At 42.0% G+C, this 288,358-nt stretch overlaps 11 protein-coding genes, 2 long non-coding RNA genes and 1 pseudogene across 21 annotated transcripts in view; 4 read left to right on the forward strand and 10 right to left on the reverse strand.

Annotated features, from left to right (window-relative positions):
* Positions 1 to 3,175: 3,175 nt before the first annotated feature.
* ccdc180 (coiled-coil domain containing 180) lies at positions 3,176 to 15,265 on the reverse strand. 2 transcript variants are annotated; one of them, XM_055918909.1, is made up of 37 exons: positions 13,915 to 15,265; positions 13,649 to 13,818; positions 13,341 to 13,429; positions 13,102 to 13,211; positions 12,773 to 12,901; positions 12,569 to 12,679; positions 12,390 to 12,485; positions 12,135 to 12,298; positions 11,834 to 11,953; positions 11,634 to 11,713; positions 11,452 to 11,540; positions 11,031 to 11,150; positions 10,752 to 10,925; positions 10,509 to 10,624; positions 10,247 to 10,379; positions 10,105 to 10,147; positions 9,875 to 10,002; positions 9,601 to 9,785; positions 9,329 to 9,504; positions 9,044 to 9,224; positions 8,778 to 8,924; positions 8,534 to 8,678; positions 8,299 to 8,415; positions 8,073 to 8,168; positions 7,837 to 7,923; positions 7,465 to 7,601; positions 7,178 to 7,248; positions 6,881 to 6,944; positions 6,688 to 6,765; positions 6,520 to 6,589; positions 6,219 to 6,363; positions 5,970 to 6,130; positions 5,431 to 5,568; positions 5,213 to 5,324; positions 5,023 to 5,128; positions 4,740 to 4,881; positions 3,176 to 4,604 (listed from the first exon to the last, which is right to left on the reverse strand). In XM_055918909.1, the coding sequence occupies exons 1-37, from the start codon at positions 13,972 to 13,974 to the stop codon at positions 4,470 to 4,472; spliced, it is 4,425 nt and encodes a 1,474-aa protein (XP_055774884.1). In that variant the 5' UTR covers positions 13,975 to 15,265; the 3' UTR covers positions 3,176 to 4,469. The 2 variants fall into 2 exon arrangements, with proteins under 2 accessions (XP_055774884.1, XP_055774883.1); XM_055918908.1 differs by having other exon boundaries at positions 7,465 to 7,643; positions 13,915 to 15,263.
* Positions 15,266 to 15,496: 231 nt separating this feature from the next.
* card9 (caspase recruitment domain family, member 9) lies at positions 15,497 to 22,961 on the reverse strand. Its single transcript, XM_055918916.1, has 11 exons — positions 22,700 to 22,961; positions 22,305 to 22,442; positions 21,796 to 22,121; positions 21,411 to 21,590; positions 20,662 to 20,817; positions 20,200 to 20,325; positions 19,716 to 19,904; positions 19,189 to 19,241; positions 18,904 to 19,006; positions 18,521 to 18,594; positions 15,497 to 17,302 (listed from the first exon to the last, which is right to left on the reverse strand). The coding sequence occupies exons 1-11, from the start codon at positions 22,896 to 22,898 to the stop codon at positions 17,200 to 17,202; spliced, it is 1,647 nt and encodes a 548-aa protein (XP_055774891.1). The 5' UTR covers positions 22,899 to 22,961; the 3' UTR covers positions 15,497 to 17,199.
* Positions 22,962 to 23,698: 737 nt separating this feature from the next.
* Positions 23,699 to 51,909, reverse strand: LOC129853169 (snRNA-activating protein complex subunit 4-like). Its single transcript, XM_055918917.1, has 25 exons — positions 50,958 to 51,909; positions 42,167 to 42,307; positions 41,977 to 42,017; positions 41,811 to 41,889; positions 41,626 to 41,657; positions 41,373 to 41,513; positions 41,108 to 41,233; positions 40,941 to 41,019; positions 40,762 to 40,843; positions 40,470 to 40,571; positions 40,156 to 40,228; positions 39,892 to 40,056; positions 39,459 to 39,609; positions 38,973 to 39,079; positions 38,727 to 38,821; positions 33,889 to 33,980; positions 33,697 to 33,782; positions 33,153 to 33,608; positions 32,628 to 32,717; positions 30,715 to 30,895; positions 28,693 to 28,763; positions 28,257 to 28,313; positions 26,510 to 26,549; positions 24,429 to 25,993; positions 23,699 to 24,324 (listed from the first exon to the last, which is right to left on the reverse strand). The coding sequence occupies exons 2-25, from the start codon at positions 42,291 to 42,293 to the stop codon at positions 24,229 to 24,231; spliced, it is 4,134 nt and encodes a 1,377-aa protein (XP_055774892.1). The 5' UTR covers positions 42,294 to 42,307; positions 50,958 to 51,909; the 3' UTR covers positions 23,699 to 24,228.
* A 93-nt stretch (positions 51,910 to 52,002) lies between these two features.
* Positions 52,003 to 66,803, reverse strand: LOC129853171 (endosome-associated-trafficking regulator 1-like). The gene is made up of 9 exons (XM_055918919.1): positions 66,468 to 66,803; positions 65,865 to 65,971; positions 65,466 to 65,632; positions 60,649 to 60,910; positions 58,438 to 58,511; positions 58,102 to 58,213; positions 54,797 to 54,859; positions 52,562 to 52,701; positions 52,003 to 52,373 (listed from the first exon to the last, which is right to left on the reverse strand). Exons 1-9 carry the CDS (start codon positions 66,511 to 66,513, stop codon positions 52,283 to 52,285), a joined length of 1,062 nt encoding a protein of 353 aa, XP_055774894.1. The 5' UTR covers positions 66,514 to 66,803; the 3' UTR covers positions 52,003 to 52,282.
* Positions 66,804 to 66,817: 14 nt separating this feature from the next.
* LOC129853170 (serine/threonine-protein kinase Chk2-like) lies at positions 66,818 to 74,137 on the forward strand. The gene is made up of 15 exons (XM_055918918.1): positions 66,818 to 66,903; positions 67,448 to 67,711; positions 68,802 to 68,926; positions 69,033 to 69,165; positions 69,372 to 69,462; positions 69,571 to 69,670; positions 69,759 to 69,812; positions 70,052 to 70,116; positions 70,292 to 70,391; positions 70,959 to 71,045; positions 71,262 to 71,425; positions 72,303 to 72,421; positions 72,568 to 72,653; positions 72,794 to 72,886; positions 73,144 to 74,137. The coding sequence occupies exons 2-15, from the start codon at positions 67,474 to 67,476 to the stop codon at positions 73,201 to 73,203; spliced, it is 1,515 nt and encodes a 504-aa protein (XP_055774893.1). The 5' UTR covers positions 66,818 to 66,903; positions 67,448 to 67,473; the 3' UTR covers positions 73,204 to 74,137.
* A 6,811-nt stretch (positions 74,138 to 80,948) lies between these two features.
* On the reverse strand, positions 80,949 to 88,686 carry LOC129853172 (solute carrier family 2, facilitated glucose transporter member 11-like). Its single transcript, XM_055918920.1, has 12 exons — positions 88,443 to 88,686; positions 87,830 to 87,928; positions 86,952 to 87,112; positions 86,609 to 86,733; positions 86,322 to 86,451; positions 86,061 to 86,209; positions 85,300 to 85,487; positions 84,584 to 84,694; positions 82,460 to 82,561; positions 82,112 to 82,187; positions 81,715 to 81,842; positions 80,949 to 81,544 (listed from the first exon to the last, which is right to left on the reverse strand). The coding sequence occupies exons 1-12, from the start codon at positions 88,509 to 88,511 to the stop codon at positions 81,347 to 81,349; spliced, it is 1,536 nt and encodes a 511-aa protein (XP_055774895.1). The 5' UTR covers positions 88,512 to 88,686; the 3' UTR covers positions 80,949 to 81,346.
* Positions 88,687 to 103,727: 15,041 nt separating this feature from the next.
* LOC129853173 (uncharacterized) lies at positions 103,728 to 109,271 on the forward strand. Its single transcript, XR_008759091.1, has 2 exons — positions 103,728 to 103,975; positions 106,339 to 109,271. It is a non-coding gene; the product is annotated as an uncharacterized LOC129853173 (long non-coding RNA).
* A 239-nt stretch (positions 109,272 to 109,510) lies between these two features.
* Positions 109,511 to 144,133, reverse strand: LOC129853174 (apoptosis-inducing factor 3-like). Of its 3 annotated transcripts, none has more exons than XM_055918922.1 (20): positions 143,650 to 144,133; positions 131,860 to 132,083; positions 128,114 to 128,333; positions 124,769 to 124,878; positions 122,921 to 123,030; positions 122,769 to 122,813; positions 122,577 to 122,670; positions 121,816 to 121,928; positions 121,204 to 121,290; positions 120,838 to 120,929; positions 120,576 to 120,706; positions 120,284 to 120,399; positions 118,955 to 119,026; positions 118,395 to 118,458; positions 117,925 to 118,001; positions 117,503 to 117,620; positions 117,253 to 117,351; positions 116,681 to 116,792; positions 116,367 to 116,471; positions 109,511 to 109,888 (listed from the first exon to the last, which is right to left on the reverse strand). In XM_055918922.1, exons 2-20 carry the CDS (start codon positions 131,888 to 131,890, stop codon positions 109,873 to 109,875), a joined length of 1,812 nt encoding a protein of 603 aa, XP_055774897.1. In that variant the 5' UTR covers positions 131,891 to 132,083; positions 143,650 to 144,133; the 3' UTR covers positions 109,511 to 109,872. The 3 variants fall into 3 exon arrangements, with proteins under 3 accessions (XP_055774897.1, XP_055774896.1, XP_055774898.1); XM_055918921.1 differs by lacking the exon at positions 109,511 to 109,888 and adding an exon at positions 112,768 to 114,372 and having other exon boundaries at positions 143,650 to 144,132; XM_055918923.1 differs by lacking the exon at positions 109,511 to 109,888 and adding an exon at positions 112,768 to 114,372 and having other exon boundaries at positions 116,681 to 116,756; positions 143,650 to 144,131.
* Positions 144,134 to 147,901: 3,768 nt separating this feature from the next.
* LOC129852764 (putative claudin-24) lies at positions 147,902 to 149,345 on the reverse strand. The gene has a single exon (XM_055918425.1). It carries the CDS (start codon positions 148,942 to 148,944, stop codon positions 148,120 to 148,122), a length of 825 nt encoding a protein of 274 aa, XP_055774400.1. The 5' UTR covers positions 148,945 to 149,345; the 3' UTR covers positions 147,902 to 148,119.
* A 21,048-nt stretch (positions 149,346 to 170,393) lies between these two features.
* LOC129853178 (galactosylceramide sulfotransferase-like) lies at positions 170,394 to 184,210 on the reverse strand. 2 transcript variants are annotated; one of them, XM_055918933.1, is made up of 3 exons: positions 184,121 to 184,210; positions 173,854 to 174,000; positions 170,394 to 171,961 (listed from the first exon to the last, which is right to left on the reverse strand). In XM_055918933.1, the coding sequence occupies exons 2-3, from the start codon at positions 173,979 to 173,981 to the stop codon at positions 170,806 to 170,808; spliced, it is 1,284 nt and encodes a 427-aa protein (XP_055774908.1). In that variant the 5' UTR covers positions 173,982 to 174,000; positions 184,121 to 184,210; the 3' UTR covers positions 170,394 to 170,805. The 2 variants fall into 2 exon arrangements, with proteins under 2 accessions (XP_055774908.1, XP_055774907.1); XM_055918932.1 differs by having other exon boundaries at positions 184,117 to 184,207.
* LOC129853176 (pescadillo homolog) lies at positions 183,710 to 225,813 on the reverse strand. 3 transcript variants are annotated; one of them, XM_055918929.1, is made up of 15 exons: positions 225,691 to 225,813; positions 209,758 to 209,837; positions 209,381 to 209,534; positions 209,167 to 209,276; positions 208,808 to 208,979; positions 208,086 to 208,175; positions 205,700 to 205,816; positions 202,321 to 202,398; positions 202,035 to 202,124; positions 196,408 to 196,538; positions 195,651 to 195,776; positions 194,128 to 194,312; positions 193,237 to 193,358; positions 192,891 to 193,079; positions 183,710 to 188,520 (listed from the first exon to the last, which is right to left on the reverse strand). In XM_055918929.1, the coding sequence occupies exons 5-15, from the start codon at positions 208,928 to 208,930 to the stop codon at positions 188,437 to 188,439; spliced, it is 1,335 nt and encodes a 444-aa protein (XP_055774904.1). In that variant the 5' UTR covers positions 208,931 to 208,979; positions 209,167 to 209,276; positions 209,381 to 209,534; positions 209,758 to 209,837; positions 225,691 to 225,813; the 3' UTR covers positions 183,710 to 188,436. The 3 variants fall into 3 exon arrangements, with proteins under 3 accessions (XP_055774904.1, XP_055774902.1, XP_055774903.1); XM_055918927.1 differs by lacking the exon at positions 225,691 to 225,813 and adding an exon at positions 210,322 to 210,515; XM_055918928.1 differs by lacking the exon at positions 225,691 to 225,813 and adding an exon at positions 210,322 to 210,503 and having other exon boundaries at positions 192,891 to 193,076.
* On the forward strand, positions 211,201 to 218,569 carry LOC129853180 (P2X purinoceptor 2-like; annotated as a pseudogene).
* Positions 225,814 to 225,886: 73 nt separating the features above from the next.
* LOC129853181 (uncharacterized) lies at positions 225,887 to 241,871 on the reverse strand. The gene is made up of 3 exons (XR_008759092.1): positions 228,031 to 241,871; positions 227,362 to 227,424; positions 225,887 to 227,109 (listed from the first exon to the last, which is right to left on the reverse strand). It is a non-coding gene; the product is annotated as an uncharacterized LOC129853181 (long non-coding RNA).
* A 1,087-nt stretch (positions 241,872 to 242,958) lies between these two features.
* Positions 242,959 to 288,358, forward strand: part of LOC129853175 (acetyl-CoA carboxylase 2-like) — a 67,393-nt gene continuing 21,993 nt past the window's right edge. For 2 of the 3 annotated variants that reach the window (XM_055918924.1, XM_055918925.1), the window contains exons 1-27: positions 242,959 to 243,755; positions 248,466 to 249,118; positions 277,103 to 277,235; positions 277,442 to 277,580; positions 277,764 to 277,873; positions 278,106 to 278,187; positions 278,317 to 278,415; positions 278,673 to 278,782; positions 279,097 to 279,207; positions 279,437 to 279,646; positions 279,858 to 280,028; positions 280,213 to 280,374; positions 280,475 to 280,638; positions 280,962 to 281,112; positions 281,223 to 281,326; positions 281,621 to 281,702; positions 282,024 to 282,169; positions 282,253 to 282,403; positions 282,541 to 282,675; positions 284,594 to 284,740; positions 285,030 to 285,218; positions 285,504 to 285,604; positions 285,704 to 285,792; positions 285,910 to 286,034; positions 287,733 to 287,846; positions 288,036 to 288,149; positions 288,248 to 288,337. In XM_055918924.1, coding sequence (XP_055774899.1) covers positions 248,484 to 249,118; positions 277,103 to 277,235; positions 277,442 to 277,580; positions 277,764 to 277,873; positions 278,106 to 278,187; positions 278,317 to 278,415; positions 278,673 to 278,782; positions 279,097 to 279,207; positions 279,437 to 279,646; positions 279,858 to 280,028; positions 280,213 to 280,374; positions 280,475 to 280,638; positions 280,962 to 281,112; positions 281,223 to 281,326; positions 281,621 to 281,702; positions 282,024 to 282,169; positions 282,253 to 282,403; positions 282,541 to 282,675; positions 284,594 to 284,740; positions 285,030 to 285,218; positions 285,504 to 285,604; positions 285,704 to 285,792; positions 285,910 to 286,034; positions 287,733 to 287,846; positions 288,036 to 288,149; positions 288,248 to 288,337 — 3,864 coding nt within the window. In that variant the 5' untranslated portion in view covers positions 242,959 to 243,755; positions 248,466 to 248,483. Of the gene's footprint in view, positions 243,756 to 248,465; positions 249,119 to 256,721; positions 256,817 to 277,102; positions 277,236 to 277,441; positions 277,581 to 277,763; positions 277,874 to 278,105; positions 278,188 to 278,316; positions 278,416 to 278,672; positions 278,783 to 279,096; positions 279,208 to 279,436; positions 279,647 to 279,857; positions 280,029 to 280,212; positions 280,375 to 280,474; positions 280,639 to 280,961; positions 281,113 to 281,222; positions 281,327 to 281,620; positions 281,703 to 282,023; positions 282,170 to 282,252; positions 282,404 to 282,540; positions 282,676 to 284,593; positions 284,741 to 285,029; positions 285,219 to 285,503; positions 285,605 to 285,703; positions 285,793 to 285,909; positions 286,035 to 287,732; positions 287,847 to 288,035; positions 288,150 to 288,247; positions 288,338 to 288,358 lie in introns of those variants that run through there. The other variant, XM_055918926.1, reaches the window with a different exon arrangement.

The following is a 288,358-nucleotide window of genomic DNA, read 5'->3' on the forward strand; positions in this document are numbered from 1 at the left end:
AAAATTAGACATGTATAATATTGATGGGGTCAAATTGGGGTCATGATAGGGGCTGCACCAAATGTTTGATGTATTATAATAAATGATCATGTTATGTTGTATTAATAGAAGGGGAGGGGCTATAAGACCCCTCCCCCACTACATTTATAGGGTCTTAGACTACAGATTAACAATACATATATATTCATTATAAGGTTTTAAAATTGTTCCAGTCTTTTCTAAGTCTCTGCCTCTTATAAAGAAATGATCTAAGAAGTGTGTGAATTATTGCATGGGTTCTGTGAGAAAGCACTTCAAAGATAAACATAGAGCCCTGCAGGGGAGTAAAAGAGATAAGAGGCTAGTCAGACATACCTCTATAAATCAACTTGGGGGAGTGGACATTTACTGCTAAGGCTTTAGAAAACACTCTAACTATTGTATCTCTCTTGCAAGTTTGTATAGCTGTGTATGCATGGGCTTGGTCGAATGAATAGCAGGTGATGACGTATGCAGTAACATCACTAGCGCTGGACTTCGGGCTTAATTAAATAACTTGGGACTTTTCCTATGGGGCAGAACTCATGAGAGACATCAGTTGTATATGTGATGTTTGATCTTTGACTTCTGTCTACAGCTGTATTTTGATTAAAATTGTTATGATTTATAAGTGCACATTTTGCGTGTTCCTTATTTGTTAAACTTCTACTTCCTCCCAATCCCGGGTCCGGGAGCACCCCCACCAGTAAAAAAGCTGACTAGCATAGCCTAGCATAGCGTCACAAGTAAATAGTAGCATCTAAATATCATTAAATCACAAGTCCAAGACACCAGATGAAAGATACACATCTTGTGAATCCAGCCATCATTTCTGATTTTTAAAATGTTTTACAGGGAAGACACAATATGTAAATCTATTAGCTAACCACGATAGCAAAAGACACAACTTTTTTTGTCCACCATTTTTTTCCTGCATAGGCAGCTATCACAATTTCGACCAAATAAAGATATAAATAGCCACTAACCAAGAAACAACTTCCTCAGATGACAGTCTGATAACATATTTATTGTATAGCATATGTTTTGTTAGAAAAATGTGCATATTTCAGGTATAAATCATAGTTTACCATTGCAGCCACCATCACAACTCTCACCAAAGCAACTAGAATACCTACAGAGACCATCGTGTATTACCTAATTACTCATCATAAAACATTTCTTAAAAATACACAGCGTACAGCAAATGAAAAACACAGATCTTGTGAATCCAGACAATATTTCAGATTTCTAAGTGTTTTACAGCGAAAACACAATATAGCGTTATATTAGCTTACCACAATAGCAAACATCACAACAGCATTGATTCAAGCCAAAAATAGCGATAACGTATAAACCACCAAAATATATACATTTTTTCACTAACCTTCTCAGAATTCTTCAGATGACAGTCCTATAACATCATATTACACAATGCATATAGAGTTTGTTCGAAAATGTGCATATTTAGTGGCACAAATCGTGGTTATACAATGAGAAAAGTAGTAAAGCTGCCCAGAAAATGTCGGGAGAAATCTTTGGAGAGGCACCTATTCTAATCAGTAACTAATCGAAAACTTGACTAAAAAATACAGGTTGGACAGCAAATGAAAGACAAATTAGTTCTTAATGCAATCGCTGTGTTACTTTTTTAAAATGAACGTTACTTCAACATACAGCGTGCGCTAAAGCGAGACCCCACCGAATTTCATGGCGGAATTATTATTTGACATTTGTCAACATAAATACGAATTAACAACATAAAGATTGCTTACTATTTGCTGAACTTCCATCAGAATCTTGGGCAAGGTGTCCTTTCTCCAGAACAATCGTCTTTTGGTTGAAAGATGTCCTCTTCTCCTGTAGAAATAGCAGCTAACGATAGCCACCCACTGGAGAGGTGTCCAACTCGTGAAAGCGCGTCACAAAGAAATCCCAGAAAATCACAATAAACTGATATAAACTGCTATAAGTCGGTTTAAATTAACTACCTTATGATGTCTTTAACACCTATAACGAATAAAAACATGACCGGAGATATAGAACTGCTAAAACGAAAGCTTTTGCAGGACGCCATTGTGATGTCCCCCTTGCGCCAGATGCCCCGTTGAAAAGAACGGTCCATGAGCCTTTATAGTGGCCCAGATGGTGCAATCCACTCCATTCAAATTCTCAACCGCTTACTGACATCTAGAGGAAGTCGTATGCAGTGCATGTAGCCCCATAGCTTACATGGGATTTATAAACTGACCTCAGAACAGGGACCTCGATTTCAGAAATCTCACTTCCTGACAGGAAATGTGCTGCAGAATGAGTTCTGTTTCACTCAGAGAAATAATTCAAACGGCTTTAGAAACTAGAGAGTGTTTTCTATCCAATAGTAATAATAATATGCATATTGTACGAGCAAGAATTGAGTACGAGGCAGTTTAATTTGGGAACGTAAATATTACAAAGTCCCAACAGCACCCCCTATTGAGAAGTAAATTAAACGGAGCACAGAAAAACAGAACCAACAATATCTGGCAATGATCTCACTGCTTCCACCGGGCATTCCACTGTTTTCAAAACTCTATCAACTTCTTCCGTGGCAACGACACCGTTTCTTCCCCACCATTGTCATCAGAAGACTCCACAATGTCTGGTTCAATTAAAATGGTTTTGCCTAAATCAGGAATTTCCTATTTGTCCGATTCATTTTCAGAATCAGAGTCTGAAAATTATCCAGAAAGTAGTCCATCACAACTCTTTCCAACTGAGCTTTGTCGATAGCACTATATCACATCCGGCCGTGATTGGGAGTCCCATAGGGCAGCGCACAATTGGCCCAGCGTTGTCCGTGTTTGGCCGGCATTGTAAATAAGAATTTGTTCTTAACTGACTTGCCTAGTTAAATAAAGGTAACAACTTGCCTAGTTAAATAAAGGTAACATATATCAATACAAATTCTGGTGACATGATGCTTGACTGCCGTTTTACAAATTACAATATTCTCGCTCTTTCCCATAATAATCTCATAATGTACAGTAGCCTACCTGCACTGTATCTGTGAGCTGTTGGCTAGAGTGCACGCGCCAAGACCAGCGTAGGCACATTTGCTATTTAACACAACAGTTTGTGACAAAACTATCCGTAAAGTTGAAAATGCGATGGAAACACATTGAACTTTAGATTTTTATTCGGTATGTGAAAACTTAAGAGAAAAAGTGCATTTTTGTGTGCACTGTCATCATGCAATGACTTATCTGCAACAAGTCAGTTTGGTGGAAACATACCACTGGTAGGAATGCGTATATTTACTTTATGCAGATTCTTATTGTTCTCCTTTTTCATGATATCCAATTGGTAGCGTCCTCCGAAAACCTGCCATGGTGCACTGCTTCTTGACACACTGCTCGCTTAACATAGAAGCCAGCCGCACCAATGTGTTGGAAGAAACACTGTACAACTGGAGACTGTGTTTTAACCAGGACAACTCTGGGCCAATTGTGCGCCGCAGGTCTCTCGGTCGCGGCCAAGAATCGAACCCGGATCTGTAGTGACGTCTCAAGCACTGCGATGCAGTTCCTTAGACCGCTGATGTTTTGGCCTTCCATGGTGACATCACCATGCGGTAAATTAGATAATAGAACAGGGGTAGGTAACCATGGTATGGAGTGTGCAAGCACTTCATGTTTTTTATTTAACTGACCTGGAAGATCAGGTGTGTTGAATTTAGTCAATCACTGAACTGATCAATTAGCTCAGTTGGTCTGGTGTGGTGCCTAGTTAGATCAAAATCCTGTATGGCACATACCCCTGGAATAGACCAATAAGAAGAGTTCCAAACCTCTCTGCCAACAACATCTAATTTTCTATTTCTTTTTGACCATTTTAATTGAAAACAATCTCAGCAAGGTACTTTAAATTGTTACCCAGAAATTATTTGATGATGGCATAAGAAATGGCTACATTGGACGTTTTAACCATTTCTTCATGTAGAATTATGAAGACCACAAACACTTGAAATAAAAAATAATGTATAACAACAACAAAGTTGCATTCATTGTAAAGAGTTAGTCCGGGATTCTATCCATAGCACAGCGCACTGGACAGTCGAAAATGCAGTTTTTAAGGTAACTTCAGATTGATCTGACATTTACAGCATTTACCGAACATTGCCTTTAAAAGCCATAGACTACAATCTGCGATCTGATTAAATCCCGGCCAGAATTAACAAAAATCTACGCTCTGTGTATTGAATATTGTGTTTTATAGCCAATCATGATGAATATAACGTTTTATAAAATATTAGTCACACATACACAATTTTGCCGAAGCAGTTCAATCCCTTAGTGGCAGAAAGAGAAAGAAAAATGCAAACCATGAATTTATTTGTCACTGGAAATCTCATTTGAATCTAGTCTAGTCCTGCTGTAGAAAACGGTGAGCTCTGGTACGGGGTTGCTAGGTGCTCACTCAGCGTTGAGCTGGGTCAGAGTGTTCAGTAAGCCTCTCCAGTGTTCCTCCCAGCACTGCACCTCCGTCCTCTGGACCTGGCTCTCCTGCACGGCCCGGGCCAGCTCCTCCCTGTACCGCTGCTCATAGCACTGTGGGCCCCAAACCAAACACACACATTACAACATCCTATTTAATTGAACATTCTAATATGTCATATTATGTATTATAGCTAGCCTCTGTGTGTGTCTGCTCACATGTCTGAGGTTAATGCCTTGGCCTCCTACCTGGTACATAGATTCACGGGCCTCCACTGCTCTCAGGTGGCCTAAGGTGGTCTTTGCAGTGGTGATGGAGGCTGTTTTCTTGCATGGTTGCTCCACTGGATCATCAGTACTGTATCCAAAGTAAGAGATTCCTGGCCACGTTCTACCACATAAAATGTCATATATGGTTACGTTTCCAGGACTGTATTAATCATATTTATTTAAAGAGGTGCACAATATGAAAATATTACTGCAGTCTTTACTGTACCATCATATTGTGCTTTTCACTGCCAGACTGGTTTACCTGCTGCCTCGCTGTATTAGATGTGCACTTTGCTTCTCCTCTAGCGGAATACCAGCTTGTTTTCGGCGAATTAGAGTGGTGACATTTTCACTCTTCATTTCAGCTTCTACAATTCCAGATCAGATCAAACATAAGGCTGTTATTTTGACTTTTAAATCAGCAAGGCTTGCGAGGATGGATGGAGACTTACGGCCAACTTGGACCTCATCTACGGTCAGGAGGTTGTCCATCTGGAACAGCAGGTTCTCTGTCAGAGAGGTGAGTGCTCTCACAAACTCCTCCCCATGTTTCCTAACACATGCCTGAAATCCACAAAATGATGTGCATCCATGAGACTCACAGCCACCAAATTGCCAACTCCCTACTGCTGATAAGGTGAAAACAAATGTGGATATGGTCAGTGCTTACTTGTAGCTCTTGCAGAGTGTTCGTGATGGCATTGGTCAGCTCTCTTTGTCTCTCCTCTTCAGCACGATTCAAGGCCTCCAGCTCTTTCTCACAAGCAGGATGGCTCAGACGCACACTCAGCTTGCCACTGTGCTTTTTCTGAAAGGACAAGTTGCAGACATGAATGCTTTTCCACACCAGGAGATTCACTAGTACGTCTGACCCCCCCCCCACCCCGTTGGAATATATTTTATAATGTATCTTTCCTCCCTTGAGATAATTACAGATTTTTGAGTGAATAGATTTAAAGGTGGCTCTATTCAATCCGCGCTGAAGGTCCGCTTTATAGCGCGATTGATAGTTAAAGACAATGTTACCGCGGTCACAGAGACTGTATTCACTGTAAATACTGCATATGTAGGCTCAATCGGAAATTGCCTTTAAATTTTAACGCGGACCTTTGGCGATACGGATTGAATCCAGCCCATGGCTTTCACCAATCTTCCTTTGTCAGATCAGAGATTTCCTCAAGGAAAGACATTTAAACAAGGCGACAGTACTTTTCTCCCCTCGCTCTCATGCAGAGTGATGCCTAGCTGTTGACGGATGTTGTCCGTGTCCTGGCTCAGGCTCCCCAGGTGTTGTTCTCCCAGGTTAGAGATGAGCACCCCTGGCACCTTGGAAAGACCCTCCTCAATGTCTTTCAGCTGCTGTCGGAATTCTGTCCAAAGTCAGGGAACACGTGACAGGATGGAGAGGAAGGGGGAGAAAATGTGCCTCAACTGTACCCAATTGATGGAAATGCTAACCTTGCAGACAGTTGTTGTGGTAGTCCTGAGTTTGGCTCTGGTAGACGAGCAGCCTTTTGTTAATCTCCTCAGCACATTGTTCAAACGTCTCCTGGAGGTACTGAGGCCTTGTGACAGGCCGGCGTTCCTTCTTCTTATAGAACTCCTGATCGCCACACACAATTAAATTAGTGTTACTGGCAATTAACATTGGGAAGATTGTGATAATTGGGAATATTAGACTTTACTACAAATAACATAGGATCAAATGACACATGGCAATATTGGGTTTAACTGCAGATTATAACGAATGAGCTGTTACCTCAGCAACCAGGAGAAGAATATCATTGGTCTTCCAAAGAATGCTGGTTATCAAAGTTTTGAAGGCAGTTCTGAAAGAATGACAGGTGTGAGAGAATTTCAATCAGTTTTGATCTGCAAAGCATTGATCTCAGTAAGGCATGCTGCTGTGCTATTAAGGACTACTCACACGCCATGTGTCTCTGGTTTGGGACCAAACACCTGGAATCTCTTGTCAAAGCGAGTGGGTTTAGAAAACCTCTTCACACTATAAAATAAATAGATGAGAGTGCTTAGGTCTCCATGTAACTCTACTGTTACTACAAGTGATTTCTGCATGATTGTGCTCCAGTGATAACGACACAGAAAAGGTTCCCTCTGACCTTTGTGCACTGACAGATTCGGCAGAATCCCCTGACCTCTGCCCAATAGGAGACGACAACCTGACTACAAAGAGTACAGAGGGACAAAACATTACATCTTACTGGAATCAGCATGACTTTTGCATTTGTTCTTGGCTAGCCTTGGAGCCAGACAGACCACATAGTACGTTAGTATAGCTAAGTACAAACAGCAATATTGCTCAGAGTCTGGGCACCAGGCTAGTTCTTATTGGCTAGATTTAATTCCATCCTTCCTCTGAAGTGGGTGACATCATTGTAAGCCAACATGGCTGGTACCTGTGACTGCTGCTGAGACCCTCTCTGTCGACTCTGAATTGGCTTCCTGGGTGACTTTAGGCTTGCTTAGCCTGAGGAATCATCAGAGAATGTCAGTACTCCTTTTCACATGTAAAAGATCAGTCATTAAATTGGCCTATTTGGACCTAATACATCTCGTCTTTGACCAGGGAGTTCTGACAGCCGCTTTCCTAACTGGATACTGTCTGTATGAACATGATTCTCTATGGCCTTATAAACAGAGTTACCGATTATATTATTAGAGGCTGTGTGAGCTTCTCTCTGACCTCAGCAGTCCCCTGATGACCCCCACGGCCACATCATCCATGAAGGACACCCCCATGCGGCTGGGCTGGAGCAGACCGTCTATGGCAGGGCTTGCTGACTTGCGAGACTTGGGGCGTGCTGCTACACCGAAGGCCCCCTGGAGAGGGCATTCAGGCATCAGTACTGCCATGGAAGGGTTCTGCACACAAAACACACGGCATTAAACCCTAAGCGGACCTCAGTCATGGTCAATGCAACAATAAAAACTATGGATCAACAACAACATAGTAAAATCCGCTACAGTCTATTTCTCATATAACAATGTGTTTTTGGGTAAGCTGTCTTTATGTATGTTTATAGAGAAGTCTTTATATCCATTGCAACACACTTACCAAAAAGCATTCAAGATAATGGCATCGTGCCCTCAAATCCTCTATTATAGACCACGTAAAAGTGAAAACATCATCTGTCGTCACTGTCTACAAGAGGAAAAATGAATGGACATATATTAGGACAATTATTACAAATATGCTGTTATTAATGCGAAAAAATTGTGTGCTATGTGTAGTAGTCTTTTACAAGAGAAAAATATAAATCAATCAGCACATATTTGGATTGAGTTTAGTACCTTTTCTGGACTGCTTCTGGCACAAGTATCTACCATACTTTTTAACTCTGTCAGGAGGCTGTTGATTTTCTTATTTTGCATGTTGCTTTTTGTTGCCTGTAAAACAGAAGCAGACACATTTTGACCTGTGGGTGTATGTTAAGATGTGAGTAATGGCAAGAGAGGGATGCAAGACGGTAAACGAGAGATATCATGAGAGGCGGGAAGACCAGATATAATAATGTACCTCTGTTTTTATCTGAACCTGTGTATTTGTTAGCATTCCTTGGATTTTCTCCAGAAACTTCAAATCCACTGTCAAAAAGTGGAATTTCTCCTCAAATCTGTTTATCACATCCTTCGCCTAAGGGGTAAATGCAACATTGGTATGGCAAATCTCAGCACAAATATGTAACACTGAAATAATCTGTGTCAAAACAAATGTAATGTGACTGTTCTTTGGGCTTAGTTAAAGTTCATACCAGCTCCAGACACTTGGACTCTGTCCCCTCCATATCCAGCATTATGGCCTCATCGTTGGTGTCGATACGTTTAACCATTTTCTCAATCCGTTTGTGATGCGCCTCGATCTCTTTGGGTGTGAAGTTCCCTCCATCTGAGAACAGCCTGCAGGCATAAAGGCCATCCTTTACCAAATAATCCGTACTTTGACACCCTATTAAAAAAGTATAGAGGAACAACTCAGGATAGAGGAACAACTCCTACTTAAAGGATTTGATTAACTGGACGTTGGTCTCTCTTAAGCCATCCAGCTTGGACTCCAGAGTCTGTCTGAAGTTTCTCTGTGATGCCTGAATGATGTTCATGTGGCTCTCCAAATTGGATTGCAGCGTACCACATAGTCCAACCAGCCTGAGGACAGAGATGAGCAGTGATGCATTGACAAAGAGAAAAAGATCAACAAAAATTATCATTACTGCACATAAATGGATGTTCTAAACGTTTTGTTAGATAACCACAAATGTCCTTACACGTCTGACTTGGTGGCATAGGTAAAGACATCCTCCATGCTGTAAATCTGGGATCTGAAGTCCTCAGTCAGTTTGTGCTGTCGAATCTGGAGTTCGTGGAAGTCCGTTCGGCAGTTGCCAAGGGCCTGCAAGATGCCTTTACAGTGCCTATCCACACGATCTCTGTGCAGTACCAGTTCCGCTAAAGAGGGAAGACAGACAAATGTACATTAATTTACAGTAAACTACTGGGAGGACTGTTTATTTAGAGTGGACTTCGAAGGTGAGATGGGTTAATCTTCTCACCAGCACGGACATTGTGGATGTCCACCTCGATTCTCTTAGCCCGTGGTTGGTGGAGGTGCAGTCGGAGGTCCTGCTCTGACTTCAGTGCTTCCTTCTTGGCTGCCACAATATTCATAGTGTTGGTCAGAGCAGTCTGATATCTCTCTTCGAGGTGATTGAAAAACAACAGACGTATACTACGAGGAAAGAGGGACCTTGTTCAGAAAGAGGCTCTCCTTCAACAGTAAATAATGACTTGTACTACAGATAAATGGTTTTATCCAGGCCTGTACTCTTTTTGTAGATCCGCAAGAAGACTTCTGGGGAACACAACCAACTCCATCTCAGATGGAATGGAATCCTGCTCCGTGTCCCATTGAGAGACAAAGCTCTGACCGTTGTACACATTGCCTTTAGAGGTGCAGAATGTCTCACTGGACTGAGAGTCAAGAAACTCCCGATGGGAATCAATGACATCCTACAGCAAGGAGAAACAATTTATATTCCATGCCTACACTGCCATGGTAAAATAAAAGTAGCAGTTTGTGTTTTTGCATGGATTTGAACCTCAGTGTCAAATTCATCAAAGGATGAATGTGCTGGATTTGGACTTTTCTGGAATCCTCCCGGACAACGTTTCCTTCCCTGTACAGTGGTCTGTCTTGTCCTCTTCACACTGGCCCTCCCACTTAAATCTATTGATCCAACATCACACAAACGTTTGCTCATACATAGGATCCTGAAGTAATGTCACAGCAATGAAATTGACTGCTGCTAAAGGACAATATCCAACTCACCAAGATTTATGACAGGATAAAGGGAGCAAAGTTCCTCAGAGTCCTGTGGTTAAAAGATAGACCCTTAAATTGATTAACAAATAGTCTGTACAAGGCTAATCTTTATAGTAATAGTGGCTTGCTTTACATCTTAAAACCGTACCTGACTACCGGTATATAGCTCCTTGACGTTGAAGAATCGACTGACAGCAAAGCTGTAAGAGTGCAGCTCCTCCAAGACCATGGCAGGATAACTCTCCACTGTATCCACCTCTTCTTTGTAGAAGTGCATGTATCTACGGAAATCATACAACAGCTGTAGGAAACGCCTAGTCTGCATGTGAAGTTGAGACCAGGCTCGGAAAAAACTCCTTCTGTAGAGAAATACTATTATATTTCTGGAAAAACAGACAATAGTTGCCTACACAAGTTTTATTTCATCCAGGGAATGTAGAGTCTTCTCCAGTGTGATTTTGAGTGCCTCTTCAGTGCTCTCCTGTCTCAGTCTGTCCAACATAACATCAAGATGAGCCTCCTTCTTCTGGAAAACAGACAGCAGTTATCAGGGGACCTTGTTCTGCTATCAGTATCCTTGGTCCTTGTGGTGGCAGGTGCAGGGCTGGGGTTGGGGGGGGGGTCTGGTGGTTGGAACTGGGAATGAGGTTCACCTGGATTTCATGCTCCTGACTGTAGCGCACCTCGTCCAGCTGGTCTTGCAGCTGCTGCTCCCTCCTCTGCAGCCCGGCACTGTGCACCTCCCACAGGTGAGATGCCCCACGTGTGAATTTGAAAAGTGACTTACTTAGCACAGCAGCTCTCTTGGCCAAAGACTCAAACGCTCTCTGGGGTAAGAGACGGAAAGTCAGGGCATTACAGAACACCAACCTTAAACAGGATGAATAAAAAATACAGTGCTGTTGTTGTCTTTCTCTTTTCGCAGGACTTACATCCATGGTGGCAAGGTGCTCCTCGGTCTGGCTCTGGCATTTCCCAATCAGAGGCAGGAACTCAGAATTAACAGTATCCTGGATCTCTTCTGGAGAAACCCCATATGTAGTAATCTCTTTCTAAGTAAACCAATGGAAAGGAAAATGTGACTTTGGCATGGTTACAGGGTACATTTCCGGATTAGCAAATTAAATGAGAAATATTTATAATTCAAAGACAATATAATAATAATTGATTTTATAGGGGCAGATACAATTAAAACATTGACAAAATTAATTATCAAGAGTCAGGTGCATTGCACCATCATGCCTTAGCTCGTGCTAATTTCCAGTTAAATAAGTTAAATATCAGTTAAATCAGTTAAATCAGTTAAATAAGATGATCTAAAAGGTGGAAAAGAAAAACATGACCGATATGTACCTTGACTTGTTCTACCTCAGCTAGGCATTCTTGCCAGGTATTTTCATAATAGGAATGTAGCTTCCTCATTGATTCAATGTGCATACAATCTGAGGAAACATAGAAATGTAAAACAAAGAACATGCATATAAACTTGTATATAAACATAATATTAAGATAGTATAGAATAAGGATTTGCTCACCAATTTGCTCGTTGACAGATGACAAAGAGTTATACCACTCAGCGATTAGAGTCTTTGAACATCTTGGAGGTATCATGGAACTACAAATAAACCCAGACACAATGACTCAATCATTGTCATCATATCTGTCTAATGTATCCCTAACTAAGTGTGACACACTGACTCGTCTCATAACAACGGGAAATTGCCTGCTCACTCACGTGAGTGACTGAAGAATGTTGATGCGTCTTTCTCTAAAAGATTGCTGTGCTGCACTCATGGTGTCCAGAATAGCTTGTACGTCCTTGGGACACTGGATTGGAGGGCTTCCCATGAAATCTCTAATGCCAAAAAGTTGATGGGATTTAGAAGTTAACCAAGAATTATGACACCACTAATTACCACAACTCAAATATAAGGAGGCAGACTGTTTTTGGTAGACAAAGTTAAAGACAGAATAGCCTACTAGAACTTCCATGGAAGAGATTAATTAATTTGTTGAACACTGAAGAAACAACCTACTTGAACCTGCTGACCACACCAAGGACCTTAAAGCTCTTCCAGTCTTGCAGTTTGTCCTCCCATCTGAGTCGTTGGAATACCTCCTTCTGTAGATCCTTCTCCATCAGGTTCAGGTAGAGCTTGGCCACTGCTCGTCTATTTGCTAGAATAGCCTGGTTTATCATCTGCGGAGGGAGGCGACATGAGTGTCTCCGTGCACTGCAGTTAGTGTCATTTCTACACTACCTTGATGATAATGCACCAAGAACATCCTACCATGGCTTCTCTATTGATCAGTCGGTGGATATCCGAAGGCATTACGTAGCAGATTTTTTCCAGTTTCCCTGTGTATTTTCTCAGCAATGCTGCAATCTGGACACCAATAGAACAATGTCAAGAACAATATCAAGTAATTTACATAGTAATAATTTATAGTACTGTTGTATAAGACTCACCATGGCTGTTCTGTCAGACTCATACTTAGCCAGGGTATCATCCAGATCCTTTATCCACTTCCTCCTAATCACTGACTCTTGTTTCACTGTATCCCAGAACTCATGAAGTCCCTGTAAGAGAAGTTGTGACAATTCAAATTGTTGTTGTTGGTTGTTTATTCTATTGATGTCATGAAAAGATAAGCCATTTAAGGCTATTCTGACCTGTAAGGTGAACTTCTCCAAATCAGAAATATTTTCAATCCTCTGCATTTGTCTCTCCACATTGCCATCATACACTGAGAGTTGGTGCAGCACCTCTTGCCCAGTTTGCCTGAATAATGTCTCATACTCCTGCGAGCAATAAGGCATTGTGTCACTTCTAAACTACTAGAATTATAGTAATAATTATAATTACCAAGCCCTTACATTGAATACCTCAAAATTGTATTCTACTAACTTACAGTAACTCACTTTTTTTTATTATACTATGCATATGACTGCTTCAATATATAAACTCAAACTTGGTACCGTAGTGAATATGAGGTGCCTACCACACTGAGCACAGAAAGGTCCCTGTACAACTGTCCCACAGCCTCTAGGTGGTTCCTCTGCTTTTTCTCCATCAGGCGGTCAATGATGTCTGACCCTGGCTTTTCTGCCACTGCGGAGATAAGAAGGAAGGGATCAATAACCTCAGGCAAAACAAGCACAAGTCTGCATTCGCCTACAATCACTAATCACCCACCCTCTTACAATGTTTAAGCCTGCAAAACTTTGGTGTGCTACTTGCCAACATGATCAGGTAGTCCACGGATCTCCTCCTCAACAAGCTGCTCCTCACTCGTCTGGCAATGCTTGATGCCTGAGAACAGTTGGTCCCTGTGGTGTCAAACAGGGTCAGACAAGACTCACACACCCTTCAAAAGTACATTAATATTACAAATTGACAATACGCGATGAACCACTGGGCACACACTGGTTGAAACTATGTTGTTCAAATGTAATTTAAATTAGGCATAGAATTTACATCTGTGCCCAGTGGGGAATGTGTTCTGAGTATGTATGAGGGATGCAACTTGTATTCCATAGTGCCTGTACCTAACAGCCATTTCCTCTGAGCATTGGTGGGTTTCAGCCTGAAGAGTTCTAATCCGCTGCTGCAGACCAGTGTCTGTGTCCCTACTAAGAGGAGGGTTGTCCCTTGGTAAGAATCCTTCATTAGTCTCACGTTTCCTCCGAGTATCATGTAGAGACCTTGACAGCTGAACCTGAGGATAAAATTGATGCGTGACATTAACGTGCAACAACATAGACACTACGAAACTTTTAAAGCATTTTATATCAATAAACAACCTATAGCCTACCTGGGCGTCAAACATCTGGCGGTAGACTTTCCCACTTGGAATGACACGAGTCTCAGCCATAATGTCGAGACAGGAGTTTTGCGTAGCTTACCTCTAAACATGCAATGTAATCAAGCAGCTACTGTAACGTTAGCTAACGTTATTTTCTACTTCAGTAACGTTACTTTGCAAAACAGCTCAAGCGCCAAGCCTAGCCATAGTTGAAAATATACATTGCATGACAATACACTGTGTTCTATTTTAGATATATAATAGAGTTAATACTTATTTGGCTATCACGTTATTAGCTCAAGTTCGATTGAGTTTAGCTAGGATGCGAACTCACGATTCCATCTGAGCCAGGCAGAGCGTCCATTCGTCGCTATGACAACAGATCCTCGAAGCTTTCTCGGGTTCGTTTGTAACAAGTAAACACAGAGCTTCTAAACCCAGAGACGCAACATCGAGAGACTTCCAGGAACGCTTAAGCAGACCAGACTGGGCTTTGGGGGTTGAGAAATCAATAAGAGATGTGAAAAATTCTTCCTTAGCTGTTCATTTTCTCAAAATCTGAAGGCACATCCTAGATTCGAGACAATGTCATAAGTAGTTGAACATGTTATTACTTCAACCTTGTGTAAGTTACAAACTGACCCGTTTTCATTTTCCAAAAAAATAATTGTATTATATTGAAGGCCTGCAACAAGCGAAGTTTGGTGCGAGAGACCCGATGACGCCAGTCTACGCATGCGCTTAGCTAGCCAAAGTCGCCATGACGTCCCCTACAAAAGGGATCGGGGATTTCTATTGGAGAAGCAGTTTCTTCGTATCTTCATACTGTACTGTCTTTGATGTAACGTTTGTGAAAATGTTTAATTCCGTGACACAAAATTCAAACCAATGATGCAAACATTGCAACCGTTCGGGTCCATAAATACCAAACACTTTGCGCATTTAGTGCAAGTGTGTACCACGCCTCTTCACCAAATAATTCTATACAAATTGTAGTTTGACTTACATTTTATCTTGACATTTTAGTCATTTAGCAACACCTCTCATCCAGAGCGATTTACAGGAGCAATTAGGGTTAAATGCTTTGCTCAAGAGCACATTGACAGATTTTTCAACTAGTTGGCTCGGGGATTCGAATTAGCTACCATTCGGTTACTGGCCCAACGCTCTTAAAAGCGCTAGGCTATCTGCCGCCCCTCTTTACGGTCGTCACTAGTTACCACAGACACAAGTCATAAACCACTCCCATTTCAAAAATGTATCATCTTAAAATATGATTTTAGAACAAAAATGAATCCTAACCTTAACCACACTGCTAACCTTATGCCTAACCTTAAATGAAGAGCAAAAAGTAAATGTAAGGTTTTCTTGAATTTTTATAAAATAGCTAATTTTGACTTTGTGGCTGTAGTAACTAGTGAAAACACCAACTTTCTTTGCCTTTCGTACTAGCTACATTATCCACTTTGCTCTGCTTTTGCATGACAAAAAATGCACATTATTAAGAAGTACAAGCAAAGTTATTAGAGGAAGGCTTCAATACCGTCTCTGGTACAAGTAACTTGCATACATAAACACATTCATCATGCAGTCAAAGTTCAAAATATTGCAATTTTATTAGAAATTGCAATACAAAGAGTAAATATATACAGTACCATTCAAAAGTTTGGACACACCTACTCATTCAAGGGTTTTTCTTTATTTTGACTATTTTCTACATTGTAGGAAAATAGTGAAGAATTCAAATCTATGAAATAACACCTACTGAATCATATAGTAACCAAAAAAGCGTTAAACAAAACATATTTTATATTTGAGATTCTTCAAAGTAGCCACCCTTTGCCTTGATGACAGCTTTACACACTCTTAGCATTCTCTCAACCAGCTTCATGAGGTAGTCACCTGGAACGCATTTCAATTAACAGGTGTGCCTTGATAAAAGTTCATTTGTGATATTTCTTTCCTTCTTAATGTGTTTGAGCCAATCAATTGTGTTGTGACAAGGTAGGGGTGGTATACAGAAGATAGCCCTATTTGGTAAAAGACCAAGTCCATATTATGGCAAGAACAGCTCAAATAAGCAAACAGTCCATTATTACTTTAAGACATGAAGGTCAGTCAATCTGGAAAACTTTGAAAGTTTCTTCAAGTGCAGTCGCAAAAACCATCAAGCGCTATGATGAAACTGGCCCTCACGAGGACTGCTACTGGAAAGGAGGACCCAGAGTTACCTCTGCTGAAGAGGAGAAGTTCATTAGAGTTACTAGCCTCATAAATTGCAGCTCAAATAAAAGCTTCACAGAGTTCAAGTTACAGACACATCTCAACATCAACTGTTCAGAGGAGAATGCGTGAATCAGGCCTTCATGGTCAAATTCCTGCAAAGAAACCACTACTAAAGGACACCAATAAGAAGAAGAGACTTGCTTGCCAAGAAACACGAGCAATGGACATTAGACTGGTGGAAATCTGTCCTTTGGTCTGATGAGTCCAAATTTGAGATTTTTGGTTCCAACTACTGTGTCTTTGTGAGATGCAGAGTAGGTGAACAGATGCTCTCCGCGTGTGTGGTTCCCACCGTGACGCATGGAGGAGGTGTGGTGGTGCTTTGCTGGTGACAATGTCAGGGATTTATTTAGAATTCAAGGCACACTTAACCAGCATGGCTACCGCAGCATTCTGCAGCGATACTCTATCTCATCTAGTTTGCACTTAGTGGACAATGACCCAACACACCTCCAGGCTGTTTAAGGGCTATTTGACCAAGACGGAGAGTGATGGAGTGCTGCATCAGACCTGGCCTCCACAATCACCCAATTGAGATGGTTTGGGATGAGTTGGACCGCAGGGTGAAGGAAAAGCAGCCAACAAGTGCTCAGCATATGTGGGAACTCCTTCAAGACTGTTGGAAAAGCATTCCAGGTGAAGCTGGTTGAGAGAATGCCAAGTGTGTGCAAAGCTGTCATCAAGGCAAAGGGTGGCTGCTTTGAAGAATATATTTTGATTTGTTTAACACTTTTTTGCTTACTACATGATTCCATATGTGTTATTTCATAGTTTTGATGTTTTCACTATTATTCTACAATGTAGAAAATTGTAAATATAAAGAAAAACCCTTGAATGAATAGGTGTCCAATCTTTTGACTGGTGCTCTACATCATTTCAACAAAATTATTATTTCAATTGATTTAATAATTCTAATATTTTTGTTAAGGAAAGTAGACTAGCCTATGTTTCTGAAGGACCTTGCCATGTCCCCCAGCCACTCCTCTGCCCCTGCCTCCCCCCACTCAGTCACATCCCATCCGTGTCAGTGTTGTCACTTCCACTGCTGTTGTCCAGGACACAAGGTTTGCATTCCTTGCATGTGGCCTTTGACCTCCTAAGGGCACGTTTCCTGTTGTTAAGGAATGAAATCATTATATATATATACTACCGTTCAAAAGTTTGGGGTCACTTAGAAATATCCTTGTTTTTTAAAGAAAAGCACATTTTTTTGTCCATTAAAATAACATCAAATATGATCAGAAATACAGTGGAGACATTGTTAACATTGTAAATGACTATTGTAGCTGGAAACGGCAGATTTTTAAAGGAATACCTACATAGGCGTACAGAGGCCCGTTATCAGCAACCATCACTCCTGTGTTCCAATGGCACATTGTGTTAGCTAATCCAAGTTGATCATTTTAAAAGGCTAATTTATCATTAGAAAACCCTTTTGCAATTATGTTAGCACAACTGAAAACTGTTGTTCTGATTAAAGAAGCAATAAAACTGTCCTTCTTTAGAATAGTTGAGTATCTGGATTAAAGAAGCAATAAAACTGTCCTTCTTTAGAATAGTTGAGTATCTGGAGCAACAGTATTTGTGGGTTCGATTACAGGCTCAAAATGGCCAGAAATAAATAACTTCCTCCTGACATTCGTCAGTCTATTCATGTTCTGAGAAATGAAGACTATTTCATGTGAGAAATTGCCAAGAAACTAAAGATCTCGTACAACGCTGTGTACTACTCCCTTCACAGAACCGCACAAACTGGCTCTAACCAGGATAGAAAGAGGAGTGGGAGGCCCCGGTGCACAACTGAGCAAGAGGACAAGTACATTAGAGTGTCTAGTTTGAGAAACAGACGTCTCACAAGTCCTAAACAGGCAGCTTCATTAAATAGTACTCGCAAAACAGCAGTCTCAACGTCAACAGTGAAGAGGCGGCTCCGGGATGCTGGCCTTCTAGGCAGAGTTCCTCTGTCCAGTGTCTGTGTTATTTTGCCCATCTTAATCTTTTCTTTTTATTAGCCAGTCTGAGATATGGATTTTTCTTTGCAACTCTGACAATTTTTTTTGCTTTTCTTTCAAAAACAAGGACATTTCTAAGTGACCCCAAACTTTTGAACGGTAGCATGTGTACAGTATATATATATATATATGTTTTTTATACACAGAACAGGATAACCCAAGCAGCACAAAAGTCACTTTACATCACTCCCATACATAACCCATTGCAGGGCATAGCAGTTTTACCCCTATGGAGACAATTTATGACAAAATACAGATACTGCATTTTCAGTAAATGTCCTTATGTGGTGTTCTCTAAAATATATAAACTTGCCAACCTTCTGTAGTAGAAGTTACACCTCTCTCTGGGCTTGCGGCAGTCTGAGGGCTCATCCTCTGATAAAGCCCTTTCCTGTCACGTGGAGCAAAGCAAAATATATATACAATACACAGTAACCATAAACTTCATATTATTTTCCTTTTTAAACTGAAATATGTTTTTCTAGGGGCTAAAATGTGAAGTGTGTTCAATGCAGATAATTGAGGTTCAGTTGATGTTACTACTATAACAAGTGGCTTATTATGTGAAGTGTGTTCAATGCAGATAATTGAGGTTCAAGTTGATGTTACTACTATAACAAGTGGCTTATAATAAGAAAACCTCACAACCCCAGGCCAGACACATGTGAACTAGTCAAGAGAAACAATTGAAGGTACTTACTCCTGAGATTTTATCCTCCGGGGACCCTTCTGCACACAACGGGTGGACTTGCAAAGCAATGCACACATCATACTCCCCTGATGTCTGACATTGCAGGTCTCCACTACTAGCTGTGATAAATATTTTTTTTTAATGTAGTTAACAACATAGAATGCTGGGAGTTCAAAAAGCATGGTGAAATCAAATATCAAGCTAAGCTTATGATTACCATGAACACAAAAAGTATAACTTTTCTGATCAATGTTGAATATTTTTTTGTGTGATTATTTGTCACTTGTCATAGACTTCTTGCCTTCGGTTAATGTATCTCTGCAGTCTTCCTCACTGGTCTGGCTTTTCTGTTGCAGAGAACATACAGAAAGAGAACACTCAATAAAGTGGGTTGCAGAGACAAGAAAACACGAGCTGCCAAAGTGGATGGATCATTGCAGGTCATTTTGTAATAGAGGAAACACAGAGAGGTCAAAAGTAGAAGTAGAATTATTCAGATCCCTGAACATTACAAACATAATAATACTACATGGACAACATTTGTTGTAAATCAGGAAGCAAATTACATTTACAATATCAGCAAGGAACCATTCTCAAAGTCTGACATCTGAGAGGGAAACCATAAATCAATATAAATAAATTTCCAAAATCAATAGGATATCCTACGCTATCCTTTATAAACATAAAAAAACAGAAACAAAGGCGAATTAAGATAGAATCTGAAAAGCTAGCAATGCCAGTTCAGTGATTCTGATGACATATTTTATGTTTGAGTTAAAAGACAGATCTAAATGGAAATGGTTGGTGGAATCCATTCTCACATCATGTGGGGAGCAGGTGTTAATGTGAAGCATGGTCTGTAGAGCCATAACCTCTGCCTCAGTCCGGAACAACTGGACCTGCAGCTCATCACAGCGCTCACCCAGCTCCCGAATCTTCTTCCGGTACTGGTCCTTCTCCTGGAGGCACCGTGAATTCTCCTGGTGGTACTCCTCTCGAGAGGCGATGGCCTACCGCAAAACAAAAGCTTTGGTTTGCTTTGCTGTAATGGTTTATATGAAACAAATGGCAATGGTGCGGATGAGCTTCTGATCACAACCACACAGATAGTCAACTCTTTAATTTTTAGCAAATAGAAGTCCCCTCTTCTGGATGAAAGAAATAAGCAGTATGGGGTGAATCCTAACCTTCACTGATGTTGAATTTTCACTTTGATGTCATTTGGAGACTAAGCAAAGGGGAAGTTAGGATTTCCCAAGACAGTGAGGTCCAAGAATCACAGTCCTAAAATCACACCATGTTCACCTTGTCTCTCTCCCTGATAACCTCGTCCATCTGTTTCAGGATGTCCTCCATTCGGTCACGATACATTTTTGCATCTTTCTTTAATGTTGTGCACTTCAACTCAAGAACCTCCTTCGCCTCCAAGTACTGCAAGAAAAAATCAAACCTATATATTACAATTGGAACACCATAACTTGTGACATTGGAAGACACCACTTGAACAATTTAACTTTGCACAGTCAGCTATTCCAATGAATGAGGAACAAGCTTGGGCAGATTACAAAAATAAGGAAATATATTCATCCTGATGCTCAAGATCATCATTTTTGAGGAAATAATATAATTTGTGTTTGGAATGTTTTGTTCCTCTTGCACTTGTGTTGAAAGAGCAGTTGAATAGCTTATATTTTAGAAATTCTATGTAATTAGTAGTCTTGTCCTACAGCTATTCCTAAGCAGTGCTCAGTGCATCAGGCCGTGTACCCGATTCCGTAGTGCCTCAGCATCGTGCAGATCTCTGCGTAGGTTGTAGATGTTGTTGACCAGCTCCTGGTGCTGAGCCTGAGAGTGCTGCTTGTAGTCCTCCAGACTCTCAGTGCTCAGCTTCTCTTGATCCAAGGGGGCTGGAGCTGTCCCCTGCTGGAACATATAGATTAATCCTGTTACACTACTCACTCAATCCAATACATTTTTCACACTACCGTACCGACATGAACAGTAACTGTGCTGGCTCATATTTTTTTTTCACGTTGTCCTTTTGAGCACAGTTCCAACAAACTATAGTGGATGCCTAACCAAGCCAGCACAAATTGGCTCGGTTTGGCTCAGTAATGTAAAAATGGTATAATTCTGCATCTGAACAATCACTTTATTTGTGAGGACATTTTTATTGTGGTGCACAAAATGCCACTCCTAGCTATTATTTCAAAATGTGTCCAGTGCAGTGCAGTGTCCTTTTTATTTCACTGCATATCTAAACATGTACTGAGAAATGATCACTGAAACAAAATCCCACTCCTAGCTGTTATTCCATTTTTTTAAATTTTATTGCTGTCGACTGACTTTGTGCTGTTCTATAATGAATGTCTCAACATGTCTGGCTACAGAGATCTTTCTATACTTAAAATGTAAACCAATATTTAGTGGTTTGGTCATAAGTTGATGTGTTTGGGTTTGCAAGAGCTGCAACCCCCCCCCCCCCCCCCCCACTGATTGAGAAGAGATCAACGTACCTGAGCTGAGCTCTCCAGCTCCTGGATGCGCACTGTGAGCAGATCATTGTGTCTCTGGAGCTGCCAAATCATGTCCTGACTGGGTCTCTCCTCAATGGCATTCTTCAGGTTCACAGTTTGCTTGCGTTGGATTTTCGAGTCACTCTCTGCATTCATCAGGCTGTGCTTCAGCTTTTCTATCTAGTGATCAATGAAAACCCCATCAAAACTGTTCTCGTTGTTGCCGATTGACTTTGTGCTGTTCTATAACACATGTCTCCACAGGTCGGACTACAGAGGTTTTTCTATACTGAATGTAAACCAATAGTTATTGCTTTTGTCATAAGTTGATGTGTTTGGGTTTGCCAGAACTGCACCCCCCCCCCCCCCCCCTCCCATATCTCACCTCCAACTGCAGATCCCGGTTGGACATGAGAGCACTATTCTTCTCTTCGCTCAGCTTGGTTACGTTGTGCATCAGGCTGTAGTTCTCGTCCTTCAGGTGGCATACCACCTCCCATTGCCGGTCCCTCTCCTCCCTCATACACTGCACGCGCTCCTGCTGCTTCCGCAGCTCCCTCTCCTTAACCTGCTGCTGCCGTAAGGTGTCCTCCTGCGTGGCTGCAGCCCAAGTGGCCTCTTGTCTGCGCCGGCGTTCTTCCTGCAGGCCCTTCTGCAGACGTGTGACCTCACTCATCAAGAACTGAGTCAGTCCTGACTCACCCACCGTGTCTATGATGTCAGAGGACAGGATGTTTTATTTTTAGGATCAATTCCATTGTCATAGACACCAGCACTTTGAAAGATCATGCCAAAAAAATCAACCTACAGTATATCTTACACAAATATCTACAAGCTTGCATGATAGACACACAACATGTCTATAGAAACACGTCATGTTGTAAAGCTACTCACCAACTAGTACAGAAAAGACCCGGGCAGGTTCTTTGCCAGTAATTTTGCGATACAATCGAGGATAATCCAGCTCCAAGCTCTCGAGGAATGTCACATAGCCTTTGAGTCCAGTTCTTTGAAGAATATCCAATAGTACACCTGTGAACATGGATCTGAGGTTTATAAATAAGGTACTGACATGAATTTCAGGAGATTGTGGGCACATTCCAGGTCATATTTATTTAGCAGATTATCACATCTCTTAATGCCTGAATTGATATATAGCAATCTTCTGAGAAGCAGTGTGCCTGCAATACAAACCTGGAATTCAACCAAATTATTGTAGTTCAAAGTAGAAAGTGTAAAACTTGACCCTTTGTTTGCTCAATAACCTGAAATAGAGGACAGTGCCTTACCTACTTTGCGTTGGCGGATGACCAGACTGTGGTCATTGAATATCTGCTCCTCATCCTCACTGCTTAGCACCTTACACTGACGCAGGTAAGGAGTGATTCGCGACGGCTCAATGATCTTTGTCAGCAGCATTCTGTAATCCTCCAGCTGGACCCAGCACTGCTCATCCTCCATATCTGACACACTCTGACTGTCAGTCATGATTGTCTCAGTGTCCCTGTACGTTCAACAACTCCTTCACTAAGGGTTTATCAACTGGGAGCAAAATCTTGATGGTTAAGTGGTTCCAATCCAAATGTGGAACTGTTATGTGGAAATACTGTTTTATGACGCAAGAGTCAAGTTCCTTTTTTTAGAAGTCATTTCAGTTTTTTCATTTCCCCCATTTTGTGCCAGTGTGCCGAGACAAACTCTTCAAGAAAATAATGTGCAATTGTCAGTGTGACAACAGTAGTGCCTTCTTGAGTGGTTGTGAAATCTACCTACCAACATGTTCTTTTATACTAAATTAACCAACACCAAACACCTCTTGTTTAAGGACTGTGAGACAATGACTCAATCACCTCAATCACTTCCTTCCCTCATTTGTTAAAAAAAACTGTTCTGCTGATGAAACAGTATTACACTGACTTGATTACTGTAGTTTCTAAAGTTAAGGTACAATATATTTATTGTAAATAATATAGAAAACAGGTTACTCGCCCATCAGGGAGAATATTGTTTATAAATATTTGTTTGAGTATTGACTGGTTTATACACACAATGTAATATTAATCCATTTAACCAGGGTTGCAAAATTCCAGTAACTTTCCCAAAAGTCCCAGCTTTTCCAGAAATCGTGGTTTGAGAATTCACAACTTCCTGTTTATTCCGTCTTGATTCTGAAAATCTTTCAATCAGGGCTTCTGGAAAACCTGAGGATTTTGGGAAAGTTACCAGAATTTTCCATCACTCATGGAAACGGCATAATCCTTTGGGCTAATAAATATTTGCATCCTTAGTTTGAGGCTAATAAACATTTATTCACAGGCAAGGTTCACCCCTTTGAGGACATTTCTGGCCAAAAATAAAGTACATTGACAGAATATAATGAGTTTTATAGCTAGTATTTTCTGCACAGATTTGAACTATTATGCACCATGAAAATGTCACCCTCAGTGACCACTATGTGGTCTGCAAAAAAAATTATGGTTGTTGAGGGTTGATCTGACCAATGTGCTCTGCAGATTCAATGTATACACATTTATTAACAAGTAGAATGATTTATTACAAAATATGTACAGGTCAACATAATTATTCTTATACATACTGTAAATAGTTCAATTATGAACAAAAACAAGTACAAATATGAACCATTCATTAAGTACAATTTCAACAGCAACTATACTGTATTGAGTGACATCATAGAATACAGCTACCTTCTATTTCCAGTAACACCTATGACAGTGACATCACAACAAAATTGGCAAGAACTTTTAAACACAAAAACCTGGTTTAACCCATAAGATGACACATTCCAAAACTATTCCAATTACTCCATGTCTTGGTCACAGCTTGTATTTCTTGTGGTGATTCCGGAGAAGAAGGTGGCAGGAGATCCTGTTCCATCAGCGCTTAGCAGAGGGGCCTGAGAAAAGAACATAAGATCCGCTCGACGGTTCAGTGAGAGAAGAGGACAGAAAGGCAGTGTATCGAACATATGAAGGAGGATTGGTTTGAGACTGAACTCACCTGGAGTGTTGTTGGCTGTTCATACAAAGTACAGTTCTGCATCCCTGGACGGTTCCTGAAAGGTTCCTCCTCCACATCACTGTGGTCCGGGGTGGGAGACATGGAGAATTTGACTGGATTGATAGTAGCCAGAAGAGCAGGCATGGTGAAACAAGACAAGAAGCGAGCCTTCAGGAGGAGGTAGCCCGGGTTATGGATGAAACGCTCTGCCACGAGGCTCCGCATTGCCGCTACCTGCTGCTCCTCTTCCTGGTTCTCTTTCTCCTCTGGGCGCAGGACAGGCATGGCACTAATTGCCAATGTCGTTTTACATTTCAGGAGACTCGACAGAGTATTCAGGCTGCTGACAAAGGGGGGAAGGTAGGGTAGAGTGACATCCAACTCCGGAAGCGCAATTCCATTCTTGCCATTCAACCACTCGCTCACTTTGGCAGGGTCCTCCATGAACATCAACTTAGGGTCAAACTGTATTACTTCTGGCTTGCGGGGTGGAGGGACACATTTAGGGGGGTAAAGCTGCATGATTCGGAAGGCTCCCTGAGGGAATGAGGCCGGAAGAGAGCCTGGAGGGATGTTGAGGACGAAAGCCTGTGGCGGGCCAGTCTGTGGTCTAATGGGAGCCGAGACGACCTTGTTCATGGGAACAGAGAGAACAGGTGACACTGCATTGAGCTGGGGACCAGTGGTTGTCACAGTCTGCAGGGCTGGGTTAGTCATTCTCATGCTGTTCACTGGGTTGGTCATCCTTGGAGCAGTGTTGCTTATGAAGGTAGTGGAGGTGGAGGGAGAGGAGAAAACAGATGGGGAGGCAGTTCCCTGTGCTATGGATGACGCAGAGGGAGATGGGCAGACATGGGTCACATTGGAGGAGCCCTGTGCTGCAACAGCATTTAGTGTTAGAGGGACTTGCTGGTTGATAATAACAGGTGATGGACAAGCAGGTGCAAAAGTATTTGCTGGTAGATTCTGAGGTGTCATCTGAATGCCAATGCCACTGATTGGCACAAGTCCATTGCGCGTCAGGACCCAGGCAGTTTGTGTAGGGGACAGAATTATGTTAGAAAGTTGGTCAACCAGGTTTCCTTTGGGAGGACTTTGCGTACGGGCTTTCTTGCGTTTAGGTGAATGTTCCACTGACTTTTTAGCAATTGCAGCATCCTTAACCTCTTTGGGGGCCTGTGATTTCTCAGTAGGTTTGAGATTGCGTTTCTTTGCTGAAAGATTCTCATTTACCTGAACATTCACCCTGTCTATTATGGTTGAGGATTGGACAGGAGCAGGGAGTATAGGTTGGCTGGGGGTGGAAGGTATGGGTCGGCTGGGGGTAGAGGGTCCGGGTTGGGTAAGTGTAGAAGGCATGAGTTGTTGTCTGGAAGTTGGAGTGAATAGGATCGTAGGATGTGGGGTGGACTGTATTACAGGCTGTCCAATGACAAAGGTATGAGGGATCATCTTCACAAGTTGACTGTTTTGTTGCTGGCTGTTCTGCTGCTCGTTTCCCTTCCGGTTCAGCATACTGGCTACCGTTCTGGGACCATGCCGTTGCTTTGTTTTTTTCAATAAAGCTAGAATAAAGTAAAGAGTAATTTATGTTAAACATAATTCACATATGGGTGTAATTACAACAATTATAAAAATAAATTATAAATTTAATATCAACGAATAGATTTGTTGTTTTTAAATACTTTGCAGTTGACCATCGCTGATCGGGGTGTTGAAGCTCTTAGCTAATTAATAAGTGATTTTTGGTGGCGAGAGCATGCAGAAAAAGGAAGTGACTGCCCCTCAGCCTTGTTTCTCAACTTTTGTAGTTAATTTTTTTTTGTCTTCAACGCGTAGGAACGTAGTGCACTGGTCTTCAAGCGCAAAAACATCATAAAAAAGGTATCTGATAGCGGTCAATTCATCCACAAACACAAATATAAATTGTATATATATTTTAAAATGGCTGCATTTTCATAAATTAAAAAAAATAACAACCACGAAGCCCATTCAAAACAGCATGGGAAACAATACGGAAGTAAAGATCACTTTCACAGGGTATGACATATTCAATGCGATATACAAACATAATATGTTACCCGGTTTCGCTTCCCAAGATCTGTGTCCCATGAGTACCGCCTGAAACAGATAAATTGACATCACAATTGCTCTGTTCAAATTGCTTATACAGTGCATTTGGAAAGTATTAAGACCCCTTTACTTTGTTACCTTACAGCCTTATTCTAAAATTGATCAAATTGTCCCCCCCCCCCCCCCACCCTCATCAATCTATACACAATACCCCATAATGAAAAAGCAAAAACAGGTTGACATTTTTGCAAATTTATAAAAAATAAAAATAAGGAAATATCACATTTACATAAGTATTCAGAACCTTTACTTAGTACTTTGTTGAAGCATATTTGGAAGCGATTACAGCCTCAAGTCTTCTTAGGTATGACGCTACAAGCTTGGCACACCTGTATTTGGGGAGTTTCTCCCATTCTTCTCTGCAGATCTTCTCAAACTCTGTCAGATTGAATGGGGAGCGTCGCTGCATAGCTACTATCAAGTCTCTCCAGAGATGTTCGATCGGGTTCAAATCCGGGCTCTGGCTGGGCCACTCAAGGACATTCAGAGACTTGTCTCAAAGCCACTCCTGCATTGTCTTGGCTGTGTGCTTAGGGTCGTTGTCCAGTTTGAAGGTGAACCTTTTCCCCAGTCGGAGGTCCTGAGTGCTCTGGAGCAGGTTTTCAAAGATCTCTCTGTACTTTCCCTCGATCCTGACTAGTATCCCAGTCCCTGCCGCTGAACAAAATCCCCACAGCATGATGCTGCCACCACCATGCTTCACCGTAGGGATGATGCCATGTTTCCTCCAGACGTGACGCTTGGCATTCAGGCCAAAGAGTTCAATCTTGGTTTCATCAGACCAGAGAATCTTGATTCGCACGGTCAGAGTCCTTTAGGTTGTTTTTTAGCAAACTCCAAGAGGGCTGTCATGTGCATTTTACTGAGTGGATTCCATCTGGCCACTCTACCATAAAGGCTTGATTGGTGGAGTGCTGCTGAGATAGTTGTCCTTCTGGAAGGTTCTCCCATCTCCACAGAGGAAATCTGGAGCTCTGTCCGAGTAACCATCGGGTTTGTTAGTCACTTCCCTGACCCAAGACCCTCCTCCCCGATTGCTCAGTTTGGCCAGGCGGCCAGCTCTAGGAAGAGTCTTGGTGGGTCCAAACTTCTCCCTTTTAAGAATGATTTAGGCCACTTTTTTCTTTGGGACCTTCAACCCTGCATACATGTTCTTGTACCCTTCCCCAGATCTGTGCCTCGACACAATCTTGTCTCAGAGCTCTACGAAAAATTCCTTCAATCTCATGGTTTGGTTTTTGCTCTGACATGCACTGTCAACTGTGGGACCTTATATAGACAGGTGTGTGCCTTTCCAAATCATGTACAATCAATTGAATTTACGGCAGGTGGACTCCAATCAAGTTGTAGAAACATCTCAAGGATGATCAGTGGAAACAGGATGGACCTGAGTTCAATTTCGCATCCCACGCAAGGGTCTGAATACCTATATAAATATGGTTATTTTTATAAAATGTGCAAAAATGTCTAAAAAAAACTTTGCGCTTTGTCATTATGGGGTATTGTGTGTAGATTGATGAGGGAAAACATGATTTTATCAATTTTAGAATAAGTCTGTAACGTAACAATATGTGGAAAAAGTCAAGGGGTCTGAATACACAGTAAGTAGCAATTATTATAGATGCAAAAACCTAAAACTGTAAAGGTTTTAAAGTATGAGGACTTTTTGTTAATGGTGTAGTAAATTATACTCACTTGTTTGTTACGCATTTTAATTATCTGCTTACAGCCCTCAGCATCCACACGGAGGACCTGTTTCAGATCGCATTAGAAAATGCATAATGTAAAATGTTCATATGATCAGGATCGGCTGACAATGGATTCAAAATATGGAATTATCGGTTAACCCTTTCTTGATATTCTGGACTGAGGTTATGATGCATTAATTGTGTACCATAATAGCTAGTCATGCGCTCTTGATATGCCAATAAAGAACATATGTTGTAAAATGTGTTCCATTTTTCCTGTATGTAGCTTGAAGTCATTTGTGTTTGTCTATCAGCATTAGAATACTTGCCAGAATTTCTGCATAGGACTAGGCGCTTGCATCCATAAGAAAAACCCAACTAACATAATGGCATTATTGTGCTCATTCATATAAAAATGTTGCCCCCCTTGGTTCATTCCCTACCTGCAGAAAGAACAAGAACACTGGGGTCTTGGAGAGTCCAATGCTCTCTGATCTCTCTCGCACCATGTCAGCTACAAACACAAGAGAAAGTAGGATCAATTTAGAGTCATATTCACTGACTATATTACTACTATTTTCATGACCAGGTGAAAGTTATGATCCCCTATTGATGTCACTTATTAAATCCACATAAAATCAGTGCAGATGGAGGGTAGAGGAGATGAGTTAAAGGATTTTTATGCCTTGAGACAGTTTAGACATGGATTGTGTATGTTTGCCATTCAGAAGGTGAATGGGCAAGACAAAATACTTAAGTGCCTTTGAACGGGGTATGGTAGTAGGTGCCGCCAGGCGCACCGTTTTGTGTCAAGAACTGCAACGCTTCTAGGTTTTTCACGCTCAACAATTTCCCGTGTGTCAAGAATGGTCCACCACCCAAAGGACATCCAGCCAACTTGACAACTGTGGGAAGCATTGAAGTCAACATGGGCCAGTATATGGAATGCTTTCGACACATTGTACACTACCGGTCAAAAGTTTTAAAACACCTACTCATTCAACGTTTTTTCTTTATTTGTACTATTTTCTACATTGTAGAATAATAGTGAAGACAAACTATGAAATAACACATATGGAATCATGTAGTAACCAAAAAAAGTGTTAAACAAATCAAAATATATTTGAGATTCTTAAAATAGCCACCCTTTGCCTTGATGACAGCTTTGCACACTCTTGGCATTCTCTAAACCAGCTTCATGAGGCAGTCACCTGGAATGCATTTCAATTAACAGGTGTGCCTTCTTAAAAGCATTTCAGAAGGAAACGTTGATTTGTGACAGGGAGGGGTATACGGTTTGTGATGAGTTGGACAGCAGAGTGAAGGAAAAGCAGCCAACAAGTGCTCAGCATATGTGGGAACTCCTTCAAGACTGTTGGAAAAACATTCCAGGTGAAGCTTGTTGAGAGAATGCCAAGAGTGTGCAAAGCTGTCATCAAGGGAAAGGGTGGCTATTTTAAGAATCTCAAATATAAAATATATTTTGATTTGTTTAACACTTTTTTGGTTACTACATGATTCCATATGTGTTATTTGATAGTTTTGATGTCTTCACTATTATTCTACAATGTAGAAAATAGTAAAAATCAAGAAAAACCTTTGAATGAGTAGGTGTTCTAAACATTTTGACCGGTAGTGTAGAGTCCATGCCCTGATGAATTAAGGCTGATCTGAGGGCAAAAAGGGGGGGGGGGGGGGGGGGGGGCAACTCAATATTAGGAAGGTGCTCCTAATGTTTGGTCTACTCAGTGTATATATGGAGTTTAGCCAATGCGGTATATGTCTGAATGTTCCAAGAGCGGCACTTTTCTCCTCCATAGCTGTTGCTAAGTGATAATTGAAGCTTCCGCATTGTGCTGTTTATTTGCAATTTGTTGACATCACAACACAGTACAGACTTGGATACACATTATCCTGAATGCTAATCAATAAAAACACATGTTAAATTCACAGCTCTGTTTTGCTTGTTTACAGTGGCTAATTTCAGAGGGAATCGTCAGAGGCACTCTCGTATTGTTACATCACCAACATGTATAGAATAAAGGCGGTAACATAGCAGCCATTTTAAAACCTGGCCAAACTACCACCATACCCCTTTCAAAGGTAATTCAATCTTTTGTCTTGCATACTCACCCTCTGAATGGAACACATACACAATCCATGTCTCAATTGTCTTGAGGCTTCAAAATCCTTCTTAACCTGTCTCCTCCCCTTCATCTACACGGACTGAAGTGGATTTAAGAAGTGATATCACTTAGGGATCATAGCTTTAACCTGGTCATTCTACGGCATGGAAAGAGCAGGTGTTCGTAATATTTTGTACACTTACTGTATATAACTCAGGATCAAGTCAAGTCCTTGGTTCAGTCTTCCAAAACCCATTATTTAACAACAAGAAAGCTCATTTTACTTACCTACAATTGAGAGAAGTTTGGATGTATTGCCTGTGACAACTCATAAAGTACCTTCACTGAGCTTGTTTGAAGAGATTGGTGGGGGCATAAGCACATTGCCCACCCAGGGAGTGACTGCCAACTGAAGGGAATAGTTGAGAGTGGTGTAGGTTTCACTGTTGGCAGAGGAGTTCTTTTGCCTTGAGCAATTGTGAGGCGTCCCCTGGTCACTGCTTGTAGACCCACTGTTTTTCTGCAGACATGTACAGTAACAGTCAAAAGTTTGGACACACCTACTCAGTCAAGGGTTTTTCTTTATTTTTTACATTGTAGAATAATAGTGAAGACATCAAAACTATGAAATAACACAAATCAAAATATTTTTTATATTTGATATTCTTCAAAGTAGCCACCCTTTGCCTTGATGACAGCTTTGCACTCTCTTGGCATTCCCTCAACCAGCTTCATGAGGAATGCTTTTCCAACTGTCTTGAAGGAGTTCCCACATAGACCTTTTTGGCTGCTTTTCCTTCACTCTGTGGGACAACTCATCCCAAACCATCTCAATTGGGTTGAGGTCGGGGGATTGTGGAGGTCAGGTCATCTGATCCAGCACTCCATCACTCTCCTTGGTAAAATAGACCTTACACAGCCTGGAGGTGTGTTTTTGGTTCATTGTCCTGTTGAAAAACAAATGAAAGTCCCACTAAGCGCAAACCAGATGGGATGGCATAATGCTGTGATAGCCATGCTGGTTAAGTATGCCTTGAATTTTGAATAATTCACAGAGAACGTCAACAGCAAAGCACCCCCACACCTCCTCCTCCATGCTTCACGGTTGGAACCACACATGCGGAGTTCATCCGTTCACCTACTCTGCGTCTTACAAAGCCACGGCGGTTGGAACCAAAAATCTCAAATTTGGAATCAGACCAAAGGACAGATTTCCACCAGTCTAATGGCTATTGCTTGTTTTTCTTGGCCCAAGCAAGTCTCTTCTTATTGGTGTCCTTTAGTAGTGGTTTCTTTGCAGCAATTCGACCATGAAGGTCTGATTCTGAACAGTTAATGTTGAGATATGTCTGTTACTTGCACTCTGTGAAGAATTTATTTGGGATGCAATCTGAGGTCCAGTTAACTCTAATGACCTTATCCAGGTCTTCCTTTCCTGTGGCGGTCCCCATGAGAGCCAGTTTCATCATAGCGCTTGATGGTTTTTGCGACTGCACTTGAAGAAACGTTCAAAGTTCTTGAAATTTTCTGCATTGACTGACCTTCATGTCCTAAAAGTAATGATGGACTGTCGTTTCTCTTTGCTTATTTGAGCTGTTCTTGCCATAATATGGACTTGTTCTTTTACCAAATAGGGCTATCTTCTGTATACCACCCCTACCTTGTCACAACACAACTGATTGGCTCAAACACATTAAGGAAAGAAATAACACAAATTAACTTTTAACAAGGCACACCTGTTAATTGAAATGCATTCCAGGTGACTACCTCATGAAGATGGTTGAGAGAATGCTATGAGTGTGCAAAGCTGTCATCAAGGCAAAGGGTGGCTACTTTAAAGAATCTCAAATATATTTTGGGTTACTACATGATTCGGTATGTGTTATTTCATAGTTAAGGTGTCTTCCCTATTATTCTACAATGTAGAAAATAGTAAAAATAAAGAAAACCCCTTGAATGAGTAGGTGTGTCCAAACTTTTGACTGGTACTGTACATAGAAAACAGAAGACACACATCACAGGCTTTATGAGGAGAAGACCTCTGTATTAACAAAGCTCAATCTCCATCATCGATTGAGCTAGATAGGCTATGCAACGAAACCTTAGAGCACACAACTATTTTAACACACTGTTCTTACATAGATTCAAGCTTTTACTATATTTATTTGTATGAAACATTCTCTGTTTCACCACATAAAGAGAGGCTAAATTAAAATATTGTTTTAATTTTTGAGTGTCACCTGGCGACTTACATGTTTTGTGGCATTTGTTTTCTTCCAAGTGATCAGGTTCCTCACCTCTCCATAGCATACCTGGAGCATGGCCAGGTCACTGTTGCAATCCTTTAGAAGGAACACATAGAGAGAATGTCACATGCTGCTTTACTTAAGTCAAAGCAGGAATCAATCGGTTAGCCATCTAACTTTACTACATATTCTAAAATAAGAATCATATTTCTGAGTTCATAAACAAAGAGACTCACTTTAAAATGAGCTACACAGCTGATGAATGATTGAATGTTTATTAAATGTTAACTGCCTAGTGATCCCATTTTGTGATACATTCAGATTAAGTTAATATGTAGCTATGGTTACTGATGCAGATCTAGTCTCTGCTTTATGATGGTGGTATTTGGGAACAAAATGACAATGGTTGCATTCATTTTAAGTTGACAACTTCATAAAGGCCCGTCTAGGGACGGGTGTTCAAAATCTGCATACGCTATACACATAATGGTGCAACGAATCACATGACTGTTAATAAATAAATGCTGGTACCTTCTTTGCCAGGATTGGGGGGTTTTGTCCGATGACAGTGGCAGCAGGCTTGCCAAAGCGGTCCAGGACGGTGGAGCGTACCACCATGAACTTGCGTGCTGCGGCCTGCCTGTCCGTCGCTGCCTGCTCTTGCGTTGTGTACTTGCTGGGCCATTCAACCATCACACTCCTCACCATCCCTTCAAACTGCTTCTCTCGCATGGGGATCCATTGCTCCATGTCTGGTTGGGTGTAGTCTTCAAAAATGTCACTTTCCTGATCAGATTCGTACAGTTCAAAGAACTTCTGTTTCTTTTCGTCGTCACTGTCCATAAATTCCATCTTGACGCTCTCCTCTTCATCGGCGCTTGAGTTCACATCCTCGTCTAGCCTCTTCAGCCTACTCTTGATGCTCCTCACAGCCACTGCCTTTCTCCTCTGCAATCCTCTTCTACTTCTGTCCCTCCGAGGTCTGGGCTGTTTACAAAAATAAGAGAGTAATTAACTGTATGTCCAGTGTCACAGACTGAGTTGAGAAGGACAATAAGGCTACATAGTCACTCACCTTGTACCCTGTCATTCTCCTCCACTGTTGAAGGACCTGACAGTCAATTCTGTTAGGTATTTCAGCAGCTATCTTAGCCCATTTACCTATAGAAAAGGACAAAATAAACTGTTAGACCTGATTATCAAGAAAGGTAACCTGATTCTTTTGATATATTTTCTATGCGAGTCAGCTTTCTATAGCAGTTCCTACGTCCATATTTCTCCACCAATTGTCGAAGTTGCGCCTTTTCCTCCTCGTCAAATGGCCCCTTCTTCACGTTCCCAATCAGGACGTCCACATACCTACAAAATGAAACAGAGGTTTGTCAGTGACCGTATGTTCTAATTAAGCAAGGCCCGAGGGGTGTAGTATATGGCCAATATACCACGGATAAGGGCTTTTCTTACACACAATGCAAAGCGGAGTGCCTGGATACAGCGCTTAGCCGTGGTATATTGGCCATATAATACAAACCCCTGAGGTGCCTTATTGCTATTATAAACTGGTTACCAACGTAAAGTAGTAAAAATATTTTTGTCATACCGTGATATACGATCTCATATACGATGGCTGCAGGGTCTAAAATTAACACCCCGCCACCTGCGGGTAGATTTTGGCATTGGCGTTTGAGATGTCTATTTCACTAGCCATGTTGGCGGGTGGTCAGGGCTCCCCAGTGTGAGCATTTCACTCGCATTTGTGAATAAAAATATTCAAGTATGATCACATTTATAGTCAAATAAACGACGCAGTAGCTGTTTTCAAAGTATTTCTGCCGTTTAGTTTCATAGCTGGTAAATTAGTCGCACATAGTCAAACTACGAATCCTATACAGCCTATTGCACTTCGAGCTGCAACACTGCCTGGCTGGGGACTGTGCGTATGTAAAGAGCTGAGTGACAGATTCATTTTTAGAAGCGCTGCGCACAGGCATAAAAGTTGGTCTAATTTACTTGAAACCAAAATCTACTGAAGTGAGATTTTGTCCTTGTGTTTCTTGGCTATTTACATTGTTTTTCTATGTTTGAGTTTCAACTGCTAGGGAAGAGAAGACAACACTTCTACTAGTCAGACTCTCACAGGCACAAACATAACTGGAGTCGCACTACCATGGTAACCTCATTTTTTGTCTCATCTGTGATATTTTGGTTAAAAAGACTCCGGTCACAAAAAAAATGAAATTAAACAATATACCACGTTACGTCTTACTAGTAATACATTTGTTTTAGAAACATTACAAAGCATGCTCATCCATTTTTTTGGTGTTGTGTAATTTTAGCAGAATTTAAAAAATATTTTGTCTGAAGGGAAAAAAAAGGCAACACTTAACTTGACGCCCAGCGTCATAACACATTGTGACAGTCATCATAACCATGTCATAACAGCTACATAACATGGTCATAACACTTATATTTAGACCTGTTGTGACTATATTGCATTATTTTATGGAAGGTTATGCCACATACATAAGAGTGTGAAAACCCACAAAACCTACCAAACATGGCAAAACATTCTATTTCACCATAGCCTACTTGTCAGTAATATGTTTGCTATAAAAGATTTTCTGAAATTGACCATTTTAAATTATCATTGTAATTGCATACAAATTGATGTCAGACATGCCCCTAGCCCAGTGCTCTGTTACTGATGACTGGGATGAATGCAGGAGCAGGACTAGACACCCTCTTTTTGACTGATGACTGACATAAGGGCATGTATGTGATAGGCCTATCTGGCTTATACAGTGGGGCAAAAAAGTATTGTCAGCCACCAATTGTGCAAGTTCTCCCACTTAAAAAGATGAGAGGCCTGTAATGTTCATCATACACTTCAACTATGACAGACAAAATGGGAAGAAAAAAAATCCAGAAAATCACATTGTAGGATTTTTTATGAATTTATTTGCAAATTATGGTGGAAAATAAGTACACTGCTCAAAAAAATAAAGGGAACACTTAAACAACACAATGTAACTCCAAGTCAATCACACTTATGTGAAATCAAACTGTCCACTTAGGAAGCAACACTGATTGACAATACATTTCACATGCTGTTGTGCAAATGGAATAGACAAAAGGTGGAAATTATAGGCAATTAGCAAGACACCCCCAAAAAAGGAGTGATTCTGCAGACCACTTCTCAGTTCCTATGCTTCCTGGCTGATGTTTTGGTTCCTTTTGAATGCTGGCGGTGCTCTCACTCTAGTGGTAGCATGAGACGGAGTCTACAACCCACACAAGTGGCTCAGGTAGTGCAGCTCATCCAGGATGGCACATCAATGCGAGCTGTGGCAAGAAGGTTTGCTGTGTCTGTCAGTGTAGTGTCCAGAGCATGGAGGCGCTACCAGGAGACAGGCCAGTACATCAGGAGACGTGGAGGAGGCCGTAGGAGGGCAACAACCCAGCAGCAGGACCGGTACCTCCGCCTTTGAGCAGGAGGAGCACTGCCAGAGCCCTGCAAAATGACCTCCAGCAGGCCACAAATGTGCATGTGTCAGCATATGGTCTCACAAAGACTCTGAGGATCTCATCTCGGTACCTAATGGCAGTCAGGCTACCTCTGACGAGCACATGGAGGGCTGTGCGGCCCCACAAAGAAATGCCACCCCACACCATGACTGACCCACCGCCAAACCGGTCATGCTGGAGGATGTTGCAGGCAGCAGAACGTTCTCCACGGCGTCTCCAGACTCTGTCACGTCTGTCACATGTGCTCAGTGTGAACCTGCTTTCATCTGTGAAGAGCACAGGGCGCCAGTGGCGAATTTGCCGATCTTGGTGTTCTCTGGCAAATGTCAAACATCCTGCACGGTGTTGGGCTGTAAGCACAACCCCCACCTGTGGACGTCGGGCCCTCATGGAGTCTGTTTCTGACCATTTGAGCAGACACATGCACATTTGTGGCCTGCTGGAGGTCATTTTTTAGGGCTCTGGCAGTGCTCCTCCTGCTCAAAGGCGGAGGTACCGGTCCTGCTGCTGGGTTGTTGCCCTCCTACGGCCTCCTCCACGTCTCCTGATGTACTGGCCTGTCTCCTGGTAGCGCCTCCATGCTCTGGGCACTACACTGACAGACACAGCAAACCTTCTTGCCACAGCTTGCATTGATGTGCCATCCTGGATGAGCTGCACTACCTGAGCCACTTGTGTGGGTTGTAGACTCCGTCTCATGCTACCACTAGAGTGAGAGCACCGCCAGCATTCAAAAGTGACAAAAACATCAGCCAGGAAGCATAGGAACTGAGAAGTGGTCTGCAGAATCACCCCCTATAAAGGAGTGTCTTGCTAATTGCCTATAATTTCCACCTTTTGTCTATTCCATTTGCACAACAGCATGTGAAATGTATTGTCAATCAGTGTTGCTTCCTAAGTGGACAGTTTGATTTCACAGAAGTGTGATTGACTTGGAGTTACATTGTGTTGTTTAAGTGTTCCCTTTATTTTTTTGAGCAGTGTATTTGGTCACCTACAAACAAGCAAGATTTCTGGCTCTCACAGACCTGTAACTTCTTCTTTAAGAGGCTCCTCTGTCCTCCACTCGTTACCTGTATTAATGGCACCTGTTTGAACTTGTTATCAGTATAAAAGACACCTGTCCACAACCTCAAACAGTGGAGTTTGGAGTGTGACTATGGCCAAGACCAAAGAGCTGTCAAAGGACACCAGAAACAAAATTGTAGACCTGCACCAGGCAGGGAAGACTGAATCTGCAATAGGTAAGCAGCTTGGTTTGAAGAAATCAACTGTGGGAGCAATTATTAGGAAATGGAAGACATACAAGACCACTGATAATCTCCCTCGATCTGGGGCTCCACGCAAGATCTCACCCCGTGGGGTCAAAATGATCACAAGAACAGTGAGGAAAAATCCCAGAACCACACAGGGGGACCTAGTGAATGACCTGCAGAGAGCTGGGACCAAAGTAACAAAGCCTACCATCAGTAACACACTACGCCACCAGGGACTCAAATCCTGCATCCTACGAGACGTGTCCCCCTGCTTAAGCCAGTACATGTCCAGGCCTGTCTGAAGTTTGCTAGAGAGCATTTGGATGATCCAGAAGAAGATTGGGAGAATGTCATATGGTCAGATGAAACCAAAATAAAACTTTTTGGTAAAAACTCAACTCGCCGTGTTTGGAGGACAAAGAATGCTGAGTTGCATCCAAAGAACACCATACCTACTGTGAAGCATGGGGGTGGAAACATCATGCTTTGGGGCTGTTTTTCTGCAAAGGGACCAGGACGACTGATCCGTGTAAAGGAAAGAATGAATGGGGCCATGTATTGTGAGATTGAGTGAAAATCTCCTTCCATCAGCAAGGGCATTGAAGGGCATCGAAACGTGGCTGGGTCTTTCAGCATGACAATGATCCCAAACACACCGCCCGGGCAACGAAGGAGTGGCTTCGTAAGAAGCATTTCAAGGTCCTGGAGTGGCCTAGCCAGTCTCCAGATCTCAACCCCATAGAAAATCTTTGGAGGGAGTTGAAAGTCCGTGTTGCCCAGCAACAGCCCCAAAACATCACTGCTCTAGAGGAGATCTGCATGGAGGAATGGGCCAAAATAGCAGCAACAGTGTGTGAAAACCTTGTGAAGACTTACAGAAAACGTTTGACCTCTATCATTGCGAACAAAGGGTATATAACAAAGTATTGAGATAAACTTTTGTTATTGACCAAATACTTATTTTCCACCATAATTTGCAAATAAATTCATTAGAAATCCTACAATGTGATTTTCTGGATTTTTTTCCCTCATGTTGTCTGTCATAGTTGAAGTGTACCTATGATGAAAATTACAGGCCTCTCATCTTTTTAAGTGGGAGAACTTGCACAATTGGTGGCTGACTAAATACTTTTTTGCCCCACTGTATATGATTATGATGGTCATAATGCTTCTTGACAGTGTCAAAGTGTATTTTCTTAGTCCAAGTAAAGAGACACAGGATGGTCATTATACTTCATCATGAAGTGCATTCACTGTCAGTGAATGTCGTGAGAGTTTGGTCAATGCGTTGGCTCTATCGAGCAGAGTCAATATTAGTCCTCACCTGTCCCTACACTGGCTATCATTTCTGCCAGGCACATCCTCACGCATCTTCCACCAGTTCCCCGCCCCGTGTTTAGCCACTGCTCTCAGTAGCATCTGCAACAACATACAAAAATTAGAGCACAACTTATTTTAGCAAATATTTATACTGTACATATGGGGACATCACAAAATGCCCTTGGAACAGATTAGATGAAGCTAAAGATACTATTCCCAACAAAAAAGCCAAAAATCCTCCTGCCCATACCTCATCTTCTTCTTTAGACCAATAGCCTTTCGTGAGGGTGGGGTCCAGAACCTGAGTCCACCGATACATCAGCTGGCATGAATCCCGGCCCTCCATGAAATAGGAGACTGGAGTACAACAGAAATCATGGAGAAAGCAAGCTGAATTCCCAGAACCCAACACATGATGCACTACCATGACAAGCTACCGTATCTTGTATTGAACAAGCACATTTTCGAAAGAGAAAAATCAGTAGAGTAGAGCAGTGGACAGTATCCTGAGAGCTTTGCATTTCTATTTTTGTCATTTAGCAGACCCTCTTATCCAGAGTGATTTACAGTAGTGAGTGCATACAATTTCATCAGTTATCAATTCACGCTCCTACTGGAGCCTTACAAAGAAGGGGACATAGCCGGGGACAACAATAACAACTGTCATCGATGTGCACCAACAATAACATAGATGATGAGTAAAAGCCAAGGTGTACATTAGGTGGTGGGGACTTACTCTGGGTGTAAGGGATGTAGTTCCCTATCCGCATCTTCTCCACCAGCTCTCTAAGGATGTCATCCTCCACTCTGCCCCACATCCTCCTCTTGAAGTCGGTGCAGATGTAGCGTTGGTATGTCTGGAGACACATGAAGGCTGTCCTGTTGGTCTGTGTGTGACAGACAGGGGAGAGGACATGAGTTCAGAATGGATAAACCTGAATAGTTTACACATTCAAAGAAATTGGTCATGTTAGGACGTTCAGGGAATTTCACTTGACCTACCTACTACCGGGAAACTTAACGGTTCAGTATCAGGTACTTCGCTCTAAACAAAGTCCAATCAATCAATCAAACTGTACAAATCAGGACTAGAAATATCACCTCTGGATCCCACTGATAGGAGAGCGTAACAATCATGAGGCTATTTGACCAATATTATCCGCTCTTACCCCAAGTTCATCAGCAATCTGATCCCAGTTGTGGTGCCCATATTTCACAGAAACTTTCTTGAGCATCTCAATTTCGTCTTCCTTCCAACTGGCTTTGTTAATGGAGGGATGCAGGTAGTTCTGCCAAAAGCTTTTTATGTCCTCTGCTTCACGGATGCCTTCAAACTGGATAGGAATAAGATGTTAGCATCAAGATTTAAGCCTTTTTAACAATAGCAAAACAAACACATGAATGGAGGAGAAGAGAGCAGATACTCAACCCACATCAATATTGGAAATCTTTTGCCAGTCATGGTCATCATAGCGGCCACCCATCAGCTCATCCTCCTTCAGTGCACTGCAAGGGAAAGCAGATCCGGCAACAGTTATATCGCAATGGTTTGACTCAGGAACCACAGAAGGAGTTGGAGTCTATGAACATTACAATACATATGGATTAAACAATTCAATCCATTTAATCTCTTCATGTAAAGTGAGAACAAACACAAAACAGACATGTCTGACAAGATAGCCGGCGTCATCTTGGAATAAATAGGCTAGATTGTTATTTCCCGTAAAATAGTTATGATGGTAATCACCCGATGGCCTCAATGTCCTTTTCAATTTCAGTGATTTGTTTCCGCAGGATTAGCTTTTCCACGTTTTCAGCTTTGGCCATTTTCTGTGTAAGGTATTCAACCCTTTGAGACAAAATCATGTCATTCATGTAGGCCAATTTTTTAACACCAATCCTAAAAATGTTTACCTACATTTCATAAACCCTATGTAAAAATCTGAAGTTTTGCTCCTGTGATTTTCAAAATGTAGCAAATAAGACATTCCCATTATCAAAAGATACCATTCAGGGGAAAACAATCACCCTTTACTTACTTGGACAGCTTGGGCTGTATCATGCGTTTCATGCTGTCTTTGACCACAGCATTTATCAGCAGAGTCTTCTGCCACCCCTCCCCTGAAAAATATTTAAAGTCACTCTCCGATAATGGTGATGTCACTTAACAAGGATGCAAGGAGCACTAAGGTCAAACAAATATTATTTTTAGGCTCACATCTTTTCATCTTGACGTCATCAGTAGGTCTGATTCTTTTACTCATCTTCTCCCTGGTTTCTGGATTAGCGGGTGGGCCCTGTGGGAATTAGAGAGGCAATGTAAAATCATGTAGGTATAACCTCTTGACCATGCTCATATTGTACTGAATCAGAACTCATCCCTACCAGAAATGTGACTTTATCTCTGAAATAGGGCTTCAGAAAGCTCCCTAAGAAAAGCTTCAGTGTGGGTTCTCCAGATGTGGTAGCCTGGGGAGTTCCTGTGCCAGATAGCTGAGACATAATCTCTTTCTGTAGGGAAAAACGACAAAAATTATTATATCTCATGGACATTGCACAGCTCAGAGCAAAAACTTGAAAAGATTAATTGAACAGATTTCAGACTGCACCTTTAAGAGAAGCTGTAGGCTATTAGTTATTGGTCTCTTACTTGTTGCTGTTGATTGTCTGTTAACAGTCGCTCCAGGTCCTCTAATTTCTCTTTCAACACTTCCTGATAAACCAGGTTAATTTGCAGACATGTATCTGTGTTCTGGGGTAGGTCCAGCTCCTCAGCACTGTCCTCTTCGCTCTACCAGACATGGGAGAAAGGATAGCGCAAGGCCATGTTACAGTAACCTTACATCATGTGACAAACTGAAAACTGGAGTGCTGGAATTGTGAAAATGCTAATCGATACTAACCAATTCTGTTGCACTTCCTTGGCCATCCACATCTGTTTCAACACATTATAAAAGGGGTCACACTCACTCCCGGTATAAATGTATACTAGCAGGAAAACTTAAATCCATGAAACAATGAATAACCTGTCGAAACAACACAAGACAAGGGCCTTGGCTCCCTGACAGAATCGCAGCATTAAATGCACCTGGACCAAGAGTGCACTCCAACTCTTCAATCTCTCTCTGTATTCGCTCCCGCTCTGCCTCCAGGTTCCCCAGAGGACCCTAGAAGAGCAGGTTGACATTATTTCTCAAATCACCTGAAATAAATCATGGTCACAAGGTAATATTGGTGATGTCAATAAGTCTTACCAAATCTTCTGGTTGAGAAGCATTGTCATCTGATCCATCATCTGACAGCAGTGAAAAAAAATTACAGATTTAAGAAGCATGCCAAGGAGTTTTGAAGGCTAAATTGTAGTCTATGATTAGTGCAGGAGTCAGGGTGTCCTCTCTATACAAGCCCACTGCAACAATGTTTTAACATGCTTTAGATACCAACCAGATGCACAACTATCTGAAGATAGTAGTTCAATGCCGGAATTGCTTTCGGGTCCAAGGTTTTGCTCCAGCGCCAAAATCTGGCGTTCAATTTTCTCCCTCTGTGCAAGAAGGTCATCCGAGGACATAATGAATGAGGCACCTTTTAAAAACAATGGGTAATGAATGATAACAAAACCAGGGATCAGCTAACAGCACAAATTACACTGAAAATACAGTAGCTAGCTAGTTAAGTTAACCTAAACATTACACTAGTAACAACATAGCTACAGATTGTTACACCAGATAATGTGATTTAAACAAAGATGTTTGGTTTCCATTACTGGGAGTTACAGAATAGGTACTGTTTGTAACCTATTCATAGACGCTAACATAAGTGCATTCAGAAATTATTCAGCAAAATTTCCCGCATTTTGTTACGTTACAGCATTGTCCTAAAATGGATTAACAAAAAAAATGCATATGTACTAAAATCTTAATTATTTACATATTATTTTTACACTTATTTACATAAGTATTCAGATCCTTTGCTATGAGACACGAAATTGAGCTCAGGTGCATCCTGTTTCCATTGATCATCCTTGAGATGTTTCTACAACTTGATTGTGGAGTCCACCGGTGGTAAATTCAAATGATTGGACATAATTTGGAAAGGCACATAACTGTCTACATAAGGTTCCACATTTGACATTGTATGTCACAGCAAAAACCAAGCCATGAGGTCGAAGGAATTGTCGGTAAGAGCTCCGAGACAGGATTATGTCGAGGCACAGATCTGGGGAAGGGTACCAAAAAATGTCTGTAGCATTGAAGGTCTCCAAGAACACAGTGGCCTCATCATTCTTAAATGGAAGAATTTTGAACCACCAAGACTCTTCCTATAGTGGGCCGCCTGGCCAAACTGAGCCATCAGGGAAGGGCCTAGGTCAGGGAGGTGACCAAGAACCCGATGGTCACTGACAGAGCTCCAGAGTTCCTCTGTGGAGATGGGAGAACGTTCCAGAAGGACAACCATCTCTGCAGCACTCCACCAATCAGGTCTTTATGGTAGAGTGGCCAGACAGAAGCCACTCCTCAATAAAAAACACATGACAGCCCCGCTTGGAGTTTGCCAAAAGGCAGCTGTCTGGTCTGATGAAACCAAGATTGAACTCTTTGGCCTGAATGCCAAGCGTCACATGTGGACTTGAACCCAATCGAATATCTCTGGCGAGACCTGAAAATAGCTGTGATGCTCCCCATTCAACCTGACAGAGCTTGAGAGGATCTGCAAAGAAGAATTGGAGAAACTCGAGGTTTTAATCGCTGCCAAATGTGCTTCAACAAAGTACTGAGTAAAGTTTGCTAAAAATAAAAAAATGTCTTTGCATTATTTTTTATGGGGTATTGTAATTACATTTATTAAGTAAAAACAATTGAATCAATTTTAGAGTAAGACTACAACGTAACAAAAAGTGTAAAAAGTCAAGGGGTCTGATTACTTTCCGAATGCACTGTACCTTTAGTGCCTATTGACGATAGTATCTTCTGGCTGGGACTTTTGTTAAGAGTCCAAACGCTTGTTCTGAACGTTAAAACCAGTTCAGGGAACAGAAGAGAAAACTGGACAAAAATAAATAAATCTTGGGACAAAATCAGAACAAATGTAATTTATACTGTTCCGGAAAATAACCGTTATTTTAAAAGCATGGGAACTGGTTTATAACGTTGTTTTACGTTCCATGCATTTTTTCCCAGTCCTACAATAAAATGCAATAAAGCACCTATGCAAAGCCCTCATTCCAGTGTATGCCTTCCTGACAGCTGAAAATCTTTGCCAGTGTGTGTGTGTGTGTGTGTGTGTGTGTAGGCTACCAGCCCCTCCCCCTCCAAAGCATAGCCTGCTGACGTTACAAGTGTGATTCAGAAATTAGGGAGAGAAATACTTAGAGAAGAATGGATTCACTTTTTCAATGCTAGTTTATTTTTTGCTTTTTTACCTTCATTTAGCTAGCTAGGCAAGTCAGTTAAGAACAAATTCTTATTTACAATGACGGCCTACAGGGGAACAGTGGGTTTACTCTTGCCGCACAGATCCCTTTAGCGGGATCATTGTGTCAACATCCGCTGAATTGCAGAGCGCCAAATTCAAATTGAATTACTACAAATATTTAATTTCATGAAATCACAAGTGCAATATACCAAAACACATCTTAGCTTGTTGTTAATCCAACTGTCTTGAGGAAATCCAACATTTACATTCAAATCCATATGGTTAGGTTTCAATACTTAAAAACCAAATTGGTAGGTCCACCATCGAGAGCATCCTGACTGGTTACATCACCGCTTGGTACGGCAACTGCTCGGCCTCCGACCGCAAGGTACTACACAGAGGGTAGTGTGTACAGCCCAGTACATCACTGGGTCCAAGCTTCCTGCCATCAAGGACCTCTATACCAGGCAGTGTCAGAGGAGGGCCCAAAAAATTGCCAAAGACTCCAGCCACCCTAGTCATAGACTGTTCTCTCTGCTGCCGATAGGCAAGCGGTACCGGCGCTCCAAGTCTAGGTCCGAAAGGCTTCATAACAGCTTCTACACCCAAGCCATAAGACTCCTGCAAAGCTAATCAAAAGGCTACCTGGGCTATTTGCATTGTCCCCACAACACACAAGTCCCCCCCCATTTTTACACTGCTGCTACTCTCTGTTTATTATCCATGCATAGTTACTTTCCCTCAACATATTACCTCAATTACATTGCCTAACCAGTGTCACCGCACATTGACTCTGTACCGGTACCCCCTGTATATAGCCTCACTACTGTTATTTTATTGTTGCTCCTTAATTATTTGTTTACTTCAGGTCATTTTAGTAAATACTTAAAAAACTTTTGTTTCTTAAAACTGCACTGTTGGTTAAAACTTCTTATGGCTGCAATCCCGGTAACGGGATCGATATGACAACAGCCAGTGAAAGTGCAGGGCGCCAAATTCAAAAAACAGAAATCTCATAATTAAAATTCCTCAGACATATATGTGTCTAATACCATTTTAAAGGTAATCTTGTTGTTAATCCCACCAAAGTGTCCGATTTCAAATATGCTTTTCAGCGAAAGCACTACAAACGATTATGTTAGGTCACACCAAACCACAATAAGCACAGCCATTTTTCCAGCGAAAGATAGCAGTCACAAAAAGCAGAAATATAGCTAAAATTAAATCACTAACCTTTGATGATCTTCATCAGATGACACTCATAGGACTTCATGTTACACAATACATGCATGTTGTTTGATAAAGTTCATATTATATAAAAAAATCTGAGTTTACATTGGCGCTTTACATTCACTAGTTCCAAAAACATCCAGTGATAGTGGATAGCCACATCGTTTCAACAGAAATACTCATCGTAACTGTAGATGATAATACAAGTTATACACATGGAATTATAGATATACCTCTCCTTAATGCAACCGCTGTGTCAGATTTAAAAAAAATTTTACTGAAAAAGCAAACCATGCAATAATCTGAGACGGAGCTCAGAACAAGAGTCAAATTAGCCGCCATGTTGGAGTCAACAGACACCAGAAAGTACATGATAAATATTCCCTTACCTTTGATGATCTTCATCACAATGCACTCCCAGGAATCCCAGGTCCACAATAAATACTTGATTTGTTCGATAATGTCCGTTATTTATGTCCAATTAGCTACTTTGGTTAGCGCGTTTGGTAAACAATTCCAAAGTCACAAAGCGCGTTCACTAAAACGTGACGAAATGTCCAAAAGTTCCGTAACAGTCAGTAGAAACATGTCAAATGATGTATTGAATCAATCTTTAGAATGTTGTTAACATACATCTTGAATAACGTTCCAACCGGAGAATTACATTGACTTCAGTTGAGCGATGGAACGGAGCTGCCTCTCACGTGAACGCGCGTGGTCACCTCATGGCAGTGGTTACTCATTCCTGTCTCCTTCGGCCCCCCTTCACTGTAGTCATCAGACAAAGTTCTATTGACTGTTGACATCTAGTGGAAGCCGTAGGAATTGAAAACTCATCCACATCTCGCTGTAATTTCAATGGGAGCTTGGTTGAAAATCTACCAGCCTCAGAAAAAATCCAAACAGGAGTGGAACTTCTCAGGTTTTTGCCTGCCATGTGAGTTCTATTATACTCACAGACATAATTCAAACAGTTTTAGAAACTTCAGAGTGGTTTCTATCCAATACTAATAATAATATGCATATATTAGCAACTTTGACTGAGGACCAGGCCGTTTACTCTGGGCACCTCTGTGCACCTTTCATCCAAGCTCCTCAATACTGCCCCTGCAGCCATAAGAAGTTAAGGGCTTGTAAGTAACCATTTCACAGTAAGGTCTACACCTGTTGTATTCGGTGCATGTGACAAATAAAATTTGATTTGAGGTAGTCCAAAAAATAGATGGGTGTTGGTTAAATTGTGATTTTAATGAGCTTTGTGAGCGTTTTTTTTAGGAGTGGTAGAAAAGGACATGGAGCACCAGAGCAGTTACTCAACGCTCATTGGATTTCCAATCACTCAACTCCGCTCACAACTCTAATCTGCACTGATTGGTGAAGTTAATTAAATGTTGCGCTAAACCACCCCCAAAAAAACAATTTCAGAGGTTTAAAAAGGAACAGAAAAGAACGATATAAACCGTTACTCTTTTTGGGTTTGAAACAGTTCAGAACTTTATTTTGCTGGTGGGAACAGTGGAACGGAATTAAACAAATGATGGTTCTGTTCAGAACGAAAAGATTGGAAAATAATTTAACCCGTGGTTCAAACGCATCACCTGCGATACTGTTTTGGAAACACAAGGAAGGTATCTTTCATATCAGCGAGAAATAATACAAATCTAAAAAAGGTTAAATTACTACACACATTTATAAGGTTCGTGTTTCCATATGACCATATCTTCATGTAACAGTGCTTGTTACTGGAAGACAGAGGGAAGACAGCCGCCACCTGTGATTATTAGCCATCTAGTGAGTAAGCGTAACTGGGGAGAAAGTATAGATCGTCAACTGGAGGCACACAGTTTATAGATCTGTGCAAAACTGCAACAGTAAGTGCATCTTTTATGTTTGAAAGATTCTTTCTCGCTGATATGAAAGATGTGGCATATGTAACAGTATAACTTTAGTCCGTCCCCTCGCCCCGACCCTCTGCACACATCAACAACATTCACCCACGAAGCATCGTTACCCATCGCTCCACAAAAGCAGAGCAGAGCAAGGGGAACCACTACTTCAAGGCCTCAGAGCAAGTGAAGTCACCGATTGAAAGGCTATTAGCGCGCACCACCGCTAACTAGCTAGCCATTTCACATCCGTTACACTCACCCCCCTTTCGACCTCCTCCTTTTCCGCAGCAACCAGTGATCCGGGTCACGGCACCAATGTAACAGTATACCTTTAGTCCGTCCCCTTGCCCCGACCCGGACGCGAACCAGGGACCCTCTGCACACATCAACAACACTCCCCCACGAAGCATCGTAACCCATCGCTCCACAAAAGCCGCGGCCCTTGCAGAGCAAGGGGAACCACTACTTCAAGATCTCAGAGCAAGTGACGTCACCAATTGAAAGGCTATTAGCGCGCACCACCGCTAACTAGATAGCCATTTCACATCCGTTACACATATCAGCATACACTACCGTTCAAAGGTTTGGGGTCACTTAGAAAAGTCCTTGTTTTTGAAAGAAAAGCACATTTTTTATCCATTAAAATAACATCAAATTGATCAGAAATACAGTGTAGACATTGTTAATGACTATTGTAGCTGGAAACGGCAGATTTGTTATGGAAAAATTAATGTAATCAATTTATCACTAGCCACTTTATATTATATAATGTTTACTTACCCTACATTACTCATCTCATATGTATATACTGTACACTATACCATCTACTGCATCTTGCCATCTTGATGTAATGTATCACTAGCCACTTTAAACAATGCCACTTCATATAATGTTTTCATACCCTATATTACTCATCTTATATGTATATACTATACTCTATACCATCTACTGCATCTTGCCATCTTCATGTAATGTATCACTAGCCACTTTAAACAATGCCGCTTTATATGTTTTCATACCCTACATTACTCATCTCATATGTATATACTGTACTCTATACCATCTACTGCATCTTGCCTATGCCGTTCGGCCATCACTCATTTATATACACTGCTCAAAAAAATAAAGGGAACACTTAAACAACACAATGTAACTCCAAGTCAATCACACTTCTGTGAAATCAAACTGTCCACTGTTGTGCAAATGGAATAGACATAGACATGGACAAAAGGTGGAGTGATTCTGCAGCAAACCTTTTTGCCACAGTTCGCATTGATGTGCCATCCTGGATGAACTGCACTACCTGAGCCACTTGTGTGGGTTGTAGACTCCGTCTCATGCTACCACTAGAGTGAGAGCACCGCCAGCATTCAAAAGTGACCAAAACATCAGCCAGGAAGCATAGGAACTGAGAAGTGGTCTGTGGTCACCACCTGCAGAATCACTCCTGTTTTGGGGGGTGTCTTGCTAATTGCCTATAATTTCCACCTTTTGTCTATTCCATTTGCACAACAGCATGTGAAATTTATTGTCAATCAGTGTTGCTTCCTAAGTGGACAGTTTGATTTCACAGAAGTGTGATTGACTTGGAGTTACATTGTGTTGTTTAAGTGTTCCCTTTATTTTTTTGAGCAGTGTATTTTTATGTACATATTCGTCTTCATTCCTTTACACTTGTGTGTATAAGGTAGTTGTTGTGAAATTGTTAGGTTATATTACTTGTTAGATATTACTAAATGGTCGGAACTAGAAGCACAAGTATTTCGCTACGCTTGCATTAACACCTGCTAACCATTTGATTTGATTAATGTAATTGGTTCAGAGTTTGCTTTGATATTTTAACCAGCGTGTCATGATCGAGTTTGGTAACAAAATAAATTGGCAGACGGAACCCAAACCGGCTGCGCGCGTGCGCCATCGTGCGCTTTCGTGCATAAATGTATTTTGTCCCTCCACACCAAACGCAATCACAACACGCAGGTTAAAATTTGAAAACAAACTCTGAACCAATGGCATTAATATGGGGACAGGTCGAAAAGCATTAAACATGTATGGCAATTTAGCTAGTTAGCTTGCTAGCTAATTTGTCCTATTTAGCTAGCTTGCTGTTGCTAGCTAATTTGTCCTGGAGTTGAGTTGTTATTTTACCTGAAATGCACAAGGTCTTCTACTCCGACAATTAATCCACACAAAAAACGGCCAACCGAATAATTTCTAGTCATCTCTCCTCCTTCCAGGCTTTTTCATTTTTTTAATTATATGGTGATTGGCATCTACACTTTCACTACAACTGGCAAAACATTTCATCTTTCAATCACCCACGTGGGTATAACCAATGAGGAGATGGCACCTGGGTACCTGCTTCTATAAACCAATGAGAAGATGGGAGAGGCAGGACTTTCAGCGCGATCTGCATCAGAAATTGGAGTTATATTTTAGACCTTGGCAACGCAGACGCTTGTTGGCGGTGCAATAATTGAATAACATGGATTTCTACATTTATTTTGCGACGTGTCAGCCCTTGGCAACGCAGACGGTCGTTGGCGCGCGCGAGCAGTGTGGGTGCAATAATTGAATAATATAGATTTATACATTTATTTTGCAACGCATGCGATGCGAGCGGTGTAGTCAGCCTGTAACGCTTCGAACACACCAGAAGTACATTCATTTCCAATGGAACGCTGCATTTGCCTTGCAGCATTGCGTTGCAGAGGCAGTTTTGAAAATTGTATGAGTGGACTTGACAGAAAGTAGCAAAATATGAATGTAGATTTTTATTTTTTTGCACATATTCAGTAAAAAGGTGGGATTACATAAAAACAGTTTGATTGCATAATTTCTTTACATTTTTTATTTATTTATTTGCCAAGTATATTATTTATTCGATGACATCCTCAAATTAATTGTGAGAGCCTATAATATAATTTGGCGCTAAAGAGGGTAGTGCGTACAGCCCAGTACATCACCGGGGCCAAGCTTCCTGCCATCCAGCACCTGTATAATAGGCGGTGTCAGAAAAGCCCATTAAATCGTCAGTGACTCCAGTCACCCAAGTCATAGACTGTTTTCTCTGCAAGCCGTACCGGAGCGCCAAGTCTAGGATCAAAAGTACGCTGTTGGTACTCGCTGTTTATTATCTATGCAGTCACTTCACCCCTACCTAAGTGTACAAATTACACACTGACTCGGTACCCCCTGTATATAGCCTCGTTATTGTTACTTTAGTTTGTTATATTTTCTTAACTCTTGAACTGTACTGTTGGTTAAGGTCTGGTAAGTAAGCATTTCACCAAGGTCGACACTTGTATTCGGCGCATGTGACAAATAAAGTTTGATTTGTCAATAGTTACCACAGTCATAAACCCCACCCATTTCTACAATTTTTCTTAAAATGTGGTTTTAAAACCTAATTTTAACCACACTGCTAATCTTATGCCTACCCTTAAAATAAGACAAAGTAAATTTTTACAATATAGCCAATTTTGACTTTGTGGCTATGGTAGGTAGCTCGCAAACTAGTGGAAACTCGAGCTGGTGGGGCGTGCTGGAATCCAAGCCCATGCGCGAGCAGCAACGACAACGTAACATTTGCAGCTAATTCAGTATCTAACAAACAACACCTGAAATGACCCTAATGCAAAAGCAACATCCCTCAATTTCAGCATCAGTCAAAAAGTCTGGTCTAATTTAGCTCGACTTACCAAGTGTCAAATGCAGACAGGATAACAGATGTCTTGTTATGAGTAACAAAATATGTGGTAAATATTAAAACAACTGTCTCGCTAGCTAAATCCCAATGAAATTGGTTGGCATGCTTATTCGTTTAACATCTACGCGCCGCAAACAACACGGCTGGAACATTAACATGTTTCCCAGCATGCAATTTTGAAGGAATCAAAGTTGGTTGTTTTTAATATCGTGGCATTCATAAACAATTTAGATTTACGAATGTTCCAACTCAATTCCTTGATTAAAACAATCAAATGTAGCGTTGTAATCTTCAAATGCATGAAATACCCACAATGCAACACAAGCGCCACAGTAAAAGCCACAGGCTTTACACTGCAGCTCCAGTTTTTCAACGTTACTCGCTATCCGGCACCCCTGGGATGAACTGTAAAAGGGTTAAGGCAAGGGGTTTTAAGGTTAGGGATAGCACTAACCGTTTCTAAACCCAGAGCATTTAAAAAGATATATATTTAGACAGGGAGTCAATGCTAAAACCAAAGTCTATTTTCTAGATTAGTCCCGTTTAGCACAATACACATTAAACTACACATACACATTAGACTAGAGCGAGTGGGGTTATGGGTTGAGATTCTGTACACGGTGGTGGCTGGTGGGATCATCATAACTATTATCCAATCAGAACCCCAAAAAGTGCTACATACAGTATGCATGGCATTCATGAATACCAATGAAATGAATGCCAAATGCCCACTTGACCTAGTATAATAATGTATTTATGTATTATTTAATACTGTAATACCAGTACAATTAACAACTATCAAAGACACTCATTACTAACCAGACTGAGTCTTAGCAAAAGTGGATACAATACCATTTCTGGTTAAAAAATGTAGTGGTATCAGCAGTTGGAAAACTTAGCAAGCAATTAACTGACAAGTAGCTACAGAAAGTCTCCTGATAATTCCTACTATGAATAGTAGGACTACGTTCAAGCAAAGATTGTGGAACATATGCAGTGTAAAATGTGTAATCAATGCTCACAAAATAAAACACAAACAACTTTGAGTCACATTTATTAATTGAAATCTGAGTCATATTTGCCTCAGCTTTAAATACAGCTGATAGCATATTGTTTTCAAATGGCCTGTTAAAGTGGTTCAAAACTAAACATTTTATGAAGTACAAGTAAAAAAACAATATTTCTTATTTTGTCACAAATCAGTGCTACAACTTTAGATTCTCTGTGAGTGTTGAGTGACAATGACACGCCATAATTGTTTTCCAGTTTCTTGATGGATGGTTCTAGATCTGAATTCTATGGCCTCCTTAAACTCCATCAGCCTTCATTGTGAATCTCAGATATGTTGTCAATGGACTGCAGCAGTTGAGATACTAGACAAAGAGTTTCTGCTCCTGTAAGTAATTGCCTGTGGACAGAATCAAACCGAAAGCCTGGTCATAGAACTTGGAGCAAATACCACAATGTTTAATTATGGTTAGAAAACACTATGAACTGATCTTGCACGTTGCATTTGACCAAATACCCACACAATCAATATGAGGAACTGTGTATTCACATCTGTATGTAGATGACACTATGGAAGAGAAACCTTACTTGATGGAAGTCTCAGCATTGAGTGCTGCTTTGTTAAGGTACTCCGAGGCCACTTGCGCGTTGTGTTTCATTGTATTTAAGGCAGCTGTCTCTCTAGCTCGAAGTCTCTCATTCTCATATCGGCACCCCTCTACTTGGCCCTGCAATATAAAGAGTATCACATCATGCAACAGTGTTTCCTCTAAGATTTTTTCCAGCAGTGGTGGCAAGGGTTGTGCTGCTAGCATTAGCGCAATGTCATGCTAGCTGTTTCCATAGATACACTTCCAGTCATTGAGCCAACAACTATCCATTTGAAAGCGTGTCTCGGGCAAAAAATAATAATATACATACATACATACACTGGAGTGGACAAAGCATTAGAAACATTTTCTCTAATATGGAGTTGCACCCCCTTTTGCCCTCAAAACAGCCTTAAATTGTGGGGAATGTGACTCTACAAGGATGCTGGCTCACATTGACTTCAATGCTTCCCACAGTTGTATCAAGTTGGCTGAATGACTTTTGGGTAGTGCACCATTCTTGAAACACAAGGCAAACTGTTAGTGTGAAAAACCCAGCAGCATTGCAGTTCTTGACACACTCAAACCGGTACGCATGGTACCTACAACCATACCCCGTTCATAAGGCACTTAAATCTTTTGTGTTGCCCATTCAACCTCTGCATGACACACATACACAATCCATGTCTCAATTGTCTCAAGCTTAAAAATCCTTCTTCAACCTTTCCCCTCCCCTTCAATTTAGGTGATTTAACAAGTGACATCAATAAGGGATCATAGCTATCACCTGGTCAGTCTTTGCCAAGGAAAGAGCAGGTGTTCCTAATGTTGCGTACACTCAGTATGTATGTATGTTCTTTCTTGTACATTAAAATAACATCAAATTGATCAGAAATACAGTGTAGGCATTGTTAATGTTGTAAATGACTATTGTAGCTGGAAACGGCAGATTTGTTTTATGTAATATCTACATAGGTTAAATGGATACACAGGCCTACACAGGCCCATTATCAGCAACCATCACTCCTGTGTTCCAATGGCACGTTGTGTTTGCTCATCCAAATTGATCATTTTAAAAGGCTAATTGATCATTAGAAAAACCTATTGCAATTATCTAAGCACAGCTGAAAACTGTTGTTCTGATTAAAGAAGCAATAAAACTGTCCTTCTTTAGACTAGTTGAGTATCTGGAGCATCAGCATTTGTGAGTTCGATTACAGGATAAAAATGTCCAGAAACAAAGAACTTTCTAATGAAACTCATCAGTCTATTCTTGTTCTGAGAAATGAAGGCTATTCCATGTGAGAAATTGCCAAGAAACTGAAGATCCCATACAATACAATACTACTGCCTTCACAGAACAGCGCAAACTTGCTCTAACCAGTATAGAAAGAGGAGTGGGAGCACCGGTGCACACCTGAGCAAGAGGACAAGTATATTAGAGTGTCTAGTTTGAGAAACAGACCCCTCACAAGTCCTCAACTGGCAGCTTCATTAAATAGTACCCACAAAACACAAGTCTCAATGTCAACAGTGAAGAGGCGACTTCGAGATGCTGGCCTTCTACGCAGAGTTGCAAAGAAAATGCCATATCTCAGACTGGCCAATAGAAAGAAAAGATTAATATGGGCAAAAGAACACAGACACTGGACAGAGGAAGACTGAAAAAAAGTGTTATGGACAGACGAAGTTCGAGGTGTTCGGATCACAAAGAACATTTGTGAGACGCAGAAAAAAATGAAGATGCAGGAGGAGTGCTTGACGCCTTCTGTCAAGCATGGTGGAGGCAATGTGATGGTCTGGGGGTGCTTTTGTGGTGGTAAAGTGGGAGATTTGTACAAGGTAAAAGGGATCTTGAAGAAGGAAGGCAATCACCCCATTTTGCAACGCCATGCCATGCCCTGTGGACGGCGCTTAATTGGAGCCAATTTCCAACTACAACAGGTCAATGACCCAAAGCACAGCTCCAAACTTTGCAAGAAATATTTAGGGAAGAAGCAGTCAGCTGGTGTTCTGTCTATAATGGAGTGGCCAGCAGTCACCTGATCTCAACCCTATTGAGCTGCACTTAGAAAGGACATTTCTAAGTGACCCCAAACTTTTGAACGGTAGTATATATATACAGTTGGGCAAAAAAGTATTTAGTCAGCCACCAATTGTGCAAGTTCTCCTACTTAAAAAGATGAGAGAGGCCTGTAATTTTCATCATAGGTAACACCAGTAAGAGTCAAACCTGTAATTGATGAAGCTCCTGTTTGAGTTTTGACACAATGTTTTCACCCTTCAATGCTCGTTTCTGTCAAGAAGAAAAGGTCCAAGTAATGAATAAGACTTCATATCAACACACTTCTGTTTAGTAACTAATCATGACATTTCCTTGTAATCCTAGTGAGCTATACATTGCATTGAGAAAGTATTCAGACCACTTGACATTTTCCAAATTTTGTTATAGCCTTATTCTAAAATTGATTAAATTAATGTATTTCATCGATCTACACACACAATACCCCATAATGACAAAGTGAAAAAGGTTTAGAATTTTTAGCAAATGTATTTAATCAAAAACAAACCTTATTTACAGTTGTCAGAAGTTTACATACATTTAGGTTGGAGTCATTAAAACTTGTTTTTCAACCACTCCACAGATTTCTTGTTAACAAACTATAGTTTTTGCAAATCGTTTAGGACATCTACTTTGTGCATGACACAAGTAATTTTTCCAACAATTGTTTACAGACAGATTATTTCACTGTATCACAACTCCAGTGGGTCAGAAGTTTACATTCACTAAGTTGACTGCGCCATTAAACAGCTTGGGAAATTCCATAAAATGATGGCATGGCTTTAGAAGCTTCTGAAATGCTAATTGACATCATGAGTCAATTGGATGTGTACCTGTGGACGTATTTCAAGGCCTACCTTCAAACTGAGTGCCTCTTTGCTTGACACCATGGGAAAATCAAAAGAAATCAGCCAAGACTTCAGAAAAAATATTGTAGACCTCCACAAGTCTGGTTCATTCTTGGGGGCAATTTCCAAACGCCTGAAGGTACCACGTTCATCTGTACAAACAATAGTACGCAAGTATAAACACCATGGGACCACGCAGCCATCAAACCGCTCAGGAAGGAAACACGTTCTGTCTCCTAAAGATGAACGTACTTTGGTGCGAAAAGTGCAAATCAATCCCAGAACAACAGCAAATGACCTTGTGAAGATGGAGGAAACAGGTACAAAAGTATCTACATCCACAGTAAAACGAGTCCTATATCAACATAACCTGAAAGGCCGCTCAGCAAGGAAGAAGCCACTGCTCCAAAACCGCCATAAAAAAGCCAGACTATGGATTGCAACTACACATGGGGACAAAAATCGTACTTTTTGGAGAAATGTCCTCTGGTCTGATGAAACAAAAATATAACTGTTTGGCCATAATGACCATCGTTATGTTTGGAGGAAAAAGGGGGAGGCTTGCAAGCCGAAGAACACCATCCCAACCGTGAAGCACGGGGGTGGCAGCATCATGTGGGGGTGCTTTGCTGCAGGAGGGACTGGTGCACTTCACAAAATAGATGACATCATGAGGCAGGAAAATTATGTGGATATATTGAAGCAACATCTCAAGACATCCGTCAGGAAGTTAAAGCTTGGTCGCAAATGAGTCTTCCAAATAGAAAATGACCCCAAGCATACTTCCAAAGTTGTGGCAACATGGCTCAAGGACAACAAAGTCAAGGTATTGGAGTGGCAAAATTTCTGGGCAGAACTGAAAAAGCGTGTGCGAGCAAGGAGGCCTACAAACCTGACTCAGTTACACCAGCTCTGTCAGGAGGAATGGGCCAAAATTCACCCAACTTATCGTGGGAAGCTTGTGGAAGGCTACCTGAAACGTTTGACCCAAGTTAAACAATTTAAAGGCAATGCTACCAAATACAAATTGAGTGTATGTAAACTTCTGACCCACTGTGAATGTGATGAAAGAAAAAAGCTGAAATAAATAATTCTCTCTACTACTACTTCTGACATTTCACATTCTTGAAATAAGTGGTGATCCTAACTGACCTAAGAGAGGGAATTTTTACTGGGATTAAATGTCAGGAATTGTGAAAAACTGAGTTTCAACGTGTATGTTAGGTGTATGTAAAGGTGTATGTAAACTTCCGACTTCAACTGTACATAAGTATTCAGAACCTTTGCTATCAAATTTAATTGATTGGACATGATTTGGAAAGGCACACACCTGTCTATACAAGGTCCCACAGTTGACAGTGCATGTCAGAGCAAAAACCAAACCATGAGATTGAAGGAATTGACCGTAGAGCTCCGAGACAGGATTGTGTCTAGGCACAGATCTGAGGAAGAGTACCAAAACATGTCTGCAGCATTGAAGGTCCCCAAGAACACAGTGGCCATCGTTCTTAAATGGAAGAAGTTTGGAACCACCAAGATCATTCCTAGAGCTGGCCACCTTGCCAAACTGAGCAATCGGGGGAGAAGAGCCTTGGTCAGGGAGGTGACCAAGTACCCAATGGTCACACTGACAGAGCTCCAGAGTTCCTCTGTGGAGATGGGAGAACCTTCCAGGACAACCATCTCTGCCAATCAGACGGAAGCCACTCCTCAGTAAAAGGCACATGACAGCCCGCTTGGAGTTTGCCAAAAGGCACCTAAAGACTCTCAGACCATGAGAAACAAGATTCTCTGGTCTGATGAAACCAAGATTGAACTCTTTGGCCTGAATGTCAAGCATTACGCCTGGAGGAAATCTGGCACCATCCCTACGGTGAAGCATGGTGGTGGCAGTATCATGCTGTGGGGAAGTTTTTCAGCAGCAGGGACTGGGAGACTAGTCAGGATCAAGTGAAAGATGAACTGAACAAAGTACAAAGAGATCTTTGATGAAAACCTGCTTGAGCGCTCAGGACCTCAGACTGGGGTGAAGGTTAACCTTGCCACAGGACAACAACCCTAAACACATGACTAAGACAACGCAAGAGTGGCTTCAGGACAAGTCTCTGAATATCCTTGAGTGGCCCAGCCAGAGCCCGGATTTGAACCCGATCGAACATCTCTGGAGAGATCTGATAATAGCAATGCAGCGACACTCCCCATCCAATCTGACAGAGCTTGAGAGGATCTGCAGAGAAGAATGGGAGAAACTCCCCAAATACAGGTGTGCCAAGCTTGTAGCGTCATACCCAAGAAGACTCGAGGCTGTAATCACTGCCAACGGTGCTTCAACAAAGTACTGAGTAAAGGGTCTGAATACTTATGTAAATGTGCAAAGTTTTTATTTTTAATACATTTGCAAAAAAATGCTTTGTCAGTATAGGGTATTGTCTGTAGATTGAGGAGGAAAAAAACATTTAATCAATTTTAGAATAAGGCTGTAACATAACAAAATGTGGCAAAAGTCAAGGGGTCTGAATACTTTCCGAATGCACAGTATTTCACATCTTCTAGATGATCAGTGAACAAAACATATTCTTAAATCCTTGATAAACTGATGAAGTAGAAGAAAGAGGGACAGGTGCATACGGTCATTAACTGCAAGTTCTGCTCTACGGAGTGGACCATGGTCTCTAAAGCCTGAGCCTCCCTCTCCTCCTGCACTCTTCTCTTCTGCAACTCATCTGTGAGGTGTCGAATTCTATGGGTCAGTCAGAGACATGATGATGAGCATAGGTTAAACATTCATTAAATAGCATGAACATGTGTACAATTGACATCTTAAATATACATGTAAAGAGTGATATTCAAAGCATTACTCCCATGCCATAACATAATATACGGGCTTTAACACCATCCCCTAAATCCCTCTCACACTCCAGGAAGGTCTGTTCTCAGCAGACCATATCACTTCTGTCCACCTACCTTTGATCATCCTTCTCAGACTTTTTCACAAGATATTTAATGTTATTCCTGAGCTGCGTATTTTCCTCCCTCAGCTTTAAAAGAGAAACAGAAAATACAAAATAAAGGACTTGTGGCCAATCACATGGGGGGGTACACTACAAAGTAGGATCCGTGAGTTAGCTAGCTAACTTTGCTAAAAGAACCATTAATAAGCAGCCTCAGATCCACTTTTATAACTCTACCTACATGTACAGTCGTGGCCAAAAGTTGAGAATGACACAAATATACATTTTCAGTATGCTGCCTCAGTTTGTATGATGCCAATTTGCATATACTCCAGAATGTTATGCAGAGTGATCAGATGAATTGCAATTAATTGCAAAGTCCCTCTTTGCCATGCAAATGAACTGAATCCCCCAAAAAACATTTTCACTGCATTACAGCCCTGCCACAAAAGGACCAGCTGACATCATGTCAGTGATTCTCTCGTTAACACAGGTGTGAGTGTTGACGTGGACAAGGCTGGAGATTTCTCTGTCATGCTGATTGAGTTTGAATAACAGACTGGAAGCTTCAAAAGGAGGGTGGTGCTTGGAATCATTGTTCTTCCTCTGTCAACCATGGTTACCTGCAAGGAAACACGTCCCGTCATCATTGCTTTGCACAAAAAGGGCTTCACAGGCAAGGATATTGCTGATGGGTAAGATTGCACCTAAATCAACCATTTATCAGATCATCAAGAACTTCAAGGAGAGCGGTTCAATTGTTTTGAAGAAGGCTTCAGGACGCCCAAGATAGTCCAGCAAGCGCCAGGACCGTCTCCCAAAGTTGATTCAGCTGCGGGATCGGGCCACCACCAGTACAGAGCTTGCTCAGGAATGGCAGCAGGCAGGTGTGAGTGCATCTGCACGCACAGTGAGGCGAAGACTTTTGGAGGATGGCCTGGTGTCAAGAAGGACAGCAAAGAAGCCACTTCTCTCCAGGAAAAACATCAGGGACAGACTGACATTCTGTAAAAGGTACAGGGATTGGACTGCTGAGGACTGGGGTAAAGTCATTTTCTCTGATGAATCCCCTTTACGATTGTTTGGGGCATCCGGAAAAAAGCTTGTCCGGAGAAGACAAGGTGAGCGTTACCATCAGTCCTGTGTCATGCCAACAGTAAAGCATCCTGAGACCATTCATGTGTGGGGTTGCTTCTCAGCCAAGAGAGTGGGCTCACTCACAATTTTGCCTAAGAACACAGCCATGAATAAAGAATGGTACCAGCACCTCCTCCGAGAACAACTTCTCCCAAACATCCAGGAACAGTTTGGTGACGAACAATGCCTTTTCCAGCATGATGGAGCACCTTGCCATAAGGAAAAAGTGATAACTAAGTGGCTCAGGGAACAAAACATCAATATTTTGGGTCCATGGCCAGGAAACTCCCCAGACCTTAATCCCATTGAGAACTTGTGGTCAATCCTCAAGAGGCAGGTGGACAAACAAAACCCCACAAATTCTGACAAATTCCAAGCATTGATTATGCAAGAATGGGCTGCCGTCAGTCAGGATGTGGCCCAGAAGTTAATTGACAGCATGCCAGGGAGGATTGCAGAGGTCTTGAAAAAGAAGGGTCAACACTGCAAATATTGACTCTTTGCATCAACTTCATGTAATTGTCAATAAAAGCCTTTGACACTTATGAAATGCTTGTAATTATACTTCAGTATTCCATAGTAACATCTGACAAAAATATCTAAAGACACTGAAGCAGCAAACTTCGTGGAAATTAATAATTGTGTCATTCAAAACTTTTGGCCACGACTGTACATATTACCTCAATTACCTCAACTAACCGGTGCCCCTGCACATTGACTCTGTACCGCTACCCCCTGTATATAGCTACGCTGTTGTTATTTTACTGCTGCTCTTTAATTATTGGTTAAGGGCTTGTAAGTAAGCATTTCACTGTAAGGTCTACACCTGTTGTATTTGGCACATGTGACAAATAAATGTTGATTTGATAAAATAACTGATTTTCTGCTTAATTAAAAAGCTAAACTTGGATTTGTGATTTTGTTTGTTGAGTCAATTAGACCATGCCCATTTCAAGCTTGTTTAAAAAAAATGTAAAGTTATTTTAGAATATTTTGGCAACTTAGCTGACTAACTAATTGATACCCCTATGTCTTCCAGTTTGAAGGGAAGTGCATCTGTAAGCAAAGAGAGAGATACGAAAATAACCTTTTGTTGATCCCTATGGCCATTCTCTGTACTACTCTTCTTGGTCTTGTAGGAGAGCTCTGCCATGGATGTCTCGTCATCTCCCTCATAGTTCACTGGTGCCCTCCTGTACTGGGGGGCCTTTGGTGAGAATTCTTCATCCACCTGCCATACAGATAAGGAAGTATCCTCTTCTTCCTCTGTGCACAGGGAAGACTGACCCGAGTATGTGCTGCTGTCTGCTGCTGCAGTGCCACACAGTCTAAATTCATGCACCTTCTCAGTGATTGTAGCCACTCCTGGGCTACAATCACCTATCCGGACCCGTTTTACTGCCGATGCGGAGCCCCACCGGGCCTTCACGACTGGGATACCGACGTTATCTGCCCGAGGGAATATTTCAACCGGCCCCTCCATCGCGACGTAACCTGAACGTCCATATACTAACTGCGGCCCGCTAATCGTTAGCTGTCTTGAGCATATCGGCTGCTATCTGAACAGGTCTATCGAACAATCTTCTTAGGCCACTATAACTATTTTGACAATTGGATTGGTCCCCTCTACCACACGGAACCCCACTAATCTACAGACGGAATTGCACGGCGTGGCTAAAAACAGACCTCCATCTTCTGCTAGCTTGCTACCCATGACTAGCTGTCTGAATCACGAAGCTAGCACCAGTTAGCAAACACAATTCTACAACTCACAACCTCTCTTTCGCCACCGCCATTTGGCTTGGATTCTCTGTCGACACGACCACGTCTGGTCTGCAGACAAATACCCCATCCGCTGTGCCCTCAACCGGCCTCCGTCTGAGCAGACCCCCTCCGTCTGAGCAGACCACCCCCCCGGGCTACTAACTTTAAACGCCGCGGGCTAGCTTAGTGGAGGCCTCACTACTCCATCTACGGCTGCCCCCTGGACACTATGATCACTTGGCTACATAGCTGATGCCTGCTTGACTGTCCATTAATTCACGGTACTCCATTCTGTTTATTTGTGTTTTATCTGTCGGCTCTGTGCCTTAACTCAGGATCTGTGTGTAGTTAATCCGACCCTCTCTGCCCAGTCGTCGCCATTTTTACCTTCTGTTGCTGTGTTAGCTGACTAGCTGCTGTTATCTCACCTGCTGTTTTAGCTAGCTCTCCCAATCATGACCTGCAATCACTTTATGCCTTATTGTATGTCTCTCTCAAATATCAATATGCCTTGCATACTGTTGTTCAGGCTAGTTATCATTGTTTTGGTTTGCAATGGACCCCGTAGTTCCACTCTCCGTACCTCTGATACCTCCTTTGTCCCACCCCCCACACATGCGGTGACCTCACCCATTGAGACCAGCATGTCCAGAGATACAACCTCTCTTATCATCACCCAGTGCCTGGGCTTGCCTCCGCTGTACCCGTGCCCCACCATACCCTGGTCTGCACATTATGCCCAGAATCTATTCTACCACGCCCATAAATCTGCTCCTTTTATTCCTTGTCCCCAACGCTCTAGGCGACCAGTTTTGATAGCCTTTAGCCGCACCCTCATCCTACTACTCCTCTGTTCCTCGGGTGATGTGGAGGTAAACCCAGGCCCTGCATGTCCCCAGTCACCCTCATTTGTTGACTTCTGTGATCGAAAAAGCCTAGGCCTCATGCATGTCAACATCAGAAGCCTCCTCCCTAAGTTTGCCTTACTCACCGCTTTAGCACACTCTGCCAACCCTGATGTCCTTGCCGTGTCTGAATACTGGCTTAGGAAGGCCACCAAAAATTCTGAGATTTCCATACCCAACTATAACACTTTCCGTCAAGATAGAACTGCCAAAGGGGGAGGAGTTGCAATCTACTGCAGAGATAGCCTGCAAAGTTCTGTCATACTTTCCAAGTCTATGCCCAAACAGTTAGAACTTCTAATTTTAAAAATTAATCTCTCCAGAAATAAGTCTCTCACTGTTGCCGCCTGCTACCGACCCCCCTCAGCTCCCAGCTGTGCCCTGGACACCATCTGTGAATTGATCGCTCCCCATCTAGCTTCAGAGTTTGTTCTGTTAGGTGACCTAAACTGGGATATGCTTAACACCCCGGCAGTCCTACAATCTAAGCTTGATGCCCTCAATCTCACACAAATCATCAAGGAACCCACCAGGTACAACCCTAAATCCGTAAACATGGGCACCCTAATAGACATTATCCTGACCAACTTGCCCTCCAAATACACATCTGCTGTCTTCAATCAAGATCTCAGCGATCACTGCCTCATTGCCTGTATCCGCCACGGGTCTACGGTCAAACGACCACCCCTCATCACTGTCAAACGCTCTCTGAAACACTTCTGCGAGCAGGCCTTTCTAATCGACCTGGCCCGGGTACCCTGGAAGGATATTGACCTCATCCCGTCAGTTGAGGATGCCTGGTCATTCTTTAAAAGTTACTTCCTCACCATATTAGACAAGCATGCTCCGTTCAAAAAATGCAGAACCAAGAACAGATATAGCCCTTGGTTCACTCCAGACCTGACTGCCCACGACCAGCACAAAAACATCCTGTGGCGAACTGCAATAGCATCGAAGAGCCCCCGTGATATGCAACTGTTCAGGGAAGTCAGGAACCAATACACGCAGTCAGTCAGGAAAGCAAAGGCCAGCTTTTTCAAGCAGAAATTTGCATCCTGTAGCTCTAACTCCAAAAAGTTCTGGGATACTGTAAAGTCCATGGAAAACAAGAGCACCTCCTCCCAGCTGCCCACTGCACTGAGGCTAGATAACACGGTCACCACTGATAAGTCTGTGATAATCGAAAACTTCAACAAACATTTCTCAATGGCTGGCCATGCCTTCCACCTGGCGACTCCAACCTTGGCCAACAGCCCCGCCCCCCCCGCTGCTACTCGCCCAAGCCTCCCCAGCTTCTCCTTTACCCATATCCAGATAGCAGATGTTCTGAAAGAGCTGGAAAACCTGGACCCATACAAATCAGCTGGGCTTGACAATCTGGACCCCCTATTTCTGAAACTGTCCGCCGCCATTGTCGCACCCCCTATTACCAGCCTGTTCAACCTCTCCTTCGTATCATCTGAGATCCCCAAGGATTGGAAAGCTGCCGCTGTCATCCCCCTCTTCAAAGGGGGAGACACCCTGGACCCAAACTGTTACAGACCTATATCCATCCTGCCCTGCCTAGCTAAGGTCTTCGAAAGCCAAGTCAACAAACAGATCACTGACCATCTCGAATCCCACCGTACCTTCTCCGCTGTGCAATCCGGTTTCCGAGCCGGTCACGGGTGCACCTCAGCCACGCTCAAGGTACTAAACGATATCATAACCGCCATCGATAAAAGACATTACTGTGCAGCCGTCTTCATCGACCTGGCCAAGGCTTTCGACTCTGTCAATCACCATATTCTTATCGGCAGACTCAATAGCCTCGGTTTTTCTAATGACTGCCTTGCCTGGTTCACCAACTACTTTGCAGACAGAGTTCAGTGTGTCAAATCGGAGGGCATGTTGTCCGGTCCTCTGGCAGTCTCTATGGGGGTACCACAGGGTTCAATTCTCGGGCCGACTCTTTTCTCTGTATACATCAATGATGTTGCTCTTGCTGCGGGCGATTCCCTGATCCACCTCTACGCAGACGACACCATTCTGTATACTTCTGGCCCTTCCCTGGACACTGTGCTATCTCACCTCCAAACGAGCTTCAATGCCATACAACACTCCTTCCGTGGCCTCCAACTGCTCTTAAATGCTAGTAAAACCAAATGCATGCTTTTCAACCGTTCGCTGCCTGCACCCGCACGCCCGACTAGCATCACCACCCTGGACGGTTCCGACCTAGAATATGTGGACATCTATAAGTACCTAGGTGTCTGGCTAGACTGCAAACTCTCCTTCCAGACTCATATCAAACATCTCCAATCCAAAATCAAATCTAGAGTCGGCTTTCTATTCCGGAACAAAGCCTCCTTCACTCACGCCGCCAAACTTACCCTAGTAAAACTGACTATCCTACCGATCCTCGACTTCGGCAATGTCATCTACAAAATAGCTTCCAATACTCTACTCAGCAAACTGGATGCAGTTTATCACAGTGCCATCCGTTTTGTTACTAAAGCACCTTATACGACCCACCACTGCGACCTGTATGCCCTAGTCGGCTGGCCCTCGCTACATGTTCGTCGTCAGACCCACTGGCTCCAGGTCATCTACAAGGCTATGGTAGGTAAAGTGCCGCCTTATCTCAGTTCACTGGTCACGATGGCTACACCCACCCGTAGCACGCGCTCCAGCAGGTGTATCTCACTGATCATCCCTAAAGCCAAAACCTCATTTGGACGCCTTTCCTTCCAGTTCTCTGCTGCCTGCGACTGGAACGAATTGCAAAAATATCTGAAGTTGGAGACTTTTATCTCCCTCAACAACTTTAAAAATCTGCTATCCGAGCAGCTAACCGATCGCTGCAGCTGTACATAGTCCATCTGTAAACTACCCACCCAATTTACCTACCTCACCCCCATACTGCTTTTATTTATTTACTTTTCTGCTCTTTTGCACACCAGTATCTCTTCTTGCACATGATCATCTGATGATTTATCACTCCAGTGTTAATCTGCTAAATTGTAATTATTCGATTTATTGCCTACCTCATGCCTTTTGCACACATTGTATATAGATTCTCTTTTTCCTACCATGTTATTGACTTGTTTATTGTTTACTCCATGTGTAACTCTGTGTTGTTGTCTGTTCACACTGCTATGCTTTATCTTGGCCAGGTCGCAGTTGCAAATGAGAACTTGTTCTCAACTAGCCTACCTGGTTAAATAAAGGTGAAAAAAAAAAAAAAAAAAAAAAAATGGCTGATGGCTGGTAACTCCCAGCCCACTCCTTTGTCTCATTGTCCAGAGACTGAGGAAACGGTGCGGGGTCTATGTAAAAGTGACCCTGGAAGTCTTGATCGAAGCTCTTAGGGCCCGGGATAGTATATTCCCCCTCTGCCAGGAATGGGCGCCCATATGCCTCCTATAACACAAAAATGCAGCAGTAAGAATATAGGTCACCTTCACATAAAAATTACATCAAAGTAATATTCTGAACAGTCTGACCATCTTTTCAGACTTTGAATATTATGCTGTGACATTTTTCCAATGAATGAACACCTCCAATGACCTAACACCAAATTACATGCATATGCTTTGTAACAGTTCATCTCTGGGATTGAATGTAACAGTGGTTCATTTAAAATGATCAGCACCTTTCGCGTTGGGTACTTCTTCTCATCTGGATCCCCTTGGTTTTTACTGCGGATGAACTCTTTGAAGGAAAAGGGATTCATATCATCACCATCTTCTCTGACTTCATCTATAAAATAAGACATATCAGTACATATTTGGATGATAGTAATTTTCAAACTGTCTAGTTGTCATTATTGGAGAAATACAAGAGTTGGACAATGTTGTGGATGTGTGGGGGCCAATGCCCCTACTCCAAGTGCCATGTGATTTGTAATGACCTGTGAGTCCAGAATGTCTCACTAAATGACAGCACCGTGCCAGAGTACTTTGACCAGGGGGAAGCGTGCCCCCTACTGGCCATCCAACACCATGCCAGCAGCATGATTTCAAACAACCACCCAGGCCAAACACAGCAGAGGTTTTAAACCGAACACTAATAACACACGCTGATCACCCTTCGATGGCATTGAATAGATGTGCCCCTGCCTTAGATAGATGGGATGTGTGTTGTCTCATACAATGTTGTGAATATTAAGTAGCCTATGTCATCTGGACACTGATCAACTAGCTACTATAGCTAGCTTAGTATCTATACTGGATTTGCTATGGAATTAACAACTTACCATCTTCAATTATAAGAGTTTCTGCAGATGTTTTATGCTTTGCCATGTTGATGGTTAACCAGTCAATCGGCGATGGAATGGTAGCTAGCTAGAACAGAAAGCTAGCGTTAGCTAGGTTGCGAAAAACAGAAGTGTGACACGGTCCATTTGATTATTAACTCCCGAAATAATGTAGCTACTTGCTAATAACTCGATGTAGACAAAATTACTTGTCCTAAGAATGGCAATTGATCAAAATTACATTGTCCACATCAGATGTGTATATCCATGCAGCAAACGTTAGCTAGCTGCTGAAAATCACGTGGAAAATCCTAAACTTCTCACTTGCTAAAATTCAGGTGACGTAAAATGAAAAACAAACAACATTTCCCATGAGTCTCTAGAGATCCAATTTCTCCGGCAAATCTACACGTGCCGCGATTAATTCGAAATCCCGGTAAGTGGAAAAGTGTATTTAAATGGCCATTCTTATCAATATCATGTTTAAAATATTGTTCCGTTTGGTACACTATAGCTAGCGAGCCGTCACATTTATTCGGCTACCAAACAACCACTTAATTTTGCAGACGTGCTAGTTACGGAAATTGGCACACCTGTGAAACTAATTTGGTTTTGCGCTAGCTATCCATGTTTGGTGAGGATAGCTCGAGGGCTGGTTACCAGATAATACTATGCACTGTTAGCAAGAAGCTATAAACAAGAAACGTATTTGTATAGAGATGGAGCATGGTGAATGAATTCCACTTAATTTATGGAGTTGCCAAGATCATGAATTTTTCAGACACTGCACACTGTGAATTCATAATCATTCGTTCATATCATTGTCATGCTTTCATATTCATACTGCACGGCGCCCTATGTATGCCTTGTATTCTCACATATAAGGACTTTGCTAAGTTTACGGATGTGGGGCACATTGTTTGGAAAATAGAAAAATGTGACGATCACCTGAGTGGTGTGTTTATTATTTACTTTAATAGACTCCGGCAGAGGAGAAATATTGACCATGTCCCAAGAGAAGCCAGACGCTTGCAGCCAGACCCAGTCGCAGCCTCAGACCCAGTCCCAGAGTGGCTCCAGCTCCTCCTCTGCTCCAGGCTCTGCCAGCCAGTCATCTTCTGGGTCTGGCACAGTCAGTTCAGTGGACACCATCCCTGTTAGGGACCTGGGCTCCATACCAGAGGAGCCTGAGCCACAGCCCTGGGGCCTCCTGCTGCCTATGCAGAGAGGCTTCAGAGCCCACAGTGAGTTCAACAACCACATGACGTGCACCTGTTACCTGGGTGGTTAGGATGCCTTTAGGCAGTGAGTACTGGGGGAGTTTAGTTGATTTAAACGTTTTACTGCAGTTTGTACTGAACAAGTTTTCCACAATAGTGCGGGAACATTCTTTTGAGGTCTGTTTGAGCCAGGGCCCAGTTTCTCAAAAGCATCTTAAGGCTAAGTTCACTGTTAGAACCTTCGTAGGGGCATCATTAAATCTCTGAGTTGTTTCCCAAAACATTATTAATGTTGCACTTGAAAGCGCTTGTAATCTAACGCCTGCCTCAGACCACTTGTAGAACAGCTAAGTGTGTCGTTAATGCTTTTTTTTTGCCCTCACGCATCACTTTATACACAAGATCTCTGCTAAACAGAATAAAAATATAAACAGTAGGCTATAGGTCCATTTGAATTATATTAAAATGCATTTTCATGTTCAATTGAGTTCTATTTTGCTACTTGTAGGCTACCTACCATCTGTAATTTCTCAATATAATTCATGATGTGTAGCCTAACATGTGCACAATGATGTCCCAAATCAGGGATTTTGTGCATTTTTATTCGGTAAGTATTAGAGTAAGCCACTTCAGTATTTGCAGCAGTAGGTGGTAATATCTTTCTAGGCGATATTACCACCTACTGAGAAAACGGTTACTTAGTGCGTTGTTTTCTCTGTGTGGTGTTTTGGGAAACACATGTTACATTTTCGGCCATTGTAGGAAAGATGTATTGTTAAAACACCCGTAAAACTAAGTTCTATTGCTATCGGGAAATCGGCCCTGATTAATAAGTGTGTGACCATTTCAAATCATAAAACTACTGCAGCAGCACACTACAACATCGTCCTCTGAGCCACCATAATCAGTAATCACAATGTTCTTCAAGTGGTCTTTCAGATCAGTAGCATTTCTGTTCATTTAAACTTTGCGCAATAATGTGTCCTGCTGAAGGTGGCCCATATGGCAACTGAGCGAGATTTTTTTTGTATTTTTCAACTAGCACTAGCATCTGTGTATTCTCTTCTCTTAGCCTCTATTGAAGTGATGGTGTTAGTTTGACTTTTTTCCTCAGACTGTGTTGAGGACGACGCTTGGTTTGGCAGGCACACTAAATGCAACTATTCCTTTGATGTCCCCATACTGAGGAAATCATCCAGATTTGCTGCATACAGCAATAAACATTTTAGGATATTCCGAGTAGGTCGATTTATTTTTCACCACTATCTATGTATTTTATTTAAGGAAGACCATTGTTTTGTAAATCAGTGTGCTCCGTAATGACGGTCAGATCTTTACCTTGCAGGAGAAGAACATTGTCTATGTCTTTGACAACAGTAACAATGGCACGTTTGTTGACGGTAAAGTTATTGGAAAAGGAAAATTTTTGCCACTAGCGAACAATGCAGTGTTGTCCCTTGCTGAAGAACGCCACAAAGGTACCTTTTGTTCCCCAGAGGTTTATTTCAATACATTTCTGTTTAGGTCACTGATACTTAAATAGCAGCAAGGAAGCCCTATCCATCATGACACTATATTCCATGTACCTCTAAACATTAAGTATGCTGCATCATTCCCTTAATGGTGATGTCGGCCTTAGTCTTTGCATTAATAATCAATTCAACTGATTTTCTCCCTTCAATAGTGTTTGTGTTCATTGATCTCATGGCGGATGAGCAGTCCAACCTACCCAAAGAGTTAAGCGAGAAATACATGATCACCAAAAAGATTGGAGTGTAAGTGAGCATTTTATTCATTTTAACTTGTGTATTTTACTAAATCTTGTTACTCGTGGTTTTGTTTTGAATTACAGAATAACATTCTAATATGATTTGTTATACCAGTGGTGTGTGCGGGGAAGTGAAGCTGGCTTTTGAGAGGGCCACTTGCAAAAAGGTGGCCTTGAAGACTATCAACAAGAAAGATTTCCCGGCATCTGTTGGCGTAAGTCTTATCACCATTTTCCTCCTCTTCTAGTTTATGAATACTAACTAATGCAATAAATGTAACACTCATCTTTGTTCAATTATAGACTGCCACACGAAGTGCAGAACGAGAGATCCAGATCCTTCAAAAGATTGACCATGTAAGCATTATATCTAGAACTTATTATGATCTAATAACTGCCAAGGAGCCTAGTAAAGCAATGGTTCCTCATGTCCAACAATGTTTCCTTACCTGGGGTAATCAAATGCCATAGAAGTAGTCATTTTCAACGTATGTTTTCTACTGGACAAAGCCACAGACATCACACTTTTCTACCACCACCTCTAGTATTTGCCTGCTAATTTTCTGTGTGTAACTTTTGCCTCCTGTCTTTTCCAGCCATGTCTGATCAAAACAAAAGACTTCTTCCAAACAGATGACTCCTACTACATTGTTTTAGAGCTGTGAGTTTAGTTTATCATTCAAGCAGACACTTTTTTTTATCAATGAGAAACCATTATAATTTTCGTTGTGTGTAATAATTTCTGTAGCCCTCTGAAGAAGTATAATTGTCACAAGCATAGTATTTCCCTTCCCCTTTTGTTTTCTGTTTCAACTGATAGTATGTGTGTGTTTCAGCATGGAGGGTGGAGAACTCTACGACAGGGTCAAAAGCAAGCAACAGATCAAGGAGCCGATTGCCAAGCTATATTTTTACCAGATGTTGAAAGCGGTAGAGGTGGGTGGATTGATGTATTTCTCAATTTTTCCTTCAGAATTGTTAGAATAGTGGTATTTATGGTTTGCCTGACGACTCGCACTGAATGCTTCCGCTGCTTTATCAATTTCTACATACTTCAGTCTGAATCTGCCATCATTGAAGTCGTTTGTGGTGACGATGGGTGTTGTACAAAATAAAGTAATCAGCAATTGGATCGTCTCTAACCAGAGTATCAAAGCCAATGACACATTTTCAAACTTCACTACCCACTTGTTCTGGCTCTGGATTTCTAGGACCAGTCAGATGGTCTGAATGTGTTCGTGTTCTAGAAGGGTCGGGGAGGGATTCAAATCCAGACTCATTGAGAAGAAACAAATACTTGTGGGTGTGGCATTTGGCCGGAGCAATGAGTCTGGGTAGCCAGGCAAATTCATGGTAGGATTTATTAAATACATTCCGGTGTGATGTTGAAATGTCAAAATACGCCATACCTTTACACATCTTGTTTTATACTGGAGATACTGTCACTTGAGTAGATATTAGACTGCTTCCTTATACTGGTTCATCTCGCATTCCTTCCACTAGTACCTTCACAACAATGGCATCATCCACAGAGACCTCAAACCTGAAAATGTGCTGCTTTCGTCTCACGATGATGTTTGCGTCATCAAGGTAAGGTTTCTCAAATCCCAATGTGGGTCTTTCTGCCACAGTGAATGATCATGGTAGATCAAGAGTATGTGAGGGTAGATAAAGTTATCCACTTATTCATTGCCCTCCTGAAGTGGACCTCTAGACACACTAGATCTGGAGAAGGGAAAAAAACTAAAAGCTTGGTTGAATAGCCTCACTGAAGTGAAGAGTTACAAGCCTCTCTCTCTGTGACAGATCACAGACTTTAATCAGTCCAAGATACTGGAGGAGTCTGCCCTGATGAGGACCCTTTGTGGAACACCCACATACCTGGCACCAGAGGTGTTTACAGACGCAGTCACTGTGGGCTACAGCAGGGCTGTAGACGCCTGGAGTTTAGGGGTCGTCCTGTTTGTGTGGTAGGGATCCATGTTCCTCATGCCAGGATCACAGACATAAGTGCTGCTTGCTCTGACTGTAGTAGATATACAGGACTGTCAGCTTTAATTTGAGGGTATTTTCATCCATATCGGGTGAACCGTTTAGAAAGTACAGCACTTTATGTACACAGTCCTCCCATTTGAGGGGACAATGGTATTGGGACAAACTCACTTATGTATATTAAAATAGTCAAAAGTTTAGTATTTGGTCCAATATTCCTAGCACGCAATGATTACATCAAGCTTGTGACTCTACAAACTTGTTGGATGCATTTGCTGTTTGTTTTGGTTGTGTTTCAGATTATTTTGTGCCCAATAGAAATTAATGGTAAATAATGTAGTGTCATTTTGGAATCACTTTTATTTTAAATAAGAAAATAATGTTTCTAAACACTACTACATTAATGTGGATGCTACTATGATTATGGAAAGTTGGGTATATCCCTAATCATGGTAGTATCCACATTCATGTAGTAGTGTTTAGAAACATTCTATTCTTATTTACAATAGTGACTCATTTACTATTCATTTCTATTAGGCAATAAAAATCAGAATCGCAACCAAAACAAACAGCAACTGCATCCAACAGGTTTGTAGAGTCACAAGCTTGATGTAATCATTGCATGCTAGGAATATTGGACCAAAAAAGTGTCCTTGTCCCAATACTTTTGTTGCAACTTTAAATGTTTCCGGGCTTATCAGTGTACTAAGGGCATTGTAATGCAACTATTTCAATCAATTTGCAAATAACTTGGGCCAAGATTACTTTTCAACAGCACACAGTTTTCCTGTTCACAGATTCACTTATAAGTGTTAATACTTTTATATGTGAAGTTTACTTCTCTCCCCCTCACAGTTTGGCAGGCTATCCCCCATTCTACCCTAATGCACGAATTGGTTTGTCAGTCAGTGATCAGATCACCCAGGGAATATATACATTTATTCCATCAAAATGGAATGGCATCTCCGATGATGGTAAGGGACCCTCATGAAAATCCTCATGAAAATGACCTAAAAATGTGCTGCATGCATGTTTGTAAACAACTTTTGCTACTTTACTACAGTCATATTGATAATTCAATGTTGTCTGAAACTTCTTTTACTTATCCAATCATGTCTAGCCAAAGATGTTGTGAAGAAACTGCTTCGAGTGGACCCCAATGCCCGCCTCACCATTGAGGAGGCTTTACAGCATCCCTGGCTGATGGTAAGGTTTATTGCTGTCTCATTGCCTGGCCCCAGTGCCATCAATGCGGGTACTTTTACTGCATAATGGGTATTTTGGGCTAGGCAGTGTTGTAAGTGGCAATGGCGAGTAATCTCTGATCCCATCAATCTCCATCTCAGGATGAGGCAATGAAGGAGATCGCTGAAGGCATCATGTACCCCAAGGACTCCAGAGATGCCGATGCCACAGCAGACTCTGGAGATGCCACAGTAGTGAGAAACAATGTCATTCTACTACAGTAGTTTCCCACCCCTCTCCTGGGGTACCACTAGACAGTCCACATTTTTGTTGTAGCCTGCTTTAACTAAGCAAGTTCTTGGTGTTTAGTTGAATTAGGTACTTAAGTGCAGGGCAAGAACAAAAATGTGAACTATCTGATGGTCCCCGCAGGAGAGGGTTTGCCATATGTCAATATTGTCCAGAGTATGGTGTTGCTCACAAAATTGAAGTATGTCTCTTGTTACTTTAGGCCTCAACCGGAAAGAGGTCAAGAGAAGATAAGGAAGAGCAGCAGCCAACAAAGAGGTGACCAGGCCCATCCACAGAGGCAACATGAGCCACATTCCACCCTCGTCTCCCCATTGGAGACTCCCCTGATATTTTTCTTCTGGCAATTAGGCCTACTTGAAATCAGTATATTGCATTTCATCACGCATCACTGTAATCATTCCCACAATGTCCCTGTTCAGGATAGTGCAATCAACTGGAATTTACTTGATTAATGCATGTTGAGTTCCAACTCGTGGGCACATGCGGAGCTAGCTCCACATTGTTACAGTGGTGGTATGTGAAAGCTTCCATACAGCAGTTATACATTAGCTAGTGTAAAGCATAGCAGGCCAATTTTCAACTAACCTGTTCTTGGCGATACTTTTCTCCAGAATTGAGAATGACAAAAGTTTCTTCTCGATGTCCAGTTGCAGGTGGTTCTCCAAAAATATATTAAATCCACGTTTGCACCGAGTGAGGAGTTCCCTCGCCATTTTAGCTGCATCTTGCGTTTCCCCAAGAGCTTTGCAGGAACTAGATGTTTCTATGTGATACGGCCACATGTAGGTGACGGAGCGTCACACAGTGCGACCAAAACAAATAACGGCAGACATGCAAGAGGCATTTGCATTTCTCACTCGATACAAAACGTGGATTTAATATCTGTTTGAATATTCATTTTTTTTAGGGGAGAACCACCTGCAACTGGACATTTATAAGATGTACTTTTCTCCCATATCAAGAACAAAGAAAGTATCACCAAGAACAGGTTAGTTAAATTGGCCTGCTATGCTTTATACTAGCTAATGTGTAATGGCTGTATGGAAGCATTCATAGATCAGCGCAACAATGTGGAGCTATGTCTACTGGAAATTGCCTCCTGTTTTGTAAATAATTGTTTTTGTACAAAAATGTTATTTTCCACTGGGTTTTTATTGTTGTGCATCCCATAATTCTTGATTTGTATATCATAAAAAAATCTTACTCTATTGAACATTTTCACCCCAGGTCAAGGTTCTTGTTCATTAACCTGAACCATTTAGCTACATATTTTGCATTTTATCATACAGTGGCTCATGTAAGGCACTCTGATCACTCACCCAAAGAGCCTTTAAACAGAACATCAATGTCTAGGTCAACAAGGACAGCACAAGCATAATCAGTGCATTAATCTGTGAGTAGTGTTGCTGTTAATCATTGTGCAAGCTTTTATATCAAACTATATTCCGATTATCTCATAGATTGGCATTGGACCTGTCCCAGAGACGGTGCAGCACTGTGTGTGCCTCGTCAAAAGAGTCCCCCCCTGGACCCGACTCTTCCAGCTCGGGCCATCCTTCAGTATGTCTCTAACACCACCTAGGGGCTGAGAGCAAGCAGTCAATTTATTTAGGCTGACTCACGTGATTCTGTAAATGGGTAGCAATCAGACAATCCATAAATCTAAATATTCTATAGTATGTGGTTAAACAGACAATGTTCCTCGACTGCGTTGTAGGACCATATTTTCAGCAGAAATGTATGCTTCACCCAGTGATTGAACTCTGCTGGAGAAGTTGGTCCACTGCTCCTCACCTACATGAGTTCACACAAGGTCAGCCAGGCTGATGTCATCTCCATAGAGGAAGGGCTGCCTCTTGAGGAACATGTTCTCCAGCTTCTCCAGAGTGTCACCCAGGTCTGCTAAAGCCCTCTCCACCTTCAGTGGGTCTGTGGGCTGCCCTGTCATACGGCGCAGTAAAACTTACACCACAAAGCAGCATTGTGTGCCAGCAACAACAGACACAGAACATCAGCTATAACATTGCCTACAAAAGTCTTTGTATTGCAATTATGTGTAATATCTAGGCTGCAAAGAGATGGTGGCAGTGGGACTAGGCTACATTTTACCTGCCATAAAGCATAGTGTGTTCCATGAGCGAGCCTTACCTCCATGATAAAGACCTTGGTTGCATGTGGTGGTGTGTTGGTATGGTGCCGGGCTGTGTACTCATCCACTCTCGCCCCCCTCTCCAGGTGGCGAGGATACCGTTTACTTGGGACATTGTATTTGGTGGGCAGGTATTTTAATATGGCATCACTATAACAAGCTGAGGGAGGGGAAATGTCCTTTTATTTTCAATTTTTAAACCCTTCAACTAGTAGGATATGACCGTGAATCAAGAATCATATCTCAGTCAGAACAAAGTCATTGTCGACCATCTGCATGGGATTTAGTTTTGTATACTGTGGAGTCCTATTCTCCCCTATATAAAAAGTTGAGACAAGTGCATTTATTTTTAACTAGGCACGTCAGTTAAGAACAAATTCTTATTTTCAATGACGGCCTAGGAACATTTCTGCTGAAAAACTGCCTTGTTCAGGGGCAGAACGACAGATTTCTACCTTGTCAGCTCGGGGATTTGATCTTGCAACCTTACGATTACTAGACCAACGCTCTAACCACTAGCCTACCTACCGCCCCATGATGACGGCCAACCCATAACGACGCTGGGCAAATTGTGCACCGGACTTCCATTCACGACCGATTGTGATACAGCCTGGAATCGAACCAGGATCTAGTGACGCCTCTAGCAATTGAGATGCAGTGCCTTAACACGGAACCCAAACCGGCTGCGCACTTGCGCTATCGTGCATAAATGTATTTTGCTCCTCCACACCAAACGCGATCGCGACACGCAGGTTAAAATATCAAAACAAACTCTTTCTACCAGGCATTATAAACGTATTTGTATTCTTAACTAGGTACTGTAAATTACTCAGCCACCAACAAGCACTGCCACCAAGTGAGTCAAAACAAAGGCGTGCAGGCATATACTCAGTGCGTGCGAGTCGTAATCAATGGATGGACTAGCAGCAGACAGTGTTGCCAACTCCTCAGTAAGGAAAGTAGCTATTGGCTGTCCTTTAATTTATTTTTATTAACAACAAATCAATACAGAAAGTACATGAGGGAAAACAAGTATATATAGATGATATACAATGGACAATCGAGCTAGGGGGTACAATATCACATTACAATTGCACAAGGACCTTGGGACATACATACACTTATAATTCTAACAGCTTTTTTGTTAGAGAATTTAATTGTCTTAAAATACAGTTCAAATTCTTTTTGTAGGGTAAGAAAATGTGTTTTTTTGTTTGTAAATTTACATTTGTGTATATGAAATTTGGCCAAAAGAATAATGAAATTAATTACATAAAAATGTTTCAGCTTATTTCTATCGTATGTAAAAAATAAAATAATAATAATAATAGAAAAAATAATGTCACAATTCCAACTCTCCTCCCTTTTCCGGGCTTGGGACCGGCAAAAGTGACCTAAAGAGAGACTCTGGCGGAGTTACCTCGTTTTTTGTTTTATTTTGTTTTTTATTTTAGTTTTCTTGATTTGGTTTGGTTTTTAACCTTGTAAGGCTCCTCACTTAGGAGCCTACAACAAGTCACAGTAAAACATGATTTTTTTTTTTTGCCATTTTTATTCTTTTTGGTATACAATCCACATTAACAATCTAAATGGACCAAAAAGAGACAATAGAAAAAACTGTCAATGTGAGAAAATTATGGTAGTTAGTCTGGCCCTAATTCAGGTTAATTGTTTTTTTTAATGTAAACCAGGGCTGGATCAGCCAGCGGCAGCTTCCCGCATGCGCGATTCATTTGCAGTCTGGACGGGAGGGGTGAACATCTCTTGCTCTGACTGCAGCTGGGAGGGACTGCTGCATGAGGACTGGGCCGCCTATGAGTGCTTTGGGACTGGGGTGGGGCCCACGCAGCACCTGCTGCTCGTTGAGAAGAGTTAGAACGATACGTGCTTTCACGTCAGTCTCCAATAACACCAGAAAAGTCTAGATTTGTTGCTAGCTGCTTTTTTGAAAATGTGTCGCTAGAGTGGTCTGAATACTCGCTAAATATAGCGACAAAGTCACTAAGTTGGCAACACTGGCAGCAGATTGCCCATGATCCTTTTAGATTTTATAAAAGAAGTACATGTTAGTAGAACGACAGAACAATTAGCTATAAAATCTTTGTTAGAACGCTTTACATCTCATTTCTAAGTAAATCTTTGCAGGTTATGCTCAGTTTTCAAAGTAGATCATATGGCTATAAAAACAACATTATGGAAGTTACAAACCATCAGTTTGGTATTTTATTATGATACCATTAGCTTACTCTTCTTGAGGTACACTCAAAACATGAAATATTACTTTATACAGAACATTAGTTAATAGACAACACCTCAAGGATAGAATTATCTACAAGCATTTCGCTACACTCGCAATAATATCTGCTAACCATGTGTGAACACTAAAAAATGTGATTTGATCAATTTAAAACATCTCACACAGCCTACATATCAGTACATACACAAAATATCTAGGTCAAGTAGGGAAGATGCGTTGTGCCATGAGGAGTTGCTTTATCTGTTTTTTTTTATCAGGTTTTCTGTTCACTTGAGCAATCTGAGACGGAAGGGAGTTCTATGCAATCATGGCGGTATGTCTTCTTGAATTTGTTCTTGATTTGGGGACTGTGAAAAACCCCTGGTGGCATGTCTGATGGGGTAAATCAGTGTTGTGTGTAAGTTGACTATGATTTGGAATTTTCAACACATTAACGTTTCTTAGAAAAACAAGAAGTGATGCAGTCAGTCTATCCTCTGGCATGCATAGTGGTTAGAGTGTTGGACTTGTAACCGAAAGGTTGCAAGTTCGAATTCTGTTTTTAAGTTCAGTTTTTGCTTCTTTTACTTTCGGTTTTGTACACCAGTTTCAAACAGCTGAAGATACTCTCTTTTTGGTTATTGAAAATATATTTTGCATCGGTTTAGATGGTAAAATGATTCTCTACACTATACATTGCTTGTTTTGTCACAATTGAACTTAGGTGAACTATTTGAATTTTAGCAACCAGGAAATAGCAGAGCGATTTCTGCATATTGCACTTTTAAATAACTAAAATATAGTAATTGCATAAGTATTCACCACCTTTTATTTAGGCAAGCCTAAATTAGACCAGAAGTCAAATTTGTCTTAACAAATCACATAAGTTATATGGACTCACTCTGTGTGAAATAATAGGGGTTGACATGATGACTACCCCTTCCTCTGTCCCCCATACATACATCTATCTATCCCTTAGTCAAGTATTGAATTTCAAGCACAGTTTCTACTACAAAGACCAGGGAACATTTCAAAAGCCTCATAAAGAATTAGACATTGAATATATCTTTAAGCATGGTCAAGTTAATAATTATGCTGTGGATGATGTATTAAACCACCCTGACACATCAAAGATGCAGTCCTCCTTCTGAACTCAGTTGCCGGAGAGGAAGGAAACCGCTCAGGGATTTCACAATGAGGCCAATGGGAACTTTAAAACAGTTACAGTGTTTTTATTTTATTTATTTATAACCAGGTAGGCCAGTTGAGAACAAGTTCTCATTTACAACTGCGACCTAGCCAAGATAAAGCAAAGCAGTGCGACACAAACAACACAGAGTTACACATGGGATAAACAAACGTACAGTCAATAACACAATAGAAAAATCTATATACAGTGTGTGCAAATGTAGTAAGATTAGGGAGGTAAGGCAATAAATAGGCCATAGTGGCGAAATAATGACCATTTATCAATTAAACACTGGAGTGATAGATGTGCAGAAGATGAATGTGCAAGTAGAGATACTGGGGTGCAAAGGAGCAACAAAATAAATAACAATATGGGTTGAGGTAGTTGGGTGTGCTATTTACAGATGGGCTGTGTACAGGTGCAATGATCGGTAAGCTGCTCTGACAGCTGATGCTTAAAGTTAGTGAGGGAGATATAAGACTCCGGCTTCAGTGATTTTTGCAATTAGTTTCAGTCATTGGCAGCAGAGAACTGGAAGGAAAGGCGGCCAAAGAGGACTTGGCTTTGGAGATGACCAGTAAAATATACCTGCTGGAGTGCGTGCTACGGGTGTGTGCTGCTATGGTGACCAGTGAGCTGAGATAAGGTGGGGCTTTACCTAGCAAAGACTTATAGATGACCTGGAGCCAGTGTGTTTGGCGACGAATATGTAGCGAGGGCCAGCTAAACGAGAGCATACAGGTCACAGTGGTGGGTAGTATATGGGGCTTTGGTGACAAAACGGATGGCACTGTGATAGACTACATCCAATTTGCTGAGTAGAGTGTTGGAGGCTATTTTGTAAATTACATCACCGAAGTTAAGGATCGGTAGGATAGTCAGTTTTACGAGGGTATGTTTGGTAGCATGAGTGAAGGATGCTTAATGGCTGTCATAGGAGAAACTGAGGATAGATCAACAACGTTGTAGTTACTCCACAATACTAACCTAATTGACAGAGTGAAAAGAAGGAAGCCTGTACAGAATATAAATAGTCCAAAACATGCATTCTGTTTGCAACAAGGCACTAAAGTAATACTGCAAAAAATGTGGCAAAGCAATTCACTTTTTGTTCTGAATACAAAGTGTTATATTTGTGGCAAATCCAATAAAAGACATTACTGAATACCACTCTCCATAATTTCAATCATAGTGGTGGTTGCATCATGTTATGGGTATGCTTGTAATCGTCAAGGACTGTAGAGTTTTTTATGATAAAAAATAAACCTCAAAATCCTAGAGGGAAACTTGGTTCATTCTGCTTTCCACCAGACACTGGGAGATGAATTCACCTTTCAGCAGGACAATAACCTAAAACAGGGGTCCGTAAACTTTTTCACTCAGGCCCCCCTTCCAGCATTGGGGAACATCCCGCGCTCCCCTTGTGCGTACGCCACGTCTATTTCTATGGGCACAAGCACTGTTCATGACACAAACTTCAAACAGTTTGCAAAATATTTTGTAGGTTTGCACTAACCAATTTTGCAATTGTACCTTGTGCATTCTATCGTTATTACGTTCTATTAGTAAGTTGAAAGCCGGACTGAGTGCGCCAGTTGGAGCGCTCCCCCTCGCCCCACAGTTTGGGAACCACTGACCTAAAACACAAGGCCAAATCTACACAAGTTGCTTACCAAGAAGGCAGACAGTTTTGGCATAAGTCTACTTGAAAATCTATGGCAAGACCTGCAAATTGTTGTCTAGCAATGATCAACAACCAATTTGACAGATCTTGAAGAATTTTTAAAGAATAATGGGCAAATGTTGCACAAGCCAGATGTGGAAAGCTACTTACCCAGAAAGACTCACAGCTGTAATCGCTGCCAAAGGTGCTTCTACAATGTATTGACTCAGGGGTGTGAATACTTATGTAAAGGAGATATTTGCAAACATTTCTAAAAACATTTTTTCACTTTGTCATTAGCTAATTTCTTTATTATATTTTAATATTACCACTTGTTTTATATTATAATGCTGCAATGGCATTTTTTGTCCTATTGACCATGAATGATTCCTTTGTTCAGTTTCTAGACAGCCTCATTATCACATGCCCTGGAATGGCCATATGGCTGTGATTCTATTGATTTTAATCTCGGTAATCCAACCTCAAATTAAATGTTGAGTAACTAAAAAGTAAGTAAACTAACAACACATTATGACTACACTACAATATGATGCTGTAAGTGTGTAAGCACAAAAACATTGAACTGAGTGCTGGTTTGTTTGGAGATGATTTGGGTGGGAGTATGGTATGGTCCAGTTAAATCCATGAAATCATAGACTGCCTCATATAAAGTGGGCTGCAAACTTGTAAGCCTCTCTCCATGTGTTCTTTTAGGAGACTGACATGTTGGGGACAGATTTTATTGGAAATACGGACTTGGAGGATAGTCATCTCAAAATGTATTTTATTAATTCAATAGGTAAATTGACAGATGTTGGCAGATACAGATATGGATCAAATGTCAACACATTTTCCAGTAAAATTATTATAATGTAATCCTGAGCAGCTAATACCATATGACCAGTATGTTAAACTACTGAGCCTTAAATCATTAGTATATTTGTAAAAATGGATCCAATATGTTGTGGATCAGGACTTAACAGTAACATTAACAGCACCAAATGTTGTTTCCTGTGTTCCATTATCATAATGTCTACTCTTCAAAATCACGATCCCTGACAAAGACTGAACATTCTGGAACTTGAAAAAAATCCAAATGACAGGGAGATATTCATAGTGTGGTACACATTTGACAAGTCCCTGCAGCAAACACTGTAGCTCTGTTTCACAGAGGGGTTGACAACAACGTTGTCCTTGGGCTGTGGTCAGCTTTGGAAGCCTTCCTCTTTTCTCCAGACTGGAACTCTGTTTGGATCTCCAGGAAGGTTTTGTTCTTCGTCTCGGGGACTACCAGGAATATGTATACAGCCACCAAGACACAAACAACCAAGAACACCAGGAAACAATACTGCTGCAACTTAGTCTGTGGGGGTAGAAGAGCAGACCAAATCCATCTAAAGCCAGCTTCAAAACAACCATATCCTAATTCCATATCAGTCAACGGTACTTAAATAAAAGTAATCTGATATCAATACACCTAACAGTAACCACCTTATTTTAAATGTTAAGTATCACGAAACAGTTGGAACCTACCACAATAAATGGAAACGCCATGCCAATGAAGAAGAAGCTGAGCCAGTTCACGGACCCTCCGATCATGTATGCAGCAGGCCGTGTGGTTTGTGTGAATAACTCTGTGATCAAGATATTTGTCACACCACCTGCAAAGGACAAAGTGAAGGTATAGCAGGGTTGGGGTCAATTCCATTTCATTTCCAGTCAATTCAGAAAGTAAACCAAATTTCAACTCAAAATGTTCTAATTGAAAAGCATTGAAAATCATTTGAATTTCAGTGTGCTTCCTGAATTGACCTAAAACCTGAGCTAAAGTGTTAGTTTTAAATGGATTTATAATCAGATTATAAATAATATTGCTGCGAGATCACACCATACTGGCATAGATTAGTTATACGTAAGTTCTGTCGGTTACCTGGTCCCATGCCAAAGCTCAGTATGAAAGCAAAGACACATCCCATACTAAGATAAGGTATCCATGGGCCTGCTCCCTGTGTTCAATGAAAGAACACAACAATAAAATCATAAACAAACTAGTGTTCCCAAAATGGCCACCCAAGCCACATTCAGGGTTGGCAACACCAACGTGATTTATTTTATATAATTTTTCTTATGGTAACACACAAGGGTATAGAAACATACTATTTCTGACGTTACAGAAACTAGCAAGTCACATTTAAAAATGCATAAGTGCAATACATGTATCTTTTTCTGATTTAAAACATTCACACAAAATGGAATTGTTAGATCAAAGATGCTTTACTTGGAAGGTGAGGGTCAGAGTGAAGCAAATACACCAGAAAGCCATAAGGGTGTACCCTCCAATGATAAGCACTTTTCGTCCCAGAGATTCGATCAGCATGCCCTGAAAGACACAGCATCTCACATGACATACCAGCAGACAAGCCGTGGAGAAATATATGATCTTCTTAGTTGAAAAACCTAATTAACACATTTCCAGTCATACCTAGTATCACACCACTGGTATCTTCATTAAGTACAGTGCATTCGGAAAGTATTCCGATACCTTCACTTTTTCCACATTTTGTTAAGTTATAGCCTTATTCTAAAATTGATTAAATTGTTATTTCCCCCTCATCAATCTACACACAATACCCCATAATGACAAAGCAAAAACAGACATTTTTGCAAATGTATAAAAATAATTAAAAAACTGATATCACATTTACATACGTATTCAGACACTCTACTCAGTACTTTGTTGAACCATATTTGGCAGTGATTACAGCCTCAAGTCTACTTGGGTATGATGCTACAAGCTTGGCACACCTGTATTTGGGGAGTTTCTCCCATTCTTCTCTGCAGATCCTCTCAAACTCTGTCAGATTGGATGGAGAGCATTGCTGCACAGCTATTTTCAGGTATCTCCAGAGATATTCAATCGGGTTCAAGTCCGGGCTCTGGCTGGGCCACTCAAGGATATTCAGAGACTTGTCCCAAAGCCACTCTGGCATTTTCTTGGCTGTGTGCTTAGGGACAATGTCCTGTCGGAAGGTGAACCTTCGCCACAGTCTAAGGTCCTGAGAGCTCTGGAGCATGTTTTCAAGGATCTCTCTGTACTTTGCTTTGTTCCTCTTCCCCTTGATCCTGACTAGTCTCCCAGTCCCTTCCGCTGAAAAACATCCCCACAGCATGATGCTGCCACCACCATGCTTCACCGTAGGGATAGTATTGGCCAGGTGATGAGCGGTGCCTGGTTTCCTCCAGACGTGACGCTTGGCAAATACTGGGGAGTTTGTCAGGATAAAAAGAAATGGGATGCTGCTAAGCACAGGCCAAATATACACTGGAGTAGCTTATCAAGAAGACAGTTAATGTTCCTGAGTAGCCAAGTTACAGTTTTGACTTAAATCTGCTTGAAAATCTATGGCAAGACTTGAAAATTGCTTTCTAGCTATGATCTCCAACATCTTGACAGAGCTTGAATAATTATGAAAAGAATAATGGGGAAATGTTGCACAATCCAGATCGCTGCCAAATGTGTTTTTAACATGTATTGACTCAGGGAGCTGAGTAGCTATGTAACAACCATATTTTTGTTATTTCATTTCTATTAGTCTAAAAAATACAATAAAAATAGTATTTTGTGTGGATTGTTGACAGAAAATTACAATGAAATCCATTTGAATCCGACTTTGTAACACAATAAAATGTGAAGAAATCCAAGGCGTATGAATACTTATGTTCTATGAGAACAATATTGTGGGAATACCACCATGGCATGATGCAATTTGTGATCAGTCATCTGGAGAAGAGGCATGGGGTTGCGCGACAATACGCTCTGCAATATACTCCATGCATGCTTCTAAATACTTGAATATTGTCACGTTCCTGACCTATTTCTGTTAGTTTGTTGTATGTGTTAGTTGGTCAGGACGTGAGTTTGGGTGGGCATTCTATGTTTTCTGTTTCTATGTTGGTTTAAGGGTTGCCTGGTATGGCTCTTAATTAGAGGCAGGTGTTTGGCGTTCCTCTAATTGAGAGTCATATTTAGGTAGGTTGTTTCACAGTGTTCGTTGTGGGTGGTTGTCTCCTGTGTCAGTGTTTGTCGCACCATACGGGACTGTTCGGTTTGTTTTGTTCATCGTTCTTTTGTGTAGTCTATTTTTCCCTGTTCGTGCGTTCGCGTTATTTGTAAGTTCATATTGTTCAGGTCTGTCTATTCATTTCGGTTTTGTTATTTTGTAGTTTATTCAAGTATAGGTCGTTTTCTGTCTTCATTGTTTTGTCGTGTCTTTATTAAATTATGTATTCACAACCCGCTGCGCCTTGGTTCAATCACTACTCCTCCTTTTCGGTTGAAGAGGAGGAGGACTACTGTTACAGATATAAAGTATCTGTACTCTGAGCAATAGTTGACACTTACACAGGTAAGGGCAGTGAGGCATTCACAGGCTCCTGTGCCCACAGTTACGTAGGGTATGTTAACCTCTGGAATTCCAGCCTCCTCAAACACATAATCTGTATAGAAATAAATCTTCAAGAGCGAGAGAAAAAGAGAGAGTTATAGAAAACGAATAAAACACAGGGGCTTCATACTATACCCTATATTGTAAAGTGTATACCATACCCTACACTCTGACAAAAATACGCTTTCAAAAGGGTCCTTCGGCTGTCTCCATAGGAGAACCCTTTTCGGTTCCAGTTAGGACCCTTTTTGGTTCCAGGTAGAATCCTTTTGGGTTCCATGTAGAACCCTCTGTGTACAATATTTCATTTACAGAACTCTCGCGTTAAGTTCATATAGCCTCCTGGACATGCAAGTTGTTATAGACTATACAGGGCATACATACACTCTTAGGGAAAAAAAGGTGCTAGAACCTAAAATGGTTCTTTGACTGTCCCCATAGGAGAACCCTTTGGAGAATCCATTTTGGTACTAGGTAGAACCTTTTGGGGTTCCATCTAGAACCCTCTGTGGAAAGGGTTCTACATGAAACCCAAAAGGGTTCTAACTGAATGGAATATTGTACATTTAAACCAACATCTTCTCATCTCAGCTGACTTGCGTTTATACTGAGAAACATTGCAGCCCTGAGGGCTCATAGGGTCATGTGGTGAATTGGTCTGCTGCTGACGTACAGCATTGATGCCGTTGAGCTGCTGGGCGGCATTGATCAGGATGATGGTGAGGACTTGCCAGCGGAGGCTGCGGTCCATGAACAGCTCCCAGGGCTTTTTGGGTTTGATCCCCATAGCGCTGATCCTCTCCCTCTCCATGTCCTCCCGCTCGCGGTCAAAGTTATCTGTGCCGTGGAGTTGCTTCATCGCTGTCCACAAGGAACACAAGACACAGCTCACATGGTCCCTCTCCTCTCTACGGTTAATTTGTTATCCCTCACACTCATAACAAACAGGAATCCACTCATTCACCCAGCCAACCAAATCAGACACAGTGGGATACACAGTAATATTTCTTTAAGAATCAAGGATTGTGTGACTAGAGAGACATTGCCTAGCAGTGTAACCTTCTGTTATAGTATGTACTGCAGTCATATGCTTGACCCGGTATGTCTCTCAAGGGGAAATATTTGTACAATTAATGTTTCAGAGTTCCGACCCTTCTGATCTGAGATAAAGGTGGAATGATCACCCTCTCCAAAGTTTCCACCATGTACACCATGTCAAATCAATGTTCAGGGACTGAGAGTGACACAGCTCAGCTCCCTTTTTTGATCAATGATTGTAGGTTACGATATAGGTTTGCACACTTTGTTCCTTCCTACTTTGTCACTGAAACAACTTTTTTTCTGTCAAAATAGTGTAAAGCACGATTAATGTTGTTTTAAGACAAGTTGTCAGTTCTTATGTGAGAGGGATTTTTACATGTGATTGAAACATACCGGTTCCACATCCAACGTCATCCCCTCTGTCGATCAGCAGGTAGCGAGGGCTCTCTGGGAACCAGGGTAGTATGAGGAGCTGCAGGAACGCTGGGATACAGGTGGTGGAGAGTAGGATGGGCCAGTACTCTTCTTTACCCAGGAGCTCACTGCAGGATCATAGACACATTTAGTGTGGGAACGCAGACAAGACATTATACACCGTCTTTATTTCAAAGTACTCTGCGAGGTAGGCTTTAGTCCAGGATGATCTTAACTTACTTAAGCCCAATCACCTGTCCAGTAAGGATGCCCCCAGTGATGAAAATAGAGGTCCCCATCGCCATGGCGCCACGAAGTGCCCTTGGGGCGATTTCTCCCAGATACAGTGGCTGAACGCATATGCCAATGCCTGCAAATCAGCAGATTGTTAGAACAAAGTGCGGCACATTGACTTACAGGCAAGACAGAACCTTCAATACATATTTTTCAACACACTCATCTTAGAAATAAAGACTGCAAACTGCTGATGTCAACACTTCACTTGACTAACTAACTGACATATTTACCCGCATTTACTCCAATGAAAAATCGTCCAATTATGAGCAGTTCAAATAATCCAGTGGGATAGCTCAGGCCCATCAACAGAGCAGCCAGTAAGGCAAATGCATTGTTCATCAGCAGTGTCCCTTTTCTGTGACACAGAGAATATTTGAAAAATTAAAGGAAAGCCGCACACTCTAGGAGCTCAGATGCAATTATTTAATAACCTAATATCCAATGTTTCGACAGACAAGCTGTCTGCATCAGGGTATAGAGAATATTTGCCATTAATTCAACATTTATTGAAAGTGCCTTGTTTGGATAGAAATTATAGCCAGTAGCCACTATTAACAAAACACTTCTCTATACCTCCCAAATTTAATAGCCAGTGTTCCACCAATAGTCGCTCCAATAAATCCACCTATTGTGAAAATGGACACGATGCTGGACCACAGTAGAGTGAGGTATTGCTCTGAGATGTTCTCTTCATAGCGCTCCAGCCAGGTTTGGTTGATGAAATTCTGCACAGACTGGACAAAGAAGGCGTCACTTACTCAATACTGCCTTGAAAAGAGAATGCATTGCTCACAGCTGAAATGTAATCATCATTTTCATTATTTTAGTATTATTATACAGTTGTAAGATCTTAATTTGATCACTCTTTTGTTGCTGAGAATCTTCCCGCACCGCAGGAAATGCTGATGAGCTTTGTGATTTACATAAATTCATTGAAAACCTACAGTTATATTAATAGTATTGTACTTTTCATGTAACCTAGTTTTGGCATAACCACCGATCAAGCAACATTATGCACTAAATGTTTAAATCCTGTTAATGCAGTATTATTTTGTTGTTAACATATAGATCAAATTAAAATCCTACATCTGTGCCCTTGAATGTGTGTGAGAAATGTACCAACCACACAACAGTTACACAACAGTTACACAAGGCTACTGAAATTACATGGTAGAATTTAAAAAAGAATTACTCAAAAGAGTATTCTTGTTAGTGTTAAATGATTAGTCAAGATTCCCTTGTAGTGTGACCTAAGATTGAAATGGAATATAGTCTTCAGGGTTGCATGTGACTGTTTTCTGAACACACAGGCATGGTTCAATGAGGGCAAAATACAAATTATTATCCAATGTCCTCATCATCTCATCAGTTCAATAACAACTAAACCTCTCCTCTTTAGCTATCTACGTACAGTCAATTTAAGTAGACAAATATGGGCAATAATGTCTTACCTTGGTGGGGGAATTGATGATCGAAATATTATAACCATATTGAAAGGTTCCTCCGATGCAAGCTGCACAAATTGCCAGTAGAAGGGATGTGTTAGGACACTGAAACCAATAACACACATAATTGGTGAATTAGCATTCCATAATATGTACAGAATCTGTGCAGTAGTACTTTTCAACATTCATTATTAACAGAAAAAGGATATCTTCAACAAGAGCAGCCTAATCATTATCATATTTTACTATTTATAGCTTTCAGAAGTTCAAATGAGGCACAAGTACAGATCAACTATATTTTAGCTAAGGTTATTAATTACAATAGCCAAGTGTAGACAATGAAGTAAACTATAGGTTTCTTTAAATAAGTTAATAATAATTTCAGGCCCCATTTGCAGATGAAGGACACTTAAAACAGTGGGCTTAGTTGATATGCATTATAATACATTTATGTAACCTATAATTCACTTTTAAACTGTCATTACAAGTAATTATAATAATAATAATAGTAATCATAGTAGTAGTAATTATAATAAATTGTCATTACTGTGTTATTACTGTTGTCATTATTATTACTAATATAGTAATAACACATTGTTATTGTATTATTATTACGTACCTTAATTTTATGTTTTGTTTCTGTGATACCTTCAAGCAAAGGTTGATATTCCGTATCGGTTTTAGTCATTTTGAGTCCTGTACTTTGTTTAATCTATAGATTTTGCTGTCAAGCAAAATACATTTATCTATCTATCTATCTTACAAGTGCAAACGTACTCATCCTTAAGCAGAATGCCTTTCGAGAATGTGGTTGGATGCGCAGTAAATATACTGACTATAATACAATTGATCAGTTGTTTTAATCAGTGTCCCATCGTCTGAGCATAACATCGAATTACAGTCTAAGTTAATTCTGCACTCTTTACACAGAAACCGTTGATTATGACTGTGTGAAAGGCATTCCTCTCTCATACACCGGTTACAGATAATCCATTCTGTGTGGATATCGTCATCAAACAGGCTATTTTTTTTATTTGTCATTATATCAATAAATAAAGAAAATCTGTTATGCCTACCCTTTTCTTTAATTCTGCAGAATCTTCATTACTATCCATTTTTGGTTAATTGAGCCAGAACATTCAATAGGCACCATTAATGAAAGTTAAGCAACTGCAACCTACTTATGGATAAAAAAAAAACTAGGCTCTTTATGGCCTGGTAACAGCCAAGGGCACACAGCAGTTCTAATGTGTGATTCCATTGTAGCCTTATGCTGTATAATTATCACTAGGGCGTTTGACAGCACACATCAACATTATTTTACTCTGTGCTACCAGTAGCCTTTGCAGTACATTCACCTCAAGCTGATGTGAAACAAGTTAAGAAATTGCACTCTCCACTGAGGTTGATTATCCATTATTTTGATCTAAAACCATGTACAAAAACAATAATAAGAGGTAGAATATAATATGGAAATATGGGATTTCACCCATTTTCATTAGTGAGGCAATTTCCCTCTTTGATCATAAAGACCTCATTGTTTGTGAAGTGACCAACAAAGTTCATAAGCCTCTTCTTGGTCAGCAGCATGGTCATTTAACTGTTGCCAGATAGGATCTACATGTTTTTGCTATAATATCAATCCTTTCCATTTCTAAATACATTTTCACAATGGGAAAAAACTGAAACATATTTTTTCAGTATTGACTAGCATACTGAGCCTATGGGGACTAGATACCTTTCATTCTATCCTACAATAACCTTGCATGTTTACACAAACATTAGACTTGGAATGTCAAAATGTCTAAATTCTTAGCCAATTTGTAGACAAAAGAGACCCTTGCATTAAATTACTTATATTATTTGATGTATAGCCTACTAAATAAATACTGTAAACCGTTCTACTTGAGTTTCTAAACCCAGACGTGCAACATCGCGAGACTTCCGGGAATGCTTGCGAAGCGTTCCAAGCATACCAGGCCGGGGTTTGAGGTTAGAGAAGTCAATGAGATAAGCAAAACTTTCTTTCCTTAGCTGTTCATTTTCTCGAAATCTAAAGGCACAACCTAGTTTCGAGCCAAACTTTTATGTATCTGAACATGCTATTACTCCAACCACGTGAAAGTGATAAACTAACACGTTTTGATTTTCGTCAAAAACAACTATGCAACATCTGCAGTTCTGCGCGAGACGACTGTTAGACCCAATTATATGTATCTGAGTTTAGCTAGACAACATGACATCGCCTACAGGCGTGATCGGGGATTTTTATTGAAGAAGCAGTTTCTGCCTATCTTCATACTATACTGACTGTCTTAAGTACTACTGTCAGACATTTGCCTGGCAATCCAGACTCCTTGCACCAGCAAAACGCTATTCCATGCCAACGGACATTAGTTTCTTCATGCTGACCACATCGCTCGCGTTTCATCCAAACTGCTCACACGGTGAACGCACGTTTGAGTAGCCAGGCGCTAAAATAGAACTTTATTCTATTTTTGACTCGTGATGCGCTGGAAGTCCCGCCTCTTCCATCTCCTCATTGGTTTGTAGGAGCATATGCCAACGTGGGTGATTGAAAGACGAATTGAGGTCCCCACTCTTTAATGCACCTTAAAGTTGGTTGCCAACCGCCATATAATGTCCAAAGAAGAAGAAGACTGAAGGAGGAAAGGTTACTAGAAACTAACTAGGTTTACCTTTTTATCTGTGGATTAATTGTCGGAGTAGAGGACCTTGTGCATTTCAGGTAAAATAACAACCCAATGTTTATATCCCAGGACAAATTAGCTAGCAACAGCAAGCTAGCTAGCTGTCCCCAAATTAATATAGGTGGTTCAGAGTTCTTTTTATATTTAAACCTGCGGGTCCTGATCGCGTCTGTCCCCAAATTAATATAGGTGGTTCAGAGTTCTTTTTATATTTAAACCTGCGGGTCCTGATCGCGTCTGTCTCCAAATTAATATAGGTGGTTCAGAGTTCTTTTTATATTTAAACCTGCGTGTCCTGATCGCGTCTGGTGTGGATGGACAAAATCAACATGTTCGTGATGGCGCATGCACGTTCTAGTCAGCATGTAAGGTATGGACATACTCTTTTCATGCCATTTCACCCAGTGCAAAGTTCTAATGTCATGGTGGGTGTAGATGTCAGCAGTGCTGTTGGGTGTAGATGTCAGCAGTGCTGTTGGGTGTAGATGTCAGCAGTGCTGTTGGGTGTAGATGTCAGCAGTGCTGTTGGGTGTAGATGTCAGCAGTGCTCTTGGGTGTAGATGTCAGCAGTGCTCTTGGGTGTAGATGTCAGCAGTGCTCTTGGGTGTAGATGTCAGCAGTGCTCTTGGGTGTAGATGTCAGCAGTGCTGTTGGGTGTAGATGTCAGCAGTGCTCTTGGGTGTAGATGTCAGCAGTGCTGTTGGGTGTAGATGTCAGCAGTGCTGTTGGGTGTAGATGTCAGCAGTGCTGTTGGGTGTAGATGTCAGCAGTGCTCTTGGGTGTAGATTTCAGCAGTGCTGTTGGGTGTAGATGTCAGCAGTGCTGTTGGGTGTAGATTTCAGCATGCATGGAGTGCCACAGTATGAGTCATAATACCCAGGGTTGCCCTGTTTGCGGTTTTCCCAATATTGGGCTACTTTGAAAATTATGTCCTGGGAGAAAATTGGGCTATTTCTATTGCTGCTGACTGTCAAGCAGTGACACAAAGTGAGTGAGTGGTGAGAGGAGAAAGAGCAGCACTTGCGCAAGTCGTGACAACTTTTACCAGTTATAGGTAGGCTATTTAGATTGTCATTATGGAGACACCTATTTTTTCCCCATTTTTTTTCCCCAATAAACATATTAACACTCTAGAACTGATGCACATCAATAAATAATGGAGACAAAGCATTGGAAAACAACTTTGGGTGAATTACATATATTCGCTTGAGGTGGTTTAAACTCCATTGTAATGTCGACTTCACTTAAAGAAAATGGCTCCCGAGTGGCGCAGCATCTCAGTACACGAGGCGTCACTACAGTACCTGGTTCGAATCCAGGCTGTGTCACATACGGTTGTGATTGGGAGTACCATAGGGCGGCGCACAATTGGCCCAGCGTCGTCCGGGTTTGGCCGGGGTAGGCCGTTATTGTAAATAAGAATTTGTTCTTAACTGACTTGCCTAGTTAAATAAAAAATCAAGCGAGAACTGTTTTACGCATGCTCAGTTCTTGGGTGTCGGGGACTGCGCGAGTGGACATTTGAAATGAAAGTTATCACGTGGTTCTTTTTAAAGGGAAAAGTCCTCAAAGAAACTGACATTAAATGTGAAGAATGATACATTTGCCTCTGTTAGCCATCAATAAGCCTATTCATTTATATGCCATTGTAGGCTACTGTAGGCTACCATTTGATACAATAAATTTGTTGAACTTAACTTGCAAATTGACTTGCATCACTGGAGTTAATTTGCAAGTTAATTTGTGCCAATTGTGTAGCCTACCTGGAGCTGGCAAACGGGTTTAATAAATATTTTTTATTCAACTAGTTAGGTCAGTTAAGAACTGATTCGGCCTAGGAACAGTGACGGCCTAGGAAAAGTGGGTTAACTGCCTTGTTCCGGTGCAGAACGACAGATTTTTACCTTGTCAGCTGGGGATTCGATCTAGCAGCCTTTCGGTTACTGGCCCAAAGCTCTAACCACTATTTTCTGCTGGCTGCCCCACCACCACGGAAAGCACTTAGGTAGGCTGAAATACCTGCATTTTGAATCTGCCTTACTCAAGAAAGCAAAAAAGAGACCAGGTTTATTAACTCAATGATTTGCCCTGAATGACAGGTTGCCACTGAAAAGGCCACTCTAAAATGTACAGTTTTGCAACACAACCCAATGCCACAGATGCCTCAAGTTTTGAGGAAGCGTGTACTTGGCATGCTGACTACAGGAATGTCCACCAGAGCTGTTGCCAGAAAATGTAATGTTCATTTCTCTACCATTAGCTGCCTCTGAACATTGTTTTAGAGATTTTGGCAGTACATCCAACCAGCTTCATAACCGCAGACCACGTGTAACCATGCCAGCCCAGGACCTCCACATCCAGCTTCTTCACCTGCACAATCGTCTGAGACTAGCCACCCAGACAGCTGATGAAACTGGGGGTTCGCACAACCGAAGAATTTCTACACAAACTGTCAAACTGTCTCAGGGAAGCTCATTTGTGTGCTCGTTGTCCTCACCAAGGTCATGACCTGACTGCAGTTTGGCGACGTAACTGACTTCATTGGGCAAATGCTCACCTTCAATGGCCACTGGCACGCTGGAAAAGTGTGCTCCTCATGGATAAATCAGTTTCACAGATGGCGTTGTGTGGGCAAGCCGCTTGCTGATGTCAATGTTGTGAACAGAGGGACCCATGTGGCGGTGGGGTGGGGTTATGGTATGTGCAGGCATTAGCTACGGACAATGAACACAATTGCATTTTATCGATGGCAATTTGAATGCACAGAGGTACCGTGTCAAGATCCTGAGGTACATTGTCGTTCCGCCACCATCACTTCATGTTTCAGCATTATAATGCACTGCCCCATGTCGCAAGGATCTGGACACAATTCCTGGAATCTGAAAATGTCCCATTTATTCCATGGCCTGCATACTCACCAGACATGTCATCCATTGAGTATGTTTGGGAGGCTTTGGATTGATGTGTACGGCAGCATGTTCCAGTTCCTGCCAATATCCAACAATTTTGCATGACCATTGAAGAGGAGTGGGACAACATTCCACGTGCCATAATCAACAGCCTGATCAACTCTATGCGAAGGAGATGTGTCACATTGCATGAGGCATGTGATGGTCACACCAGATACTGACTGGTTTTCTGATCCACGCCCCTATCTTTTTTTAAGGTATCTGTGACCAGCAGATGCATATCTGTATACCAGGGTCCGAAATGAACACCCGCCAAGCGCCAAATGCGGGTAGATTTTCCGTTTGGCGAGTAAAACAACGATTGGCCGTCCAACCTAAAGTCTGATACACTGTCAGATCTCCTTATGGTCCAGCTGTCCTCTCCAGAGATCAGGTAGTATGATCCAATAAAAGCTGTGTGGAGCAGGAGGCCAGACTTCATGGACCGTGTAAAGAGGGTGATTGCAGTAGAGAGTGAGGAGTCTGAAGAGGAGGTTTAAGTTTATTAAAATGATTAAGCATCTGATAGGTTTACAAAACCTTCAAATGTAATTTTATGTTTGATCCTTAAGTATATTTAATAGCAAATACTTTTTTTTGAGTTCAAGACTTCTTCGGTTGTATTCAGGCTGGGAAATTAAATCTAGCCACAGCCTAAATTAACCAGCATCTGATAAGTCTCTATTTTACCTGTATTTTATCAGAGTATTTCTACTAAAAGTAAAGGATTTGTAGACCTGCTTCCCCTGTCTCCCCTTTGTATCAGGAGAGCACAAGTTCTATGTCCACTGCACTTCACATAATTGTATCTTACCATTGTTGTTGCCCAGTTTGACTTCTATGTACTCAATCAATCAATCAATTTTATTTTATATAGCCCTTCGTACATCAGCTAATAGCTCGAAGTGCTGTACAGAAACCCAGCCTAAAACAGCTAGTAATGCAGGTGTAGAAGCACGGTGGCTAGGAAAAACTCCCTAGAAAGGCCAAAACCTAGGAAGAAACCTAGAGAGGAACCAGGCTATGAGGGGTGGCCAGTCCTCTTCTGGCTGTGCCGGGTGGAGATTATAACAGAACTATGCCAAGATGTTCAAAAATGTTCATAAGTGACAAGCATGGTCAAATAATAATCATGAATAATTTTCAGTTGGCTTTTCATAGCTGATCATTAAGAGTTGAAAAACAACAGGTCTGGGACAGGTGGCGGTTCCATAACCGCAGGCAGAACAGCTGAAACTGGAATAGCAGCAAGGCCAGGCGGACTGGGGACAGCAAGGAGTCACCACGGGCGGCAGTCCCGACGCATGGTCCTAGGGCCCAGGTCCTCCGAGAGAAAGAGAGAAGGAGAAAATTAGAGAGAGCCAAGATTTTCAAAATGTTCATAAATGACAAGCATGGTCAAATAATAATCAAGAATAAATCTCAGTTGGCTTTTCATAGCCGATCATTAAGAGTTGAAAACAGCAGGTCTGGGACAGGTAGGGGTTCCATAACCGCAGGCAGAAGAGTTGAAACTGGAATAGCAGCAAGGCCAGGCGGACTGGGGGCAGCAAGGAGTCACCACGGCCGGTAGTCCCGACGTATGGTCCTAGGGCTCAGGTTCTCAGAGAGAAAGAGAAAACGAGAGAATTAGAGAGAGCATACTTAAATTCACACAGGACACTGGATAAGACAGGAGAAGTACTCCAGGTATAACCAACTGACCCTAGCCCCCCGACACATAAACTACTGCAGCATAAATACTGGAGGCTGAGACAGGAGCGGTCAGGAGACACTGTGGCCCCATCCGAAGAAACCCCCGGACAGGGCCAAACAGGAAGGATATAACCCCACCCACTCTGCCAAAGACCAGCCCCCACACCACTAGAGGGATATCCTCAACCACCAACTTACAATCCTTACAATCCTACTCTTATTGATTGTATCTGATATATTTTGTTTGTTTCATTGTGTGCCCACTGTTTGGCATTTTTGCACTCTACAGTTGTTTTAAAATGTGCTAGAAAAATAAACTTGATTTGATAAACCGTTGATCAATATATTAAAATGTTGTTTCATATTTTGCTCTGGCCTCTTCTTTAAGTTTGTATTCAACATAATACCTTATTATCTCAATGAAATGTACTGTACTGAAATGAATGTATATGTGACAGCGAACTGAAGATGTTGTTTCATACCTTCGTCACATGGGGGTGGCACGTCAGAAAGTCCAGGACCCAATTGCACATGGCGGGTTTGAGACCCAGGCCTCCAGCTTAATGATGAGCTTGGAGGGTACTATGGTGTTATATGCTGAGCTGTAGTCAATGAACAGCATTCTTACATAGGTATTCCTCTTGGCCAGATAGGATTGTGCAGTGTGATGGCGATTGCATCGTCTGTGGACCTGTTGGGGCGGTATGCAAACTGAAGTGGGTCTAGGGTGGCCGGTAAGGGGGAGGTGATATGATCCTTGACTAGTCTCCCAAAGCACTTCATGATGACAAAAGGGAGTGCTATGGGGCGGTAGTCATTTAGTTCAGTTATCTTTGCCTTCTTAGGTACAGGAACAGTGGTCGCCATCTTGAAGCATGTGGGGACAGCAGACTGGGATAGGGAGCGATTGAATATGTCCGTAAACACACCAGCCAGCTGGTCTGCACATGCTCTGAGGACGCGGCTAGGGATGCTGTCTGGGCCAGCAGCCTTGCGAGGGTTAACACGTTTAAATGTCTTACTCACTTCGGCCATGGAGAAGGAGGGGGGAGGGGTGCAGCCCTTGTTAGCGGGCTGTGACGGTGGCACTGTATTATCCTCAAAGCGGACAAAGAAGGTGTTTAGTTTGTCTGGAAGCAAGACGTCGGGGTCTGTGACGTGGCTGGTTTTCTTTTTGTAGTCTGTGATTTCCTGTAGACCCTGCCACATACGTCTTGTGTCTGAGCCGTTGAATTGCGACTCCACTTTGTCCCTATACCGACATTTCGCTTGTTTGATTGCCTTGCGGGGGAATAACTACACTGTTTATATTCAGCCATATTCCCAGTACTATTTCCATGTTTAAATGCGATGGTTCACGCTTTTTCGTTTTGAGCAAATGCCGCCATCCATCCACGGGTTCTAGTTAGTGTAGGTTTTAATAGTCACAATGGGTACAACATCTCCAATGCACTTCCTTATAAACTCACTCACCGAGTCAGCATTATAGATCGATGTTATTCTCTGAGGCTGTCTAAAAACCTGTTTTCGTTATGGGAAAAGTCAAGGGGACTGAATACTTTCCGAAGGCACTGTAGGCGTTTGGCAAGCAGGAACGAAGGACACTGTGTGTTAGCTAGAACTCCGATACACAGCAGGCGGGAGAGGTAGCTAGCTAGCACACCGGTAGACCCCGCTTGTTGGGTAGTGTTTTCCCGCAGTTCTGTTAACGACGGCGAGGGCCAGTGTTGTAGGTGTTCGGCAGGCGTTTAGGACACTGAGTGCTAGCAAGCTAGGACTCCGTTACACAGCAGGCGGATAGGTAGGTAGCTAGCAATAGCTAAGACACTGGTAGACAGCTCGCATGACCCATAACTGTTACAGTAGTGTGTAAAAGAAAGAATGCCGCCTGATCTGTATGTACAGTGCCTTCGGAAAGTATTCAGACCCTTTGACTTTTTCCATAATATGTTACGTTACTGCCTTATTCTAAAATGTATTAAATAAAACATTTTCTTCAGCAATCGACACACAATACCCCATAATGACAAAGTGAAAACAGGTTATTAGAATTTTGTTAAAATGTAGTAAAAATTAAAAACAGACCCTTTGCTATGAGACTCTAAATTAAGCTCAGGTGCATCCTGTTTCCATTGATTATTCTTGAGATGTTTCTACAACTTGATTGGAGTCCACCTGTGGTAAATCCAATTGATTGGACATGATTTGAAAAGGCACACACCTGTCTATATAAGGTCCCTCTGGAATCCGTGATGACCACACCCAGTGAATGAATCTTGTGAGAATGCCACAATTTATATATCGACAGCAAAAACGTAAAGTTGGCAAGCTGTTGCTGCACAAATATATGATCCATTAACAAACAGCTGTGCATATTGGTCATGTCTGCTGTGCAACAAAGTAGCCATTCATTTGAACATTTCTGCTTACGTCAAACAAAGTGTTACCCTTGCTTGAATATTCTACTCAAATCAACAAGCGTTTTCTGTCACTATCCAGTGATATTATATCACTCTCCTCAAACACTGAAATTCATCCCAGGGGTAGGGTATAAGATCATTGTGATGATAATGGGGAACCACTGCTGGAAAGAGCTCCGTTATTAATTGGTCGAATAACTCCCCAATTTCTACTTTCACAATAGCTGTTCAGGGCCAGAGCAGGCTAGGCCACAGTCAAGAGCTGAGTCGGGTGTGAGATGAAAATTAAGGAAGGATGGAGGGAAATAAATAAACAAATGACAATGCAGGGACAGGGATTGGAGGTGCAACAAGATTTTAGCCTTGACATTGTGGCCTAACAATCAGGTGATTATCTGAGACATTTCCTAATGGAAATGCATCAAGCAAATGATTGAGGGTATGAATTACCTAAGAATGTAAATGTATTTGTGTTTAATACATACAGGATGACATTGAAAGATTCTGTTTCATTGCACGTTTTATTTGTCTGACATTGTCATGATTATCACTGTATCCTTGAAGAATATCTTGAATCTCATATGGTCACCTATACATTTGAAATGAATATTCGTTCATATTAGCAAGTTTGATGTGATTTCACCGGTGATGAAATTAATGTCAATTTGGAGTATATTGTTGACCCAATTTCAATCGCTGCTATTTCAGGTATGTGGAAGAACATATTCAGAAAATAGGCGTTGCCATCAAAACACAGGGATTTAAATTTATCACAAACAGCTGGAAAAGAGAATCACTGACGGTACGTTTATAGCACCATGCCACCACTGCTCTGAATGTCTCTCAAAGCACTCTTGAATTTGAACCATGCTATGAAAAACTGATTTTGTATTCACCCAGTGGTGATTGAATAGCATAATAATAAACCTTGTTTATAATAATGATTGCTTACCAATGGTTTACTGTTATAAGCTCCATGAAGGTAATTCATTATAGCCATTGCTATGCTATTGTATATATTCAGGAAATCTTCTTGTCAGCTTTGGTGCTATGACGTTATTAAAGGGACATCACACTTTCACATATTTTCCACTCATTTGGAATTGAGGCATACAGCTGGATCTACACAACCAATGTTGTGGGATTTGCTGATATTGATATTACTCTACATTATTTGTACTCCATATAGGTGTACAAGACAATGCGATGAGAGGCCACTTTTTTTACTCGCTGAAGTGATGCCTGCATGCCTGTGTTAACATAACAGTACTGACAGTGGTGATAGCTCGCTCTGCATGCTGCTCCTTCCTCAGAGGAGCTGGGCTGCACAGAGAGAAATAGAGAGAGGGGGGGAAGAGGGAGAGGGGAGAGCGAGAGAGCACAGAGAGAGAGAGAGGTGTAACTGCAGTATGATTAGGCTCGGGAAAAAGCTTATTTCTATCTCTCCCTCCCCTACTATTGTGAAAGAAATGAAGATGAATAATATAATTATAGTGCAGGATTATCTACTATATACAGGAAGGGCTTAAAGCCATGTGCGAGCCACAGAAAAGCCCCTGTCATTGAGATCAAGAGTGTCGCCTCGCCTGGCTACAGAAGGAGGAAGACATCTTTCTGACAACAAGTCCACACGTACCTAGACACTGTCTGTCTGTTCCTACCACCTCTCTCACCATCTTTTTATCTTCCACAGGGAAACGCCACGCTCCATCTCTACCCCCATTTCCGACCACTCCTGGAGTTTAAAGGTAGGTCCTCCCCTGTGGATTGAAATTCTTTCCGGAGTTCCAGTCTTTTTGTGGCACAATTTATATTTTTCTCTTGCGTGAGTAATAACATAGTTGATTAAATTTTTTAAAAACTTTTTTCTCCCCAATCTAGCCGCACTGCACATCCAACCCGGAAGCCAGCCGCACCAATGTGTTTGAGGAAACACCGTACACCTGGAGACCTGGTCAGCGTGCACTGCGCCCGGCCCGACACAGGAGTCGCTAGTGCGCGATGAGACAAGGATATCCCTGCCAGCCAAACCTTCCCTAACCCGGACGACGCTGGGACAATTGTGCGCCGCCCCATGGACCTCCCGGTCACGACCAGCTGCGACAGAGCCTGGGCTCTAACCCAGAATCTCTGGTGGCACAGCTAGCACTGCGATGCAGTGCCTTAGACCACTGCGCCACCCGGGAGGCCCTAGTAAGATTGATTGCCGTCTAATTTCCACAGCTTTATATTGGGCCTATATTTCACTGTTTATGCTGTATTCCTATTTTGACACCCATTTTCGTTTTCACAGTGGCAGGAAAGTCTGCCCACCTGTAACTTAATGACACTTCTGTGTGCTCCTGTCCATAATTCTTAGCATATTTACCTCAGAACCACCACATTGCCTGCTAAGTTTTCACCTGTTAAGTGTCCACCTGTTTTGTTAAGGGAGGTTTAAAACACACGTTTAAAATTCACACTTGAATAAATACCATTTCGTGGTAAACTGTTCACTGGTGCGGAGGCTTAAAGTTGTAAATCTGACCCAAGTGACTTTGTCCACAGTATCAGAACATCACATCAAATCCACTTGGAAGGCATTGATTTCTTATTGAAGATCCAAAGATGACCACAGTAACCTACTGTTAATTGTTTCTCTCTATAGCATGTGTTTGTCTGATAGGAGCAAGAGGTTATAGGTTGTTCGTCTTGATGCTAATGCTCAATTCTGAGTCATCATAGTCTCTGGTTGCTTCTTTAAAGTATTGCACTAAGGAATAGGGTGCCATCTAGGACGTGTCCTCTGAGTATATCAGGGAATTTACCACGTCATCTGTCCTACAGACTCTGTGTGCTTGCCTTTCAATCTCTTTTCTGTATTTATGAGATGGAGGTGAAATTGGGATTACATAGGACCATCAGATAAGGACAAATAACACTACGTATATATTGTTTTACAACAAGTACTGCTATCATCTTAGGATATGACACTTAGAAGATAGCTAGATGATGTGTCTGCAGCAAAACAAAGGGATGGTGACAGAATGAATCAGATCCCCAACAATACAACAGCACACATGCATACACACCAATAGCATGGTGGCCGTTATGACGTACGGTATGTGACACTGCAGTAGGCTGGAGCTCCAGTATGGTGGCTACTAGGTATGTGGTAATCACAATGTAGATATGTTCTGGGTGGGTGTGCCCAAGGTGCCTCGGGCCAGGGGAGGGCTGTGCAGTGTGGTGCTACATTGACAGTGAGATGTGTAGTACAGAGAGAGACTGAGAGAGAGAGGGTTCACCGGGTGCAGAGTGCACACTGTACTGTACGGAGCTGTGAGTCACACACCCCATTGACGGCAGTGCGGTGGAGTCGGGAGGACAGGAGGAGGAGCGGCTGAGAAATGTCACGGCCATTAGAGATGGAGCAGCCAAGGCACCCTCAGCCGCTGCCGCCGGAGAATCATCATGGATCTGTCCTGGATACAGTAGCCATTTATCTCCACACCACCCGACACCAATGCCTCTCTCCAAAGACATGTTGAGATGTTATTAGGCACTGGAGGATGACTCATCAAAATGCTGTTTGATATCCTTCATCTTTTGTGAGACTATTGGCTTTTGTTTGCTGGTTTATACTGTCTTTTAAGATGCGTTTCTTTATTTGCTTGCCACTATTCAGTACGCCTTGCAGTGAAGGGTGATTGAGCAGTTGTCAGAACAGAAAATGTGTACTCACTTCTGTGGAACAGGTGTTTTATAAAACAATATGCCTAGTATCATTTCCACAGAGTGTTGGAACACCAGTCTTTAATCAAACTCCTGTCAAGAAATTATTTGTTTTGACAGCCATCGGTTTGGTCCAACTCTGGTTGTGTATACTTATACTACATTACTCTGGGGCCATATGTATCAAACTACGATCAGCTACACCTGTCCATGTAATCTGATTCATTGTGATCTAAAAAGGCAAAACTGATCCTAAATCAGAGCTCCTACTTCGAGATGCTTGATACATGCAGCCCCTGTCCTATGCTGCCCCTCAGGGCCACCTTGTCTAGCAGTCTTGGGTGATGCTGCATTTTTGCAGCCTTTGGCCTTTTCCTGGTGCACTGGATATGGCGGGTATGTATCCCTCTGTCTGAGGCGCCCAGCGCTAGCAGGGCCAGAGTAGAATGTCTCTTTCTTTACCTTTTCATCTTTCAAGAGGCTTATTACAGCTGCTTACAATTAAGTAATCTATTAAAGGAACATGTCTGTACCCAATTTATCTGATTGGCTATTTTTAGAATTTCTTGTATAATGACAAGTAGCACAAGTTGTCTCGTGTCTGTCAACCCCTATAGGGGCAGACACAGGTGTCTGCGCTGTTTCCTTAATGTCTTATAACTGGACCCTACTGGAGTGCAGTAACAGGAGCTCAAACTCGGTAACTGTGTTTGACATGCAGCTTGGTTGTGCCGTTGATGGGACCTTGCCCTTGAGTCTTGGTTGGGTTGTGAATGGAGACAAGTCCTGTTGGTGGAAATCTATGGAGACGTCTCGTCTCGAGCCGCTGGGGAGATTGATGCATTAGGGGAGCGAGCACAGAGCAGCCATGTTGATGCAGGAGAATGTTGGGAATGCTGATGTGCACCAGCAGCACAAGGCTGTGACAACCCAATGGGAGAGGAGGAGGGTAGGTATGTGTTTCAACATTCATCCATCCTGTTCTGATGCTGAGAGGGAAGGGGTTGGCCGGAGGGGGAGGGTCTGTCATAGCTACATTTAATGTGTATGCGTATGTGTATGTGGAGTCATGTTACCCCCGCTGTGCGTTGCTTCACAGTCGTTCTTCACTGGCTAGCTTTATGTCTCCCTCCCCTCCGTAAAGCTGCCAGTTGAAGAGCTGTTGTGGGTAACTATGACTACAGAACTCTCTGCAGATGGGGATGTTAAGACATGATTCAATCTAATTCAAGGCCCCTGATACCCCTCAGGTCAAGGACAAATCTACAGTTTTATACAGATCAATCACTGAATGGAATTCTTTACTAACTCACATTTTTCAGGCAAAAAGTAAATCCACCTTCAAGAAAACAATAAAAGTACATCTAATGTGATTGACCATATTACTGGACAGAGACTAGAGAGCATCTACTGAATGTTAAATGTATTACCTGTCAGGTATTTTAATTGTCTGTAATGTCTAATTGTTAAATGTTTGTAATGTCTTAATGACAATTCTAATTGTTTGTAATGTCTTTTTAGTTCTGTGTTGGACCCCAGGAAGATTAGCTGGCGTTATGGCGTCAACTAATGGGGATCCCAGAGTCAAATTGAGGGTTGATCTCTGAGGACATGTTTTTGCCTGAGGAGTGGGTCAAACAATGTGTACTACTAGCTCTGGATCAAATCAGAGGGTTATTGAAGTAGTTTACAAACGATGAATCATAATTGTTACTGCAGGAGTATGCAAAATCATTTAGTTTAACAATTTTGAATGGACAGTTCTTGCATTCTCGCAGACTAGGGCCACGTACTCGGCTTTCCAAGTATTGACCGCACTGCGGCTTTATGGGTAACAAATAAAACAGACATTGGAGCTGACAGCCTTCAGCGGGACTCCACTTCTTATTTATCACCTACAAGTTCTCCAGAAGGGCCACACTTTAGTCCAGAATCCAGTTCTGTATGTAATGCACACAGCCAGTCCCAATTCACCCCTTCCTCTTGGACTCTAACCCGCTAATGTTTGCAGATATGTAAGGTGGAAGCAATATGGTGGAAGGTCCACCACTACACTGCTTATACCTATCCATACACTACAGATCGGCTAACGTTAAAGGGTTAGGTCCAAGGGGGAGGGGTAGGGAGCGAATTGGGGCCAGCTGACCCAGTTGGCGTGTGTTGTCGATGTTTCGGACTACCTGTCTGCTGAGATCTCCCACCTAAAAGCAGAAGAAGTTCAGTCTGGTGACGTTCGTGGACATCCCGGGCCTGTTGAACGGGGACTCGTTCCCTTCTCTGGTGTGGCTTCACATACAGTAAATGCACGCACGCACGAACACACACACCCTGATCACATCACATAGGTAGGACTGCATCACCTTGTGTAATCATTCTGGTATGTTGGTGGGTGGGTCTGTGGGTGGGTGGGGGGGGGTAACAAAGAGGATGCCTTTTGAAATAACTCTTAATCTTCTAGAAAATCACTACCTTGGGCTGCCTCTTATCTTTACGTGTCTCTCCAGGGGAGCAGGCGGACCTGGTTTTGTGTTCTTCGACCCCGTGGGCCAGGCGCTGTGCAAGCGCACGCTCAACATCGTGAAGAAACTTAGCGATAAGATTGCGGACAAGCTGCGAATCTACCTCAGCAAGGCAGACGAAGCCGGGAGGGAGATGGACAGACAGGTCAGTTACTCTTTGATGTCCGTTAAACCTGTATCTAGATCTCTAGATCCCTCTGCTGTCCATGAAGTGACTGGATCGATGTCTGTAAAGAAACATGTGCTTATACTAGTTGGTTCAGAACTGGGTGGTATTACATTTTAAGTGATAATGCCAGAGAAGCCAATGTTTGGAGGATATATTGGCACGGGTGTTGTTATTATATTGGCCGGCAAATTATGCCAATATATCCTCCAAACACCTGCTTTGAGGTGTGGTGGAAATGTAATATTCATTACATACTATATTGTTTAATTAGACATACTATGCTCTTTTTACTTAGAGAATTGTCCATTGCTATATGTTAATTATTATAATATTTTTTTTCACCTTTATTTAACCTTTCTAGCTCAGGGGTTCCGCTAGCTGAACACCCACAACATTCCACTGAAAAGGCAGGGTGCGAAATTCAAAAATATATTTTTTGAAATATTTAACTTTCACACATTAACAAGTCCAATACAGCAAATGAAAGATAAACATCTTGTTAATCTACCCAATGGTGTCCGATTTCAAAAATGATTCACAGTGAAAGCACAACATATGATTATGTTAGGTCAGAGCCAAGTCACAAACACACACAGCCATTTTTTCAGCCAACAATAGGAGTTAGAAAAAGCAGAAATATAGTTAAAATTAATCACTAACCTTTGATTATCTTCATCAGATGACAGTCATAGGACATCATGTTATACATGTATTGTGTGTTTTGTTCGATAATGTGCATATATATATTAAAACAAATCTCAGTTTACATTGGCGCGTTACGTGCAGTAATGTGTTGATTCCAAAACATCTGGTGATTTTTGCAGAAATACTCATAACAAACATTGATAAAAGATGCAAGTGTTATTCACAGAATCAAAGATAAACCTATCCTCTATGCAACCGCTGTGTCAGATTTTTTTTTTTAAACGGAGCTCAGAGCACAATCCAGCCAAAGAAATAGCCGCCATTTTGGCGTCAACAGAAGCTACAAAAACACTATAAATATTCACTTACCTTCGAATAACTTCATCAGAAGGCACTCCCAGGATTCCCAGTTCGACAATAAATGACTGATTTGTTCCATAAAGTCCATCATTTAGCCACTTGTTGTTAGCATGTTGAGCCCAGTAATCCACTTTCATGACGCACGAGCAATCCCTCCAGACAAAAACTCAAAAAGTTCCGTTACAGGTCGTAGAAACAAATCAAATGATGTATGCAATCCATATTTAGGATGTTTTTAACATTAATCATCAATAAGGATCCAACCGGAGAATTTCATTGTCTGAAGAAAGAGCATTGGAACGAGAGCACTCTCACTCGTGAGCGCGCTCAATGAGACCGAGAATTTCTCCAGACCACTCAGTAAAATAGCTCCTATGAGCCCCTCCTTTATAGTAGAATCATATAACCAGAATCTAAAGATGGTGACATCTAGTGGAAGCCCTAGGAAGTGTTTGCTCATCCATAACTAAAAGGGATATAATTTGGCACTGTTTTGAAAATCGAGTTCTCACTTCCTGTTTGGATTTCTTCTTAGGTTTTTGTCTGCCATATGAGTTCTGTTATACTTACAGACATAATTCAAACAGTTTTAGAAACTTCAGGGTGTTTTCTATACAATAGTAATAATAATATGCATGTATTACCTTCTGGGACAGAGTAGGAGGAAATTCAGTTTGGGCACGCAATTCGTCCAAAGTGAAAATGCTGCCCCCTGTCCCGAACAAGTTCTCATTTACAACTGCAACTTGGCCAAGATAAGGCAAAGCAGTGCGACAAAACAACAACACAGAGTTACACATGGGATAAACAAACGTACAGTCAATAACACAATAGAAAAATCTGTATACAGTGTGTGCTAATTAAGTAAGGAGGTAAGGCAATAAATAGGCCAATAGTGGCGAAGTAATTACAGGCTTGTCTTGTGTTGCTTAGTCATAAGACTGGACTTACAGCTAAGAGCCGTTTGGGTGCAACCACAGCATGTGACATCCCGTGGGTTTACTATCTACAGGAAGTCACATGTATGGAAACTTGCAGAAAGGAGCACATGATAGTGTTTTCTGTTGTGAATACAGTTAGACGGTTGAGCCCTCTGGCTATCAACCTCATGCTTTCTTAAATCTGCACAGACAACTAATTGCCTTTTACACACTATCTGCTGACTGCCACATATACAAAAAGGATGTACTTCACTATAAAAGCTGAGAACCGACACTGTTCGTTGGGCCTTAACTGCCCAACTGTTGAAGTGCATAGTTAACTGCTCAATCTTGAACAAATCTTAGATAAAGTGTTGTTTGAAAGAATCTGCAACCTCTCTTCCTTTTTGTTAGAATTACCACAACAATTGGCGACGAGGATGGGACGCTAACTCCGCTTACTGATCGTTCCTGAGGAGACCGAGGTTAACTGCACACAGGGTCTACAGTAGACGCGGCTCAGGGTAACCACACTCAGATTAAGCGCAGAAGAAAGGGACCCGCCTCGGACTGGCAGGGAGCGTCAGTGAGTGTATACAGTGGTTCCTCCTTTAAAAGTTGCAAACTTATACCGCGGGACTTAGAGGTACCCAGCATCATGGCATCATTGCTCCAGACCACCACAAGGAGGAGTTACAGCACTCATTATGCATTTTGGTCCCAAGGTTTTTATATGACCAATCATATAGAGGGGTTTCGTTTACGAATTTGACGCGAGCTACCCGTCCCTGGTGACTTTCTTCAGCAAAGATGGCTAACATAACATTACGGGGGAAGCAAGTGTAAGTAATTTCAACATCATAACGAGTCAAGCAAAAAATTTACAATTAAGAGGAATATTTTAGTTCATGTAGAGACAAACGATTGTGCATATTTTTTGGTCATAAAGTTAATTTACGAAAATCGCTATTTAGCAAGTTAGCTGACTAGCTAACATTAGCCAGCTAGTTAGCTGGTGTTATGACATGAGTATGACATTCTAATTCTAATGTTTTAGGGACTCCTGAGAAAACCAGCAAACCAGGCTGTCGTCATGGGACACAGTGGATGTAAAGAATCCAGCTAGCTAAAGCATTTACTGCAAATTGAATGTACAATTGTGTAAGCTTGCCTTGCCGTGCAATGCAGCTGATGTAACATAGTTAGCTAACTATTTAACGGTAACTAACTCACTTTTGTACATCGCACTGGTCCGTACAATTTACCTTATTTTAGCGTCCAAAAAACTTAATACTTCCAGATCAACTGTAATATCAATACTATTGTAAAGCACAATTTCTCCCCTTTCCAACAAAACCAATGATGAGACCTTTATGATGCCCATCTCTGCATGATTCAAGAAGGCAATGAGCTCCGTCGGGTCTTTTTAAAAATGGCAGGTGGGGAAGCGAAACCTACTGCGTGATAGTGAAAGGGAGAGAAATGTAATGTGGGGAAATGGCTTTTTTCACCAGATTTGTCCAACTTATCACCTTATCACCTCTAATATGTAAATAAAACACTATAAAGAATTTATATAATTTGTTATTCCATACCTATTTGAAGGTTTGTGTCGAATTTGAATCAGGTTTTTAGGGCGGCGCTAAAGTTATCTTCAGAAGTAAACAGCGGCTTTTGAGAGTCATGATGGCTTGCAGTTATGACGCAAAAATGACTAGGTAACGTTATCCCCCTTACCCTGTCCCTTTCTTATTTTTAAACGGTGAGAGAAGCGCTACACCTGGTGGAGAGAGGCTGTAAGACACAGAATTAGTTGCTTTATGTGTGCTGTACGTTACGTCATGACACGACACAATTTAACGTACAGCGTCGGAGGGGTCAGTTTTTTTCAACTTTTCTCCAATACTATTGATCCATTACCATGTCAATCAACGCATGAATAGAAACGTAGTTCACATCCTAGATTTGGATGTCAACACAGTCGCTGCAGTCCCATTAGTTTTCATTGCAGCCTCGTTTGAATGTCGTGGTTGCGTAAATTTGTACGGAATGGGGTTAGTCACCATTACTTGCTTACTGTGTTGTGGAGGATAAGAATAATTGTATGCCTATGGATGTGTAGTTAGCTACAGTATGTAGCCGATCTGTGTATGGACCCTAAAATGTTAGGTTCTGAACTAATATTCATATCTATCTATGAACCTCAGCTATCATAGTTTTTGCATCAACTTCAAGTCTGAATGGCATTAATGAAGCCTATGGATTGAGTAGAATATAATAACTGTATTGTGCCAAGGATGCAAGTCGTATATACATGTACTGTAGTTATTACCACGCATGAGATCCCCACATTGTAGCCTGTACATTGAATATATTCACTGATCATGTACTCTTCCTTGGCAATTAAAGGTGCAGTTCAGGTATGAATCTCTGTGAGACATTCTTTTTCAGTCATATCCAATACCAGATGTATCAAACTCCATTATTTGAATGATGCTGTGTCTGCATGTATGTACTACAATTATACACTTCAACAGTGTTTACCACTCCTTGTCACGACTTCTGCCGAAGTCGATGCCTCTCCTTGTTCGGGCGGTAGAGAGAGTTAACCAGGATGTGGGTAGGTTTGTGGTCTGGCTCTCGACCCGAAACCTGCCCGTCCGCCTGCCTTGCCGGAAGCTGGGCCTGCGGTTTGTGGGGCCATTTAAAGTCCTGAGGTGAGTGAACGAGGTATGTTATAGGTTACAGCTTCCCCCCAATTACCGTATTAACCCCTCGTTCCATGTGTCTCTCCTCGGGCCGGTGGTGGCTGGCCCGCTCCAGGAGGCTGAGGTGCGGGAGGTTCCTCCACCCCCTCTGGATATTGAGGGGGTCCCGGCATACTCCGTTCGATCCATCCTGGATTCGAGACGTCGGGCGATGGGCCTTCAGTACCTTGTGGACTGGGAGGGGTAGGGTCCGGAGGAGAGATGCTGGGTTCCGGTGGAGGACGTGTTAGATCCTTCCCTGCTACGAGACTTCCACCGTCTCCATCCGGAGTCGATTCCTCTCCTTGTTCGGGCGGTGCTCGGCGATCGACGTCACCGGTCTTCTAGCCATCATTGATCTATGTTTCATTTTCCATTGGTTTTGTCTGGTCTTCTTACACACCTGGTTCCAATCCCATTCATTAATTGTTGTGTATTTAACCCTCTGTTTCCCCTCATGTCCCTGACAGAGATTGTTTATTGTTATGTTCAGGTTCTATGGATTGGTGTGCGACTGGTTCTTGTACTCACATTTATTTTATCATGGACTTTGGTTTTGGAGTTTGTTTTAAGTTATTAAAATATTCCATTTATACCTAGTTTAATTCTCCTGCGCTTGACTTCCCTAACACCTACATACACGATGTGACACTCCTGCTCCTGGGACATCAATGATTACACATTGTAGCTATGCAATAGAGAAGAAACGTGATTTAAGTAAAGGCTGATTTGTAATTCATATATACAGAAATATGCCTATAATACTTCATCTGCATTAATCTGATGACACAGGATAGTTGTGTAGTATTCCAATGAGATACTTAATTTCAACCAGTGGAGAATGTGAAACGCTTTATTGAAAGTTCATTATCCAGGTGTTATAAATATTATAATTGTAATATTCTAAATACAAGTTCAAGCTATACTTCAATGCACATATGGTGTGCATTATAAAAAAAGAGGAAGAAAGAGGAGGTGGGGGGAGAGAGGTGTAGAAGACAGAAAACAAAAGAGGTAAAACAGAGAAGCAGGGTAGACAGCATATGATTAATGAATTACAGTGCTACCCTAATATTCTCTCAGTTCATCACAATTACATAGTGTCTCTTGCGGTGTCTCCTAACCAGCCTTGGGCTCCCAGTCGGCCCGGAGGTTATCTTAAGAGCGGGTGAGGTGGCGTTGACGGGACTGGCTTCCTCTCTCACATCAAAACATACCTGCAGACGAGAGACAGATGGATAGCGAGAGAGCACGATTAAGCTTTGTTTTTTTAAATTCTAACACGGTCAGTCATCATAATCATCAGGAGGTGAAATGCAAAACTGACCTTGGATCAACTCTGGGACTACTACATCTCTATCTGTATTTCAATGTAAGGCATCTCTTTAATTATACTTCCTGTATAATATCCCTTATAACAAATACGGATAACATTGGATAGATAGATGCATGTGACAAGGATAGCAGGATCATATCAAGGATTTTGTCACAAATTAATATAAAAATACCACTTAAAGCCTGATTATGACTTGATCTTTTGAATCAGCTATATACAAAAATGTATCAGCAAAAACAAAAAGGTAAGGTCTACACCTGTTGTATTCGGCGCATGTAAAATTTGATTTGATTTGAAATAGGCATTTTAACATCATAGATTTAGCCGATGGAAACTTGTGGAATAGACACCAGCTGGAATGCCAATAAATTTTCAATTGCAAATCAATTCAAATCAAATTAACCAATCAGCATTCAGGATTAGATCCACCCGTTGTATAATTTTTTGATATACAGTGCGATCTGAAAGCATTCAGACCCCTTGACTTTTTTTTAATCCTCAACAATCTACACACAATACCTCATAACGACAAAGAAAAAACAGGTTTAGAATTTTTTGCAAGTTTATACAAATTAAAAAACAGCACTAATGTCACGAACAGGCTCATAGCCCGTAACAAAGAGGGAGACAACCCGGAGATAATGAATAACAAAAATATATTTATTAAATAAAATAAACTATGGTGTGTGTGTGTAGTCATTAATCAGTAGTGTAAGTAAGTAGTTGCTTGCATACATGGTGATAATGATGGGTGTCGAGAGGTGCCAAAACAAAGAAGACAAAGAAACAAACCACAAAATGCCACAGCCAAAATCCAACAGTGTGTCTGCGTTGAGAGAGTCTAGATTCAATGAATGGGGGAAGGTGTATTTATCCCCGGGACACACCCGAGCCTAAGTCTGTCCCATTTTCGCTGATGACCCTCCCGGCTCCTCCCAACAACATCCTATTAAGGAGAAAAAGAGCGAAGAGAAAGAATTCGGCAGACAGAGTGGGAGGGTCATCTGTAGCAGGGCAGAAATTTGACTTACTGACTTGTTGGAAAGGTAGCATCCTATGACGGTGCCACGTTGAAAGCCACTGTGCTCTTCAGTACAGGCCACTCTACTGCCAATGTTTGTCTAGAGCAATTGCATGGATATGTGCTTGAGTTTAAACACCTGTCAGCAACAGGTGTGGCTGAAGTAGCTGAATGCACTTATTTTTGAATGGGTGTCCACATACTTTGTATATGTTGCGTATTCCTCAGGCATGAAATGTGATGCTGTGTACATGTCATTTGTATACCATTCTCAACCTATTCCTACAGGGGAAACTATACAATGAGTATCTCGCACTGTGTGCGGCTGAATTTGACTTCTGATATTGGGGGGGGGGGGGGGGGGGGGGGGGGGTCGATTGGAAATCTTATGGACTGCCCTCTTCAATTCAAACCACAGGTTTTCAATGGGATTCAAGTCAGAGGACTGAGATTGCCATTCAAAATGTAGGTTTTGTGGTCAATTATCCGTTTCTTTGTGGATTTTGATGTGTGCTTGCGGTTATTGTCTCGCTAGAAGATCCACTTGCAGCCAGTGTCAGCCTCCTGGCAGAGGCAACCAGGTGATTTTTTAAATGTATTTATATCAGATCACAGCATCGCCTGGATTTTGATAAATGGCATTGGCACTTGGATTGGAACCGGTGCTATGGTCAGATGACATGAACATAGAGCTCTTTGGCCACGCACACCAGTGGTGGTTTTGGTGTTGAAAAACAGAAGCATCTGCAGAAAAGTACATCATACCTACAGTAACATATGGTGGTAGATCTTTGATGTTATGGGGATATTTTACTTCAACTGGTCCTGGGGCCTTTGTTAAGGTCAACGGTAGTGATGGGAGAAAAAATTGATACAGTTAGATATTATTGTTATTAATTTGACAATAAATTGTATCATATCGTTTTGTTAATATTGCAATATTATTTTTGAGCTTGTTGGTTGTACCTTTGCCAAAACTCCAGTATTTTTCATCCATAGCTTGTCCTCCATCTTCTTTTTAAATGTTTAAATAGGGAGACAATTTGTTTGACTAATCAAAACTCAGCAGACACATGGCGAGCAATATGTTTGGAACGTCGAATTGCAATAAAATCAGAGGATCTAATCGCAATACATATAGAATCGTGAGAAGCGCAATACATATGGTATGGTATATGGTATATATGTACCATAATACATATGGTATCGGCACCTAAGGATTGTTATAATATCGTATCACGAGGTCCCTGGAAATTCCCAGTTCTACTCAACGGCATCATGAACTACCAAGTACCAGGACATTTTAGCCAAAACCCTGGTTGCTTCTGCCAGGAGCCTGAAACTTGGCCCCAAGTAGATCTTCCAGCAAGACAATGACTCCAAGCACTAATCAAAATCCAGAAATAAATGGTTAATTGACCACAAAATCAACATTTTCCAATGGCTATCTCAGTCTCTGGACTTGAACCCCATTGAAAACCTGTGTTTTGAATTGAAGAGGGCAGTCCATATGCGCAGACAGAGGATATCAAGGATCTGGAAAGATTCTGTATAGGGGAATGGTCTAAGCACACTCTAAACATGTTCTCCAATCTCATAAAACATTTTAGAAAAAGGCTCAGAGTCATTATCCTCGCAAGGGGAAGGTGCTATATTATTAAAAATGGGTGCCAATAATTATGGATCCCACTGCACATGTAGCTTTAATTCCAAAACATGCAGAGATTAGTACAGAAAAAAATTGTTGAAGACTTTTATTTCAAAGTATCTATTATAAAAAATACCATTCTAATCTTCCCTGTATGAAGAATATGGTTTTTTAAATGTCTTTCACCTCTGGGCTTAAATATTTTGGAATCTTCAACATGCCAAAATAGAGATGGAAATGCTTTCTCCTCTACACATCTAAGGGAATTATAAGCAAGTTCTGAAACAAGACCTCTTCAAATACAGAGAACTAATATATGGTAATAAAAAATAAAATAAACAAATTAATATGTGTTTGCAATGGGACCAATCCCAATGTGACCAGGCCTCAAACCTCAGTTCCCTGAGTTAGTAACAAAGAGCATTCATAGGTGACAAATACCAAAAATAGCCTTCAGCAACTATGACATGACCATATCTAAAAGAACAACAGTCATTTACCTTTTATAAAGAACAGACATATTATTCTATTGCGCAAGCATGAACATAGATTAAAGTACATTTCAATTTCTCATTTATGCAATCTACGAACCTGCCAACAAAGGTCACCACCAATAAATAGAGGTACATTGTCATCCTTAAAGGAGTGATTTGTGAGCATCTTGTGAGGATGTCATGGTTGTGTGTGTGTGTGTGTGTGTGTGTGTGTGTGTGCGTGCGTGCGTGCGTGCGTGCGTGCGTGCGCGCCCGTGCATTTATGCGCCAGGTGGGGAAAGGGACAACTATGGATTATGTGTAGTTTTTCTTGTTATGATACATTGCATCACACTGGACTCGGGTAGACGTAGCATAGTAAATGTAAATCCGGGACACTCCAATTAGTATGTATGATATGTTACATTTCGTATGGTATGTATTAATTTGTAGATGTCAAATTACAATTTGTATGATATGTTATGAATTGCAATTCATGCAATATGTTACGAATTGCAGTTTGTACAATATGTTACAAATTTTTCAAAATGCATGATATGTTACGAATTAGCTAGGTGGCTAGTTGGCTAATGTTAACTTTAGCTGGGTGTCTAACGTTAGCTAGGGTTAAGGTTAGGGGTGGGTGTTATGTTAAGTGGTTTTAACCAGATTAGTTTCATCTCAACCTTAGAAAACTCCAGTTTAAAACGGTTTTGTTTACAGTGTATTGAGAATTATAGCTATATACAAAGTTGCATGTAGAAAAAAGTTCAATACCCCTATCTGGCCCCTTGTAAAAAAGTGTACAGGTAGATACATAATGCAGAAGCACAGAGACTGCATCCAGGATTGCTTCACTGTGAAGTAGCTTCACTACTTAGTAGCTTCACTGTGAAGTAGCATTAGGACACAGATCTTCCATTACGGTATTGGAGCATGTTAACACCATATATGGTTCACGCTATTGGTAAGAATACTGTATGTACAGCCTATCACCGTGGAGGTTCACTGTAGAACAGTCTCAGTCTCGATTCCAGGGGAGCAACTCCAACAGTCCCAGACACGGGTCTTCTGCTGTATGTCTACAGTATGGCACAGCATCTCATCAGCACCACAAGTGTCCATAGTTAGTGTACAACAGACCCCAGATGCACGGAGAGCCTAAGATGTGGAGACTCGCTCACTGCGACCCTTTGTCTATCAACCAAGACATGTCCCCTGTCCTGCAATGTGGAGGAAACAAACCAACAAAAAACATCACTCAGAGTGCATATTATGCAGTTTAGACAATATTTATGTGGATAATGTAGTCTAGGCTCTGAACAACAGAAAACAAGAGTGTAAAACTGGAAGTGAACTACATGTCATTATAAACCGGGTGGTTCTGGATGCTGATTGGCTGATAGCCGTAGTATATTTTATATATTTCCCAAAAATGATTTCACCTTTATTTAACCAGGTAAGCTAGTTGAGAACAAGTTCTCATTTACAACTGCGACCTGGCCAAGATAAAGCAAAGCAGTGTGACACAAACAACAACACAGAGTTACACATGGAATAAACAAGCGTACAATAGGGGAAAAAAGTATATATACAGTGTGTGCATATGGCGTGAGGAGGTAAGGCAATAAATAGGCCATTGTAGCGAAGTAATTACAATTTAGAAAATTAACACTGGAGTGATAGATGAGCAGATGGTGATGTGCAAGTAGAAATAGTGGTGTGCAAAAGAGCAGAAAAGTAAATAAAAACAATATGGGGATGAGGTAGGTAGATTGGGTGGGCTATTTACAGATGGGCTATGTACAGCTGCAGTGACTGGTTAGCTGCTCAGATAGCTGATGTTTAAAGTTAGTGAGGGAAATATAAGTCTCCAGATTCTGCGATTTTGCAATTCGTTCCAGTCATTGGCAGCAGAGAACTGGAAGGAAAGGCGGCCAAAGGACGTGTTGGCTTTGGGGATGACCAGTGAGATATACCTGCTGGAGCGCGTGCTACGGGTGGGTGTTGTTATCATGACCAGTGAGCTGAGATAAGGCTGAGCTTTTCCTAGCATAGACTTATAGATGACCTGGAGCCAGTGGGTCTGGCTCCAGGTCATCTATCAGACTATACCACGGGTATGACAAAACATTTATTTTTACTTCTCTAATTACATTGGTAACCAGTTTATAATAGCAATAAGGCACCTCAGGGGTTTGTGGTATATGGCCAATATACCACGGCTAAGGGCTGTATCCAGGCACTCCACGTTGCATTGTGTGTAAGAACAGCCCTTAGCCGTGGTATATTGGCCATATAGCATACCCACTCATGCCTTATTGCTTAATTATAGCATAAGCATGCTGAGGCTGATCATTGTGTGTTCTGACAGAGCGTTTCACACACAGCCGTATCGTATAGCGTTTCATGAAGGGATTTATTTTGATTTATTTGTATATATTTTTTAGGAGCTATATCAGCTTTAATATTGCAGATACAGTATATTGTGGGTTCTATCAATGTAATTGTCTGCACATGAAGGGATTGTTAGTGGAGACTGAGATTAAGAAAGACGTCTTAGCTTTCTTAGTTTTCGTACTTGCGTTGTCGGGTTAACAGCCTTCATTGTATGAATGGACAATTAAAAATGAAGGATCTACATTAGAGAAAGTAAGATATTGTTTACAGCACAGATGTCAAAGTCATTCCACGGCGGGACGAGTGTCTACGGGTTTTCCCTCCTTCCCTGTACTTGATGAATTAAGGTCACTAATTAGTAAGGAACTCCCCACACCTGGTTGTCTAGGGCTGCATTGAAAGCAAAAAAACAAAAACCTGCAGAGACTAGGCCCTCCATGGAATGAGTTTGACACCCCTGGTTTACAGTAAAGCATTACAGTACTGTATGATGATGTGGAAAGTGACAATTTGCTTTTTGAAAGTCCTATATTTTTAAAACGTGATCACTGACATGCGTTGTATCAACAGTGGACTAATGAAAATTAAAAAATGTAAATACATAAAACTTTCCTTCAAGCAAACTGACAGACACCCACTGGTAAATATGTAAACCCTCTTCTACTTATTAACATTGGAAAAGTATATCACTGTTTTCACTTATCATGTGGTAACATTTATAGAGGTCAGTGTTTGCTGATAGTGAGCCTCGGAAAATGTAAAGAACATAACCTCATTGTCACCCAGACCCAACTGAAGACCATAGACATGCACTTACTCCACATCTCGCTTTCTAATCATCTTTCCAGACCCTAAGACCTCTGCCACACGGGATACAATGGGGTCATAGTTCATGCTGGCCACGGCAACCACCTCCTCACCCCTATAGGTAGGAGAGATTAACCAAATAACTTTTAGGGAAAACTCTAGGATTACTAGAGTTTAGTCTGTTGTAAGGATGAACACTCCTGGATTATATAAGAACAAACAAAACATGACAAAAACAAAACAGAGGATTTACTTTACAAAACAACATGAGCCGATGGCTGAATGCATCTCAGTAGATAGCCACAATTGTGATTGGACACATACCTGGTATAAAATGCCACAAACTTCAGCTCGTCCACGTCTCCTTGGATGATAACATCATCAAAGCCATCCCCGTAACCTTGGTAATAGAATAAAAGCACTTTCTTAAGTAGGTCTGTAAAAAGAGTAAACACACCATCACAGCACCACCACCACACCAATTATGATGGCATACTTCTGAATCCTATGATGACTGAAAACCCTCAGTGTCTGACTTCACAGCTAGGTGGCAGTACTGGAGCTACAATCTCAACAGAGACATTTGGAGGAGAGCAATTTTGGTAGTAGTCTTACCAACTCACTATTTTAAGATTACTTCCCAAACAATTCACACAGTACATAAACAAAACTTGTATAACTTGTGTGTGAAAAAGTTTCCAATGGTTCAGTGGGCTAGACTGTGCATGGTGCTGGCAACCCGATGGTGGAGGTTTGGATACATGCACAGGCCACATAAAAATGAATGGATGTGACACTGTCTATTTTGACAGTTCTGCCATGTGCTTCGGATATAATCTGCTAAATGACCCTACCGGTATTCAATTATATTACTTGTGGAGTGAGGCTTTGTTTACCTGCATAGCGTAGGCTTTTCCCAAACATGGCCGACCAGAAATAGGGCACTGTTTTGATCTCAGTGGGTCTTCCCATCATGCCAAGTGCTGCCGCTCTCCCTGTCAATCCCAAACAAACAGAAAAGGTCCCATAAAAACCAATATACTGCAAATCCAGCCCCAGACATGCAGCTGAGTGTTTGACCCCTTAGGGAAAAACTCACACTTTAACTCACATTGTAATACTTAGCCCTTAAAAATGAACCCTTACCGTGCACATGGGCCATTTGCCAGTGTGGGATGTTCACCTTCTTATTGCTCCGCCCCGGAAAAGGAAACGTCACAATGTCTCCTCCGGCAAAGACACCATCAACGTTGGTCTGCATTGTCTGAGGGTTAAAGGGTTATCCAGAAGAATATAGGAGCCAATGTGGAAATCAGGAGGATCTCTTACTTGTAGACAAGTCACCTAACAAATTAGAGGATAACTGGAATTTTCCCTGTCAGGAAAAACTCAGGTCTCTAGCTCTGCAAATAACACAGTAACACTTGTACATTGCAATAAAGTGGCACTGAAATTAATTGTTTCTATGAACTGAGTGCATTTGAAATTAAATGAGTACATTCAAAGTATTTGTGTGTTATTATAATTGTTGTGCATACAGTGCCGTGTGTCTCAATTGTAGTTTCTACCTTGTTGACGGGGACAAAACCCTTGGAATCCATGTGAACTCCACTCTGTTTTAGGAAGCCAGTGGCTGGGCCTGACCCTGCAGGGGTCCCACATAGATAGAGTCCACCATTAATTCACCACCAGGAAGCAGAGTAACAATAACTATTGTAAGCCAGAAGAGGACTGGTCACCCCTCAGAGCCTGGTTCCTCTCTATGTTTCTTCCTAGGTTCCTGCCTTTCTAGGGAGGTTTTCCTAGCCACCGTGCTTCTACATCTCTATTGCTTGCTGTTTGGGGTTTTAGGCTGGGTTTCTGTATAGCACTTTGTGACATTGGCTGATGTAAAATGGGCTTTATAAATACATTTGATTGATTTGATTGACTGAGAGTGAGTTGGATCAACTCTACTTTACACTCCTGCACCACCACTGATAGGAGTGAGTTTGCTAAAGTGGAGGCTATTGCTGTGTCTCTGAGCTAGCAGCCTCACCTGTGCCAATGACACACACGTCCGCCCTTAGTACTTTCCCACTCTTCAGAACCACCTCTTTCAACTGTGGAACATAAAAACAACATTGACAAAAACAGTGAGGCAACACACACATAATATTACCAATAGATTACCCTCAGTTCTACTACTTCCGTTTCTGACTACAAAGCAGATATTTTTTGCAAAACCAATATTGTCAAGTCTTTTTTACTGAGCCATACTCCAAATGGAGGCTGTAATTGGTAGTAATCTTGGCTGCTTGTCCTTTCTTTTTGTTGGCACACTGTGGTGCATCGGGGTCAGTCACACCCATTCATCAGCATTCAATGGCTGCATCCCCATTCTCCACCCTTCTCCCCAATTGTATCGTTGCACACTTCCCATCATGGATTTGTGTAATCATTCGCAGAGAGAGTTTCCACCATGGTGAAATCAATAACGGAAGTGTGCATGGTAGAGAATCTGGGCGAAGCCTAAAAGTGGGCTTGACTGGCCAGCAGAGAGAAGGAAGGAGAGAGCCATCTGTGCATGTTATGCTGTTTCTCTCACTTTCGGAATACCTGTCCATCATGGCCAAGCATCTCCGATACCTCGTTCAACATGTAGAACTTCACCCTGTTTGTCTCAAACAGCTGAAAAGTCAGTCAGAAAGACAAGCAGACACAGGCAGACACGGTGAGAGAGAGAGAGAGAGAGAGAGATAGCACTGGGTTAAGGTTCAAAGGTCAAAACTACTTCTCAAAGAGTTGAGCTTTTGTCAAGTTTAGCCTAAATTGTGTTCAGCTACACATTTATTTAAAAAAAAATCTTCCATATGCCTGTTATTAATGCCAATGGTTAATTGGCGGGTAGGCAGTAACGCTTCTTATGAATACTTTCTTAATAATGGATTATTAACACATTATGCACATTATGTATGACTGTATCGACAGTCTCCCTCTGCCTTATCTTTTTTTTTTTTTTTATTATTATCCCCTTTTCTCCCCAATTTTCGTGGTATCCAATCGCTAGTAATTACTATCTTGTCTCATCGCTACAACTCCCGTACGGGCTCGGGAGAGACGAAGGTCGAAAGCCATGCGTCCTCCGAAGCACAACCCAACCAAGCCGCACTGCTTCTTTAACACAGCGCGCCTCCAACCCGGAAGCCAGCCGCACCAATGTGTCGGAGGAAACACCGTGCACCTGGCCCCCTTGGTTAGCGCACACTGCGCCCGGCCCGCCACAGGAGTCGCTGGAGCGCGATGAGACAAGGATATCCCTACCGGCCAAACCCTCCCTAACCCGGACAACGCTAGCCCAATTGTGCGTCGCCCCACGGACCTCCCGGTCGCGGCCGGCTGCGACAGAGCCTGGGCGCGAACCCAGAGACTCTGGTGGCGCAGTTAGCACTGCGATGCAGTGCCCTAGACCACTGCGCCACCCGGGAGGCCCCTCCCTCTGCCTTATCTTAACAGCAGGGAACATGCAGTGTTACCATGCTGAGACCCTATCACACTGAGACCGTATGCACGCACAAACACACACACACACACACACACACACACACACACACACACACACACACACACACACACACACACACACACACACACACACTCACACACTCACACACTCACACACTCACACACACACACTCACACACACAGTATAATCTCCCCTGAAAAAACAGGACTTGTGGGCAATATCTACCTGATTGTCTAAATAAGTGCATGAGCACCGATACGAATATACTCTAAATATTCCCTTGTTGCGCCTGGTGAATTGAGCCCAATGAACATGATTCACGTTTAAAATATATACGTCTCTCTGAGTAGAAATGCAGATTAAGCTGTTCTAGAGGTAGTAGGGCTGACACAGAGCCTGATTTCTCAGGGGTGGGTCCCTACCTTCATTATGGCTTTCCCTACTTTCTCCCCCAGAGCTTTCCGGAAAGGGATTGCTTCTATCCCAATGATGGAGACAGAGTGGGCCTTGTCGGTGAGAGCAGCAGCCACCTCCATACCTAATGCAGAGAATACAGAAGATTACACATGCACCCATTTACAGATAGACGTGCTACAATTACAGTAGTACTATCAAAACAAAGGTTCCAAACACTTTAAGGCTTATAGATCAACATTCCTTCGGAAAAGGAATATGTGACTGTTTTATCTACTGCATGTCTGTCATCTCTCTCACCAACAAATGATGTTCCCACAATCACAGCATTCTTGTTGTTGGCCAGCCTGGCGACGCTGTTAGCATCTTCAGGGGTTAGGAGGTGAAACACATTCCTAACGTCCTGGCCTTTGTAGTTCATCAGCTTGGGTCTTACAATAGACAAAAGATGGGTATATCAGTGTCTACAGAACAATGAGTCACAACTGGTCATATCAACAAGAAGATAATTGAATTCCATTTCATTGGATTCCACCAAAGACAATTTACGGTTACTCCTCACTTGCTTCCTGTGGCAATGAAAAGCTTCCTGTACTCCATCCTAGAGTCGTCTTGAAAAGTCACAGCCCTCGTCTTGACGTCCACTGCCACAGCCTATTGACATCCAAACATCCCAGTTAGAAAGAGAACATAGGGCCAGGGTATCACCAAGGGAATCCATACCACTTCATTGCTGCTCTGAGACCAGTGTCGTGTTCAGTAGGGCACACTGTAACAAAAGTTTGCAACGGAAAAAAACTCAAATCTTCTTAGAAGAAGTTCGACCAGGTAGCAACTCCCTTTTTCAATCTGTTTGAAAACTGCCCACTGAACACAGCCCAGATGTGGATTCAAACTTAGCCAATATAATCAGTGTTTCAGGTCTTACCTCCTTCTCCGTGAGCAACTCGATGTCGTGGGCTTGGAGGAAGTCTATGGAGCGTAGCCGGAGCTGCTCTGCTGTGCTCTCTAAGGACTGAGGGGGAGATGGTTAGTTACACCGCACCACAGCACAGTACACCACAGGTTGGAGTTTATGGGGTGAGGTTTGTTAAGTTGAAATGTTATTGGTGACATTCAGTGAAGAAAGGCCACTTTTACGATGCTAATGCAACATACATTTGTTTGGTTTCATTTTTAACATGATCACAATTTGAAACTCAAGGTCAGCAAACCATTTTCTCATAGATATCATGGCCAAATTTCTACATTGGCGTGGACAAATATTATCCCAAGATTACAGACTAAAGATGGGTTCAAGATGGGTTAATAATACTAGCAATAACAAAATGGGAAGTATTTTGGAGCATGAAATGTCTGGGAAGAATATTCAATCTGCTACGAAATACAGTAGGGCATAACTAGTAGTCCTTCATCAGCAATTTCAACACTGTTTGTATCCAGAAGAATAGTCAACTTAAAGAACCCTCGTGGTCACTAAGTCCTTATGGAGATAGTCCTTTTACCATCTCTGTGGTATGCTCTGGATCTCTGTACAAACCTTACTCAGTTTAGGCCTGTCATAGGGTGGGTGTTTGTCCATGGTGCACATGACAATGCGGTCAGTGAAGCCTTCCTGTCGCAATGTCTCAGCGCACACCAGCCCTGCTGGACCTGGAGACACAAGACACTTGTTTAATGTCTTTATAGGACTTTGATCCATGCTATCAAAACTGAATCCAAGCTCCCTTTACCATAACTATTGAGTGAAACAATAGTAGTGAATTGGAGCATGGATTGAGTTTGGCATACCAGACACAATGTCAGAGCGTTGTGAACATAAACAAAACACTTTGAAGCGTGTTAAAACTAAGAGCATACAGTTGAAACGTACTGTAGTACAAATACTCTATGAACTAACATCCTTGTTGATGCAATAATTCTTGGGAGCTGCTATCATCTATCCTTTTTTGGAATACTCAGGACCTATACTGAACTGAACATATACAGTATGGTTCAAGTCCTAGTTGACGGTTTGAACATAAACAAACAGACTTCTATTTACCAGCGGTGCGTGCAGGAATGGAACTTAAGTATTTTGGGCACTGGCCAGCCGGGCTAGTAGACTGACATTTTTTATTAGCCGGGTCGAAAATTTGTGTCATGCGATATTTGAAAAGGCAAAATGTCAGTTGCCGGCGTGCAAGTTGAACACATTTTCTTCTAGCCCGGTCTGAAAACTACTAACCACGGGCTAGTGGGCTAGCTTCATTTCCATCCCTGAGGGTGTGAGTGTAAGGAGATGCTCAATGACCAACTCACCTGATCCAACGATAAGGACCTGGCTGAAGCCAGTGCTGGAGTTAACTGCTGAACATCGGGCCATGGCTTTTGACCTCTTCTGTGACTGAAGATCCTGGAAGAAAGAAATGTTTGCCAGGTCACAGGTCATCAAAGGGGGATCAGTTGATTTAGCACAATGATCTATTCTAAATAGTCCCAGAGTGTCTTTACCTGTTTGTTAGCACGAATTATCACTTTGTCCTTTTCAACTCGGACCTGAAGCAAACAGACATGAGCGATGTGTACACGGTTTTGACGATGCTTAGAGAGAATGTGAAGGCAGGGAATGTGAATGGCATTGCGAACCGAATGAGGAAGGTCACCTGGAAGATGTGCAAGCTGTCCAGCCCAGGAAAGTCCTCAATGTCTCCTGTAACGATGTTGAAACAAGCTCCATGCCAGGGGCAACGCACGTGGCCTTTGGACAAGATACCTGCAACACACAAAGATATACAGTACCAGTCAAATGTTTTGACACACCTACTCATTCAAGGGTTTTTCTTTATTTTTTACTATTTTCTACATTGTAGAATAATAGTGAAGACATCAACACTATGAAATAACACGTAAGGAATCATGAAATAACCAAAAAAGGGTTAAACAAATCAAAATATATATTATATTTAAGATTCTTCAATGTAGCCACCCTTTGGTCTTGATGTCAGCTTTGCACACTCTTGCCGTTCTCTCAACCAGCTTCATGAGGTAGTCACCTGGAATGCATTTAAATTAACAGGTGCCTTGTTAAAAGTTCATTTGTGGAATTTCTTTCCTTCTTAATGCGTTTGAGCCAATCAGTTGTGTTATGACAAGGTAGGGGTGGTATACAGAAGATAACCCTATTTGGTAAAAGACCAAGTCCATATTATGGCAAAAAGATCTAAATAAGCAAAGAGAAATGACAGTCCATCCGTACTTTAAGACATGAAGGTCAGTCATATTTTCAGTCAACCTGGAAAATTTGGAGAACTTAAAAAGTTTCTTCAAGTGCAGTCGCAAAAACCATCAAGCGCTATCATGAAACTGGCTCATGAAGACCGTTACAGGAAAGGAAGACCCAGAGTTACCTCTGCTGCAGAGGATACGTTTCTTCAGAGTTACCAGCCTCAGAAATTGCAGCCCAAATAAATGCTTCACAGTGTTCAAGTAACAGACACATTTCAACAACAACTGTTCAGAGGAGACTGCGTGAATCATGCCTTCATGGTCGAATTGCTGTAAAAAAAAACACTATTAAAGGACACCAATAATAAGAAGAGGCTTGCTTGGGCTAAGAAACATGAGCAAAGGACATTAGACTGGTGGAAATCTGTCCTTTGGTCCGAATTTGAGATTTTTGGTTCCAAACACTGTGTCTTTGTTAGATGCAGAGTAGGTGAATGGATGAACTCCGCATGTGTGGTCCCCACCGTGACGCATGGAGGAGGAGGTGTGATGGTGTGGGGGTGCTTTGCTGGTGACACTGTATGTGATTTATTTCGAATTCAAGGCACATTTAACCAGCATGGCTACCACAGCATTCTGCAGCCGTACTCCATCCTATCTGGTTTGCGCTTAGTGGAACTATTATTTGTTTTCAACAGGACAATGACCCAACACACCTCCAGGCTGTGTAAGGGTTATTTGACCATGAAGGAAAGTGATGGAGTGCTGCATCAGATGACCTGGCCTCCACAATCACCCAACCTCAACCCAATTGAGATGGTTTTGGATGAGTTGGACTGCAGAGTGAAGGAAAAGCAGCTAACAAGTGCTCAGCATATGTAGGAACTCCTTAAAGACTGTTGGAAAAGCATTCCAGATTAAGCTGGTTGAGAGAATGCCAAGAGTGTGCAAAGCTGTCATCAAGGCAAAGGGAGGCTACTTTGAAGAATCTAAAATCTAAAATATATTTTGATTTGTTTAACACTTTTTTGGTTACTACATGATTCCATATGTGTTATTTCATAGTTTTGATGTCTTCGCTATTATGCTACATACAATTGAAAATAGAAAAATATAGAAAAACCCTTGAATGAGTAGGTGTGTCCAAACTTTTGACTGCTACTGTACATCCCACTGTATCACTCACTAATCCATCTCAGAACTTGATTATAACATAAGACAGCAAAAATATGAATTTCCATACCAATATTCCACAGAAAAAGCAAACAATGCAGAACGGGGCTCACCTTTGACCAGTGGTGCCCCATAATGTGGGCACTTGTGCCCCATTGCAGAAAACTCTCCATGTTCTTTAATGAGCAGCGCTCTGCCACTTCCCAAATCAACCTCTCTCATCCTAAACAGGAATAAGTGCAAACACAGACACGTAAGCACGCGCACACACACACACAGGAAGGGACAAAAATTGTGAGGCAAGGGGAAATAATGACAGGTTCCAGCCATACAAATTTCAGTATTCAGACCCCTTGACTTTTTTCATATTTTGTTACGTTACAGCCTTATTCTAAAATGGATTAAATTGTTTGTTCTAATTAATCCACATTACCCCTTGATGACAAAGCAAAAACAGGTGTTTGAAATTGTTGCAAATTTATAAAAAAAATAAAAAAACTGAAATATTACATTTACATAAGTAAATTCAGACCCTTTACTCAGTACTTTCTTAAAGCTCCTTTGGCAGCGATTACAGCCTCGATAGTTTTTGTGTATGACGCTACAAGCTTAGCACACTTGTATTTGGGGAGTTTCTCACGTTTTTCTCTACAGATCCTCTCAAGCTCTGTCAGGTTGGATGGGGAGCATCGCTGCACAGCCATTTTCAGGTCTCTCCAGCTATTGTCAGGTCTCTCTCAGATAACTGAACTAAATGCCTACCGCCTCGTAGCACTCACTTCTGTCATCATGAAGTGCTTTGAGAGACTAGTCAAGGATCGTATCACCACCACCTTACCTGCCACCCTAGACCGACTTCAGTTTGCATAACGCCCCAACAGGTCCACAGATGATGCAATAGCCATCACACTGCACACTGCCCTATCCCATCTAGACAAGAGGAATACCTATGTAAGAATGCTGTTCATTGACTACAGCTCAGCATTCAATACCATAGTACCCTCCAAGCTCATCATTAAGCTGGAGTCACTGGGTCACAACCCCGCCCTGTGCAATTGGGTCTTGGACTTTCTGACGGGCCGACCACAGGTGGTGAAGGTAGGAAACAACATCTCCACTTTGTTGACCCTCAACACTAGGGCCCCACAAGGGTGCGTATTTAGCCCCCTCCTGTACTCCCTGTTCGCCCATGACTGAGTGGCCATGCACGCCTCCAACTCAATCATCAAGTTTGCAGATGACACAACAGTAGTGAGCTTGATTACCAACAACGACGAGACAGCCTACAGGGAGGAGGTGAGGGCACTCGGAGTGTGGTGTCAGGAAAACAACCTCTCACTCAACGTCAACAAAACAAAGGAGATAATCGTGGAGTTCAGGAAACAGCAGAGGGAGCACCCTCCTATCCATGTCGAAGGGTCAACAGTTGAGAAGGTGGAACGTTTTAAGTTCCTCGACGTACACATCACAGACAAACTGAAATGGTCCCCCCACACAGACAGTGTGGTGAAGAAGGCGCAACAGCGCCTCTTCAACCTCAGGAGGCTGAAAAAATGGGGCTTGTAATCCAAAACTCGGACTAACTTTTACAGATGCGCAATCGAGAGCATCCTGTCGGGCTGTATCACAGCCTGGTACGGCAACTGCAACGCCCTCAACCGCAAGGCTCTCCAGAGGGTGGTGCGGTCTGCACAAGGCACCCCCCGGGGCAACTACCTGCCCTTTATGACACCTATAGTACCCAATGTCAAAGGAAGGCCAAAAAGATCATCAGGAACAACAACCACCCGAGCCACTGCCTGTTCACACCGCTACCATCCAGAAGTCGAGCTCAGTGCATGTGCATCAAAGCTGGAACCAAGAGACTGAGGAACAGCTTCTATCTCAAGGCCATCAGACTGCTAAACAGCAATCACTAACTCAGAGAGGCTGCTGCCTACATGGAGACCCAATCACTGGCCACTTGAATAATAAATGGATCACTAGTCACTTTAAATAATGGCACTTTAATAATATTTACATATCTTACATTACTCATATCATATGTATATACTGTATTCTATACCATCTATTGTACCTTGCCTATGCTGCTCGGCCATCGCTCATCCATATATTTATATGTACATATTCTCATTCACCCCTTTCAGATTTGTGTGTATTACGTAGTTGTTGGGGAATTGTTAGAATACTTGTTAGATATTACTGCACTGTCGGAACTAGAAGCACAAGCATTTCGCTACACTCGTATTAACATCTGCTAACCATGTGTATGTGGCCAATAAAATTTGATTTGATTTTGATTTGATTTCAGATGTTCGATTCGCCCCAGTCTTAGGTCCTGAGCACTCTGGAGTAGGTTTTTTATCAAGGATCTCTCTGTACTTTCTTCCATTCATCTTTCCCTCAATCCTGACTAGTCTCCCAGTCCCTGCCACTGAAAAACATCCTGCATCATGCTGCCACCACCATGCTTCACCATAGGGATGGTGCCAGGTTTCCTCCAGATGTGACGCTTGGCATTCAGGCCAAAGAATTCAATCTTGGTTTCATCAGACCAGAGAATCTTGTTTCTCATGGTCTGAGAGTCTTTAGGTGCCTTTTGGCAAACTCCAAGCGGGCTATCATGTGCCTTTTAGTGAGGAGTGGCTTCCGTCTGGCAACTCTACCATGAAGGCCTGATTGGTGGAGTGCTGATGAGATGGTTGTCCTTCTGGAAGGTTCTCCCATCTCCACAGAGGAACTCTGGAGCTCTTTCAGATTGACCATCGGGTTCTTGGTCACCTCCCTGACCAAGGCCCTTCTCCCCCGATTGCTCAGTTTGGCTGGGAGGACAGATCTATGAAGAGTCGTGATGGTTCCAAACTTCTTTAATTTAAGAATGATGGAGGCCACTCTGTTCTTGGGGACCTTCAATGCTGCAGAAATGTTTTGGTACCCTTCCCCAGGTCTGTGCCTCGACACAATCCTGTCTCGGAGCTCTATGGACAATTCCTTCAACCTCATGGCTTGATTTTTGCTCTGACATGCACTGTCAACTGTGGGACCTTATATAGACAGGTGTGCGCCTTTCCAAATCATGTCCAATCGATTGAATTTACCACTGGTGGACTCCAATCATGTTGTAGAAACATCTCAAGGATGATTAATGGAAACTGGATCCATCACAACCGGATGAGCTCAATTTCAAGTTTCATAGCAAAGGGTCTGAATACTTATGTAAATAAGGTATTTCTGTTCATTTTTTATATTTTTTTAGAAAATGTATCTAAAAACCTGTTTTCGCATTTTCATTATGGGGTATTGTTTGTAGATTGATAAGGAAAAACATTTTGATCCATTTTAGAATAAAGCTAAAGAATAAAGCGAAAGAATAAAGCTAAAGTAACAAAATGTGTAAAAAGTCAACGAGTCTGAATACTTTCCGAATGCACTGTACATTGTCTTTTGTTTGGCCTTACTGTCCATTTTCCAGGTCCTTGACATGACACACGGAGGCCTCCAGGTAATCGCGGGGTTTGTAGAGCCTGAGGGGGGCGGCAGCGGTGGAGTCCTCATCGGAGCAGTGTTCCAGTGCTCCGTTGGGTCTGCAGTCAGAAAAGGGGCTCGCATTTCCATTGGCGGACTTCACACCTGCTTCCTTTTCTTTGCCCAGAAGGGTTAGCTCCATTTTCACCTCAACTGCAGGACACAGACCACAGACCATTAGCAAAACTGCAGGACACAGACCACAGACCAGTAGCAAAACTGCAGAACATAGACCACAGACCATTAGCAAAACTGCAGAATACAGACCACAGACCACTAGGAAAACAACACCCTTTTCAGGCTGATGTTTGCCCAGTCACTTACATTTAAAAAAAAAAATGTAGTCACTTGTTTTTAGTTCACAACTTTTACCCATCATCCTCCTCAACTTTAAGTCACCAGCAGCCACTGATACTCATATACATTTTTCCTTTGATTGCAGAACTCAGCGTCAGACACCCCACGGAGAAGAGTTCTGTATCGAATGAAACTGACATGACCATGAAAATACTTTATGAGATTTAAAAAAAACGTGGGGCAAATTTACTGTGGCAATCTTGAGAGCTTTATAGCATATATTTAGAATCACTACACCATTCATTAGATATTTGCTAAAATAACACACATACACAAGGACAGGCCTAAGTGGATGTTTGGGTTTATTTGTTGTGAGGCGCCCTGAGGCATTTGATGACATCTAATAAGTTGCCTCTGGTGTTTGTATTTCTGCATTTGAAGAGGTGGTTGTGCAACCTGTTTTCACTGCAGCCAGATTTATCTCTTCGGCAGTAGAAATGTGCTGACCCTCCGGTTCCTACACGATAATCTGGCTGGAATTTTGACCTGCTGAGCGAGTCTTAATTAAAATCAATGGAAAATCATGAGAGTGACTGCAATCACAGGAGAGGAAAGGGGGAGAGGCATCCATCCCCAGACTCATATGGGATCTTTTTTTTCAAAGGAGAGATCTTCAACTAGGACCTTCTGCTAAAAAACAAAGCTGATTTGTGGTTCTATATAGCACCATTTCTTCTAGAAATGCAAGCGTCTTTGTTTTTGGATTATTCCTGCCTAGTTAAGGGATCAATCTCTCCACTGAGATTATCCAATGCACCAAAGAGCAAAACGATTTATTGACAGCAAAACTGAGTGAATTGTACACCTCAGGAGAAACATACTTGTCAAGTGAGGAAGAGATACTCCTTCTGCGTTCACTTTGCCATATGTTATCACTTCATCCCCTCTTTCACACACTCATTCCCCGTTCTTTTCTCCCTTCTGTTTTTCCATTCAGAGGCATCATGTGCTTAATCCTTTTGAGTGGGCACTGATGGCTTTATATTATTCCTAGTCTTAGAAACTATTCTGTGTTTACTTGACTCTATGTTGCTAAAATATTTTATTGGATCAAATTGAGTAGTCAGCTCCCACTAACACACCTGTAGGGATCATGTAAAATGTATTAGTCAAATTAGGTACCAATCTGCTTTTCACTGACTGCAGAAACTCACAGTGTGCATCAATGTTTTGACTGGGCCGACGCTTTTCAGAAATGTTCAGTATCACATCAGGCAATACACTTGAATAATTATTATCATCTTCATGTAAATGCTTTATGATTTCAATTTTTCTCTGGATTTTCCCTAACCCTTACCTTAGCGCTAGGTACAGTTGAAGTAATTACAATACTTTTTACATTGTACTTATAATAATATAACAATTACACGGTAATGATGGTGTGATATTGTATTCTACATTAAAAACATGTATTTATTTAACATTGTGTAAGTTTTTGTCTGGTTTAGTTTCTCAACTATACTGGTGCTCATCCCTGCTGTGTCCAAGGTTCCGTTCAGGGTCCCACTTGTTTCCTAAAGACTGACTAATTAGACATTTTACAGTCAGGGGCCTCTGTTCCAGCACAGCACCCTCTAAAGTCGCCCCTATAGAACTGTAGACTACCTACCTATCCCCTCCACTTTATTCATACTAGCTGCCAGTGTGGTATTGCAGTGGTTGTTTTTGTGAAAATTATGTTTTGGTTTTTTAAACCGCTCTCCATAAGAGCTAAAGCACTATTAAGTCAAAGCTTTAGGAGCAAGCAAAGATATAAAACACGTAATGTGCTTGATTACAGCACTTACCACAGCCTTCAACAAGCTGACTGCATTGCAACAGTGATATGTTTGCTTTGAAACAGTCATACATTGTGCCATACGTTTAAAACTCAAATTTGACTATGTAATCCTCTTGAAGGCAATGCAATTGAGAGCATTAAAATTCCTCCTCCACAAATCGCCATGCTACAAAGGCAGTCAGGAGAGGGGTTTGTATGACCTATATACTGTATAGCTGGCGAACAAATGCCAATTATTCCAGGATTTGGAAAGGGGTAGGACAGACGAAAGGAGAACAGGAATCAGGACGGAGGGAAGGAGAACAGAGGGGAGGACGGAGGGAAGGCGAGCAGGGGATAGGACGGAGGGAACGAGAAAGGGGGTAGGACGGAGGGAAGGCGAGCAGGGGATAGGACGGAGGGAAGGAGAAAGGGGATAGGACGGAGGGAAGGAGAAAGGGGGTAGGACGGAGGGAAGAAGAAAAGGGATAGGACGGAGGGAAGGAGAAAGGGGGTAGGACGGAGGGAAGGCGAGCAGGGGATAGGACGGAGGGAAGGAGAAAGGGGGTAGGACGGAGGGAAGGAGGACGGAGGGTAGGACGGAGGGAAGGAGAACGGGGGGTAGGACGGAGGGAAGGAGAACGGGGGGTAGGACGGAGGGAAGGAGGACGGGGGTAGGACAGAGGGAAGGAGAACGTGGGGTAGAACAGAGGGAAGGAGGACGGGGGGTAGGACAGAGGGAAGGAGAATGTGGGGTAGGATAGAGGGAAGGAGGACGGGGGTAGGACAGAGGGAAGGAGAACAGGATGCAGGACGGAGGGAAGGAGAACAGAGGGTAGGACGGAGGGAAGGCGAGCAGGGGATAGGACGGAGGGAAGGCGAGCAGGGGATAGGACGGAGGGAAGGAGAAAGGGGGGTAGGACAGAGGGAAGGCGAGCAGGGGATAGGACGGAGGGAAGGCGAGCAGGGGATAGGACGGAGGGAAGGAGAAAGGGGGATAGGACGGAGGGAAGGAGAAAGGGGGTAGGACCGAGGGAAGACGAGCAGGGGATAGGACGGAGGGAAAGCGAGCAGGGGATAGGACGGAGGGAAGGAGAAAGGGGATAGGACGGAGGGAAGGAGAAAGGGGGTAGGACGGAGGGAAGGAGAAAGGGGATAGGACGGAGGGAAGGAGAAAGGGGGTAGGACGGAGGGAAGGCGAGCAGGGGATAGGACGGAGGGAAGGAGGAAGGGGGTAGGACAGAGGGAAGGAGGACGGAGGGTAGGACGGAGGGAAGGAGAACGGGGGGGTAGGATGGAGGGAAGGAGGACGGGGGTAGGACAGAGGGAAGGAGAACGGGGGTAGGATAGAGGGAAGGAGGACGGGGGTAGGACAGAGGGAAGGAGGACGGGTGGTAGGACAGAGGGAAGGAGGACGGGGGGTAGGACAGAGGGAAGGAGGATGGGGGTAGGACGGAGGGAAGGAGGACGGGGGGTAGGAGGACGGGGGGTAGGACAGAGGGAAGGAGGACGGGGGTAGGACGGAGGGAAGGAGAAGAGTGGGTTGGTGGAGATGGTGTTCACCTGGCTTGCTTTTGGAGAGGCATCCTCCCATTATGGGCCCAGGGTAGAGCCAGGAGGCCTGGCTGGAGGAAGCCCAGGGGAGGTGAGGAAGAGACGGGGTCAGATCCTGGGGTTGGGCTGCTGGGTCGGGAGGTAACCACGACAGTGTTGAAACGGGGGTATCAGTATGTGCAGGTGCAGATCCAGGTCAGCCATTGTAGACATCAGCTCTCCCACATCACCACCTGGGAGGAGGAAGAGTGAACAACAGCTGAGTGGCTGAAAAGCCCAGTGGAGGCTGGTCGAGGCAGAAATTGGGGGATTACAAAAGCCCAACCATCAAACAGCACCACTACTCCAACCTGGACTCAGGGGTAGACTTAACATACCGTAAATGTAAACTAGTATGATATGTTACGTTTCATATGGTATGCATTAATTTATGGATGTCCATCATCCATTTCATATGATATGTTACGAATTACAATTTGTATAATATGTTACAAACTGCAATTCATACAATATGTAATAAATTCCAATTCATACAATATGTTACAAATTTGCCAAACCTATGATATGTTGGGAATTCCAATTTGTTGTCGCTAAATTTTCCTAGGTGGCTAGGTGGCTAACGCTAACATTAGCTAAATTTGCCAATAAGCTAAAATTAACACACAACCTTTGGGTTGCTAAATGTTTACGTTATACGCTCACCCATCCACCCCGACCAACCACCCTACTTTCGTTTTTGCCTTAAGTAACCTTCTGTCTTATGCAGCCATACCAAACGTGACATGTCATAATAATTTTACGTCTAGTCTATGAGACCAGGCTGACTACACAGTTCTAAAAGTTTCTCACATGACTACTTGTGTTTTTTAGAGTTCCTCTGTATAGAGTGGTGTGTGTGTGTGTGTGTGTGTGTGTGTGTGTGTGTGTGTGTGTGTGTGTGTGTGTGTGTGTGTGTGTGTGTGTGTGTGGTGTGTTTGCATTTGTGAACCACTACCCATTTTAGTCATTTAAATATGTACAGTTTGTGAGTTTGCCTAAGGATACCAAATAGTTGATATCAACATTAGGAAAACTTTATATTTTCATAATGTTCTAAAGTAATTGAGATAATATCACGCGAGGATTAGCCACATATATCAACCATGGCTTAGAAATGGTACAATGAACTACTATGCATTCATGATGCCATTCATGATGCTGAGAAACATGGACAAAGTCCTGGAAAGGCCACTGTTGTAGTTAAAGGGCTAGCCTAGCACTCATTAACAACCATTAGCATTCACAGCACCATCCACAGTGCCCTCAATGGCATTTTTGACAATTTGTTTTCCACCACAAAAACTGCCGTTTGAAAAGGAGAGGGTGTGTAATTGTTCGTCAACCTGTAGAGAGGCCCTAACTTGGTTCTCTGAGATGGTATAGAACTAAGCAGCTTCTAGTACTATTCCTGTGTGCTCTGCCCTCCAGCAACACTTGGCAACAATGTAAGGCTGAGATAAGGTTGTCACTTGTTTTCTACACTTGTCTTCAGTGTTGGGGAACCTACTTTGAAAATGCAGTTTACAAAGCTACCAATTACTTCACACGGGAAGAAGTTATGCTACAGTAGAGCTACCCTTAAGAAAATATTGTTTACTGAACTAAAGTCACTTTGAAAAAGTAGTTCACCACATCCAAACTACTTAGTGAAGAATTATCATATCTAAATCAGAAATGTCATAGACTACAATTGCATGACCAGATCACTCTGGAGTCAGATGTTAACATAATGTGCAATTTAGCCTATTAAAAACTAAAATTATGTTTCAAGTGAGAATTATGCAGGTCTAATGCTGAAAAAGAAAGTAAATTCTTGCCTACTTCACTCATATTTTATTTTAGCCTAAAAAGTAGTGTGTGTTTCCAATAGTTAGCTACACCACTACATGGCAAACAAGTAATTAACTACTGAAAACACTACCTAGATTTGAATTGAGTTCAACTACCACCAAGCTACTTCAAAATGCAGTTAAATTACTAGTTGAACTACATGTAGTTCACTCCTCCCCAACACTTATTGTCTCTCTACTATGAAGCTAATGTGTGTGTTGGTGTGTGTGTGCGTGTGCGTGTGCGTGTGTGTGTGTGTGTGTGTGTGTGTGTGTGTGTGTGTGTGTGTGTGTGTGTGTGTGTGTGTTGGTGTGTGTGTTGGTGTGTGTGTGTGTGTGTGTGTGTGTGTGTGTGTGTGTGTGTGTGTGTGTGTGTGTGTGTGTGTGTGTGTGTGTGTGTGTGTGTGTGTGTGTGTGTGTGTGTGTGTGTGTGTGTGTGCGTGTGTGTCCAAATGCCCTTGAAGAGAATGTAATAGTGTTAATCATGTTAATTGATAAAATGTTCGACATACATTGTTACTTAATGTTACTTACATACTGTGCCTTCAGAAAGTATTCACATCCCTTGACTTCTTCCACATTTTGTTGTGTTACAGCCTAAATTTAAAATTGATTAAATTAAGATTTTGTGTCACTGGCCTACACACGATACCCCATAATGTAAAAATTGGAATTATGTTTTTAGACATTTTTACAAATTAATTAAATATGAAAAGCTGAAATGTCTTGAGTCAATAAGTATTCAACCCTTTTGTTAATGCAAGCTTAATAAGTTCAGGAGTAGACATTTGCTTAACAAGTTACATAATAAGCTGCATTGACTAATAAGTTGCATTGTGGTTTTTAATGACTACCTCATCTCGGTAGCCTACACATACAATTATCTGTAAGGTCCCTCAGTCGAGCAGTGAATTTCAAAAACAGATACAACCACAATGACCAGGGAAGTTTTCCAATGCCTCGCAAAGATATATACACTGCTCAAAAAAATAAAGGGAACACTTAAACAACACAATGTTACTCCAAGTCAATCACACTTCTGTGAAATCAAACTGTCCACTTAGGAAGCAACACTGATTGACAATAAATTTCACATGCTATTGTGCAAATGGAATAGACAAAAGGTGGAAATTATAGGCAATTAGCAAGACACCCCCAAAAAAGGAGTGATTCTGCAGGTGGTGACCACAGACCACTTTGCACCTTTAACTTTCACGTCACTGTGTTTTGAATAGAAGCAGAGGCCCCATGAGTTTCAAAAACACTTTTGTTTTGCTGCCACACATTGCCCACACACCCCTGCCAGAGCTTGTGATATTTCAACCCACTTGGTGTTGCTAAACAATACAGCTGTTGATATGAATATGAGAGCAGTACTACAGTAACAAGCATTCACATGATGGCAGGTGTATCACGCAACGCAGTGGGATTCGTTAGCAATAGCAAGCCACCCTTCGGGGTGCACTAAAGAAAGTACTTGATATTCAGAGCACATCTTAATGTCCTTGAAGTTAAAAAAAGAAGCTTGCACTTTTGAATGGAGAAGTGGTTATTAAAGTTCCAGAGACCAAGTGAGACATGGAAAGATCTCTCTTCTGAATCATGAAACATTTTACACAGTAAGAAATGTCTGTGTCATGTCATCGTTGTCATACTGCTACAGCGAAAGTATATGAGTGTATATACTTCACAATAAAAGCAATTCAAAAGGATCACAAAAACATTCAAGAAGTTTAAAGTTTTACAGCATGGAATTATCAAAGTCAGTTTAGTCATCTTTTTAAAGGTAATATAGAACCGGAGCAAGCTAAATAACTGATATAGCCTAGTTCTTTTGGGCAGAATGTGGGCATCTGTTTTTTCTCTACACGAACTGTGAAAATGTCATGGCAACCACTAATTATTTTCTACACTAATTTTATAGCTTCACCAATCTCAATGACCCAACAACAACAAACACATTTTGTCATGAGAATGATGTTTCCCTATGAAGAAATCAATGAAGGTTTAAACACTTCATGAAGACGGAAGTGCACTCTATCTTCTCTATCTGCCATATCAATAATTACTATACAAATTAAAATTGAATGAACGTTGAAATTGCATCAAAAAGGCTGCCGTTGTGAGGTTCCAGCAAGCCTGAAATATTTTGTACTAACCCAAAGTCAGGTTAAGCAGATTTGGTCCTCAACATATGACGCAGATTCCATTCGCTCACCGTTGGGCCTGTCCCCAAGCAGTGCTAATAATCCTTCCTGCAAACAAGCTGTCAGTTTCACTCACTTTTCTCCACAAATGTAATACGTTTTACTGGAATGTAGCAGGGAATTAGCCATTGTGGCACAACCCTTAGGTAGTTTCCCCCCACACACCCACCCCAAGAATGGATCTGAGTGAAACCAATGTTAAACTCCGAGGACCGGAATCAATTCTGATAGCCACATCAATCACTCAGAAAAGGGACTTTACTTTTCTTTGAACAGCCCAGGTAAACACATTGTGTTCTAAACAGACTACTCCAGTTGCGCAAACATTTCACAGCACCACAGTGAATAGCCCTTATTTGATCACCGCTGTGGCACACCTGAGGGGTTGGTACCACACCCCAGAAAGATGAGTTCAAACAACCAAGAGAATGTAGTACCATCCAGGTCATGATAAAGCCAATACACTATCAGGTATCAAGGTAAGACCCAGATGCAGACCGTGTCGAAGTAACAATGTTTATTACAGCAACAGGGGCAAAGGTACAGGACGGCAGGCAGGCTCAGGGTCAGGTCAAGCAGAGGTCGGTAACCCAAAGGTGGGGCAAAGGTACAGGACGGCAGGCAGGCTCAGGCAGAGTGGTCAGGCGGGTGGGTACAGGGTCAGGACTGGCAAGGGTCAAAACCAGGAGGATGAGAAAAGAGAGACTTGTGAAAAGCAGGAGCTGACACAAAAACGCTGGTTGGCTTGACAAACAAGACGAACTGGCAACAGACAAACAGAGAACACAAGTATAATTACAGTGGCTTGTGAAAGTATTCACCCCCCTTGGCATTTTTCCTATTTTGTTGCCTTACAACCTGTAATTAAAATAGATTTTGGGGGGGTTGTATCATTTGATTTACACAGCATGCCTACCACTTTGAAGATGCTAAATATGTTTTATTGTGAAACAAACAAGAAATAAGACAAAAAAACTGAAAACTTGAGCGTGCATAACTGTTCACCCTCTCAAAGTCAATACTTTGTAGAGCCACCTTTTGCAGCAATTACAGCTGCAAGTGTCTTGGGGTATGTTAAGTTTGGCACATCTAGCCACTGGGATTTTTGCCCATTCTTCAAGGCAAAACTGCTCCAGCTCCTTCAAGTTGGATGGGTTCCGCTGGTGTACAGCAATCTTTAAGTCATACCACAGATTCTCAATTGGATTGAGGTCTGGGCTTTGACTAGGCCTTTCCAAGACATTCAAATGTTTCCCCTTAAACCACTCGAGTGTTGCTTTAGCAGTATGCTTAGGGTCATTGTCCTGTTGGAAGGTGAACCTCCATCCCAGTCTCAAATCTCTGGAAGACTGAAGCAGGTTTCCCTCAATAATTTCCCTGTATTTAGCACCATCCATAATTCCTTCAATTCTGACCAGTTTCCCAGATCCTGCCGATGATAAACATCCCCACAACATGATGCTGCGACCACCATGCTTCACTGTGGGGATGGTGTTCTTGGGGTGATGAGAGGTGTTGAGTTTGCGCCAGACATAGCATTTTCTTTGTTGGCCAAAAAGCAACATTTTTTTCTCATCTGACCAGAGTACCTTCTTCCATATGTTTGGGGAGTCTCCCACATGCCTTTTGGCAAACACCAAATGTGTTTGCTTATTTTTTTCTTTAAGCAATGGCTTTTTTCTGGTCACTCTTCTGTAAAGCCCAGCTCTGTGGAGTGTATGGCTTAAAGTGGTCCTATGGACAGATACTCCAATCTCCGCTGTGGAACTTTGCAGCTCCTTCAGGGTTATCTTTGGTCTCTTTGTTGCCTCTCTGATTAATGCCCTCATTGCCTGGTCCATGAGTTTGGTGAGCAGCCCTCTCTTGGCAGGTTTGTTGTGGTGCCATATTCTTTCCATTTATTTATAATGGATTTAAGGGTGCTCCATGGGATGTTCAAAGTTTCTGATATTTTTTTATAACCCAACCCTGATCTGTACTTCTTCACAACTTTGTCCCTGACCTGTTTGGAGAGCTCCTTGGTCTTCATGGTGCCACTTTTCTTGGTGGTGCCCCTTGCTTAGTGTTGTTGCAGACTCTGGGGCCTTTCAGAACAGATGTATATATACTGAGATCATGTGACAGATCATGCAACAGTTAGATTGCACACAGGTGGACTTTATTTAACTAATTATGTGACTTCTGAAGGTAATTGGTTGCACCAGATCTTATTTAGGGGCTTCATAGCAAAGGGGATGAACACATACGCACCACTTTTTTTCCTTCTTCTTTTTTTTTGTTTGAAAACAAGTAGTTTTTTTTTTTTTTTTCACTTCGCCAATTTGGACTGTTTTGTGTATGTCCATTACATGAAATCCAAATAAAAATCAATTTAAATTACAGGTTGTAATGCAACAAAAACGCCAAGGGGGATGAATACTTTTGCAAGGCACTGTACACAGGGGATAATAGGGCAGATGGGCGACACCTGGAGGGGGGTGGAGACAATCACAAAGACAGGTGAAACAGATCAGTGTGTGAGAATACATAAACAGAAACTTCAGGCCAGGCAGTAGATGACCCTTAACCCTACAGAGACAACAACACGCTAACAAACTCCTCACTGCCTCAGGCATTCAGTGATATCATGGGCTAGTAGTTTCAGTAAATATGTATCAGAAATGATTGTGGTTCCTCAAGCAACCATAGGGTTCCATTTTCACCTTAATCTGGTAAACCTTGAAAGTAGATGCAGTCAGATCTTCACCAGTGATGCTATGCAAGAGTGTATGTTTTCTGTCTGTAAGCATGTGGTTTCTCTATGCTGTACATGAACCAACATGATAATTTGTCCCTCGGGCATGGGTAACTGGTTATTTACATTTATTAACTGGGTGGTTTGAGCCTTGAATGCTGATTGGCTGTAAGCCGTGGTATAGCAGACCATATACCATGGGTATGACAAAACATTTATTTTTCCTGCTCTAATTATGTTGGTAACCAGTTTATAATAGCAGTAAGGCACCTCGGGGGTTTGTGGTATATGGCCAATATACCACGGCTAAGGGCTGTATCGAGGCACTCCGCCTTGCGTTGTGCATAAGAACATCCCTTAGCCATGGTATATTGGCCATATATCACACCCCTCTTGCCTTATTGCTTAACTAACATCTCAGTTGGTTATTTAACATCTCATGCACCTAACACCTGTTCCACAGGTAAATCAGGCCGCTCGATTAGAACCACGGCTGATAAGGACCGACGACAAAGTAACACCACACAAGACAAAGTAGCACAGCACCTATCCCCCATTACTAAAGATTTGTGAATTACAAGATAAACTTGATTGTCCCAAGATTGTGTTAACCACCGCTTGAACAACAACCTTTTTCGTCCGAGACATTTAACAGCTGCATTTACCACGTTTGTCCTGAGCCTAATCAAGCCTGTGGAGTTAACCTCATTTTGAATGTTCTTGTTATGTTAGAAAACCTGCAATGCTGATCAAATACTTAGCTTGTTGTTCAGCTTTAATTGCTAAAAAAACAAGCCCTGGAAAACTGATGCAATAATAACAATTGTTTGAATTGTTAAGGGGTGGAAAGAAGTTTTGTTAACTCATCCTATACTTGTATTTGTGGCCAAAGCACAAATTGTTGAAAAACAAAATGTGAAAAAAAATCCCACCTCAAACTTGCATCTCAAACAGACCATTTAAAAAATGCTTGCTATTTCCTAATAGAACATGATGTCATGTTGACTCACTGGCTGAACCGGTCTACTCACTTGAATCTTTTTAATGACCGGTATACACCCACACCAGTCTGTGGTTGGGGTATGCCCACACCATTCCAAGACAGAAACTATGCTTTTTAACATACTTAATTACCATTTCTTTGGAAAGAAAACTATTTAACTCATATTGCTGTTAAATATAGGTCCTATTTCATAGAAATCTGGAAACACTGGACAGTTACTTTATATTACCTTTTTGATTATTTCCAGAGGCTACCAGTTTTACACTGTGAATGTATTATAAATTCCCCAATACTAGGCTCTAGAAGCATGTGAAACAATCATCATACATTGTGACTAAGTGCATTCCCCCGTTTGTCTTGTACTTGCTTGCTTGTTTAAGTTTGTTTGTCCATAAGGTACATGTAAGGTAAGATCAAAATCTAACATTGTTTTTTAAATGTTGTTTCGCCACTGTAAAATGTATTCATGCGTCCTTCACAAAGACAAATTTCAGCCTTGCTGAAGAAACCCCAGATCATCACCGATCCTCCACCAAATCTCACAGTGGGTGTGAGACCTGGGGAGGCCTACAAGCCACAATGTCTTGCACCCACTGTGAAATTTGGTGGGGGATCGGTGAAGATATGGGGGTGCTTCAGCAAGGCTGGAATCGGGCAGATTTATTTTTGTGAAGGACGCATGAATCAAGCCACGTACAAAGTTGTCCTGGAAGAAAACTTGCATCCTTCTGCTCTGACAATGTTCCCCAACTCTGAGGATTGTTTTTTCCAGCAGGACAACGCTCCATGCCACACAGCCAGGTCAATCAAGGTGTGGATGGAGGACCACCAGATCAAGACCCTGTCATGGCCAGCCCAATCTCCAGACCTGAACCCCATTGAAAACCTCTGGAACGTGAGTGATCAAGAGGAAGATGGGTGGTCACAAGCCACCAAACAAAGCCGAGCTACTTGAATTTTTGCACCAGGCATAAAGTAACCCAACATCAATGTGAAAGACTGGTGGAGAGCATGCCAAGACGCATAAAAGCTGTGATTGAAAACCAGGGTTTTTCCACCAAATATTGATTTCTGAACTCTTCCTACTCTAAGTTAAAACATTAGTATTGTGCTGTTTAAAAATGAATATGAACTTATTTTCTTTGCATTATTCGAGGTCTGACAACACTGCATCTTTTTTGTTATTTTGACCAGTTATCATTTTCGGCAAATAAATGCTCTAAATGTCAATATTTTTATTTGGAATTTGGGAGAAATGTTGTCAGTAGTTTATAGAATAAAGCAACATTTTTAAACACATACGTACCTATAAATAGTAAAACCAGAGAAACAGAACATTTTGCAGTGGTCTCTTCATTTTTTTCAGAGCTGTATATGACCAAGATGAACAAGGTTCCATGTAGCTACTGTGGCTAATAGACAGTGAAGTTTCCATGCAATAGGTGGTGAAAGTCATTAAGTCTGGAATGTAATGTTTGATGTCTGAAATGTGTTTTTACCATGATCAGGCTGCGGAGGTCAGGTAGGTTATTTTGTATTTGTATTTATTATGGATCCCAGGAAGAATAACTGCTACCTTGGCAGCAGTTACTCTTCCTGGGGTCCAGACACATTAAAGCACATCACAAAATACACAAACAAAAAAATAAAATAAAACAGTACATCATAGGGACCTCCCGGGTGGCGCAGTGGTCTAGAGCACTGCATCGCAGCGCCAGCAGAGTCTCTGGGTTCGAGCCCAGGCTCTGATGCAGCCGGCCGCGACCGGGAGGTCCGTGGGGCGACGCACAATTGGCCTAGCGTCGTCTGTCCAGGTTAGGGAGGGTTTTGCCGGTAGGGATATCCTTGACTCAACGCGCTCCAGCGACTCCAGCCCGCAGTGCGTGCTAACCAAGGTCGCCAGGTGCACGGTGTTTCCTCCGACACATTGGTGCGGCTGGCTTCCGGGTTGGAGGCGCGCTGTGTTAAGAAGCAGTGCGGCTTGGTTGGGTTGTGCTTCGGAGGACGCATGGCTTTCGACCTTCGTCTCTCCCAAGCCCCTACGGGAGTTGTAGCGATGAGTCAAGATAGTAATTACTAGCGATTGGATACCACGAAAATTGGGGAGAAAAGGGAGTAAAATTTAATTGAAAAAAAGTTTAAAAAACAGTACATCATATAATATCATTACACCACTACATATCTACAACACAAATGTACACTGAGTGTTCAAAACATTAGGAACACTGCTCTTTCCATGACATTAACTGACCAGGTGGATCCAGGTGAAAGCTATGATCCCTTATTGGTGTCACCTGTTAAATCAACTTCAGTAAAGGTAGATGAAGGGGAGGAGACAGGCCAAAGAAGGATTTTTAAGCCCTGAGACAATTGAGATATGGATTGTGTATGTTTGCCATTCAGAGGGTGAATGGGCAAGACAAAAGATTGAAGTGCCTTTGAATCGGGTATGGTAGTAGGTGCCAGGCGCAGTTTGAGTTTGTCAAGAACTGCAACGCTGCTGGTTTTTTCACACATAACAGTTTCTTGTGTGTATCAAGAACTTGACACAACTGTGGGAAGCATTGGAGTCAACATGGGCCATCATCCCTGTGGAACGCTTTCAACAACTTGTAGAGTCCATGCCCATGACTAATTAGGGCTGTTCTGAGGGCAAAAGGGGTGCAACTCAATATTATGAAGGTGTTCCTAATGTTTTGTAGACTCAGTGTATAATACCACCATACAACAATATTAAAATGTATGTGTGTGTAGAGTGCATGTGCTAGTGTGTGTGTGTGACTATGCACGTGTGTGTGTGGGTGCCTGTGTGTGTGTGTGTCTCTTCACAGTCAGCGTTGTCCCAAATGGTGTAGTTCTATCTGTTTTTAAATCTGATTTTACTGCTTGCATGAGTTACTTGATGTGAAATAGAGTTCCATGAAGTCATGGCTCCGTGTAGTACTGTGTGTTACCAGGAGTCTGTTCTGGACTTGGGGACTGTGAAGAAACCCCTGGTTGTGAAGAGACCCCTGGTCGTTGAACTTGTTGTGGAATTCAGAGGCTAACCATTCATACACTTGATGGGATAAGGCAGGGATACCACGTGATGCCACACAAGTTCTAGCGACCTACAATTAGTTGTGTTAACCATGTAATGCCACTCCAAACATGAAACTGATCTGAATTTACTGAAATGAAACATTGAGTCTGATTAGGAAATTTGAAGTTTACAGATATATGACAAATAATGGAGAATTAAAGAGATGTTACGCTGAGTAGCAGGCAGTGGCACTATCGAGATGTAGTGTCAGGGCGTTTTGGTGCTGCTTTCAGCGTTTGCCTCCCAATTAGGCAAAAGGAATTGTGAGGTCATGGAAAACCAGAATAGGATTTTACAGAGGGGTGTCCACTCCTGCAGGGGACCAATGTTTCCATGGTCAGAAATAACGAATAATACAATCAATTTCCAGAGGAGTGCGCACATGTGCGTACACACAAACACACACACATATCAAAATGAAGCTAAACAAATAAATTATATCACAACTCATACACAAATGTATAGGAGCAATCTCCCTTAGTGGACCCTTCATTGTTTTGAGGTCAGGAAAATCTCTCAATTACCTTCTCTACCTAATATGGCTGTTTATTTTGATTACTGTAATTTACTGTACATTTGCAGCTGTGTAAGAATGTGCTTGTTTGTGAAGTGCCTTGTGTCCATTGGTGTACAGTTTGTCAGAGTATTGAGTATATTACTGCACCACATTGCTCCACTTCTTTAAGCATGACTGCAGAAATCTGTGGAACTGGCCCAGAACCGAGTTACTTCCTTGGCTCTATAATGCTGAATGGCCATAGTGCTGTACCATATACAGACCACAGAAAGTGGTAAAGTCTAATGATATACTGAGCATCACATTAACATATCATATCAGCAGAAACAAGCACAATCATAAAATCACCCCTTGGCCTACTGACTGTAAAAGAGGAAAAGGATCTTACCCAACAAGCTAGTGTGGAGCAGGTGCACCGCTGAGTGCCTGTCTATCAAATGCCCCAGTGTTCAGCCTTTCCTGTGGAGCACGTTAGAATACTATCACACCCAGTCTTCCAAGAATCCTGTCCCTCCCCCAGGATTGTCTCTCTCTTCTAGAGTATTCCCACTCCGTATCTACTGTTCAGCTCTCCTCCTGTCTCTTCCTCTCCCTCCGACGCAGCAGTAGCGGCCGGGGCTCTGGTGGGTGTGTTATCCCTGGGAGAAACCTCTCGAGCAGCACACGGATTGGGGGGATTGTGGAAGCTGCTCTCTCTCACTGACAGAGCCGGCAAATGCAGCACCAGGGGCCTCTGCCTGTTTCTTAGCTGTATGCAGTATTGACAGAGTTGCTGGGTGGATGCTAACGTAGCAGGAATTCTCACAGTGCTCGGCTCTCCTCCCTCCATCTCTCGCTCCACTCCTCTCCTCCCCTCTCTACCCGCCTCTCTCACTCTTTCTCTCTCTCTCACACACGTGCGCATACACACACACTCACTCACACACGTACACACACACACACACACACACACACACACACACACACACACACACACACACACACACACACACACACACACACACACACACACACACACACACACACACACACACACACACACACACACACACAGTCCCCCTCCTGGTCAGATCCTTTCAGCCTCTCCTTCAGATGCCAAACGCCTGGCTGGCCAGTTAAATCTGATCAAAGATTGGCTGCGATCCCCCTGTACTGCCTGGTCTGCCGGCTTTCTTTGATTGTCTGCCTGCTTGCCTGCCTGCTTAATGCATGTATGTGTGTTCTATTGTATGCCTGCTTGCCTGTTTGTGTGGAGGATTGTCTGCCTACTGTAAATACCTATTTTACTGACTACTGGCTGGCTTGACAGCCTAGTGGGCAAAACTAATTGCAATGACGTTCTTAAGTAACATTATGGTCCAGTTGTATATTGGCTGTTAAAGGAAGTGACCAGAAGAACTGGTTGTAATGGTTGAACTGATTGTAATTGTTGAACTGATTGTAATCTGGTTATCTGACCAGTTAATAACCAAAATATGACATCTTTCTAAGATGTTAGGGTAAAATATGTCTTTACCTGGTTGTAATCTGGTTTCTGATGTCTCTACCAATAGAACAACTGTTTACAACCAGAAAATGACAAGATTAGGACTTCCCATGCTAAATCTTGACAGCTGGGTGTCTATCTACATTGGTCAAAATTCTATATATCCCCTTTGCTTGGTGGATGGAATGGGAACGGGGCACACTGATAAGATGTCCTTGACATCATTTATTTGGGGGATGGGGCATAGGTGTGCTGGTTGCTCTGGTGTGGATTCAATTATGTATTGATTGTCAAATCCCCTCTGTAACTTCTGACAATGGCCATACAGTACCTCATATCATATTCACTGGAAAGGAATTGATTTTATGGTAATACTGCACTAAGATACAGATGGGTCATTCTTGAATTGCGGTCCCTCATCTGCGCAACCATGAAAAATACTTTTAAATGACAAATAGTTACACATCATACATGTTTTTGTTTATATTGAACTGTTTATCACTGATACAACCTATTGCAAGTTCTTTAAACAGCAAAACTTTATCTTTATGCATTGTTTAAAGTACTAGGGGAAAGAAAATCTACCAGTAGTGATGAGTTGTGGTGACATGTTTTGTGGAGTTAGAGATATTTATCTATTATTTTGAATGCTAGAACTTTTTTTATATATAGATCAATAGAAAAAAAGAAGTCTATTAAAATACCTATGTTATCATAATTCCCAAAAATATTTATAGTAATTAAGCTGTCATATTAGCTGATTTAGAATGGGAAGATACCCAAATACAAATAAATACACATCTAGAAAAATGTACTTGTTTATTGCTTAATACCATGCCCAAATGTTAGAGCAATTACAAGAACAACATAGATGTATCTATTCAGGGTATAGATTGTGTATTTCATGACATGAAAATGTTTTCTGAATAGTTTGGAATAAGTGAAGCACAGGAGGCTGGTGGCATCTTATTTGGGGAGAACGGGCTCGTGGTAATGGCTGGAGTGGAATAAATCGAATGGTATCAAATACATCAACCATTATTATGAGCTGTCCTCCCCTCAGCAGCCTCCACTGAAGTGGCATAATATGTAATTTGCCATATTGACATTAGTTCTTACAATTCCTACGGACCCAGAGGAGAAACCTGAATCATAACATTGCAAATTAAATGTTTTGCTTTGGCTGTAATGCTCAACCAATGCAAAAAAGCGTAATTTGAGCTCGCTTGTCTTGCTGCTCTGCTCACAAGACCCTCTGCTGGTCACACAGTGAAAGAACAGCACCACTGTTGCTGTGTGTGTGTGTGTGTGTGTGTGTGTGTGTGTGTGTGTGTGTGTGTGTGTGTGTGTGTGTGTGTGTGTGTGTGTGTGTGTGTGTGTGTGTGTGTGTGTGTGTGTGTGTGTGTGTGTGTGTGTGTGTGTGTGTGTGTTTGTATACATGTGTGTCTGTGTTATTATTACTAAAAGGGCAGCAAGATTACTTATCGTCTCTCCCCAAGGGCAGGGGGAGGGTCACAACATGACATCACTGATACATCACTCAGTTGAATTTAATTACAATAGTAGTCCAATCCTCCCATGGCCCAGGGACAGCCAGCCACGCACACACACTCCAAAAACCCAGATTAAAGGAGTGTGCCACATGGGTGCCTCATTTATGTAGTATAATCTCTAAATGTTAATGTCAGATGCTTTAAGTGTAGGCTTAACACCTTTACTACTCTCTGGGCAATACTACACTGTGTAAATACTAAATATCTGATTTCACTGACATTGGCACAGAGAGTGACTAATTTTACCTTACTCTTATTGGTGATACATGTGATTGTTTGGCTGTCTCCCTTTTACATTTACAGTCTTTCATCAAACAAACGTCTATTTGGGTCTCACTCCTTGTACAACATACAGTAGCGTCCCTGAGCCTAAATGTGCATTAAGATCTCAGGCCGCCTCACGTGGCTAAATCCCTCCCCCAAAACTAAATACATCTCAGAAGAGGTGGGGCTTTGGAATGCATCTCTCTCTAACCAGTGGAGGCTGCTGAAGGGAGGACGGCTCATAATAATGGCTGGAACGGAGCGAATGGAATGGCACCCAACCATGTATTGAATGTATTTGATACCATTCCACTAATTCTGCTCAATGTCTGTATTTTTTTACCCATCTACCTTCTTTGCGAGGCATTGGATAACCTCCCTTGTCTTTGTGGTTGAATCTGTGTTTGTAGGCCAGCAACCAACAAATCTCAATTTAATTAATTTTAAATTCAGGCTGTGACACAACAAGATGAGGAAAAATTCAAGGGGTGTGAATACTTTCTGAAGGCTCTGTATGTTGATGTTGGGGTGTGGAGATGATGAAGTTGAAATATTTTGAACTTTCCCTTTAAAGGGGAAGTTCTGTATTTTACAACACGTAACGATAGATTGCCCCTCACCCTGAAAGCAGTCTTCGGGCACAGACAAACTGTAATCCATGGTTTGGTTTACAAACTTCAGCTAAATTTAGACACTGCTAGCTAAAATCACTGAGAGTGGTAAAGACACGCGTGCCTATAAAAATGTTTATGGCCAAATCAACTCAAATCAACTAAATGATTTAGCTTGATGTTATTTCAAGGTGATATGGCAACAAAACAAATTACAAATGTACTGCATGCCCCTACCACTCCCATTGATTTTTAGCTAGCAATGGCTATGTTTACGGTGGCTGTTTAAAGATAACCAAACCAAGGATTACAGTTTTCCCTGACCCAAACTACTTTCATCATGAGTTACCATCTAACATTAAATTGTATAAAACAGAACTCATCCTTTAAAATTGCCCCCTGAGCTCCACTAAGGGAAACAACTGCAGAGTTGGCATTACAAAACAAGTAGCTCCACTTATATCATGGCATATTGTGGCAAACTATCCCTTTACGAGCTTTAGTGATTGTGGAAAATCACAGTGATGTTTTCCTTTCTCTTAACATACAATTCATAATTGAAAGGAATTGTATTATCTTCACCAGTAGGAATAACTTCACAGTGCGACAGAGACCACCCATCCAGCTTGATGCATATCAAGAGACAAGACATACTGTGCAGGAACAAAGTAGGCACTCGAATTACAATGACCAGAGTCTCTTGTAATTAATAAATGAGAGGCTGCAAACAGACAAAAGGTTTTCATTGCACTTTTCCATCGGAAATACAGCACTTTATCCATGTTCAACAATATTGAAATATACAAATATATCTTTCAAACATTTCAAACGTGACCTTTCATATTTCAAAATAAACCCAGGCAGTCGCAGTCTGAATTCAACTTTATCATTCTCCTTCAAACTAGGCATTCTAAGCTACCACCATTCATTAAGTGAACATGAGACTATAAAACCTCTGTCTTTAAGTAGTACTGACTCCTTGGCTTCTCCTGGGGGGTGTTTGGGAGGCTGGCCACTCGCTGCTGCCCGTCGTGATCCGCCATGCACACAGCCACAAAGAAAAGAGAGCCTCCAATGACCAGGAAGAGACCCGCAAACCAGCCGGAGAACATGGCCTCGCCATACTCCCAGCGTGGAACGACGTCAGGCAGGTTCTCGTCCCAGAACTCCACCAGGGTCACGTAGGCCACCAGGGAGACGGGGGCCAGTGTTGTGAGCCCCGACACCCAGGATAGCACCCCGCTGACAATGAGGAGGCCCCTCTTTAACCCTTGCTGCCTCCCAGAGCCCAGTTCCACCCCCTCCAGGCCTGGGAAGGCCACCACCACGGCTAGGGCCCCAGTACCCACAGACACCAGCATGAGCACCCGGGAAGCCAGCAAGTCCATGGGCAGGGCCATGAGGGATTCAAAGGCTTTACATTGCATCCCAACCTCCTCGGCAAAGATGCAGATGTGCCACAGGCCTGAGTACCAGTTCTCCACTTCGTTCAGCTCTGAGTTCAAGGTCTTCCACAGGGGAATGAAGGTGGTGACCAGAGTAGTGACCAGACCCCCGAATATCACAAAGAGCGCAGTCCTCTCCATGATTTTGGCAGTCAAGAGCACCATCTTCAGTGTCAGTCGTCGTTGCTTACACTCCTCGCACTCTTTCTGCTCCTTTCTCTGTCCCTCTCTCTGTCCTGGCTGAAGAACAGCTAGTGAGTGACTGGGAAGCCCGTCCCCCTCTCCTGTGGTAGCACTTGGACCGACCCAGCCAGCCTGCCTCATTCAGCTTTATAATAGAATGCATAACTGGGAGATAATCCCAGGTCCTGAGGCATTACAAAAGACATATTGTTTTGTCGTAGTGTTAAATATCATTGTAGGGAACAATGGGCTCTGTTTTGAGATGAAACCAGATATGTAAACCAGATATGTCTAGTGGGATCCTGGGATTGAGTGTGGTAACAGAGAAACATAAGCAAGTTGGTCATGGGGGAACAAACAAAAAGAGGAAGGGCCAAAAACTCTCCCAAGGGTGTCCAGTGGCCTGATTCTATGGACTCTTTGATTGGCCACGGCTAATTATTTCAAATGAAACCATGTGCTGATGTTACTGATAAGAGTTTATATGAGATTAGCTCTTCATGTAAGTGAAAAAAAAATCCTAAAGAAATCTATAGAAAATCAGTTGATTTGCCAAATGTCTCAAGTGTTAAGACTAGGAATAGTGCTCAAAGCAATACTACTTACAAAAGACCTCAACACTTGGTGAGGTATTCATTGAGGTTTTAAAGGTCTGGGTTTGTAGCTGGCAGGGAACATTAAATCCTATCTGGCCATTCAGCCCTCGAGTCTTTGATTCGTTTACTTCAGGGAAAGCATCTTCTTTTAAATGTTACATGAAATCAAATGGAATCAGATGAAAGAAGTCAACATTCCACTGCAAAATCAAAGTTTATCAGTTGTTTTCAGACGTGAACATTTGAATTTTGTACACATCCCAGGTAATCTGTTTTGTAGACCCAGCCATACGCTGACAATCCAAAATGAATGGTAAGCTTGACTACCGGTATACAGAAATATCAAAATATCTTTCATTAATCATTCAGTATGTAATAAATAAATATTAAAAAGGAAAAACCTATAAGGTATAAGGTCTGATAACCTTGCTTAAATGGAAGGATTTCGCCCACTCTATTGAAAGGTGCATTGTGCAAGCTTATCTCTCACATATCAGTGGAACCTGAAACTGCTAATTTGTAGAGACAAAGGTCAAGGATTAACCTGCGTAGACTTGGACTTCTCCTTCAGCTTGGATTCCCCCTGGCCACCTGCTGGTGCAGCAGCTGACATGTGCTCCATTTCCCTCAAGTGGTCCACTGATTCAACATCATCTGCTGAATTTGAAAAAGTAAAATACTTTCCCGTTTCTATTGCCAGCTTGCTGCAGCCCAACGACTGAAGGCAGTGTCGGTTGCACACTACTGGAAGACGGTGTGTCAGAGAGAATGAGATCCATTGTGCTATAATCAGGTCACTCAGTCTACTTTCTACTATTATGTTTCAGGTAAGGGACGGTGGACAAAGCACACAGCAGGAGAAAGAGAGACCTGGTAGTCAATCAAACTGTATCAGAATGTTTCTTCTTTAAAAAGTGGTCTACCTTCAGATTGTTGCTTAATGTGGTTTTGGGAGCCTTTTCTATAAGCAATCACATCTTTGCAATTTGCAAAATGACATCGATAACAATCCCTGTGACAGTTCTCAGCAAAACAACAACTAACACAAAGCCAACCTATATTGAGTGACAGGATGGCGTGTAAGTACATAGACTAAGTGATGAATTTCACATTTGTATTTTATTTATTTAACCTTCATTTAACTAGGCAAGTCAATTAAGAACAAATTCTTATTTACAATGACAGCCTACACCGGCCAAAACCGGACGACGCTGGGCCAATTGTGAGCTGCCCTATGGGACTCCCAATCACAGCCGGTTGTGATTTAGACTGCTACGCCACTCGGGAGCCATATGTAATTTATTAAGGCTTTGATGGAGTGAGAAACATTTGACTCAGTAGCATGTCATCATAGCAAAACACAAAACAGAGTATTTTAGCAGGTTCATATTCCTGCAAACTGTACAGCAGCTGGTTAATCAGAGAATTTTCCAATAAAGGTCCTGTGTTTGCTAATGTCAAACATCCATTCAACTCGAACACCAATATTAAACAAAACCTGGTTCTCCCAAGCTTAAACAAACACCTCTCCAGTACTAGACATGCCATAGCTCATCTGAAACCATCCAGAATTAAATGATACTGATTATATGCTGTGATGTTAAAAATGTCCAAATGTTTTCATTTTATAATTGAGCAGCAGAGAGGAGCAAATACTTTGGTGATACATTTCCCATCCTGTTTGATTTAGTTGCTCAGGAAGGAATTATTGATTTAGTTGCTAAGGAATGAATTATTCCCTCAGAATAATGACCACGTCTTCAATTCTTCTTGAAACACATTTTATATTATTAACTGGGTTGTTCGATCCCTGAATTCTGATTGGCTGACAGCATGTATGACAAAACATTTATTTTACTGCTCTAATTACGTTGGTAACCAGTTTATAATAGCAATAAGGCACGTCAGGGGGTTTGTGGTATATGGCCAATATACCAAGGCTAAGGACTGTATACAGACACTCCGCATTGTGCTGTGCTTAAGAAAAGCCATTAGCCATTGTATATTGGCCATATACCACACACCGTTGTGCATTATGGCTTAAATATAGTACAACTATAAAGAGCTCTTATATGTCACACATATATAATGCATACAGTATGTCAGGGATCATCAACTAGATTCAGCGATGGGACGATTTTTTCTTGAGAGGATAGTCGGGGAGCCGGATCATAATTACAAATAATTTGTAGACATTTGTATACGTGTCTCTCTATTATGCATGGAAAAACTTAGAAACAGATTTCTTCAATTAAAATCCCTTGGAGCTGATTTCCTGGTGTTTTTACAGTCTTTTATGTTCAATAACAATAATAATAAAAATAAAATATATATATATTTACACAGTGCATTGAGAAAGTATTCAGACCCATTGACTTTTTCCACATTTTGTTACATTACAGCCTTTGCTAAACTTTAAAAAAAACTTGTTTTCACTTTGTCATTTTGGGGTATTATGTGTAGATTGATGAGGAAATTCAATTTTAGAATAATTTATTAAAAATAAAACAGAAAACCTAATTTACATGAGTATTCAGACCCTTTGCTATGAGACTGGAAATTGAGCTCAGGTGCATCCTGTTTCCATTGATCATCCTTGAGATGTTTCTACAACTTGATTGGAGTCCACCTGTGGTAAATTCAATTGATTGGACATGATTTGGAAAGGCACACACCTGTCTATATAAGGTCCCACAGTTGACGGTGCATGTCAGAGCCAAAATCAAACCATGAGGTCGAAGGAATTTTCTGTAGAGCTCAGCGACGGGATTGTGTCGAGGCACAGATGTCTGTAGAATTGAAGGTCCCCAAGAACACAGTAGCCTCCATCATTCTTAAATGGAAAATGTTTGGAACCACCAAGACTCTTCCTAGAACTGGCTGCTCGGCCAAACTGAGCAATCGGGGGAGAAGGGCCTTGGTCAGGGAGGTGACTAAGAACCCTGATGGTCACTCTGACAGAGCTCCAGAGATCCTCTGTGGAGATGGGAGAACCTTTCAGAAGGACAACCATCTCAGCAACACTCCACCAATCAGGCCTTTATGGTAGAGTGGACAGACGGAAGCCACTCTTCAGTAAAAGGCACATGACAGCCCACTTGGAGTTTCCTATAAAGGCACGTAAAGAACTTTCTAACCATCAGAAACAAGATTCTCTGGTCTGATGGCCTGAATTCCTAGCGTCACATCTGTAGGAAACCTGACACCATTTCTACCGTGAAGCATGGTGGTGGTGGGGATATTTTTCAGCGATGCTCCCCATCCAACCTGACAGAGCTTGAGAGGATCTGCAGAGAATAATGTGAGAAACTCCCCAAATACAGTTGTGCCAAGCTTGTTGCATTATACCCAAGAAGACTCGATGCTGTAATCGCTACCAAAGGTGCTTCAACAAAGTATTGAGTAAAAGATCTGAACACTTATGTAAATGTGATATTTCCGTTTTTTAAACATTTCAAAAATCCTGTTTTTGCTTTGTCATTATGGGGTATTGTATGTAGATTTTTGAGTGGAAAAAACAATTTAATACATTTTAGAATAAGGCTGTATTGTAACAAAATGTGGAAAAAGTCAAAGGGCCTGAATACTTTCCGAATGCACTGTATATAACGTTTTTGCTCAGAAAACTTGGGGAGGCCAAATAAAACCAACCATGGGCCGGCAGTTGGGTAACCCTGCAGTATGTAGCGTTACTATGCAGGAGAATCAACATTTAACCATGATCCAGTCTTCTTAAGGCTATATAAACCTTCAGTCTTAAGGTTATATAAACCTTCAGTCTTCTTAAAGCTATATAAACCTCCAGTCTTAAGGCTATATAAACCTTCAGTCTTCTTAAAGCTATATAAACCTCCAGTCTTAAGGCTATATAAACCTTCAGTCTTCTAAAGCTATACAAACCTTCAGTCTTCTTAAAGCTATATAAACCTTCAGTCTTCTTAAAGTTACATAAACATTAATTATTCTTAAGGCTATATAAACTTTCAGTCTTCTTAAGGCTATTTAAACCTTTAATCTTCTTATAGCGATGTAAACCTTCAGTCTTCTTAAAGCTATATAAACCTTCAGTCTCCTTAAGGCTATATAAACCTTCAGTCTTCTCTGGCTTACTTGGTATGCTCTGACTTACATGTGTCCCTTGAACTTTAACTGGAAGAGGTTGTTGGTGATCTTGGCTCCACTCTGGCCAGAGAACACAAACATCTTGCTCCTGCACAGGGCTACGGGGTGTTGCAGGAGGGAGGGATCTCACCGCTCTGTTCAATCAATCAATTTTCGCCTAAAATGACATACCCAAATCTAACTGCCTGTAGCTCAGGACCTGAAGCAAGGATATGCATATTCTTGATACCATTTGAAAGGAAACATTTTGAAGTTTGTGGAAATGTGAAATGAATGTAGGAGAATATAACACTTTAGATCTGGTAAAAGATAATACAAAGAACAAACCATGCATCTTTTATTTAAAAAGAATTGTACCATCATCTTTGAAATGCAAGAGAAAGGCCATCCAATGAACCATTACATTTCTGTTAAAAATGTTGTATCAAGACATCCCAAATGTGCCTAATTGGTTTATTAATAACTTTTCAAGTTCGGAACTGTGCACTCTCCTCAAACAATAGCATGGTATTCTTTCACTGGAATTGCTACTGTAAATTGGACAGTGCAGTTAGATTAACACGAATTTAAGTGTAACAGTATTGCTTCTGTCCCTCTCCTCGCACCTACCTGGGATCGAACCAGGGACCCTTTGCACACATATACAAAAATCACCCTCGAAGCATCGTTACCCATTGCTCCACAAAAGCAGCAGCCCTTGCAGAGCAAGGGGAACAACTACTTCAAGGTCTCAGAGCGAGTGACGTCACCAATTGAAATGCTATTAACGCACCCCGCTAACTAGCTAGCCATTTCACACCGGTTACATAAGCTTTCTGCCAATATCAGATATGTCTATGTCCTGGGAAATGTTCTTGTTACTTACAACCTCATGCTAATCGCATTACCCTACGTTAGCTCAACCGTCCCGTGGGGGACCTTTCTGATCCTGTAGAGGTTTTAAGGGCCGGTTTCCCGGACACAGATTAAGCCTCTAAAATTGCCAGTGTAGAAGTTCCCTTCAATAACCCATGTGTAGCCTACAATATGTATACAATTATTTTCACACTTAGACAATCAACAAATTTGTATTTGTTTGGTGGCAATAATATTACAGACAAGACAAATTGTAGACCATAACATGGGCCGCAACATTACAGTAACATCTAGATAAATACATTAGCTATATTGTCACAAGCAGGATATTTCATTTATTTTTGTTATAAATTTGGATCATATGTAGGCCTATGTAATTTGATTGTAATGATGTAAGGATAAATATGTATTTAAGCTCTAAATAGTCATCCACCCAAAACAGTAAACATGCATTGATAATAACCAATGAAAGGTGACGACAATGTTCCCTCTATTTTTTTTCGTCACTGAGCGCAAACTTGAATGTTGTTAAAACTTCCAACATACGTTTACTGTGAACACTGCTTGAAGTTATAGTTTTAACAGTGGCCAAGTAGGCTACTGTGGCTATTTGCTTATAATGACGGCCTACCAGAGTGGCCTACCATCAATAACAATGAAGAAAATGCATCCCATAACATTCTAACATGGAAATAGCTGTTATATCATTCAGCCTACAGTAGCAGCCAATGTGCGGTGTTCAATGTAGGTCTACAGTCCATGAGAATTTTTGAGACGTATTTTGATTTAATTTATTTAACTAGGCAAGTCAGTTAAGAACAAATTCTTATTTACAATGACGGCCTACCAAAAGGCCTCCTGCGGGGACGGGCTGGGACTAAAAATACAAATATACTACAAAACACACATCACAACAAGAGAGACACCACAACACTACATAAAGAGAGACCTAAGACAACAACGTAGCATGGCAGCAACATATGATAACACAGCATGGTAGCAACACCACATGACAACAACATGGTAGAAACACAACATGGTAGCAGCACAAAACATGGTACAAACATTATTGGGCACAGACAACAGCTGTATGCAAGAAGGTAGAGACACCAATACATCACGCGAAGCAGCCACAACTGTGAGTAAGAGTGTCCATGATTGAGTCTTTGAATGAAGAGATGGAGATAAAACTGTCCAGTTTGAGTGTTTTTTGCAGCTTGTTCCAGTTGCTAGTTACAGCGAACTGAAAAGAGGAGCGACCCATATACACTTGTCCTTCAGGCAAGGAGGTGAGTGAAAATGTTGTGTTGTTTGACGCAAGAAACCACTTTACAAACTAACATTTATTATTATTCCCATACCATTATTATGGGAAAAATAATACACTGCCCCTTTAAGACAAAAAAGCTATTTACCTGACTTGCTTTTCAAAGATGTCTAGAAATGTACACGTTTTGTGCTCTTGTAGGAAGCAATCACTCCCTTATTGCTGACTACAAATTATCTATAACTGGGCTAATAACTCACTAACGAGCAACGGATATGGACAAAATGTGCACGCATGGCTACATGCAGCTCTCGCATTGATCTCAAAACAAGCGCATCTACTCACTACAGCTCATGCTGTAGTGTAAACAACAGTCCTCTTCAAAGTAAATGGCACAGATCCATATATGGCAATGGTCTATTTGCATATAGGCCTACTGCATCTCTGATTGGTTATGCCGCACAGGTCTGTGTAGAGTATGGGCTGAGTCATGCGTGTCAATGCAAAATAATCCTACTCCGATGCGTTCTGCCCACATCAAAATATTCCATTGATTCTTTCAGTGCACACCTGAGGGGCCCCAGTGTTGAGGATCAGCGTGGCAGACGTGTTGTTGCCTACTCTTACCACCTGGGCGTGGCCCGTCAGGAAGTCCGGGATCCAGTTGCAGAGGGAGGTGTTTAGTCCCAGAGTCCTTAGCTTTGGGATGAGCTTCGTGGGCACTATGGTGTTGAACTCTGAGCTATAGTCAATGAACAGCATTCTCACATGGGTGTTCCTTTTGTCCAGGTGAGAAAGGGCAGTGTGGAGTGCGATTGAGATTGCGTCATCTGTGGATCTGTTGGGGAGATATGCGAATTGGAATGGGTCTAGGGTGTCCGGGAGGATGATGTTGATGTGAGCCATGACCAGCCTTTCAAAGCACTTCATGGCTACTGACGTGAGTGCTACGGGGCGGTAATCATTTAGTCAGTTTACCTTCGCTTACTTGGGCACAAGGACAATGGTGGTGTGCTTGAAACATGTAGGTATTACAGACTCGGTCAGGGAGAGGTTGAAAATGTCAGTGAAGACACTTGACAGTTGGTCCGCGCATGCTTTGAGTACACATCCTGGTAATCCGTCTGGCCCAGCGGATTTGTGAATGTTGACCTGTTTAATGGTTTTGTTAACAATGGCTACAGAGAGCATTATCACGCAGTCATCCAGATCAGCTGGTGCTCTCGTGCATGCTCCAGTGTTGCTTGCCTCGAAGCGAGCATAAAAGACATTTAGCTCGTCTGGTAGGCTCACATCACTGGGCAGCTCGCGTCTGGGTTTCCCTTTGTAGTCCGTAATAGTTTTCAAGCCGTGCCACATCTGACGTGTGTCAGAGCCGGTGTAGTAGTATTCAATCTTAATACTGTATTGACGCTTTGCTTGTTTGATCTTCTGAGGGCATAGCGGGATTTCTTATAAGCGTCCAGATTAGTCTCCTGCTCCTTGAAAGCGGCAGCTCTGGCCTTTAGCTCGATGTGGATGTTGTCTGTCAAGATGTGTGGGGACGACGTCGTCGATGCACTTATTGATGAAGCCGATGACTGAGGTGTTGTACTCCTCAATGCCATTGGATGAATCCCAAAACATATCCCAGTCTGTGCTAGCAAAACAGTCCTGTAGTGTAGCATCCCCGTTATCTGACCACTTCCATATTGAGCGAGTCACTGGTACTTCCTGCTTTAGTTTTTGCTTGTAAGCAGAAATCAGGAGGATAGAATTATTGTCAGATTTGCCAAATGGAGGACGGGGGAGAGCTCTGTATGTGGAGTAAAGATGGTCTAGGATTTTTCCCCCCTGGTTGCACATGTGACACGCTGGTAAAAATTTGGTAAAAATGATTTAAGTTTTCCTGCATTAAAATCCCCGGCCACTAGGAGCACCGCTTCTGGGTGAGCATTTTCTTCTTTGCTTATGGCCTTATAGAGTTGGTTGAGAGCGGTCTTAGTGCCAGCTTCGTTCTGTGGTGGTAAATAGACGGCTACGAATAATATAGATGAGAACTCTCTTGGTAGATAGTGTGGTCTACAGCTTATCATAAGGTACTCTACCTCAGGCGAGCAATACCTCGAGACTTCTTTAATATTAGACACTGCGCACCAGCTGTTATTGACAAATAGACACACACCCCACCCCTCGTCCTACCAGAGGTAGCGTCTCTGTTCTGCCGGTGCATGGAAAATCCTGCTAGCTCTATATTGTCCGTATCATCGTTCAACCACGTCTTGGTGAAACATAAGTTACTACAGTTTTTAATGTCCCGTTGGTAGGATAATCTTAATCATCAATTTTATTTTCCAATGATTGCATGTTAGCGAGTCGAACGGATGACAGTGGGAGTTTATACACTCGCCAAGAGGATTCTCAGAAGGCTGCCCGATTCTTCACGCAAAAGGCGGGGATCTGGACCTGTTCCAGTGAAAGCAGTATATCCTTCTCCTCAAACTCGTTAAAGGAGAAAGTTTCTTCCAGTCCACGGTGAGTAATCGCTGTTCTGATGTCTAGAAGTTCTTTCCGGTCATAAGAGACGGTAGCAACAACATTATGTACAAAATAGGTAAAAAAAAATAAGTTGCAAAAAAACTAACAAAATAGCACAATTGGTTGGGATAATGTAAAACGTCAGCCATGTTCTTTTGCAACATCTTACACTCGAACCGCCGCCCGGTTTGAGCAAGAAATTATTAATGTTTTTACGTGAAATGCTTGGGTTCCCCGGGGATCTCTCGGTCAACGGGGCAGCCTTGGAAAGGGGGTGGGCCTTTTTGTGGCACGCTTGTAAGGCCCTGATTATCCGAAATGTTTCCAACAGCTCTTCTACTGTTGTCCTTCTTCATAGTTGTCCGGTATCCGGTGACTTGTTGTGTAGTCCTGAACAGAACTACAGAGTTGATTTTCCTTCCATTTGCTCTTGAAGATGCTTTTTTGAAGATAGGCTAGCCAGCTGTATTGATGGTTTCCCAATGGGGTAATGAAAGTAGTGTGATATGATTGTTTGAGCAGACTAACAGGATGGTCTTACTTAAATTTGCTTTAGAACGTATACTTTACTTAGGACAGCTAATCAGCAGTACCAGTGATCGTCCGGGAGATGATTTTACCATCTCCACCTCGTGTTGAGATTCAAAGTTCAAACCATTTTATACGTGTAGCTGCCTCTTTGCGTTTTTTATGGTTCAACCCATCATTTATACCTTTCGCACGAATGGAGTGGTTCCGGAAGGCTGGCATGCTCCCTGACCTCACTCCGGGGCGGTGATTACTCACTGTACAAAGTTATGGGAAAGAATGATCTCTTATAACTTTTCAAATCACATCCCTTTCTTAACAAAAACACTCATAATTTTCTATAATACATGCACAACCCATAGTATAGAAACTTCATCCACGTAGTGGGTATACTTACCAAATTACAGTATATCCTTTATAACATTTTGAATGACATCCCAAAATAACAAACAAAATGACAGTGTTCTATAAATCGCCTCTGACCATTCCCCACGTTAGAAATATTGTTCCAGTATTCGCTTTTGAACGTGTTAGAGTTTCAGCGGCAAAAATGCATTTTGAGACAATTTGGAGAGCACAGGCCTGGATCTTCTCCCTTGATTTACAACAGGACATGAGTGTCAATTCCCACTAGTTCTTTTCTCCCCCCTCTATGGGTGAAAGGGGGTCTGATTGAAGTTATTCATTGCAAACCTGATCTGACCTATTTGGATTCTCATGGACAGTCATGAAAACCTCATGTTCCAGTATGATAATGCAAGGCCCCATGTCGCAAGGATCTGTACACAATTCCTGGAAGCTGAAAATATCCCTGTTCTTCATGGCCTGCATACTCACCAGACATATGTCACCCATTGAGCATGTTTGGGATGCTCTGGATCAACATGTACGACAGCGTATTCCAGTTCCCACCAATATCCAGCAACTTCCCACAGCCATTGAAGAGAAGTGGGACAACATTGCACAGGCCACAATCAACAGCCTGATCAACTCTATGCGAAGGAGATGTATCGCACTGCATTTATTTTTTCACCTTTATTTAACCAAGTTAGCCTGGTTATATTCTCATTTACAACTGCAACCTGGCCAAGATAAAGCAAAGCAGTGTGACAAAAACAACAACACAGTTACACATGGGATAAACAAACATACAGTCAATAACACAATAGAAAATCTATATATAGTGTGTGCAAATGAAGCAAGGAGGTAAGGCAATAAATAGGCCATAGTGGTGAAATAATTACAATTTAGCAATTGACACTGGAGTGATAGATGTGCAGATGAGGATGTGCAAGTAAAAATACTGGTGTGCAAAAGAGCAGAAAAAAACAGAAAACAAATATGGGGATAAGGTAGATAGTTGGTTGGATGGGTTATTTACAGATGGGCTGTGTACAGCTGCAGCGATCGGTAAGATGCTCCGACAGTCGATGCTTGAAGTTAGTGAGGGAGATATAAGTCTCCAACTTCAGTAATTTTTGCAATTCGTTCCAGTCATTGGCAGCAGAGAACTGGAAGGAAAGGCGGCCAAAGAGGTGTTGGCTTTGGGGATGACCAGTGAGATATACCTGCTGGGGCGCGTGCTACAGGTGAGTGTTGCTATGGTGACCAGTGAGCTGAGATAAGTCTTTGCTAGGTAAAGCTCTGCCTTATAGATGACCTGGAGCCAGTGGGTATGACAATGAATATGTAGCGAGGACCAGCCAATGAGAGCATACAGGTTGCAATGATGGGTAGTATATGGGGCTTTGGTGAGAAAACGGATGGCACTGTGATAGACTGCATCCAATTTGCTGAGTAGAGTGTTGGAGGCTATTTTGTAAATGACATCGCCGAAGTCAAAGATCGTCAGGATAGTCCGTTTTACGAGGATATGTTTGGCAGCATGAGTGAAGGATGCTTTGTTGCGAAATAGGAAGCTGATTCTAGATTTAATTTTGGATTGGAGATGCTTAATATGAGTCTAAGAGGAGAGTTTACAGTCTAGCCAGACACCTAGGTATTGGTAGTTGTCCACATATTCTAAGTCAGAACCGTCCAGAGTAGTTATGCTAGGCGGGCGGGTGGGTGCGGGCAGGAATCGGTTGAAGAGCATGCATTTAGTCTTACTAGCGTTTAAGAGCAGTTGGAGGCCACGGAAGGAGTGTTGTATGGCATTGAAGCTTGTTTGGAAGTTTGTTAACACAGTGTCCAAAGAAGGGCCAGATGGATACAGAATGGTGTCGTCTGCGTAGAGGTGGATCAAAGAATCACCAGCAACAAGAGCGACATCATTGATATATAAAGAGAAAAGAGTCGGCCCGAGAATTGAACCCTGTGGCATCCCCATAGAGACTGCCAGAGGTCCGGACAACAGGCCCTTCGATTTGACACACTGAACTCTATCTGAGAAGTAGTTGGTGAACAAGGTGAGGCAGTCATTAGAGAAACCAAGGCTGTTGAGTCTGTCAATAAGAATACAGTGATTGACAGAGTCGAAAGCCTTGGCCAGGTCAATGAAGACAGCTGCACAGTACTGTTTTTTATCGATGATGGTTATGATATCGTTTAGGACCTTGAGCGTGGCTGAGGTGCACCCGTAACCAGCTCAGAAACTGGATTGCATAGCAGAGAAGGTACAGTGGGATTCGAGATGGTCGGTGATCTGTTTGTTCACTTGGCTTTCAAAGACTTTAGAAAGGCATGGCAGAATGGATATAGATCTGTCACAGTTTGGGCTAGAGTGTCTCCCCCTTTGAAAAGGGGGATGACCGAGACCCCTTTCCAATCTTTTGGAATCTCAGATGATACGAAAGAGAGGTTGAACAGACTAGTAATAGGGGTTGCGACAATGGTGGCGGATAATTTTAGGAGAGTGTCCAGATTGTCTAACCCAGCTGATTTGTAGCGATCCAGATTCTGCATCTCTTTCAGGACGTCAGCAGTCTGGATTTGGGTGAAGGAGAAGCGGGGGGGGGGGGGGGGGGGGGGGGTTGGGCCAGTTACTGCGGCTGCGGGTGGTGCAGAGCTGTAGGCCGGGGTTGGGGTAGCCAGGTGGAAAGCGTGGCCAGCCGTAGAGAAATGCTTATTGAAATTCTCAATTATCGTGGATTTATCGGTGGCGACAGTGTTTCCTAGCCTCAGTGGGGCAAGGGCAAAGGAGCTAACCGAGGCATGTAGAGCAGGACTAGGAGCTCTGCAGTAAAGCAAAACAATGAGAGCTACCCTAAATAACAGTATACAAGGCATATTGACATTAGAGGGAGGCATAAAGCAATCACAGGTGTTGATTGGGAGGGCTAAGAAAACAATGGGTAAACAGCTAAGAAATCAACAACGGGTAAATGGCGATGAATGGGCAGAGAGGGTCAGTTAGCTACACACAGGGCCTGAGTTCGAGGCTGGGGCCGACAGATAAACAAAATGAAGTACCGTGTTAATGAACAGTCCAGTAGGCATCAGCTGTGTAGCCGAGTGATCATAGGATCCAATAAGCAGCAATGGACGAAACAGGCTGGGCGAGCGGGAGACACAGCGCTTAGAGAGTTAGCGGGCCGGGGCTAGTAGCTGGGTTCTCACCGACATCAACGATGCAGGGGCCGGTTGAGAGAACATCGGCCGAAATATGTCAGCAGACCAGTCGTGATGGATCGGCGGGGCTCCGTGTCGACAAAGGGTCCAGGCCAGTTGGCAAGAGAGGTATTGTACTTGGTGTAGTTCATTTGCTAGTCTGGGGAATGGGCCTAGCTCGAGGTTAACTGTTGCTTGCTTCTGGACAAGGGTGTTAGCCACGATAGCCACTCGGTAGCAGCTAGCTAGCTGTGATGATCCCGTGTAATGGTCCAGAGTTTGCGGCAGGAATCAAGTGATGTAGTGGGGGGGGGGAAAGCAATCCGATATGCTCAGGGCTGATATTGCGCTGTGCAGACTGGCAGATATTTTCCAGGCTATCCGGGCTAAAGTAGCTGGTGTCTGTGCTAAAGGTAAAGACTACTAGCAGTGGCTAACAATGACTAAAGAGCTAGAAGCTAATTAGCTGGCTAGCTTCTGAAGGCTAGCTTCTGGTGGTTTCAGTTATAAGGTAAAGAATTATGTTTTTTTTTTTTTTTTTAAATAGCAGATCTGTACCAAGTTGGTTGAGGTGGGTTGCAGGAAGGTATATTTAAAATCAAAAATGGAAAAAGATATTGAAATGTATACAGAAAAACGAAAAAAGTTGAATATTTCCACGGGACAAAAACAAACACGTCTTGCTGCTACGCCATCTTGGAAATATGCATGAGGCAAATGGTGATCACACCAGATATTGACAGATTTTTTTATCAACGCCCCTTCTTTTTCTAAGGCATCTGTGACCGACATATGCATATTTGTATTCCCAGTCATGTGAAAAATGCATTAGGCGCTAATCTATGGTTTTCACATGACTGATTTCCTTATATGAACTGTAACTCAGTAAAATCTTTGAAATTGTTCCATGTTGCTTTTATATTTTTGTTCAGTATAGCTATGTTTCAATTAGCTTGTCCAGTGATTTTTTTATGACCACACTTAGAAAATTTGCCTAGAAAAGAGATGTGACAATTGCCTGCTAGGGTACGTTTCTACTTAACTCTCTTCTGTCGATGAAAACAGCTGGTATTAATGATGTCACACCAATATTACATTTTTCCCGCAAAAAACTACAGAGTTGAATAAAAAATTAGTGGTTGAAGTGTTTCCATTACCCATTTAGGCAAATTGAGCATTAATAAATTGGTGACAGCCTGTATACCCCCCCCCCCCCCCCCCCCCCCCACCCCACCCCACCAATCTGTTTCATGTCTCAGGTAGTCCCCGAAAGCCAGCATGGGTAGAATGCAATAACTGACAAATATTTGCCATATCCTAATAATTCTCATCAGTATTGGCACGCGGGTAAAATCACTGGGGAAGCCAAGCCAGAAAAAAAGTCATATTACAAACTACAGTATGTGTTGTGATAATTGCGCTGTTTGCTCTATAACCTGTTAGTTCGTATACCTTGCAACCATGATATATAGACAAACTGGCAGAATAAAGTAAACCACATCTTTGTTTCATCACAAAACCAGAGAGCAACCTCTGTCCAGTGAAGTCCACAAAGCATATTGCATGTAGCAAACAGTTACTTGGCCTACAGCATGGTCAAGCAAGTTAATGTTTCTGACATTTTTGGACTACTAAACAACTATTAATTTAGAACCACGGAGAGTTACTGCGAGTCGCAAAGAAAACAGGAGCTGCCTCCATTATTCCAGCACCATTTCAACATAATAAAATTACCTATGCTTATGTAACAGTATAACTTTAAACCGTCCCCTCGCCCCAACACGGGCGCGAACCAGGAACCCTCTGCACACATCAATAACGGTCACCCACGAAGCATCGTTACCCATCGCTCCACAAAGGCCACGGCCCTTGCAGAGCAAGGGGCAACACTGCATCTAGGTTTCAGAGCAAGTGACGTAACTGATTGAAACGCTACTAGCGTGTACCCGCTAACTAGCTAGCCATTTCACATCCGTTACACTTAGACTCTGTCATACAGTACATGTTTTTAGTTGTTGTTGTCCTAGGCTACCTGGCTAAAATGCTTGCTCGCTAGCCTAACTTACTTTCATGGGCAACAATGCGCCAGGCCAGGTAGTTAACATTAGCCTACTACAGCTAGCTACATATTAAACTTCCACCCTCTTATGGTTGGATCATAATCGCCGTTATAATCATTGGATAGTACAGAGAATTAAGTAAATCCACAAATCCAAATCCCTATCTCCAACAATGGCTAATTTAGGAAAGGGACAATTTTAACTAGCTAGCTAGCCACCGGAGGACAACAACACAACAAGATGCAACAATTCAAGATTTTTCTGTCAATTACGTTTTGCTCTCGATATGATTGGTGTGAAGCCAAATCCAAACTGGCCAAACTTGACACTTTTTTTTGATGCACCAGGACCATTCACAGTTGAGCTCACTCAATTAAGCTCAATGCTGAATGGCTATTATTGTATACTATTGTATCAAGGGAGGCCAAATTGGCATCCCTTGCATTCAATGCCAAAAGCTACATTATTTTATGTTTTTTTCTTGGTAAATTTTTTGAATACATGCCACTGATTCTCGTGACAACGTATCACCACGGTCCGTGCCATGGTAAAACTTGCACTCCTGTAGATAATTGGATGGGGAAACTTGCCAGCCAACCATAAAAGCAAGGCGAAGCAATTCAGGAATTCTTGAAAGTCAGAGCCATCATTGTCCTGCAAAGAAACATTATTTATTTAGGATTTTGCAAACCAGTAGGCTTTTAGAATTACATTTGGAGTGGATCTTATAGTTACGCGATGACATCCGTGCCCCGTGTAACCTTCAAAAAATATTTGGCAATCATCATTCATTTGAAAAACACCGTTTCCATCATCACTTGTTGCAATAAAGAAAGTTTGACAAAAGAAAAATCCACCCCTGTGGAACTGATCAAATGTTTTTGATCTTTAGAAAATTTGTACTACATCTGCCATTTCCTTTACACATGTCACAATTATTATTTTTTGCAACATTGCTTTTGTTGAATAAACCTGGGTCAATGGAAACCTGCCTACTGATGGCCCGGATTAGACTAGTTTGATTCAATAGCAGGGAATTGTCGCATCTATTTTCTATGGAAAAATCACTGGACTCCAACACCATCATTAAGTTTGCTGACGACACAACAGTGGTAGGCCTGATCACCGACAACGATGAGAGCCTATAGGGAGGAGGTCAGAGAACTGGCAGTGTGAGTAAGACAAAGGAGCTGATCGTGGATTACAGGAAAAGGAGGGCCGAACAGGCCCCCATTAACATCAATGGGGCTGTAGTGGAGCAGGTCGAGAGTTTCAAGTTCCTTGGTGTCCACATCACCAACGATCTATCATGGTCCAAACACACCAAGACAGTCGTGAAGATGGCACGACAAAACCTTTTCCCCCTCAGGAGACTGAAAAGATTTGGCATGGGTCCCCAGATCCTCAAAAAGTTTTACAGCTGCACCATCGAGAGCATCCTGACCGGTTGCATCACTGCCTGGTATGGCAACTGCTCGGCATCTGACCGTACAGAGTGTAGTGTGTACGGCCCAGTAGATGGGGCGAAGCTTCCTGCAATCCAGGACCTACACTACCATTCAAAAGTTTCAGGTCACTTGTCCTTGTTTTTTTTAAAGAAAATCCCTTTTTTGCCCATTTAAATAACATCAAATTGATCAGAAATACAGTGTTGACATTGTTAATGGTGTAAATGACTATTGTAGCTGGAAATGGCAGATATTTTAAATGGAATATCTGCATAGGGGTACAGAGGCCCATTATCAGCAACCATCACTCCTGTGTTTCAATGGCACGTTGTGTTAGCTAATCGAAGTTTATAATTTTAAAAGGCTAATTGATCATTAGAAAACCCTTTTGCAAATATGTTAGCACAGCTGAAAACTGTTGTTCTGATTAAAGAAGCAATAAAACTGTCCTTCTTTAGATTAGTTGAGTATCTGGAGCATCAGCATTTGTGGTTTCGATTACAGGCTCAAAAGAAAAAAAAATGTACAGGCTCAAAATAAAGTTTTTTGCTTCTGGTCATTTTGAGCCGGTAATACAACAAACAAATGCTGTGAATGTGGGGGAAGTCGAGTCATTGGGATCAGGGCTTGCTATCTAAAATAATGTTCTCTCACGATCGCTCAAACGCTGTAGGCCTAGGTCCTATTACTGCAACATTCAAATGTACAAAAATGTATCTGAAATGCAGCTATACACATCAACAACAGTTTTATATAGCTTAATAACACAAGATAGATATTGGTCTCCACTAGGCTACAGCATACAAGTCTGTAGTGTATCCTAAGTTAATGAATGAACTTTCATATAAAGGCTGAGACCCGACACTTGTTTGATGGGCTCTTGACTGTTGCACCTGTTGTGCGATCGTTAAACTGCTCCATTTTTGCAAATCTTATAATGAAGATTGATTGTTTGAAGAAATTACAAAGTTTCTCACAGTTGGTTAGAATTTCCACAACAGGTGAAGAAAACATTACTTTGAGAAGCTCCACAGCTCATTAGTGGTGGTGAGTTAAGCCAAATCAGAAATACTGTCAGATGGGCACATATATATGCCTACATTTGCGCGCATGCCAGGTAGCCTATAGGACTACTTCTAAACGTAATCAGGTGCTTTCCAAACAAAAGACAATGGGTGGGTTGCACCAATAGGGTTTAAATTAATCTAGAATTAGAGCTAATCTAGGTTTTGTAAATCTAGGTTTATAATTATTCAGAGATGTGTTGCACCGCTTAATTTTAAATCTGGATAAGTAAATCTACGATTAATGGTTTTAAACTATGACTAGTGACATGTTATACCAATACATGAGGTATCTCGTGAGTTGAAACTTAGTAGCTAGCCTACCTGACAAATGAGGCCACAAAGTTGCTCTTCCTTAATAACAATATTAGGTTAGAACTACTGCAACTCCATCGTGAAAGGTTCTCATGGGTTGGTTGATTTGAAATTAAAATCCGTTATTTGCCAGTACTAGACAGAAAACTAATCTGTTAGCTAACGTTAGATATTGTAGCTAGCTAGTTTATAAACCAAGCTAGCTAGCATACAATATGATTTATTATTGTCATTACTTAATGTTATTTAGCCATTTTATTATTTGTCCGCTAGCCACCTGATCATGCCACGTCAAATAAGTTAAAATGTCTCTGCTTATGAAAAAAAAACTCTTGTCGGAGCTGATGGAGGAATTTAGTAACGTACTGGAAGATAAAAAGTCAGACAACACGACTGCCTGGACCATTTTATGCGACAAATGTAATGGATCAACACGGATTAAAGAGAAGAGGGACCCAAATCGGAGGGGGGCCTCCGTCCAAGGGAATTGATCCTATCACCCAAAAAATATGCGAGATGATTCCCCAATAGTTTGCCCCTCTCCATAATCCCTATGATGACGACGGACAACTTGACCCACAAATATTTAGTAAGCATAAATAACTGGTAAATATCAATGCCTATAATGCATGTTAAAACTTACATAACATCATACTTCGTACCAAGGTTGGGCATATCATAAGCCCCAATTCAATTGTTGTACAAAATGGGCACGTAAATAGCCTACTAATAATAAGTTAATTATCATAAAACTCAACAGGATTCAACTTGTCTCTAATTATTCTCTGAGGATGTCACGGATCCCTCCAGAACTTTCATTACGCACACCTGGCCCCTATTCCCAGTTATTAGTAATTGTATAAGTGGGTCCTTGGTTTACCAGTGTCCTGTCGTTATTACGGGTCTCATCCCGTGTGTTAATCATTGTGCGCTTGTGTTATTTATTCGAGGTACTCCTCGCTCTTTTATTTGGGTTTCTACCCTGTGTTTTGTATAGTGTTTGTTTGGTCTTCGTCCCCTTGCCTTTACACAGCATGCTGTAATTTGGGTATAATAAAAAAAACTATTACGCATTCCTGCGCCTGTCTCCCGACAGTGACAGAGGAACTTGTTTTGGTCTCTCCACAGTAGATATGCTGCTATTTTACCAGTTAAACCATCTCAAGTGGCAGTTTAGAATTAACCTCCAAGCTTAGTTTATATATCTTTTTTAATTAATTGTTTATATATCTTTTTTAATTAATTGAGCAACGGGCTTAAAATTAATCTAAGTTTAAAGTGAAAAGTAAACTTCGATTAGAGGAAGGATTTAATTTAACTTGGATTTAATTTAAACTAGGTTTAATATTTGGTGCAACAAGATTAATAGATAAACCTTGATTTAACCCAGTTTAAGAGTTAATCCATGTTGGTGCAACCCACCCTTCGTGTCCATTATCTGCTACCTGGACTTTAAAGGTCTACTATTGGCACAAAAAACTGTCCAACCCCTCTTTCTACATTTTCAAACAGAAATGGGGTGTGCCTTTGGTGGTTCATTGATGTGTCATTCTGGTCATGCACACCGCAACAAACATAGCTAGTTTGTTAGCTAAGCTAGCCACTTGTTAGCTTAGCCAGTATGTGTTGAAGTAATTTCACAAGATTTGTTTTTGGACCAAAGCTGTAGATATCGGTAAGAAATGGCACGTCTGTAGCCAAATATCTTATTCATTCTTTTTTTGTTTTTAAGCATTAAATGACCTGGTATGATGGTGCATTGATCGATTATACCGTTTAAACACCTTTAAAGACAAAACCTAAAGACAGAAAAAAATGCTAAGTTCCTGGGGGTGACATTTCAGCAAAATATGAAATGGATAATACACATTCAAAACCTCGAAACAGAAAGAAAAATAAGAATAAAACATCTAAAAGCCCTGTGTGGGAGGAGTACCGGAGCAGCTCCAACTACATTACTGAAAGTGTACCAGAGCTACATCAGGCCTGTTTTCGAGTACTCCTCCCCAGCCTGGGTAATGTCATCAGCCAAACTCAAAAACAAACAAACTACAAGTCATGCAGAACAGTCTACCACCTCCCAAGCAACTTAACTGTTACCTACCTCCATGATATCTCTGGCATGAAAACCATCACTGAATGCCTGGACCTGTTAGGAAAACAATACATTTCCAAGGCAAAATATAACCTATCACTAACAAAAACAGTTGAAGAAGCATTCATTACAAGGACACTCCTCTCTCCACCCTACTGGACACCTGTCCTAAAAGAAAACTACACAACTATACCCCTTAGTTACCCTAAATCGAGTCCATACCCAAACCCCCGTACCCAAAACAAGGTTCCTATCCAAGCCCCCACCTGACCCCTTCCTGGACCCAGGCTCAGATCTAAACACTTAGCCTTAAACTCAACACATGTAAAGCCAAATGATACCCATCAAGAAGAAAAGAAACAAAACAAGAAGCAAGACAAATCACACCCAACGGGGTAGTAGCCCGAAACCTTTAAATAAATGAAGAAAATAAAGAACAAGGAAAAAACATCTTATATTTCTACCTTTCATGTTATTCTATACTCTTCTATGTCTTCTAGTTACTTATTGCCCACACCTATTTCCCTTGCCAACCACGCTCCTCCTCCTCCCCGAAGCCGACCAATCAAAGACAGAAGCAATGGATAGAAAAGAGCCGATGCGCTGAGCTATCCCACCAAGACCAAGCTACATACTCCTGTTTGGGAGACAGAGACAGGGTAAGGTCGGCATGCTGCCGGTTTAACTGAATCACATGGGCTGCGTTAACACAGGCAGCCTATTTCTGATCTTTTTTCTACAGATGTTCTACGAATTGGTCTACTACTTTTTTATTCACAGAATAATCACAGAAAACTGTAATATTATTATGTTATCAAGAAAAATGTATTATGTTATCTGTTCAACAATTACGTTATCTGGCGATTTATAACATAATCCAGAAAAAGTAGTACATTATTAAAAGTTATTACATGACATGGTGTTATTACAATTATCTGTTGTTACAAGCATGACTTCTAAAGTGGGTGTAAAGTAGTACAATATTAAAAGTTATTACATGACCTGGTGTTATTACAATTATGTTGTTACAAACATGACTTCTAAAGTGGGTGTAAAATTGAGATGATGTGATTTCTAGATATATGTCTTGAAAAGTAAAGCAAAATGCACATCAAGACATCATTTTTTAACTATTAACTTTGCGAACAACCTTGATAAATCAAATCAACAGACATCTTTTTAATTTAGTCTTTATTTCAAAAATACTCTAAGATTGGCAGGGCTGAAGGTATAAAGGGTATTCAGTATACTATACCTATAAACACATACATTTTAAAGAGGGATGCTTATGCTTATCTTCAGATTCTAACGCAAACGTTGCGGTTCTCAAGCACCTATCAGGTACATTACATACTGCAAACATGTACTGTATTTAAGGCAAACAAGTCAATACTGCTGACACAGAGGAAGAGTTCATCATGCCATGATTGTGGAGGCTATGCAAAACCAAACCCCTTATGATCTTCTGCAGGCATTCAGGCCTGGGAGGCTATGCAATCCAATAGGGGCTCTCACACAAGCAGGCACACACCCACAGCTGCGCTCTCTTGGCCCCTCTCGCTCGTGTCTCTCTAATCACCCTCTAGTCACCAGTTGATCACGTCTCTCACATGACCCCACAGTTTAGTGATCCAAAGGTTGACCCCCAGCTCTGTCAGGTACTGCAGCTCTGGGGTGAGCATCTTAAGGCACAGCTTGCGGTGGGCCTTGTCCACATTATTTTTCAGGTTGTAGCCCATGATTGACTTCTCCCCGATGGGCTGCCAGGGCTGCATGGCTGTCTCCTGGATGCTCCCTGCATCCACAGCATGGCCTCCCTCGATACAGACTGCCGCCATCACTGCGTTCCTCCTCTGGAGCTCTGCCACATCGTCAGCCATTCGCTGGCGTCCGTATGCCTCCACCTTCCTCCAGAAGGTGACGTTAAAGTGTTGGTAAAGCCTCCAGTCCACGGCGTTCCACTCCAGGGCCTTGGCCCTCAGCTCCGGGGTCAGTTTAGACACGGTGGAGCCCTTCCGGGCGTTGAGCTTGAAGAAGAGCAGGTCGTCCATCTCCCAGCAGAGGGCGTCCTTGAGCAGCATGAGGGACTCGTCAAAGTGCTCCACCAGCATGACCAGCTGGAAGTGGCCTGCGATGGCCCGGATGCCTTCCTCTACCCGTGGGTCGCCCAGCTCCAGAGTGTTGTCCTGCCCAAAGTCGAAGAACAGCAGATTCTTGAGGTAGAAGGAGTTGAAGCCATTGGGGTCAAAGTAGTGGCGGGGGTCGCGCAGGAACTCCCCCACCTTGTCCTCGCCTGGTATTTTCCAGGTCATGGGCACCAGGCGGCCAAAGTAGTGGAAGGAGGATTCAAAGAGCTCAGCCGGGTCTCTGAGGATGGTGATGTAGGAGGTGTCTGTAGGGAGCACCTTGGCCACCTCAGGTGCGTTGAAGCGCATGTGGTTGCAGATGATATTGAAGCACATGCCAGGCCTGTAGTCCTTGACCTGGGAGCGCTGGAATGGGTAGGGGTAGAAGAAGTCGTTACGGCTGTTTGGGAAGGCAAACTTGAGCCGGTGCTTCTCTCCAAATCGGAAGAGGATGTTGAGGAGTGTGCTGCTGGCTGTCTTGTGGGTTTTCATGAACATGATGTCCACTTTGGGAGTGCAGATGCCTGTCTGCCCCGATGCATGGTGGGAGCTGTTTTTGATAAGTCTGGCGTGGGCTTGAGCAGGTCGATGGGAACAGGAGTAAGGCACTGGACCCCTATGGAGAGCACGCGTACAAATACAACACATTATCAAATTACCAATGTTATAGACTGATTTACCATCATGCAATGTTATAGAAGACTGAAAAACAAATTTTTCCTCTCATAGTACAGTAGCGTACTACCATCATTCATATGGCAAATAAAAGTATCTGTATCATCTGTGGGCTATATCATATACAGTGGGGAGAACAAGTATTTGATACACGGCCGATTTTGCAGGTTTTCCTACTAACAAAGCATGTAGAGGTCTGTAATTTTTATCATAGGTACACTTCAACTGTGAGAGACGGAATCTAAAACAAAATCCAGAAAATCACATTGTATGATTTTTAAGTAATTAATTAGCATTTTATTGCATGACATAACTATTTGATACATGAGAAAAGCAGAACTTAATATTTGGTACAGAAACCTTTGTTTGCAATTACAGAGATCATACGTTTCCTGTAGTTCTTGACCAGGTTTGCACACACTGCAGCAGGGATTTTGGCCCACTCCTCCATACAGACCTTCTCCAGATCCTTCAGGTTTCGGGGCTGTCGCTGGGCAATACGGACTTTCAGCTCCCTCCAAAGATTATCTATTGGGTTCAGGTCTGGAGACTGGCTAGGCCACTCCAGGACCTTGAGATGCTTCTTACGGAGCCACTCCTTAGTTGCCCTGGCTGTGCGTTTCGGGTCGTTGTCATGCTGGAAGACCCAGCCACGACCCATCTTCAATGCTCTTACTGAGGGAAGGAGGTTGTTGGCCAAGATCTCGGGATACATGGCCCCATCCATCCTCCCCTCAATACGGTGCAGTCGTCCTGTCCCCTTTGCAGAAAAGCATCCCCAAAGAATGATGTTTCCACCTCCATGCTTCACGGTTGGGATGGTGTTCTTGGGGTTGTACTCATCCTTCTTCTTCCTCCAAACACGGCGAGTGGAGTTTAGACCAAAAAGCTCTATTTTTGTCTCATCAGACCACATGACCTTCTCCCATTCCTCCTCTGGATCATCCAGATGGTCATTGGCAAACTTCAGACGGGCCTGGACATGCGCTGGCTTGAGCAGGGGGACCTTGCGTGTGCTGCAGGATTTTAATCCATGACGGCGTAGTGTGTTACTAATGGTTTTCTTTGAGACTGTGGTCCCAGCTCTCTTCAGGTCATTGAGCAGGTCCTGCCGTGTAGTTCTGGGCTGATCCCTCACCTTCCTCATGATCATTCATGCCCCACGAGGTGAGATCTTGCATGGAGCCCCAAACCGAGGGTGATTGACCATCATCTTGAACTTCTTCCATTTTCTAATAATTGCGCTAACAGTTGTTGCCTTCTCACCAAGCTGCTTGCCTATTGTCCTGTAGCCCATCCCAGCCTTGTGCAGGTCTCCAATTTTATCCCTGATGTCCTTACACAGCTCTCTGGTCTTGGCCATTGTGGAGAGGTTGGAGTCTGTTTGATTGAGTGTGTGGACAGGTGTCTTTTATACAGGTAACGAGTTCAAACAGGTGCAGTTAATACAGGTAATGAGTGGAGAACAGGAGGGCTTCTTAAAGAAAAACTAACAGGTCTGTGAGAGCCGGAATTCTTACTGGTTGCTAGTTAATCAAATACTTATGTCATGCAATAAAATGCAAATTAATTACTTCATACAATGTGATTTTCTGGAATTTTGTTTTAGATTCCGTCTCTCACAGTTGATGTGTACCTATGATAAAAATTACAGACCTCTACATGCTTTGTAAGTAGGAAAACCTACAAAATCAGCATTGTATCAAATACTTGTTCTCCCCACTTTACATGTATATTGCTACTGGATGTTGTTGATGCAATATATACTTCAAAGGATGCCCAACAATTGCACCAACATCCCCCCCCAGTAAGAAGAGTATGGATGAGGCTTACTCAGGCAGGTTGAAGTGGGCCTGTGGAGCAGAAAGGCAGTAGAGCAGGATCATACAGCTAGTGAGTAGGGTACCCAGGACAAGGCCTTTGCACATCGACCTCCATTGCCTCCCCTGCTTGCCAACCATGGTCCCAAATAGAAGTTATCTGAAGCAAAAATGTAAGTTAAGTATAAGTTATCCAGTGTACCAAAACAATCGACTAGCAGTCCTGAAATCTTCTAAGGTTATGGTTCATCAATGACCTCAACTTCTTCATTGACATGGATTCTGCAAGTCCCTTGGATCCACTGTCTCCTGTGGCCAATTATTTGGGAACACACACAGCAGCTCAGTCAGATGGCTGTTTCCAATTAGGACATTGTGTGCCTCTGGTAATGGAACAACTCTTAGAAATCCACTCTGTTCAATCTTTTGAGGTTATCTCTAGGCATAATTGAAATTTCGATAACTCTTTACTTGACACCCAGCGTCCTAACACATTATGACACGGTCATAACCATGTCATAATGTCACAACAGTTGACATAACTTGTCATAATCTGTCATAATATGGTCATAACACTGTCATGACCCATATATTTACACCTGTTGTGAGATATATTGTGCTTTTTTATCACCATAATCATATAAGCAAGATAGGCCTATCACGTACATGCCCTTATGTCAGTCATCAGTCAAAAAGAGGGTGTCTTGTCCTGCTCCTGAAATCTGCTCCTGTGTTCATCCCAGTCATCAGCAACAGAGCTGGGGTAGGTGCATGTATGACGTCAATGTGCGCGTAATTACAATGATAATTTAATATGATAAATTATGGAAAATGTATAACAAACATACTGTTGACAAGTAGGCTATGGTGTAATGGAATGTTTTGCCTTGTGTGGTAGGTTTCGTGGGTTTTGACACTCTTATGTAGGGGTCATTACCGGCCATAAAATAATGCTACAAATGTCACAACAGGTCTAAATATGTGTTATGACAGTGTTATGACCATATTATGGCAGGTTATGACAAATGTTACAGAAATGTCTCATGTTATGTGCTATTGTTAGATCACTATTTTTCAATGACATATACATTTTTTACGCAATATTGTTATTTTTCCAAAGCATTCACTTAACTTCTTATGGCTGCAGGAGCAGTATTGAGTAGCTTGGATGAAAGGTGCCTAGAGTAAACGGCCTGCTCCTCAGTCCCAGTTGCTAATATATGCATATTATTAGTATTGGATAGAAAACACTCTGAAGTTTCTAAAACTGTTTGAATGATGTCTGTGAGTATAACATAACTCATATGGCAGGCAAAAACCTGAGAAGAAATCCAAACAGTAAGTGGGAAATCTGAGGTTGGTCAATTTTCAACCCAGCCCCTATTGAATACACTGTGGGATATTGGTTATGTTGCACTTCCTAAGGCTTCCACTAGATGTCAACTGTCTTTAGAAATTTGAATGAGGCTTTTACTGTGATGTGGGGCCGGAGGAGAGCTCTTTGAGTCAGTGGTCTGGCAGAGAGCCAGATAGCGACCTGCGTTCCATGGCTTTTCTACAGACAATGGAATTCTCCAGTTGGAACGTTATTGAAGATTTTTTTTTTTATTTTTTTATTTCACCTTTATTTAACCAGGTAGGCTAGTTGAGAACAAGTTCTCATTTGCAACTGCGACCTGGCCAAGATAAAGCATAGCAGTGTGAACAGACAACAACACAGAGTTACACATGGAGTAAACAATAAACAAGTCAATAACATGGTAGAAAAAAAGATAATCTATATACAATGTGTGCAAAAGGCATGAGGTAGGCAATAAATCGAATAATTACAATTTAGCAGATTAACACTGGAGTGATAAATCATCAGATGATCATGTGCAAGAAGAGATACTGGTGTGCAAAAGAGCAGAAAAGTAAATAAATAAAAGCAGTATGGGGTGAGGTAGGTAAATTGGGTGGGTAGTTTACAGATGGACTATGTACAGCTGCAGCGATCGGTTAGCTGCTCGGATAGCAGATTTTTAAAGTTGTTGAGGGAGATAAGTCTCCAACTTCAGAGATTTTTGCAATTCGTTCCAGTCGCAGGCAGCAGAGAACTGGAAGGAAAGGCGTCCAAATGAGGTTTTGGCTTTAGGGATGATCAGTGAGATACACCTGCTGGAGCGCGTGCTACGGGTGGGTGTAGCCATCGTGACCAGTGAACTGAGATAAGGCGGCACTTTACCTAGCATAGCCTTGTAGATGACCTGGAGCCAGCGGGTCTGACGACGAACATGTAGCGAGGGCCAGCCGACTAGGGCATACAGGTCGCAGTGGTGGGTCGTATAAGGTGCTTTAGTAACAAAACGGATGGCACTGTGATAAACTGCATCCAGTTTGCTGAGTAGAGTATTGGAAGCTATTTTGTAGATGACATCGCCGAAGTCGAGGATCGGTAGGATAGTCAGTTTTACTAGGGTAAGTTTGGCGGCGTGAGTGAAGGAGGCTTTGTTCCGGAATAGAAAGCCGACTCTAGATTTGATTTTGGATTGGAGATGTTTGATATGAGTCTGGAAGGAGAGTTTGCAGTCTAGCCAGACACCTAGGTACTTATAGATGTCCACATATTCTAGGTCGGAACCGTCCAGGGTGGTGATGCTAGTCGGGCGTGCGGGTGCAGGCAGCGAACGGTTGAAAAGCATGCATTTGGTTTTACTAGCGTTTCAGAGCAGTTGGAGGCCACGGAAGGAGTGTTGTATGGCATTGAAGCTCGTTTGGAGGTTAGATGGCACAGTGTCCAGGGAAGGGCCAGAAGTATACAGAATGGTGTCGTCTGCGTAGAGGTGGATCAGGGAATCGCCCGCAGCAAGAGCAACATCATTGATGTATACAGAGAAAAGAGTCGGCCCGAGAATTGAACCCTGTGGTACCCCCATAGAGACTGCCAGAGGACCGGACAACATGCCCTCCGATTTGACACACTGAACTCTGTCTGCAAAGTAGTTGGTGAACCAGGCAAGGCAGTCATTAGAAAAACCGAGGCTATTGAGTCTGCCGATAAGAATATGGTGATTGACAGAGTCGAAAGCCTTGGCCAGGTCGATGAAGACGGCTGCACAGTAATGTCTTTTATCGATGGCGGTTATGATATCGTTTAGTACCTTGAGCGTGGCTGAGGTGCACCCGTGACCGGCTCGGAAACCGGATTGCACAGAGGAGAAGGTACGGTGGGATTCGAGATGGTCAGTGATCTGTTTGTTGACTTGGCTTTCGAAGACCTTAGCTAGGCAGGGCAGGATGGATATAGGTCTGTAACAGTTTGGGTCCAGGGTGTCTCCCCCTTTGAAGAGGGGGATGACAGCGGCAGCTTTCCAATCCTTGGGGATCTCAGATGATACGAAGGAGAGGTTGAACAGGCTGGTAATAGGGGGTGCGACAATGGCGGCGGACAGTTTCAGAAATAGGGGGTCCAGATTGTCAAGCCCAGCTGATTTGTATGGGTCCAGGTTTTCCAGCTCTTTCAGAACATCTGCTATCTGGATATGGGTAAAGGAGAAGCTGGGGAGGCTTGGGCGAGTAGCAGCGGGGGGGGCGGGGCTGTTGGCCAAGGTTGGAGTCGCCAGGTGGAAGGCATGGCCAGCCATTGAGAAATGTTTGTTGAAGTTTTCGATTATCACGGACTTATCAGTGGTGACCGTGTTATCTAGCCTCAGTGCAGTGGGCAGCTGGGAGGAGGTGCTCTTGTTTTCCATGGACTTTACAGTATCCCAGAACTTTTTGGAGTTAGAGCTACAGGATGCAAATTTCTGCTTGAAAAAGCTGGCCTTTGCTTTCCTGACTGACTGCGTGTATTGGTTCCTGACTTCCCTGAACAGTTGCATATCGTGGGGGCTCTTCGATGCTATTGCAGTTCGCCACAGGATGTTTTTGTGCTGGTCGAGGGCAGTCAGGTCTGGAGTGAACCAAGGGCTATATCTGTTCTTGGTTCTGCATTTTTTGAACGGAGCATGCTTGTCTAATATGGTGAGGAAGTAACTTTTAAAGAATGACCAGGCATCCTCAACTGACGGGATAAGGTCAATATCCTTCCAGGGTACCCGGGCCAGGTCGATTAGAAAGGCCTGCTCGCAGAAGTGTTTTAGGGAGCGTTTGACAGTGATGAGGGGTGGTCGTTTGACCGTGGACCCGTGGCGGATACAGGCAATGAGGCAGTGATCGCTGAGATCTTGATTGAAGACAGCAGAGGTGTATTTGGAGGGCAAGTTGGTCAGGATAATGTCTATTAGGGTGCCCATGTTTACGGATTTAGGGTTGTACCTGGTGGGTTCCTTGATGATTTGTGTGAGATTGAGGGCATCAAGCTTAGATTGTAGGACTGCCGGGGTGTTAAGCATATCCCAGTTTAGGTCACCTAACAGAACAAACTCTGAAGCTAGATGCGGAGCGATCAATTCACAGATGGTGTCCAGGGCACAGCTGGGAGCTGAGGGGGGTCGGTAGCAGGCGGCAACAGTGAGAGACTTATTTCTGGAGAGATTAATTTTTAAAATTAGAAGTTCGAACTGTTTGGGCATAGACTTGGAAAGTATGACAGAACTTTGCAGGCTATCTCTGCAGTAGATTGCAACTCCTCCCCCTTTGGCAGTTCTATCTTGACGGAAAGTGTTATAGTTGGGTATGGAAATCTCAGAATTTTTGGTGGCCTTCCTAAGCCAGGATTCAGACACGGCAAGGACATCAGGGTTGGCAGAGTGTGCTAAAGCGGTGAGTAAGGCAAACTTAGGGAGGAGGCTTCTGATGTTGACATGCATGAGGCCAAGGCTTTTTCGATCACAGAAGTCAACAAATGAGGGTGACTGGGGACATGCAGGGCCTGGGTTTACCTCCACATCACCCGAGGAACAGAGGAGTAGTAGGATGAGGGTGCGGCTAAAGGCTATCAAAACTGGTCGCCTAGAGCGTTGGGGGACAAGGAATAAAAGGAGCAGATTTATGGGCGTGGTAGAATAGATTCTGGGCATAATGTGCAGACCAGGGTATGGTGGGGCACGGGTACAGCGGAGGCAAGCCCAGGCACTGGGTGATGATAAGAGAGGTTGTATCTCTGGACATGCTGGTCTCAATGGGTGAGGTCACCGCATGTGTGGGGGGTGGGACAAAGGAGGTATCAGAGGTACGGAGAGTGGAACTACGGGGTCCATTGCAAACCAAAACAATGATAACTAGCCTGAACAACAGTATGCAAGGCATATTGATATTTGAGAGAGACATACAATAAGGCATAAAGTGATTGCAGGTCATGATTGGGAGAGCTAGCTAAAAACAACAGGTGAGATAACAGCAGCTAGTCAGCTAACACAGCAACAGAAGGTAAAAATGGCGACGACTGGGCAGAGAGGGTCGGATTAACTACACACAGATCCTGAGTTAAGGCACAGAGCCGACAGATAAAACACAAATAAACAGAATGGAGTACCATGAATTAATGGACAGTCAAGCAGGCATCAGCTATGTAGCCAAGTGACCATAGTGTCCAGGGGGCAGCCGTAGATGGAGCAGTGAAGCCTCCACTAAGCTAGCACGCGTTTAAAGTTAGTAGCCCGGGGGGGGGGGGTCTGCTCAGACGGAGGCCGGTTGAGGGCACAGAGAATCCAAGCCGGATAGCGATGGCGAAAGAGAGGTTGTGAATTGTAGAATTGTGTTTGCTAACTGGTGCTAGCTTCCTGGCTGCGCTAGCTGCAAGATAAGCTAGCAGTTAGCAGACCGGGGCAGGCAAGTTAGCCTTTGGGGGACGTCGCGATGGGGGGGGAAGTCTGTTTTTGCCTCTTCGTGCGGTGACGTCGATAGACCAGTCGTGGAATTAGTAGGGTTCCAGGTAGCTCTAGGTAGCTAACAGGCCTAGTAGGTTAGCAGAATGGGCCTTCAGCGGGCGTCACGCCTGAGGGGCCTGTTGGAGTCCTCGGGCAGATTATGTCGGTATTCCAGTCGTAGAGGATCGGCGGGGTTCCGTGCTCCGTACCGGCGGTAAAGGGGTCCGGATATTGTAGCCCAGGAGGGGGCTTCAGTGGTAGCACAGGAGCCCTAGCCGGGCTAGCTTCAGGCTAATTGGTGCTTGCTCCGGGATGGAAACGCTAGCCAGGAGTGGTCACCCGGGATTGTGGTTAGCTAGTTGCGAAGATCCAGATGAAAATGTTCAGAGTTTGCGGTAGGAATCCGGGGATATGGAGAGAAATAGGTCCGTTATGCTCTGGTTTTAGTCACGTTGTTCGAACTAGCGAGAGCTTTCCGAGCTAAAGGTTAGCTGATGACCGCTAGCAATGGTTTGCTAACTGATAGCTGGTAGGCAGTTAGCTGGCTATCTTCAGTAGATGGATTCCAGATCAGAAGTAAATAGAAATACTTTAGAAAAAAGCAGATCCACGCCACATTGGGTGAGGCGGGTTGCAGGAGAGTATTTAGAAGTTGAGGTTTAAGAAAGTATTTTTAAAAGATATGCGAAGAAAAAGATGTAAAAAGATATATACAAGGGACACGGGACACGACAGGACAAAGACGTCTACACTGCTACGCCATCTTGGAGATGATGATAAAAACATCCTAAAGATTGATTCTATACTTAGTTTGAAATGTTTCTACGAACTGTAATATAACTTTTTTAACTTTTCGTCCGACGTTCAGCTGGACCTGCACGAGTGTTTGGATACGTGTACTAAACGCCCTAACAAAAGTAGCTACTTGGACATAAATAATGGACATTATCGAAAAAATCAAACATTTATTGTGGAACTAGGATTCCTGGGAGTGCATTCTGATGAAGACCATCAAAGGTAAGGGAATATTTCTAATGTTATTTCTGATTTCTGTTGACTCCAACATGGCGGATAATTATATATTTTTTTCTGAGCGCCGTTCTCAGATTATTGCATGGTTTGCTTTTTCCGTAAAGTTTTTTTAAAATCTGACACAGTGGCTGCATTAAGGAGAGGTATATCTATAATTCCATGTGTAACAATTGTATTTATCAACATTTATGATGAGTATTTCTGTAAAATTGATGTGGCTATGCAAAATCACTGGATGTTTTTGGAACTAGTGAACGTAACGCGCCAATGTAAACTCAGATCTTTTTATATAAATATGAACTTTATCAAACAAAACATACATGTATTGTGTAACATGAAGTCCTATGAGTGTCATCTGATGAAGATCATCAAAGGTTAGTGATTCATTTTTTCTCTATGCTTTTTGTGACTCCTCTCTTTGGCGGGAAAAATGGCTAAATTTTTCTGTGACTTGGTGGTGACCTAACATAATCATTTGTGGTGCTTTCGCTGTAAAGCCTATTTGAAATTGGACACTTTGGTGGGATTAACAACAAGATTACCTTTAAAATGGTATAAGATACATGTATGTTTGAGGAATTTATTTATGAGATTTCTTTGTTTGAATTTGGCGCCCTGCACTTTCACTGGCTGTTGTCATATCGATCCCGTTAACGGGATTGCAGCCAAAAAAAGTTAAAGCATAACTTCACATCAACTACTAGGTTAATGTAAAAAAGAAAAGAAAAAGTGCATTCCTTGATCGTTTCAACCCACATACTGTTCACTGGACGTGCTACCTTGTCCCGGACCTGCTGTTTTGGACTCTCTCTTTACCGCACCTGCTGTCTCTAACTCTGAATGATCGGCTATGAAAAGACAACTGGCATTTACTCCTGAGGTGCTGTTGCACCCTCTACAACCACTGTGATTTTATTATCTGACCCTGCTGGTCACCTATGAACGTTTGAATATCTTGGCTATATTCTGTTATAATCTCCACCCGGCACAGCCAGAAGAGGACTGGCCCACCCCTCAGAGTCTGGTTCCTCTCTAGGTTCTGGCCTTTCTAGGGAGTTTTTCCTAGCCACCGTGCTTCTACATCTGCATTGCTTGCTGTTTGGGGTTTTAGGCTGGGTTTCTATACAGCACTTTGTGACATCGGCTGATGTAAAAAGGGCTTTATAAATATATTTGATTGATTGATTGATACTGCATCTTTATACAATTCCTAGAAAACTGCCCAATGGCAAATTGTCCAAAGAAGGTGTATGTCCCAGCACCTAATCATGAAAGTTATATACTCAAGAGTTTATGATAATTTAAGTTAAAATGTTATACATAGAGACTTAATTGTAATACAATAGAAAGGCTTCAACATACTTATAACAAGTTATAAGCATTACACCTGCATGCTTTAAGTAAAGTGTTACCACTGTGCCTATAATCGGACCAGTGCACAGTGAAGCTACACTACAGCAAGGCCGGATATACCCTGTGTTTCTGTGTCATCTATCCTTTAGATTAATAATGCATTGGGCTGGAAAGTGATCCAGTCTGAGTCTGCAGCTATTCACCCTGTAGCCTGTCATCCGATCGGGCTGCACACAGGCAGCCCAATTCTGATTTTTTTCCCCCCACTAATTGGTCTTTTGAGCAATCACAACAGATCTTTTCACATCAGATCTTTTTCAGATCTTATTGGTCAAAAGACGAATTAGTGAAAAAAATAAATAAATTGGGCTACCTGTGTAAACGCAGCCACAGTGACCCAGAGGCTAAGTCAGCATTCAGTAGGTAACATGGGTCACCCGGTTTCCACCTGTAGCAGTGTGGAGAAACTATACTAAAGACAAACCAAATCAAGAAAGCTCTATCAAAACTCTTAACTTCACAGAAAGCTCCCAAATCTTTGTTTAAGTTTGAGGTTTCTCCTCAAAACAGCTCCTTGAAAAGATGAAAAACAAGTTTCCACAATTTTGAAATCTCTTGGAAACATTTGGGTCTAACATCAGCTAAAATCACTGTTCCAATTTTGCAGACATTTGTGTGATAAATATTTTGTCTGATGGAAAAATAAAATGTTTCGTTACTGATAATAGCTGTGATGAAGTAGAAAGTGTCTTTTGCGCCTTTGTCAGGGAGCTTCATGAAGGGGCCATTATGGAGGCACATGAGGGGGCATTCACCCTGCCCTCAAAGCCAGCCCAGGCATTGGGATATATAGGAGACATTTGAGCACTAGTCCTCCTGAACAGGGGACTTTGCATGGAGCTGTTTAACCTGAAAATGGACCTTGGTATAGATAGATGTGTGCTTCGTTAGGCTTAGCGCTTCCTCTGCCTCTGGGAGGGATGCACCTGGAATTAAACCTGAGGGGCCACCAGGGGCCTGCGTTTAACACCTGCTGGCAATTTCTGAACCCGAATGGTGTCATCACTTCAGATAATGATGCCTGTGATATAGAAATATAGAGTCCAGCCTGAAATTATTGACAACCTTGATAAAGATGAGCAAAAATGGTGTAAAATAAATAATTCAAATACTGAGCTATTTTGTATGCTCAAAATTATATTATACTGAACATAAATATAAACGCAACATGTAAAGTGTTGGTCCCATGTTTCATGAGCTGAAATAAAATATCCCAGGAATTTCCCAAAAGCACAAAAATGTTATTTCAAATCTTGTGCACAAATTTGTTTACATCCCTTTTGGCGAGCATTTCTCCATTGCCAATATAATCCACCCACCTGACAGGTGTATCCCTCCTTTACTCAAGCGTTCCCATTATTTTGGAAGTTACCTGTAGCCCAGTATTTGAATTGTTACATTTATAGTCATTTTTGCTCATTATGAAGGCTCTCAATAATATCAGACCCCACTTTATACTGTAATGGCATTGTATTGTTTGTTGGGCAGGTTTCTGTTAATGTGTCCCGTTTTATTGCATCTACTGTCTGAGTATGGTCTGATATAAGTAGGTGCTGCTAAGACGTTATGCATACAATACCATTCAAATCGAATCGTAAGGTGAAGGTCAAAGGAAAAAGTCACGCTCTCCACAAATTGCATAAGCAGCAATGTATTCATTATCTAATGATGTCATAACCTTCAGTCACATAAGCACATTATGACATACGATGCATGACAACATACAGGACAATGAACCCCAAAAAGAGACATTCAGGAACGCATTCAATATGAGGGCAAAGTTACTATGCATCTCCATCACATTGGCAATGCCCAAAGAACTCGTCTGAATGAAACTAAATTGGCTGCTCGATCACATGGCAGAAACATTATTTTCTTCAGCTCACATTTCAAAGATCATAAACTTGAGATAAAAATATATTGTAGTTGCACAGTCTGATCATTCTATTAAACCGTTTGTCAAAGAATAAGACCAAAAAACAATATACATTTAAATTTCAAATTATCCTCATATCATTTTCTTTGTAAAACATAACACTTACCCACCCCGTTGTGCATAAATCCCACAACTGCAGTTAGATGAAAAATGCAACTGAAGTTAAAACCTAAGACAGTTGTTTCTCCTCAAAGTGCATAGCAGTGCGTCTCAGAGGAGCTGTCCGGTCCAGTGGTGGCTTGTGCCTGCTCTTGTCGGGTCACACACGGTGTCACAACCCCACCACATGGTCAAGTGCTTTCCTTTTCATTACATATGTTATGCCCAACGCTCCAAAGCCAATTCATCTGGCAGGTGCTCTCGCTCTGTAAATTATGCACACCTGATTCTTCTGCTCCACTTTCGACTCTGAACGAGATCCAGCTGAATACAGCCAACTGTGACACCAGGCTCCCTGCTAGGACTTGCACTTGTTTGTATTTAAAAGAGAATGAGCGAGGGGAGGGAGAGACACAAAGGGAAAAGGAAAGAGGGAACGAGAGATGGAGAGGAAGAGATGGAGAAAGAGATAAAGCAAAAGAGGGGGCGAGGGCATGGGCTCTATTCTCTGGCTGCATACAGAAGGCTATTGAGAGCAGACACTAGTCTGAGCTGAAAGCTGATAGGAGGGGTAGCAAATAGTATAAAAAGAACAATTGCAGAGAGCCAAGGCACAAAGAGCTCAATTGTGCCATCTTCTCCAAGCTTGCTGTCTCACTACAGTATTGCTCAAAAGTTGTTTTAGCAAGCTTTGCATATACTGTAGATACTTTTAACAAAAATGTGGATGGATAGAATATACAAATATTAAGTTAAGGCATGCGAACACATGGATTATTGTAAATAACACACAACTAAGAGCTGTTATTGGGAATGACAGACAATAGATTATTGTCCAAATAAACTGAAAAGAAATGGGTATTGCTTTTCATGTAGTCTTTGTTTTGTGGCGAACCCAGTTACAGTACAGAATACATTCTAGCCACAATCCTAAATTAAATTCACTCGGAGGGACGTGCAGGAGAACTGTTACCGTTCTCAAATTAAAGGACCAACAGCTTATTTTTATTTTGAAGCTATACATTGATTATGCTTTTAAAAGCTTTTTTTATTCATTCTGCATTTTGTTTCAAATTGAGGCCCGATTACCTGACTCAGACTCAACCTACTCCTGGACTAAAAAACACTTTCAATGGAAATTTGCCTAGCTAGTCCTTTGGACTCGTGAGAATATGGAACACTGTATTTTGTACCACTACCGTCCATTCAACAGTAGTAAGATGTCAATAGAGAACGACCATACGAGCCAGGGATTGAGGAGTCCATTTGGCTCTGGGAGACGGGATGTGACAATATGTGGTAATACTGCACTGATCATTACAGTAAGGGAGGTGGGCACTGTCCTACCCTTTCTGCACACTGTAGCCCTTCAAACCAGAGGGACCATACCGATAGGCCCACCCTGCCTCCCCCCCCCCCCCCCAGTCTGAACACTCAACCTTTTGTTGAGCGTGGGGCACCCTGGCGGGCACACACTCCTAGTGCCAGGCTGAGACTCGGACTGGCATGTGTGGAATGTAGTTGAGGCATGCTGGTGAGTGGGAAGGTCAGTCAGTGAATAAGGAGATTGAGTAGAAAGAGGGACTGGCCCCTAGCCCACTGAGATCACAGCATCATCAGAGGGCAGTCCCTTGTCAACACCACCCACAGGCCAGGATAGTGGACCCCACTCAGCCCCCACCACATGCCTGATTTACCCAAAGCAGGCCAACCCAAATGTACTGTGCTTTCACATCATGGTTTCAGGATTTTTTAAAATTTGACCTTAAATTTAAGAACAAATCATTTTTTACAATGATGGCCTACCACGGCCAAACCCAGACGACACTGGGCCAATTGTGCGCCGCCCTATGGACAGTGGCCTACAGCAATGAAGGGGATGCATAAATCAGGCCAGCTCAGCACTGTGGAACAGGCTACTTTGATAACATGGCATCCTCAGCCTCTGTCCCCACCAGTCCTCATGATGTGGCATCAGATTCCACCTCTTTGGTATCAGAGTTGGTCTGACGGTGCCACCACCAGCATATATGGAACCCAGTAGGTTGCAATCTGTCATGCACAGACCGACACCAATAAATGATTTGGCTCCCAGTGAGTGGTACAGTGATTAGAAGGAATAGTCAGTAATGCATTACAATAGGACACTGACACAGGTATCTTAATCCAAAGGATCAGCACAACTTAAACCTTCACAATGGAAAGTCTTGAGAAAAGGTTGTGACAAAAAAGAGGAAAAGACATTAAGTTGACATGGGTACAGGAAGTCGAAGGTTTACATACACTTAGGTTGGAGTCATTAAAACTTGTTTTTCAACCACTCGACAAATGTCTTGTTATTAACAAACTATAGTTTTGGCAGGTCGGTTAGGACATCTACTTCGTGCATGACAAGTGATTTAACAATTGTTTACAGATTATTTCACTTATCATTCACTGTATCACAATTCCAGTGGGCCAGAAGTTTACACACTAACTTGACTGTGCCTTTAAACAGCTTAGAAAATTTCAGAAAATTATGTCATGGCTTTAGAAGCTTCTGATAGGCTAATTGACATAATTTGCGTCAATTGGAGGTGTACCTGTGGATGTATTTCAAGGCCTACCTTCAAACTCAGTGCCTCTTTGCTTGACAGCATGGGAAAATCAAAAGGAATCAGCCAAGACCTCAGGAAAAGAAAATGTAGACCTCCACAAGTCTGGTTTATCCTTGGGAGCAATTTCCAAACGCCTGAAGATACCACGTTCATCTGTACAAACAATAGTACACAAGTATAAACACCATGGGACCACACAGCCGTCATACCGCTCAGGAAGGAGATGCGTTCTGTCTCCTAGAGAGGAACGTGCTTTGGTGCGAAAAGTGCAAATCAATCCCAGAACTACAGCAAAGGACCTGGTGAAGATACTGGAGGAAACATGTACAAAGGTATCTATACGCACAGTAAAACAAGTCCTATATCGACATAACCTGAAAGGCCGCTCGGCAAGAAAGAAGCCACTGCTCCAAAACCGCCATGAAAAAGCCAGACTACGGTTTGCAACTGCACATGGGGACAAAGATCGTACTTTTTGGAGAAATGTCCTCTGGTCGGATGAAACAAAAACAGAACCTTTTGGGCATAATGACCATCATAATGTTTGGAGGAAAAAGGGGGAGGCTTGCAAGCCAAAGAACACCATCCCAACCATGAAGTACAGGGGTGGCAGCATCATTTTGTGGGGGTACTTTGCTGCAGGAGGGACTGGTGCACTTCAGAAAATAGATGGCATCATGAGAGGAAAATGATTGTGGAAGGCTAACCGAAACATTTGACCCAAGTTAAACAATTTAAAGGCAATGCTACCAAATACTAATTGAGTATATGTAAACTTCTGACCCACTGGGAATGTGATGAAAGAAATAAAAGCTGAAATCACTCTATTATTCTGACATTTCACATTCTTAAAATAAAGTGGTGATCCTAACTGACCTAAAACAGGTCATTTTTACTTGGATTAAATGTCAGGAATTGTGAAAAACTGAGTTTAAATGTATTTGGATAAGGTGTATGTAAACTTCCAACTTCAAATGTAACTTAGCGTTACCCTATGCATCGCTCCCCGCTCTCAAGTTCAAAGAAGTTTAAACAAAAACTATTTATTGTAATTACACATCATGCCAAAAAAGTGTCCTACTTAAAAAAAAAAAAAAAGTATACAAATGTGTTGTTTGTTTTGTTAGGGGAGGTTTCATACAAAGTACATTTCTCTGATGACAGCAGGGCTTGTTGTTTATGTTATTAGAGTCATTAATAACAGTAAATGGATTACCAACTGGTCCCGTGTGGCTCAGTTGGTAGAGCATGGCGCTTGCAACGCCAGGGTTGTGGGTTCATTCCCCACGGGGGGACCAGGATGAATATGTATGAACTTTCCAATTTGTAAGTCGCTCTGGATAAGAGCGTCTGCTAAATGACTTAAATGTAAATGTAATTACACAGAAACCCATTTAATAGATTAAAATAGGGTGAATCAGTGGTAAAATCTTTCTTTTACAGAGTACTGACCAGAATATCAGAGTTCACACAAATAAGAACAAAGCAGACATTCACCTCAACGGTTGACGAGGCAGGGTGGATAATATTTTGCAACAATGTGACTCCTCCAGTATTTCTGCCTGCCAACATGCTTGACAAATGATACTAACATTGATCTCAATCACCACGGGACCAACTCATACTTTTTTCTCATAATAAACCCATCAGTTTCATGAGTCTTCAACCTTGTATGATTGACAACCATACAAATCAAAACCAGTCCTTGATGAATATCCACTGTTAGGTGGCTACTGTTTCTTGGCCTTTTTCTGCTTCTTCTCTGCCTTGCTGGTATCTTCGTGAGCCTTTCTCTTAGCAGCCAGTTTGTTTGCCTGCGAAGGGAAATCAGATTGAGTTAATGAACAGTGAAGTGACTGAAGAATTCATGGGTGTGGAACCAAGGTCACATGCTCTTTAAGGGATTTGATAGATTGTAAATTACTGTTTTATATTACTTTTAGAGTTTTATAGCATTATATATTTTTAGTATGAATATATTGTTATTATATCCTAAGAGATTAAAAGTACTGTTGGGAAATGTTCCCTCAATTTTTGGGGGGGGGCACAGAGCAAATTTCAGGTCTGCTGAGCGCAAACTTGAACATTGTGAAAACTTCTGGCGCACGTTTACTCTGAACAGAGGCAGTGCCCGCTTTAAGTTACAGTCAAGTGATCAAGTAGGCTACTGTGGCTATTTGATCATAATGTTGAAACAATGGAGAAAATAACTGTTCTATCATGCAGCCTACAGTAGCAGACAATGTGTGGTGTTCCATGTAGGCCTACAGTCCATGAGACTGAAAAAAAATAAAAAATGCAGGGCTTGACATTAACCTGTTAATCCAGTTGTACTTCAGATAAGGTAACTGAAAATGCTGTTGTGTTTGATGCAACAAACAACTTTACAAAAAAAATGCGTAATTATTCCCATACCATTATTACTGAGAATCAGACAAAGTAAGCTAATCTCTGCCTACTTAGAGTCGTCAAGCTGGTCTCAAAATACAACACCGCCCCTTTGAGGAAAAAAAAGCTATTAATTTGACTTACCTTTCAAAGACGGCTAGAAATGCACACATTTTGTGCTCTTGTAGGAAAGCAACCACTCCCCCATTGTTGACTACAAATGATCTATAAGTGGGCTAATAACTCAATAACTAGCAAAACATATGGACAATGGTGCACACGTGGCTACATGTAGCTCTCGCTTTGTTTTCAAAACAAACGCATCTACTCACGACTGCTCATGCTCTACACACAGTCCAGTTCAAAATAAATGGCACAGATCCATATATGGCAATGGCTATTTGCATATGGCCCTACTGCAGCTCTGACTGGTTATGGCGCACCGATTTGTGTAGAGTACGGGCCAGAGTCATGCCTGTCAACGCAATAGTATCCTACTCCAATGCGCTCTGCCTACAAGAAAATCTCCTGCAGTTAGTTTTGCATACTAAGTCTTGCATAGTTAATTTTTTCTCTCTCGGTAGGTTACATTGAAACTGGATAGTATTGCATTGATTCTAGCACAATTCCCACAGTAGAGCGAAACGTTGATAGTGTTAGCTATCCTTTCTAGAAAATTCTAGAAAATTGAGTGAAGTTCAATCTTGTGCTTCTCTGCACGGGCTGATATTTCTTCTGCACAACCGTCTGAGAGGTTCAAACTCTGTGTATGAGAAGACCTTTGGACTGCAGGAATGTGTACTCCCAATAACACAAGGCCTCTTCCTTACTGACCAGGCCTGTGAAATGAACAGAGCAGCACAGAGAAATCCTGGGTGATGGAAAAGTACATCTTTGTGGAAGGGGTGAGAGCTAAGGGTATAAGTGGACACTGCACTGTATTGAATGTGTGTATTCAGCTGTTACTTCTTCGTTGAGTAAACATTTGAATCGTCACTTGGAGTTTGGGCTCTTTTGCTTGATAAATATGCAACTCGATCGGTTAGCTGTGCAGGCTACACAAAAGCAGCACAGCTGGTAGGAGAAACCACGAGTCGCACAAATGGAATATGTTGCGGATAAAGTTTGTAATTACACAATTTCATGTGTCCAATATCAAAAGACCTGCATCACTGTACTGAGAGTGAAGCCGTTTCTAAAATGACAGATTTTTTTTGGAGCCTTTATTCATGTTTTTCCATAGCCTCCAAACTGCAGAACAAGCAATTCGGAAGTCTATTGTGTGTGTGTGTGTGTGGGGTAAGTTTCTCAAAACAAGGTGAAATCGGTAAACCAGCATGGCTACAACAGCATTCTGCAGCGAAACGCCATCCCATCTGGTTTGCACTTGGTGGGACTATCATTTGTTTTTCAAAAGGATAATGACCCAACACACCTCCAGGCCGTGTAAGGGAAATTTGACCAAGATGGAGAGTGATGGCGTGCTGGATCAGATGACCTGGCCTCCACAATTACCCGACCTCAACCCAATTGAGATGATTTGGGATGAGTTGGACTGCAGAGTGTAGGAAAAGCAGCCAACAAGTACTCAGCATGTGGGAACTCCTTCAAGACCGTTGGAAAAGCATTCCAGGTGAAGCTGGTTGAAAGAATGCCAAGAGTGTGCAAAGCTGTCAAGGCAAAGGGTAGCCACTTTGAAGAATCTCAAATAAAATATATTTTGATTTGTTTAACACTGTCTACTACATGATTCCAAGTGTTATTTCATAGTTTTGATGTCTTCACTATTATTCTACAATGTAGGAAATAGTCCAAATAAAGAACAATCCTTGAATGAGTAGGTGTCCAAACTTTTGACTGGTACTCTACATAAAAGAAAGAGGGATTTGGTGAAAAAAATATTTTAAAAATGGACCAATTCTATTAGAAGGGGCTATCGTTTTAGTGTGCAAGCTTTCCAGGGCACGGCTATTCAAACCCTGTTAAACATTCCTACAGCTCAATAGGTAGGCACTAGAGGTCGACCGATTATGCTTTTTCAATGCCGATTGGTGGACCAAAAAAAGCAGATACCGATTAAAACAGACGATTTATTTATTATATATATATATATAAAATAATGACAATTACAACATAAATAAAATCTATTTAGTCTCATAAATAATGAAACATGCTCAATTTGGTTTAAATAATGCAAAAACAGTGTTGGAAAAGAAAGTAAAAGCGCAATATGTGCCATGTAAAAAAGCTAACATTTAAGTTCCTTGCTCAGAACATATGAAAGCTGGTGGTTCAAAATTCCTAGTTCTTCAACAATCCCAGTTAATAACTACAACCTAAAACTTCTTATAGGAATTATGACGCATCGACTATTTCTCTATACCATTGGTATTTCATATACCTTTGACTATTGGATGTTCTAATAGGCACTTTAGTATTGCCAGCCTAATCTCAGGAGTTGATAGGCTTGAAGTCATAAACAGCACTGTGAAGCAAGCATTGCTAAGAGCTGCTGGCAAACGCAGTAAAGTTTGAATGAATGCTTACGAGCATGCTGCAGCCTACCACCGCTCAGTTAGACTGCTCTATCAAATCATAGACTTAATTATAATAAACACAGAAATACGAGCCGTTGGTAATTAATATGGTCAAATTTGTTTATTCTTTCAGGGAAATGCGGAACCGTTAAGTATTTTATCGAACGGCCGGCAACCTTAAGTCTAAATATTGCTGTTACATTGCACAACCTACAATGTTATGTCATAATTATGTACAATTCTGGCAATTTAGTTCGCAACGAGCCAGGCAGCCCAAACTGTTGCATATACCCTGACTCTGCGTGCAATGAACGCAAGAGTAGTGACACAATTTCCCTAGTTAATATTGCCTGATAACATTAATTTATTTTAACTAAATATGTATGTTTAAAAAAATATATACTTCTGTGTATTGATTTTAAGAAAGGCATTGATGTTTATGGTTAGGTACATTCGTGCAAAGATTGTGCTTTTTTCTCAAATGCGCTTTTGTTAAATCATCCCGTTTGGCGAAGTAGGCTGTGATTCGATGATAAATTAATAGGCACAGCATTGATTATATGCAACGCAGGACAAGCTAGATAAACTTAGTAATATCATCCACCATGTGTAGTTAACTAGTGATTATGTGAAGACTGATTGTTTTTTATAAGAGAAGTTTAATGATAGCTAGCAACTTACCTTGGCTCCTTGCTGCACTCACGTAACAGGTGGTCAGCCTGCCACGCAGAATGCAATGTAATCGGTGTCCAAAAATGCCAAGCACCGATTGTTATGAAAACTTGAAATCGTCCCTAATTAATTGGCCATGCCGATTAATCGGTCGACCTCTAGTAGGTACTAGGCACAGAGAGCAGCCTGCTGGAAAGTACACTCCCAGTTGTCCCAAAATGCCCAATGGGGTCTCATTCTCTACCTCCCAGTTGAGGCTGGCTCATAATGGTTGGAATGTAGTCAATGAAATGGCATCAACCACATGGAAACCACGTTTGATGTGTTTGATACCATTCCATCGACTCCATTCCAGCTATTATTATGAGCCGTCCTCCCCTCAGCAGCCTCCACTGCTACCTCCATGTATATTAATATGGCTGTGAGACTGGCTTTTCCCAAGGCGACAGTACTAATGGGTCCGACACAGTTACATGTCGTGTCTATCTATTCATCTACACCCACATACAGACTGGAGATGGAACGCAGCGAGGGAGCCTTGTGAGTTGCAATGTCAGTTAGGCAGGTGTGGAGTGGAGGGGACTCACCTCTCGGGTCGTCCTCTTCTTGCCAAACATGATCTTGTCGTACAGGTACTTCTCCTTTTTCTTCATCATCATGATTGCCAGACGCTTCTCCTCTGCCTTCTCCTCCTGCTCCAGTCGAACCTTGTTCCCCACGGAACCAGTTTCCCAGGGTTTCACTTTGCCGGGGGTCACCTTCACCGCCAGAGTCTGCTGGGACAGGACAGGAGAGATATATCTTAGAGTGTCCCCAAAATGGCACCCTATTCCCTATAGCGCACTATGTCCAATGATAACGCTGTTCTTTTATGTTGGATGAAACAGGCCATTCAGATGGTCAATCGTGTAGATACTGCTAGGATTCTCTCACCTTGCCCTGGGATCGCTGATCCTCCATCTTTTTCAGATTCTTCTCCTCAGTCAAATCTTCATCGTCCACCTCATCGTTGTCCTCTTCATCATCATCATCTTCTTCCTCATCATCATCTTGTACTGAGTGTAACCAAAAAATATATACACACAACATTCATCATGCAGGCCCAACAGAAACATGTGAACATTCAACATGCAGGCCCAACAGAAACATGTGAACATTCCTCATGCAGGCCCAACAGAAACATGTGAACATTCCTCATGCAGGCCCAACAGAAACATGTGAACATTCATCATGCAGGCCCAACAGAAACATGTGAACATTCCTCATGCAGGCCCAACAGAAACATGTGAACATTCCTCATGCAGGCCCAACAGAAACATGTGAACATTCCTCATGCAGGCCCAACAGAAACATGTGAACATTCATCATGCAGGCCCAACAGAAACATGTGAACATTCAACATGCAGGCCCAACAGAAACATGTGAACATTCCTCATGCAGGCCCAACAGAAACATGTGAACATTCCTCATGCAGGCCCAACAGAAACATGTGAACATTCCTCATGCAGGCCCAACAGAAACATGTGAACATTCCTCATGCAGGCCCAACAGAAACATGTGAACATTCCTCATGCAGGCCCAACAGAAACATGTGAACATTCCTCATGCAGGCCCAACAGAAACATGTGAACATTCCTCATGCAGGCCCAACAGAAACATGTGAACATTCCTCATGCAGGCCCAACAGAAACATGTGAACATTCATCATGCAGGCCCAACAGAAACATGTGAACATTCATCATGCAGGCCCAACAGAAACATGTGAACATTCATCATGCAGGCCCAACAGAAACATGTGAAGCCATGGAGAGGCTCAGCTCTTACCGTGCTTCTCGCCACGCTGCAGGGCTATGAGCTTCAGCTTCTCCGGGGGCACATAGTCACCGTCCTTCTCCTCCACAAAGGGTGACAAGTGGGGCGGCAGCGTCACCCCCAGGAAGTAGTCCTCCACGGGCAGGCGCATCTTGGCGTTGACCGAGTCAAACACCCACTGGGGCTGGATGTAGTACCTGGAACAGAACACGACCACCAGACACACCGTTAGTTACCCACCAGCCGGTCTCCTTTACGGACAAGGTTTCTACACAGACATATATCAAACTTGGTTCAAATAATAGTTGTCTTCTTTCAGATACTTTCCTGGAGTATCAGATGGGTGGGGTTTGCACCTTTGGGACTATACCGAGTTGGATCCATTGGGATATTTATGCCCAGTCAGTCCAGTCAACTCACCTTTGACACATTAGCAAGTTGTGGATGTGTTGTATGTACATCACAACAGTCAAATGAATGAATGTGGGCAGGAGTTAGCAGGCCCATAATAGAGGCATTATGTACCCTGTGTACAGCTAAGCTCTATGAAGCGACATAAAGGAAGAGGACCTCCCCCCCTCCCTCTTTGAGTGACCAGAGCAGGAAGAGCCCTCTCAAAGGGGGCATTGTGGGGATGAGCTGAACCCATCTCTGTGGGGGGGGGGGGGGGGGGGGGGGGGGGGGGGCTGAATGAGTAGGCAAACAGAAAGCCTCTGGTCCGTAAGTAGCCTTGGAAAATAGCTTGGCTGAAAATACATTTGGTGATTTGAAAGAGAGAGGGGTTGGGTTGTATCAGGGCAAGCCTTAGGGGGGCCCGTCCTACCGTACCTCCTTGCCCGTCCAAATGAAATATTGGCCGAGACACGTGCCGACTAAGACAAATCAATCTCAGTTAAAGCATCCGAGCGAGCGAAATCAAGATATTTTCTACCGTTTGAATTTGTCGGCTTTAGGCCTATGTATTTTACCTAGTTGACAATGGAAGACAGGCCTACTGCTGCATCTGAGTTCTACACTCTCATTTCTGGATCACAGTGTATCAATGTCCATATGGCAGAGGTTTGTGCTCTCGCCATAGTTGAATTTGAACTTTTAGATGTTTATCATTTTACTTCAGATTTTTATGATTAACCACGTGGTAGATTATTTATTTAGAGAAATTAAAACGTTATTATTGAAATGAAACTGTTCCACGAAATACGCATAAAAAATGTAACATAACTGGCACGCATATCGGTAGAAATGGTAGGATAAATTGTAAACTCCCCCAAACTTGAAACTCACAAGCTGCCTATGGTCTTCACTATTACATTCATAAAAATAATAAAAAATGTAAAATGCACAAGCGTGTGCACACGTAGGATGTTCCTTGAAAAAGCACGCCCCCAAAACAAAATGCCCATCCAACTGATTAGTTCTGGCGCTGGATCTGGGCTGTATCCAAAAGATCATTCCAAGATTTTTTATGAATTGCAAGACATTTGCAACAGCTGTAACGACTACAAATTAGTGGTAGATCCATCGGGCCTGTTCACCTGTTGATGTACTGCTTGTCTATGTCGGGCCTGTCCACAATCTGATGGGTAATGGTCTCATCAGTCACATCGTAGGTACCACCGATGCAGAGGGACTTGTCCCATGACACCTCGGCACCAAAACACCTGTCAGAGAGAGATCAATAAAAATTAAACGATGGATCACTTCACTCTGCATCAAAGCTCTTTGAGGTGCAGTATAGCACGGAACCAGTCCCTAAAACCTTCAGCCTGCGTTTGGCCTGCTTTTACTTCACATGGTGCCATAACATTATTGAGCAGCCCAGACTGGCTGGGGTGTGTGCAATGATTTATAGATACACTCTAGATGACTGATAGGGGACACTGTGTTGAAGCCACTGTGCGTTCATCTTGGCACCCCCCCCATCATTGTAAACTATTTATTTTAGGCTATAGAAATGCATTTATTAATGTCTACATTAGTTTTTGCAACATTTATTCTATTAGACATCTTAATGCATACTTTTACATTATAGTATGTGAGCTAAACATAAAAATATATAACATTTTCCTTAAAGTATACTTTTTTGAGAATAACAATGTTACTGTCCCACTACAACAACAAAAAATAAATTATTGAAGTACTGTAGAATTCCACTCATTCCTCTGGAGGACTGCTCCTACTGGGGAGTGCCAATATGGTGGCTTCAAAGCCTCTCAATGGCCAATACATAGCATCACCAATCCAGGGTTTATAGACATCATTGGGTGTGTGTGGTGGTGGGCTGGTTCTCACCTCAGGATAAAAGCCAGTGACTCTCTGGGAGCTTCCCTGTTCAGGAAGAACTTGAGCCCCTCGAAAAGCCTATTCTGGGCCTCCTGCTCTTTTTGCTCCTTCTCTCTGGCCTCCATGTTCTCTAGGTCCTCCTGAAGAGACAAGGGGGGGGGGGGGGGGGGGGGGGGAAAGGAGATGGGGAAAGCTTTTAGAAGGGCACTGTTTAAATAATTAATAAAGGGTGAAGATAAATTATTAAATTATTCTACCCGGAAACTTAACCATTAGGGATTAGAGGTTATGTAGCATAGACAAGGAGTAATTAAAGCTGATAAACATAAGTCCAAATAGGACTGGGGAAGAGAGAAATGTACGTGTGTGCAGAAAGAAAACAAAGAGAATCCTTAACCTATGTTTGAACCGACCCGGCTATAACTCTGGGGAGACAAGATGGGGCAGGGAGTACCCCTCCAGGTTTCCCTTATCTTGGGGGGAATGGAACTGTCAGTTGGGTAGTGATCAACTGTGGTGCGAATTGTAGAGAAGTAGATAGGATAGCTCTCCTAATGTTAGTGTGTATGCATGTGCGTAGGGTAAGAGAATGTTATAAAAGGAACATCTTTGAATATGCACGGGAGAGCTCTCGCGAATAAAATTGGATTTGACTAATTGTGAGCTGGGAATTCTGTCTGCTTCATTTAAACCAGAACTGTACACACTCTGGTTTGCAGACCTATAAGGATAATTGAAATTTATGAACATTGATTTCAAAATTCCATATCAGGCACACAGGAAGCTGGTGGGATGGGATTGGTTTCTTCATGTTTACAAACCCCATCCCTTGAAAACATAGGTGTGCTCCCCAGTCTTAAGCCGTCCGCGTGCTTCATATTGCACCTAGCCGAACTCAGCTAGGTGAACTGAACGAGTGTGCTTGCATACTCCCTTAATACCTTTGCTTGAAAAATTAGAAAATAAGCAGCAATAGTACCATTTGTTCATCTTGAGACGTTAAAATAGTCAAGAAATCAGTAATTAAATGTTAGTCGCGCAATTTTACATCCAAGACGTTTGGTGGAGTATTTCTCAAGTAAAAATTTGTGCATGAAAAGAATTTGTCTCTCGTTGAATGACAAACACTTTACTGAAGAATCCCTACTGTTTGCCAATCACAGATAAAGTGGTATAGATTTCGGCTTCTGAACTTCGGCTTGCCTCGAGGAAAAATTTGTGCACGAACACCCGAAAAAACCCTTGCCGGAGAATATATGCAAACTGTTCCGAACTGTTTTGGATGGTGACCGAAATCAGTTTGCAGGCACCCGGCCCGCCACAAGGAGTCGCTAGAGCTTAAATGGGACAAGAAAATCTCAGCTGGCCAAACCCTCCCCTAACCTGGACGACACTTGGCCAATTGTGCGCCGCCTCATGGGTCTCCCGGTCACGGCTCGCTGTAAACACAGCCTGGGATCGAACCTGGGGCTGTAGTGACACCTCAAGCACTGCGATGCAGTGCCTTAGACCGCTGCGCAACTCAGGAGGCCCAGACAGCTCTTTTCATTGTTTTGTCTACAAAATGTCTTTATTAGCCTATGTAATTAGCCTATGTAATTGTAAAATATGGACCTTGTAGCTGTCGTAAGGGCATGAAATGAGATGATTGTGGACTACAGGAAAAAGAGGACCGAGCACACCCCCACTCATCGATGGGGCTGCAGTGGAACAGGTTGAGAGCTTCAAGTTCCTTGGTATCCACATCAACAAACTAACATGGTCCAAGCACACCAAGACAGTCGTGAAGAGGGCACAACAAAATCTATTCCCCCTCAGGAGATAGAAAAGATTTGGCATGGGTCCTCAGATCTTCAAAAGGTTTTACAGCTGCACCATCGAGAGCATCCTGACTGGTTGCACCACTGCCTGGTATGACAACTGCTCGGCCTCCGACTGCATGGCGCTACAGAGGGTAGTGCGAACGGCTCAGTACATCACTGGGGCCAAGCTTCCTGTCATCCAGGACCTCTATACCAGGCGATGTCAGAAGGCCCAAAAAATTGTCAGACTCCAGCCACCCGAGTCATAGACTGTTCTCTTTGCTACAGCACGGCAAGCGGTACCGGAACGGCAAGTCTAGGTCCAAGAGGCTTCTAAACAGCTTCTACCCTCAAGCCATAAGAATCCTGAACACCTAATCAAATGGCAACCCAGACTATTTGCATTGCCCCCCCCCCCCCCCCCTTTTATGCCACTGCTACTCTTATCATCATCTATGCAGTCACTTTAATAAGTATACCTTCATGTACATATTACCTCAACTGGTGCCCCCGCACATTGTGCCGGTACCCCTCTGTATATCGTCTCGCTATTGTTATTTTACTGCTGCTCTTTAATTACTTGTTACTTTTATTTCTTATCCACATTTTTTAAACTGCGTTGTTGGTTAGGGGCTCGTAAGTAAGCATTTCACTGTAAGGTCTACACCTGTTGAATTTGGCACATGTGACAAATAAAATTAGATTTTGATCTGAAATCAGCTAAAGGCAAAGCAGGGTGATGATCCAAATGGTGCACGCACCATATCATACAAAATATACACGGACAATAGCTCAAAATAAATAGCCTCTATCAGGTTTAACCTGTCCTATCTGAACAGACACCGGTAGCAGGCAAGGCTGTACACCAGGGCTGGGCGAAAAGGCAAATATAGTGTGATAATGATTATTTGATTAAAATCGTGATAATTTTGTTTAAAAGGTGCATATCTGCTTTACACTCAAGAATGCCTGAACAAGCCAAAGGCTTTAATGTTTCTTATTTATTGTCAGAAGTAGAACTCAAATAATATTAACTCCACTTATTTTTTTTAAAGCTGTAAACCCTTACAAGTCATGAACAAGCAATAAAAATAAATAGTCAATATGCATTAGAACTGTTAGGCTAATGGCACATCACAGTTTATGTTGGGGTAGTTGAGCCTAATGGCACATCACAGTTTATGTTGGGGTAGTAGTAAGAAAAGCAAGAAAGACAAGTCTACGGTCTCTGGCTTTAAAGCTGCCCTATGGCAGGTCACTATGTTGCCACCTGTGCTAAAAACACACTCTGGGGGGGAGCTGGTCGCAGGAATGCACCTGCTTTGCCAGGTGGCTGACTTTGGGAAAGTTTTTTGGGGTTGGATCTTCCGCCAGTCCAGTGGATTGGTTTCACTGTCGGCATCAGGAGACTGAAGGTAGCAACTGAGTTCCTTTTCTACCAGCTTAATTTCATTAAGACCTGTGGTGGTGGAGCATGGCTCTTGAAACCTTCCTTTTCGACTGTACTAATGGGTAGCATGTCCTTAGCCATGCATAATAGCATTTGTGATTATCTTTGTGTCTTTTCGATGTTTGCTCGTAGGGAATAAACACAGTCAGTGTTGACTGCTTCGGGCGAACATGCTTAGATTGGCGTTTAGCAATACCGTGGCGCAAACTCAAACTTCCTGCATGTTCCAAAGAGTGATTTTGCTTCAGATGGTGAAAAAGTTGTCGTATTACCAGATTTGATAGCCACCTGTTTATGGCACAATTTGCGTCGAACATTGCTCTGCTCTTTGTCCGACTTCAAAAAGCCAAACTACCAAACTACCACTACCAAATAATTTAAATAATTGAACCCTTTTTATGAATAATTTCTTCATTGGAAGCTTCTCCTTCTCCATGGCTATCACTGCCACTGTTTTCACCTACATCAATCATTTTGTGGTTAATAGCACCTCGAGCGAGAGTAGCCAATAAGTGTTTTTTAGTGGGCGTATACCTCTCCACGTGCATATTGTCACTTCTCCGCATGTTCCTGCTGCGGCAGAGGTGAAATTGACATTATCTAAAAATGTATCTAAATATGTTTTATATCGTTATTGAGGGAAGTAATTACCTCGATAATTATTGATATTGATTTATCGCCCAGCCCTACTGTACACCCTCATCTTGAGAAACCAAATCAAATCTGTCTAACAGGAGCTCAAACAGGTAGACCTACATAATATAAGCACTTGGCCCCCAGGACCGTACAATTATCCAATGGGCAATTACAAAACTGGTTCTACAACACAATTTCCACATTGGAGAGCATAGGTGAAGAGCAGCGCTTATGGTGGGTCTTCGCCACAGTAATAATTCATTTTAACAACAAATTCCAAATGCAAGCTTCATTAGTAAGTTATCAATGTCAAGCAATTGCTACATACCAAAAGACCAGTAGGCCTATGCTAGTAATTGTTGCCCCATTGCTTGTGAGCTAGCAAAGTGATAGTTAGCAGTTAAGGTTGGTGATCAACATTTTTTGGAGCCACACACATCATGGTAAGCCTCTCTCCCTACAATTTGACATTTGTGCTGCACCCAATCCTATAGATGTACAGCAAATCAATCTGTTCTCTAGCACACCCGACCTGTGTTGATTGACAAGTTTGCAGGTCCAGAGTGCCAAGTGTGTGTTTCACTAGCCAATCTGTTGCAGCTGTTTTTTTGTTTTTTTTTGCAAAGGCGATGCTGCAGCTACTCTCTTGCTGAGTGTAGCGTAATCCATGAAGTCCCCCAAAACGAGTGACAAAAGATTACAAACCCTGGCCAGATCCTTTCAAGTCATCAGACATATCAAGTCGAGTCTCACGTCAAAGTTGTGACTCAAGTCATACTTGAGTCCAAGTCATGTGACTCGAGTCCACAACTCGATCTTCCCACAACTGTCCCAGAGTCGGTTTGGAATAGGCTATTTCTTTCTCGAGAAGCTGACCAACATAATAGGTCAACTTTTCAACAATGGGGGATAGTTGATTGACATAGGCTATTGATTTTGCTGTTCATTACTCATCTTGTTGGCTAAGGAAAATTAAATGTGGACAGTTATTTTAACGTCTTCAAAGTGCACAACAGAAGTTGGTAAGAAGGACCACACATCGTTACATCCTCAACTTGCATGTTCTGTTAATATGAATTACCATAATCTAAATGAGATTGTCATTCTGAGCACCATGGGTGGACGCCCTAATCAGGTCACTCACCCAATGCATATGGGTCCGGCAGACTTCTCAAATGTCCGGGAAACTAAAAATTTTGCAGGTCAAATGTCCGGCGACACATTTCGAACGGAAACCCTGGTTCACAGGTAGCCATTGTTATGTAAATGAAACTGAAAAGTACCCAGGGTCTTGGCTCCAGGTTAGAGCAGGTCCGCAGGAGCCATGGCCCAGAGAGACACATGTGAGAGTCCGCGTAGATGGAAACAGAAAAACACCATGCTAAATCTTCAAAGAAAATGCACCATAATAAAGGTGAAGCCTTGGTGGAGCGTTTCCATTCCTTTTCATTTAGCTCTTCAGCAATCATTTAAATGCCTAGTATACAATACATTGGCAGGAATGAGCCCTTCTCTGTAGACCGAACATTGATTTATAAGGACAACAACATCAAATAGAGGATGACTTTTGTATCATAACTATCCATTTAAGATGAGTGAGGCTACAAATAGTTCCTTCACCTACATCCGGAAGATTTGAGAAAGAAAGTGGTTTCTAAATGGAAACAATGAAATGTGACCGTGGGAGGCATTGGTTCTAACACACTCCTGACCACCTGGTAGCCAGTATATTCAGTGTGTCACCTTACCCCCTCAGCAGGGAACTGGTCAAGCTGGTTCTCCTCCTCCTCCGCGGTGGCAACCACCCGCGCCAGGCTGGCACTCAGGGCAGACAGTTTCTGTAGAGAGCATGAAACCCACTGGTTCAGTTTTCCACACACACCGCTTCAAAAACGACACATCTCTACTGACAGAGTACCATCAAGGTAGGGCAGGTAGCCCAGAACAATGAAGAGAGGGCTGGCTGTCCCTCATCAAGCAAATATAACTTCTATCCATTTATTTTTATCAATACATAAGTGATGAAAGGCCCACCTCCAAGTAGCTCTCAGAGTCCATGGCGTAGTCCTCCTCATATTCTGCCTTCAGCTCTGACTCAGATTTGCTGTCCAGCTGGAGGGAGGGTTGAAGTTAGCAACAGCTCAGACACACAACAATTAGTAGGCCAATGATCTCTGTATATTACTAGACTATATACAGTTGAAGTCGGAAGATTACATACACCTTAGCCAAATACATTTAAACTCAGTTTGTCAAAATTCCTGACATTTAATCCTAGTAAAAATGCCTGTCTTAGGTCAGTTAGGATCACCACTTTATTTTAAGAATGTGAAATTTCAGAATAATAGTAGAGTGATTCCAGCTTTTATTTCTTTCATCACATTCCCTGTGGGTCAGAAGTTTACATACACTCAATTAGTATTTGGTAGCATTGCCTTTTAAATTGTTTAACTTGGGTCAAACGTTTTGGGTAGCCATCCACAAGCTTCCCATAATAAGTTGGGTGAATTTTGGCCCATTCCTCCTGACAGAGCTGGTATAACTGAGTCAGGTTAGTAGGCCTCCTTGCTCGCACACGCTTTTTCAGTTCAGCCCACAAATATTCTATAGGATGAGGTCAGGGCTTTGTGATGGCCACTCCAATACCTTGACTTTGTTGTCCTTAAGCCATTTTGCCACAACTTTGGAAGTATCCTTTGGGTCATTGTCCATTTGGAAGACCCATTTGCGACCAAGCTTCAACCTGTTTGGGATAGGGGGCAGCATTTTCACTTTTGCATGAAATGCGTGCCCAGAGTAAATTGCCTGCTACTCTGTCCCAGATGCTAATATATGCATATTATTAGTAGTATTGGATAAAAAAAACACTGACGTTTCTAAAACTGTTTGAATGATGTCTGTGAGTATAACAGAACTCATGTGGCAGGCGAAAACCTGAGGAAAATCCAACCAGGAAGTGGGAAATCTGAGGTTTGTAGTTTTTCAAAGCTTGACCTACCGAATACAGTGTCTATGGGGTTACGTTGCACTTCCTAAGGCTTCCACTAGATGTCAACCGTCTTTAGAAACTTGTTTCAGGCTTCAGGCTATAAAGGAGGGGGGAATGGGAGCTGAATGAGTCAGTGGTCTGGCAGAGTGTCTCAGGCTCGTGACGTGCGCTCCCGACAGAGTTAGCTCTTGTTCCAATGCTTTGCTACACACGATGGAATTCTCCGGTTGGAACATTGATGATTTATGTTAAAAACATCCTAAAGATTGATTCCATACATCGTTTGATATGTTTCTACGACCTGTAACGGAACTTTTCAAGTTTTTGTCTGGACCTAGTGCTCATGAAGATGGATGACTGGGCTGAACAACTAGTGGCTATTTGGACATAAATTACGGACTTTATGGAACAAATCAGTAATTTATTGTCGAACTGGGATTCCTGGGAGTGCATTCTGATGAAGATCAAAGGTAAGTGAATATTTATCATGTTATTTCTAACATCTGTTGACTCCAACATGGCGGAAATTTCTTTGGCTGGATTGGGCTCTGAGCGCCGTACTCAGATTATGCTTTTTCCGTAAAGTCTTTGAAATCTGACAGCGGTTGCATTAAGGAGAAGTCTCTCTTTAATTCTGTGAATAACACTTGTATCTTTTATCGATGTTTATTATGAGTATTTCTGGGATTTCTGTGGCTATCTGCAAGATCATCGGATGTTTTGGAATCAAAACATTACTGCATGTAACGCGCCAATGTAAACTGAGATTTTTGGATATAAATATGCACATTTTCAAACAAAGCATACATGTATTGTGTAACATGTCCTATGAGTGTCATCTGATGAAGATCAAAGGTTAGTGATTAATTTTACCTATATTTCTGCTTTTTGTGACTCCTATCTTTGGCTCGAAAATGATTTTATTTTTTATTTTTATTTTTACTTGGCTCTGAACTAACATAATCATATGTTGTGGGTAGATTAACAAGATGTTTATCTTTCATTTGCTGTATTGGACTTGTTAATGTGTTAAAGCTACATATTTCTAAAAGATATTTTTGAATTTTCCACGCTTTTCAGCGGAATGTTGTCGAGGGGTTCCGCTAGCGGAATGCCTGCGCTAGAAAGGTTAACTTCCTGACTGATGTCTTGAGATGTTGCTTCAATATATCAACATAATTTTCCTTCCTCATGATGCCATCTATTTTCTGAAGTGCACCAGTGCCTCCTGCAGCAAAGCACCCCCACAGCATGATGCTGCCACCCCCGTGCTTCACGGTTGGGATGGTGTTCTTTGGCTTGCAAGCATCCCCCTTTTCCTCCAAACATAACGATAGTCATTATTGCCAACCAGTTATATTTTTGTTTCATCAGAAGACCAGAGGACATTTCTCCAAAAAGTATGATCTTTGTCCCCATGTGCAGTTGCAAACCGTAGTCTGGCTTTTTCATGGCAGTTTTGGAGCAGTGGCTTCTTCCTTGCTGAGCAGCCTTTCAGGTTATGTCGATATAGGACTCATTTTACTGTGGACATAGATACTTTTGTACCCGTTTCCTCCAGCATCTTCACAAGGTCCTTTGCTGTTGCTCTGGGATTGATTTGCACTTTTTGCACCAAAGTACATTAATCTCTAGCGGTATGACGGCTGTGTGGTCCCATGGTGTTTATACTTGCGTAACTATTGTTTGTACAGATGAACGTGGCACCTTCAGGCGTTTGGAAATTGCTCCCAAGGATGAACCAGAATTATGGAGGTCTACATTTTTTTCCCTGAGGTCTTGGCTGATTTCTTTTTATTTTCCCATGATGTCAAGCAAAGAGGCACTGAGTTTGAAGGTAGGCCTTGAAATACATCCACAGGTACACCTCCAATTGACTCAAATGTTGTCAATTAGCCTATCATAAGCTTAAAAAGCAATGACATAATTTTCTGGAATTTTCCAAGCTGTTTAAAGGCACAGTCAACTTAGTGCATGTAAACTTCTGACCCACTGGAACTGTGATAGTGAATTATAAGTGAAATAATCTGTAAACAATTGCTGGAAAAATGACTTGTCATGCAAAGTAGATGTCCTAACCGACTTGCCAAAACTATAGTTTGTTAACAAGAAATTTGTGGAGTGGTTGAAAAACGAGTTAATGACCGCAACCTAAGTGTATATAAACTTCCGACTTCAACTGTACGTTCATCAACAGAAGGAACATGGTGATAAAAAAAGCACTGCTTATGATGTGCGATGGCTTAAGTGGTTCTCCGGGATTGTTTTTATGAGTGCACACTGTAGCAAAACGTTTTGCAACAGGATAACAAAAACAAGCATTTGTCATTGGACAGGTTAAGGTAGCCACTCCTTATTTCAGTCTGTTTTCTTCCCTTGGTGCCTAATGAACACAGCCCAGGTTTAGGCCAGGTGCTGGGTTACCTTGGGTGGGTAGACCAGGTTAAGTGTCTGGTAGAGGCGGAAGTTGATGAAGCCAAAGAGGGTGGTGTACATCTCCGTGAAGGTAGCCATTACTCTATAGTCCACATCTGTTGGGTGCTGGGGAACAAAGGACAGACAGATTATTAGTCTGAAAGCTTGTATTGTAGAGTCAATGTTGAGGTCCCATCAACCACATGTCAAGCTACTTTAATTTAAACACAATAAACAGCATCAACGTAAAGTATTTAACCCCCCAAGGTCGATGTTTGCGCCCCGCGGAAATAGAACTAGCATTAAAATAAAATAAAAACATAAAAATCTCAGTTTAAGCTAGAAATATTTTTTATCACAAAATTGTATGTAACGTCCAAACGGTTTGGCCTATAAACTATTTTGACTCCTCTATGGAAGGGGACTCTCACAAACACAATGGTGTTCTCCGTTTTGTGGTGTTCTCCCAGAAGCGACTTGGGACTCGTCTGAAGTCGGTACAGCTGATCTGCAAACGTCGGTGTATTGCACAATACTTCCCCAACTCAGGAGCTCATGCTTTCTGAGGATTTAACAGTGATGTCTATTCTTTCAAGCACTTTGAGAGCCTATTGTACACACACACTGAATGGGTTTTAATGTTGTACAGTAAGTTTGGGCCCTGCTAGTCAAGCAGGATGTTAAGAGAGAAAGTATCATAGCATTGCTGTGCAGTTCTGCTACCTTTGTAGTCAAACTATTTCGTATGGATCAGAAATGATCTAGGTTGAATTTGGTTATGAGTTACTTTCTTCACCAGCTTTTTGAAAGAGACGTTGGAATCAAAGTATGATGCCATGGTACATAAAATCGGATACCACCGTTCTAGCATGTATTAGCATATTTATGTTAGGGAACGCCAACTCTATGAAGGGCGCGTGTGCAATAACAAAATTTGCCCTTGCACTCAAACAAAATTTCTTGAAACTTAAAGGTAGTCTACAAAACAAAGTCCACGCTGTAACATATTCTAGTTTTTGGAACAGAATTGTATTGAAATCAAATTTTTCATCGATGGTGAGTGAGTGGAAATGCCAACCAGATGCTTCAGATTTATACATCCAGTGAAACATCTGGCTCAATCTGCGGTTTTGGCTTTCATGGTGACATCACAATGCTGTAAATTGGTTAATAAACCAATAACAAAGAGCGTTCTAAACCCCTCTGCCAATAACAGCTAGTTTTGCCCTCACTCAGTCCTAGCAAAATTCTTGCTTGTGAAATAGTATTTTGCCCAATTAAAAGAAAATCTATAACAGTAAAGTACTTAAATTGTTAACCAGAAATAAAACAGCTGCATTAGGTCGATTCTGGATCCTGTAGTTTTTACCTTAACAATATCGACTTCTGTAAAAAACAAACCTGCACTTGTATGACGACGATACTGTTGTGTATGCAATTGCCACCACAGTTGATCAGGCTCTCTGAACTGCCGTCTGCCTTCATTGTATTACAGAAAACCCGAATGAAAGTAAAACTAAGTACATTTTGTTCTCTAGAGCACATAAAAATAAACTGATGATTTAAAAAATATGCACTTTGGGTGGTGTACATATTGATCGTGTCCCTGCATACAAATATCTGGCCACCTGGATAGATGAAAAGCTATCTTTCAAAAAGCATTTGATGAGTTAGATAAGCGGAGAATAAAAATGGGCTTCTATAGAAATAGATCTTGCCTCTCACTAAACAGTAGAAAACAGATTCAGTCATATTCCTATCGGTCCTAGACTATGGCAACATCTATATGAATTCAACTGCCACTTCATTAAAGCCGTTAGATGCAGTCTATCATAGCGCACTGCGCTTAATTATGGTGACAATTTTAGTACTCATCACTGCATTCTCTACCAGAAGTTGGTTGGCCATCTGATGTCATGCAGGTTGATTCATTGCTATGTTTTCATTTATAAAGCCCCTATACAAAAAAATCCCACTGTACCTAACATCATGACTAAACTTTAGACATATGAGTTCACACACCCGGGCTCAGGGATGGTTAACTCTGGAAATGCCTTTGGTCTCCACAGAGTTTGGTAAATCAGCTTTTAGTTCTTGCATTTTATTTGTGGAACAATCTTCAAAATGTGATGTTCTGATGCCTCTAGGGCAATTCAGAAAGCTGATGGAGGGCCTTATGAATGTGTGTTGTAGGACCATGTTGTTTCTGCTTGCATTTTGCATTTATAATTGACGTGTGTATTTTCTGTAATTCAGGGCTCATCTACGAAAGACACATTGGTCTCAGTATGACTCCCTGATAAAATAATGGTGAAATAAAAAGAGGCCTTTAACACAGTGACTGCATACATTTGAAATGGCTCTTTGAGCTGCTGTGATGTCACTCAGCACTTACATCATGGGCAAACTGGTAGGGCACGAGCCAGGTTATGAGCTGTCCAAGAACCTCTGCCTGATAGTAAATCCCCTTGATGGAGATGAAAACCTACCAGGGAAAGCAAAACAATGTCAAGGGTGCTGCGGACTACCAGTTATTCTCTTGCCAAATAGCATGCATCTCATTCATACATATCCAATGTAGACTAGTAACCACAACAACAAATCTGCTGCTAAGTATATAGTACCAGTCAAAAGTTGACACACCAACTCATTGAAAGTTTTTTTTTGTATGTTTACTATTTTCTACATTGTAAAATAATAGTGAAGACATCAAAACTATGAAATAACACATGGAATCACCAAAAAGTGTTAAAGCTGTCAGCAAGGGAAAGGGTGGCAACATAGAAAATTCTGAAATATACTGTTTTGGTTAATACATGATAGCATATGTGTTATTTCATAGTTTTGATGTCTTCACTATTATTTTACAATGTAGAAAATAGTAAAAATCAATAAAAACCCTGGAATGAGTAGGTGTGTCCAAACTTTTGACTGGTACTGTACGTGTATATAAAGTTAAAATGACAATTCAATTTCAGATGCTAATGTACCTGTAACAGTCCGTATCATTACTTAACAAATCATGCCTGCACTTTGTCTATCCACAACATGGAGATTTTCATTGAGGACCAACTCTTTATGTTAATGAGGACACATCTGTACTCTTGTCCTTCCTACCTTCCGGAGAGAGCGAGATGTGACTAGGTAGTTCATCCACTCCACCGTGAGACGTCGGCATAGCGTGATGGTCTGGACGTGGCACTTTCCAGTGCGGGCAAAGGTGGAGAACAGGAAGCACATGGAGAGGGCGTCGTCTATGTCACGGAGGGCATCAATGAATGTGGGGTACCTGGCACACAACGCTCAGATATAAACACATGTAGGACATCCTTTACAAATGTTATACTGACATGAACCATAAACAGGGCACAACACCACAGAGATCCTATTAGATTATTATTGTCTACAGTTAATTTATATGCTCAATACTGCCACCTGTTTTTTGCAGTTGGCGCTGCAGTGGATTGAGACCTCACCTCTCTTTGATGATGTGGTCCAGTTTGTAGCCAGGCTTGTTATCTCGCAGTCTCTCCACCCCTGTCCATTCTGCCTTTCCATAGGCCTTTCTCAGTTTACGCACAAACACCTACCAGAGACGGAACAAGTGTTTGACTGAAAAATGTGAACAGTAAAAAATACAAAATGTAACAATATCTGTATCTCAGTCAAAACAATAGTCTAAAACATTACCTTGTACTCTCTAAATTTCCTAACGATGGGCTCGTGCAGGAGGAACCGGATGTCTTTAAGCAGATAGAATGTGCGGGGAGCTGTGGAACCTTTGTTCACCTTCTTCTTGTGCTTGGGTTCATGAGGGTAGATGCCCTTCAGAATACACAGGCGTCTGTGTGGAACAGTGAATGAACATGCAGACTGTGAATTTGGCATTGCAGAAACTGACACCAGAGGCAACCATGCTATTATATCCACAGCCAGAACACAGGGCCTTATTCAATAGGCACCAGAGGGAAGAAAACGGACCGAAACAGGGGGCAACAACAACACTAATAAATACAACCAACTAATAAATACGACCCAGGTTGTGGTGGGTCAGTAGTACTTAGTACCTGAAATCTGCCAGGCTCAGCTGCAGCTTCTTGCGGGCTTTGTTCCTTGTGATATAGTTGGTGGCAGAGCCCCTCTCATACTGAAACAAGACATAAGTTTACAGTTACTCACAAAACATTTAGACAGTCAGACAGACATATGTGTGAGGTATTGGAGGAACGTATTACTAGAACACGTGTAACTAGACTTAAGCGTAAAAAGCTTGATGCTGACAATGTTCTGCAAAACAATTTAGTACTCTCTTTACTGCTTTTTTTATGCACTAGACAGGTGAATATGTAACAGCTAGGCTAACGTTAACTAGCTGGCTGGGTTTAAAACAACACACATCAACCGCACAAGATTCCAAGACTAGACGGATATTGAAATACAATAGGTTATCTAGCTAACGTTACATAAAAGTGTCTCACACTAGCTTGCGATATGTTATAGTTGACTAGCTAAAACATTTCGGCCTAAACTCATAATTCCATGCTCAAGAGAAACAGCCTGAGCGAGCTTGCTAACTTCAGTACATAGCTAACCAAATGGTTGGATAATTAATCTAACAGTGACATCCTTACCTTCTTTTTCTGTAGACCCCCCATTTACAAAATATCTGTTCGTGTTATTCTGTAAATTACTTAGATTTGTAGGTATACTTCTGTAGACAATCATGTAAACACAAGCGCCAACAAAAAACACCGTGGCTGTCGCACGTGTTGTGTGACAAGTATATCTTCTGACATGCGCGGAATGAGCTCCCAGGACCCCGACACATCAAGCAGTCATTTTTAGGCCTGAATATTATATATTTTTTTTTAATGTAAACCAGTCAATATTTAAACACCGTATATCTATTAATGAGCAGCTAGTTTAATTTCTGAAGGATTAATTAATAATTATTTCAAACACACACGCACAGATGCACTCAAGCACACACACATTGTTTTGCAATGTTTTGCAGGGAAATTGTGTTCTTTTGTATCAATTTTATTTGCCTTGTATTTTTTACTGATTGATGTGCTCTTTTTATTTGTGTTTATTTTTGTTCATTGATTAGCTTTGCTATTGTACATTATTATATGCACTATTGAGTTTTAGACCTACAATAAAAATGTGCATATAACAAATAAACTTGGATTTGATTTTGATTTGACACACAGACAGAGAGAGAGAGAGACAGACAGACAGAGAGAGATAATTGTTGATTTGAGAGACATTTCCTATCTGCTGCCAGCATAAATAAAATGTGTGTTTTCTGTGTAGGTCTGAATAAAGAAAACAAACACTATATTTTCTCCTTACCATGAACAATCCACCAAATTAGTGAATCACATTTTATGTTGAATTTATCAATGCAATTCGTTTTTGAGAACAGCATAACAGGGGATGAGGCATGGGTGTCAAAGAGAGAGATACAGAGAGAGAGAGAGAGAGAGAGAGAGAGACTGACTGGCTGACTCATGACACAAGCTTGGAAGTATCTGCGAGAACAAGTCACTCAGGACCTCACATCTGAACAGACAGCTGATAAACTCAGAAATCACAATGGGACTGCTTGAGTTTATAAAGGATTATTTTATTGGTTTCTTGGACTATGAGACCCCCAAGGTAATGGTGGTTAAAAACAAAAAACTTGGAGTCATATATAGAGGGGTTCAGTTTTTTGTGATCACCTATTTCATCTGGTAAGTACTGGCCTCCTGTTTATGCATGCATTAAAAAATAGATAGACAAGTATGTGATTTGAATTAGTATTGTCTTTGTGTGTAACTATCCTGACTTTTTCTGTGATTAATTATTTCTGTTGCATTATCTGTGACCTGCCTTAAATAATGCAGATATTTTGCCAATCAAGGCAACGTTCAGTCTGGTATTGGAAATCATAGGAAGAAAAGAATGGTACCTTTAAAACAAAAATGGTTGGCTTGTAAGCTCAGATAGAATGTTCTGTCAGTGTACCCATATTACTGCTTTCAAAAGCTATACAAGCCACTGTGATGGGAAATTAGTCATTTGCTGAGAATAGCCACTTTGTGGTGAGGAAATGCCTTTCACTCGCAATTAAATACATTGATGGTAACCACATACAGGTTGCTGTCGTCAAGCGGGACTGCTGTATTCTGATTGGCCATTACTGACCACTGTCATTGTGTAATGTGATCCAAATAGGCCAATTTTCATACATTTCGTTTTTTTAATGGTCCTTTAGAGGAAGATGTCTCTCTGTCTACTGTACTGATAAACATCATATTTCAGTGTTCGATTTTCAAACATTTAAAATAAAGTTGATCATATTTAAGTATCTCTCAAAATCAATATATCATAACCCCTAAGAGATCTGAATTGATATTGAATTTGTCCTCAGAACAGAAGTTAATCTGCATCTGTTATGTCGCCCTACTACAGGTATGTCTTTATCAGTCAGAAAGCCTATCAGGACAGTGAGACGAGGCCAGAGAACTCAGTCTACACTAAGATGAAAGGCACAGCAGTGCAGGGGGACCACGTTCTGGACATGGTGGAATATGTCCGACCCTCAGAGGTGAGCCAACTTGAGAACATCAATTTCGTTCAGTCCCATGATCACAGAGCAACCTGACTGATCTATAAATAATAGTAGATATTTAGGATACAAGGTGATTTGTAGATCAGTCAGTCTGCAGTCAATCCTGAACATGCAGTTTGGCTCTGAGTTCATAAAGCAAGGATTATGGGGCAAATATATCAAATCAAATCCAAGCAAATTGAATACAACAGGTGTAGTAGACCTTACAGTGAAATACTTACTTACAAGCCCTTAACCAACAATGCAGTTTTAAGAAATATAAGTGTTAAGAAAGTATTTAATGAAATAAACTGAAGTAAAAAATGGAGAGATAAATAAAATTAAAATAATGAAGAAAATAGAAAAAAAATAATAATTAAGGAGCAACATGAAAATAAGTAGTGAGGCTATATACAGGGGGTACCGGTACAGAGTCAATGTAGCGGGCACAGGTTAGTCAAAGTAATTTAGGTAATATGTACATGTAGGTAGAGGTAAAGTGACTATGCATAGATTATAAACGGAGAGTAGCAGCAGTGTAAAAATGTGGTGTGGGGGGGGGGGGGGGGGGGGGGGACAAAGCAAATAGTCCCGGTAACCATTTGCTGTTGGGGAGTTTTAATGCTTGGGGGTAGAAATAAAGAATTAAGAAATTAAGTTAAGTCTTTTGGACCTAGACTTGGCGCTCCGGTACACCTTGCCATGCGGTAGCAGAGAGAACAGTCTATGACTAGGGTGGCTGGAGTCTTTGGCATTTTTTAGGGCCTTCCTCTGACACAGCCTGGTATAGAGGTCCTGGATGACAGGAAGCTTGGCCTCAGTGATGTACTGGGCCGTACGCACTACCCTCTGTACGCACTACCCTCTGAGGCCGAGCAGTTACCATACCAGGCGGTGATGAAACCAGTCAGGATGCTCTCAGTGGTGCAGCTGTAGAACTTTTTGAAGATCTGAGGACCCATGCCAAATATTTTCAGTCTCCTGAGGGGGAAAAGGCATTGTCGTGCCCTCTTCACGACTGTCTTGGTGTGTTTGGACATGATAGTTTGTTGGTGATGTGGACACCAAGGAACTTGAAGCTCTCAACCTGCTCCACTACAGCCCCGTCGATGAGAATGGGGGATTGCTCGGTCCTCTTTTTCCTGTAGTCCACAATCAGCTCCTTTGTCTTGATCACGTTGAGGGAAAGGTTGTTATCCTGGCACCACACTGCCAGGTCTCTGACCTCCTCCCTATGGGCGGTCTCATCGTTGTAGGTGATCAGGTCTACCACTGTTGTGTCATCGGAAAACTTAATGGTGATGTTGGAGTCGTGCTTGGCCATGCAGTCATGGGTGAACAGGGAGTACTGGAGGGGACTGAGCACGCACCCCTGAGTGGCTCCCGTGTTGAGGATCAGCGTGGCAGATGTGTTGTTGCCTACCCTTACCACCTGGGGCCGGCCCGTCAGGAAGTCCAGGATCCAGTTGCAGAGGGAGGTGTTTAGTCCCAGGGTCCTTAGCTTAGTGATGAGCTTTGAAGGCACTATGGTGTTGAACGCTGAGCTGTAGTCGATGAATTGTATTCTCACGTTGATGTTCCTTTTGTCCATGTGGGAAAGGTCAGTGTGGATTGCAAGAGATTGCATCATGTGTGGATCTGTTGGGGCGGTATGCAAATTGGAGTGGGTCTAGGGTTTCTGGGATAATGGTGTTGATGTGAGCAATGACCAGCCTTTAGAAGCCCTTGATGGCTACAGACGTGAGGGCTACGGGGTCGGTAGTCATTTAGGCAGGTTACCTTGGTGTTCTTGGGCACAGGGACTATGGTGGTCTGCTTGAAACATGTTGGTATTACAGACTCGGTCAGGGACAGGTTGAAAATGCAGTAAAGACATTTGCCAGTTGGTCAGCGCGTGCTTGGAGCACAGGTTCTGGTAATCCGTCTGGCCCTGCGGCCTTGTGAATGTTGACCTGTTTAAAGGTCTTACATTGGCTGCGGAGAGCGTGATAACACAGTCGTCCAGAACAGCTGATGCTCTCATGCATGCTTCAGTGTTGCTTGCCTCGAAGTGAGTATAGAAGTTATTTAGCTCATCTGGTAGGCTCCTGTCACTGGGCAGCTCGCGGCTGTGCTTCCCATAGAAGATGCAATGTGTAGCTAGTTAGTGTATGTTTTTAACATATAGCCTATGTGATTACCAACATATACTGTACATTCTTCTGTGTGGCATAACACCTGCAGGGCGGTGACGTGATCAGCACAATACTGAGACGAGTGGTCACACACAACCAGAGGCAAGGCACGTGTGCTGAGGTGAGAGGTCACAACCATTCTCCACACTCATGTGTTCTCCTGAAACCAATGTGAGCTAAATAAAAACTGCAGTCGTTTTGCCATAATTATGTTGAGTTGCGTGCTTTGCTCCATACTCTAATATTGCAACTAGCACTGCCTCCTGGAAAAGCACTGTAAGATAATGTGATAAAGATCTATCAGTATCATTACCAGTCTACCACCACAGAGAAGGAAAGCCAGTTAATGCTGCCATCTAAACTATTATGTTTTATTTTTTTCTTAGCATTTTACCGTTCCCAATGCCAACTGCTCAAAGGACTCAGACTGCATCTCAGGAAAAGTGGACTTTGATGGCAATGGTACGCACTATAAAGGAGGGGATGAAGGGAAAATTTTCACTAAGACAGACATTCTATGAGTCTGTCTGTCTGTCTGTCAGTCAGTAGATGGTTTGTCCTAATGCATTTAGACTGATGTGTTTCCTGTAGGACAAAGAACTGGGCGCTGTGTTCCTTACTATAACCAGACCTTCAAGACCTGTGAGATTCAGACCTGGTGTCCTATTGAGGACTATGCGGCAATACGGTAAGGGTCCATATCAATTTGACATTTTAAATAGGAGGTAGTCAAACACAGAACTACTGTCTCCCTAGTCTGGAATAAATCACTTGTAAAATAATTGTGGCACAAGGGTCTAAACTGTTATTGTCTCCTCCAGGGAGCCGGCATTAGCAGAGGCCATCAATTTCACTGTTTACATCAAGAATGCAATCCATTTCCCAAAATTTAAAGTGTTGAGGTATAGTATGAACCTCAACAACACACACACGCATGCACACACAGTCACACACACATCAACCTCAACAACACACAGAATGCGCACACAGAATGCAAAACCCATGCACACTCACACACACGCACGTCAGGCTGCAATACAAGGTCAATACACTGACAAGGAGCCATACGTAGGTGATATAAAGAACTGTATGATATAGGAAACCGTATCCCCGTCAAATATGCAGTCTCAACTGTTTCTACAAGCAATCTTCTCTTATCTCTTTGGCAGAGGAAACATCAAACCAAACAAACGAAATGGGCAGAAATATCTGAATAAGTGTCATTACAATGAGGAGAAACACCCCTACTGCCCCATCTTCCGGCTGGGTTACATCGCAGAACAGGCCAGGGAGAAGTTCAGCGAGCTCTGCAGGACTGTACGTTTACACCCGCAATATACATACATACAGTTAAAATGTATATCCCATTTGACCAATCACATTAACTATAGAGAACCCTTACATTTCAGTGCTCACAGGGCACACAAAGACCCAATCTTCCATCTAGGTCTAATGTCTCAAACAATATGTGTGTTTCTAATATTTCTGAATCTGACAGTGATTACTGATAACGTAATTAATAGATCATGGAAATAAAAAATAAGAGACAATCAACAATAGTGAGGAATGTGAAGATGAGCTGGATAGAGCACTGCAATGGTTTAGTTAGAGAGCTCATGGATTGTATCATGTCAGGGGGGAGTGATTGGAGTCTTCATTAACTGGAAGTGTGATCTTGACCTGGACCCCTCGGAGTGTAAACCCACATACTCATTCCGTCGCCTGGATCTTCGGAAGAACCTGCCCAGCTCTGGTTACAACTTCAGGTGAGCCTCTTCATAGCATCTTGTGAATGCTTGGGTCATATTCAATAGTGTACAATGTAGCAAGTGTTTTGCAACAGAAACCGGAAACAAGTGTTTCTTATTGGACAAGTTTAGGTGGTTCCTCATCGTTTTAGTCCGCTTTCCTCCGTTTGGTGCTTAGTGAATAGGACCATGTTTTTACTCTTGCCATCTCATTGACATGACCTATTGTAACATTTTAGACTATCTCTGCTGTATCTTGGTAAGGCATGGAGGACTCTTTCCCCCTTTTTCTATAGTTGTTTGACCCAGAAAATTATGTTTAGATTTGCCAAGTATTACAGCAAAGATGGAGAAGAGTTCCGGACACTTATCAAGGCCTTTGGGATTCGTCTTGATGTAATAGTTCATGGACATGTAAGAATTTCCTCCTTTAACCGCCTTCATCAGTACTCAATTCATCAATAACCAGTTGATCAGAATAATTAATTAGTGACATATGGTTATGGACTTAGTCAAAGTCATACTCCGTAATAATTCCTCTCCAGGCTGGACGATTCAGCATCATCCCAACTATCATCAACACAGTGACAGCCATGACATCAGTTGGAATAGTGAGTTTGATTCAGCACTCTTGTGGTATGAGTTGATGTCTGTTTGTACCAGCTTCCAGTAATGGTTGTACCAACTTCTATCCATTCATTGGCATGTTACTTTTATTCATTCCAGTGTTCCATTATCTGTGACTGGATCATGCTCACTTTCATTGACAAGAACGCTATCTACAGTGGCAGAAAGTTTGATGATGTAAGAAAAAACTACTTGATTCCACACATATATTTATGATCATATTTCTTTCTTCTGTTAACCATTTTCTGCTATATCATAGCCCTTATAATTGATTAAACACCCAGTTAGGTAATGTAACTCCCAAAGAATATAGGAGTTTAATGTGTAAAAGTATTAATATAATTTAATATTTCAGTCTTAGTCTCTATCTGTGAGTTAGCATGGTTCCAAAAACATTTTTTTCTGACCGTATATTTCTACAGGACAGTAAAGTTCCCAAACCCAGCCAGACCTTCACACTTCCCACAGAATTCACCATCATCAGCTATGGCTCCACCCACTCAGACCTGTCAGAGGGAGTGGCCCTGTGACATCCCACCCCCACAGTGCCCTCTGGCCACATCAGTCTTTGGCCACATGCATGGATGATGTTCTTCCTCAGACACCTGACTGCTGATCAGACGGATAAGACAGACAGACGGCCATCCCCCCCCAAGCAGTCTCAGATGTCATCAGAGAGACCTCCTTGATGGGTCAACCTCTGTCCCTGCGGGATTTAACTGAAAGACAGCGAAGACCACTAAAACATCCTACTTAGTTAGAGTGCCACCAGTTCTTTCACTAAAAGCAATTTCCTATGATGGGTTAGTGTAAATCTTTTTTGAAAATTCCTGTTGATTAGGGAATTGAATTAGACTCCAATGGAGAAATTCCATGTCCAGTTCAACTGACAGGGACTGAAATGGTACTGACCCCAACTGACTCTCAAATAATTGCAAATGATCTGAATTTAATCCAACCAATGAAAAATAAACTAAATAAGTTATTGCAATCAGATAAACATGTTGGAGTACATTATGCTAAGAACCCTCTTTTCCTGTCTACCCTGAACCAGGTCAATAACTGTATAAGCTATACATGCAAACACAACAATAAATGTCTAGCATCATCAACATAAAACTTGTGATCTCTGCCAGTCAATCCTATACTGTACATAGATCAGATTAGAAGAAATAAAGAAAAAATATTTTGGCAGATCATTTTTCTGGTTTGAAAACACACATTTCAAACAATGGGTGAATCAAAAAGATGATGGTAGGCAATTTCAGTATATTATGTTCAGGGATAACAGTCTCTGGGACTATATCCCTCCAATGTTCATGTAGAATACTGCTGCTGAGCGAGATGCCTAAGAGGAGAGCTACTCTCAGAGAGAGTAATCAAATAATGATGACATTTCCCACAAAATGTTTTTTATAACAAGATTGTGGGGAAGTGTGAATCCATCTGGACTCGTAGTGAATAATAGAAACATCGATATCGAAAAGGACTCGTCTTTGAGGTCTACTGGATCAGTGACTGCCTTGTTCAGAGGAGGCTGGTGGGAGGAGCTAAGGAAGGACGGGCTCATTGTAATGGCTGGAATAGAATAAATGGAATGGAGTCATAAATGTCCCACTGGGCAAAGACGTCAATGCAATGTCGGTTCAACGTAATTTCCTTGAAATGACGTTGAAACAATGTTGATTCAACCAGTGTGTGCTCAGTGGGTTGGTTTCCATATGTTTGATGTTTTTGATACCATTCCATTTATTCCATTCCAGCCATTAAAATTAGCATGTCCTCCTATAGTTCCTCCCACCAGCCTCCTCTTGTATTATGCAATAGATGGACCACTGTTGTCTGTTGACAGCCACAATGACACTTTGGAACTAAGTGATATGAACAGACCAAGTCAGATATCATGCCTGTAACAAGAAAAACCTAGGCAATGCTGTAAATGCTGTTTTAATGCAGAGTTCTTTATTTATTTAATTTTGGAAGACATGATAAAATTGCAATACATTTTCCCCTCTGTAACATGATGTCATAATAAAACATAGCATAAAAAGGGATATGGTAAGTATATTGGGCTCTGTACAGAAAGTACTTCACTCAATCATTTGAGACAAGCTATCAGTCGTCAAGGAACCCAATGCAACCAATCTAATTGTAAGACTCAGCTCCAGCGTAGATGTGAAATCAGATTATTGGTCTGAGAGAGAAATGCCCATTAGTACACAAAGTGAGTTCTCTGGGACAATGAGGTTATCGTGATGGAGGTTGGTGGGTTAAGATCACTTTGATCTAGACTGGGAGATGCCATAACCAGTGGCTGTTTTTTTTTTTTTAGTTTTTTTTTTTTACAGACGACCACAACAAAGGGAGCTAGGAATGAATCTTCCTCATCATTATCACTCCAGATAGACTAAATCAACACATTTTAAAGCCAAGCAACACTGCACTAAACTGTCATTTAAATTCCAGGAAACTCATGCTCAACATCAGCAGCATAGTAATGATAAAATGCTGGTCTTGGAGCAGCAGGCTCTAATAGCTTTCTACAGTATGCTCTGATTCCACAGAAACTCAAATGCATCCTTAAAGCCAGGTGTACAGTCGTGGCCAAATGTTTTCAGAATGACACAAATATACATTTTCGAAAAGTCTGCTGCCTCAGTTTGTATGATGGGAATTTGCATATACTCCAGAATGTTATGAAGAGTGATCAGATGAATTGCAATTAACTGCAAAGTCCCTCTTTGCCATGCAAATGAACTGAATCCCCAAAAAACATTTCCACTGCATTTCAGCCCTGCCACAAAAGGACCAACTGACATCATGTCAGTGATTCTCTCGTTAACACAGGTGTGAGTGTTGACGAGGACAAGGCTGGAGATCACTCTGTCATGCTGATTGAGTTTGAATAACAGACTGTAAGCTTCAAAAGGAGGGTGGTGCTTGGAATCATTGTTCTTCCTCTGTCAACCATGGTTACCTGCAAGGAAACACGTGCCGTCATCCTTGCTTTGCACAAAAAGGGCTTCACAAGCGAGGATATTGCTGCCAGTAAGATTGCACCTAAATCAACCATTTATCGGATCATCAAGAACTTCAAGGAGATCAGTTCAATTGTTGTGAAGAAGGCTTCAGGGCGCCCAAGAAAGTCCAGCAAGCGCCAGGACCATCTCCTAAATTTGATTCAGCTGCGGGATCGGGGCCTCACCAGTACAGAGCTTGCTCAGGAATGGCAGCAAGCAGGTGTGAGTGCATCTGCACGCACAGTGAGGCGAAGACTTTTGGAGGATGGCCTGGTGTCAAGAAGAGCAGCAAAGAAGCCACTTCTCTCCAGGAAAAACATCAGGGACAGACTGATATTCTGCAAAAGGTACAGGGATTGGACTGCTGAGGACTGGGGTAAAGTCATTTTCTCTGATGAATCCCCTTTCCGATTGTTTGGGACATCCGGAAAAAAGCTTGTCCGGAGAAGACAAGGTGAGCGCTACCATCAGTCCTGTGTCATGCCAACAGTAAAGAATCCTGAGACCATTCATGTGTGGGGTTGCTTCTCAGCCAAGTGAGTGGGCTCACTCACAATTTTGCCTAAGAACGCAGCCATGAATAAGGAATGGTACCAACACATCCTCCGAGAGCAACTTCTCCCAACCATCCAGGAACAGTTTGGTGACGAACAATGCCTTCTCCTGCATGATGGAGCACCTTGCCATAAGGCAAAAGTGGCTCGGAGAACAAAACATTGATATTTTGGGTCCATGGCCAGGAAACTCCCCAGACCTTAATCCCATTGAGAACTTGTGGTCAATCCTCAAGAGGCGGGTGGACAAACAAAAACCCACAAATTCTGACAAACTCCAAGCATTGATTATGCAAGAATGGGCTGCCATTAGTCAGGATGTGGCCCAGAAGTTAATTGACAGCATGCCAGGGAGGATTGCAGAGGTCTTGAAATATTGACTCTTTGCATCAACCTCATGTAATTGCCAATAAAAGCCTTTGACACTTATGAAATGCTTGTAATTATACTTTAGTATTCCATAGTAACATCTGACAAAATATCTAAAGACACTGAAGCAGCAAACTTTGTGGAAATTAATATTTGTGTCATTCTCAAAACTTTTGTCCACAACTGTACACTACATGACTTTCAAAATCCTAACATGGCTGAGCCTCTCACATTAAACGGGGGTCTTTTCTGTCATTTTTTTGTCTTGCCAATGAAGTGGTGCACACACTAAACGAAATGTCACAGACAGGGTGTCACACACTACAATATTCTTCACTTGGTCGTGAGGATTGTCGATACCACGCTGTCTTGCGAAAACAATGATGCCATTAGATTTAACATAGATACAACAAGCTGTGGCTCAAAGCAGCAGTGGTGGAAAAAGTACCCAATATTCATACTTGAGTAAAAGTAAACGACTCCAGTTAATAAAGCAAAAGTCACCCAGTAAAATACTACTTGAGTAAAAGTCTAAAAGTATTTGGTTTTAAATGTACTTAAGTATAAAAATTAAAAGTATAAATAATTTAAAATGTCTTATATTTAGCAAACCAAACAACGCGATTTTCTTGTTATTTATTTTTATTTACGGATAGCCAGGGTCGCAGTTGAACACTCAGGCAGTACAAATTAAGCATATGTGTTTAGTGAGTCTGCCAGATCAGAGGCAGTAGGGATGACCAGGGATGTTCTCTTGATAAGTGCCCGAATTAGACAATTTTCCTGTCCTGCTAAGCATTCAAAATGTACTTTTGGCTGTCAGGGAAAATGTAAGGAGTAAAAAGTACATTATTTTCTTTAGGAATGTAGTGGAGTAAAAGTAGTCAAAAATATAAATAGTAGTGTACAGATACCCCCAAAACTACGTAAGTACTACTTAAAAGTATTTTTAGTTAAGTACTTTACGCCACTGCAAAGCTGCCTCATAAACGTTTTCAGTCAGACATTCACACTTGCCATACAGAGTTGAAATGTCTAGCTAACATTTAGAATTGAATTGAATAAAATTGAATTGAAAACCGCTGTGTAAATATATAACAAATATGGTAATTTCTGCTGTTTGAAACTGATGTACAAACCCAAAACTCAAAGACGCAAAAACGAAACGTAATAGTATGCATAGAAATAGCGCATATATTCTGTTTTACCATTTATGAATATGCTATTGAATGCATTTCTATGGGCTATAGTAGTAAAGAGCAAGTCCAATAATGTACAAAACATTTTATTTCTTTATACCTACAGGGGTCCTAAAATGCTAAATCAAATAGCTAAACGATCCATGGTATGACCATCTTAAAACAATTCCATATGTTAGTTTGTATTGTTTTTTTACTGTACCTGTCTGTTTTGCCATTTATGAATGTATTATTGAATATGATTCTTTGGGCTATAGTAGTAAGGGAAAATGCAATATTTTAAAAAACAATTTTTGTTTTTCGTTATACCTACAGGGTTCCTAAAATTCCAAATCAAATAGCTTAATGTTTTTTTTACTGTAAAGTGTGTTGTGATTTAAAATGCGCTTGAAATATAGCTAGATTTGTTTTGATACAATGCAGCTGCATCTTGTTCTAATGGCAGACAGGCAGAGAGACGTGACTTGCAGGACTCATCATTAGCTCATCTCCAGGGAGATCATGGCCCTGAAAGCCATCAGACTGAGAGGATAAATGGGTGAGAAGAATGTAGTCTGGGCCCAAATCAGTGCGTAAAAACCATAAAATAAAAGCTCATACTATTCCTGTGAGCCACATTAGCATCCGATTCCAGAGGGAAGAGGCACCACAGGATGTTTAGGACTGATGGGGGTTCCATTTCTCAGCACTCAATCAATGAGCAATGGCTGGGGCAACGATAAACAGGACAGATATATACGATTGAGAGGGTTTCAGAGAAGAAAAAAAATGATGATTTCGCTTCGGAAAATGTCCAATGAAAATAGAAACTGTCAGTTGTGTTATTTACAAAAAAGATTTATTGACAAAAATATTAAGACAGGAAAAAACCTTGACAATAGTACTATATTTTTTGTCATCAATGAGATTTCCTATACAAAGGCAAAACACACCATATCTACAATTTTGTCTGGAGACTAGTAAAGACTGGAAAGCTGATTGACGCGATTGGCAACTCATTTACATTTACAGTACATGGGTGGTCAAGAAATGTCGTTTCTATGTTGTTTTTACAGCTACTGTATATAAAATCATAGAGGAATAAAGATGCATGATCATAATTTCTTGTCACATCAAAGATAGATTGTCTCAAAGTTAGCAATATGCCCATCCTGTCCATTCAGCCCATGCTGCATTTGAATACCGCCAGCAGTTAACATCCCACCATGAGTGACATGTGGGTCATGTTTGTTAGGTACCAAATGGAAGAAAACATACTGAAACAGGGAGTATCTGAATTTGTCCCCCCCCAAAAATGCTTGTTTCCAGTTTTCTGTTACAAAACCTTTTGCTACGGTGTGCCCTATTGAATACAACCCTGGTAACTGACTGATCTGAAATGGCGCCGGAGGGGATGGCTGCCGTTTTACGGGCACCTGACCAACTGTGCTATTTTGTGTGTTTTTTTGCATTGTTTGTAACTTATTTTGTATATAATGTTGCTGTTACCGTCTCTTATGACCGAAAACAGCTTCTGGATATCAGAAGAGCAATTACTCACCTCGAACTGGACGAAGATTTTTTATTTAATGAGTCCAACGCAAAGGATATACTGCTTCTCTGAGACCCGGCCCAAATCCCCATCATTCGCATGAAGATGGAAATACAGGGGGCGGAGATCGGGGTGCCTTGTTAGAATTAGTCGGCGAGTGGGTAACCCGCCTCTACAATCCGTTCTAATGACCAATGTGCAATCACTGGAAAATAAACTGGATGATCTCCGTTCGAGACTATCCTACCAACGGGACATTTAAAAACTGTAATATCTTATGTTTCACGAGTCGTGGCTGAAAGATGACATGGATAATATACATTTGGCTGTTTTTTCTGTGCATCGACAGAACAGCTACGTCTGGTAAGATGAGGGGTGGGGGGGTGTGTCTATTTGTCAATAACAGCTGGTGCTCGATGTCTAATATTAAGGAAGTCTCGAGGTATTGCTCGCCTGAGGTAGAGTATTTCATGATAAACTGTAGACCACACTATCTATCTGCTCAGCATCCGACTGTAAGATGCTACAGAGGGTAGTGCGTACCGCCCAGTACATCACTGGGGCCAAGCTTCCTGCCATCCAGGACCTATATACTAGGCGGTGTCACAGGAAAGCAAAACAAATTGTCAAAGACTCCAATCACCCAAGTCACAGACTCTTCTCTCTGCTACCGCACGGCAAGCAGTACCGGAGTGCCAAGTCTAGGTCCAAAAGGCTCCTTAATAGCTTCTACCCCAAAGCCATAAAACTACTGAACAATTAATCAAATGGCCACCCGGACTATTTACATTGACCCCCCCCCCCCCCCTTTTTTTTTTACACTGCTGCTGTTTGCTGTTTGTCTATGCATAGTCACTTTACCCCTACCTACATGTACAAATTACCTCGACTAACTTGTACCCCTACACATTGACTCAGTACCGGTACCCCCTGAATATAACTTCGTTGTAGTGTGCAGCAATTTCTAGACCTCATCAATAATGAATTGCTTTGAATTGAATTGAATTGAATTGGATTGCAATATTGCTTATTGACAATGTTTGGCATGTCCATGCTCAGCCATAAAGTTATTTACAGTAGACCTAGACCCTATATCAGTGTGAATGCTATTGAAGCCATGCAATTACTGAGAACAATGTGTACAGCAAATGGGTTCATGTTAACGTATTTAGCAAAGATAGGTCTACATTTTGTTATTTAATTTCAGTAAGCCATTTAACAAACTATAATGGATTAACATTGGAATTGGAGTTGATTTCAAGGCAATACATAAAAGACCTTAAATACACAACATGAGGCAACCACATATTTCGCCATGGAGCATGTTCTGATTGGTCAGTGAGGGGCCAAGCCTCGACACACCCACAAATTGTTTATTCATCAAAACCCAGCCCTTTCTCGCCAACGCCAGCATGTGTGCCAGTAATTGTGATAGTGAAAATATTTCTGACACACCCCTGAACCTATAGCTCTAGCGACTGCGCTTAAATTTACCATTGCATTAGATTTGTTCAAATAGAGCCCATGGTCAGAGACCACAATTTCCTGAGAACTGGTGTCACTCAGTAGCTATCAATTCAAAAGAGCCTGCTGCAAGATGGCATTGGTTCAAGTGAACCTGGGTTGTGACTCGTGTTCAATTGGCGCCAAATAGAGAAAACAAACTGAAAAAGGGAGGAAACACAGAACAGATTTTTTAAACATTGTATATGCAGGAGCACACCCTCACACATGAGCCCACACCTGCACTCAGACACACGCACACAGCACAGGAGGTTGGTGGCACATTAACTGGGGCGATCAGGCTCGTGGTAATGACTGGAGCAGAATTACTGGAATGGTATCAAATACATCAAACACATGGTCTCCAGGTGTATGATGCCATTCCATTTGCGCAGTTCCAACCATTATTATGAGCTGTTCTCCCCTCAGCAGCCTCCTGTGACACACACACACACACACACACACACACACACACACACACACACACACACACACACACACACACACACACACACACACACACACACACACACACACACACACACACACACACACACACACACACACACACAGCTGCTCGAGACGTAATGATGGGTGGATGCAAAATGAGCAGAGCTTGAAAGAACCTATACTAGAAATTATATAAGTAGAAATGTAAGCTCTAGCGCTTCACTCACCTGTGCCACTGAGGGATCCTTGCAAGGGGCAACATCGCAGCAGGTTGTAGTGGTGGCAGATGACCTCGGGCAGGATGCAGGAGTTTCAGGGGTCCCGGAACTGGGCGTCCTCCGAAAACTCACCCACGTCCACCAGGCTCAGCAGGTCCCTCTTTAGCTTATTCACCATGTTGGCGTCCAGGGAGAGCACCTATAGGGGAGGGTTGTGTTCATGAGGCATGAAACAGAAGAAAACAGAACTGAAATGCTAATTTTCATTTTGCATTACGGAACACTTTGAAATAGTGTGCACTAATGTATATGATCCTGGGGTGTATTCACTAGGCACATAATGGAAGCAAACGGGCCGGGACTACCTGAACTTGTCCAATAACAAACACAAATTTTCATTGCAAAACTTTGACATTGCGGTGCGACCCGTGTTCCCAGTCACTGACCTGGCAGTGGGAGAATGAGAATGAGAATGATGAACTCCAGGGCTGGGTTTCTGAGTGGCAGGTGGGAGCCGGGCAGTAGAGCTCTGCTACCCGACACCGACTGGCCCCGACATTATACATCAAGTTAGGGCTGGCTAGGACCTGTTTTTTCATAAATAACTAGGCTACGGGCAGGGCTCAGGTATCACAAAGTGTATTACCAACATTTTGAAGCTGAGCCATTTGCTCGTAGTCTTGTTAACACCAGCCTCAGTGAGTCAGTAGTCATGTGGGTCACACGTCAGCCATGCTAATTTGCTCGTGCTCTGCTGTGTAGTACAGTCATATCTGACTAAGATCATAACATGGTGTCAGAAGTGCTTCAACCTCATTAAAAGAAAGAGACAGCGAGCTGCCTGGGTGCAGGGAGTCAGTGACTGACAGAGAATAGCAGCTAATGGATTTACTAACAGAGGAAGTTATTTTTGATTTCGGGCAGAGCCGGGCTTTAAATTTGGCAGAAGCAATCAGGCCTGGGTAGGGTAGGGCCTGAATGTCACGGGCATGGGTTGGGCTTTAAATTCATGCCCGTGCAGGGCTCTACCGGGCAGGACGGGGAACATCTCTGAGGGCTAGGCATCTCTGAACATCTCTGAGGGCTGGCCTGTCACCAGTAGCGTAAAGTACTTAAGTAAAAATACTTTAAAGTACTTCTTAAGTAGTTTTTTGGGGTATCTGTAATTTACTTTACTATTATATTTTTGACAACATTTCATTTGACTTTACTGCATTCCTAAAGAAAATAATGTACTTTTTACTCCATACATTTTCCCTGACACCAAAAAGTACTCGTTATATTTTAAATGCTTAGCAGGACAGAAAATGGTCTAATTCACACACCAAGAGAACAACAATGGTCATCCCCACTGCCTCTGATTTGACGGACTCACTAAACACAAATGCTTCATTTGTAAAGGATGTCCGAGTGTTGGTGTGCCCCTGGCTATCCGTAAATGGAAGGGGAAAAAAACATGAAAATTGTGCTGTCTGGTTTGCGTAATATAAGGAATTTGAAATTATTAATGCTTTTACTTTTGATACTTAAGTATATTTCAAAGGAAATCCTTTTAGTATTTTACTCAAGTAGAATTTTACTGGGTGACTTTCTCTTTTACTTGAGTGATTTTAAATTAAAGGTATCTTTAATTTTACTCAAGTATGACAATTAGGTTATTTTTCCACCACTACCAGTCACCTTCTTCTGGATCTTCTGGGTGATGCTGAAGAAGTGCTGGGTCAGGATGTTGGACACATACTCCTGGGAGAAGAAGAGTGTCATGGAATTATTGTAATCAAAAGGAGAGACATTTCTTCAAAACAAGTCAACTTTATAATTTAATTACTGCAGTAATGAAGTTTGTCAATGAGGGGATTCACAGATTTTAAGTAACAGACATCTCAACATCAACTGTTCGGAGGAGACTGCGTGAATCAGGTTTTCATGGTCGAATTGCTGCAAAGAAACGACTACTAAAGGACACCAGGAAGAAGAGACTTGCTTGGGCCAAGAAACATGAGCAATGGACATTTGACCAGTGGAAATCTATGTCCTTTGGTCTGATGAGACCAAAGTTGAGATTTCTGGTTCCAACCGCAGTGTCTTTGTGAGGTGCAAAGCTGTCATCAAGGCAAAGGGTGGCTACTTTGAAGAATCTAAAATTGTAAATATATTTAGATATGTTTAACACTATTTTGGTTACTACATGATTCCATATGTGTTATTTCATAGTTTTAATGTCTTCACTATTATTCTACAATGTAGAAAATAGTAAAAATAAAGAAAAACTGTTGAATGAGTAGGTGTCCAAACTTTTGACTGGTACTGTACCTTGTGGCTTTGTGGTACCGCTCTCTCATTACTTACCGGGAAGAGCGCTGGAGTCTCCTGCTGCTTGCTCGGAAGCCTGCCCTGCCCCCCCGCCTCTTAATGGGTGTGATTCTTGGGGCGTTACGTCTTTTCTTCTCTCGCATGCCGTGGTCAACGGCAGCGATGTAGGCTGAGAGGAAACAGAACAGACATGATAAAAGGATGGATGGATTTGTGCAGGAAATCAGGGAGCTGTGCCCACGCACCTCCTCCAAATTCATTATGGATCAAACACTGTACACATATGATAACAGACGGTCATAAGGAAGTAGTTCTGACAGGAGGCAGTCTGGGCCAGACACTGCATGATGTTCCATCAGCTCCTCCACCTCATCCATGTCTCCAGCGCCATCCTCCTCCTCATCGTCAGCTTCCTCCTCGTCCTCACTGCTCTCTTCCTCCTCTCCACCCCCATTTCCCTTCTTCTAGGCTGTCCTGTTCTAGAAGTCAATGCAGGTGGTGTGTCATTTTTACCCCAGCCTTTTCAATGGTTATGAGAAGTGGGAAACACATACACACATGGTTTAAAAGCAGGTCCAGTAGAACTAGAATGCACCTCTCCATACAGGACACTGGAGGGCAGCTTTCCCTCCACTCTTCCATAATTTGCCAGATGCATCCAAATAAGGATCTCCCAGCAGTGGGAGAAGGAGATGGGAAATCTTCCATTCCAGGAGTGAATACTGCAAGGAAGATGATTGAGGATTGTTTTGGTCAGATAAAGTTAAAAAAATATATATATTAAAACAAAACCTTGCCTACTAATTTCTGGTCAGTGCTTGTTCCCTTTACCCTATGTGATTTAGCTCTAACCCTTATTTATTCATTCAAGCATCCATGAACTTGACAGGGCTTGCCATCACTCGGCCACCATACATCACTGATTTATAAGCAATATTTGTTATTAGTCAAAAATATTGTTTTCTTATGTTCAGTAATTGGCTTTGATATTTCCATAGCCAGCAAATGGATATGTTATAAAACAGCAACGTTCTAGAGGGATAGTAGTACATGGGGCGGGTAGCAACATAATCGATGGTGTCCTCTATCCTTCTCTTCTTGGTGCACAGCAGAATGCGGTTACAGTTCCCCTACACCATGGTGGAGGTAGGTAGGTCGTCCAACTGAACTGACCACACAGAGACAACAGAGAGAGTCAACAGAAAGAGAGGAGAGAGAGACTGACAGACTGCGTCATATTTGATTTTATTAGGATCTCTTTTGGTCCTCATTTGGACTAATCTTCCAAGAGTCCTTAAACATTAAAATACAATTTATAATACGATCACATTTTCAGATATAACACTGTTACAAACAGACATAATACACTGACATATTGACCAGATAAATACTCTAACAGTCTAAAAAGATAGATTGGTTCCTTCATCTACCATAGTCCTGCACAACCTTCCAATGTACTATATTTAAAAGGTTCTAAAGTACTGTTTGAATGCATATATTGAAAGGTTTCTGGTTTGCTCAGATAAATTACTCAATGTCTTTATTGCTCTGAAGCGAAATGTTATTTTGCCTATTTTCTATTCTGTCTGGATAACACATAGATGGTGGACAATCCATTCCTAGTATTGACTGAATATCTGGTCTCTTACCAACTGAATATTGTTGTGAATGGAGTTTGACTGTTTTAAATGGTGGACACCGTGAAATAAAATAAGCATGTTTTTTTCAATTATCTTTTTGATTGATGACCAACCAAGAGCATTGTGCATGACTACAACATAATAACCATATATCCACCTTAAAACAATCCTTGCTACTTTGTTCTGTGCAATCTGCTGCCTCCTAATTTCACTTGCTGAGACAGCGAGAGCGACAAAGACGGAGGGAGATAAAGACAGAGACACACAAGAGAGAAACAGAGGTAGAGAGAACGACAAAGACAGAGAGCGAGAGAGACAGAAGAGAGTAGGCAGCCTGGTCAACAGAGTAGCAGAGACGGCCTCTGAGTGGTTCCCCAACTCCCACATCACCACCGTCGTCAGTGGACAGGAGAACCCTGTAGGATTGAGTTAGATTAAACAGCTCCTCCAATACATCTGTACTAAACACACACACACACACACGCACACGCACACGCACACACACACACATCGTAATAAAAGTTTACTTGTTCAATGAAACAGAAAAAATGTTGGCTGTTATCCTGTTTATCTCAATCTTAACAACTTAGTAGTTACTGTATTTCTGACTGTTATTCTTTCTTTTTGCAACGTGAAATCACTATTAGTTAGCATGTGGAACATTCAGGGCCTAAACTCATCAACCTTTGGACTGAAGAGTTTAGCACTGGAGTTCAACAAAAATCTTAAAGATGTTGACGTCATCATTCTGCAGGAGACATGGTGTAAGGCTGACATTGTCACTCACTGTCCCACAGGCTACAGAGAGGTCATTGTGCCATCACAGAAACACAGCTCTGTCAATAGAGGCAGAGACTCTGGAGGATTGATCATTTGGTACAAATCCAAACTACAAAATCTAGTTGATCCCCTCAAAATTAGTAAATATCACATTTGGTTAAAACTGAAAAAATTACTTGTACTGACAGAAAAAGATGCCCATATTACTCAGAGAATCCCGATATTAGTCAGAGATCTTCCCCACCCTTGAGGAAGAGATGTGCCATTTCCAGGCCCAGGGAAATGTGCTCATCTGTGGGGACACAATTGCGCGCACAGGAACACTACCTGATCTAACGACCACAAGAGGGGACAGCTTTATTACAGGCCATACTGTTTCTAACTGTCTTAATCTCCCCCATAGAAACAACAGTGACAGCTCCATCAACAAAAACAGAAGGGAAATGTTTCAGCTCTGTCGAAGCCTGGGTCTGTACTTTGTCAATGGTAGGTTACGGGGGACTCTTTGGGGAGATTCACCTATTGCTCACCTCTAGGCCACAGCACAGTAGACTATATGATTACAGACATTGATCCTTTCGCTCTCAGCTCATTCACTGTCAAGCCACTAACACCTCTGTCTGATCACAGCCAAATTACATTGCTCCTCAAAAGACCAGACATGGAAACAACTACACATTCACAGCCCAGTAAGCTGTAGAACATCAGAAATTCATACAGATGGGCCCAAAACAGCACAGAAGAATAGCAGAAAGCTACCTGTAACCAAAATATCCAAACACTCTTAGATAACTTTCTGGATAGCACATTCACTCACAGTAAAGAAGGCATCAATCTAGCAGTAAAAAACATCAACTACATATTCAGGCAAACGGCAAAAGAAGCACAACTGATTTTTTTTTAAAGACCACAGATGACAACTGGTTTGATGCAGATTGTACAATTATAAGGAAAAAGCTTAGAACACTATCCAACCAAAAGCGCAGAGACCCAAATAATGGTGAATTACGCTTTCATTACTGTGAGACTTTAAAGCTCTATAAAAATGTACACTCAGAACCAAACGAGCACAGTACAACAGCAAGCAGCTGACACTAATTGAGGAGTCCATAAACACAAACAACCTCTGGCAAAATTTGTAAAAAAATAATAATAATCTAAACAAGAATTAGCGATACAAAATGGTGACATATGGACAACCCATTTTAAAACAAAAACGCAGAAAGATTGTCACGCCCTGACCTTAGAGAGCCGTTTTATGTCTCTATTTGGTTTGGTCAGGGTGTGATTTGGGGTGGGCATTCTATGTTTTGTTTTTCTATGATTTTGTATTTCTATGTTTTGGCCAGGTATGGTTCTCAATCAGGGACAGCTGTCTATCGTTGTCTCTGATTGGGAACCATACTTAGGTAGCCCTTTTCCCTCCTTTTTTTTGTGGGAAGTTGTCTTTGTTTGTGGGACTTTAGCCTTAAGCTTCACATTCGTGTTTGTATTGTTTATTGTTTTTGTCGGCGTCATCATCATCATCCTAATAAAAAGGAATATGTACACTCACAACGCTATGCTTTGGTCTACTTCTGTTGACGGCCGTGACAAAAATGCCAAATTCATGAGGAGTTGAATAGATTAGAAAAAGCTATAAAAAGACAATCAAAATCCATTAGACTCCTCAATTACTGACAAGGAGCACTGTAAGAAACTTCAGGCCCTCAAATTTAAAAAAAAGCATACGGACCTGATGCCATCCTAAATGAGATGCTCAAACTCACTAGTGCAAAATTTCAATTGGCTATATTAAAACTGTTTAATTTGATCCTGAGTGTAAGTTATTTCCCTGACATCTGGAATCAAGGACTCATAACCCAAATCTTTAAGAACGGAGACAAATTTGACCCTAACAATTACAGAGGCATTTGTGTGAACAGTAACCTGGGGAAGGTTTTCTGTAAATGTAAGAGTTCTAAACTTCCTTAATAAGCACAATGTATTGAGTAAAAGCCAAATTGGATTTATACCAAAACATCGCACGACTGATCATATTTACACCCAACACACCGTGATAGATCAACATGTCCACCAAAATAATACGTTTGCTTTATCAACTTCCAAAAAGCATTTCAAATCAAAGTTTATTTGTCACGTGCGCCGAATACAACAGTTGTAGACCTTACAGTGAAATGCTTACTTACAGGCTCTAATCAATAGTGCAAAAAAAGGTATTAGGTGATCAATAGGTAAGTAAAGAAATAAAAACAACAGTAGAAAGACAGTGAAAAATAACAGTAGCGAGGCTATATACAGTAGCGAGGCTACATACAGACACAGGTTAGTCGGGCTGATTGAGGTAGTATGTACATGTAGATATGGTTAAAGTGACTATGCATATGATGAACAGAGAATATCAGTAGCGTAAAAGAGGCGAGGTGTGAGGTCGACTTACAAAACAAGAATTCCCCAAATGGGACAAACACCCCCATTGAATCCCAGCATGCAGAGTTCTGTAAGATTATCCTACATGTCCAGAGGAAATCTACAAACAATGCATGCAGGGCAGAATTAGGCCAATATCCACTAATAATAACTCAAAAAAGAGCAATTAAGTTTTGGAAACATCGAAAATACAGTGACCCACTCTCATATCATTACCAAGCACTGCAATGCCAAGAGCTGAGCAAAGAAAAGAGTCCCCTCATCCAGCTGGTCCTGGGGCTAAGTTCACAAACCTGTTCTACTAACACACTCAGGACCAAAATATCCAAACAATCAGAATAAAACAAATTACAACACAGTCAAAACAAAACTACATTGCTTATTGGGAAACACAAGCGCAAAGCAAAATGCAGTGCTATCTGGCCCTAAATCGACAGTACACAGTGGCTAACTATTTGACCATGGTTACTGATCAAAACCTTAGAAAAACCTTGACAAAGTACAGGCTCAGTGAGCCTAGCCTTGCCATTGAGAAGGGTAGACACAGGAAAACCTCATTTCACCATCTGGGAGTCCGAAGGCTGAATCTGGGTTCGGCAGATGCCAGGAGAACGCTACCTGCCCCAATGCATAGTGCCAACTGTAAACTTTAGTGGAGCAGGAGTAATGGTCTGGGGCTGTTTTTCATGGTTCAGGCTACACCCCTTAGTTCCAGTGAAGGGAAATCTTAACGCTACAGCATATAATGACATTCTAGATGACTCTGTGTTTCCAACTTTGTGGCAACAGTTTTGGGAAGGCCCTTTCCTGATTCAGCATGACAATGCCCCCTGCACAAAGCGAGGTCCATATAGACTGGCCTGCACACAGTCCTGATCTCAACCCCATCGAACACCTTTGGGATGAATTGAAACGCAGACTGCAAGCCAAGCCTAATCGCCCAACCTCCCTAATGCTCTTGTGGCTGAATGGAAGCAAGTCCCCACAGCAATGTTCCAACATCTAGAGGAAAGTCTTCCCAGAAAAGTGGGGGATATTATAGCAGCAAGGGGGGGACCAACTTCATATTAATGCCCATGATTTTGGAATGAGATGTTTGAGGAGCAGTCGTCCACATACTTTTGGCCATATTATGTATATAACCGCAAGAGAGCTGCAACAAAAAAACAGTGCTACTCACCAGATGATGATCATTAGTAAACCAAGTTTGAAAATTAATCTTGAAAAGGTTGACGCTAACAAATTAGCAACTACATCCACCTTGAAGTTGATAACAGCTGCTGCAGCCGCCTTGCCATTGAGTAAATTTCCATGCACACTAATAATTCGGTATTAAAACGGATTATGGCAGTAGGCAGATTATGCAATAGTAACGTAAACACCTTACTCTGTTTATCTTCATAAGGTCAAAATCAAAGTAAGCATATGCTGATTAAAACACCTGGTTTTCTGAACAATCTTTCAAATTATTAAGACATGTAAACACCTTAAATCGGCATTCCACTGGTGTATTTGTTCTGCGTATGTGCTAGCAACAGCCGAGCGAGCCTCCCTCTTCAGTGCGAGTGAAGTGAGTCTGCAACAACAGAATGTATGTGTAGTAGTAGTTTTCACATACCAACTTTATACAGAACTAGCCAAAAGTTGGGACACACCTACTCATTGTAGAATAACAGTGAAGACATCAAAACTATGAAATAACACATATGGAATCATGTAGTAACCAAAAAAGTTAAACAAATCAAACAATAGTTTATATTTGAGATTCTTCAAAGTAGCCACCCTTTGCACACTCTTGGCAGTCCCTCAACCAGCTTCATGAGGCATGTTCCCACTAATGCTGAGCACTTGTTGGCTGTTTTTCCTTCACTCGGCGGTCCGACTCATCCCAAACCATCTCAATTGGGTTGAGGTCGGGTGATTGTGGAGGCCAGGTCATCTGATGCAGCACTCCATCCCTCTCCTTCTTGGTCAAATAGCCCTTACACAGTCTGGAGGTGTTTTGGGTCACTGTCCTGTTGAAAAACAAATGACTGTGGGACTAAGCGCAAACCAGATGGGATGGTGTATTGCTGCAGAATTCTGTGGTAGCCATGCTGGTTAAGTGTGCCTTGATTTCTAAATAAATCACTGACAGTGTCACCAGCAAAGCACCATCACACCTCCTCCTCCATGCTTCACAGTGGGAACCACACATGCAGAGATCATCCGTTCACCTACTCTGTGTCTCACAAAGACACGCCAGTTGAAACCAAAAATCTCAAATTTGTATTTATCAGACAAATGGACAGTTTTCTAACAGTTTAATGTCTATCGCTCGTGTTTCTTGACCCAAGTAAGTCTCTTTTTCTTATTGGTGTCCTTTAGTAGTGGTTTTTTTTTGGCAGCAAGTCGACCATGAAAGCCTGATTCACGCAGTCACCTCTGAACAATTGATGTATAGATGTCTATTACTTGAACTCTGTGAAGCATTTATTTGGGCTGCAATTTCTGAGGCTGGTAACTAATGAACTTATCCTCTGCAGCAGAGGTAACTCTGGGTCTTCCATTCCTGTGGCGGTCCTCATGAGAGCCAGTTTCATCATAGCGCTTGATGGTTTTTGCAACTGCACTTGAAGAAACTTTCGAAGTCCTTGAAATTTTCTGGATTGAATGACCATGTCTTAAAGTAATGAGGTACTGTCGTTTCTCTATGCTTATTTGAGTTGTTCTTGCCATAATATGGACTTGGTATTTTTACCAAATAGGGCTGTCTTCTATACACCACCCATACCTTGTCACAACACAACTGATTGGCTCAAATGCATGAAGGAAAGAAATTCCACAAATGTGATTGTGAAATTCCACAAGGCACACCTGTTAATTGAAATGCATTCCAGGTGACTACCTCATGAAGCTGGTTGAGAGAATGCCAAGAATGTGCACAGCTGTCATCAAGGCAAAGGGTGGGTACTTTGAAGAATCTCAAATATATATATTTTGATTTGTTTAACACTTTTTTGGTTACTACATGATTATGTGTGTTATTTCATAGTTTTGATGTCTTCACCATTATTCAAAAATGTAGAAAATAGTAAAAATAAAGAAAAACCCTTGAATGAGTAAGTGTCCAAACCTTTGACTGGTACTGTATGTCCGAATGGAGAAAAAAATATGCTTCCCAAAAATACCATGTTCGCTGTGGTAGAATGTTTATTTTTTATTGCAGATTTTCTGCATTTATCAGTGCCATCAGGTAGCCCAATTGTAGATGTGTCCAGGAATATTAGGGGAATCATTCTTATTGCAAAGCATGTCAACGTTTTCATCAAACTATTATATTAATCTGACTATCCACAATAAATCGCATTATTGTGTGTGTAATGGATGTGAAATGGCTAGCTAGTTAGCGGTGGTGCGCGCTAACTAGCCTTTCAATCGGTGACTTCACTTGCTCTGAGACCTTGAAGTAGTGGTTCCCCTTGCTCTGCAAGGGCCGCGGCTTTTGTGGAGCGATGGGTAACGATGCTTCGTGGGTCCCTGGCTCGCGCCCGGGTCGGGGCGAGGGGACGGACTAAAGTAAAACTGTTACATGTAACCGTACTCATTGTTACACTACTACAACACAAGCTAGCTAACGTTACTTGCGTTAGAGTGGGAAAACGACTGCTTGCAACACATTGGATGCAGTCCAAACACTTAAAAAGACACACCCTCGTCCACTTACCCTCACCTTATGCCCTTGGGGGAAAACCGTCGCCATGTTGGAGGGTGTTCAAAATGATTAGCCAAGCAAGGGAAGTTTGCAACAGAAGCCCCTCATCCCTCGTTTTTAGTCGGCTTTGCGAGTATACAATTATCACTCAGGGGCCTGAAACTCCCCATAATTCAATTCGCGACGATTGTACATCCGTAAGAAAAATCTGCGAAAATTTTAAAATAACATCAATGGAGAAGTGTTAAAGATTGATGATATTTACTAGAAGAGAGAGACCAAGTTGAGACGCTAGACCAGGTGGATAAGGTATGATATTTAAGGCAGTTTAATAAGTTGCAAAGATATCTGACAACACGTGCACGGGCTCGTCCATTTAGCTCAGAGGGAGCTAGCAGGAGGAGCCCCGACTCATATTGTGCAATACATTTTATACAGTGAAATGACGTAGGTAGATTCTAGTAGTTCTGCTCTCCTGACTGGTCGCTGTGAGTGGAGGGCGGTCCCCTTCAGGCTAATATCAATGTTCCATTGGTTCTCAGTAGTGTTCTTTGTCCTTGGAACTCCCGCCTGAAACAGGGGTTTGTGTGTGTGTGTGTGTGTGTGTGTATGCATGCGCATGCTCGTTGAGTGCCATGCCGGTCTGGGTTGTCTCTTGTATTGACAAGATGTTGAAGCAGACACCAGCAACTGGCGCCTGAGGTCAGAGCGCCCCCCTGAGGTCAGAGCTCATAAATGGTTTGTGTCAGCCATCTCTCTCTGTGTGTGTGTGGGAGTAAGGTTAGTATCTGGCACAGGCAGAACTGGTTCATCTGTGGGGTGCAGCAAAGTGTTACAACCACGTCTGCTTTAATAATGAAGGCATTATAACAATATTATAGCTAACAAATCCCCCTCTTCACGTCTTAAAAGACGTGACCACAGTAAAATTTGTCAGCAAACATTTTTTTTTTTTAATTTTTATTCCCCCTCTTCACGTCTCACCAGAGACGTGACAATAGTAAATCCTCTAGCCATCACTAGTCATCAAATTGATACCCAGGCTCAGCTTCCTCAATAGCAAGGAGTGGGTACATCTGACCCCTATCGGTCTGCTTTGGGTCTATAGCAGATAGGGTATCAGAGTGCGAGCACATGGAATGCAACAGCAACCACAAAGCACAAGTATCGCGGCAAAAACAGAAATTGAGACAAGGATAGAGGAAACAAGCATTTTATAATTGCCAAAAGCATCCATCCAAGAATCCCACATAGTAGTGTCCACTCCGGAGTGCTGTTTCATCTTCCCATTAAGCGTGCGAAGACCCTCTAGGGCGGCGGTAAGACTTCCATCATTCGCTGTATTTTTGGGAATGAAAGTACAACATTGCTCCCCAAACATGGCACAAACACCTCCGCGCTCAGCCAACAACATATCTACTGCGATTCTATTCTGAAATGCCATCAGGGATGTAGCGGCCAATTGGCCATGGACCGCCTCGAAGCCTTGTTGAGTCCAAAATCCCACATTATTAACCAAAAAACGAGAAAATGAATGTTAAACCCTCAGGTCCATCCCTCTATACAACCTGTACCAGGTGGGCTCGTCGCCACCCGGGAACTTCAAACCTTCACAACAGGGAGGACAAACATCACTTTTTATTCATTCGACAACATCAATTGCAGCAAACCAAGGGTCCTCCTCTGTCAGGCCCTCTCTCCTGCGAAAGCTTGATTCCGTATCAGCCTCTCCAACTGGAGCATCAAGCAACGGCATCATACCAGAGGTCCTTGCCACATCTGTAACAGACTTCTTCAAACAAGGTATGATACAGGCAACACAGCACATGAGCATAAGAAAAACAACAACTAGGGACACCGAAATCCAGTATTCATCATTGTAGTGTACTTACCAAACCAACCACCCAGCCAGGGGAACAGTCCACTCTCCTCCACACCTGCAAGACCCTCCATCTCCACCGATAACCTCACCAACCCACTCAGAGTTTTTTTTTTAAATGCTCCCATCCGGACTAGTATTGTTAGGGACAAACTTGCAATACTGTTCTCCAATCATTTTACATACACCTCCCTGGTTGGCCAGTATCATGTCTAGTGCTAGCCTATTCTGTCTAGCAGTTCGAGAGGTGGCATCCAATTGTTCAGCCATCCCCCTAAGTGCAGTGTGGGTGTAGTTGACAAATCATTGTTGATTATAGTAGATATAATTGATCCAGGCATTTTGTTTAGTATCAACAATAGCTGGACCAAGAATGGTGGGCATCAGATGCCACAGACCATCATTTCTGTTTAATGCCTGGAATTCGTGGGGGGACCCCTATTAGGACCCCCAAGAGGTTGGTGTGGATGTTATCTGTACCCTCGGACCAAGTAGCTTTCCAATGTACACATCCAACCTTCCCCATTACTTAGGGCAAATGGGTGAGCAGCCAGAATAGGTCTGGCATGTCCACATACGACACAGTCCTTTCTATTTATTGTTTTGTAGGCCAACCACATATTCTCCCTTTCCTCATATTCAGTTTAAGTCCCCAATTGGTCACTATCTGAGATGTCTTTTACATTTATTACCTGTACCAGATTGGAGAGCTTAGGTGGTGGTGTGGGAGTTGGTCTTGAAGTGGTGGAGGAGGCCGGCTGAACCCTGGTCCGTTGGAACTGGTGGTTGTTCTGGCAGTACTGTGATGGTAACATCCCCATCGTATCCTAATCAGACAGCTCAGGACCACAAGCAGTCCTGAAAAACCCCATCCTCTCCCAGAGAACACATCATCAGCCAGAGATCAAGCAACACTTTCACTTCTATGAAAGTTCACAGTGATGACAGGTCGGGGTCAGGGAATTCTTCATTAAGGAGTTGACCCCTGAGCTTTATTAGCAACAGTTCTTCTCCTTAACTCTGTGATCATTCGGCAGTGCCAGTGTGTCTCACCCTCCAAGTGCGATATGCCCCCAGGTCAAGTGAATCACCTTCTCCTTTAATTCATCTGTAACGCATAAAATCCTGGACATACAGGTTCGGTTAACCACCAGTTTCTCATTTGTTTTATCTGATTGTATATTTAACTTCTATACCTATTTGTTAGCTATAATTATTATTATTATTTATTTTTTAATTATTATTATTATTTATTTTTTAATTATTATTATTATTATTTTTAATAATTCGTTTATTATCCAATAGGCCCCATCCTATCCTAGACCACAATGTACCCATCCCCCTCTTGATACCTGGCTCTAGCCAGGTAACAACCTTACCTATTCTAAATAATGACTTAGGTAAGAATAGTAAAATATTCTTATGTTCTACATTATCATTGTAGGAGCGCCCCTTTCATGTCTCCTTTCAGTAACTGTTATCTACCCATTCTGTTATCCATGTCCTGGCGCCCCTTCCGAAACTCCCCTCTCTGCTCTCAAACCTTCAAGGTCTCAGCAGTGTAGGGAGGGCCTGTCTGTCTGCCCTTTCCCTTATCTGTCTGTAACAACTGTTTTGTTTCCAAATTTTAACTAAATGTCTCACTGTTTGGCTTCATCTAAACTCATGGATTTTTAGAAAAACATGTCTATGGTGGCAATTTCTAGAGTCCTTACATATTAATTTACCTCAAAACCAGTATACCAAATGACCACAAATGCATTATCTACATGGCCCTCCCCCGAAGCTGATCAGACTTCAAGAGACAGCCATGATGCAGGTCAAAGGTTACAACACCCCCTTACATTCGTGTTCCATACCATGTCTAGACCTATTAAAGAACCCCTTATCTTTAAAAATTAAAAATTTCCTTGTCTAATTAAAACTCAGAAAATAAAACTCTGAATATTCCATATATGAGTGTGCCCCTTTAAGATACCTTGTCTCTGGGAACATGTAAATCCCCTTAACCCAAACGTTTACTACAAACAAAACATAATTACATAGTTATACCTGTCACAAGAATTTAAAACATGGCCAAGAGGATTAAGTCCTCACCACATTAAAGCTCAGGCTTGGACTTAGGTACCGAGCGGCGACCAGTTAAAAAATAGTTATTAACCTTACCCGGATTTGCCAATTCAGCACGAGCTCCCGAATGATCAAGCTCAGTTTAATTCCGATGCTACCTAGAAGGGTGTCCGAGGCGTGTACGAGGTTGCCAACAACTTACATCTTCAACTTACACTAACTTCTAGTCCCGGACACTGATACAACTTGAACAGACACTTCAACCGTGCAGGATCCTTCTAGTTCTAGCAACTAGGCCCGCTTCTACGGTGGTCAATCATTTCTCATTTCTCATTACTCATTTCATCTCTTTTCATTCTTAGACTATATGACAAATATCTTTGCATCAATGCCTTAGTATGCAACTTATATAATAAATTTAACGGAAATTCATACTCACACTCAGTCACTGATCTTAAATTTGGTTATCTCTATAATACAATATGCAGATTTTTGATTTAACCGGCTCTGCTTACCTTTTGTTTAGTCGACTTTTAGATCAGATTCCTGAGGTGAGATGAATCCCCGGCAGCTCCTTTTCAGGTCACCCGTCTCTCTGGATTTGTCTCCAACTTCTCTCTCTCTTCTCATCATCCTCCTATGGACCGAATTCAGGTTCTTAGAAAACCATCCTCTGCTACCATGTTAAAGATTGATGATATTTACTAGAAGAGAGAGACCAAGTTGAGACGCTAGACCAGGTGGATAAGGTATGATATTTAAGGCAGTTTAATAAGTTGCAAAGATATCTGACAACACGTGCACGGGCTCGTCCATTTAGCTCAGAGGGAGCTAGCAGGAGGAGCCCCGACTCATATTGTGCAATACATTTTATACAGTGAAATGACGTAGGTAGATTCTAGTAGTTCTGCTCTCCTGAATGGTCGCTGTGAGTGGAGGGCGGTCCCCTTCAGGCTAATAACAATGTTCCATTGGTTCTCAGTAGTGTTCTTTGTCCTTGGAACTCCCGCCTGAAACAGGGGTTTGTGTGTGTGTGTGTGTGTGTGTGTGTGTGTGTGTGTGTGTGTGTGTATGCATGCGCATGCTCGTTGAGTGCCATGCCGGTCTGGGTTGTCTCTTGTATTGACAAGATGTTGAAGCAGACACCAGCAACTGGCGCCTGAGGTCAGAGCGCCCCCCTGAGGTCAGAGCTCATAAATGGTTTGTGTCAGCCATCTCTCTCTGTGTGTGTGTGGGAGTAAGGTTAGTATCTGGCACAGGCAGAACTGGTTCATCTGTGGGGTGCAGCAAAGTGTTACAACCACGTCTGCTTTAATAATGAAGGCATTATAACAATATTATAGCTAACAGAAGTCAACATACAAGTTTAAGTAAAAACAAATGCAAATACGTTAGAAATGTTACTACTACGTACAAAGTAAATATGTTTTTTTTTTGTTATCTTTTGGAAATTGAAGAAATAAAACATTTCCCTTCTTTAGAAGTTCCAGCTAGGCAGGCTAACGTCAGTTAGCTAATTAATTTGCTAGCTATCATACAGTAGGCATATATTAATAATGATGTATTTAATATAAGTCGACATGCCCCCATAATTGAATGTAGAACATATAAAGCACCCACAAGCTACCGCTGGCTTAATACACAATCATTGTGGGATGAACGAGTGAAGAATTTCCAGCCAAGGGTGTTCCGTTTAAAAATCATTCCTTCCTCCCTCGCCCTGCATGTGTATACTCGTCAGACATCATCAGAAGCGTCCACTTCATTTGAGTTTGGACCGTAACCATTGTCTCTTGCATGCTCTTCTTCTTCAAGGTTTTATGGCAGATTACAACGTATAAATATATTGCCGCCACCTACTGAATTGGCTGTTTATCAGCCTACTATTCTATATTATGAATTAATTACCTCAGTAGTGAAGGCCTAGACACGTCACAGAAATACACCTTCATCCATTGCAAGTCAAAATGTGATTGGTTCATTCCACTGCCACTCAAATTCTGCTATAATACAGTGGAATGGCAGAGGCCTTCTGTCCAGCTTCTGACGGCCTAGCCAATGGCTGGCTGAGCTAGCTAGGTTTTTCTACCCAGAGACCACCAAAGACACTCCTGATTGGATGTCCCTACCCAAACATTATCTAACCATAGACATTTAAAATTACAACTTGAATAGGGTAGGAATGCCCAAAGGATCCCTTATAGCAAGAACCTTTTAAATATAGCAACTGATGCAGCCAGCACACTGGACGCTCAGGCCGAGGAGTAGGGTTGCAACCTAGGGTACATCCTTGCATTCTGACCTCATACGGCAGTCAAGCACCCAAACTAACGATTCAAGTTAGCTAGCTACTTGCATACACAAATGAGAGAACACCCCACTTATTATTTTACTCGCTCTAGAATAGCTGGTTAGGCTATTTCCATGTTATCTAGAGCGTTAGTGACCAACTTCGCTGCTGGCAACAATTCAATTACGTTTTTTTGCAGACGTTTACTGACACCGGCCATATTCATCGGGTGTTGAGCGTTTGTAAATCCGTCAGTGATCTGCGCTCTGGCACATTCAGACGAGTGCTCTGAAAACGGAGTAGATCGCCAGATTGAATTTACATACGCACCCGTGGACATTTTCAGACATCATGCCCTTGGCTCGCTCATAATTGATTGATTTTTGGACATATTGTTTTGCCTAACAAGGGTTTTAGTTTAGTCACCAATGACAACTTCACATCGAACTGGCACTGCTGTAGTTACTTACAATGATATATTAAACGCTTTCATAGGTGGTGAGTAGCGCCTCTCAATAGATTATTTTAACGTCAACCCCAAACTATTTTGAGCAGCACGACACCTCATACATGTTGCTTCATCAATAACAATCTCAACCCGAAATTGAGATTTGATAGGCCACTCACTGGAAGAATGATATTATTGTCAAATACATTAATCACAGCAACGTGATGTATACTCTTTTCGCTCAGAATTCCGTGTACAAAAGATTTCAAGCAATACGATGTTTGAACTTTGTAACCCATCGCCGCTACTTGCTAGCGTTCAACAAGGGCGAATTCTTCACGCCGATTCTTTTGCAGAACGTCTCTTAAACGGAACGAAACGTGGCGGGACCTACCTGAATCTGTCCAATGGAAACTCTCCTTTTAGTTGCAAAACTGTTTGGATAAATGAGTACACCCCTGTTGTTTATCTGGTGCACACGTGTGGCCACCATAGACATTGTAACCATCACCACGCGCAAGACGGTAGAGGTAAGCCTACGACTAATTAGTTAATGTAGGAGTTAACTACAGTTACTAACGGAACTAACCTCGGTCATCGAACAATATTTAGCTCTCAAAAACGTTGCTACCAGGCTATTCTTGCTTCCATACAGTTTCACCACTATTGGGACTAGTCCAAGCCCATTTTCACTGCCAAGTTATCATAGTAATGTTTACTACATATTATTGCATTTGGGAGTTTAAACTTGTTCAGATCCACGAATATCCATCCACATTGTAGAATTCCCCTTGAAATGTTTTAGGCTAAATCCAGAGAGATTGATAGCTAGTACTTTTGTAGACTAACCTATCAGAAATATTGATGAGCGGGTTATCTCTTTTGACCTAGTCTATTTGATGTTTGACAAACGTATTAGTAAAATATTTAATGGTCATATATGTTTGTGCTCACTGCTCAGCCATCTACTCAAGCATGTTAGAGGAAAGGGTTGTAGAAATGGCCCTCCACCATTCTGACCCAGGTTCACTTTGAAGGTCAAATTTGGCAGAGAAGATTATTCCTTTTTGTGGGAACGTGAGGGTAGCAAGGATGTCTTGCTTTACGGATTTTGTATGCAGATATGGTATCATTTTGCTTCGTCCTATACCAATGTTGTTTAGGTCAGCGGATCTCAAAGTGGGGTCCGCGGTCGAGGTACTGTAGGACAGCTCTTCAGCTCTGCGGACAGCTCTTTTTATTTATATTAGAGAGAAAGATATATATTTTTTATATAAACCAAATTACATTATTTTTGGGGGGCCAGGCCTCCAGAGTGGCGTAGCGGTCTAAGTAAGTAAGTAAGTAGCATTGCAGTACTTGAGGCGTCATTACAGCCCCTGGTTCGATTCCAGACTGTGTCACAGTCGGCCGTGACTGGGAGACCCATGAGGCGGCGCACAATTGGCCCAGCGTCGTCCGGGTTATGGGGAGGGATTGGCTGGCCGCGATTTTCTTGTCCCATTGCGCTCTAGTGACTCCTTGTGGCGGGCCGGGCGCCTGCAAACTGACCCCAGTTGCCAGCAGTACAGTGTTTCCTTGGTGCGGCTGTCTTCCGGGTTAAGCGAGCAGGGTGTCAAGAAGCAGTGCGGCTTGGCAGGGTCGTGTTTTGGAGAATGCATGGCTTTCGACCTTCGCCTCTCCCGAGTCCGTATGGGAGTTGCAGTGATGGGACAAGTCTGTAACTACAAATTGGATATCACAAAATTGGGGAGGAAAAGGGGTTATAACATTTTATTAAACAAAAAATGTAACAAATTTTGGCCAAGGTGGAAGAATTTTAGAGGGTGTAATACAATACAACATATCATTATAAATCTACTATGTATGTTCTTAAACCATGGACAACATGGGCCTGGCATGCTCAAAGGGATACTGGGTATCCACAGTACTTTAGCTCACCAATTATACATTTTTCAACTAACTACTTATATTCCCCCCCAATTATTATTTTTTTTTTTACTTGGATGCACTGTAATCTAAGCTTTAAAACTGCAGTTCATCTCCATGGCAAAATGTGTAGAATTGCAGGATATTAGCTTTAAAGCTGCAACAACAAAAAATCTCTGCCCCATGATAATGTATAGAACTGCAGGAAAATTGCTTGAAAACTAAAATTCTCTCCTTTAAAATGTTTATTTCCAGAGCCCGAGACTTGGTTCATCCAGCCATGACTGCCAAAGTCATACATCTCCTTGTATGCTATTTGTTATCTAACTCAAGTTGTTCTGATTATGAGGGTTCTCTGATGAATTTGCTTTCACAAAAGGGGTCCCCGGCCCCAAAAAGTTTGAGAACCCCTGGTTTAGGCTATATGACTTGCCTGCCTGCCTGTCCCAGATACTAACTACCTTTAGCGCCTATTGATGAAGGTCCGGGGTACTTTTGTTAAGAGCTCCGACGCTCGATCTAACCGTGAACACGCATCACTTGCAGTAGGGTTTTGGAAACATTAGTAACGTATCTTCCATATCAGCGAGAAATCATTAAAAAAGGTGAAATTAGTACACCTTTCATAGGGTTAGTGTTCCCACACAGCCATATCTCCATGTTACAGCACGTGTTTACGGAAGACTAAGGAGGCCACCTGTGATAATTAGCCATCTAGCATTCTACGAACACCTGTGTAATGGAAGAAGGTTGCCAGAAATGTGTTTGAACTGAAAAATACTGTCAGCTGTAACTGATAAAGCCAGTTAAAACAGTGTCCAACAAGTTTATATTTTGTATTTGTGAAATTATTTTGATGTGATATGAAGACGGGTGAAAGTAGATGTAATTTTTTACCGGTATTGGACACCCAAGCATGCGCACTTTTTTTTTTAATATAGCCTAGGTGTAATCATAGAATTCCATATAGAATCCCTATTAATATCTTATGATCTCTGTGGGCCTGGTAGCCTAGGCCTAGTAAAGATTTATATTACTTTCAACATGCATTAACTTTTTAATGTGGCATAAGCACAACCAGTCATAATGTTTTCATCTGAAAGGCACTCCTGTAGACTAACCGCAAAATAATTCCAGCATTCAAACAGTGAACTGTGCACCTGCAGTTTGATGAATGTTGAGACATCTGTTACAAAACAACTACATGTATTGTAATAACATTCTGCAATTGTCACTAGGCCTACACTTGAAGCCTGAATTGATGCTTCCACAGTTGTCCACGCGTCCCTAAGTCACAGCCACTCATCTTTTCTTGGCACTTTGTGATAATTGTGATACGCTCATGTTTTACCGGTATGGCGTACCCTCACTATTTATTTTCCCGGGATGCCATATCGGCTTACTTCCACCCCTGTATGAAAGTAAAGGGCTTTATGTTTCTGGAATCATATCTCAACTCACGTTTAGATGGAGTATTTGGCTGTTTTGGCTGCCAGAGCCAGTCTACCTCTGAAAATAACATAAAAGGTCCTTGGATCTTAAGGAGTAATTCTTGGGGTTGTCCCTCCCCCTCCACATTTTATTCCCTCACTGCTGACCTTTCCTCCATGTGTCACAACGACAGATGTTAGCTGTGTTTGTATGAATGAAACCCACTCGGCTCTCTTGTCAGCTGCCAGAGTAAGTTTGTCACATAGTAGTAGTGAAGGAATAGCCTACTCACTAGCCTAGTCCCTAAAAACACTGCAAAAGTTTTCGCAACTGAAAAAAACAACCCATTTGGGTTGTTCATTTACAGGCTACCTTGTGCACTGCCATAACAGGCATGTTTCTTTGCCTGCTTGTAGTTTACATTCCTGTTTGTGTCTGGGCTTTCAGAGACTGTCCTTATGAGGTAGAAGTTGCCTCTAACCACAGATCTGGGATCAGATTACCTTACTGCCTGACTAAATATTAGCGGGGGATAAAGAAGACATCTAACCCTTGAACAGAGATTGGGGTCAACCTCCACATAATCTGTTCTCTCAGTGTAGTGTTGGGAAAGCATTCCCCCATCTTAGATTGTGCTGAAATCGTTTCTGTTAGAAAAAGATAAGATTAGCATTCCTGAAACATTATTTTCCTAATGTAATTAAGCTAATTGATTGCACCCAAATTGGCCATTTTAATTTAAGGGATTCATATAATCTACTATAAATATAGTACCGAACATCCGGTTTGAACCATAATTCTTCCTAACAATGAGTAAGATGAGGAATCCAATACAATTATCAAAAGCCACCCATGTACACCCCCACGCCAATCCCACACCAACAAAAAGTATACAATATCAGTTGTCTATGTCTGACAAGTAGTATGGAGCTGTGGCTTGGAGTAGGCCTATTGTGTTTTCATCCTTTGTAATGTATTACCTGTGATTCTGGTGATTTTGTTTTTTCCCCCTCTGTTCAGAGAAATTAGCCATTGAAGTCGCTTGCATTATTTACCATAAATGAGTGTGAAAGTACCAGGTTTTTCCCCACTAGACGCCACTGTTCCTGCTACTGCCACAAACTTGTATCAATTTGTCTGGACTCTTGTGTTTATTAAATGGATCAGAACATTTTCTTTGCAACTTTGGGTACAAAAGCAATAGCATTTGCTCATGATAAAATAAATTGTGTGGTCATCCTTACAATTCAAGCCAGTCCTCCATGAAAGCAATTCATAACAGGGGAAAAAATGACATCACCAGATTCAGGAGGAATACATTACATAGAATGAAAAAGCAATACTCCAAGCCGTAGCTCCATACTACTTATTAGACATAGGGAACTGATACTGTATACTGGTTGTTGAGGTGGGTTTGGTGTGGGGGGTCCGTGGGTGAATTTCGTTGGATTCCTCATGACCATTTTATTGGATTCCTCATGTGTTACTCAATGGTAGGAAGAAGTTTGGTCCAAAGCAGATGTTGGGTACTATATTTATTGAATATTATTTGAATCCAATAAATCAAAAGGGACAATTTGCGTGCAATCAATTATATTCATTTCTTTATCAAAAAAAAAAGTAAACAAATTGTTACAGAAACAATTTAAGAACAATTTGTGATGGAGGGTGTCATGGCTTGCTGAAATGACATTGAACGACTCTGAATAGATTTTATACAAGGTGTTTTGCTTCTATGGAAACGGATGCTTGTGCACTTTACTGAATTCCTTATGAGGCAGTCGCATAATTAATTTGAATCCATATTTATTTTCTAATGATAAAAGTTGGTACAGTCAGGAAATTGGGATCAGTATCATACATCTATTTTTATTTTGCAGTTTCAAGAGGATGTCTGAATGCTCCCACTTCTACTCTTGGGATTACTACTGATATTGTGGCTACTCTGGATGATTAAGGTCAAGCAGATGCTGGAGAAAGGGGGGGAAATAGCGACTGGCTGTGGAACCCCTGCAGCTGCAGCACAAGAGGAGATGCAAGCGGCCGATAGACCCACTGCGGCTGCACACACCCCTGCTCCACCCCCTGCTAAACACTCCACACCCATGGGTCTTGCAGCATCTACCTCAACAGATAGCGGGGACAACCGTTCCCTAACCCACATTGACCCCACTGTCGGTACCATGATACCCAGTGCAGGGGGTTCCCAGGCTCCTCAGGCCTCTTCAGAGGAAATGAAGCACACACAGCCGTCCCTTCCCTTTGTTGTCCCTCAGCCTCCCAGTAGAACGATCAGGCCCAAACTCATCTCAGGCCCAGAAGCTCGACGAGCGCGCCTCAAATTCATCCTGGGGGCATCGGAGGACAATTCTTCAGATGAAGATCTGCCTTTGAAACCCCCTACAGGTTTTGGTTCCTCTCAGGCAGCGGCCACCTCCTGCCTACGACAAACCGTATCAGCAACCTCAACCACCTTCTCCCCCCCACAGCAAGTTACATCAGTAACATCAACCCCTACCTCCCATGGCATGAGGTAGGCCATAGCATGTTGTGCAACTTCTTTTAAGTTAACTTCATTTTCATATTACACTGAACAATAATATGAACGCAACATGCAAAGTGTTTGTCCTGTGTTTCATGAGCTGAAATAAAAGATCCCAGAAAAAGCTAATTTCTCCCAAATTTTGTGCACAAATTTGTGTACATCTCTGTTAGAGTATTTCTCCTTTGCCAAGATAATCCATCCACCTGACAGGTGGGGCATATCAAGAAGCTGATTAAATAGCATGATCATTACACAGGTCCACCTTGTGCTGGGGACAATAAAAGGCCACTCTAAAATGTGCAGTTTTGTCACATAATACAATGACACAAATGTCTCAAGTTGAGGGAGCATGCAACACCTGTCAGGTGGATGGATTTTCTTGGCAAAGGAGAAATGCTCACTAACATGAGCTCATGAAATGTGACCAACACTTTACATCTTGCGTTTATTTTTGTTCAGTATAGAATAAACAGGTTTAGACATCTTTGTTTTCTCTACTCCGATGACATTGGAATTGTATTTAATTCAGAACGTGTTGATAGTGAATGCAAGTGCCTGCTCCATCAACCCAGTGTTAAGAATCAATGAATCATTCAGCAGATTAGCTCGTGACTAGTGAGGTGAGGCTGCCTGTCAGTGCAGTAGTCTCTGGGTATCAGCAGAGTGCGCTGTTGTCCAAAAGGCGAGACCAATTGTTAGAATGAAAGGCAAACTTGCCAGCCACATTGTGGTATTATTGCTGCCCCATGCTGTATCCACACAACCAGCTGCCTATGATCACCTGACCACAGCATGCATGCTGACAGTAACTTGTGTTATTGTCGCATGCCTCACCTCTGCACTTTTAATGGAACAAGTGTCGTTGACTTTGAGAACCAGGGTCTGAGTCCCAGGAGGGCATACAACAACATATTGTATGTGTGCTTGACAAATGTTTCTACGTCCCTTGGAAGTTCTCTGCAAATACATTTGACTTGCTGTATGTAGCCTTTAGGCATAGAGCACAAGGTGCTATTGTTGATCTTTTTTTGGTGACATCACAATGGATATCTCAGGTAGTTGGTCAGCTGAGCATATCTAAGTCTACTTGACACAGGTTCAGTTGGCTTTGACTGCCACAGTCCACTCTAAGCCAAGTTTTTAAAAGCTTGTTTGTACTCTTGAGCCACATGTGCAGGAATCCCCATGGAGGTGAAACTGAGAGGGGAGAGATAAGATAGCTTTCCATGTGTTTTCAGCGATTCTAGTTATTCCACGTTGTGAAGTAGCATAGGCCTATGAGTAGCACTGACTGACATGATGCCACTGTGTATGCCTACACATAACACCTACCAATTATGTTTTGACAATTTCAGTCAGTTTGCTACATGGAAGGATTAGCCTCCCACGTTTTTGTTTACAATATTGGGTCAATGTTGGGTCATGGGTCAATATGCTAGAAGGTTACCATAAGCTATAGGTTGGTGGTTCATGAAGGGACAAGTTAGTTGTATTTAACTTTAATGAGAACTTGATACATCCACTCTGTGTGTGTGAACGTGTTTTTGTATGCGTGTGTGTGTAAGAGAAGATTGTCAAACACGTCTACACCAGATCTGGGTTCAAATACTATTTAGGGTATTTCAATTACTTTCAATTTGTTTTATTTTTAGTAGTAAATTGGAATGTATTTGGAAATACGCAAATACACTGACTCAAATACACTACCATGTATTAGAAAATATTAAAAAACAGTAGGCTAATTTTAGGAAATTATTGGAAAATGCTTTCAAATACCTACAATAGAGGTAGTTCAATTGAGGGCATGCTTAACTGAATGAACAGCAGAGACATAATGCAAGCATTAATATTTATTAAAATAGTTTAGAGATTGGAACCAACAGACTGCCAAATAGTTAGTCCGGATATCTATTTGGCTAACTATTTAACTATCTGCATGGACACTTTTTGCCCCAACCCTTTAACTCATCACATACACTGCTGCTACTGTTTACTATCTGGCACTTAATTCCTAGTTGTATATACATGTCTACCTCAATTACCTCGTACTCCTGCACATCCACTCGGTATTGGTACCCCTTGGATATACACTACCGGTCAAAAGTTTTAGAACACCTACTCATTCAAGGATTTTTCTTTATTTTTACTATTTTCTACGTATAATAATAGGGAAGACATCAAAACTATGAAATACCACATATGGAATCATGTAGTAACCAAAAAAGAGTTAAACAATTCAAAATATATTTGAGATTCTTCAATTAGCCACCCTTTGCCTTGATGACAGCTTTGCACACTCTTGGCATTCTCTCAACCAGCTTTGCCTGGAATGCTTTTCCCACAGTCTTGAAGGAGTTCTCGCATACGATGAGCACTTGTTGGCTGCGGTCCGACTCATCCCAAACCATCTCAATTTGGTTGAGGTCAGGGGATTGTGGAGGCCAGGTCATCTGATGCAGCACTCCATCACTCTCCTTCTTGGTAAAATAGCCCTTACATGGAGGTGTGTTGGGTCATTGTTTTGTTGAAAAACAAATGATAGTCCCACTAGGCCCAAACCAGATGGGATTGCGTATCGCTGCAGAATGGTGTGGTAGAATGGTGTGGTAGCTGGTTAAGTGTGCCTTGAATTCTAAATAAGTCACAGACGGTGTCACCTCAAAGCACTCCCACACCATAACACCACCTTCTCCACGCTTCACGGTGGAAAATACACATGCAGAGATCATCCGTTCACCCACACATCTCACAAAGACACGGAGGTTGGAACCAAAAATCGCCAATTTGGACTCCAGACCAAAGGACAGATTTCCACCGGTCTAATGTCCATTGCTCGTTTTTCTTGACCCAAGCCAGTCTTTTTTTATTGGTGTCATTTAGTAGTGGTTTCTTTGCATCAATTTGACCATGAAAGCCTGCTTCACGCAGTCTCTAATTGAACAGTTGATGTTGAGATGTGTCTGTTACTTGACCTCTGTGATGCATTTATTTAGGCTGCAATTTCTGAGGCTGGTAACTCTATTGAACTTATCCACTGCAGCAGAAGTAACTCTGGGTCTTCCATTCCTGTGGCGGTCCTCATGAGAGCCAGTTTCATCATAGCACTTGATGGTTTTTGCGACTGCACTTGAAGAAACTTTCAATGTTCCGTATTGAATGATATTCATGTCTTAAAGTAATGAGGTACTGTCGTTTCTCTATGCTTATTTGAGTTGTTCTTGCCATAATATGGACTTGGTATTTTTACCAAATAGGGCTATCTTCTGTATACCACTCTACCTTGTCACAAAACAACTGATTGGCTCAAACGCATTAAGGAGGAAAGAAATTCCACAAATTAACTTTTAACAAGGCACACCTGTTAATTGAAATGCTTTCCAGGTGACTACCTCATGAAGCTGGTTGAGAGAATGCCAAGAGTGTGCAAAGCTGTCATCAAGGCAAAGGGTGGCTACTTTGAAGAATCTTAAATATAATATATTTTGATCTCAAATATTTTGATTAGTTTAACACTTTTTTTGGTTACTACATAATTCTATATATGTCATTTCATAGTTTTGATGTCTACACTATTATTTTACAAATCAGAAAATAGTACAAATAAAGAAAAACCCTTGAATCAGTAGGTGTTCTAAAACTTTTGACCGGTAGTGTACCCAATATATACAAAGATTGTGTATCTATTATTACTTTTATCATTGTGTTTTACTTTTCAATTATTTCTGTATTTTCTTTCTCTCTGCATTGTTGGGAAAACCTGTAAGTAAGCATTTCACTTTTAGTCCACACGTTGTTTACGAAGCACGTGGCAAATAAAATGTTTTTTTGTTGACATAATAGGGCAACTATATGTGATTATTATACAGCTATACTAATCACGATCATTCACATTGTCTGCATAATTAGAATCTAACATTAATTTTCATGAGACAAAGTCCACTTGATCGAAGGTTATTGCTCTAGTATCCTATGGTGCCACTGATGCCAATGACATATTGCCACCAACTGGTCTGGTGTACCATCCTAACGTGTCAGTGCCTTTATATTCACACAGCTTCTAAGGACATACATAAGCTTTACATACCAAATGTCATTGCCCCATGTGCATCTGTTCAGTTCTAGTAGCCAGTTGTTGCCCATGGTGGAATCATCTAACCCGCTGGCTCCTGAAATCCCATGAGCACCCGAGTCTAGAAGCAGTTTAGCTAACGTCAAACATTTGCATTTCACTAGCCAGCTGAACTGTAAAACAAGAAAACATCTGATGTCTCAAACACTATCTAGCAAGCACTCCTCTGCAATAATGTTATTGGGATGCGGGAATGTTACATTCGCCTTTTAATTGTAAGTTAACTGTGTCATTGAATGTTGTGGTCACTACTGGTTTCCGATTCAAGGCGAGAGAATCTCATGTTTCTCACGGACTCGAAGTGACGTCACGCACCCACGAAACCTCAACCAATCACTCAATGGATATTAATGACTTTGCCTCAGGGAATCCTACTAGGTCGAAAATATATATTCAACCCAGTGTTGTAGTACTTGAGACCAGGTATTGAGTGACTTGGTCTTGTCTCGGTGTCTGATACATTTGTACTCGGTCTCGGACAGTGAGGACTTGTAATTTCTTCACGAGACTAGCGGAGTAAAAAACGAATCAGCTGCTTCCATTCAGTCGGTGTATAAAACAGCTTCGCCAGGCCGAATATATACACTTCTTTCTTGAATCATTATATTAACAGACATGTTTGCGCAGTGGCGAACCTATAGGCCTTCAGTGTGTGACAGGTTTGTGATTCTGAAAGGACAGCAACCGTAATACCAGGGAACTCAGGAGAGTGCACTTTTTGTAAAACACAAAGGGTAAGTGGTGAAGTGGAGGGTATACAAAGGTATAAATCATACCCCCCCCCCCCCCAGTGTGAATTGCGTATTCTCACTTCTACATCCCTACTGATGCGTATCAAAGTAGTGGAGGTATACGATTTATCAATTATGTAGTACAATAGTTAAATCATGCAAAGTAGCCTACACAATCGCAAAGCACGTGAAATATATTCACCTGTGCGTTGCGCACACAGCCTAGTTTCAGCGGAATATCATCTGCAGGCAGAAAGAGGAAACGGTTTTGGCATGGAGCAGCTCACAGAAGAATGACATCGGTAGCCGGTAGAGTAGGAAAGACGTTTCAAGTTATATCTACCAGTAAATTATAACTAAGGCAACAATGGGTATGAAAAAGTTTAGTCTGAAGTGTTGGTTAGTAGGCTATTTGTGATGCGTAATTGTCATCATGTGCTGTTTGCATCAGGGCGTAGACATGGATGGGGTGGACAGATGCCAACCCACTGGGGAGCCAGGCCCAGACAGGCCCACCCAATCAGATAGTCATTTAAGCATTGTTGTGGACTTAGACCATCAAGTTTTGTTACTGAAAAATGATCTTTAAAAAAACAGGAAAATGTACGCTTTTTCACTCAGGATGCCTTTCTGTCACAGGGCGGTCCGTTTGTCAACTTTTTGGCACAATTAGAGTAGGCACCACTACACCACTAGATTATTGACCTGCTGAAAGGTGAGTTTGTGTCCCACTGTCTATTGCAAAGCAGACAACCAGGTTTTCCTTGTAGGATTTTGCCTGTGCTTATAGCTGTATTCCATTTATTTTTATCCTAGAAATATTCACTAGTCCTTTCCAATGACAAGCATACCTATAACATGATGCAGCCACCACTATGCTTGAAAATATGAAGAGTGGTACTCAGTGATTTGTTGTGTTGGATTTGCCCCAAACATAATACTTTGTATCCAGTACAAAAAGTAAGTTTCTTTGCCACATTTTTTACAACAGGATTCATGTTTTGGAATATTTTTATTCTGTACAGGCTTCCTTTTCATTCTGTAATTTAGGCTAGGATTGTGAAGTATCTACAAAGTTCTTGATCCATCCTCAGTTGTCTCATAACAACCATTTAAAAATAAATCTAACTGTTATAAATTCACCGTTGGCCTCGTGCTGAAATCCCTGAGCACTTTCCTTCCTCTCCAGCAATTGAGTTAGGAAGGATGCCTGTATCTTTGTATTGATACACCATCCAAAGCGTAATTAATAACTTCACCATGCTCAAAGGTATTTTCAGTGTCTGCTTGTTTTATTTTTACACATCTACCAATAGGTGCCCTTCTTTGCTAAGCATTGAAAAACCTCCCTGGTCTTTGTGGTTGAAATTCACAACTCAATTTGAGGGAACATACAGATAATTGTTTGTGTGGGGTAGAGATGGGGTAGTCATTAAAAAATCATGTTAACCACTATTATTGAACACAGAATGAGTCCATGCAACTTAATGCTCATTTTTACTACTGAACTTATTTTGGCTTGCCATAACAAATGGTTTGAATACTGCAGTAAACCGTTGGGTGGCGCGTGCAGAGATTGACAGGGAGGCTTTAGTCCGCAAAAACAACTTTACTAAGACAGAAAATAAATATATCAACAAAATAACTTAGGTTTTGCTCGGTATTTCTTAAGAGACTGGTGTGCCATCGTGCTACTTTTATTTAGCCTCCACGGCTGGTTGGCACCTTTCTCTAATTACTTCCACTTAGCTGTCCGTGTCGAGGTGCCCAGCTCTCGTATTCCCAGCAGAGGGAGCCAATGTCGCCTCACGTACCTCCCCTCTATTACCATCCCCCGGGTAGACCTCCTGGGATACCACAATACGTATTGACTCAAGACATTTCAGCTTAATTTATTAATTAGTAAACAATAATACAAACAAAATTCCACTTTGACATTATGGGGTATTGTGTATAGATCAATGACACAATCTCAATTGACTCAATTTTAAATTCAGGCTGTAACGTAACAGAATGAGGAAAAGTAAAGGGTTGTGAATACTTTCTGAAAGCACTGTAAATGGACACGTAAATTCTGATTGATCAATACCTCAGCCATCTCTTAACCAATCCCTAAGCTTCAAAGATGGAGGAAAGTTTATCATGGCGGACCTTATGGGTCAGTATTTGTTCAGTATGACATCTACATACAAAGTTAAGTCTCTAGGTCAAACGGTGCAGCTGATATGAAGGTTTAAATGAGACTGCCTATACCAGCGTCACCTATTGGCCAGTCGGTGATGTTCTTTTTGACCAAGTTACTCATGGCCTTTAGTTTCTGTGTGCCATGTTAGAACAAAAGTTACCAAACCTATGCTTGAGTTATTTGACCATGTCAAGTGGAAAAAAAGATTATCCTAAAAATAACAATACGTTTCACGGCTTTGTTGTGAACCCCTAATTATATTGTGCTTACTGAAGTGAGCTATCCATTCAGACCAGCCTTACTGATTGTACCTCTGTATCAATTACATTTGATTTCAGGTCATATTAGAATATACTCAAATACATATTTATTTGAACTCAGGTCTGCCACACACACACACACACACACACACACACACAGAGAGACTGTTGTGTTCTGTTCCCCGTTCCATATGGTTCTGTGGTTGAAGAATGTTTTGATATGCCTGTGGGAGGGGTGAAGGGAGGGCTTGGCTCATAGAGGAAGGGACTGGTGGAGGTTGTATTGTTTTGGTCTTAGATTTCAACTCCGCCATTCACACACCAGAGACTATCTGCCATGGAGGGTGATGGAAGTTTCAACTGCTGGTTTCAGTATCTCAGGTTAGTTTCTTCCTTTTGCTTTTTTAAGTAGCCCTCTGTTTTTCTCTGATTCTTGGACTGCAGGTTTCAGACAACAGCTTATTTCAGGGTATGCGATTTCAGAACTGTATAATACTGTCTAGAGAACTGCTTTACCATGTTTTATACTTGATAGTTGGTTTGTCTGAGTTGGTAGACAGAATATGTAGTAAACAATGATGGCTGTTCTGTTGACATTGTGGCTATGGTTCAGTGTGTTATGTAACTGAGCAGTGCTGGTCTTGGCACGTGTAGCCCCTATAAAGAGGAAGTTAGGGAAATGACATCAATTCCCTCTCACAATTTGTCCCCACTCACCAGAGGGCAAATTGAACAAAGTAGTGGTGGAGCTTGACTAATGCACTTTCAGCACAGGAATATGAAACACAACATGCAACAATTTTTACGATTTTACTGATTTAAAGTTCATATAAGGAAATCAGTCAATTGAAATAAATAAATTGGGCCCTAATCTATGGATTTCACATAACTGGGCAGGGTCACAGCAATGGGTGGGCCTGGGAGCGCATAGGCCCACCTACTTGGGAGCCAGGCCCACCTATGGCTGTGCCCCTGCCTAGCAAATCAGAATTAGTTTTTTCCCCACAAAAGAGCTTTATTACATACAGAAATACTCCTCAATTTCATCAGCTGTCCGGGTGGCTGGTTTCAGATGAAGCCGGATGTGGAGGTCCTGGGCTGGTGTTGTTACACGTGGTCTGCAGTTGTGAGGCCAGTTGGACGTACTGTCAAATTCTCTAAAACAACGTTGGAGGCAGCTTATGGTAGAGGTCTGGTGGACATTCCTGCAGTCAGCTTTTCAATTGCACGCTCCCTCAACTTGAGACATTTGTGGAGTTGTGTGACAAAACTGCACATTTTAGAGTGGCCTTGTATTGTCCCCAGCACAAGGTGCACCTGTGTAATGATCATGCTGTTTAATCAACTTCATGATATGCCACAGCTGTCAGGTAGATGGATTATCTTGGCAAAGGAGCAATTCTCACTAACAGGGATGTAAACATTTCAGAGAAATATGCTTTGTGTGCATATGGAACATTTCTGGGATCTTATTTCAGCTCATGAAACATGGGACCAACACTTTGCATGTTGCGTTTACATTTCTAGTCAGTGTATATTCAGCATAACTCAAATAGAATGTGTGTGTGTTTTCCACAGTGATGCTGCCCATCACCCTTATAACAGTGCCACTTCATGTGTTGCCTTCATGTCCTGGCACAATCCCTGTCTCCAAAATAGATAACTACCTGGTACTATGTATTCCACCCCACCGGACCATTACGCATAGTGGTTGTGGAAACCATTCAAAACTTGGCTATACAAAAAGCACTTCACGCATAATCAATAATCACAGGTGTACAAGCAATGAAAATCAGAAATTCACACTGACATGTAATGCGTATGAAACAAGTTTTCTGGACATTTCGGCAAAGGGAGTGGGTGGCTTTAGCATGGACCTAGGAAGCCGACGGACAGGAATTCCCTACGCACAGGTAGCTTCCAACCCTGCACCCCTAAAAATAACCTCCCTATCAGCCAATACTGTTGCATACATATGATCTGTAGTAGGCGCACTGTCTGGATGAATGTTTCATATAGCGGCGTTACCAGGAGTAATGGCTGCATGACATTACAAAAATATTGAGACTCACACTCCCAAACCAGCCCCCCCTGAACAACGAGCCCAATGCCTCCTTTAATACTGCTCTTAAATACAAGTAAAACTAAATGCATGCTCTTCAACCGATCGCTGCCTGCACCTGCCCGCCCGTCCAGCATCACTACTCTGGACGGTTCTGACTTAGAATATGTGGACAACTACACATACCTAGGTGTCTGGTTAGACTGTAAACTCTCCTTCCAGAATCACATTAAGCATCTCCAATCCAAAATGTAATCTAGAATTGGCTTCCTATTTCGCAACAAAGCATCCTTCACCCATGCTGCCAGACATACCCTCGTAAAACTGACCATCTTACTGATCCTCGACTTCGATGATGTCATTTACAAATTAGCCTCCAACACTCTACTCAACAAATTGGATGCAGTCTATCTGTGCCATCTGTTTTGTCACCAAAGCCCCATATACTACCCACCACTGTGACCTGTACACTCTCGTTGGCTGTACCTCGCTTCATACTCGTCGCCAAACCCACTGGCTCCAGGTCATTTACAAGACCCTGCTAGGTAAAGTCCCGCCTTATCTCTGCTCGCTGGTCACCATAGCAGCACCCACCCGTAGCATGCGTTCCAGCAGGTATATCTCACTTGTCACCCCCAAAGCCAATTCCTTATTTGGCCGCCTCTCTTTCCAGTTCTCTGCTACCATTGACTGGAACGAACTACAAAAATCTCTGAAACTGGAAACACTTATCTCCCTCACTAGCTTTAAGCACCAGCTGTCAGAGCAGCTCACAGATCACTGCACCTGTACATAGCCCATCTATAAATAGCCCAAACAACTACCGCTTCCCCTACTGTATTTATTTATTTATTTTGCTCCTTTGCACCCCAGTATTTCTACTTTGCACACTCATCTACTGTCAAATCTACCATTACAGTGTTTTAATTGCTATATTGTATTTACTTCGACACCATGGCCTATTTAATGCCTTTACCTCCCTTATCTCACCTCATTTGCTCACATTGTTTATAGACTTATTTTTCTACTGTATTATTGACTGTATGTTTGTGTAACTCCATGTGTTATGTGTCGAACTGCTTTGCTTTATCTTGGCCAGGTCACAGTTGTAAATGAGAACTTGTTCTCAACTTGCCTACCTGGTTAAATAAATAAAAAATACTTCCCAAACAATCGACCATATCATAAAAAAATCACAGGCACATCTTGATCACTGACCCACAACTGAAAAAAAAAAAAAGTTTAAACAACACCTGCTGCTAGTCTTCAGACGCGTCCCCAACATCCGTCACTGCCAAATGGTGGGTAGGTCTGCTCTTCCAACTGCGCCACGTGGCACCTTCCTAGATAATTTACAGATGCGGCCGATGTACCCAGTGTAACTTCACGAATAAATGTATTAGGCCTCCACTCTAACAAAAAATTGTTTATTGGCTGTCCCCATAGGATAACCCTTTTTGGTTCCAGGTTGAACTCTTTAGAGTTCCTTGTAGAAGTCCCTCTGTAGAAAGGGTTCTAAATGGAACTCAAATGGGTTCTACCTAGAACCAAAAAGTGTTCTCCTATAGGGACAGCCGAAAAACCCTTAAGTTCTTGATAACACCTTTTTTTGAAAGAGTGTATATGTTCAATCACAACATCACTTGCAAGGCCATTAAGAGTATCATTAGGCCTACAGGTAAAATAAAATAAAAAGTGGTTTACTTTGTAAAGTGTATTTGTGCTTTATGCTATGTAGGAAAAACGAAATGAGCCCTAAAAACAAGCATAGCAGAGTAATATGAGCACTCTTGATCAGAGGAACCCTGTGGCTGCACATTAATGGAGGCTCATCACATTAGCTCTCTGAGATACATTGGTCTTGAACATGTCAAGGTTCCTAGGAGGTGGGGAGACATTGATACAAGTGTTGTATTGGATACACCGTTTGACCACTATGTTACCAAAAGGTCTTAACTAAGAGTTTCACATCAGACCTTTTCTAAGGTAAAGAGCCTATGGTACATTTATATGTGAAATCATGGATACCAGCTTACCACAGGTCCAGAAGTTATTTTGAAGTAGGTCATGTGTTATTATATCTACGACCACCGCCTGCACGTGATGGTCTTGTGGGCAGGTATTCTAACAGTTTTCAACATAATCATTTTTACTGCAGGTTGGGTTGTAACTGCCCGATTTGGTATTTATGCATGTAATTATTTTGTACCACATGTAACACTGTGATTAGTGATGGCTGATTATCCAGTGAAAGTTATTTTTGTATAGCCATGTTTGAATTGTTTCCACACCTACTATGCACCATGGACCCTATTCCGACTTAGGAAATTATGCCTTTCTTATGCACTTCACAGTAGTTAGTATTCATGTCGGAGCATAACGGGCTTTGCAGGCTTGGTTCCCTTGCTCGTGCTGAATAAATGTAATTCAAACAGTGAAACCCTCCTACTTGCTGGCCAACAGATTTTCTTGTGGAGTTTTCATTCAATTGGGTTAACAGTACATTTATCATCAGCCATCCCTTTCCCTTTCAATAGAATTTTGACAACAGACTACAATAGATCAAAGAACAGGTTCAGAAATAGGGATCAATGAAAGAAAGCCATCTAAATATAGCCTATGCATATTGGTCTCAGTTTCAATGCCAACTGATAAAAATAGTTGGATCCTATAGATTTACAGTGGTTTGATTCATTCATAAAATTGCCACATTCAGTTATTTAACCCATGGTATTGTTAAAGATTAGTGTACACAGAATTAAAATAGGGAGAATAGTGTACAGTAGTAGGCTATATCCTCCTCTATAGCCTGCATTAACCATGGAACTGGGCCAACTGACACAGCCAAGTATTGTGCCATGTGTCGGGTTCAAACTGTTATGGCTTGGTCTACGCGCCGCACCATAACGATTTAACCTGTCTTTTTTACATGCATTTTTGATATTATGAACTGTTACTAATGATCCACAGTAACAATCACATGGCCATGACAGTGTTTTACAAAGGAATTAAATGAAACAATGTAATTAAATTGAATGATAATGTAGGCTATACCAACTGAAGGGAACAAAAAGTAAATTTGGCAGTTGAATATGTGTTATTAGGCCTACTTCAGGGTCGATACTGATCGTGGCTAATATTTAACATGATAGAAATAGGAATCAGAGAGAGTCGGTGTAGCCTCAAGTTAAGACATTCAAGAGCTCCCATCCCTGTAAGTTAGAAGGCTGTAAGATTTTTCATTCTGCATAATGGCACAACATTTTATAAACTTCACTGTGGAAAAGGTGACATGTTGATATGCTTCAGTTTGCCACCATGTGACTGGTTTCACATTTGTCACCAGCGATCATATGGTCAAATAGATCTAAAACAACTGTCATTAATATTTTCAATCCCCTTACCTAAACAGATTACTCATTTACCTAGCTCTTATTAATAGCTCTTATCAAGTTGTAAATTACAGTGCGTGGAGAATGCTGTTATCGGGAAGAAAATAGATGCTTTTCCCACTTGCACTTGGAACCGGCAGGTTGGCTCAACCTTAATCATGGTTTCCTCTTCATAAAGGTGGTGGAGTTATGAGGGAATTAAGTCAAGGTCAGAATGTCATATCTGTAGACACATTTCCACTACATCTTCATTTTTTCAATCTCCTCCCCTGATTGAATAGTAGGTGAATAGCATGCTATTCTCATGCTTAAGTTCAGAATATGCATAGAGAGAAAAGTGCATGAAAAGGGAATGAAGTTCCATTTACATGTACTTAAATGGGGTTGGAATCGGGGGTGTTTAATGGTCATGTGGGGTGGAATATGTCCTTTTGACCTGACGATGAAGATGTGGATCGAAACATTATCAATAAAGGTGGTAATATGGGGGCATATTCTGTGTCTTTTCATGGGCCTTTTTGTTAATTTCTACAATTGATGCGACGTGGGAATCATGCACACACACACACACACACACAGGCCCCGTGGTCTCCTGATCCCAAGTTAACTAATTTCAACTGGGTGTACTCACGTACAGTACCAGTCAAAAACGTTGGACACACCTACTAATTCAAGGGTTCTTTATTTTTACTATTTTCAACATTGTAGAATATTAGGGAAGACATCAAAACTATGAAATAACAGTGTTAAACAAATCAAAATATATTTTATTATTGAGGTTCTTCAAAGTAGCCACCCTTTGCATTGACAGCTTTGCACACTTGGCATTCTCTCAACCAGCTTCATGAGGTAGTCACCTGGAATGCATTTCAATTAACAGGTGTGCCTTGTTAATTTGTGTTGTTTCTTTCCTTAATGTGTTTGAGCCAATCAGTTGTGTTGTGACAAGGTAGGGGTGGTATACAGAAGATAGCCCTAGACCAAGCCCATATTATGGCAAGAACAGCTCAAATAAGCAAAGAGAAACAACAGTCCATCATTACTTTAAGACATGAAGGTCAGTCAATACAGAACTTTGAAAGTTTCTCCAAGTGCAGTCTCAAAAACCATAAAGTGCTATGATGAAACTGGCTCTCATGAGGAACGCACAAGAAAGAAAGACCCAGAGTTAATTCTGCTGCAGAGGATAAGTTCATTAGAGTTACCAGCCTAAATAAATGCTTCAGAGTTCACGTAACAGACACATCTCAACATCAACTGTTCATTAGAGACTGCGTGAATCAGGCTTTCATGGTCAAATTGCTGCAAAGAAACCACTACTAAAGGACACCAATAAGAAGAGACTGGCTTGGGCCAAGAAACATGAGCAATGGACATTAGACCGGTGAAAATATGTCCTTTTGGTCTGATGAGTACAAATTTGAACTGTTTGGTTCCAACCGCTGTGTCTTTGTGAGACGCAGAGTAGGTGAGCGGAATATCTCTGCATGTGTGGTTCCCACCGTGAAGCATGGAGGAGGAGGTGTGGGGGTGCTTTGCTGGTGACACTGTCAGTGATTTATTTAGAATTTAAGGCACACTTAACCAGCATGGCTACCACAGCATTCTGCAGCAATACGCCATCCCATCTGGTTTGCACATAGTCCCACAATCATTTGTTTTTCAACAAGACAATGACCCAACACACACCTCCAAGCTGTGTAAGGGCTATTTGGCCAAGAAGGAGAGGGATGGAGTGCTGCATCAGATGACCTGGCCTCCACAATCACCCGACCTCAACCCAATTGAGATGGTTTGGGATGAGTCGGACCGCGGAGTGAAGAAAAAGCAGCCAACAAGTGCTCAGCATATGTGGGAACTCCTTCAAGACTGTTGGAAAAGCATTCCAGGTGAAGCTGGTTGAGAGAATGCCAAGAGTGTGCAACGGTGTCAAGGCAAAGGTGGCTACTTTGAAGAATCTCAAATATAAAATATATTTTGGTTACTACATGATTCCATATGTGTTATTTCATAGTTTTGTTGTCTTCACTATTATTCTACAATGTAGAAAAAAGTTTTTAAAAAAATAAGAAAACCCCTTGAATGAGTAGGTGTCCAAACTTTTGACTGGTACTGTACGACAGTTGTTAGAAGGATAGTTGCCTTTTATAAATACTGCTAGTAAAGCACATCCGATAAGGTCATCATAGGCTTAGCCTACCATTACGCACAGATTTGCTCCTCCCTATTCTGAACGTTCCTTTCGTCATAATAGCCTAGGCATAGCTGTTAGACTCGCTAAGTTACTAGGCTATGAAAGCGTTCTACGCAGCAGAACACATTTTGACAGCAGACTTAACCCTCAGGTCTCTTCGTAAAGAGTTTCTTAATTTGGGTGTGTTGCTTGTAACGTACCATGGCCGTTAGTGTAGCATGTCGTTGCCAGAGGCAAACTTGGTGTGTGTGCGTGCGTGCATGGTACCGTCCACTTGAACCACATATACTATACAGTGCATTCAGAAAGTATTCAGACCTCTTGACTTTTTCCAAATTTTGATCCGTTACAGCCTTATTCTAAAATGGATTTTAAAAACTCAATCTAAACACACTACCCCATAAGGACAAGCGAAAACAGCTTTTTAGACATTTTTGGAAATGTATTACAAATAAAAAAACTATACCTTGTTTACATAAGTATTCAGACCCTTTTGCTATGAGACAAAAAATTTCGCTCCGGTGCATCCGGTTTCCATTGATCATCCTTGAGATGTTTCTACAACCTTGATTACCATCATGTGGAACTGGAATAGTACGAACTACTTATTTTCCTTGTTTGGGAAACGTGTGGTTGAGACAAAAATATAATGATAAAAAGCCCCTTAAAACCAACTTCTCATTTGGAAATCAGCCTACGTGGCATTGATATGAGTCAAAAACACTTATTCTGTCAAACTTCACTACAAAGTGTAAATATGACCGAATACATGACCGAATACAAACAGTGTAGCTATTCCCTCCGCAAGGCAATCAAACAAGCTAAGTGCCAGTATAGAGACAAAGTAGAGTCGCAATTCAACAGCTCAGACACAAGCGGTATATACGTGGCAGGGTCTACAGTCAATCACGGATTACAAAAAGAAAACCAGCCCTGTCGCGGACCAGGATGTCTTGCTCCCAGACAGACTAAATAACTTTTTTGCTCGCTTTGAGGACAATACAGTGCCACTGACACGGCCCGCTACCAAAACCTGCGGGCTCTCCTTCACCACGGCCAACGTGTGTAAAACATTTAAACGTGTTAACCTTCGCAAGGCTGCCGGCCCAGACGGCATTCCCAGCCGCGTCCTCAGAGCATGTGCAGACCAGCTGGCTGGTGTGTTGACGGACATATTCAATCAATCCTTATCCCAGTCTGCTGTTCCCACATGCTTCAAGAGGGCCACCATTGTTCCTGTTCCCAAGAAAGCTAATGTAACTGAGCTAAATTACTACCGCCCCGTAGTACTCACTTCAGTCATCATGAAGTGCTTTGAGAGACTAGTCAAGGACCATATCACCTCCACCCTACCTGACACCCTAGACCCACTCCAATTTGCTTACCGACCCAATAGGTCCACAGACGACGCAATCGCAACCACACTGCACACTGCCCTAACCCATCTGGACAAGAGGAATACCTATGTGAGAATGCTGTTCATCGGCTACAGCTCAGCATTTAACACCATAGTACCCTCCAAACTCGTCATCAGCTCGAGACCCTGGGTGTCGACCCCACCCTGTGCAACTGGGTACTGGACTTCCTGACGGGCCGCCCCCAGGTGGTGAGGGTAGGTAACAACATCTCCACCCCGCTGATCCTCAACACTGGGGCCCCACAAGGGTGCGTTCTGAGCCCTCTCCTGTACTCCCTGTTCACCCACGACTGCGTGGCCATGCACGCCTCCAACTCAATCATCAAGTTTGTGGACGACACTACAGTGGTAGGCTTGATTACCAACAACAATGAGACGGCCTACAGGGAGGAGGTGAGGGCCCTCGGAGTGTGGTGTCAGGAAAATAACCTCACACTCACTAAAACAAAGGAGATGATTGTGGATTTCAGGAAACAGCAGAGGGAGCACCCCCCTATCCACATCGACGGGACAGTAGTGGAGAGGGTAATAAGTTTTAAGATCCTCGGCATACACATCACGGACAAACTGAATTGGTCCACCCACACAGACAGCGTTGTGAAGAAGGCGCAGCAGCGCCTCTTCAACCTCAGGAGGCTGAAGAAATTCGGCTTGTCACCAAAAGCACTCACAAACTTCTACAGATGCACAATCGAGAGCATCCTGTCGGGCTGTATCACCGCCTGGTACGGCAACTGCTCCGCCCACAACCGTAAAGCTCTCCAGAGGGTAGTGAGGTCTGCACAACGCATCACCGGGGGCAAACTACCTGCCCTCCAGGACACCTACACCACCCGATGTCACAGGAAGGCCATAAAGATCATCAAGGACAACAACCACCCGAGCCACTGCCTGTTCACCCCGCTATCATCCAGAAGGCAAGGTCAGTACAGGTGCATCAAAGCAGGGACCGAGAGACTGAAAAACAGCTTCTATCTCAAGGCCATCAGACTGTTAAACAGCCACCACTAACATTTAGTGGCTGCTGCCAACATACTGACTCAACTCCAGCCACTTTAATAATGGGAATTGATGGAAATGTATGTAAAAATGTATCACTCGCCACTTTAAACAATGCCACTTAATATAATGTTTACATACCCTACATTACTCATCTCGTATGTATATGTATATACTGTACTCTATATCATCTACTGCATCTTGCCATCTTTATGTAATACATGTATCACTAGCTACTTTAAACTATGCCACTTTATGTTTTTTTTATTTTTTTCAGGGATGGATCAGCTTAATATTGCGGAAAGAATGTTGCTTCCAATGTAAATGTCTGCATCATTTCCAATCCCCCATATTTTTTTGGGTAAATATATATATATATATCCATACACGTATGCATACATATACATATCTATATATACATATATAGACATACATACTTTTTTAAAGAATATACCTTTATTATTATTCCCCGCAAACCCTACCACCGTTCCCCCAATTGGAGTAAACTAATAAACACTTCTGCTTTTACCTTCAATTTATACATCTTATACACATTTTACAGACGCCGTCTACTTTACAATAGTTCTCTCTTGTTTGTTCTTAGTCATTCCTCAATTTCTGATGTCCATCGAGTTTGATTTCCACTTCCACAGTTAGTGCTATTTCACAAAAGCTCCGAACCTATACACATTTCACAGATCCCGTATGCCCTACATTGTTTATCTTATTAGTCCCACCCTTCATCTCCACTCAACCCTTCCCATCTATCTTCCAACATCATCCATTTTGGATTTTTATTTGCCATATATTTTTCAACTGTGCTGTGATGCTTCACAAAAGATTTGAACCTTCCTATTCTCATAGCTTCTACAGATTGTAAATTAAAAATAAACATTTTTGCTAAAATAATTATTATATTATTGATTGATTGACTATGGCTTTTCAAATCCCCCAGTGTTGCCATCTGTAGCGTTAGTTCTAGGCAAATGTTGCAATTCTTCAGCCATTCCTGGACCTGTGACCAAAAACGAGCTACATATGGACAATACCAAAATAAATGGTCTAATGACTCTGCCTCCTCACAGCAGAATCTGCAAAACTGGGAAGATTGTATCCCCCATATATATAACATTCTATTAGTTGCAAGAATTTTGTACAATAATTTAAATTGAAAAATTCGAAGTTTTGAATCCGGCATTGTTTTGCGTATCAATTCATAAACCATGTGCCATGGAATGGGTAAATCGGAAATCTCTTCCCAACTATTTTGCAATTTATATGGCACAGCTGTCAGTTTTTTGGTCCTTAAATGAAATTGGTATATGTTTTTATTTATCACACTTTTCTTTAACCATTTATGTTCTTTAACGCAGGGCCGACATACAAGTTCCTTACTTTTTCCCCTTCTACTTGCCTCTTCCATTTTTGTGGCAATGCTGCAATTAATTGGTTGTAATTTTGGGTAGAGCAGACATTTCCATATGTCTGTGTTAGCTGCATGTGTGACATAACTCCACCAGTCCTATTTATGAAATCATTCACTAAAATTATACATTTTTTAAACATTTCTTCGATAAATACTGTTTTTTTTTATCAATTAGTATATTTGAATTTAACCATAATATTTGTTGTACTATTTGTTCCGTCCTTTCAGGTGGATTAAACTGAAATTGCAACCAACTTTCTAAGGCTTGTTTAAAAAATAAAGCTATTTTGGAGATGATTTCCTTTTCAACCAACCGAAAGTGAGCAGGTGTAATCTGAATAAAGGGGAAAAGGCCCTTCCTTAATATAGCATGAGACATTCGTACCAATTGACTAGAGAACCAGTTTGGATTTAAGTATAACTGTTGTATGACTGATGCCTTTAGTGAGAGGTCTAATGCTTGAATATTTAATAATTTCTGCCCACCGAATTCATATTCGTTATATAAATAGGCCCTTCTAATTTTATCTGGCTTGCCGTTCCAAATAAAATTGAATATTTTTTGTTCATATAATTTAAAAAGCAGGTCACTAGGTGTAGGCAAAACCATAAGCAAATAGGTAAACTGTGATATAACTAATCAGGGTGATTTTTCCACAAATAGACAGGTATTTTCCTTTCCATGGTAGCAAGATCTTATCTATTTTTGCTAACTTTCTATAAAAATGTATTGAAGTGAGAACATTTCTTTCTTTTGGTATTTGTATACCGAGTATGTCCACATCTCCGTCAGACCATTTAATTGGTAAACTACATGGTAATGTAAAATGTGCATTTTTTAGTGATCCAATACGTAATATGGTACATTTATCATAATTTGGTTTTAATCCAGAGAGGATAGCAAAAGTATCCAGATCCTCTAAGAGGCCGTGGAGAGACTCTAATTGTGGTTTTAAAAGAAAACATGAATCATTAGCGTACAATGACACCTTAGTTTTTAAGCCACGGATTTCTAATCCCTTAATATTATTGTTTGATCTAATCTTAGCAGCTAACATTTCGATGGCAATAATAAATAGATATGCCGATAGTGGACAACCTTGTTTTACTCCTCTAGATAGTTGAAAACTTTCTGAGATGTAGCCATTATTTACTATTTTACACCTAGGGTTACTATACATAACCTTAACCCATCATTTGGTGAATCATGCGTGACTCCATCATTTGTAACAAGTTTTAATACATTTTTTTTGGTAGCATTTCTATATTGTAGATTGAAAAAGAATTTGGTGCATTTTTCCCCATATTCCATCCAGTTCGCTTTATTTTTATAATATATTACACTGGATCTTTCTTGAATAAGTTCCTCCATTTCTTTTTGTTTTTCCTCTAACTTATTCTGTGTCTCTATGGTACCGTTTTTATTGCTATCTAACTGTACTGTTAGTCCTTCAATTTCCTTTGTTAATATGGATTCTTTTGACCTAAATTGCTTTTGTTTTATAGATGAGTACTGAATTGCATTGCCTCTAAAGGCACACTTAAGTGTCCCACACAATAAGGGGATCTGCTGTACCTATGTTATGTCTGAAAAAGTCAGTTATAAAATCTTCTGTCCTAGTTCTAAACAATTTATCATCTAGTAGACTTTGATAAAATTTCCAATTTCCTCGCCCACGCGGAAATTCTGTAAGAGTAATATATATGCCAATTATGTGATGATGCGACCGCATTCTGTCCCCTATCAACACTTTTTAAACTTTTGGTGCCAGAGAGAATGGTATAAGAAAGTAGTCAAGACGACTAGCTTGATTAAGCCTCCGCCATGTATATCTCACTAGGTCAGGGTATTTAAGTCTCCATATATCCACTAATTCCAATGTATCCATGACATTCATGATTTCCTTAAGTGCCTGAGGGTGATAGTTTGTAGTGTGATTTCCTTTCCGGTCCATAGAGGTATTTAAGACCGTATTAAAATCTCCCACCATAATAATAGAGTCTAGTGTTGCTTGTAGAGTTGATAAATTCTTATATATATTTTCAAAAAAGCTTGGATCATCATTATTCGGACCGTATAGATTAATAAGCCATATCTGTTTAATTCTATCTGACAATTTGCACATTTGGATCAAAATTATTGTTAATTAAAACGATCACCCCTTTTTGAATTTCTTTGCCCATGGGAGAAGTATATTTCACCCCCCCAGTTCTTTTTCCACAAAACTTAATCTAAAACTGTTGAATGGGTTTCCTGTAAACAATAGATAATATATTCCTTCTCTTTTAGCCAGGTAAATACTGATTGTCTTTTCTTATTATCTGCTAGGCCATTACAATTGTAACTGGCTATACTTATTTCACCACCTATCATAATGAGACACAACTTTCAATTCTTCTTATCGAATTATATGTTTGTAAACGTACCATTAAAAAGTAACATGATGATTGAGTGTCTGTATAGCTGTACCATGATATTTGCATTTCTACTAAGTAAACCTCCAATTGGTCCCTTCTATTCCACCCGCTAAAAGCCCTCATCCCGAGTTGGGTTGTCATCCCAATGCCCGGCAGACCACCCTCGACCCCCTGCAGACCACCCTCGACCCCCTGTATCCCATAGCCCTGAACCGACTGGGATCCATCCTTTGAAAAGAGCACACAGTGCCATTTACCGAATTGAAGTAGATTAACTGCCAAATGCATTTCCATCGCCCTCATCTCGATTTGTATTATATATAGCTGTGGATCATCCTCTATTGTCCCTAACATATTTTACTCCTTCGCAACAGTTGTGGGATACACACATACACCCACACTCACTCAACCCATACCTCCACACAACCATAAGCTCACTTACTCAACAATTGCACCAAACCAGAGCCCAACTCAGGATAGGTCTTGATTTACAAATGCACTTGCAGTTGCAGCTGCATGAGGCCTGCAAGACCGCGCAAAAAATAGGCAAAACATGAGAGATTTTATTTACCATTGTCACATCCTAGATGATGGAGGTCAAATGTACACCTTTTCCCTTCAACACCCACAATACGGTCACCCGTATTGACCATATTCCCAAGCATCTCTATGCAGTCCGACTTTGATTTTGTGCCACTAGGGTCACAATAATATGCCCCTCTCCGAATGTCCGAGTGTGACCCCCTCCCCATGGGTTACTGCAGCTAGTGTTGCCAGCACTGCCACTGCCTGGGTTGGGGCACCCCACTGGAATCCCCACCGGCTAGGTACAAGGTCATCAAGGTTCTCATTAGCAGTTTTGAGAATTTCCTTGTGTAGTATGCTCTCCCTTTAGGGGGCTTTGGCTTTGCAGGACCAACCCTGCCAAGCAGGCTCAGAATCTTGAGGGGGCAGTGCTGCTCTTGGTCTCTGACCTCATTTTGGCTGCATACAGACCGCTTACAGCATGCACATAAAACAGTTAGGGACTTCTCCTTAGTATCTGGGTCATTCAGGTGGGTGTCTAGGGTATGGACCGTACTATTAAAACAGGATCATAAATAAATAGATACAATTTATTTAAAAAATGTAGTTCCCCATGATAGGACAACAACAAATCAAATGTATCATTTATTTTAAAACTGTTCCACCATGATAGGACAATAAATAAATAAGACTTTTTTTTTTTTTCACCTTTATTTAACCAGGTAGGCTAGTTGAGAACAAGTTCTCATTTGCAACTGCGACCTGGCCAAGATAAAGCATAGCAGTGTGAACAGACAACAACACAGAGTTACACATGGAGTAAACAATAAACAAGTCAATAACATGGTAGAAAAAAAGATAATCTATATACAATGTGTGCAAAAGGCATGAGGAGGTAGGCAATAAATCGAATAATTACAATTTAGCAGATTAACACTGGAGTGATAAATCCTCAGATGATCATGTGCATAATTCATTATCATCTGAACAACATTGAAAGCCCTCTCATACACTTTATGTTTATATACCCTACATTACTCATCTCATATGTATATACTGTACTCTATACCATCTACTGCATCTTGCATATGCCGTTCTGTACCATCACTCATTCATATATCTTTATGTACATATTCTTTATCCCTTTACACTTGTGTGTATAAGGTAGTAGTTGTGGAATTGTTAGATTACTCGTTGGTTATTACTGCATTGTCGGAACTAGAAGCACAAGCATTTCGCTACACTCGCATTAACATCTGCTAACCATGTGTATGTGACAAATAAAATTTGATTTGATAAATAATTATTGTCATAAAGTCAGTCTGGTCCAAAGCAGAGTTTTGTACATGAGTAAGTCACAACGTAAATGAACGTTGGGTTCATTTCAATCCTGCTCACAGCTGTCAGCACACAAGTAATCATACATTCAGAGTCCAGCTGCACGCAAGCCAATTGTAATGCCTGCGGTAATTAGGGACCATGAGACAATACTGTATGTTAAAATTCTATTGGTTCCAAATTTCAATGACTTAACCTCAAACTAACTAAATTGTAGATATTCATATACAAATATTGAAAGCATTTAATGAGAACTAAAAGGTGTCCAACCTGAAAATATTGTCTAATTTACATTGTGTAATTAATTTACTGATGGTCCCTAACTAGCCCCGGAGATATGCTATCAAAAGTCAAACCAAGTTTGCTACGGTAGCACAACAGCCAGCTGAAGCTAATTGGCGAAATAATTTGGCTAACTCTTCCCACCTGCAAACACCCTCACACACATGAGACATCTGCATCAAACCACACCCCAAAATCAACTCAAGCTGTAAAACAGTGGTCTGGTCCAGAAACGAACCCTAGAGTGTAATACAGCAATCTGCCAACAGATCTTTGCTTAGCACGATAGCCTCTTTCAACAAACCTTTATTATCCACATTGCTGGTTACTTTGTGAGATGCAGAGTAGGTGAGCGGATTATCTCCTTTATCTACTTTACAAAAGTAGTGCCATCAACAACAACTTTCAGTGTGACACAGGATCAATACTATGTTTGTTTAAGGACAAATTATGATACAGGTTTAAGGGTTGTGAACTTAGTCGCTGTAACATTTCTGATATCAGTGACAACTTCAACAGGGAAGCTGTATTTACACTGAAAAGAGAGGTGGGGGGGGGGGGGGGCATGTAATCAATAATGGCACCACTATCTGTAGTATTTTGTTTTCTCTCTTGTCCAGCTATTTTAGACCTCAGGAAGCAATTTGTGAGTTTGTTTACTTGACTGCAGTGCTGCTAAAGGCTGAGTGTTGCATTCCAGTCGGTCTTGGTTAGCTAGCTACAGGGCCTTCAAAGTATTTACACCCCGTGACTTTTTCCACATTTTGTTGTTTTACAGCCTGAATTTAAGGTGGATTAAATAGAGATTTTGTGTTACTGGCCTACACACAATACCCCATAATGTCAAAGTGGAATTATGTTTTTAAAATGTATAAAAAAAATGAAAAGCTGAAATGTCTTGAGTCATTCAAACCCTTTTTGTTATTACAATCCTAAATAAGTCCTGAATACAAAGTGTTATTTTTGGGGCAAATCGAACAACACATCACTGTGTACCACTCTTCATATTTTCAAGTATGGTGGTGGCTGCATCATGTTATGGGTATGCTTGTAATCGGCAAGGACTAGTGAGTTTTTGGGGGGATAAAAAGAAATGGAATAGAATTAAGCACAGACAAAATCCTAGAAGAAAACCTGGTTCAGTCTGCATTTCAACAGACACTGGGAGACAAATTCACCTTTCAGCAGGATAATAAACTAAAACAAGGCCAATGATACACTGGAGTTGCTTACCAAGACAACATTGAATGTTCTTGAGTGGCCTAGTTAGATTTTCAAGCCGATATAAGACAAAACTATGGCAAGACTTGAAAATGGTTGTCTAGCGATGATCAACAACCAACTTGACACAGCTTGAATAATTTTTAAAAGAATAATGTGCCAATATTGTAATATCTAGGTGTGTAAAGCGCTTAGACTTTCCCAGAAAGACTCACAGCTGTAATTGCTGCCAAAGGTGATTCTAACATTTTATTGACTCAGGGGATTGAATATTTATCTAATCAAGATATGTTAGTGTTATATGTTTCATATACAGTACCAGTCAAAAGTTCGGACACACCTACTCATTCAAGGGTTTTTCTTTATTTGTACTATTTTCTACTTTGTAGAATAATAGTGAAGACATCAACATTTTGAAATGGCACATATGGAATCATGTAGTAACCAAGAAAGTGTTAAACAATTCAAAATATATTTGAGATTCTTCAAAGTAGCCACCCTTTTTGTATTGATGTCAGCTTTGCACACTCTTGGCATTCTCTCAACCAGCTTCATGAGGTAGTCACCTGGAATGCATTTCAATTAACATGTGTGCCTTGTTAATTTGTGGAATTCCTTTCCTTCTTAATTCGTTTGAGCCAATCAGTTGTGTTGTGACAAGGTAGGGGTGATATACAGAAGATATCCCTATTTGGTAAAAGACCAAGTCCATATTATGGCAAGAACAGCTCAAATAAGCAAAGAGAAATGACAGTCCATCATTACTTTAAGACATGAATGTCAGTCAATCCGGAACATTTCTAGAACTTTGAGGGTTTCTTCAAGTACAGTCACAAAAACCATCAAGCACGATGATGAAACTGGCTCTCATGAGGACCGCCACAGGAAAGGAAGACCCAGAGTTGCAAGCAAGCCTACATTGAGCAGAAAACGGACAGCTGAATTTCTAACGTTTTTAGTCAGATAATGTTACAATTTCCTATTTTCACACCTTTCGGGAAAGATTGTGTTGTCCTGCAAACAATTCACAGATTTAAAAAGATGATTTGCAACATTTCTCATCAGCTGGCTAGCAGATCACCAATTAAATTGGTACATTAAATAGTACTTGCAAAACACCAGTCTCAATGTCAACAGTGAAGAGGCAACTCTGGGATGCTGGCCTTCTAGGCGGAGTTGCAAAGAAAAAGCCATATCTCAGACTGGCCAATAAAATAAAATAAAAAGATTAAGATGGGCAAAGGGCAAAAGAACACACACACTGGACAGAGGAACTCTGCCTAGAAGGCTAGCATCCCGGAGTCGTCTCTTCACTGTTGACATTGAGACTTGTGTTTTGTGGGTACTATTTAATGAAGCTGCCAGTTGAGGACTTGTGAGGCGTCTGTTTCTCAAACTAGACACTCTAATTTACTTGTCCTCTTGCTCAGTTGTGCACCGGCGCCTCCCTCTTCTCTTTCTATTCTGGTTAGAGCCAGTTTGCGTTGTTCTGTAAAGGGAGTAGTACACAGCGTTGTACGAGATCTTCAGTTTCTTGCCAATTTCTCAAAACAAGAATAGACTGACGAGTTTCAGAAGAAAGTTCTTTGTTACTGGCCATTTTGAGCCTGTAATCGAACCCACAAATGCTGATGCTCCAGATACTCAACTAGTCTAAAGATGGCCAGTTTTATTGCTTATTTAATCAGCACAACAGTTTCAGCTGTGCTAACATAATTGCAAAAAGGGGTTTCTAATGATCAATTAGCCTTTTTTTAAATGATCAACTTGGATTAGCTAACACAACATGCCATTGGAACACAGGAGTGATGGTTGCTGATAATGGGCTTCTGTACGCCTATGTAGATATTCCATAAAGAATCTGCCGTTTCCAGCTACAATAGTCATTTACAACATTAATGTCTACAGTGTATTTCTGATCAATTTGATGTTGTTTTAATAGACAAAAAATGTGCTTCTCTTTCAAAAACAAGGACATTTCTAAGTGAACGGTAGTGTACCGTTTTGAACGGTAGTGTATGTCATAGCTGACACCCCATTCTTTTTGCAGACATTTTTTTATCTTAATTCGGAGGGGATACAGTATTTAAGAGTTTTTGGACAACATGTTCGCATGAAAACCTGAGGGAGATTTTATCGTAACTCCATTACCAAAGTTTGCATTGGCACAGTTCTTCCACTAAATTAGTTTTAGTACATTTTTATTTTCGAATTGTTTAAAGTAGTCCTTTTGCATAGAATTGTATGGTTTGTTCAACTTTGAAATCATAGTTTTTTTTGTTTGGTATGAGTCAAAGCATAATTCCATTACCTTGGAATTACCCCTGTATTGTTTAGTGTTTGATCATTCTCGGTACTGAACTTTATATTGTTTTATTGTGCCCCTTCATGTCACTTTTCAATAATATAGGCAGATATTCTGTAAGTCTGGCTTCTAATTTATTTATCATGTGATCATTTTGAACTGAAAACGAAAACCCATATCCAGGTTCCTTTTAACTGACTGCAGTTCAAAATGTAAAAAGTCACTTGCACATCTGAGCTATCTTGTTGCAGGTACATGGTAACAAAGAGAACTTTAAAGAAAAGAGAAACCTGCACACTGCTCTTGTTAGTATCACAGTTTTTTTTATTGAAGCTTACGTGTCAGCCTAACTGAGTGCAGTTAGTATTGTTTCCATTATCATATATTTTTCATATGAACTTGGTCCATGTGAACATTTTGGTGGTTGGGCACAATGGAGAGATGGTAAAATGCTCTGCCACTGCTGATAGGATTAAGCTTGTGTAACTAGGCTATGTATTTTTGCTGATAACACATTAACCTTTGATTGTCTCTGTGGTCTGGGAGCATTGTTTATACGTGCAGTACCAGACATGTCTGAGGCACCTCTGTAGGTAACTGAGAGGATTAGCATGTGTGTTGTATTGCAGCCTGTCAGATTGTCGCCGAGTTGAAACATTTGTCTGTCGCGGTTGACTGAACACCTTGCGTAGGATATGGCTGACAAAATGTTTGGCTTACAGAGAAGGTAAGACATGCACTTGTGACCTGATCAGTGACAGCACAACCATTACCTTCTGTATAGACTGAACTTTGGCTGATTTGCTGTGAAGGTCCAATGCTGCTGTTTCCTCCTTGTTTTGGGTTTGGCCTGTGAGTCCGATGTTGGTGAACTTGCTTGCTGGATGAGAATGTTCTTCTAGAAGTCCTACATCCTAATTTACCGGGACCTACTTTACATGATGTAGAGATTTGTCCCAACACAGAAATGACTGATTGCAGTTGCTTGACGTTTTACTTGAGTTGTACGAATGAAATATTAATAAAAAGCGTGAGGCATTGATGCATGTGTGCTCTTGGACAACCACTTGTATGTTTTCTCTTTCCAGGCCTAGCATGTCTCACCCACATCTGGTGAAGAAGGGTCGCGAGCACCGAAAAATTGAGCTGCAAAGACACTTCACCGTGGCCTCGCCGGCTGAGTTTGTCACCCGCTTTGGAGGAAACCGTGTGATAGATAAGGTAAGATATCCCTCCCTCCCTGTCTGTGCCTTTTTTGGATGCGTGTCACTAAATGTCTGTCTCTCTTGACTAAACTCATCAAGCTACGAGCAACAGACAACAAAATAGTGTCAAATGTTGAGTTGAGTACTGTTTACTTTCTTCTCTTTTTTTTCTTTCTCTCTCTCTCTCTTTTTGTCTCTCTCCCACTTTTTCTCTTTCACAAGGTGCTGATAGCTAATAATGGCATAGCGGCGGTCAAATGTATGCGTTCCATCCGCCGTTGGTCCTATGAGATGTTCCGGAATGAGAGGACCATCCGTTTTGTGGTGATGGTCACCCCCGAGGACCTGAAAGCGAACGCAGGTCAGTGAAACATGTTTTAGCAGGTCATCACCAACAGCTCCAGATGGTTGTTCCTCATTGTGTCTCTTGGCACATCTGTAGATAAAGTCGACAGCGAGTCACTCAATTACTCAAAAGAAATGCTTTCTGTGTGAACTTCTCATGAATAACTAATGTGACTGTATGTGTGTGACTCTTCTATAGAGTATATCAAAATGGCGGACCACTATGTACCCGTACCCGGCGGCGCCAACAACAACAACTATGCCAACGTAGAGTTGATAGTGGACATCGCCAAGAGGATCCCTGTACAGGTCAGACGGTGCTCCTCCATCTCCACTCTCACCCACAGGAGAATTCGTTTTTGCTTAGAAGGGACATTACCATTCCCAAATCAAGTCACAATGTTCTACAATGGATGGACCGGCGGCCATATTAAGTGCATCGATGAATGTTGCTGTCAAATTGGTCTGAGAGGCTTTGTCCCTTCTAGTACTTATATTTTCATGGCTCCGACTCTGATCTCGGTTTTCTTATTGTTCACAGGCGGTCTGGGTTGGATGGGGTCACGCCTCTGAGAACCCCAAACTGCCTGAGCTCTTGGACAAGAACGGAATCTCCTTCTTAGGTACAGTCCGGCATGAAGCCGTTTGTGGATTATTGGATGGTTAACTCGCGTTACAACACAAGCACCATTCATTGTGGTGTGTTGATGTAGATATGTTTTTTTATTTTTTATTTTTTGCGTGTGTCTCAGGGCCATCCAGTAAGGCCATGTGGGCCCTGGGTGATAAGGTGGCCTCCTCCATCGTGGCCCAGAGCGCAGACATCCCCACCCTGCCCTGGAGTGGATCAGGTGATATACCCCCTACCCACACACTTACCCCCAGACCTCCCCCATCCATCCATCCTTGCATCTTAACCCCTTCCCCACACCCCCAATCTGGTATTACAAAAGACTTACAAGACAGTATTAGGACTCTGACTGGGTGACTGACTGTTGTGTTTTAACACTAGCGGTTTTGAAGATGATTCTGTTCTATTCTATACTCTGTCATAAGTGTATTTGTTCTGAGCTAGGTCTCATGTAATTTTCTTTTGCGTGTGCTGTAGGTCTGAGAGTAGACTGGACTGAGGAGGACCAGAGGCTCGGCCATGTGATCAGCGTGCCTCCAGAGGTCTACGTGCACGGCTGCGTGCGTGATGTTGACGATGGACTTGCGGTAAGCATCTCCACGCCATCGCCAATGCTGAAACCATTGAGACATCCTTTGCAGCATATGACAAATAGTCACTGGAGAGGTATTTAATTCACTCTGTTTGTATTGATGTCCTTTAAGAGGTCTGAAACAATGTATTTCAATGTGTTTCTTTCCCGAGCAATGGAAATGCTGTCCCTAACTCGCTTTTAAACCAAGGTTCATGAACAGTGGAGCAAACTGAAGATGAAACGCGTTGGTTTTAACAATAAAATATTTGATTTCAAGTTCAGGGTTGCTGAATATCCTTTCATCTTCAATGTGCTTTCTCCTGAAAGGGAGCAGACAGAATTGGCTACCCGGTGGTGATAAAAGCGTCAGAAGGAGGAGGGGGCAAGGGCATCCGGAAGGTGGACAACGCTGAGGACTTTGCCAGCTTCTTTAGACAGGTTTGTGTCATTGCATTTCGCACGCACACACACACACACGCACACGCACACGCACACACACACATGCACACACATTTTACATACTTTATTTTAATCCACATCCACACAGCTAGGCTGCCCATAACACCTGAAACACACACACACACTGCATGGGGATGTCATGTCCATAATTAGCACAATTTTGTGTTAACCTCATCTAATACAAATCGATGGATCCATCCATCTACAGGTGCAGGTGGAGGTGCCCGGCTCGCCCATCTTCGTCATGCAGTTTGCCCAGCATGCCCGTCACCTGGAGGTCCAGATCCTTGCTGACCAGTACGGCAACGCCATCTCCCTGTTTGGCCGAGACTGCTCCATCCAGCGGAGACACCAGAAGATCATTGAGGAGGCCCCGGCCACCATAGCATCTTCCACCACCTTTGAGCACATGGAGCAGGTGAGACACAGAGGGCCTCTCCTTGTCATTGTGTTCGCCATTGTAATGACGATTCTCCACTTTGACATTTAGATACTTGTTTTTCGGGCCATTTCACTATTCCATAGTTGTATTCATTAGGGCACACAACGGAAAATGTAGTCCCTCCCTGTTTTAGTCAGTTATCTTCCTCTTGGTGCCTAATGAACACAAGCCCCCTCCTCCATGTCAGTATGCAGTGCGGATGGCTAAGATGGTGGGCTACGTGAGCGCAGGCACCGTGGAGTACCTCTTCTCTGAAGACGGGAGCTTCCACTTCTTAGAGCTCAACCCCCGTCTGCAGGTGGAACACCCCTGCACAGAGATGATTGGGGATGTCAACCTGCCCGCTGCCCAGCTACAGGTACGCAGCAGCCAGAGGTCAGGGTTTAATCTCGTTCTTTGACTTAGTTAATGATCGCATTCCATTTTTTTCTCAGTAAAATGTTATATTTATGTGGTTGTTGAGATGTTCTGAAAGCTTTAGGAACTGTGAATAGTTCCTTGGGAATAAACAATGTTAACTTGGTCTTTCTCCTTTGTTGTAGATAGCCATGGGGATCCCTCTCCACAGGATCAAAGACATCCGCATGCTTTATGGAGAGACCCCTTGGGGGGACACCACCATCAACTTTGAGGCCCCAGACTGTGTACCCAGTCCCCGGGGACACGTCATTGCGGCCCGCATCACCAGCGAGAACCCAGACGAGGTGTGCATTCTACAGGGCTGGCCTGCCATATTCTTAACAAGAGATGGCATGGGTTCTGCAGGCTCACAACTGACCTGTCCTCCCTCCTTGTCACTCGCAGGGCTTCAAGCCCAGCTCGGGCACAGTGCAGGAACTCAACTTCCGCAGCAGTAAGAACGTGTGGGGCTACTTCAGTGTCGGGGCTACCGGGGGGTTGCACGAGTTTGCTGACTCCCAGTTCGGCCACTGCTTCTCCTGGGGGGAGAACCGAGAGGAGGCAATTTCGTGAGTCCTTCCTTGCCTTGTTGTGTTGTAGACTAGACTATCAGTTATTCTGATGAAGTCCCTATCAACTGCTAGCCCCTACTCCCTAACCACTCCTGTAGACCTGAGAGGATACGATAGGTGGAAGCAATATGGTGACATTTTCCCCTGGCCAATCCGAAGGCAAGATAAAGCTATTATCAAAGTGCTCTCAGATCTACAGGAGTAATTAGGGTGTATGGGCTCGGCTCAGATCCATTTGGAATTCTGCATGAGTTGGTGGTTTGTGTGTTGGTGTCTTACCATACCTGGGGGGTGGTGGTGGTTACTGTGTGGTGGCGCAGGAACATGGTGGTGGCCATGAAGGAGCTGTGTATCCGGGGGGATTTCAGGACCACGGTTGAGTACCTCATCAAGCTGCTGGAGACAGAGAGCTTCCGGAACAACGACATCGACACGGGCTGGTTGGATAATCTCATCGCAGATAAAGTTCAGGTAGAGGACCCTTGTGGAATATGAATGTAACTCTTAAAAAAGTAAATCCTGTAAGACTACAGTTGGTTAAAAACAAATCTCCAACGTCTGTGTGTGTGTTCTCCCTGAAGGCGGAGAGGCCAGACACCATGCTGGGCATTGTCTGCGGGTCGTTACACGTGGCGGACGCTAGTTTCAGGAAGAGCATGTCCGACTTCCTGCACTCACTGGAAAGGTGGCCTACTATAGCCCAATTCACATTCTCACCCCCTCTTCTCCCTGAAGTGTGCAATTGTTACTTCCCCCTCAAGGCTGAAAAAGTATTGGATTGGCATGGAGTTAGATGGAGTGTTTTTCTCCCATATTTGTTACAACCAATCCAATGCTTATAAATCCTTGAGGAGGAGTAAACAAGTAGATACCTGGGGAGAAGGAAGAGAATCCGAATATCACCTTTGTCGGTCCAATGTGTTATTGCTGTAATGTTGTACACCTGTCTAAATCCAGTATGTGAAATGCCCTTCTGTAGGGGCCAGGTGTTGCCTGCAGCGAGTTTGCTCAATACTGTCGAGGTGGACCTGGTCTACGAGGGGATCAAATACTGCCTCAAGGTACGAAGATCTCTCATTACACCTGTCTCATTCTCTGTCATGACTTGATCTCATCCTCTCAGGGATAAGTGCTTCTCCATCTGCATTGTTTGGGGTTTTAGGCTGCGTTTTTGTATAGCACTTTGTGACATCATCTGATGTAAAAAGGGCTTCATAAATTAATTTGATTGATCAGGGGCGAATCCTAATTTCAGTCAAATTTTCACTTAGTCATGCATTGATGTCAATAGGAGATTAAGTAAAAATTCATTTCAAGAGGAAGTTTGGATTCGCCCCTCAGTTATCAACCAATAAGACTTCAACATTGTTTGTGACTGACAGGTGGCTCGCCAGTCCCCCACCACGTATGTTGTCATCATGAATGGCTCGGACATTGAGATCGATGTCCACCGGCTGAGCGATGGCGGCCTCTTGCTCTCTTACAATGGCAGCAGCTACACCACCTACATGAAGGAGGAAGTGGACAGGTGGGACTTTCTGTCGGGTGGATGGATGGGCCATTAAGCCGATTCTTTTGCCATCATGAACGTATGTATTTGTAACCCTCTAGCTACCGGATCACTGTTGGCAACAAGACGTGTGTGTTTGAGAAGGAGAAAGACCCTACTGTGCTGAGGTCGTCCTCTGCTGGTAAGCTCCTGCTGTACCTGGTGGAGGACGGAGGCCATATCTGTGCAGGGAACTCGTATGCAGAGATCGAGGTGAGTGAGGAGTCCATGAAAACTTACTGTATGTCTACAGGTTTGGTTTTCATAATTAGATAATCGTTACATGGGTAGTCAGTCTTGTTTGTGTGTGTGCGTGCGTGCTCCGACTGACTTCTGCAGTGTGTCTGCAGGTCATGAAGATGGTGATGACATTGACAGTGGTGGAGTCTGGCTGTGTCCACTATGTGAAGAGGCATGGGGCGGTGCTGGCGCCTGGCTGTGTGGTGGCACGCATGGACCTGGACAACCCCAGCAGCATCCATCCAGCAAGTCACCCCCTCACCTACTTCAATACAACTCTATGGCTGCATCTAAACTGGCACACTATCCCATATATGTACTGTACTATATAGGGAATAGGGTGCCATTTCGGACACAGCCTGTAACACAGCTATTATAGTAGGCATTCTTATCACATAATACAGTACAAATCACATAGTAGTGCAATAGGTTTAAAACATACACCACCGTACAAAAACGTTTGGGGTCACTTAGAAATGTATGTTTTCATGGGAAAAAAGGACATGCAATGAGTTGCAAAATGAATAGGAAATGTAGTCAAGATGTTGACAAAGTTATAAATAATGATTTGTAATTGAAATAATAATTGTGTCCTTCAAACTTTGCTTTCATCAAAGAGTCCTCCATTTGCAGCAATTACAGCCTTGCAGACCTTTGGCATTCTAGTTGTCAATTTGTTGAGGTAATCTGAAGAGATTTCACCCCATGCTTCCTGAAGCACCTCCCGCAAGTTGGATTGGCTTGATGGGCACTTCTTACGTACGGTCAAGCTGCTCCCAAAACAGCTCAATAGGGTTGAGATCCGGTGACAGTGCTGGCCACTCCATTATAGACAGAATACCAGCTGACTGCTTCTTCCCTAAATAGTTATTGCAAAGTTTGGAGCTGTGATTTGGGTCAGTGTCCTGTTGTAGGAGGAAATTGGCTCCAATTAAGCACCGTCCACAGGGTATGGCATGGCGTTGCAAAATCTTCAAGATCCCTTTTACCCTGTCCAAATCTCCCACTTTACCACCACCAACACAACCCCAGACCATCACATTGCCTCCACCATGCTGGACCGACGGCGTCAAGCACTCCTCTAGCATCTGTTCTTTTTTTCTGCGTCTCACGAATGTTCTTCTTTGTGATCCGAAACTCAAACTTACATTTGTCTGTCCATAACACTTTTCTCCAATCTTCCAGTGTCTGTGTTCTTTTGCCAATCTTTTCTTTTTATTGGTCAGTCTGAGATATGGCTTTTTCTTTGCAACTCTGCCTAGAAGGCTAGCATCCCAGGGTCGCCTCTTCACTATTGACGTTGAGACTGGTGTTTTGTGAGTACTATTTAATGAAGCTGCCAGTTGAGGACTTGTGAGGCTCTGTTTCTCAAACGAGACACTCTAATGTACTTGTCCTCTTGCTCAGTTGTGCACCGGGGACTCCCACTCCTCTTTCTATTCTGGTTAGAGCCAGTTTGCGCTGTTCTTGTGAAGGGAGAAGTACACAGCGTTGTACGAGATCTTCAGTTTCTTGGTATTTTCTCGCATAGAATAGCCTTCATTTCTCAGAACAACAAAAGACTGACGAGTTTCAGAGGAAAGTTCTTTGTTTCTGGCCATTTTGAGCCTGTAATCAAACCCACAAATGCTGATGCTCCAGATACTCAACTAGTCTAAAGAAGTCCAGTTTAATTGCTTCTTTAATTAGCCCAACAGTTTTCAGCTGTGCTAACATAATTGCAAATTATAAATTAGCCTTTTAAAATGATCAACTTGGATTAGCTAACACAACGTGCCATTGGAACTCAGGATTGATGGTTGCTGATAATGGGCCTCTGTACGCCTATGTAGATATTCCATAAAAAATCTGCCGTTTCCAGCTACAATAGTCATTTACAACATTAACAATGTCTACACTGTATTACTGATACATTTTATGTTATTTTAATGGTCAAAAAATGTGCTTTTCTTTCAAAAAGAAAGACATTTCTAAGTGACCGCAAACTTTTGAATGGTAGTGTACATCATGTAAATCACACACCTTCACATAAGCATGGACAACAACCCACCTACACAACGGTCCCATCAGTCAGCCAGTCAATAGCAGGGATGGCGCAGTGGTCAGTTACACATTTGGAGGCTGGTTTATATCTGAATCTCTGTCTTCCTGTGGATCTCTTAGGTGGAGCTGAATACGGCCTCTCTCCCAGCCCAGCAGCCGCTGCCCATCGTGGGGGAGAAGCTCCACCAGGTCTTCCACATGGTCCTGGAGAACCTGGTGAAGGTCATGGATGGCTACTGCCTCACCGAGCCCTACTTCAGCAACAAGGTGGGGGCCTCCACCTACTGCAGCGCTGCACATACCAATAGAGTGGCCGCAAGGTTGCAGGTCGACATTAATATCGTAGTTGAGCAGATGATCAGATTGCATAATGCCCCAAAGAAGTGTTTTATCTTCTCCGGAACCATGTAAATCTGGTCAGATTGCTATGAAGACTAGTTGGAATGCGGGCATTTGCATCCCTTGTGCACACTGTAGAATGGGAATGTTGATTGAGCTGTGGGACAAGGGTGTGATATGAGGGTGTGATGACAGTATGTTCCCCCCACCCCTTCAGGTGAAGCAGTGGGTGGGCACCCTGATGAAGACCTTGCGGGACCCCTCGCTGCCCCTGCTGGAGCTGCAGGAGATCATGACCAGCGTGTCCAGCCGAATCCCGCCCGGTGTGGAGAAGGCCATCCGCAAGGTCATGGCCCAGTACGCCAGCAACATCACCTCGGTGCTCTGCCAGTTCCCCAGCCAAAGGGTGAGTGACTTAGCCTGGAATCCTAACTGATATGCTCCGTTTGACCATTCTCACTTCGCAAAAGTGAGTGGCCTCGGAGTACCTTAGTAGCAGGTTGGTCCCCAGATCTGTTTGTGCTGTCTTGCCAACTCTTACAGTCATTGTCAGTCCCCATACACTCGCCACCACATGATCAGACTTGGGACTGGGAATTGAATATATGCACAGTGAACTGCATCCACTCTCAGCTAATGAAGTGAATCCTTCTACAGTATGCCTGCTGAATTTGTTCCCCCTCCATTTTAGATTGCCTGCATCCTGGACAGCCATGCGGCCACCCTACAGAGGAAGGCTGACCGGGAAGTGTTCTTCATGAACACTCAGAGTATCGTCCAGCTGGTGCAAAGGTCCCACTTCTCTTATTTCACATCTGAATCATCACTCCATAACAGACATGACTTCAGATATATGATGTTTGAGTGGATTGTGATATGAATGTGCTGCAGGTACCGCAGTGGAATCCGGGGTTACATGAAGTCTGTGGTGCTTGATCTGCTCAACCGTTACCTTCAGGTGGAGATGCAGTTCCAGCAAGGTAATTGGTGTTTCACTGTGGATATAATCAAGACATAAGACTGTATCCTGCTGTTGTATGAGTTATTTTATATTGTGGTGATACATGGTATGCCAATATTTTTCCTTTTGTGAACAGCTCACTACGACAAGTGTGTGATCAACCTGAGGGAGCAGTACAAGCCTGACATGACCCCTGTGCTGGAGAGCATCTTTTCTCACGCCCAAGTCTCCAAAAAGAACATCCTGGTCACTATGCTTATTGTAAGGCTACTTTCTCAACTTAACACCCACAGCTCTGCCTTCACTTGTTGAAGAACAAGTGAAGCTTAAACATCAATTCAGCCTCAATCTTTATAAAGGAAAATGCATTGCGCAAATGTTTATACTATTTCGGAGGGGTCAACCAACACAACCTGCAAGCTGTTCCTCTGCTTGACTTTGTCATTGGTAATTGAAACCCAGCCTGGTCTCATAGACTAGACGTAGTATAGTAAATGTAAATCCGGGACACTCAAATTATACTGAACAAAAATATAATGAACAAAAATATAAACGCAACATGCAACATTTTCAAAGATTTTACTGAGTTACAGTTCCCATTCTACCTCATATCTATTGATTTCACATGACTGGGAATACAGATATGCATCTGTTGGTCACAGATGCCTTAAAAAAAAGTAGGGCTGTGGATCAGAAAACCAGTCAGTATCTGGTGTGACCACCATTTGCCTCATGCAGAAACTTCGCATAAAGTTGATCAGGCTGTTGATTGTGGCCTGTGGAATGTTGTCCCACTCCTGTTCAATGACTGTGCGAAGTTGCTGGATATTGGTAGGAACTGGAACACGCTGTCGTACACGTTGATCCAGAGCATTCCAAACATGCTCAATGGGTGACCTGTCTGGTGAGTATGCAGGCATTGGATGCAGGCCATGGACGAACTGGGACATTTTCAGCTTCCAGGAATTGTGTGCAGATCCTTGTGTCATGTAGCCGTGCATTATCATGCTGAAACATGAAGTGAAAGTGGCGGATGAATGGCACGACAATAGGCCTCAGGTATCTCTGTGCATTCAAATTGCCGTTGATAAAATGCAATTGTGTTTGTCCGTAGTTTATGTCGTCCAAAACCATAACCCCACCACCACCATGGGGCATTCTGTTCACAATGTTGACATCAGCAAACCGCTCACCCACACATACATGTGGTCTGCGGTTGTGAGGCCGGTTGGATGTACTGCCAAATTGGATGTACTGCAAAAAAGGTGAGCTTATAACTGTGGGGTGGGTGTATAACGCAAATGTCTAGCAACCCAAAGGTTGCTAGTTCAAATCTCATCACAGACAACTTTAGTATTTTAGCTAATTAGCAACTTTTTAACTACTTTGCAACTACTTAGCATGTTAGTTAAACATTCCCCTAACCTTAACCCTTTATCTGAACTCCTAAACTTAACCCTAAACCCTAGCCTAGCTAACGTTAGCCAGCTAGCTAATATTAGCCACCTAGCTAGAATTCATAACATAACATACGTTTTGCTAATTCGTAAAATATTAATGTTTTGCAAATTTAATACATTATACGTTTTACAAATTCAAACCTATAAGTTTTGCAAATTTGTAACTTATTGTACGTTTTGCAAATTCGTACCATATAATACGAATTGTAATTCGTGACATATCATACGAAATGGGTGATGGACATCCACAAATTAATACATGCCATACGAAAGGTAAAATATCATACTAAATCGAGTGTCTCGGATTTACATACAGAATAATACGAAATGCTCTGAGACCAGGTTCTGAAACCACACCTGTCTTTATAATACATTGTAATAATTTTCAGTGAACCCGTAATGCAGTGTTCCTACATATGTAGTTTGTTGTAATGGGGCCATGTTTTACGTCTTTCTAATGCTAATAGGGAGTGGGTTGTGTATCCCTGGTGATGTTTAGGATCAGCTGTGTGGCCGGGACCCCACCATAACAGACGAGCTGATGGCCATCCTGAACGAGCTCACACAGCTCAACAAGATGGAGAACTCAAAGGTGGCTCTGCGTGCCAGACAGGTACGTTTAACAACTGTTTGTACTTAATGACGTTTTCCCACAATGGAGTGTACCGTTCTTCAACATTCTAAGACTTCAGTCAGACTGGTAGGACCTTAGTCAGATAAGATGATAGATGTTATTCACTTAGATAAGCAGTTTAGTAGCTACAAAACAACACATATTGATGGACAAGTGTGTATTTTGCAGGTTTTGATAGCTTCCCATCTGCCTTCTTATGAACTGAGGCACAACCAGGTGGAGTCCATCTTTCTGTCTGCCATTGACATATATGGGCACCAGTTCTGCCCAGAGAACCTGAAGGTGAGCATCATATTTTCTGCGTTGTATGCAAAACAGCATTTTTTTTTGTGTTGACTTGCACAACATCTAAAGGATAATATTGCTTTTCCCCTCGGCAGAAACTCATCCTGTCTGAGACCACCATCTTCGATGTTTTGCCCAATTTCTTCTACCACTCTAACCGGGTGGTGTGCATGGCTGCCTTGGAGGTGAGCATAGTGAACAGCATA

This window comes from Salvelinus fontinalis, chromosome 4, assembly GCF_029448725.1.
Source record: "Salvelinus fontinalis isolate EN_2023a chromosome 4, ASM2944872v1, whole genome shotgun sequence".
Lineage (NCBI taxonomy): Eukaryota > Metazoa > Chordata > Actinopteri > Salmoniformes > Salmonidae > Salvelinus > Salvelinus fontinalis.

What these genes read in the sequence shown, in the direction of transcription:
- LOC129853178 (XM_055918933.1), bottom strand. Translation starts at nt 173,981, where the DNA reads ATGGTTGGCAAGCAGGGGAGGCAATGGAGGTCGATGTGCAAAGGCCTT. An exon ending in GCCCACTTCAACCTGCCTGA is followed by an intron (nt 171,962 to 173,853) that starts GTAAGCCTCATC and finishes TGCTCTCCATAG; the next exon opens with GGGTCCAGTGCCTTACTCCT.
- LOC129853174 (XM_055918921.1), bottom strand. Translation starts at nt 131,890, where the DNA reads ATGGGAGGATGCCTCTCCAAAAGCAAGCCAG. An exon ending in TGGGGCACCACTGGTCAAAG is followed by an intron (nt 123,031 to 124,768) that starts GTGAGCCCCGTT and finishes TGTGTGTTGCAG; the next exon opens with GTATCTTGTCCAAAGGCCAC. An exon ending in TGTGGGAACATCATTTGTTG is followed by an intron (nt 120,400 to 120,575) that starts GTGAGAGAGATG and finishes TCTCTGCATTAG; the next exon opens with GTATGGAGGTGGCTGCTGCT.
- ccdc180 (XM_055918908.1), bottom strand. Translation starts at nt 13,974, where the DNA reads ATGGCTGAGACTCGTGTCATTCCAAGTGGGAAAGTCTACCGCCAGATG. An exon ending in ATTATCTTGAATGCTTTTTG is followed by an intron (nt 7,644 to 7,836) that starts GTAAGTGTGTTG and finishes TTTTGTGTGCAG; the next exon opens with AACCCTTCCATGGCAGTACT. An exon ending in ACACTCTGCAAGAGCTACAA is followed by an intron (nt 5,325 to 5,430) that starts GTAAGCACTGAC and finishes TGTGGATTTCAG; the next exon opens with GCATGTGTTAGGAAACATGG.
- LOC129853170 (XM_055918918.1), top strand. Translation starts at nt 67,474, where the DNA reads ATGTCCCAAGAGAAGCCAGACGCTTGCAGCCAGACCCAGTCGCAGCCT. An exon ending in ATCACCAAAAAGATTGGAGT is followed by an intron (nt 69,463 to 69,570) that starts GTAAGTGAGCAT and finishes TTGTTATACCAG; the next exon opens with TGGTGTGTGCGGGGAAGTGA. An exon ending in GAATGGCATCTCCGATGATG is followed by an intron (nt 72,422 to 72,567) that starts GTAAGGGACCCT and finishes AATCATGTCTAG; the next exon opens with CCAAAGATGTTGTGAAGAAA.
- LOC129853171 (XM_055918919.1), bottom strand. Translation starts at nt 66,513, where the DNA reads ATGGCAAAGCATAAAACATCTGCAGAAACTCTTATAATTGAAGATG. An exon ending in GCCATAGGGATCAACAAAAG is followed by an intron (nt 58,512 to 60,648) that starts GTTATTTTCGTA and finishes TCTCTTTTAAAG; the next exon opens with CTGAGGGAGGAAAATACGCA. An exon ending in AATGCTGAGACTTCCATCAA is followed by an intron (nt 52,374 to 52,561) that starts GTAAGGTTTCTC and finishes TTCTGTCCACAG; the next exon opens with GCAATTACTTACAGGAGCAG.
- card9 (XM_055918916.1), bottom strand. Translation starts at nt 22,898, where the DNA reads ATGACTGACAGTCAGAGTGTGTCAGATATGGAGGATGAGCAGTGCTGG. An exon ending in ACATTAACCGAAGGCAAGAA is followed by an intron (nt 19,007 to 19,188) that starts GTCTATGACAAG and finishes CACAGCTAGTAG; the next exon opens with TGGAGACCTGCAATGTCAGA. An exon ending in TGTAACTTCTACTACAGAAG is followed by an intron (nt 17,303 to 18,520) that starts GTTGGCAAGTTT and finishes CCTTAACAACAG; the next exon opens with GAAACGTGCCCTTAGGAGGT.
- LOC129853169 (XM_055918917.1), bottom strand. Translation starts at nt 42,293, where the DNA reads ATGTCCTCGGATGACCTTCTTGCACAGAGGGAGAAAATTGAACGCCAG. An exon ending in TTCAGATAGTTGTGCATCTG is followed by an intron (nt 42,018 to 42,166) that starts GTTGGTATCTAA and finishes CACTGCTGTCAG; the next exon opens with ATGATGGATCAGATGACAAT. An exon ending in ATTGGTGGAGAAATATGGAC is followed by an intron (nt 33,783 to 33,888) that starts GTAGGAACTGCT and finishes CCTTTTCTATAG; the next exon opens with GTAAATGGGCTAAGATAGCT.
- LOC129853172 (XM_055918920.1), bottom strand. Translation starts at nt 88,511, where the DNA reads ATGACTAAAACCGATACGGAATATCAACCTTTGCTTGAAGGTATCACA. An exon ending in GGACAGGTGATTGGGCTTAA is followed by an intron (nt 86,210 to 86,321) that starts GTAAGTTAAGAT and finishes ATGATCCTGCAG; the next exon opens with TGAGCTCCTGGGTAAAGAAG. An exon ending in AGCTCAACGGCATCAATGCT is followed by an intron (nt 84,695 to 85,299) that starts GTACGTCAGCAG and finishes TCGCTCTTGAAG; the next exon opens with ATTTATTTCTATACAGATTA.
- LOC129853176 (XM_055918927.1), bottom strand. Translation starts at nt 210,345, where the DNA reads ATGGGGGGTCTACAGAAAAAGAAG. An exon ending in GGGGTCTACAGAAAAAGAAG is followed by an intron (nt 209,838 to 210,321) that starts GTAAGGATGTCA and finishes GTCTTGTTTCAG; the next exon opens with TATGAGAGGGGCTCTGCCAC. An exon ending in GACCACATCATCAAAGAGAG is followed by an intron (nt 208,980 to 209,166) that starts GTGAGGTCTCAA and finishes GTTGTGTGCCAG; the next exon opens with GTACCCCACATTCATTGATG.
- LOC129852764 (XM_055918425.1), bottom strand. Translation starts at nt 148,944, where the DNA reads ATGAGGCAGGCTGGCTGGGTCGGTCCAAGTGCTACCACAGGAGAGGGG.